Source organism: Saccostrea echinata, unplaced genomic scaffold, assembly GCF_033153115.1.
Source record: "Saccostrea echinata isolate AGI-Se365-2 ecotype Australia unplaced genomic scaffold, CSIRO_AGI_Sech_v1 ptg000054l, whole genome shotgun sequence".
Classification (NCBI taxonomy): Eukaryota; Metazoa; Mollusca; class Bivalvia; order Ostreida; family Ostreidae; genus Saccostrea; species Saccostrea echinata.
The window spans coordinates 68,466,361-68,747,500 of NW_026889803.1; the positions used below are offsets into that span (position 1 = coordinate 68,466,361).

At 34.7% G+C, this 281,140-nt stretch overlaps 18 protein-coding genes across 28 annotated transcripts in view; 8 read left to right on the top strand and 10 right to left on the bottom strand.

Moving 5' to 3' along the window:
- Positions 1 to 6,936, bottom strand: part of LOC133171568 (protein phosphatase 1 regulatory subunit 16A-like) — a 31,438-nt gene extending 24,502 nt beyond the window's left edge. For all 4 annotated transcript variants that reach the window (XM_061306337.1, XM_061306334.1, XM_061306335.1 and 1 more), the window contains exon 1: positions 6,849 to 6,936. The gene's annotated coding sequence lies outside the window, so the exon portion shown is untranslated. The remainder of the gene's footprint in view (positions 1 to 6,848) is intronic.
- Positions 6,937 to 17,751: 10,815 nt separating this feature from the next.
- On the top strand, positions 17,752 to 20,613 carry LOC133171570 (bifunctional 3'-5' exonuclease/ATP-dependent helicase WRN-like). 2 transcript variants are annotated; one of them, XM_061306340.1, is made up of 2 exons: positions 17,752 to 17,806; positions 19,428 to 20,613. In XM_061306340.1, exon 2 carries the CDS (start codon positions 19,441 to 19,443, stop codon positions 20,203 to 20,205), a length of 765 nt encoding a protein of 254 aa, XP_061162324.1. In that variant the 5' UTR covers positions 17,752 to 17,806; positions 19,428 to 19,440; the 3' UTR covers positions 20,206 to 20,613. The 2 variants fall into 2 exon arrangements, with proteins under 2 accessions (XP_061162324.1, XP_061162323.1); XM_061306339.1 differs by lacking the exon at positions 17,752 to 17,806 and adding an exon at positions 18,269 to 18,427.
- A 31,511-nt stretch (positions 20,614 to 52,124) lies between these two features.
- LOC133172058 (phosphorylase b kinase regulatory subunit beta-like) lies at positions 52,125 to 71,899 on the top strand. 2 transcript variants are annotated; one of them, XM_061306865.1, is made up of 22 exons: positions 52,125 to 52,375; positions 53,295 to 53,439; positions 53,770 to 53,869; positions 53,946 to 54,113; positions 54,518 to 54,654; positions 55,885 to 56,044; positions 58,715 to 58,912; positions 59,217 to 59,274; positions 59,402 to 59,479; positions 59,707 to 59,862; positions 61,827 to 61,924; positions 62,387 to 62,617; positions 64,583 to 64,687; positions 64,877 to 64,959; positions 65,081 to 65,171; positions 65,561 to 65,734; positions 67,492 to 67,767; positions 68,208 to 68,410; positions 69,318 to 69,582; positions 70,472 to 70,579; positions 70,939 to 71,013; positions 71,194 to 71,899. In XM_061306865.1, the coding sequence occupies exons 1-22, from the start codon at positions 52,186 to 52,188 to the stop codon at positions 71,395 to 71,397; spliced, it is 3,303 nt and encodes a 1,100-aa protein (XP_061162849.1). In that variant the 5' UTR covers positions 52,125 to 52,185; the 3' UTR covers positions 71,398 to 71,899. The 2 variants fall into 2 exon arrangements, with proteins under 2 accessions (XP_061162849.1, XP_061162848.1); XM_061306864.1 differs by lacking the exon at positions 55,885 to 56,044 and adding an exon at positions 57,397 to 57,556.
- Positions 71,900 to 74,454: 2,555 nt separating this feature from the next.
- On the bottom strand, positions 74,455 to 91,962 carry LOC133171844 (uncharacterized). 2 transcript variants are annotated; one of them, XM_061306639.1, is made up of 8 exons: positions 91,838 to 91,962; positions 90,857 to 90,985; positions 84,852 to 84,944; positions 80,515 to 80,635; positions 79,201 to 79,514; positions 78,895 to 78,944; positions 77,690 to 77,791; positions 74,455 to 77,565 (listed from the first exon to the last, which is right to left on the bottom strand). In XM_061306639.1, exons 2-8 carry the CDS (start codon positions 90,980 to 90,982, stop codon positions 77,364 to 77,366), a joined length of 1,008 nt encoding a protein of 335 aa, XP_061162623.1. In that variant the 5' UTR covers positions 90,983 to 90,985; positions 91,838 to 91,962; the 3' UTR covers positions 74,455 to 77,363. The 2 variants fall into 2 exon arrangements, with proteins under 2 accessions (XP_061162623.1, XP_061162625.1); XM_061306641.1 differs by having other exon boundaries at positions 91,799 to 91,888.
- LOC133171843 (E3 ubiquitin-protein ligase RNF10-like) lies at positions 91,942 to 103,582 on the top strand. Its single transcript, XM_061306638.1, has 17 exons — positions 91,942 to 92,345; positions 92,601 to 92,782; positions 93,719 to 93,930; positions 94,508 to 94,598; positions 94,870 to 94,927; positions 95,040 to 95,166; positions 95,898 to 96,037; positions 96,651 to 96,766; positions 96,987 to 97,031; positions 97,308 to 97,409; positions 97,613 to 97,895; positions 98,277 to 98,410; positions 101,283 to 101,400; positions 101,636 to 101,872; positions 102,372 to 102,439; positions 102,569 to 102,752; positions 103,068 to 103,582. The coding sequence occupies exons 1-17, from the start codon at positions 92,237 to 92,239 to the stop codon at positions 103,178 to 103,180; spliced, it is 2,319 nt and encodes a 772-aa protein (XP_061162622.1). The 5' UTR covers positions 91,942 to 92,236; the 3' UTR covers positions 103,181 to 103,582.
- Positions 103,583 to 103,729: 147 nt separating this feature from the next.
- On the top strand, positions 103,730 to 116,501 carry LOC133205474 (rRNA methyltransferase 1, mitochondrial-like). Of its 3 annotated transcripts, none has more exons than XM_061341299.1 (8): positions 103,730 to 103,987; positions 107,925 to 108,224; positions 109,206 to 109,266; positions 109,480 to 109,559; positions 109,749 to 109,851; positions 111,917 to 111,947; positions 112,122 to 112,205; positions 116,082 to 116,501. In XM_061341299.1, the coding sequence occupies exons 1-8, from the start codon at positions 103,782 to 103,784 to the stop codon at positions 116,252 to 116,254; spliced, it is 1,038 nt and encodes a 345-aa protein (XP_061197283.1). In that variant the 5' UTR covers positions 103,730 to 103,781; the 3' UTR covers positions 116,255 to 116,501. The 3 variants fall into 3 exon arrangements, with proteins under 3 accessions (XP_061197283.1, XP_061197284.1, XP_061197282.1); XM_061341300.1 differs by lacking the exon at positions 111,917 to 111,947 and adding an exon at positions 112,004 to 112,034; XM_061341298.1 differs by lacking the exon at positions 111,917 to 111,947 and having other exon boundaries at positions 112,091 to 112,205; positions 116,082 to 116,498.
- A 2,495-nt stretch (positions 116,502 to 118,996) lies between these two features.
- On the bottom strand, positions 118,997 to 128,558 carry LOC133205835 (coiled-coil domain-containing protein 92-like). Its single transcript, XM_061341721.1, has 4 exons — positions 128,408 to 128,558; positions 125,492 to 125,642; positions 121,004 to 121,051; positions 118,997 to 120,591 (listed from the first exon to the last, which is right to left on the bottom strand). The coding sequence occupies exons 2-4, from the start codon at positions 125,616 to 125,618 to the stop codon at positions 119,876 to 119,878; spliced, it is 891 nt and encodes a 296-aa protein (XP_061197705.1). The 5' UTR covers positions 125,619 to 125,642; positions 128,408 to 128,558; the 3' UTR covers positions 118,997 to 119,875.
- A 243-nt stretch (positions 128,559 to 128,801) lies between these two features.
- Positions 128,802 to 138,334, top strand: LOC133205239 (E3 ubiquitin-protein ligase DTX4-like). Its single transcript, XM_061341005.1, has 8 exons — positions 128,802 to 129,011; positions 129,235 to 130,138; positions 130,319 to 130,368; positions 130,507 to 130,683; positions 130,833 to 130,900; positions 133,284 to 133,430; positions 136,831 to 137,082; positions 137,662 to 138,334. The coding sequence occupies exons 1-8, from the start codon at positions 128,804 to 128,806 to the stop codon at positions 137,884 to 137,886; spliced, it is 2,031 nt and encodes a 676-aa protein (XP_061196989.1). The 5' UTR covers positions 128,802 to 128,803; the 3' UTR covers positions 137,887 to 138,334.
- Positions 138,335 to 140,638: 2,304 nt separating this feature from the next.
- LOC133172562 (uncharacterized) lies at positions 140,639 to 160,456 on the bottom strand. 2 transcript variants are annotated; one of them, XM_061307475.1, is made up of 9 exons: positions 160,286 to 160,456; positions 157,929 to 158,318; positions 155,795 to 155,892; positions 151,777 to 151,865; positions 144,627 to 144,719; positions 143,305 to 143,417; positions 143,091 to 143,199; positions 142,512 to 142,617; positions 140,639 to 141,956 (listed from the first exon to the last, which is right to left on the bottom strand). In XM_061307475.1, exons 2-9 carry the CDS (start codon positions 158,194 to 158,196, stop codon positions 141,744 to 141,746), a joined length of 1,089 nt encoding a protein of 362 aa, XP_061163459.1. In that variant the 5' UTR covers positions 158,197 to 158,318; positions 160,286 to 160,456; the 3' UTR covers positions 140,639 to 141,743. The 2 variants fall into 2 exon arrangements, with proteins under 2 accessions (XP_061163459.1, XP_061163460.1); XM_061307476.1 differs by having other exon boundaries at positions 160,268 to 160,456.
- Positions 160,457 to 165,493: 5,037 nt separating this feature from the next.
- LOC133171572 (pre-mRNA-processing-splicing factor 8) lies at positions 165,494 to 191,580 on the top strand. The gene is made up of 43 exons (XM_061306342.1): positions 165,494 to 165,598; positions 167,535 to 167,711; positions 167,865 to 168,033; positions 168,243 to 168,407; positions 168,673 to 168,888; positions 170,182 to 170,394; positions 170,653 to 170,778; positions 171,113 to 171,218; positions 171,433 to 171,623; positions 171,843 to 171,962; positions 172,163 to 172,352; positions 172,882 to 173,001; positions 173,129 to 173,263; positions 173,775 to 173,984; positions 174,336 to 174,569; positions 174,892 to 174,981; positions 175,198 to 175,361; positions 175,473 to 175,599; positions 176,093 to 176,285; positions 176,670 to 176,857; positions 178,073 to 178,237; positions 178,408 to 178,481; positions 178,829 to 178,975; positions 179,585 to 179,795; positions 180,094 to 180,210; positions 180,315 to 180,649; positions 180,825 to 180,917; positions 181,161 to 181,296; positions 181,637 to 181,806; positions 183,853 to 183,982; positions 184,219 to 184,365; positions 184,834 to 184,994; positions 185,142 to 185,333; positions 186,311 to 186,548; positions 186,886 to 187,014; positions 187,212 to 187,400; positions 187,800 to 187,898; positions 188,125 to 188,318; positions 188,558 to 188,939; positions 189,683 to 189,823; positions 190,186 to 190,325; positions 190,478 to 190,680; positions 190,871 to 191,580. Exons 2-43 carry the CDS (start codon positions 167,537 to 167,539, stop codon positions 191,023 to 191,025), a joined length of 7,080 nt encoding a protein of 2,359 aa, XP_061162326.1. The 5' UTR covers positions 165,494 to 165,598; positions 167,535 to 167,536; the 3' UTR covers positions 191,026 to 191,580.
- A 157-nt stretch (positions 191,581 to 191,737) lies between these two features.
- LOC133205133 (uncharacterized) lies at positions 191,738 to 199,327 on the bottom strand. Its single transcript, XM_061340875.1, has 6 exons — positions 199,319 to 199,327; positions 198,256 to 198,374; positions 195,281 to 195,418; positions 193,352 to 193,464; positions 192,592 to 192,727; positions 191,738 to 192,053 (listed from the first exon to the last, which is right to left on the bottom strand). The coding sequence occupies exons 1-6, from the start codon at positions 199,325 to 199,327 to the stop codon at positions 191,738 to 191,740; spliced, it is 831 nt and encodes a 276-aa protein (XP_061196859.1).
- A 125-nt stretch (positions 199,328 to 199,452) lies between these two features.
- On the bottom strand, positions 199,453 to 215,577 carry LOC133205473 (ribosome biogenesis protein bop1-A-like). Its single transcript, XM_061341297.1, has 20 exons — positions 215,490 to 215,577; positions 214,407 to 214,511; positions 211,037 to 211,303; positions 210,638 to 210,789; positions 210,152 to 210,269; positions 209,678 to 209,779; positions 209,281 to 209,391; positions 209,047 to 209,157; positions 208,645 to 208,806; positions 208,389 to 208,469; positions 208,055 to 208,124; positions 206,558 to 206,711; positions 206,306 to 206,412; positions 205,486 to 205,574; positions 203,910 to 204,020; positions 202,027 to 202,101; positions 201,539 to 201,641; positions 200,395 to 200,479; positions 200,143 to 200,250; positions 199,453 to 199,808 (listed from the first exon to the last, which is right to left on the bottom strand). Exons 1-20 carry the CDS (start codon positions 215,574 to 215,576, stop codon positions 199,655 to 199,657), a joined length of 2,352 nt encoding a protein of 783 aa, XP_061197281.1. The 5' UTR covers position 215,577; the 3' UTR covers positions 199,453 to 199,654.
- A 241-nt stretch (positions 215,578 to 215,818) lies between these two features.
- LOC133204539 (inositol monophosphatase 1-like) lies at positions 215,819 to 221,379 on the top strand. Its single transcript, XM_061340289.1, has 8 exons — positions 215,819 to 215,844; positions 216,900 to 216,984; positions 217,403 to 217,536; positions 217,905 to 218,055; positions 219,878 to 219,986; positions 220,266 to 220,371; positions 220,864 to 221,015; positions 221,135 to 221,379. Exons 2-8 carry the CDS (start codon positions 216,919 to 216,921, stop codon positions 221,239 to 221,241), a joined length of 825 nt encoding a protein of 274 aa, XP_061196273.1. The 5' UTR covers positions 215,819 to 215,844; positions 216,900 to 216,918; the 3' UTR covers positions 221,242 to 221,379.
- A 991-nt stretch (positions 221,380 to 222,370) lies between these two features.
- LOC133172694 (transmembrane protein 192-like) lies at positions 222,371 to 229,792 on the bottom strand. Its single transcript, XM_061307645.1, has 6 exons — positions 229,736 to 229,792; positions 229,383 to 229,529; positions 228,152 to 228,383; positions 227,675 to 227,809; positions 227,163 to 227,268; positions 222,371 to 222,865 (listed from the first exon to the last, which is right to left on the bottom strand). Exons 1-6 carry the CDS (start codon positions 229,769 to 229,771, stop codon positions 222,730 to 222,732), a joined length of 792 nt encoding a protein of 263 aa, XP_061163629.1. The 5' UTR covers positions 229,772 to 229,792; the 3' UTR covers positions 222,371 to 222,729.
- A 267-nt stretch (positions 229,793 to 230,059) lies between these two features.
- Positions 230,060 to 235,414, top strand: LOC133204528 (deubiquitinase OTUD6B-like). 2 transcript variants are annotated; one of them, XM_061340276.1, is made up of 4 exons: positions 230,060 to 230,147; positions 231,089 to 231,330; positions 233,121 to 233,472; positions 234,860 to 235,414. In XM_061340276.1, exons 2-4 carry the CDS (start codon positions 231,100 to 231,102, stop codon positions 235,162 to 235,164), a joined length of 888 nt encoding a protein of 295 aa, XP_061196260.1. In that variant the 5' UTR covers positions 230,060 to 230,147; positions 231,089 to 231,099; the 3' UTR covers positions 235,165 to 235,414. The 2 variants fall into 2 exon arrangements, with proteins under 2 accessions (XP_061196260.1, XP_061196259.1); XM_061340275.1 differs by having other exon boundaries at positions 233,118 to 233,472; positions 234,860 to 235,413.
- On the bottom strand, positions 235,360 to 241,711 carry LOC133204527 (selenocysteine-specific elongation factor-like). Its single transcript, XM_061340274.1, has 7 exons — positions 241,433 to 241,711; positions 240,490 to 240,659; positions 240,037 to 240,126; positions 239,724 to 239,906; positions 237,519 to 237,602; positions 236,233 to 236,941; positions 235,360 to 235,636 (listed from the first exon to the last, which is right to left on the bottom strand). Exons 1-7 carry the CDS (start codon positions 241,707 to 241,709, stop codon positions 235,479 to 235,481), a joined length of 1,671 nt encoding a protein of 556 aa, XP_061196258.1. The 5' UTR covers positions 241,710 to 241,711; the 3' UTR covers positions 235,360 to 235,478.
- Positions 241,712 to 244,804: 3,093 nt separating this feature from the next.
- Positions 244,805 to 247,413, bottom strand: LOC133205220 (transmembrane protein 70 homolog, mitochondrial-like). The gene is made up of 2 exons (XM_061340983.1): positions 247,261 to 247,413; positions 244,805 to 245,556 (listed from the first exon to the last, which is right to left on the bottom strand). The coding sequence occupies exons 1-2, from the start codon at positions 247,324 to 247,326 to the stop codon at positions 244,876 to 244,878; spliced, it is 747 nt and encodes a 248-aa protein (XP_061196967.1). The 5' UTR covers positions 247,327 to 247,413; the 3' UTR covers positions 244,805 to 244,875.
- Positions 247,414 to 250,297: 2,884 nt separating this feature from the next.
- Positions 250,298 to 256,591, bottom strand: LOC133205134 (collagen alpha-1(XXV) chain-like). Its single transcript, XM_061340876.1, has 3 exons — positions 256,495 to 256,591; positions 253,975 to 254,184; positions 250,298 to 251,244 (listed from the first exon to the last, which is right to left on the bottom strand). The coding sequence occupies exons 1-3, from the start codon at positions 256,589 to 256,591 to the stop codon at positions 250,298 to 250,300; spliced, it is 1,254 nt and encodes a 417-aa protein (XP_061196860.1).
- Positions 256,592 to 281,140: the final 24,549 nt, after the last annotated feature.

A 281,140-nucleotide genomic window follows, 5' to 3' on the forward strand; every position in this document is an offset into this window, starting at 1 on the left:
CAGTGAAAACTTTACAGGGAATTTTCATACTGTAATGAGGGTGGGAACTAGCTGCCACTCAATAAGAAACCTTAAAGGGAGTTGACATATTGTAATGAAGGAGGAACTAGCTGTCACTCAGTAAGAAACCTGATAGGGAGTTGACATACTGTAATGAGGGGGAACTAGCTGTCACTCAGTAAGAACCTTACAGGGCAATGACATACTGTAATGAGGGGGAACTAGCTGTCACTCAATAAGAAACCTTACAGGGAGTTGACATACTGTAATGAGGGGGAACTAGCTGTCACTCAGTAAGAATCCTTACAGGGAGTTGACATACTGTAATGAGGGGGAACTAGCTGTCACTCAATAAGAAACCTTACAGGGTGTTGACATACTGTAATGAGGGGGAACTAGCTGTCACTCAGTAAGAAACCTTACAGGGAATTGACATACTGTCATGAAGGGGAACTAGCTGTCACTCAATAAGAAACCTTACAGGGAGTGGACACACTGTAATGAGGGGGAACTAGCTGTCACTCAATAAGAAACCTTACAGGGAGTTGACATAATGTAATGGGGAGGGAACTAGCTACCACTCAATAAGAACCTTACACGGCAATGACATACTGTAATGAGGAGGGAACTAGCTGCCACTCAATAAGAAACCTTACAGGGAGTTGACATACTGTAATGAGGGGGAACTAGCTGCCACTCAATAAGAAACCTTACAGGGAGTTGACATACTGTAATGGGGGGGGGGGGGGGGAACTAGCTGCCACTCAATAAGAAACCTTACAGGGAGTTGACATACTGTAATGGGGGGGGGGGGGAGGGGAAACTAGCTGCCACTCAATAAGAAACCTTACAGGGAGTTGACACACTGTAATGAGGGAGAACTAGCTGCCACTCTATAAGAAACCTTACAGGGAGTTGACATACTGTAATGAGGGGGAACTAGCTGTCACTCAATAAGAAACCTTACAGGGAATTGACATACTGTCATGAGGGGGAACTAGCTACCACTCAGTAAGAAACCTTACAGGGAATTGACATATTGTAATGAGAGGGAACTAGCTGCCACTCAATAACAAACCTTACAGGGAGTTGACATAATGTAATGGGGAGGGAACTAGCTGCCACTCAATAAGAAACCTTACAGGGAACTGACATACTGTAATGGGGAGGGAACTAGCTGCAAATCAATAAGAAACCTTACAGGGAGCTGACATACTGTAATGAGTGGGGGGGGGGGGGGGGGGGAACTAGCTGCCACTCAATAAGAAACCTTACAGGGAGTTGACATACTAGGGGGAAACTAGCTGTCACTCAGTAAGAAACCTTACAGGAATTGACATACTGTAATAAGGGGGAACTAGCTACCACTCAGTAAGAAACCTTACAGGGAATTGACATACTGTAATCAGGGGGAAACTAGCTGCCACTCAATAAGAAACCTTACAGGGAGTTGACACACTGAAATGAGGGCGGACTAGCTGTCACTCAATAAGAAACCTTACAGGGAGTTGACATACTGTAATGAGGGGGGAACTAGCTAACACTCAATAAGAAACCTTACAGGAAGTTGACACACTGTAATGGGGGGGGGGGGGGGAGGGACTAGCTGTCACTCAATAAGAAACCTTACAGGGAGTTGACACCCTGAAATTGGGAGGGAACTAGCTGTCACTCAATAAGAAACCTTACAGGGAGTTGATACACTGTAATGGGGGGGGGGGAACTAGCTGCCAATCAATAAGAAACCTTACAGGGAATTGACATACTGCAATGAGAGGGAACTAGCTGTCACTCAATTAGGGACTCTATAAGTCTTCCTATTGAAAAGAAGGAAAGAAGGGAAAAGCTTGGACATGTTGTGTAATGAAAGGATCACTCAATTTAGGAAAACTTCACAAGTCGTCAACATGGTCAAAGTATGTCTCTTTATTCTCTTAAAAAAATCACCATGATTTCAATTTTATGATGCACACTTTCTAAAATAAATATTCTTGCCAAAAATTGCTCCAGTGCATAGTCTAAAACTGAACTTAGAATAAGAAATCTGCTAAATAGGACACTCTCTCTGAGGTCAGTATGGGATTTCATGTCAGTATCTCTTTACTTGCGGACACAATGGAGTGATGCTGATGAACTGTCTTCTGAGGATCAGAGACACAGACCAACTGTAATACAGAACAGAAAGGATTTGCAAGTAAATTACAGGGCCAATAAAAATCAATCATCAAATTTTCCCTAGCTAAAACAATACTATAACTACCAAAAAATGATGAAGTTTAACAATACCAGGGCTCTCACACCAGTTTTTGGGATTGGGGCCGGGGCTTTGAAAATTGGGAAAATTAGCGACCTTTTGAGGAAATTTGGGAAAATCATAACTAGACAATATCCATTAAATTCATTATATATTGAGTTTCTGGTGGTTGTTATCAACTAAATTTCTGTTTTGTAATATAGAGAAATATGAATAACAAGTTTAGGAACTACATATTTTACTAAATGTTCTTCAATATTTGGGGAAGTGACCAATTGGGAAAATTAAAACATTAAATTGGGAAAAAAGATACCTTTTTTGAATTGGGAATAGGGCCTTTAAATGGCCCCAATTACAGAGAATCGAGAGCCCTGAACACACAGGGCAAAAAATCATTATTAAGAGTTCAACTTCAATATCCAGTAAAAGCTACAATATGTCTAAAAAATTTTACTACAATATCAATTATTTTCTAATTTTCCACAAATGTCTAAGATTAGTTCTGTACAGTAACTGCAGCTTCTAAAACATTATAGGACCTCAATTCTATCAAGTTTCAGTTTGTTCTCACAAAAGCCAAATTTTGTGTTCAGCACACTGAAAAAATTGATGCAAGATTTTTTCCGATGACAAGTTTACAGAGACATCTAGGACACAAGATCAAGCCTTAGAAGTTTTAGAATTGTCACTGTAAATAGCTCCTGGTCTCCAATATCATATTTCATAGAAATGAATTAGATTTGGCAACAGGCAAAGCCTCTAAATACCATTTCCATGCAAAAGATACATATGTCAAATAATTAAATGAAGTTAGTATGCTGAAATATATTCAGAATTACAAAATTCTGGGGAAACTAAATTACAAATTGTCTCCATTTTGAAAGAAATGTTCATGAAAACATTGTTCTATTTACCCCCTACAAATGATATCAGAAGATGTAGTATTTACATGATTTAGGTAAAGCATCTAACATGTTATAATAATAAGTTAAATCATACATTCAATAAATGAAATGGTAGGTTTTTAACACAGTTTATGACAATCTTAGCAAAAAGGGGTATCATTTGAATCCATTTCCCAGCTTGCCTACTGATACAGAAATTTGTGGTATGCATTTTGTTAAAGACACCTTAAGCATGTTAAGACTCATGCCTTAAATTTCAGTACAATCTGTTGGTAAAGATGTTCCTGTACTGGGAGGAAATTTGGTTCTGCTGGTCTTGAGTTCAACTCTGAGGACTGGGTCAGGGTGGTGAAGGATTTAGTGAATTTCTGTGTTTGTAATAATAAAAATACACTCTCTTGATAAAATTCAAGTGAGAACTGTTAAAATCAAGAAATATCTTCAACTCCCATAAAAAGTGTTCAGAATATCAAAAATATTAAATTATTGCTTAATATTATTCTCACAACAAACACTCGACAAACTTCCCATCAATTAAGCCATAGAACTTTCAACATAATGAACACTTTTTGGAAAATCACTAACACAGCATATTAGATGTCTGATAGCTGTGACATTATAACAGAAACAGAGAATATTCAGGCTATTTGCTGGAAGACAGAACCACTTAAGAACAGAACATCACAGCAGGTGATAGCAGATTAATGCTTGTAGGTTTTTATGTTTTCTGTCAGAGAATGCCAGAATCCAGCTTCCTCAGAAGAAAAGTGATCAAAGACACCATGAATGGATTCTTAATCCTTTGGTCTTCATTACTACATTGTACCAAACTGTACCTAATTAAGTATTGATAAAGTCAATAAACACTTTGTGGATAAATAAGGTTTTCACTTTAATACTATTACTATAGGCATGATAGGTTGTTTTGATTCTAATATCAGCTCAGTAAGGCATCAGCAGCTCAGCAAAACAGTGGAATCTCATCAAAATGGGGGAATCTTGGAGAACAGTTTGTTATCTACTAAATCATGTAAATAGATGTCTGTTCAATTACAGTATCTGATATAGGGCTAATAATGGATATTCTGTAAGGGGTGAAAGATCCATCAAGAGAAAGTGATCTAGAGTGTGTGTACAAACAATTTATAAAAGAAGGAAGTATATGTATACAACTATTGAACCATTCATTAGCTTTTTAGATTCCATGAAGCTCTTACTCTAGTTTCATATCAGAATACTGAATTAATTGATTCAAATTTAATTTTTGGAAAGGGCTTTGGAGGCAGTGGCTGCAGCTAATATGAATGTTGATATGATAGATTACAAAATAACATAAATTCTTTGAAATTTTAAGAGAATGTTTCATAATTTATATTTTAAAGCAATTCTTTGGGGGTGGGGTAATTTAAATCACAGAGGAGTTCTAACTTGATACAGTGTATTATGATTTGACTTTATTTTATCAGACTTTATTCCTAAAGCTTTGACTGCCTTAAAGCTTTAACATCTATGCGAATTATTACAGCCTTTCCAACCAGTGCAGCATTCTTATAGTTTGAGATCAGACAGAAGTAATCTTTCTCTACCATTATGTGGAACTGTATCTTACTATAATAGTTTTATTCCTTCAACGATAAAATTGTGGAATAATCTTAGCTCTGATGTAAAAATGTCACCTTCTTTATTAATGTTTAAGTCAAAAATAAAAACTAAACGACCATTTAGCAGTTGTAATTATTATAACTATGGTAACAGAAAAGAGAATATACTTCATTGTCAATTACGCAATGAAGCTAGTAACCTTAATGCACACTTAAGAAATCATTATATAATAGCTGCTTCATCTTGTCCTAGGTGTGATTACCATAATGAGGATAATGAGCACTATTTTATGAATTGTCCAGCATATAGCATACAAAGAAATGAACTAAGAAAAAAATTACAAGAGCTAGGTATACCATATGAACTAAAGATTCTTTTACATGGGAGTTCGAAGTTATCGCATCAAACTATCATCAACATTACAAATTATGTACAAGAATACATTAGGCCAACAAAACATTTTTAAATACATTTCCTTTTGATATATATATATTTTTACTATATTTTATTAATACTATGTGTTATGCTTAATTCACCTGGATCTGTGCGTGTCTGTGTGTGCTTGTGTGTTTGTGTCTGTGCGTGTTTCTGTATGTGTGTCTGTGTGTGTTTACCCGCATTGTAATATATATATATTCACTCAGCCCATTGTATTTTGTAACTTTGATTCTTGTATAGAGAGGGTAGTTATAGGCATTGCCTGTTGCCCAATCTATTCATTATTTTGAATAAATATTGTTTAAATCAAAGCTTTAACATGATACAGTGTATAATGATTTGACTTTATTTTATCGACTTTATTCCTATAGTTTTGACTGCCTTAAAGCTTTAACATGATACTGTAACTGTCAGTGTATTATGATTTGATTTGATTTTATCAGACTTTATTCCTATAGTTTTGACTGCCTTAAAGCTTTAGATTCATAACTTTAATAGTGAAATTTGTCTAATCTGGATGTTGTATATTCTGAAATCTTGTTAATACAATGAAACCACTCAGAGCAAACATGTAATCTAGGTGAACCCACTCGTTACCAATTCAAACTTTTACAGTAAAACATGCTTATGACAAAGTGCCAGGAACAGACGATTTTCTTCATTATAAGTGTATTAAATATGCTATATCCGTTAAGTTACAATATATTTTAAAGTCATGGGGAATGAAAATCACTTCGCTGTAAGCGTCAATTCATTATAAGTGTGTTTTACTGTAACATAAATTGTGAAAGTGTAATACATTAATTTTTGAAGATATGCAACCTGCTTAGTGTTTATTTCATAATAGGTCAATTTTATTTCAAAACAGTCAAACATAATCTACATGATCTATTGCAAAACTTTTATACAGAATTAAAAGACAAACTATCTGAATGAAACATACTGGAAGATCAAAACAAACTGTCTGAATGAAATGGAAGTTTTGATATGATGCACTCTTTAATATCTACACGTATCAATATATCCACTCTAAAATTCTGACTTTTGTTACATGTAAAATCCATCCTGAACCAAAACAAACAAACATGCAAACAAAAATTTAAAAACCCCAAAAAATAAAAAATAAATAAAAAAATAATGTGAGTCACCAGTCTACGTATTGGGCGTTTACAAAAAAGGATATCTTAAACACTCCATCATTACAATAAAAGAGAGTAGGCCTATACTAAATACATATTTTATTTTTAAAATCAACATAAACATCATTCTTTGATATGAAGATCAACAAAAAATATAATAAATGCATCTGATAAATGTGACAGACACAGATACCAAACCGAGAGCAAAATACCGGAAATTCAGGTAGCACCGATGGCAAAAACCACACACCAGAAAAACTTACACAAAATTAAAAAACACTTTAACATTTATATGCATGAATTTTCCCCTTATTTGAAGTTTACCAAGTGCACAAATGGTGGCAATGGTCGTTATCTATAATTAGATGTATTATCTTTCTGCACAAACACGTACTGTAAAAAAAAAATCTACCTGTTCATGTTCCTCAGGTGAAAGCAGGTGTCAATTTCGTCTTTTTTTCATTAAAAGTGTAAACAGTGAATTTTCAGCTTTGTTTTGCATAATCATACCTTACTTAAAGGATAGTGGATTTCATTCTTCTACGCTACCAAAGATAATCCCATTGGTCTACCTTCGTAACACGACAAATTCACCGAATTCCGGTGCCATTTTTTTCCAAAATGTCGCCTTGTTTTTTCAACACAAGAGGGCGCTTGACATTTCCGCTCTATTTTGTCACGTGACGAGTGGCTACGATGGGCGGATCTACTACCTTTCTTCAGAGTTCTAATTTCATGGTTGTTTGATCTACCCTTAGTTAAAATCTAGATCAAATGGAAATCTTTAGTGAATACCAGTAATTGCATACATTACAATATTTGCATCTGAGCGCCAATGTTACTCTTAATGTCTTTGATGAAATTTTTTCCTTCGGAAATATGGCATGAAAATATATGGAAATATATCTACCCTAAGTTGAAAATGAACGAGATAAACTCAGTATGTTTTATTATCAATTCTTTTTGTGAAATAATATTTAAATTGCATTTTTGTGAGATGAAATGCTTTCCGAGGCCTTTGATTCTTGCACCTTTAATTTGTGTTATGTAATCTAAAAGTAAAGAAAAAAGTATTCGGAGCTTCACGCTTTATTTTTTAATCAATATGGTAGCATTAAAATTTTCAAACTCAGATATCGCCTGACTGACATTGTTATCTGTAAGCTTCACATAGATACAGTTGTAGTACATGTTCACTCAAGATTATTCCAGAGAAAGGGGGGTCATGATGTGGGAGGGGGATACTGGCGTGCTGCATAGAAATTTCATATAACGCCTTTTGTCATTTACCTCAAATGTTCAAACTTTTTAATGTCATCCTATTTTAGTATTATAATTATAATAGATATAGCAATAAAGTATATTTTTACCACGTATACAACTGGCGCTGGAAATTTTAGGGGATACTGATAGGTGAGGACATTTTAGCGGAAGATTTATAGAACATTTTAGTGGAATTCTAATTAGGTTGTGGATATTTTAGCGGTTGTTTAAAGTTGTTAAATCAAATATACATATACATAGTTTTTCTGTCAGTCAGATTAAGTGTACTATATATCCTGCTCACCGTCAGGGACGTGGAATAAGAATTTTGAACAGAATATACTTCTTTTTAATGTCTATATTACAACTGTCAATCTAAATACGAGCTTTGCAGTCCCTAAGAAACAATAATAAAGAACTACGCACGCTAACTCTCAATTCCCGCCTACATTTTACACTCATTTAGAATTTCAATTTAAATGACAATAAGGCTAGTAAAACTTTTTTGAATGCATAGAAGAGTTCAATAGTAATTGATTAATAATTTTAATAACAGTATCAAATAGTTATAATTGCTCTTAATTATACAACTCTTTTTATAAGGGAGTCGACGATGTTATCCACTGAAGTCAGTTTTTCTCTAACATCTGCAGATTTTAAAATACTCATGGATATGGATAAATGACCGTTCAGTTTTCCTTATGTCTAACTCATATAAAATTAAATATATAAGATTGATAAAATACAATTTTCTACATGTAGCAGTTAACATTTTTGAAATTGTAAGAAAATGAAAATTTTCGTGTTTTTTTTAATCTGTAAACATATCCCCCCCCCCCCCCCCCGTGAAGCAACAAAAGCTTGTGTATGAATTTGTGAAATAACAATATATAATACCTGTAAAAATGATTTCTTGATTTGTTTCACAGGTGGGGGGGGGGGGTGTAAAAATATTTTCCGTTTTCCATTGATTTCTATAGTGAAAAACACAAATTTTACCAAGATTGTAGATCTGTCGCTATTTGTTTTCCCAAATAAGTTATGTTTTGTGAAAAGTCATATTAATACTTATATAAATATGAAAATTCATTCATATATTTTAACTACTGAAAGTTGACTTGGAGGTAGGCCGCAGAACAATTATACTCTCGTTCGCAGTTCTTTTAGCAATCCATCGACTCTGTATCGAGACCCGTCACAAATGACACACTACTTCTCCCTCGATTCTTTTCTATACCCTGTTCAGTGTTGTAATTACAATTTAATATGTACAAGTATTTACCCGAATAAAAATGTATAAGTGTTGGCGAGTCTATCTGCTGACATTAGTCAATTTCTGCTGACTTTATATTGATTGTTTAAAAAAATTAAAATTATCTCTGAAAAGAAAATGTCAACATCCTCACAACGTTAGGGGTCTTGAGTCAACACGTTGCCGCGGGACCCCTGACAAATTTCACTCTTTTTTTTTTGGGGGGGGGGGGGTTCGGGCTTGCTTTTCTCATTGAGAAACATCATTCAAATTGAAATAGACAGATAATATAAACAGAAAGGTATCAGTTGACACCTGAAATACACGTGTTACGCACTGTTTATCATCGAAAGGGTTAATGTAATTGGTTGAGATGAGAAAACAAAATGCAATTTTCCCGAAAGACGTCGCTGCAGACAGCCCGTAAATATCGAATGAACTTTGTCAGGAGTCCAACGGCAACATGTTGACTAAGGACTCGATCCTGACGTTGTGAGGATGAAATGTTGAATTTTACAGGTAATCTTTTTTCCCGCTATTTAAAATGTCCATTCAGTGGAAAAAGTACGTTGAAGTCGTCCCGTTTGTCATAAAGTTTTTTTTTGGGGGGGGGGGGGGTTGGCCGTTAACACGTACCAATAGTCAGTAAAATTAACATCCAATTACCGGTATGAAACAGATGTTTTATTTGGAGTTCACTCAATTGCATGGATCTATCAAATGGAAACAAAAATGAAAGGTAGGAACGCATGAATTAACACTCATTAGATGAAATGCGAGGATAACGAACAGTGCTTTTTATTTTGGTTCTCAAAAGTCCATTTTAACAATAAACTTGTGCTACTTGTCATGATCGGGTAAACGGAAATCAGTATGAAAATAATGGCCTAACAATCTGAATGTGTAAATGAAAAACGTCAATCAACATTCGACTTAAGGTTCATTGATACTCTGATAAGAGAGATAACTCTAATTGGGATAAAATGATTATTATTCCTTTATAGAATTGTCAAGTTTAAAGGCCATTTCTGTCAAATTTTGCCCTGCAAGGTATGCTGGAATTGTGTGTTTATTAATTTATAATATAGATTACTTTTGGAAAATCATTTAAGTGTTTCAGCAAAATTTTAAACGTGTGAACAGAGGGTAGATGAATCTTAACGATAGATTATATTGTCATGATAGGGTAAACAATTCAGTGTGAAAATATTGCTCTAACAATTTGAATAAAAAATGTCAGTCTACATTCGACTTCACGATATATTGCATTTGCTAACAAGACCATTGTATCGACCATAGAATTTGCGAAATGTTGACTTTAAACGAGATTGTTGGTATTCTTGTATCGTCAACTTAGTTGTCTTGCTTTAAAAAATGTTCGTACTAAAACATACTCTTGTGTATGGAATCAACTGGGAGACATAACTCTATATGCAGATGATAATGGTTTATTGCTACACAAATATGAGGAAAATTGACGATATAGAAAAGTTGAAGTCATCAAGAAATTATAACTCATTTTCACCTCAATTTCAAGTTTTATCACTAAGAGAACAATGCAATTCATTACCGACATTATAAACAAACCTGTCTGCGATGCATTTAGTACGCATGGCACAGAACACATAATTCACTCACCATGCATGTAGTCAACGTTAAATGAACAGGTTGGGGAGAAACGTAAATTCCGCTATAATTTAGTGGTATATCACTATTATAGTGAAATTCCGCTATATTTTCAGCCCTATTGACCCTCGATTTCATCAAATAACATGCTTGCTGTTTAAAGCGCAAGTCATGATGGGTATAAAAATGGACAATAATTGGCACCCTTATATACATGTTAGGCCAAAGTTTTTTTTTCACTTGGTTTACGATTCCGCCGACCCTAATTTTCACAAATCATGAAAATAAAAATAATGTCTTTTTCCGACATATTTTTCCGGATTTTTCTCAGCTGAACTGGTGGGTTTTAAATTTTAGAATGCATCTTAGTCAAATAAGCGCTTACAAATATATGAGACCTTTACAAACATTTAGGTGACCGTAAATAAACACATGTGCTAACCAAAAATGGCGGCTCTGTCATGTAACAAGGTAATTCCTTACTGAAAGCAATGACACACACTTAAAGAACTTTTTCTGCATGGAAAAGTGAATAAAATCTTGGATAAATGATCCCTTTCTCCAACTGCAATGTCTCAATTGGCTAAATTCATACCGTAATATTGGAGAGTGTATGCCCAACCCTGATCGACCTAGCAGACACGGAGGGTGCTAGTCACTGCGCCCCAAAACAAGAACGCCCCATGCATGAGCGCCCCAAACATTTTTACCGGCGCCCAAGTACAAATATGAGCGCCCCAAATTTAAATCACGAGCGCCCCAAACTTAATTCACAAGCGCCCCAAATAAGTATTTCGAGCGCCCCAAGGCTTATTAAGTAAAGAAATAAATTATTGGCTTTTGTTACATTTCGATGTTATAAAAAAATATTGATATGAACAATTCCCGAGCGCCCCAAATTATATATATCATATAATTAGAACCGAGATACAAAATGTGAGAACGTGCTAGATATTACTTCATGAATTTCGGAACCATATATAGGTTCGTACTGGAACAAGTTTTTAACAATAAAATAATAAAGCAACACGTATTGAACGCTGTTGAATTATTTATAAAAATGGACTTACCACTTTCTTGCAATGAAGACGCTTCATCTCTCAAACGATCCAAAAGAAATGAACAGTCAGTCGACAATTTTTTTTCATCACAATGTGGTAAAAATAATTATGAGATTATAATTGAGCGGGCTCCTTTATGTGGGATAAAGGCGGTGCTCAGACTTTGAAACTATCGTTTTTAATTACACAAATAATTAAAAAGTTAATAATTTAAAAGAATATTACACAAGTGTTCTTTGAAGAAGGAAGATCAAACAAAAGAATATTTTGTACAGTTGTATGCAACTAAACATAAGTCAATTTCAACATAGATTCAAATGAAATATTAAAAAAAAAAATAAAATATAACCAATGAAGTACTTATGTATAAAATTATCACATAATGAGCACCTGTGTACCTGTGTTAGATCGGACGATATTATTTGGGGCGCTCGAAATGCTAATTTGGGGCGCTCGTGAAGTAAGTTTGGGGCGCTCTTGATTTAAATTTGGGGCGCTCATATTTGTATTTGGGCGCCGGTAAAAATGTTTGGGGCGCTCATGCATGGGGCGTTCTGGTTTTGGGGCGAAATGACAGTAACCCGACACGGATACACCTATAGATAATAAGGATTTATCAGTGCCTTCTCAGGGGCCGAAGTTCGGCCCATTCCCAATTGAAAATGAGTTCAGTTTTTCCCAATTTGGCAGTATTTTTTCTCAATTGGTGAACAATGCTTTTATTTTTAATTATCTTGGGAAAACACTAAGTAAAATTGTCAGATTGTCTGTAATTTTAACTCATTTAGCAAAGCTACAGTCATAACACATGTTTAAAAACACTGTAAAAACGTCGCCAACTTTTAATCCGAATTTCCTCTGTTTTTCTAAAAATGATGATATTGTGTAATTATATAGATTTATTAAGTTATTTCCACCTACTCATTTGATCTGCGAGTTAATGGTAAGGACTTTAGGCATTATTTCAGTTAGAAAAATATATTTTCAATGCATTAATACATATTAAAAGAGGACTTTTAGAAAATGCGTACTTAGTATAATTTTTTGCAGGAGGTTTATAATCTCCAGAAACAGATACTATAATGATCTAAATTGAAATCTCATACACACATGTACATGTACTACCCAAGTTGTATAAATGCTTTATACTCATTGAAGTCCATTTTACTTTTATTAGTCTATTATTCATAATTAATTTTGTACGAATAAGATGGATCATATTTAATTGTCATTTGGTTGCCCAAATTAGAGTTCGTGCTGAAATGTTAAATGAATTACCCCTGAGTACATGATTTAAGCAACATTTTAAAAAAAAATTGCAATTTCATCAAACAGCCGATAATTTTTTCCCAATTCCCCAAAAATGGTGTTTCCCAAAATAGGCTGATAAATCCATGGATAATAGTTAGGCCAGTTTAGTGTTGAGAGATACATCTTAATAGTTGAAGCAACGTTGACTGGTATTTCACTGGATAAATTCAAATGTGTATAAAACATTTGTTACTTTATAGAAGTAAATTCAATATACAAATCTTTGCAAATTTCATACTCAATTGAGATTAAAGTCCTTTGAATTACTAATAAATAATGAGCATTGCCTACTGCACAGGTACATAACAAACATTTAAAGAGGGACTTGATTGAGAAATTATTAGGCTTTTTTGTCGCAGGTTGAACATTAAATTTGATAGCTGCATGATCAAATTATTATAACCTTTATTTCAACGTCAATTACTTTTAATATTGTTAAACACTTCAATTGTATTTTTCTTCAATCTAAATTTAACTTGAATTTGGATCCTTATTTCTAGTTTGTGGGGATACCAAGGTTTATAACACATCACATATCACTGAAGAGCACAAAATGTTGAACATCATGAACCAAGCACTGATTGACAAACAAAAATCAGAACTATATGTAAATGAAAATGACATTCAGTCTAAAGTTAGAAATGAATAAAAATTAAATAAAAAGAGTTATGTGATCTAGACAATAAAACTTAAAAGTACTATTGACGTGTATTATTTATATTAAAATAAACATTGCTGTTATTTTATAATGAAATTGTTGAATCCAAAATTATTTTTATTTTTATTTTTCGACCACCCAATGCATTTTTTTGAGACAGAAAATCGTAAACCAAAAAAAATAAAAACTTTGGCCTTATGAATTTTATTTAATTTTCAGCCGATGCGTTTAATAATGTGAACACACTTTTTAAAACGGAAGTTACATTTTTAACATAGCAACCAGTGATTTCGGTAGTATTCAAGAAAGACTGAATCTCAATTTCTCTCACACATATGCACAAATTAATGCTTGTAATAACTTTCAAGCAGCATTGAAAGAGATTTGTCCAATTTACAGAAGAAAGGATGATTTGTGTCTGCATGGTAACGGGTATGGAGGCCCGTTGTGATAAATGAAAAAAAAACTCGTTACATGTATACTTTATTCTGGTGGAACCGATTTATATAAATAGTAAACGTTATATAGTTACACTATAGATATTAATTGGTTAGCAGTAAATACACTCACAGTTTTTCATTCACGAGGGGCGGAGCCCCGAGTGAATAAAAACTGTGAGTGTATTTACTGCTAACCAATTAATATCTATTGTGTAAGTTACTTGTACCAGAGGACCAATGAGAGAAAAGCATGTTGATAATTAGCGCCGCCTACTACGAGGTGTCAAGCCACGGTCCGGAGTCTGTATAAATAGCTGTCTCCATCTGCAAGGATCATAGTTAGCTGCGTCACTGCTACTGCGAATTGTTGATAAAAAAATTCGGAATTGATACGTGTGAAGATATTGTTCCCTTGGAATGTTGAAGACGCAGAAAACATGATTTTTGTCAGGTACAGGGTAGCGATTGTAGGCTTTTATATTTAATCCGTGAACTCTGACAGAAAATTCTAGATCGGGTTTTTTTTTTTTTTTTTTTTTTTTGAAAAAAGGGGGATGGGTATGGGAAACATCGCCATTGAACTTTCTCTAAATGGCAATCGGCGTACAGAAAAAAAATGAAATGATTTGTGACATTTTAATGAAAGTTTGAAATGGTATTGGAATTAAAAAAAAAAACGCGGGGTGACTTCTGATGTGATATTGCTATTTGTATTTGGAGACGGGAAAGAGAATGACGAGAACTCGAGATAGGACGTATCATTTACTGATTAAGGATACGCGGAGAAAACATACAGAAACATTAAAGAAACGAACATCGACAAGCTAATGTTAGTATTTTTTAAATTACAAATGTTGACTTAATTTATTCATCAGCCAGCTCTGGAAATTGACATCATTTATTCATCAGTCAAGGTCTTGTCACAGTATGGCTTGATGCCAAAAGGTGGGCGTGACTTAAAAAAACTGTGATTCTTCTGGCAAATACACCACAGCAACATCAAAGCAAAATCTAAATTTACCGCCAGTCCTATGGTACAAAATATATAAGATGTCATTTCTACAGGTAATCCCAAGTATAATGTTTTTTTTTTCTTGATGATGAAACCAGAAGGTCAAACGATTAGCCTTATTCGGAAAAGACAATTTTTTTCTTGCGTGTGATTACTTGTAGAAGTGACATTTTACATGTATAAATTTTGCACGATTTATTTATTGTCTAAATTGCTTGAAATTTGTACTACATTCTGTACTGAAAAAAGACTATGAAATCTTAATTAAAACTACACAAGAATTAGATTATTTCAGCAACAAGAAATAAAAGGAGAAAAACTTTGTAGTTTGAAAATCTTAACAAGTGTTTTCAATGAAATATGAAGTTATTGAACAGTAATCAAACTCAAAAGGCCATTGATACAATATAAATTTTGAGCAGAGCAAACACGAACCTCTGAAATCAGCAGCCATGGAGGGATAAGCACCCACCCACCCCCCGTCGACCGGTCACACCCGCCTTGTGCTGTTTGTCGTGATCGTATAAACGGAAAAATCCATAGTCAATTCAAGATGAAAATTTCGCATGAAAGACGTCAGTCAACATTCGACCCAACTTGACAGATTGTATTTGCATATAAGGTCATAGTCTTGACCATGGAATTTGCGAAGTGTTGACTTCAAACGAGATTTCAGAATACCCTTAATTCATTATTTGTCAGAAGCCTGCTTCGTTTTAAAATTGTTCGTACGGAGAGCATACTCCTGTGTATATTGAATCAGCTGTGAGACATAAACCCCATATGCAGGTAATGGTATATTCCTACATAACTAAGGGAAGTTGAAGATAGAAAAGTTGAGGTCATCAGGTTTATCATAAAGTTTGTTGTTGGTTTGCCATCAATCTCTTTCTCCAATATCCAAATATGAAGTAGTTCTGTCATACTTCGTGGTGTCTTTTATCACTAATTATAAACGTACTCTTATTTTTGGAAAGTGCAGCTACATTTAATGAAATTTTTGTTGGATGAAAATGTATTATGAATAATAAATTAATCATTAAGTACTTTTATGCTTCATATAACGATTTATTGCAATTGAACTATACAAAATCGGTTCCATCAGTAATGAGTTTTTTTCATTTGTCACAACGGGCCTCCATACCCGTTACCATGCAGACACAAATCATCCTTTCTTCTGTAAATTGGACAAATCTCTTTCAATGCTGCTTGAAAGTTATTACAAGCATTAATTTGTGCATATGTGTGAGAGAAATAGAGATTCAGTCTTTCTTGAATACTACCGAAATCACTGGTTGCTATGTTAAAAATGTAACTTCCGTTTTAAAAAGTGTGTTCACATTATTAAACGCATCGGCTGAAAATTAAATAAAATTCATAACATGTAAGGGTGCCAATTATTGTCCATTTTTATACCCATCATGACTTGCGCTTTAAACAGCAAGCATGTTATTTGATGAAATCGAGGGTCAATAGGGCTGAAAATATAGCGGAATTTCACTATAATAGTGATATACCAATATTATAGCGGAATTTACGTTTCTCCCCAACCTGATGAAGTGTAAGTTTTATTCACATCTGTTAACCTGCAGGTCTGTAGAACGCGGGGAAGGGGGGAGGGGCGCCCCCTTTTGTTCTGGGTACAGTATTTTGCTATAGTAAAATTTCCTTTAGATGTCCCCCCCCCCCACACACACACACACAAACTTTTCGATGTTGTAAGGTCGAACACTGGCAAATTCCAAGATTTGGACAGTAAATAAGCTTCTTTTTTTTTTTGCTTGTCAGATTTTTTTGGGAAGTTGGCCCCCACTTTTGAAACCGTTGCTACGGGCCTGACCTGTAGTCGAAGTACAATCATGAAAAAGGTTAGTTGAACGACATGGCTTCCATTTAGAAGTTTGTTACAAATCGAGGCAATGTAGATTAAATCATTGATAGTTACAAATTCCGTCAAAATAAGACATTTAACAGGTCTTGTACATCGTCATGTACATGCAAAAAGCGCTGGCTAACGGGAGAGGCATTGTCGCTCTAACGTACATGTATCCTATTTTGATGTGGTAATGAATATGTGGTATAGAAATTTTGGAATAAATTCTGCTTCAAACGAATATAAAAACAGGCCGTCTAATAAAGGAGCACAGTTAGTCCCCAGCGCAATTCCAACAGATTGTTAGAAGACCTGATCTCCAAAGACTATACCATAGATATGTAAAATGTGGGAAAATCACACGTTTTGATATTATTTCAATATTTTTTGGGGGGAAAATGATTTTAAATTTTCTAAAAGTTTTTTTGGGGTTTTTGAGAATCCACATTTGATTTAAACTACTTCTTGAAAGTATGTTAGGACGTTTCTCTTAAAGAAAGTAAATGTCCGTCAGACTTTCCTCTCCTTCTCCGCCTACATTTGTAGAGTTAGCCGATATTTTGTTTTAATTAAAGTACATACCAACAAATAAATTGGTTCTTTGGCTCTTATTTCGATTTTCTCTCCCTTGTTCCCAGAACATGGAAAAAGTGTGGTTCAGTTCAAAAATTAAGACTTGTCATTGGAACTATTCACCTTTCCCGGCAAAGTGGTAACAATATGATTAAGATACAAATCAATCAATCAATTAAATCAATCATTCAAGAAAGAAAGATAAAAATAAGGTGAAGCCTCATATTTAGTTTTATAAAACTTGCATTTTTCAAATATTTTACATCGAGCTCGGTTTTTAAAAAATATCGGGCTCGGGATTCTGTAACATGATGAAAACAAACATGAGACGATCATGAGTCTGATGAGATGAGTTTGAAATGATAAAGTGATGAAAAACAAGCCCTGTTAGTGTTAACGGTATGATGGTAAAAGTGTGAAGAGTTTTTTTTTATTATGAAGTATTGATATGGAAAAGAGAACATACGAGATACCGCATCCTCACCACATACAACATCCTCACCTGCTCACAACGTCAGAGGTTCTTAGTCAACACGTTGCCGTTGGACCCATAGGCCCAAACAAAGTTCATTCGATATTTTACGGCTGACTGCAGAGACGTCTTTCCGGAAAATTGCAAATCTGGATTGTTTTTCTTATCTCTGAACCAATCACATGAAGCCTTTTGGTGATAAACAACTTGTAACACTGCATTTGAGGTGTCAACTGATTCATTTCCATTAATCTCTCTAAATTTTGAAAGCTTCAATTTGATGGTGCTGCTCAATGAGAAAAGCAAGTCTGAAAAAAAAAACAAAACGAATGATCTTTCTCAGGGATTGACCAGCAACATGTTGACTCAGGACTCCTGATGTTGTGAGGATGGAGATTCAGATAAGCTTACCAGTGTTCTTTTTGCACCCACCATTATGACTTAATAGGGGTGCATCGATACACCAACCTAATGATACAATATGCATCATGATATTCAGTTCACAATAAGATGCATGTCACGATACATTACATTTATTATAAATATAGGTAAACAAGTCTTTCAGGTTTGTTATTATAATTTTTTTTAAACGTTATATCAAATGTTCATGTTTTTTTTTTTTTGTTTTTTGTTTTTTTTTTTTTGGAAAATAAAAATATTATGTCAACTTGCTCTGGATTGAAGGTAGATTTTTGACTTGTGACATTATTCTCTAAACTAAGAAAGAACATTCACTAGAAACAGCAGTAGCCTGGATCTTGTGGATTCAGAGCATAGATTTGTCTTATTTAGAATGGGGGGGGGGCCTTTCTTAATATTTCTTCCCTGTTTAATTTGAATGAAAGAAAAAGACAGTCATGATGTTATTTCATTTATATATGTTTGAAATCAGTAGTAATATTTCTTTTAACACAAACACTTTCTAGTGAACAAGACAAGTGTATAGTCATCAGCATACACACCTGATGAAATGCATGTTACCCATAGTTGCCAACTCACCTGATTTCGTCGGGTTGCACCCGATTTTGTGACCCTTAACCCGATTATTTCTTATGACACAGCGGGTCACTATTACCAAAGAAGACTTTTAGATCTAAAAGGGTTTAACACTTGTCTTAACATGTATAACATTTAATCACATTAGGAAAGAAATAACTGCTAAATCTTTGACTTGTTAGATGCTGGAGATAAGTTTAATTGCATTATCGTCAACCTCATGTTTTGTGCAGAAGACATTTTGAAATTGTAAACAAGGAACCCAGATGGATGATTCAGATAATTCTGGACCAGTTTAACCAAACTAGGATATCAGTTTAATGTATTGTGAATTGAACCGTGGAAAAATGTACCACAAAATACTTTCAAACGGTTATCGTTGCACACTAAATCATGACCATGGTTGATATTTTACAAAATTAGTGATGTTTTAGAAAGTACTAATTTCTTTTCCCATGTGTTATGTAAATAGAGCCCTTTACTCATGTTTACTTGCTACTAATCTTAATACTAGTATAATTATTCAGAAATGAAGCTTTTATTTTATTGCAGATTCCATGACATTATGGCTTCAAAGAAAAGAATTTTACCTTCTTGGATGAAACTTTGTGAATCAGAAAAATTTAAGGAAGAAAATGTCGAGTCATCCCCCAAAAAGTGTAGAGAAACTCGTATATTGGAGGCAGGAGAAACCTTTAGTCAAATTCTGAGTGATTCAATGAAAGAAATGTCCTTTAGTGGGTCATTAGTTTACTCCCACCATAAATCTGACTGCAATCTTCTGTGTGAGGAGATAGAAATGGCTCTCTGTGATAAGGTAGGGGCCTTTATCGGGTTTGATATGGAATGGCCTGTGACATATCGCCCAGGAAGACAAGCAAAGACTGCTGTGTTACAGTTGTGTACTGCAGCTGATGTGTGTTATGTTTTCCACTTGTCGTGTATTGGAGGGCTTCCCTTTGGACTTCGACAACTTCTTTTAAGTCCAAAGGTTTTTAAGGTTGGAGTGGGAATTCAATCAGATTTGTGGAAACTAGAACGAGATTTTGGTATTTCTGTTGGACCTGTACTGAAGTCTAGTGTGGTTGATTTGAGTGATTATGCCAATCAGGCACTTAAGACTAGAGAAACATGGAGTTTAGATGGACTTGTTAGGCATTTGTTTGGAGAAAAAATCAACAAAAATCCTTCGCTACGCAAAAGTGACTGGTCAGAGTTTCCTCTATCAGATTTACAGCAAAGATATGCTGCCACAGATGCCTACGTTTCATATCTTATTTATGAAAAGTTGAATAAAATGATGAATAATGTTGTCGTATCAAAAACATAACATGAATTATTGTGATATAATATTCTTTCGTTGAATGGTAGGTGGTAGTTATAAAGAGATTATATAATAGTACTGTATTTGCCTGTTGGTGCCAGTTTCAATTAAAAAAAAACATAAGCACTCCATCTAAAGACTTTTTGATGTTAATCATTTTTAATAGCCCAAAATGAATTGGATCTAATTCCTCCTTTTTTCCAATTTTTAAGTCCCCTGGGTGGTTAATCAGGCAGATACATGATTGTATGTTATGACATTTCTCAGGATCTTCAAACTATAATAGTAGCAATGAGATATTATACATGTGATATGCTATAAATGAATGTCATATTTAATTCATACAAGACTTTTAATTTATTTTTGTGTGAAATATTGTTAAATGTTACATGTTAAATAAATACATTTTTTATACTCCTTAACTTAACTAGTATGCTACTTAAGTATACAGTGTATTGAAAATGCATGTACATTGATATTTGAAAATCTTTACTCATGGACATGTAGCAGGCAAACCATTGGTATGATTATAATGAACAGCTGATCCTTAACCTTTGTGAAATTTGGGGCCAAGTTGGTCATGTATTAAAAATTTATTATACAGGGCCATCTTCAAAATATTTAATAATATTTGTCCTCTCTCTACTCAGGACAAAAAAACAAGAGGCCCACGGGCCTTTAGGATCACCTGAGTATAATACACCATTGTAAAGGATCCATATAAGTATAAAACTGGAGCAAGATAATACCCCCGCCATAAGTTTTCTAATGTGCCCATTCAAATTTTGTAAATGTGACCTTAAACTTGCCAAAAAGAAATTTGTTAAAAAAAAGACACATCCTCTGGTCATAAGTAAAGTTTTAGTAAAAATATGGACACCCAGTTTTTCTCCATTAGAAAATATAAACCTGTCATGAATTTTACACTTTTCATACCAGTGACCTTGAATTTGCCACAATGAACATGGGACAAGGTTATGACACAGTCAGGTTACAAACAATCTTTGTACCAAGTATGAACTTCCAATGATTCTCAGTCACAGAGCCCAGACAAGAATACTATACTTTTCCTGTCATTGACATTGAACTTGCCAAAATGACCTTGCATCAAGGTCATGACATACTGTGGGGTCATAAACAATTTTTGTACCAAGTATGAGCGGTAACGGGACGTTTCGCCCCTATTGATTGTTCGCGCCGAGACCATTCGCCCCAGAGACCTTTCGTGCCGAGATGTTTCGCGCCAAATTTAATCTACAATTTATAAAACGATATATTAAGATAAATATTTATATATAAGGTTAATATTGACTTTATTTAAAAAAATGTTTTAAAGTTACTAAAAAAAACTTTCATGTTTAAATTGTTGAAAATAGGCTTATACCATAATTGAATATATAATTATCCATGTGCAGATATAATTATGTTTATTCAGCAATCATAGTTCTCTGATTCAGTTTTGTAATTAAGGTGTAATAACTATAATTTGGAGACTCTCCATGTCAAGATAAAGAGGAGAATTAAATTATGAGATGGGTGTTAATTATCAAGTTTATTTTACCGTTGCTCAATAGGATGCACACTGACTCCAATTTTCTTTGTGATTTTGAGCAATGCTATATAATTACTTATCAAAACTATACTTCTCAAAAAAATCTTTCGATAAAACTTATTTCACAAGTGACATGCCTTAATTTATTTCTATGTCTGTTATATCAAAATAGATCAGTTTTTTAAATCATCATGTCATTAAAATAATCACGAGTTGCTGTTTTCTCACATCATATAAAAATATCAGGTCATTTAGAAATATCTTTTTTTTTAAGTAACAGGAATTCAATTTAAAAAAAATAGGTCTGACAATTTCTTTTTTTTTTTATTTTAGTGTGGTCATGGGCGAGGAAAGGGGGGGGGGGGGGTATATAGCTTGATATAGAGTTAGATTCTCAGTTTTTATTCTCTACAAGTGTATTTTGGTATGCATCATCTATTAATATTTCCCCATACAGACAAAATTATCTCAATCAGGTCTTCAGAGTGTCACGTCTTTAGTATATTGATTGAACCAATGGATTGAATTAATATAACACAGTATAAAAGTTATTAAGAAGTTAATAATTGCCATTAACAAGTGATAATTACCTCAAAACTAATTAGATCTTTGGCGCGAACCGTCTAGGGGCGAAACGTCTCAGCGCGAATGGTCTTTTGGGGCGAACCGTCCCGCACTCGTATGAGCTTCCAATGATTCTCCATTAATTAGTTATAAGATTGCACAGACAGATGGACAAGGTGATTCCTATATACTCCACTAAACTGTACTTGCCCCCATTTGTCACTATCACCATTCAGACTAAACAAATCCATTGTGCTTGAGCACTTGGAAATCTAATCTCATTCCCTCCCTCACCAGCCTCTGTTTTTTAAAGAACATTTGATGTATAAAGATAAGGTATTTTTGTCTCTATTTATCTAATATTTACAGAGAGGATTTTCAAAGAATTTAAAATGCATTTTTACTTTGTAATCATTAGAAAAAAATAGAGCCCCTCCCTAACACCAGGACCCTGATCCAGGGGCCATGAAATTTACAATTTTGGAAGAGGCACCCTTGCTCATCATAACTATATATATCTAGTTTGTTTGCTTAATACCGAGGATCAGAGAAGAAGATTTTCAAAGAATAATGCAATTTCACTAAATAATCTCCCCCTCCCACAAACGCCAGAACCCCTGACACTGGGGCCACAAATTTCCCAATTTTGAAGAGGCATCCTTGCATTTAGTTAATCGGCTAAGTATACAAGGGAGAGAAGAAGATTATTAAAGAATTTGTGCATTTTCACTTTATGATCATTAGAACCCCACCCTAACTCCAGAACCCCTGACCCTGGAACCATGAATTTCACAATTTAGGTAAAGGGCTCAATGCTTATTACAATCATGCCAAGGGTTTGACTGCTTGTGGTCCAGAGTAGTAAAGAAGGAGATTTTTAAATATAGCACTAATTTTGATGGGTTTACCCCCACCCCTCAGGCCCCAGGGGGGACAGGGACCATGAAATTCACAATTTTTGTTCCCCATTCACCCATTGATGCTATGTGCAAATTGGTTGAAATTGGTTTCGTGGTTCAAGAGAAGCTGAAAAAGTGAAAATGTTCAAAAATTTACGACCGACGCATGTCGCACGATGGACAAAAACAGATAGCAAAAGGTCACTTGAGTGACTCAGGTGACCTAAAAATTGAGGTAGATTCGAATTTTTTTTTCTAGAAATTTTTTACATCAGTAGTGAATTTTCAAACTTTATTGAAATTGAAGGTATTGATAAAATTACAATATACAGTTGTTGCTAGGATGAAAAAAATTCCTGAATGGATAAATAAAAATAATCATCTCCTGGGGGCTTATACTGTTTTGAGTAGGGCCATTTCTAGCCAGTCGGGACAGGGCAAACACAATTTTTAAATATGGCCCATTGTTCCTTTGAATGGTTACATTTTTGTTAGCAGACTATGCATGATTGCAGTAAGCTATAAGCCCTCTACCAATATTTTTTTGTACCCAGGACTTTGGCTCCAGTGTGGGGCTAAGTTACATGACTATTGTGTAAAGTTAACATGCATTTTAAATGCATTTTATCTTTAATCTCCTTTACTGATAATTGAGCATTGGAGAAACAAGCTTCATGAAAAAAGGCGAAGATAACAAACTGTGAGCAATGTCATAAATCCTCTACCATTACAATACATGAATAGGGCAAAAGCATGGACCAGAGGTGGGATCAGGTGCCGAGGTGGAAAAAAGCATCCTCTGTTTTCCCTTGTCACACCCACTGTGAGCCCTCTATATACTGATCAGGTAAACAGAATAATCCATAGTCAAAATAAGTATAAAAACAGTGTCCTAACAATAGGCATGAAATGTGTCTTACTCTATCAAAACACGACCCAAGAATCGTATTTGCAAACAAGCAAATTCAGAGAATTCTGGTCACCTACTTCTTGCATCTTATTGGTTGGGATGCAGTTAATTATGGCATAACTGTCTGTCTTGTTTTGTCTCTCTATCATACAAAAAATTGAATTGATAAAAGTTATGGCCAAGATTAAAAATTCTGAAAACCGATAATGAAGTCAAATATCACCATACATGTACATTTCTAAAGGTTCTGTCATAAGTAATGCACATGTGAAGGAATATGAAAGCACCATCTCTTTAGGTGCAATAGTTACAGCCAAAGTTAATTAATTTTTTTAAGTAGGTCAAATTTCAAGGTCAGGCGGTCAAAAAAAGGTAGTACGTTCTGAAGGCTATTGTCATAGGTGTTGTATATATAAAATATTAGACCAATAGTTTCTCTCATTCAAAAGTTATCAATGTTAACATTTTTGAAAGATTAAAACTTCAAGTTCAAAGTTATAAGGCAAAAAATCATAGTACACTGGGAAGGGCCTTGTTACAGATAATGCACTACGACACCCTAATTTTGTCTCATTCAAAGGTTTTGACCAATGTTAAAGTTTTTGAAAAGTAGGTCAAACTTCAAGATCAAGGTCACAGGGTAAAAAAATCAAAGTACTTGTCACATGTAATCATGTTTCTCACTCAAAAGTTTTTTTTTGTTGCTTGTCAAGAAATTCCTGGGTTGGAATTTTTTTTTTGACTGTGGCGGAACCCCCCCCCCCCCCCCTGGAAAAAATTCCTGGATCCGCGCCTGCTCTACATATTCCGATAAATGTACACTTAGTACAGAATGTTAAATACTAGAGATATCCACACTTAGTATAGGAAGTTAAATACTAGAGATATCCTCACTTAGTATAGGATGTTAAATACTAGAGATATTCACACTTAGTACAGGATGTTAAATACTAGAGATATCCACACTAAGTATAGGAAGTTAAATACTAGAGATATCCTCACTTAGTACAGGATGTTAAATACTAGAGATATTCACACTTAGTACAGGATGTTAAATACTAGAGATATCCACACTTAGTACAGGATGTTAAATACTAGAGATATCCACACTAAGTACAGGATGTTTAATACTAGATATATCCACACTTAGCTCAGGATGTTAAATACTAGAGATATCCTCACTTAGTATAGGATGTTAAATACTAGAGATATCCACACTTACTACAGGATCTTAAATACTAGAGATATTCACACTTACTACAGGATGTTAAATACTAGAGATATCCACACTTAGCATAGGATGTTAAATACTAGAGATATCCACACTTAGTACAGAATGTTAAATACTAGAGACATCCACGCTTAGTATAGGATGTTAAATACAAGAGAAATCCACACTTAGTATAGGATGTGAAATACTAGAGATATCCACACTTAGTACAGGATGTTAAATACTAGAGATATCCACACTTTATACAGGATGTTAAATACTAGAGATATTAATACTTAGTACAGGATGTTAAATACTAGAGATATCCACACTTAGTATAGATGTAAAATACTAGAGATATCCACACTAAGTACAGGATGTTAAATACTAGAGATATCCACACTTAGTACAGGATGTTAAATACTAGAGATATCCACACTTAGTACAGGATGTTAAATACTAGAGATATCCACACTTAGTACAGGATGTTAAATACTAGAGATATTCACACTTAGTACAGGATGTTAAATACTAGAGATATCCACACTAAGTACAGGATGTTTAATACTAGATATATCCACACTTAGCTCAGGATGTTAAATACTAGAGATATCCTCACTTAGTATAGGATGTTAAATACTAGAGATATCCACACTTACTACAGGATCTTAAATACTAGAGATATTCACACTTACTACAGGATGTTAAATACTAGAGATATCCACACTTAGTACAGTATGTTAAATACTAGAGATATCCACACTTAGTATAGGATGTTAAATACTAGAGATATCCACACTTAGCATAGGATGTTAAATACTAGAGATATCCACACTTAGTACAGAATGTTAAATACTAGAGACATCCACGCTTAGTATAGGATGTTAAATACAAGAGAAATCCACACTTAGTATAGGATGTGAAATACTAGAGATATCCACACTTAGTACAGGATGTTAAATACTAGAGATATCCACACTTTATACAGGATGTTAAATACTAGAGATATTAATACTTAGTACAGGATGTTAAATACTAGAGATATCCACACTTAGTATAGATGTAAAATACTAGAGATATCCACACTAAGTACAGGATGTTAAATACTAGAGATATCCACACTTAGTACAGGATGTTAAATACTAGAGATATCCACACTTAGTACAGGATGTTAAATACTAGAGATATCCTCACTTAGTACAGGATGTTAAATACTAGAGATATTCACACTTAGTACAGGATGTTAAATACTAGAGATATCCACACTAAGTACAGGATGTTTAATACTAGATATATCCACACTTAGCTCAGGATGTTAAATACTAGAGATATCCTCACTTAGTATAGGATGTTAAATACTAGAGATATCCACACTTACTACAGGATCTTAAATACTAGAGATATTCACACTTACTACAGGATGTTAAATACTAGAGATATCCACACTTAGTACAGTATGTTAAATACTAGAGATATCCACACTTAGTATAGGATGTTAAATACTAGAGATATCCACACTTAGCATAGGATGTTAAATACTAGAGATATCCACACTTAGTACAGAATGTTAAATACTAGAGACATCCACGCTTAGTATAGGATGTTAAATACAAGAGAAATCCACACTTAGTATAGGATGTGAAATACTAGAGATATCCACACTTAGTACAGGATGTTAAATACTAGAGATATCCACACTTTATACAGGATGTTAAATACTAGAGATATTAATACTTAGTACAGGATGTTAAATACTAGAGATATCCACACTTAGTATAGATGTAAAATACTAGAGATATCCACACTAAGTACAGGATGTTAAATACTAGAGATATCCACACTTAGTACAGGATGTTAAATACTAGAGATATCCACACTTAGTACAGGATGTTAAATACTAGAGATATCCACACTTAGTACAAGATGTTAAATACTAGAGATATCCACACTTTATACAGGATGTTAAATACTAGAGATATTAATACTTAGTACAGGATGTTAAATACTAGAGATATCCACACTTAGTATAGATGTAAAATACTAGAGATATCCACACTAAGTACAGGATGTTAAATACTAGAGATATCCACACTTAGTACAGGATGTTAAATACTAGAGATATCCACACTTAGTACAGGATGTTAAATACTAGAGATATCCACACTTAGTACAAGATGTTAAATACTATAGAGATATCCACACTTAGTACAGGATTTTAAATACTGTAGAGATATCCACACTTAGTATAGGAAGTTAAATACTAGAGATATCCACACTTAGTACAGGATGATAAATACTAAAGATATATACACTTAGTATAGGATGTTAAATACTAGAGATATTCACACTTAGTACAAGATGTTAAATACTAGAGATATCCACACTTAGTATAGGATGTTAAATACTAAAGATATCCACACTTAGCATAGGATGTTAAATACTAGAGATATCCACAATAAGCACAGGATGTTTGTACTAGAGATATCCACACTTAGTACAGGATGTTAAATACTAGAGATATCCACACTTAGTACAGAATGTTAAATACTAGAGATATCCACATTTAGTACAGAATGTTAAATACTGTAGAGATATTCACACTTAGTATAGATGTGAAATACTAGAGATATCCACACTAAGTACAGGATGTTAAATACTAGAGATATCCACACTTAGTACAGGATGTTAAATACTAGAGATATCCACACTTAGTACAGAATGTTAAATACTAGAGATATCCACATTTAGTACAGAATGTTAAATACTGTAGAGATATTCACACTTAGTATAGATGTGAAATACTAGAGATATCCACACTAAGTACAGGATGTTAAATACTAGAGATATCCACACTTAGTACAGGATGTTAAATACTAGAGATATCCACACTTAGTACAGAATGTTAAATACTAGAGATATCCACATTTAGTACAGAATGTTAAATACTGTAGAGATATTCACACTTAGTATAGATGTGAAATACTAGAGATATCCACACTAAGTACAGGATGTAAATTACTAGAGGTATCCACAATAAGCACAGGATGTTTGTACTAGAGATATCCACACTTAGTACAGGATGTTAAATACTAGAGATATCCACACTTAGTACAGAATGTTAAATACTAGAGATATCCACATTTAGTACAGAATGTTAAATACTGTAGAGATATTCACACTTAGTATAGATGTGAAATACTAGAGATATCCACACTAAGTACAGGATGTTAAATACTAGAGATATCCACACTTAGTACCGGATATTAAATATAGAAACATCCACACTAAATACTGGATGTTGATAGTTTATACTGATTAAAAAGATGAACATAAATTACTGGGTTGGAAATGTTTTTGAAATGAGGCAATAGCGTGCATGTTCAGCACATCATCTAGGAGCAAAATTGTCATTTTAAGTTTTAAACTCAGATATTTGACAATGATTGTCGCGATGTTTTATCTATATACTTCAATAACTAATGCCCAGACATTAAAATTCCTTAATATGCGATTAGTTAAAGTATAATGGAAACAAGATTTACCTTTGTGTGTGTAAACGAACGATAACAACTAAATATTCAACAGATACCGTTATTTCCCGATCATGACAAGGAGCACACGGCGGGTGTGACCGGTCGGCAGGGGATGCTCACTCCTCCATGGCACCTGATCCCACCTCTGATGTTTGGAGGTCCGTGTTTGCTCTGCTCCTATTTTGTATTGTATAATGGACTTTTGAGCTTGAATACTGTTCGTTATCTCCATATATATTTCATACCGGTACTCACCGCTATGCTGCCCCAGTTATTAATTAAGACGGCGACCCCCCCCCCCCTTTTTTTTTAATCTATCACTGGCAATTCCTCTGGCAATTTATTAATTTAAAATACTGAGTATACGAAGCCTTTTTTTCATACGGGGATGCAATAAATGTATTTTTTTCTGCAATGATTGCAATCGTTAATCCCCGTATCAACAAAACAAAGAAAGATGTTTTATTGTTTATGTAAATTATTTTAGTAAAATATTGTTAAGAAATCTTTAAAACAGATGGCTTAAAACGGTTCTAAATGGTTTTAAAATTGGTAATCGAATGATAATGGTAATCGTTTTCAAAACATCAAAATATTCAAGGGATGTAAATATTTAATTCTGAGTGATATATGAACCATGGAGCTGCAAATGGATGTAATGCACAGCCTTCTTTTTTTCTTATAAACAGAGACATCAATTTCAGAATCAGTCGGTCTTTCATCTTCACGACGTCAGTGGTCTTATGTCAACTAGTTGCCCTGGGACCTCTGACAAATTTCATTCGGTTTTATTCGGGCTTACTTCTCTCAAGGAGAAGCACCAATCAAATTGAAGTAGACAGATGAGAATGGAGTCAGTTGACACATAAAATGCACGTGTTGCGCATTACTTATCACGGAAAGGCTTAATGTGACTGACTGAGAGATAAGAAAAACTTGATTTGTAATTTTCCCGAAAGGCGTCGCTGCAGTCAGCCCGCAAGATATCGAATAAAATTTTTCAGGGGTCCCACGGCAACGACTTCACACAGGACCCCTGACGTTGTGAGGATGTCGATCTTTGCCTCTCAGGATTTTTTTTTTTTTTTTTTTTGCTCTTGATCGGACCTGAATTTATTCCAGTTTCGGAATTTGTTAATTTTATTTATTCATAAATAATGTTTGCGAGTGAAATTGCAGTTTAGTTTAGGCGCTTCACTCAACCCGATACATCGAAATATCAAGGCGCTGTTTGGTCAGTCTATATTATTTCAAATAGAAAATCTGCTCTAATTTTTCAGTCATGTGTCATTAAAATCAAACAAACATCAATTACAACTTATTTAATTAATTAATTAATTATTTAAATTTAAAGAAAGTTTTGAATTAAACATTTTTATTTTCTGATAAACATTTTAGCCGAGTTGTTTGATGTTCTGAATAAGTTAAATAAGGAAAACCTGTAACTAAAACCGGGAATTACGGTCCGTTCGCGTCTTAGTTTGAAGAACTAAGGATCCACCCCTTCAAATAAGTCACTGTCATTAATTTGTCTCACGCATCTCTTGGGAGAATTATCGGCAAAAATCGGTGCCTCTAACAGAAAATGCTGTATAAACCAACTTTGAGGGTTAATCTTAAAGCTGAAAATAGTAATTAAATTTTAAGTTCAAATTGCAAATTTGAAAAATTTAGACATACATACAGTAGAAAATAACTCATGAACATTGAATTTCAAGTATGACTTCCTTCGAGAAATCGTTTTCTCCTATTGTAGGCTTTTGAAATTCCGAATACACCATCCCTTTTGAGTGTCTTGGACATGGTGAACAAGGCCGATAAAATTCCAAATTCTATTAACATGTATACACAACTTTCTCTATCATCTTTTTTAATTCAAAAGGGAACTGGACCGGGTTCAGCCCCGTAACCCCCTATCATCGCTGCTGCTGTCTGTAGACCCAGGCGAGGTACCATGAATTTTTTTCCCGGGGGGGGGGATCCCAGTCCAAAAATTTCTAACCCAGAAATTTTTTGACAAGCAAAAAAAAAAAACGCACCAAAAACCCCCGTATCATCCATTTCTCAAACGTGAAAAAACCTATTTCGTGGTGGTGGGGTCCACGTTTTTTGTTTTGTTTTTTTTTTTTAGACATTTTCAAAGTCATTTTTTATTTGCTTCAGTATATACTTTTAATAACTGCAAATTCCCGACACCCCTCTAGATCCGTATATGTAGCCCCATCGTCCTGCAGAATCCGATTCTCCATCCAGAGTTGTCGTTCCCGCTACGCTCCCACATACACCTCTGTCAACGGATTTTTTCCGTTATTTCCCGATTATGACAAGGAGCACACGGCGGGTGTGACCGGTCGGCAGGGAATGTTCACTCCTCCATGGCAACGGATCCCACCTCTGATGTTTTGGAGGTCCGTGTTTGCTCTGCACCTATTTTGTAATGTTTAATGGACTTTTGAGCATGAATACTGTTCGTTATCTCCATATATTTCATTTAATAACTGGGCAAATGGGCTCCTGACAACTTTAAAAGTGCCTTCGACGTACCATGTCTGTAAATTGGCTAAGACATCAAGTTGTTCCGTAGTTGCAAAAATCAGATGCCGCTGTCCATCACAAGAAATGTCTTTCTGAAGGAATCCTACAGGTAAGTATCCTTCAGCAAGCTCAAAGTCGCAGTCTTTTGGCTCCTCAGGACGCAACTTTTCCCTGGTTCTGTTGGCAATCCTTATTAAATTTGTTAACTTGGGTCGACTCTGTGGTGGGAGGTTTGCATCAGCCATTGAATACAGAACTCGTTCTGCTATTGTTCCAGCACTCTCGAATACGTTGTCAACGGACTGCTCCTTCACACTTGCTGTTATTTTCTTTGCCATCGTCAATCCTGCGGCTCCCTCATGGCAATGCCGTTGTTTCCCCATTGTGAAAGAACCCTGTCGTTCTTTTACGGTGGCCATACAGTATAGCGTCTTCTGGCGGACAGCACACTGCCAGTCTCTTCCATTGGGCAACGTCCTCTTTAGGTTGTAGGTGTACCCTTTGTTGTCAACTAGCATATCCTTGTTGCTGCGCGATGCCTTGGGGAGGATCTCGAACACTACGTCTTGTCTGTTGGTGGGTAGCTGCCTCCTTGGAGCTGGAATAGGACGTCTAGGAAGAGGAATAGGTCTTTGTGTTTTACTGTTTCTTGGTGCAGGTACAGGTCTCATTGGAATGGGCAAACGAGGTGATGGAATAGGGGACATAATCTCAGGTGAAGATGACACATGTTGCACACAAGGTGATGAAGCAGGGGACGCAACCACTATTGAAGATGCCATCTGAGGTAATGGAGGAGAGGACATCATCTCAGGCGAAGATAGCACAGGTTGAACACGAAATGTTGGAGCAGGGGACGCTACCACAGGTGAAGATAGAGTCTGAGGTAATGGAGGAGAGGACATCATCTCAGGTGAAGATGGCACATGCAACACACGAGGTGATGGAGCAGGTGACACTACCATGCGCATAGGTGAAGATGGTATCACAACTGGTGAAGTAGTAGGGAGCGGAACTGCTTCCGGAGTCTGTGGAACTGTAGCAAACGGACTGTGAGCACTTGGAGTAAGTTGAAAGGTATATCGAATCGGTCTCTCTGGAGTGTTCGGCACAATGATGCAATCAGAACAATGCCACTGTAACTCTAAGGTACCCCTGGCCATCTGCCTGTACTCTGTACAAGTCACCCCTGAAAAATTGAATAGAAAATGTAAGTAAATTATTATAAACACTAAAAATTGTACCTATAATGTATCAACAAAACATGTGCGAGATCAATAATTTGGATACATTTCAAGCAAAATAAGGCTTCAATTCACAATGGATAAAAGTGCCCTTGTATGGAAATAAAATACGCAATTCCCAAGAAGTGTATTTTTACTGCTACGAGCTTTTTATTTCCTTAAATAACCAAATGACTGACTATCTTAGTGCGTTTCGATTAAGTTTGTATCAATATATCTATACGTATCTATATACAAGAAAGTATTGTATCGAAAAAAAAAACTTCCAAAACGTATCGGGCATGCAGTATTTTTCTGTGAAAAAAGTTGGGAATTTTAATCACCAAAGATTATATTTGACTGTTTTGAATTAAAATTGATCAATAATGATATAACCATTAAGGGGGTAGCACATTTTAAATAATTATTACAAAATACGTAGACAATTTTATTTAACATGTTGATTTTACAGTTGTTTAGAGTTTAAATTTGAAGTGTAATTTGTAATGACAATGAGACATTAAATAATTTATAATACTTTTTTGATTGACTATCTTATGGAATATCTTAACAGAGCTAATACTCAACCTTTGTCAATCTTTGTCTCAAATTAAATATTACTATTGTTACAGGATTTTCAAAAATAAATACTTGTACTGTACACTTATACAACTTACTTTATTATTCACTCTCATACTACATCACACATAGGAGCACCTCGCAATTTGCTGGGGTGTCCAAAATTTATTAATTAATATTTATTATTTTCATTTGGGGCGCTCGTGAATTAAGTTTGGGGCGCTCGTGATTTAAATTTGGGGCGCTCATATTTACACTTGGGCGCTGTAACCGTGATTTCTGTCGCTAGTGCTCAGGGTCGCTCTTAATAGAATATATAGGGAAAAGAGCGACTCAAATCACTGGCCTCTGCGCATGCCTGGGGATTTTAGTCGCTTCAAATCAAAGCGGTGCTCTACTGGTTTTAAATCCACGGTAATAGTATCCGCAGTCTTAGCTTTTAGTGTTTTATTTATTTATTTTAATCCTAAAAGTATGCAAAACAATTATATATGTTATTTAAAACTTAATATTGAATTTTCTTCGTATAGGATTAATAAATGATGTTTTAGATTTCTAAAATCTATTTATTTTCTAAAAGAAAATAAACGACTTCAAATTTAATTAAAAATTTTGTAAATTGAATATATATTTAAAAGGAAAAGAAGGGGGGAAACATGCTACGGTTAACAATCTCTCAGTCATTTGTTTCAACAGGTGTGAACCATGCCCAGGGTGTTTTCTTAGACAGGTGTCAACAATTACCTGTATGTTAATAACTCACAAACACAGCTCCCCGTGGTCAATTTTTACCAAAGGTGTGAAGTGTGTTTTTATCCAATAAGTGTGTCATTATATACACTTGTATTTTGTCTTCAATGAACCATAAATACCTGTATTTCACCAGAATATAAAGTGATAATTCTTATCTCATTTCGACCTATTTTTTATTTAACAGATAAATTAAATGACGGGAAAATAATTCTGAACAAATAAATAATGACGACATAATAATTTTAAATACGTTTAGGGTGGTTGGCCACTTGTCCGGCGAAATGATAAGAAAAAGTGAAAAAAAAATGGATGTGGTTTTAATTTTATGTAGCTGATATAAATTTTGAGTTTAATAAATCTGAATATGAAGAATTGAAGAAACATTATCTTAAACAAATCAAGACCGTCGGTGATTCCAGTCGCTCTTCAAAATTACGGTTTCATGTTCAATTGTTTTAAACGAACCGACTAGTATGCCTTCTGTTACAACATTAAATAGTAAAACGGGATGCAGTTTTGATTTAAAGTAGATTATCTGAGTGTAGTTCAATATTTCTAGGGAAAAAATCGGAAAACGTTATTTTAAATTTATTTAGTTATTCGGTCGCTCTTCAAAAGGGGGTTTCATAACCTACCAGAATTATATTTCCATCTCTAACAACTTAAAAAATTGGATGCAGTTATGACAAAGAGTAGATGATAAAAGGTTAGTTTAATAATTCTAGAGAAAAAAATTCGAATAATAATTATTATGAATAAATTATGAGCATCGGTGATTTCTGTCGCTCGTCAGAAATCCATCAGAAGCTACTAGTTCACGGTCTGTACCAACTTAAGGAAATTAAAATGGATGCAGGTTTAGCTTCAAAAAGAAAATCGAAGTGTAGTTTAATAATTCTAGATAGAAATATTTGGGGAAAATAATTATTTTGAATTAGTCATGAACATCAGTGATTTGAGTCGCTCTTCAAAATGGCGATTTCAGAATTTATCAGAACTAACATATTTATCGCCTGTAAAACCAGTAAAAAGTGGAATTTGATGCCGGTTTCATTTAAAATAGATAATCTAAGTGTAGTTTAACTATTCTACATGAAAATATTCGGGAAAATAATTATTTTGAATTAGTTATGAGCATCAGTGATTTGAGTCGCTCTTCAAAATGGCGATTTCAGAATTTATCAAGACTGACTTATTTATCGCCTGTAAAACCAGTAAAAAGTGGAATTTGATGCCGCATTGATTTGAAATAGATAATGTAAGTGTAGTTTAATAATTCTACATGAAAATATTCGGGAAAATAATTATTTTGAATTAGTTATGAGCATCAGTGATTTGAGTCGCTCTTCAAAATGGCGATTTCAGAATTTATCAGAACTAACATATTTATCGCCTGTAAAACCAGTAAAAAGTGGAATTTGATGCCGGTTTCATTTGAAATAGATAATCTAAGTGTAGTTTAACTATTCTACATGAAAATATTCGGGAAAATAATTATTTTGAATTAGTTATGAGCATCAGTGATTTGAGTCGCTCTTCAAAATGGCGATTTCAGAATTTATCAGAACTAACATATTTAGCGCCTGTAAAACCAGTAAAAAGTGAAATTTGATGCCGGTTTCATTTGAAATAGATAATCTAAATGTAGTTTAACTATTCTACATGAAAATATTCGGAAAAATAATTATTTTGAATTAGTTATGAGCATCAGTGATTTGAGTCGCTCTTCAAAATGGCGATTTCAGAATTTATCAGAACTAACATATTTAGCGCCTGTAAAACCAGTAAAACGTGGAATTTGATGCCGGTTTCATTTGAAATAGATAATCTAAGTGTAGTTTAACTATTCTACATGAAAATATTCGGAAAAATAATTATTTTGAATTAGTTATGAGCATCAGTGATTTGAGTCGCTCTTCAAAATGGCGATTTCAGAATTTATCAGAACTAACATATTTATCGCCTGTAAAACCAGTAAAAAGTGAAATTTGATGCCGGTTTCATTTGAAATAGATAATCTAAGTGTAGTTTAACTATTCTACATGAAAATATTCGGGAAAATAATTATTTTGAATTAGTTATGAGCATCAGTGATTTGAGTCGCTCTTCAAAATGGCGATTTCAGAATTTATCAAGACTGACTTATTTATCGCCTGTAAAACCAGTAAAAAGTGAAATTTGATGCCGCATTGTTTTGAAATAGATAATGTAAGTGTAGTTTAATAATTCTACATGAAAATATTCGGGAAAATAATTATTTTGAATTAGTTATGAGCATCAGTGATTTGAGTCGCTCTTCAAAATGGCGATTTCAGAATTTATCAGAACTAACATATTTAGCGCCTGTAAAACCAGTAAAAAGTGGAATTTGATGCCGCATTGATTTGAAATAGATAATCTAAGTGTAGTTTAATAATTCTACATGAAAATATTCGGGAAAATAATTATTTTGAATTAGTTATGAGCATCAGTGATTTGAGTCGCTCTTCAAAATGGCGATTTCAGAATTTATCAGAACTAACATATTTAGCGCCTGTAAAACCAGTAAAAAGTGGAATTTGATGCCGGTTTCATTTGAAATAGATAATCTAAGTGTAGTTTAACTATTCTACATGAAAATATTCGGAAAAATAATTATTTTGAATTAGTTATGAGCATCAGTGATTTGAGTCGCTCTTCAAAATGGCGATTTCAGAATTTATCAGAACTAACATATTTAGCGCCTGTAAAACCAGTAAAAAGTGGAATTTGATGCCGGTTTCATTTGAAATAGATAATCTAAGTGTAGTTTAACTATTCTACATGAAAATATTCGGAAAAATAATTATTTTGAATTAGTTATGAGCATCAGTGATTTGAGTCGCTCTTCAAAATGGCGATTTCAGAATTTATCAAGACTGACTTATTTATCGCCTGTAAAACCAGTAAAAAGTGGAATTTGATGCCGCATTGATTTGAAATAGATAATGTAAGTGTAGTTTAATAATTCTACATGAAAATATTCGGGAAAATAATTATTTTGAATTAGTTATGAGCATCAGTGATTTGAGTCGCTCTTCAAAATGGCGATTTCAGAATTTATCAGAACTAACATATTTATCGCCTGTAAAACCAGTAAAAAGTGGAATTTGATGCCGCATTGATTTGAAATAGATAATCTAAGTGTAGTTTAATAATTCTACATGAAAATATTCGGGAAAATAATTATTTTGAATTAGTTATGAGCATCAGTGATTTGAGTCGCTCTTCAAAATGGCGATTTCAGAATTTATCAGAACTAACATATTTAGCGCCTGTAAAACCAGTAAAAAGTGGAATTTGATGCCGGTTTCATTTGAAATAGATAATCTAAGTGTAGTTTAACTATTCTACATGAAAATATTCGGAAAAATAATTATTTTGAATTAGTTATGAGCATCAGTGATTTGAGTCGCTCTTCAAAATGGCGATTTCAGAATTTATCAAGACTGACTTATTTATCGCCTGTAAAACCAGTAAAAAGTGAAATTTGATGCCGGTTTCATTTGAAATAGATAATCTAAGTGTAGTTTAACTATTCTACATGAAAATATTCGGAAAAATAATTATTTTGAATTAGTTATGAGCATCAGTGATTTGAGTCGCTCTTCAAAATGGCGATTTCAGAATTTATCAGAACTAACATATTTAGCGCCTGTAAAACCAGTAAAAAGTGGAATTTGATGCCGGTTTCATTTGAAATAGATAATCTAAGTGTAGTTTAACTATTCTACATGAAAATATTCGGAAAAATAATTATTTTGAATTAGTTATGAGCATCAGTGATTTGAGTCGCTCTTCAAAATGGCGATTTCAGAATTTATCAAGACTGACTTATTTATCGCCTGTAAAACCAGTAAAAAGTGGAATTTGATGCCGCATTGATTTGAAATAGATAATGTAAGTGTAGTTTAATAATTCTACATGAAAATATTCGGGAAAATAATTATTTTGAATTAGTTATGAGCATCAGTGATTTGAGTCGCTCTTCAAAATGGCGATTTCAGAATTTATCAGAACTAACATATTTATCGCCTGTAAAACCAGTAAAAAGTGGAATTTGATGCCGCATTGATTTGAAATAGATAATCTAAGTGTAGTTTAATAATTCTACATGAAAATATTCGGGAAAATAATTATTTTGAATTAGTTATGAGCATCAGTGATTTGAGTCGCTCTTCAAAATGGCGATTTCAGAATTTATCAGAACTAACATATTTAGCGCCTGTAAAACCAGTAAAAAGTGGAATTTGATGCCGGTTTCATTTGAAATAGATAATCTAAGTGTAGTTTAACTATTCTACATGAAAATATTCGGAAAAATAATTATTTTGAATTAGTTATGAGCATCAGTGATTTGAGTCGCTCTTCAAAATGGCGATTTCAGAATTTATCAGAACTAACATATTTATCGCCTGTAAAACCAGTAAAAAGTGGAATTTGATGCCGGTTTCATTTGAAATAGATAATCTAAGTGTAGTTTAACTATTCTACATGAAAATATTCGGGAAAATAATTATTTTGAATTAGTTATGAGCATCAGTGATTTGAGTCGCTCTTCAAAATGGCGATTTCAGAATTTATCAAGACTGACTACTTATCGCCTGTAAAACCAGTAAAAAGTGGAATTTGATGCCGCATTGATTTGAAATAGATTATCTAAGTGTAGTTTAAATTCTACATGAAAATATTCGGGAAAATAATTATTTTGAATTAGTTATGAGCATCGGTGATTTGAGTCGCTAGTGCTCTTCAAAATGGTTCTTTCCATAAACTATTATTTTACGGTCTGTAACAACTTTATAAAAAATTCAAATGGATTCAAGTTTGATTTCAGATAGATAATGCAAGTGTAGTTTAATTATTATAGATAAAAAAATAATCCGAAAAATAATTAATTTAAATAAGTTATCGGCGATTTCGGTCGCTCTTTAAAAATTATCAGAACGGTTTAGTTTCACGTTAGCAGGTTGGTAACAATTTAAATAATTGGAAATCAATTTAATGCAGTTTACTTTGAAGTGAAAGAATATAATAAAATCACACCTAATGTAAATTAGAAAATATTATACCATTGTTATATTCATTTTTTAAAACGCTACTCAATAACTCTCATACATGTAAAGGTATAGGCACTTTAACGGTACAAATATAATTTTTTGAACCGATCAATTACCGATTAACGGAATTTTTGAGGATACGACTTTTCACCCATTTTCCCTTATAACCAGATATATGCATGCCAGAAATCTACACAATATATAATCCAATTAATTGCACGAATAATTAATCTACCGGTAAATGAAACGATAAAATATAGTTTTTTACTTTAATACATGTAGTACATGTATAATTATAACAATCCATATTCATTCGAATTTTTAGCCTACGCTACGGCTGTAACCAAACGGTGCTTTACAGTAAAGTGCATTTATGATTCTTTGTTTGTTACTTTATTCTCTCGTGCCTTGTATATTTTGATCTAGTATTAATTTGTTACCTGTTAGATTGCTTAGTAATCTGGCACCAGTTACAAGCAGATGCCTTCATTACAAGTTTCTTATGATCTTGTACCTGTTATAAGTATGGTGCTCTATAATTAGGTACCTCTTAATGGTTGGATCAACTTAGATGACTTACAATCTGATACCTGTAACAGGCAAGTTGCTTTATTATCTGTACCTGTAACAGATGGGGTGCCTTATAATCTTGTACCAGTTACATGTAAATGTAATATGCTTTGATATAATCTGGTATCTGACATTAGAGAACTTAATGATTTCATTCCTGTAACCAATAGGGGTGCTCACAAATCTACACCTGTAACCAATACGGTTGTTAAATATCTATTACTTGACAACAATAAGTTGCTTCATAATCTGGCACCTGTTACAGATAGGGTGCTCTATTATCTGATACCTGAAACCAACATGGTGTTTTACAATTTGGCACCTATTACAGGTAGGGTGCCTTATAATCTAATACCTGTTACATATAGAATGTTTTGTAATCTCATACTTGTTAAAGGTATATTTTTTTAATCATCTGGTAGCAATTACCGGTAGTTTGCCTAATAATCTGATACCTGTTACTAATATGATGATTTATAATCTGGCACCGTTATACTTGATTTAAACAATATTTATTCAGAATACGGAATAGATTGGACAACAGGCAATGCCTATAAATACCCTCTCTATACAAGAATCAAGATTACAAATACAATGAACTGAGTGAATATATGTATTACAATTATACGGGTAAACTTACACACACACACACGCAGATCCAGATGAATTAAGCATAACACAGAATTGTATTAATAACATATAGTGAAAAGAATATATTAAAATGAAATGTATTTAAAAACGTTTTGTTAACCATATATATTCCATCCTCGCAAGCCAGGGGTCCTGAGTGAACACGTTGCCGTCCAATGGCAACGTATTGACTCAGGACCCCTGGCTTACGAGGAGGGATATATTCTTGTACATAATTTGTATGTGGATGTTCCTTTGATACGAAAACTCCGAACACCCATGTAAAAAAATCTTTAGCTCATACGGTACACCTAGCTCAGGTTGTAGGTCTTTTATTAGTTTATTCTTTGTATGCTATATGCTGGACAATTCATAAAATAGTGCTCATTATGGTAATCACACCTAGGACAAGATGCATCAGCTATTATATAATGATTGTTTAAATGTGCATTAAGGTTATTAGCTTTATTGCGAAATTGACAGTGAAGTATATTCTCTTTTCTGTTACCATTGTTAAAATATTTACAACTGCTAAATGATCGTTTAATTTTTATTTTTGACTTAAAAATTAATAAAGAAGGTGACATTTTTACATCAGAGCTAAGATTCTTCCACAGTTTTATAGTTGAAGGAATAAAACTTGTAGTAAGATACAGTTCTACATTATGGTTAGAGAAAGATTACTTCTGTCTGATCTCAATCTGTAAGAATGATGCGCTGGTTGGAAAGGCTGTAATAAATAGCTAAGATAAATATGGGGCAATACCGTGGACAATTTTATAAATAGAGGATATTCAATGTTTTGTAGATGAATATGGAATTTATTTCACGAGTGGGACAGGATTTTTTGATATTTTCACGAGTGCGAAGCACGAGTGAAAATATCAAAAAATCCTGTCTCACGAGTGAAATAAATTCCATATTCATCTACAAAACATTGAATTTTCTGTTTATTACATTTTCTTTGGTTTTCCCTTTGCCTCTATCTTTTCTTAACACAGCGTCATAGGCTTGACGTCATAGTTGAGAGGTTGAGACGTCATAGCTTAGCAGTTGTGTGATTGAAAACATTATATAGCATGGATTTCAGCAACATATTTGGGAAGAAATTTGCAGTTTTAGCTCTATCAAGATGCTTAGTTAATCTTTCTATCTTATGACAGGCCAGAAATTATTTTTTACTTACTTTGATATCCTTTCACACTGTGAGAGAATATCATTTTGGTATCTTTTCACACTGTGAGAGAATATCACTTTTATTCAATAAATAAATCAAAGTATTTCACTGTTGAAAATGTAATAAAATAATATTAGTTTATGATTTATTCTTTTCTGATGTAATGGCTCCCAAAAGAGTTCAGCGTATAGAATTGACCTTGAAGAATTTACCCTTAGACCAGTAATATTTCTTGCAGCTTCTACTTGAACCTTTTCTAACAGTTCTGTATTTTCCTGAGACCAGTTATCCAATACCACATATGCGTATTCTAGGACCGGTCTAATGAAAGCAAGATATATCGTATTAAGGAATTTCTATGAAGTGTGTGCTTTAATAATCTCAAAATATTTAATCTGTTACAAGTTTTTTCGTAAATAGCAGAGATATGGTTACTAGGGCCCCGCTCTGCGGGCGCCCTATAGTGATCAGTCACCGTTCACGGTAGCTCAGTCGGTAGAGCGCTCGCTCCGTGATCGGGAGGTCGTGAGTTCGAATCTCGGCCGCGACAGACCCAAGTCGATAAAAAATGGGTAGCAACTGTTCCTTCGCCATGCGCTCGGCACTTTGAAGTGAAAGTTGCGGGTCCTTCGGGTGAAACGTTAAAAACCGAGGCCCCGTGTCACGGCAGGCGTTGGCACGATAAAGATCCCTCACTGCTCAATGGCCCCGAGTGCCGAGTAAAGGTCAAAATTTGAAGCCCTTCACCTGTATATGGTGACGTCTCTAAATGTTGATGAAAAACCTTCAATATTTACTTTTTGTTGCCTGTCAGTAAGAAAATCTTTAATCCAGCCCAAAATATTACTTTGGAAGCCTATTTTTCTCAAGTTTAAAGATAAGTCCTTTATGCCAAACCCTGTCAAAGGCCTTTGAAATACATGTATCACAGAATATAAATCTAACTTCCCGGCCTTTATCAAGATTTGAAATGATTTTATCATATATTTCAACTAGTTGATTTACAGTAGAGTCACCAGGTTGAATCCCATATTGGTTTTTTGATAATAATTCGTAGTCTTTTATATAATTAAACATATACTTGAAAAGTATTTTACCATAACTTTGCTATGAGGCGCCGTTTTGGTATTAACTGCCAAAAAGTGATATTGCCTATTGGAATAGGTGATATCACCTATTCAGTTGGTGATATCACCTATTTGAATAAGTGATATCATCTATTCAGCTTCTGAATTTAAAATGAATTATTAAGAAATGGTTTTGTGTTTCAAATATCTATGATAAAAAAAAGTATGATATAAAACCGGTATGATAAAAAACGAATTGTACTGTATTACCTATTCGAATAGGTGATATCACTTATTTGAATAGGTGATATCACTTATTCGAATAGGTGATATCACCTATTCAGCACGAATAGGTGATATAACCTATTCATTTCCAATAGGTGATATCACCTATTCGAATAAGTGATATCACCTATTCAAATAAGTGATATCACCTATTCAATTTGAATGAGTGATATCACTTATTCGAATAGGTGATATCACCTATTCGTATAGGTGATATCACCCATTTGAATAGGTGATATCACTAAATGGCAATACATACCAAAACGGCGCCTCATACTTTGCAGACATAGCTAGCAAATATATAGGCCTATAATTGTTAGTATTTTCGGGGGTTCCTTTGTTTTTAAAGATTGGAGAAACATGTGCTTGTTTCCATATATATGGTAGACATTTATTACTGAGTGACATATTGAAGAGTCTTGTTAGTGGTTTATAAATTGAGAATCGTATTTCTTATAGGATTCTTGGAGATAATCCGTCTGGCCCTGGTGGTTTTGAGGTATCCAAGATTTCTAGTTGATCAAGAACACCCTGTTCAGTTATTTCAAAACCATCAAAGCAATTAATTGGTGGACCGGGTCCGTGTTCAGGAAGATTATATGTGAGATGTTTACAAAATAAGTATTAAATTCTTCAGCTTTATCAATAGGATGAATAAGTATTCTACCAACTGAGCTATCCACAAACCACTACATTCCTTCCTCCTTACATTGTCTTCGTCCTGGAAGACACAACCCAAATTCTTATTGCCTCTTGCAGGACTTTCACCTGCAACTCCAGAGATGATCAAAGGCACCAAATTATGTAACAGAAAAGGTATGACTGGACTGGTAATTGAACCCCAAACCCTTGCATCAATAGTCAGGGCATTCTACCAACTGAGCTATCCGTGCCGATATCATGGTCCGAACCAATATACCGGGTACCTTTTACCAATACTTGGGTGCTTAATAAATTGCACCTGTTTCAGGTACATGTATATATGGTGCCTAAGAATCTGATTCCTGTTACAACCACAAGTATTCAGGATTTTTATTTTATTTATTCTGTTATCAAAGAACGAGGGCGCTTTTGGCTGGCATTCCGCAGGAATCTGGGCGTACTTGAAAGTGAAAATTCCATTTATCTGTCACATGAAATTTTAGCATTCTTTTGATGTATCGGATTCCTGCAAAATAGGGAAAGGGGAATATTTTCCCGATATTGTATTTTGATTTGCTAAAAAAGAACTTGAAAATTAACTAGATGCGTCATTTGATACAAAATGCTACATTTTTAAACATTTTTCCCTAAAAACTTGTTATCTCTGGGTTATCTCTCCATGATTTTGAAACGTTATTTGAGTGCATTTTAATTCAAAGAAACTAACAAGCATTTGTTTAAAAAAAAAATCCAACATATAAATGCGGTCCTCGTTTTAGAAAACCCGTATAGTTGCTATAGCGGTGATAGCTCAGTAGTATGCGTTATCCGTCCAGTGCAATGAAAAAGAGAAAAATTTTGGTTCGATCCCCGCACGGAGCGTTAATATCTTTTTTGAAGTACAATCAATCATTTTTTAATCCGTTTAAATTCATGTACTGATTTATTTTCAAATAGATAAATTCTGGTTCTGTTGCACCGAGAGCGACAGTAATTCTTCCAACCTACTGATACTAACTTTAATATACACATGTACTTGTAATTCCATTTTATTATTTATGTGAAGCGTTACTAAGATATATATGTAGTAATTATTAAGATAAGCGGACTTAAATATTAAATTTGACAAAGTATTTCAAACTAAATGTAACATTTTCCCATGTGCTTAACTTTGTAAAGTATGTCCAGCTGTGGTCAGCCGACCAAATCGTAGGCATTTAAACAATAAATGTTCCTGCAGATCACACGCCAAATACGCCCATCTTTTTTCTGGTTTTAAAATTATTTACTCGTAAATAATGCTAACGGTTGTGGCTGCAAGCTATTTGTTAAGGTGCCCTACAATTTCCGTGCATTTCTCTCAACTTAATACATCAAAATCAGGCTGTCGTGCATTATAATTATTACAACAATCTGGCTCGAATCTGGTTCTGAGTAAAATTGCCTCAACTTTCATCTGCAAGCAAAGTCAACCATAAATCAACCTAAGTTCAAGCCATTTTCAACGTCTATTCCACGTTGATATTTGACGTTGAAACAACGGTTGAGGTCTCAACATTGCCTCAACTTTAATATGCAACCAAAATTCAACGTTGAAGAGCAACGTACGTTGATTCAACGTTGAAATAACTGCTGGGACACCAATTTAATTTTTTTTTTTATTAAGACTAACACGTTAACCACCACGCTACAACTTGTGACAAATTGTGGCAATTAATTTAAGGACATAAGCAACGTAGTTCGAACTTCATTGTCTTTTTCCCTGGAGTTGAAGAGTTCCAACACTTGAAGGAACGGTGTGCTACAATTTAATGTCTATATATGCTGTTGTACTTCTTCTAAAACAAGTTTGGATAAACAAAACATATAGAATATATGTTTAGTAATTTTTGTATATTTTTCTTTAAATTATACAAGAATTTTCATCAATTGATATCTTTTCAAGACCCTTGGTAATACATGCTAATTTTTTGTCTACGAACATCTGATGGCACTATAATCTTATATTAAGAACATCTTGAAAAATTATCAGTAGGTAAGGCACGTTGCCTATATCCTTAAATCATGCATGTCATTTGACTTAATGGACTCCGAATAATTCTCGGAAATACAGTATAATACAAGTATACGATTATAAGTTTGTAAATGTGACCTTGAACTTGCTAAAAAAATTGATTATAAAAAGAAACACATCTTCTGATCATAAGTAATCTTCTATTGAAATATGGACATTAAATATTTCTCAGTTAATTATTATAAATTAATCAAATTAATTATAGATCTGTCATGAATTTTATACTTTTTTATACCAGTGACCTAGAATTTGCCACAATGAGCTTGGGTCAAGGTTATGGCACACACTCAGGTCATAACTAATCTGTGTACAATGTATGAGCTTCTAATGATTTGCCAGTCCAAAGTTATAGTCTAAACAAGAATTTTATGCTTTTTCTGCCAGTGACCTTGAACTTGCAGGAATGGCACTTGGTCAAGGTCATGATACACCCTCAGGTCATAAACAATTTTTGTACCAGTTCTGAGCTTCCACTGATTCTCTAAGGGCCAGAGAAAACATTTAGGGAATTTACGCATTTTCAATATCTATAGAGCCCTGCCCTAACAATAGAACTCCTGATCTAGGGGCCAAGAAATTGAAAATTTTAGTAGGGGCTCAATGCTTATTACAATTATGCCAACAGTTTGACTGCTTGCTGTCTGGGAGTGAAAAAGGATAATTTTTAAAGATAGCACTAATTTTGCCCCCCCCCCTCCTCCCCCCAGAGCAGGGACACTGAAATTCACTATTTTTGTACCCCTTCACCCATTGAAATCTGGATGAAATAGGTTTTGGGGTACAAAAGAAGGAGCTGAAAATGTTCAAAACAAATGTGAATCTACACTACCTGAGAATGCTTCTGTATTAATATGACTAACAATGGCTTTGCAGATCGTGAGAGATGATTTTATAAAGATATTTCCTGTATCTTCCTATGTAAAACTTTGACACCCTGTTGTGGCCCCACCCTACCCCCACGGGGCATGATATGAACAGACTTGAATCTACACTACCTGAGGATGCTTCTATATTAATATGACTGATCATGGCTTTGCTGTTCTTGAGAAGACTTCTTTAGATATTTTCTATATATTCTATGTAAAACTTTGACCCCCTGTTGTGGCCCCGCCCTACCCTTGAGGGTCATGATATGAATAAACTTGAGTCTACAGTATATTAATATGACTTATCATGGCTTTGCTGTTCTTAAGAAGATTTCTTAGATATTTCCTACATATTCCTATGTAAAACTTTGACCCCTAGCCTGTTGTGGTCCCGTCCTACCCTTGAGGGGCATATGATATGAACAAACTTGAATCTAGTACACTTTGTAATGAAGCTCTCACATAAGTTTCAACTTTTCTGGCCAAGTGGTTCTTGAGAAGATTTTTTAAAAAATGGCACCAAATTTTCATGAATTCTTAACTATCTCTCCTTGAAAGAAAGCATGGCACTTCTTCTGAAAAAACTTGAATACCCTTTACCCAAGGATGCTTTGTGGCAAGTTTGGTTGAAATTGGTCCAGTGGTTCTGGAGAATAAGTCGAAAATGTGAAAAGTTTACAGACACCAGACGACAAACACTGGGTCGCCCGCATGGCCTAGTGGTTAGAGTGCTTGCTCCAGAGTCACAGTATAAGGGTCACGGGTTCAAATCCACTGCGGGATGTGGAGACCAGTCCTTCGGACGAGACCATATAAACCGAGGTCCCGTGTCACAGTAGGTGTTGGCACGAAAAAGATCCCTCCATGCTCAATGGCCCTGAGTGCCTAGTATAGGTATAAATTTGCAGTCCTCCATCAGCAAGTGGTGGCTTCTCAATATGAGTGAGAAATTCTCAAGAGGGATGTTAAACAACAAACAAACACCAAACACTCTTAATTAGATCAGAAAAGCTCACTTGATCCTTCAGCTCAGGTGAGCTACAAAGGAGTGAAGACCCACTCATATGAAAAAATTGTGTTAGAGTATGAAGAAATGATCAGCATTTTTGCCCTCTATGGTATGTGTTTGCTACTTCTAGACAAATAATTACAATCTTTGTGAGATTTTCTGTAAATTTTGGAGATTTTACATATAGTATATGTTAATGTTTGATGAAATATCAAGGAGAATTTTGTTATAATTGAGATTTAATTTTTCACCTTCGTATTTGTCACACCATCGTCATTTTGCTCGCTCATCTTCTTAAATTGCATTTTATGTTTTATGAATGCTGAACTCTGCTCCACCTAGCCTATTAAAACATCTAAATATTTATTAGCATGTATTTTAGAGTGAAAACTTTAAAATTGCAACCATCTTTTATCTTAGTAAGACAGACATTCTACACTGTGGTTGTTGATCGAAATACGAAAAAAAAAATTAATTAAAATATTTCATACAATAGCAAATTGATTTTAATAATTTTATACCAAATTCATTTTGAAAACAAGATCTGGGGAATGGTCATCTAGAAGTGTGAGGGTGTTCATCCCTTGATGCATCATCCATGCAAGTTAGGTTCAGATAGGCCTTATAGTTTCTTGGTAATGGACCTGCTAAATAAACTTTAACCTAATTACTCATCTGGAAAATGTAGGTCAAATTCAGCATCTGAAGCAACTCTGGTAGTGTGCATCAATAAATGTATCTTCAGTGCAAAGTTGGTTAGCATAGGGCTTAAAGTCACTTTAGAAAGAAACTGCTCCAAAAACTTTAACCTAGTCGCTCATCTGGTAGTGTGCATCAATAAATGTATCATCCATGCAAGTTTTGTCAATATAGGTCTTAAAATTAGTGTTACTTGGAAATGAGACCTGCTTTAAAAACTTAAGCCTGCTCCAAAAACATTAACCTTGTCATTCTTCAGCTGAAATTGCAGCATCTGAAACTTGACAGGTACAATGAAATATACTACAAGCATCTTCCCTGCATCTCTGATCAATATACGGCATAGAGGTACTTGAAAAGAAATCTGCTCCAAAAACTTTAACCTGGGATGCCTACGCCATAATAATACATAAGCCTCAGAACTGAGAGAACTTGAGAAGTGTTACTGGCTGACTTGATATTAGGCTTACATATTACTTGGGAGAATGGCTTTTGTAGAATACCTGGTTTACTGATCTCGAGACCTTTGAACTTTGACCTACTTTCCAAAATACACCAGTGCTGATATAAACTTTGATCCTTTATTGGGCTCCCAGTCTATCCCTGGGGGTCATGATTTGAGCAAACTTTAATCTGCATTATATAAGGATACTTGCAAACAAGATGTAAGGTTATCTTCCTAACAAACACTTGCTAGGAAGGTTAAGGTTATAGGTTATCTTCCTAGCAAATACTTGTCCATATAAAAGAGATCTAAAATTATCCTTTACCTCATTACTTTATATCCTATCTTCACATTAGATGAACGATCCCTTATTGTAGCCCTACAATCCCCATGGGCCATAATTTGAAAAGAATTGAATCTGCATTGTCTGAGAATGCTCTCATATTGTTACCACTTATCATGGCCCTGCTTTTCAGTTTGAGAGAAGATTTTTCTGACATATTCCTGAATAAAGCTTTTATTCTTCAAGAATATTGCCACTCCAACTCTACCCTGGAGATATATTCAAACTGCCCTACTTGAGGATGCTTGCATATTATTTAATATCACTTATAGTCCTGATGTTAATAATGTCTCAGTTTAAAAGATGTGTGAAAGTTGGTCAATATATGGGGTCTCACTTGCTCAGTGGTTAGAGCCACGGTACATGTATGCCAAAGACCCTGGGTTGAGTCCCTCTTGAAACTTGATTTTTCACCACCTGTTACATTTGGCACCCAATATGATAAGAATATTTAAAAAAAAAAAAAAAATCCTGAATTTTCCTGTATATTCCTCTATGAGATCTTTCATATGCACCTACCATCCTGGGCATGATCTGAACAGAGTTGAATCCATACTACTGGTAGTGGTACCTGATGATGTTTGCAAATCAGTATGACTAACTGTTGCTCTGCCATTTCTTGATATATTTTTTTCTTAAATATGTAACAGGAAAGGAGAAAAATCTGACAGACCAGACAGGGATTCAAACCCGGGCCCCCTGAATCTCCAGTCAGAAGTTTTACCAACTGAGCTATCGAACCCACCTGACCTCCACAAATATTTCTACTATTGAATTAAAATAAAAATATTCTTTTGGATGTTTTCAACAGTTTAAATTTTTTCAAGGTAAGGGGCTGACATAGGGCTGGTGATTCATAACCAGTTTCTTTTGTGCTAAGCAGATGAAGATCATAGAGTTAGAGAATCCCTATGGAAGGGACATAGATCATCAGAGGTCTATTACTTCCAACTTTCAGTATACTGGTACTCATTTTCAGCTGGGTGAACTGAGACAAATAAGACATAAGAAGCTTTAATTAATCAAGATGTTCAATTCCTAATTGGACAAAATTCTCTATCTTTAAATATCGATCTGATATAAAATACTCTTGCATTCATCTAAAGTAGGGATTGATATGAGGAGAGAATTTTCAAAAATGTTACTACCTCATAAAGATAAACTCATTTTAATCAATATACCCCTGTAATCTTAAATACAGGTACTAAGAATACAAACAAATGTTGTAGTGAAAAAAAAGTAATTTAATTATTAAATTAGGAATAACACTACAGTTAAACTACTGGATAATGACTCCCATCATCAGTTTGATTAAGTGCATCAGATTTAACAATTTATGGGAGAAGAGACTGCATCGAACCATTTAATTATTAACATTTTACATTTTCAGGCAAAATTTATTTATTGTATCTGTATTCTTTTTGTGCCCCTTCTTTTACTTTTTTTTCCCTGCTTTTGATTTCTACTTTTAAGACATTGGTTGTAATAAATTATCATCTTAAGCACCATGTTTCTAACAGAAATTTTACAATCAAAATGTCGCTTTGTTAAATTAAGCTGTTTTAAATAAACAATATTAGTCTGGATATCAAATGTTCATCAAATCCATTATTCATAGTATGTAGTCTTGACATATAACTTCAGAATGAAAAGGAGGTCATCCATGAATCACAATAAAATGATGTAATCTATTTTGCTTTAAGTGTAGCATAAAATAGCTACAAAGCGCTCGAGTTGTCTGAGAAGGTGGTAAATTGTCCAAACAGTGGCCAAGTTCTTTGAATCAAAGGTGATTGTCAATGTGAATTGTTCTACAGGAGAGCTGTCTTAGGGGTGACTTGTCCAGCATTGTAGTGCACGTGCAAGCTGATTTTACAACATATTATCTGGTTATATATTTCCTTAGCTTATATATTCAGTGTGGACCCTGAGGTTCATAAACTTCAGACTGAAGTTTAATAATTGACTGTAAAGAAGGTTAAACTCCCCATCCCCACCCTAACAATAATTCACTGACATTGTATCTACTTATTTAGTTTAATGAATGTCTCCAATGCCTACATCATAACTGAACAAAGCCAGATATCTATAGACATGATGACCATACTTAGAAATGTAAAATGAATTCAGTCAAAACACATATTATCAACTTACATACATAACTTTGATGGATAGTTATTATTATACTTGTACAAAGTGGTCATCTAATGATTCATCATCAGTTATCATACATGTAGATACTGAGTTGGGATATATTAATGAAAATTAGTCGAAGGGAATCCTTCTATAACCACAAAATATGATGAAAAACTGCTTTAAATTCATAATTAATTGCAGAGAATTTTAATTTAATAAACACTTAAGCACTTATTTGGAAAAAATCACCAGTAGTCCTAAATTATATGAAAAAAGTCAGTGCTTTTTAGTGTTATAAACACAATAGAGGAAATTCGCGTCACAACTTTGTTTCGAATTAGCATTAGACTTGTGTGATCAAGATTTAAATTTATTCGTGTTTACAATGAACTAATCGCTAATAAAATAAGATAATTATTCTTATTTTATCTTTTAAAACACTGTCTTACTTACAATAAATCGACTTTACAAATCATAATACATGCCGATTCGTATGCGGTTGCCTGTTGCCTAATAAAAGTTGGATGCCGATCTCGACGATTCAAAATATAATTCCTCGTATGATTCTGTTGTTGCCTTTTTTCAATAAGAGGTTATAAACTGTCTAAATATTTAATTTAATTAGTCAAATTGTCCAACTTCTCACGTAAGAGATGAAGATAAACGAAGCCCACATGCCGATCGCGATGTCAATTAAGAAATGACCATACACTTATTTTCAGGATTTTTGAAGTAAATATTGAATAAACAGAATTGTTCCAGAGTGTTATGACTTTTTTTGCTTCAAAATGTTTCATTTTAAACACCAATAACATCTATATTACGTGGTTATAACTATCTTTGGGTATAATTATACGAGTGGCGAATTGCAAGGCTACCGCTTGGGATTTCTATTTTTAGAGCGACTCTGAGCACTAGCGACAGTTTTCACTGGTACAGCGCCGGTAAAAATGTTTGGGGCGCTCATGCAATATATGGAGATAACGAACAGTATTCATGCTCATGCATGGGGCGTTCTGGTTTTGGGGCGAAGTGACTAGCACCCTCTGGATAGAGAATGGCAGAATCCGGAGATTCATTTTCCAAGAGGAAGGACTTGCATTTAGATTTCAATACGACATTTCCTGTTATGAACAGGGAAAGGGAAAAGGTTTTGATAATGTCAGCATTTAAACATAGCAAATAATTTGATGTAGGAGATTGCACCATGGATGATATACCCGTATCTCCGCGGAGGCGGGAATCAGTCGGCAGAAGAAGGAATTCTAGCATCAGGTCGAGTCATATGTTCGGCCGCTTTGACAGTAAAAACTTCGCATTAGCAGCAAGCGTAAGAAATGCGCAAATTGAACAACAAGAGAAACTGGTCAAAAAACTGAACACTTACTACATTCAGTGTAAGAATATTCTGCATCAATTTGTTCACAATTTTTATTCAATGTTTCTTTGATTTTAATGAATGAATTTTTAATTTATCAGACAGTGAAACTAATATGCGTAAATGTTTCATGACATTTAGAAATTTATGGGAAGGAAAAATGGATCTTTTAAACTGGGAACTTTATTTTTTGTGAGATCGTACCTACAATCCTACATTATCAAAAAAACAAACAAACAAACAAACACCCCCCCCCCCCAACCCCAACCTTTTATGTTTTTGGACTGTTACAGAAAACATTTTTTATTTGGCCTCAGTAACATTTATTATTATTATTTAATTTTTGAAAACTTATATTATAGCCTACAGTTTTTATGCCCCACCATGAATATGGCACAAATGGGCATATAATAAAGTTTGTTATGTCTGTCTTCCATTCTTCCACCCTTCTGTCTTTCCATCCTTCTGTCCTTCCGTTTGTCTTTCTGTCATGCTTTGTGTTTAGCTCTCATGAATCTCTCATGAAGTGTCTCAGAAATTGTCATGAAATGTCTCAGAAATTGTCAGGAAATTTTTCAGAAATTGTCATGAAGTGTCCCATGAAGTGTCTCAGAAACTCACAAGAATGTCACAGAAATCATCATGAAGTGTCTCAGAAATTGTCAAGAAGTTTCTCAGAAATTGTCATGAAGTGTCCTATCTTGAGATTCATTGGTTAGACTGCATTTTTAGTAGTAAGGAAATAATTCAAATTAGTGATGAGGTAAAGCTTACCATTGGTAGAACTACTAGCTCACAAACTGGTTACTAGGGGATGCAGCTCTCATGAATCTTGAACATTGATCTTGATATGATCTTGATTATTGTCTTTATACATTGAAGAAATTGTTAGCAAAATTTTTGAAACAATTGATAAACTACCATCTTTTTCTTTGCAGTGAAAAAACAGATTCTACAACACCAGAGTCCTACGCTAGGACTTTTTCCTGACATTGGTAATGAAAAAAATCCAACCCACATAGCACATATTAGAGCCAGCATCTATTGTGCTGTTGCTGTGTGGGCTTTATCCCAGGCATACAGGTAAAAAATAGTACTGTCATGTGAATCCCAGGATAGTTAGTAAAAATCTCATTTGCCATAGTTGTGAATCAGGTGTGTCAGAATGTAAAGAATTATTTGTTTAGTATTCCACATATCAAATATGAAAACTGTAGAATATGAGAAAGACTTGGCAATTTTCAGGGAATTCAACCATGACATTTTTTGTAACAATATTTTAATTAAGAAAACTGTGATATAAAGAATTCAATCAATTAAACTGATAAAGAATTATGCAGCTTTGATTATCATTTAAAAAATTTAATTTTGTATTAGGTCTGAAGATTCTTTACATGAAGGATTTTTTTCCAGGAAAGTAGATGATGACCAGGGTAGGACACACGAGTTGGCCCAGAGTGCAGTGAAGTGCATGCGGGGAATACTCTTTTGCTGGATCAGACAGGCAGACAAGGTAATAATATTTTATGATTGGAAATCTTTCCTTTTGATTATTGAGATACATGATATATTTTGTTGTCATCTCATAGGTTGAGAACTTCAAAGCCAATCAGAGAGCAGAGTATGCCCTTCATTCAGCTTTTCACATGATAACCGGGGATCCTGTCTATCGGGACGACGAGTATGGCCATTTACAGATCAATGTGATTGGTTTATATCTGATTTTTTTGGTTCAGATGATTTCGTCTGGTTTACAGGTTGGTATTCTCTACAGGGAACAGGGCCTGAGGGTCTAATATTCTAATATTAAGTAAATTAAGTCTGATTTAATCTAATGCCAACAAAATATAATTGGGTACCAACCTTGACCAGGAACTATTTAGTAAATAGCATTGTTGTCTCATTCAGATTTGTCTATAACCATTACTTAACAGCACAGAAACCAATATAGGCATTGTTATCTAACTGACAACTTAAATAAGAAAGAATAAACAGTATTGGTCAGATAAGTTAAAGATGGATATTTACAGATCTTTTCATGAAAGAAAAGCAGACAAATTCAATGATGATAAAGACTAGCCATTACATTGTCAATATTGCTCTTTAGACTAAAAATTTCGAAGTGAGATGAGTTCACAATTGAGCTCTGTTTTTTTTCTAGATCATATTTACCACTGATGAAGTAAATTTTGTCCAGAACCTTGTGTTTTATGTAGAGAGAGCTTATAGGACTCCTGATTATGGGACGTGGGAGAGAGGAAGCAAATACAACAATGGATCAACTGAGATCCATGCCAGGTAAAGAATTTAATAGGTAAATAATGGACTCAATTCAGGGTAACACCTGTATAGCAGGTAAACAGACATATACATACATACCAGGTAAATAATGGACTCAATCCAGGTTAATACAAATAGGTAAACACAGATACATGTACATAACAGATAAATACAGACTCACATACCAAGTAAACTGAAACACATACTCAAGTAAACATTAAAATCCATGCCAAGTAAATGCAGAAATATATGCCAGGTAAAGAATGAAATCTACATTAGGTATATTTAGAGTAGGTGACAGATACTCCTCTTCATAAATTTATATTGTATATTGTTATCCAATACGTATTAAGATTTCTACATGTACAAGCAGGTGGGAGATGGTGGCTCAGGTCCCAGTTATGATTATGCACTGCAGTTTTTTAGGTCTAAAAAATGTCTGTAGTTGATGTTGAAGCTGTCCCTTTGTCTATGTTAAGGTTTTCCATGGCAGAAACATAATGGGAAGTCTATAACGCTTTCTCTAGTTTTCTATTTCTCTGTCTTTCCATCAGTATGTTAAACAATTCCTCTGCACATATGCCAGATAGGACACAAATAGGAAATCCTCAGGGATAATGACTACAGTTGACTATCTCAGGGATAATGACCACAGTTAACTATCTCAGGGATAATGACTACAGTTAACTATCTCAGGGATAATGACTACAGTTACATGTAACGATCTGTATTAGGTGATAAGGCTTTCTATAGTGGATCCAAATTGGTCATTAGCAGGAGGTGGGGGTGGGGTGGGGGAGTTTATGCACTATAGCTGATGGTAACCCTGTATAGCTAATGTACAGAAAAGATTGTAAGCACCTCATAATCATAAATAACCAACTTGCTGATGTAGAGGAACCATATTAGTCTGAATCCTAGATTATATATATATTTTGTAACTGTGTATAGTGTGACTGTCTGTCCTTAGCTCTATTGGACTGACCAAATTCTCCCTAGAATCCATTAATCCACTGTCTGTCTGTCTGTCCTTGGCTCTATTGGACTGGCCAAATCTTCCCTGGAATCCATTAATGGTGTTAATTTGTTTACTGTCTGTCTGTCTGTAGCTCTATTGGACTGGCCAAATTCTCCCTAGAATCCATTAATCCACTGTCTGTCTGTCTGTCCTTGGCTCTATTGGACTGGCCAAATCTTCCCTGGAATCCATTAATGGTGTTAATTTGTTTACTGTCTGTCTGTCTGTAGCTCTATTGGACTGGCCAAATCCTCCCTGGAATCCATTAATGGTGTTAATCTCTTCGGGGAGCAGGGGACCTCATCTTCAGTGATTTATGTTGATATAGATGCACATAACAGAAACAGAACAATTTTCGAGTCAATTCTTCCTAGAGAATCAAATTCAAAGGTTTGTCGACCTGTCAATTTTTTTTCCTGCTCCTTGCATGTTGTGTAGGCATTGATCCTGTGTGTTAGTTTGTTATACTGCTGTCTTCTGCTTATTATCCAGTATTTAGTATTTCATGTCATACATTCACAAACCAATTACATGTACCATATCATCAATAATCAAATCTGTTGCATGAAAGATTAATTTGGATTCATTTGGCTAATGCAGTAGCGATGGATTCATTTGGCTAATGCAGTAGCGATGGATTCATTTTGCTAGTGCAGTAGCAATGGATTCATTTGGCTAGTGCAGTAGCGATGGATTCATTTGGCTAGTGCAGAAGCAGTATTTGGATTCATTTTTCTAGTGCAATATATAGATTCATTTGGCTAGTGCTGTAGCAGTATTTGTGTTCATAATTTTTTGTGTGTCCTTACCTGGTAATTAGTTTACACCAAACATAACTACTTTATGATTCATGCAGACCTTTATGTATGGAAGCCATTTTGATTTGCACATTTTATACTCGAAGAAATTATTCTCAGCTAGCATTTACTGTAACAGTTCTATACATGTATATAGTTTTTCTATGAGATTTTTTATTTAGGTGGGTGGATAGAGAGAATGAAACTCTCAATAAATAGGGAATTTGAGTCAGATAACATTTCAGTGTTGAAAATTGGTTTGAATTTTCTGATGTCCTTCAAATCGACTGCCTTTTTATATCCCTGACAGAGATTAAGCCTGCCTGAGTGGATTGTCTGATTATTAATTGGAATTGGCTTAATGCCCTCATGATAAGGTTTGGCTTGGCCAATTCTTAAAGGAATGTGGCTTGCTTAATTCTTGATGGAGTGTGGCCAAATCCTGATGGAACATGGCTTGCCTGATTCCTAATGGAGTTTGGCTTGCCCGATTCCTGATGGAGTTTGGCTTGCCTGATTCTTGATAGAGTTTGGCTTGCCTGATTCCTTACAGAACATGGCTTGTCTGATTCCAGATGGAGCATGGCTTGCCTGATTTCTGATGGAGTTTGGCTTGCCTGATTCCTGACGGAGCATGAGTTGCCTGATTTCTGATGGAGTTTGGCTTGCCTGAATCCTGACAGAGCATGGCTTGCCTGATATTAGATGGAACATGGCTTGCCTGATTCCAGATGGAACATGGCTTGCCTAATTCTGGATGGAGTTTTGCTTGCCTGATTCCCTACAGGGCATGGCTTGCCTGATTCCTGGTGAAGTTTGGCTTGCCTGATTCCTGATAGATCATGGCTTGCCTGATTCCTGATGGAGCATGGCTTGCCTGATTCCTGATGGATTGGGGCTGGCTGTGAGTCAGATGACCTGAGATGCATGTCCTCTCTTTCCTAGCTCTATAGGTATAGCTAAGGCAGCACTAGAAGCTGTGAATGGCGAGAATCTCTTTGGGAAACAAGGAGCCTCCTGGTCAGTGGTCTTTGTTGACTATGATGCTCACAATCGAAATCGGACCATTTTTGAGGGCATTTTACCCAGAGAATCCAACTCTAAGGTCTGACTTATTAATTTATCATCTTTAAGTTCTTCAATTGATTGTCACATTAATGAAAGAGAGAGAGAGAGCTGCATAAGAAGAGCCAATGGGATAAAAGAATATTTAGTCTGTAGGGCATCTCACATAGAAAAAAAATGGCAGGCAAAATTCAGAATTTATAAATAAGGAAATATGATCTATGTAAAAAGAAAGAAAATGTGTTGTCAATTAATGCTCCTTAGTTAATAACCGCTATTATTGTTTCCATATTTGTAATGCTTTTGAACGCTTTTTTGTTGCTAGCTAAGCTGATTTTTACAGCCAATCATTTTTTGTTCCCATCCAATCAGAGCTTTCTCACATCATTCATGTATAGATCATAAACTTAAATGTATCATACAAAAGGTAATTTTTGTAATTGTCAATTATTTCACAATTTTTGGAACCAAAAAAATTCCATTCTTTAAAAATATTTGATAAACCCTATGAAATAAAATTGCAACAATTGAAAAGATAAGAATTTTAGGAAGTGAGGGTTACTTTATATTATCTAATTTAAATAAAAGATTGGAAGTTTATTCATTACTTCTTGTGTGGTATCTTGTAAATTTACATCATTCAAATGGTTTGAATGAAATCAGTAAGCAATGCCACAGATAATTTTGTCTTAGAGTTAGCAAGAATTGGTCCTAAAACATAAAACTTTATTGCCTTTAAATTGTCTAATGTATAAACTTGATTATATATTTAATTATGATAATTTCAGCATTTTTATTTTGTTAACAATCATATTAATAATACTGTAAACCAACTTTTATTTGTGTTCCAGAAAATATCTCGGAGTTTCTTTCACTCGTTAATATTGCTGGCCGTGAACTATTTTTTTCATTGTGTAGGTTATGTAGAATATTTCCTCACTCATGAAAATTAGTTGTCATGGATACATTTCAAACTGAGAAATTGCAAATAAAAATTGTCACTTATGAAAGTTGGTTTACACTAATTTCAATTTAAGATTCAAAAGAATTAAATTCTTTTAGATTTTATTAGGGAAAGAAATAAATTCTCTATCATTAGGTATTATTGACATTTCTCTCTCCTATATTTGTTCCAGTAGCTTTAAATGATCTCTTGGCAGGTTTTTGTCTGTTATTTCTCCTTTCTCTCTTCAAACAGAACACAGATGCTGCCCTGCTATCTACCATCGGCTGGCCTGCGTTTGCTTTACATGAAGAAGATATCAAAGTCAGGACATTTAGTAAAGTTCTTCGCAAATTGAAAGGAAAATATGGTATCAAGCGATATCTACGTGATGGATATCGCACTGTGCTGGAGGATAATAAACGCCGCTTTTATAAACCTGCAGAAATCAAAGTAAGTCAAAGTTTTAGTACTTTTCTTGCTCATGAAGTCATAATCTGATTTTATTCATCAGCTTTTTACTTGAAACAATTTATCAGTAAGAGTTTTGCTCAAAAATTAGTGATTTAAATATTTAAATTTTTACACATACTGTAAATATAGCACTAAAACAGTAAGGAAATATTAAAGATAGTCTTGGTTTTCTAATTCTGACAGTCATTAATTTTTTTTATCAAAGTTCTTGGACTACATTTGCAATCGTTTTTTACATCATATACAGTCGTTTACTCTACATGTGTTTGTTGTTATTTACCAGTTGTTTGATGGAATCGAGTGTGAATGGCCAGTCTTCTACGTCCTATTAATGATTGACAGTAAGTAAAAAAAATCTACATAATTCTACTAATGATCGACTGTAAGTTAAATATCTACATATGTCTCCTCTATGTTTGATTGCAAACTATGGTATTTTTCTGACATTTCTTATTTTGCTGTTTACAGAGGTGTTCCAACATGACAAGCAGGGTGTAGAGCAGTACGCTAAATTATTAGAACCACTGCTCTATGACTCAGATGAAGGTAACACTATATGATATTTATTATCTTTAAGGCATGTTTCATGCCCTATGCAATCACATTTGGGAAATTCTACTTTAATAAGCAGTTGAATTCAAGTTGACTATAATTAGTTAAGTGAGATGAAGCCAAACTGAATGCATCCATGTTCAATATAATTTTTTCCCTTTGCAAAACATCAAAGTTAGTTTATTTATCAAGTTCTGATGTAAGTCCAATTTTAATCCTAGGTAAACTGATCCCCAAGTTTTACTATGTGCCAAAAGAAAATATTGAAGAGGAGAAGAGAGTTCCTGGAAGCACGGACAGATACCCGAGTGCAGAAGGGTCAACTGATGGAACATATATGCTGGGCCAGTCTGTTTACTTCATTTCACAACTACTGGGTAAGATGCGTGGTATATGAGGATATAAACTACTGGGTAAGATGAGGGGTTTATAAGAACATAAACTGCAAATGACTAGTTTTACTTCATGAACAAAGTGTATGATTTAAGGAATCACTGTCTAGTTTGTTGGGTATGCCAGGGCTTCAATGATAGTTGAAAACATGGGATAATCTGCATAACGGTTGAAGCCTGTTATGCAAAAATTATTCCACGTTTCCAACTGTCATTGATGTCCCTGGCATACCCAAAAAACTAGACATCAATTCCTTATATTTACCTTTATATTTTAAATAAAAATGTAAATTTAAATAAAAAATGCTGCCCAATAGATTTAAAAAACCTGAGACGTTCCATGTTAATTTTCATAGTCCCACCCACTGACATCAGGCACAGAGACTACCACGAGAGATTGACATGCGTATTAGGCACTTGACCTTTCACTTGGAGAAATTTACATTTAGTTGTAATTATAGAGAAATCATCAGACTTAACTATCAGAGTTATCACAGAGAAAATAGTGAAAAAATTTTCATGTAAATATTTGGTCAGCACTTGTGATGTAGCAATTTTTTTTCACAAATTATAAAAATTCTAGAAAGGTGAACCATTATTTTAAGAAAAAAGTAAAACTGAATTGTTAATTAGGGCCCCGCAAGGATTTGCAGGTGCCCTATAGTAATCACTCTGTCTGTCTGTCTGTCTGTCCGTCTGTCTGTCTGTCTGTCATTCTTCCGTCCACAAATTTTCTGTTTTTTTCTAATAACTTTTTTTAGGGTGACCAATTAAGTTCAAATTTGGTATGTTGGTTGAATAGGCAGTAAGACATATTTTGATGCTAAGTTTGGTTCTCTATGTCATCCGGTTTGGAGCTGGGGTGTATTCCTTAACTTTATATAAGAGTGAATGGGCAAAGAGAGAACTGCTGAGAATGTTCCTATTGTAAACTATGAAAGACTGCAATGAGTCTCTTGGGATTAATTAACTTTCCTCTTGAAGAAAATCCAAAGCATTTATCTGTATCTGCCACATTGAGATTAATTAACACCTCTGTCTGCAAATGAAGTTTGTTTTGAAGTTAAGGTCAATTCTGAATGATGTTTACATTCTCTGAAATGTGGATTTAAATAATGTTCATACTTTATTTTGGTAAAATACATAATAAGTTATGATTTTATTGAATTCTAAAAACAAGATATAGATAAAGATATCGTTTTTATTATTATTTTCTTTTTTCTTTTTTTTTCTTTTTTTCTGCCTTATGTAAATTTAAGAATACTAATTATTTTAATAACTTTAATAACTTCATTCTATCATTGCTGAAAAAGTTCTTATTGTAAACTTAGAAGAAAAGGTTGAGAGACCAGTATAATTAATCTGGTGGGTTTGATTATCTTGCTGGTTTGCAGAATATTTTAGAGGGTTATCTTTCTGTCACTTTAAGATTAATTAACACCTTTGTCTGCAACTGATATTTGTTTTGAAGTTAAGGTCAAGCCTGGGTGATATTTGTTTTCACTGAAGGCTGGCATTTTAAAAAACACATGCTTCATTCATTTTTAAATATACATTTAATTGAGTTATTATAGATATGATGTTTTTTACTACCTGATGTAAATACAAGGATACTATTTACAGATTGTTGGATATTTAGCAGTTGCTGTTGCTTATTCTTTATATATTTTGAAATTTTTTGGAATCAAGTAAAATTTTCATCCCCTAATCTGCACCCTTATATTTCTAACCCTTGGCGGTGCCCTTGCTGACTGGTCAGATTTCTAGTTTATGTTCTGAACAGTTACAAAATGTGGACATGAACATTTTATTATTCAACAAGTGGTTGACGGTTGTACTATATTGTAAGTTGTTAAGAGTCTCTTTTAATGATCCTTTGAGGAAGGTTTTCTATTTTGCCTTTAATAAAGAATATATGTAACCCATCAACTCTATACTTTTAATTTCAGTTAATGGACTATTAAATCTAAATGACCTTGACCCAATTAGGAGACACCTGCCAGCATCAGAACGACCCAAAGTCAACATGAGATATTCGTCTTTCCAGGTCTGACATTTTTCTGTGTTAAAGGCCTTGCTTATTGATAATGGGGATAGAACATATTAAAGATGAAGGTTACAGCTATACAAAATATCCCAGTTCGAAATTAATTAAATCTCGATAAGGGTTCAACAATGCAGTTTTTTATTCAAAAGTCGATTCAATATATATATCCCATTGTGAAATCAAAATAAAAGACACTACAGAGTATAAACCATACAATAAGAAATAGTTAAACAGAGACAACAAATTCTACATTTTGATTTGAAGCTAAGTTAGAACCAGTACATATTTTCATCAATCTTAAAATTTATATCTTAGCCTATCCAAGTTAGTTTTTATGCCCTTAAAGAGTTTTTATTTCAGAAGTGAACAAAATCTTAGAATTTTTCCTATCAAATTTATGTATCCTTCTTGCATGATATTTTTTGAAGACTTTGTGAATTAAGATTTAGTTTTTGTTTTTAGATCACACCCCCTGACCTTGTGACCCAGGTCATTCTAATTGCGGAGAGTGCCCGTCTTCAGCAGCTTCTGGCTACATACGGAATCCAGACCCAGACTCCACACCAGATAGAGCCCATACAGATCTGGTCCCCCAAAGAACTCTCTAAAGCTTACGAGTACCTCGGGGTCAACAAGAAACTTGGGTTGACAGGAAGACCAAAGCGACCATTTGGGGTCCTCAGTACTTCTAAGGTAACAATTTTTGTTTCTGTGGTGAAATTTTTCTGTATCTTAAATATTGAATTAAGAAGATTTACTTATTAAGAGGACATTGTTTTTATTGAGAAAATTATAACGTGAATCATAATTAGTCTCTGTTATTACTTTCTGTGCTCCTGCAATTGAAATGAAGGAGCATACTTGTTACCCTAAGTCATCCGTCCTTGCATCCATCTGACTTAGGTTACCATGTGGATTCAGGAGTGATTTCAGTATCTTAAGATAAGTTTTTGTAGTACTTGAGAAATATTTTTGTTGTGATGTGTAAATATACATATAAACCACTGTCTGATTAAGCTGTCTTGGGTTTGTTTTGGGCATCAATGGTTCAAAGTGATTGCCTCTGTTTCTAAAACTAAATATTTGATTTTCATGATATTTCTTCTGGACATATTTTGTTTTTTTTAAAACCTTTTTGCATTCCAATTAAAAACACCACACACACACACACACACCACCATTTTGCAAATGTTGGGGGAGTAGTCATTTACATATATAATTTGTCATTTTGTCTTTTCTTACACATGAAGGGTACTTATTTTGAACAAAAATGGATAACATCATAAATTAACTTTTTATGCCCCCGGATCGAAAGATCCCGGGGGTATATTGTTTTTGTCCTGTCTGTCTGTTTGTCTGTTTATCTGTTTGTCTGTTTGTCCATTTGTCTGTTTGTCCATTTGTCTGTTTGTCTGTTTGTCTGTCTGTCTGTTGTCAACTTTAACCTTGCCCATAACTTTTGATTGGTTGGAGCTATGACTTTCATATTTCACATGTGTATTCCTTGTGACAAGACCTTTCTTTGGGTACCATCATATTTGACCTTTTGACCTTGACCTTGGAGTTTGACCCACTTTTGCAAAATTTTATGAGACTTTAACCTTGGCCATAACTTCTGAACAGTTGGTGCTTGGGGTTTCAAACTTCACATGTGTATTCTTTGTGACAAGGCCTTCCTTTGGATACCAACAACTTTGACCTTGATTTAGGAGTTTGACCTACTTTTGAAAAACTTTAACCTTGGCCATAACTTTTGAATGGTTGCAGCTAGGGCTTTCATACTTCACATATGTAATCCTTGCGACAAGACCTTCCTTTGGATACCAACCACCACTTTGACCTTTTGACCTTGACCTAGGAGTTCGACCTACTTTTGAAAAACTTTAACCTTGGCCATAACTTTTGAATGGTTGCAGCTAGGGCTTTCATACTTCACATATGTAATCCTTGCGACAAGACCTTCCTTTGGATACCAACCACCACTTTGACCTTTTGACCTTGACCTAGGAGTTCGACCTACTTTTGAAAAACTTTAACCTTGGCCATAACTTTTGAATGGTTGATGCTAGGGCTTTCATACTTCACATATGTTATCCTTGTGACAGGACCTTCCTTTGGATACCAACCACTTTGACCCTTTGACCTTGACCTAGGAGTTCGACCTACTTTTGAAAAACTTTAACCTCGGCCATAACTTTTGAATGCTTGGTGCTAGGGCTTTCATACTTCACAGGTGTAATCCTTTTGACAAGATCTTCCTTTGGATACCAACCACTTTGACCTTGACCTTGACGTTTGACTTTTATTTAAAAAACTTTAACCTTAGCCATAACTTTTGAACAGTTGTATCTAGGTCTTTCAAATTTCACAGGTGTATTCCTCGAGACAAGACCTTTCTTTGGGTATCAACATTTTTTATCTTTTGGCCTGGATTTTGACTTGCATTTGAAGAAACTTTACCCTTCGCCATAAGCTGCCATACGGGGGCATCAGTGTTTCACAAACACATCTTGTCAAAATCTGTTCAGTTAGATTCAAGATTATTTAAAAACAATGATTAGCCAAGTATTTATGGGTTTTTAGTGTCTTATTCACTAGAACATTTTGATCTTTGAAGTTTACGTGTACAATGAATATCGTGTATATTTGTATTTTTAGATTTACAGAGTTTGTGGATCCACTGTATTATGTTATCCCCTGGTTTTTGAAGTTAGCGATTTTTACTTAGCCCAGGACGTTCCCATAATGCTCGATGATTTAAAGGTCAGTCTCTCTAGTCTCATTATTGCCAAGATGAAATTTCTGTAAATTCAAAGATTATGCAGTAAATGTTTCATTTGGTTGGTGTTTCAATGAAAATCATAATTTGTAGACTTTGACTTCATTTTGATTTTACACATCTTGAGAAGTTGTAATAGATAATCCAATATTACTATTGTACTGGTATTACAGAATGACCTGGCATTTCTATCCAAGTGTTGGAAGTTGTCAGGGAGACCCACTTTCTGCATGATCATCAGAGAAAGCAATGTCAGGTAAATAAGAAATTAAATCAGTCTTCATGATTTCTTCTCGTAGTATGGGAAGAAGAATTTTTAAAAACGGACAATGTAAGACAATCATGTTGTAATATATTTTGTTGTATTATTTCTTCAGGGGACCTAACTTTGGTGAGTTCTTGGATCTGCTTGCTCAGTTCAAACGTGGAGATGTGGATGGGATAAGGGTCCGCTTAGGAAAGCTTCAGGTATGAAATTAGGATATGTATGTTAGAGTTTCAGATGTAATACAAGTTCTTATTAAGACAAAGAGAGGCATATATACAGTAAAACTTGGTTATAGGGAAGTTCTCTGGACTGGCAAATTGACTTTGCTATATTGTTATTCTTTATATCCATATAACGAATCTGTAAAATTATAAGTAGGGAATTCATACATTGGCTGTTCAGTTTCTCATCACCTCTGGCTATGTAGAACATCAGATATCTAACTATTTACTTGCTTTTGTTGTTTCAGTTTTTCATCACCACTGAAAGATCAAACATCTGTGATATCTGACTAATTACTTACATTTGATGTCACCTCTGGCTATGTAGAACATCTGTGATATCTAATTACTTTTATTTGTTGTTTTAGTCCCTCATCACCTCTGGCTGTGTGGAACACCTGGACTTTCTAGACAAGATAGGAGATCCCTCTGACATCTTTGTTCCGTTTGAAGAGAAAACAGTTGGTTCCAGCTTTAAGAGCCTGACAGAGATTCCAAAATTACCGGAGCTTAATGATGCTATGCTAAGTTATCATGAACAGGTAGGGCTTTACAGATGTACCTTAATTACCAGAGCTAAATAATGTTATTATACTTCTAATGATTTCTCCTATATGAAATTAGATTGTTAAATGTGAAATTTTTTTAGAAATCATTGTGAATGGACTAATCCCAAATTTTCAGTGTGTTAGTTAAATGAGGTAATCCCTGCTTGGAAAGCTTATTTCCAATCATCTACAATTCTCTAGATTTTACTTTTATATAGGTATAATTAAACAGTTAAAAAGTATATCATTGAGGGAGTTAGCAAGATTCCAGTTCCTCTCAACCAGGATTATTTTCCTTTGGCTTTGCCCCGGGAAATAGTCCATTAAAAATATTAACAGGCCTCTTGAAATTACAGCCAGCTCTTAGTAACTGAATAGTCCCCATTAGCAATTACTGAACATACCCTCCTTTGTAATTACTGAATAGGCCTCCATTACAATTACTGAATATACCTTCCTTTGTAGTTACTGAATAGGTTTCCATTAGCAATTACTGAACATACCTTCCTTTGTAATTAGTGAATATGCCTCCATTACAATTACTGAACATGCCTTCCTTTGTAATAATTGAATAGGCCTCCATTACAATTACTGAACACACCTTCCTTTGTAATTACTTAATAGGCCTCCATTTCAATTACTGAACATACCTTCCTTTGTAATTACTGAATAGGCCTCCATTAGCAATTACTGAACATACCTTCCTTTTTTATCACCGAATAGGCCTCCATTACATTTACTGAACACACCTTCCTTTGTAATTACTCAATAGGCCTCCATTACAATTACTGAATATACCTTCCTTTGTAATTACTGAATAGGCCTCCATTACAATTACTGAACATACCTTCCTTTGTAACTACTGAATAGGCCTCCATTACAATTACTGAACACACCTTCCTTTGTAATTACTTAATAGGCCTCCATTAGCAATTACTGAACACACCTTCTTTATAATTTACTCAATAGGCCTCCACAATTACTGAACATACCTTCCTTTGTAACTACTGAATAGTCCCCCATAAGCAATTACTGAACATACCTTCCTTTGTAATTACTGAATAGGCTTCCATTACAATTACTGAACACACCTTCCTTTGTAATTTACTCAATAGGCCTCCATTAGCAATTACCGAACATACCTTCCTTTGTAACTACTGAATTGACCCAAATCAGTGTGTTTATAGTAAAATGCAAATGTAGTAGACCATGATGCTCTGCAATTCATTTATCAGATTGGACAACTGTTCAGGGTAAGCTCCGCTGTGTGTCATAATAACAATTGCCATATATGGTAGATTCCATGACCTGTTTAAGTAATGGCAAACAGACCTCCCTTTCAAATGTTGAATAGGACTCTTACTCATTACAAAAAGGCATCAATGATTATTGAATACAGACCTAATTAACTCATGAACACAGACCATTGTAACAATAAATAGTTGTCCATATTATTTAACGGGAGCCCTGTTTTGATTGCTGTCCCTCTTTACAATATCTGATCCAGGTTTCCTGGAGAGAATATTTACCAGAAAGCATCGCAGCTAATCAATCTTCCGTCCATTGGTATAATGACTGATTCTCCATTGTATCTCTCACAAGCCAGACATAATTTTGTTTATATAAAATTCAAATCTTCAATTCATAAATTAATTTGAGTCAATCATTGCGTATTTGATGCCAGATAAAATTTCTATGGTATATACTAGGTAAATTATGAAAACATTTAACAATTTCAATTTTATGTTTAGGATCTCATTAGGAAAGCCAATTGGGATTTGATCAACATGTTGAAAGCTACAGATGGAATCATTTCCCAGAGTCAGATCCTTAAGGTTCTGTTCCAGAGGGAGGGAGCAAACTTTTGGATTGAGGGGGAATCCATCACAAAGAAAATGGAGCATTTGATCCATCAGGCAGGATTGTACAAGGAGTGGTCCGTAGTCCGTCTTCAGTCAGCCCTACTACGTAAAACTGTGGACAGTCTGGCCCCGTCAGTCACCACTATACTGGTCAGGGGCAAACAGGTAATCCAATCTGGCACAGGTAATCTAATCATGAACAGGTAATCTAATCATGAATAATCCAATCATGAACTGATAATCCAATCATGAACAGGTAACACAATCATGAACAGGTAATAGGTACATCAACAGGCAATCGAATGAAGAATAGGTTATCCAAACGTTTTATCGTGTGTAGATGACTAAGGAGCGTAAGTATAATTTGTTTTGTCATGTTTGAAGTTAGGGTCGTATGTCACTGATGTGTAATATAAATACATATTTTGGTGTGTAGATATTTGTGGGGTGTATGTGTAATATAATATGTATATATGTGTTTTCTCCTGTGTAGGTGGCTGTGGGGGTGTATGTGTAATACATATGTATATGTATGTTTTTGTTGAGTAGGTATTTGTGGGGGTGTATGTGTAATACATATGTATATATATGTTTTTGTTGAGTAGGTGACTGTGGGGATATATGGACATGAAGAGGAAGTGTTAGATAAACCCGTCAGTCCTGGTTACCTTCAGGAACTCATTTTTAAGATTTGTCTGCCATACAACATACAGGAAGCCGTCATACAACAGGAGCTGATTCTGGGAATCGGGAAGTTGATTGCTACAACGCCTGATCTGTTTGATGGAATTCTTAAAATTAGGATAGGGTAAGGTATTACAGAATTATTACAGAAAATAGAAATTCAGATCAAGTCAAAACTGGAGTTGAATTCTGAAAATTAATATGTGATATACATGTTTATTACATTTTCAACAGTGAAATACTGTGATTTATTCATTGAATAAAAGTGATATTCTCTCACAGTGTGAAAGGAAACCAAAATGATATTCTGTCACAGTGTGAAAGGATATCAAAGTAAGTAAAAAATAATTTCTGGCCTATGATAAGATTGAGATAGTAACTAAACCATGTTGATAGAGACTAAAACTGCCAATTTCTTCCCAAATATGTTGCTAAATCCATGTTACAATGTTTTCACAACTGCTAAGCTATGACATTTCAACTGCTCAACTATGATGTTACAGCCTCTGACACTGTATTAGGAAAGAAAGAGGCAAAGGGAAAATCAAAGAAAATGTAATAAACAGAAAATTCAATGTTTTGTAGTTGGATATGGAATTTACTTCACTTGTGAGACGGGATTTTTAATATTTTCATTCGTGCTTCGCACTCGTGAAAATATCAAAAATCCTGTCCCACTCGTGAAATAAATTCCATATCCAACTACAAAATATTGAATATCCTCTATAGGTATAACGATGTAAAAAAAAAGCTAGTAAATCCAAAACTTAGGCTAAACTGAGTAAGCTGTTCTGATCAAATAGTGTATCAGGCATCTGTTTTTTTCTTGTCCACTGTCTTTGAACCAGTTTCAACTAAACCTTGGACTAAGGGAATTTAAAAGTTTTCTTGAATATATATTAAAGTTAATAAGAATTTTTCACTTGATATCCAGGGAAAAATTAACATGAGGACAAACATCACTTATTTAGTTCAGAATTTTGTCTTTAATCAAATAATGCTAACAGAAAAGTCTATGTTTGTACATGTAGCTGGTTTGTGCGGGCCATGAGATTTGAACTGGAGTTGGATGAGGAAGATGTTGAGCTTCATGACCTTTCTCCTAATGATATTAAGACCATGCTAATTGCTGTTCTTGTGAGGAATATGATAGACTCAGATCTAAGAACACCCTTACAGAAAAGACAGCTGGACGGGGCCCTGAACAGGGTCCCTAAGGACTTCTACGACAGAGTGTGGTCCATCCTGGAGAAGACACCGTATGGAATCAAAGTGGCGGGCTATCTCCTTCCACAGGTAGACTTGTTTGTTATTATTTAACCATTAACTTTTATGGTGGGCTATCTCCTTCCACAGGTAGACTTGTTTGTTATTATTTAACCATTAACTTTTATGGTGGGCTATCTCCTGGGAAGGTGAAGCAATGATTATTATTGTTTGGATGACTGAGATTTGACTGTATTATGTGTATCGGTTTTCTTAGCATGTGCTTGTTGATAATGTATTATTTATAATGTTTAGACGTTTAAGTGTATGATAATTTGCTGTTTTGTGTAGTTGTCTATTTTTTTTTAGTAAGTCGTTTGTCTGTTAAAGGAACAATGCTGAATTGTTAAATTGTGTTTCTGTTAATCGATTTTGTTATCATATTAAAGGACTAATCTCATTTTTCTCAGTTATGTAAAATAAAAGTGTATTATGTTCCTCATAATCACAGTTTTTTTTTACTGCAGATATGCGGTGGTAATTAAACATTATTGACTCAAATAAAAAACCATCAATTAAAAAATCTATACTGGTATTAATTAGATAGGGATAATGTGACGTCAAAGGCAACAATGGCTGATCAGCTGTTCATGTTAATCTTACTAAAATATAGGCGATACAAACTGGATTTTCTGTGTTATGTCTATATGAGGTTGGATATCCAAATTTATATATCAGCAAGAGAAAATCCCCAAGATCTGTAGACATGGTAAATTATACTGTTAACAACTACAATGATTTGCCTCAAACATTGCCCCTGTTCTAATTTTGCTTGAATTTCAGTTGTATCTCCATCTATTATATAGAAAAATGTCATAATTATTTCTGTGAAAATTAAAGTGGTAATGGATATTGCACATCTTTAAGTATAAATCATTTAAGGTTATAATATTCTGTATTCTGTGTGATCTTTTTCCAGCAACCCACCTTGTCGGACATGACAATGTATGAGCTAAACTTTTCTCTACTGGTAGAGCAAATGCTGAGTAAGATTGTAGACCCTGCCTACAGACAAATCATGGTAGAGGTAAAGACTTCTAATAAATACATATAAACTATTTATTGTTTTATTTGATTAATGTATGGTTCATTGTCAGAGAATTATGAGTGATAATCAACTACTCAGGTATGTTGATTTCCATACCTAACTATTTACTATTAAAGTCTATTCATATTATTCCATTCATGGCTACCAGCTATCAATCATTCTTACCTGCCTGGGTTGATTAGCTTTTGAAAATTCAAGACCCAATGAAATAATGCTGGATGCATGAGTTTTTAATGGAATCAAGCCGAATTCAGGGAAATTGATGAATAGAAGTATTTGACCAGCATCAGGCACAATTTTGTGTTTTCTGTTTTAAAAGCTGATTATTTTGCTTGCAGACATTTATGGTGGTGTCGACTATGTTAGAGAGGAACCCGGAAGCAACATTTGATCAGGCTGTGAACATGGATAGGGTATGTTACCATGGTTACTGTTGGTTCTTAATATTTTCAAAAAATTACTTCAAATTAAAAGTTTCTAATCTGATTATGACAAAAAACTATTTCTTGAAAGTCATTATAAAATAAATGAGGACAATATTTTTGCACCTTAGAAAACAGAGTTTTGTGTATTATCAAATATCCTGTTTGCAGATCATAGCGGATGCTTTTGAAGAGTTTCAGCGAGATCTCAGTAAGACTGAAGGACATGAGAAACAGGACGATATGACAAAGTTCTTCAACACGCCTCCTAATGTCAGACACGGAACTTCCAGGTATCTCACCAAGTCTGTCATCAACAATCTACTGGAAGGGGAAATGAAGTTTGTGTCAGACGACATGTGCAGTATCACTTAACTCGGCATGACATCCACAAACTACTCTCAGTGGATGGAAATCTAAAGATTTATCACCAGGCAAATGTAATATTGCTTTACATATAGGCATGTTTTTCATCGATTATTTGCTGACTGGAAAAAATGAAGTTTGTGTATGGAATATTGCGTAACATTGTCCGTCATAAACAATCAGCTGGATAGGGAAGTCTGTGTCAGACATTGTGTAATATTGCTGGACAGTCTGAAAGCAGTTGGTGATCCACAACAAACATTTAGATGCTGCCCAGCCTATGTTGATTTGATATGTGTTCATTATGCTTGAATTTTTGGATATTTTCCACAGATTGCTTGAATATCCTAGAAATTGGGAGTGAAAAATATGAGATATACAAGTGTGTATATTGACAAGAACAAATGATATTTAATTGCTGTGTTGAATATTGAAGTTTATATTATTACCATTGAATTCTTCTAACCAAATCTCTGTGTGATATACAATAATAAAATTGTTTTTGTCTGAATCAGCTTACTGAATCAGTGTTAGGATTAGCTAATCTTTGTGCCTGTATGATCTGAGACTTTTACTATCTATCAGTACATTTATTGATATGTTAGAGCAAACTCTTTTTCTAAACAAGTTGCAGTTTTACTGTAGTAACCTAACTTCAGATATACAGGTATGTACAGGACATGTCTATTTCCAGGGAACACAAAACCTCACTGGTTTCAATTCTTGACTCAAACTAGCAGTTTTGTCTTATTTATTGAGACAGATGACCAATCCATAGGCCTATATAGCACCATGTATTCAGCAGATCAATAGATATTCAACTGAATAAAGGGCATTAAAAGTGATACTTTACCTTCAGCTGTTTTAAGCAAAACAATGTGAGGCAAGAGAAATATTCGAATGTACAGTATATACCTGTATCACTCTTTGATTGGTCTTTAAATAAAAACTCTCTTTTTTATCATGCATTTAATAGTGAATTCCCATAAAATATTAAAATTGTGATATAATTAAATATGCAAAGTATAACAAACACATATATTCAAAATTCACAACGTGGAGCTAAATTAAAGTCAGAATATAAAACTTTTAATGCAAGTATCTCTTGCACACACATACATGTACATAGTATATTTAAAGTAGGGATGTCAAAATATTTATTTTTCTTAGTCGATTATTCGATTGCATTATTCGAACGATAGTCGAATATTAGGAACATTTTCTGAAAATTCTCTAAATTCATGATTTCCCCATCAATCGAATTCATAAATTGGTCTGTACATGCAGTTAGTTTTTATTTTAGCTAGCATTCAAAATTTGCTAGCCGATATTTTTTAAAGCTTATTGTGAAATAAATTGGGGGGGGGGGGGGGGGGGTAATCTCACACTATCCTAATGCCAGGTGGCTGTTTAATTGTTAAACAGTTAATTACTTCTTATTCATTTATTGATGGTTCTGGCTATCAAAATGTCCTTAATTATGAACAATTTAAAATGCAAGTGAATTGTTCTAATAATTATCAAAGCGTCAAAACATGTCACATGTTCCTCGCATTTGAACAATCTTAAAATAAAAGATAATTGGTACATCGTATAAAATCAAGTCCAATTAATTTTTTTTTTTTACAAACAAAGCCCAGATATATGTTGATGGTTGATTTATTACAAAAACTACACAAGTAGTAACTGGTAGATAATTAATTCTCGCGGTAGTGAAGCATTTATAATTACTGTACTTTCAATACGCACATGGAAAATCAAGTTTTTTTGTAGAGGAAAATTATCTTATCAACTGTCTCCAAGGAAAGACGGTTTCTCAATTTTGAAATGAGAATTCCATATCGTTATCACTCTCTTATTGCATTTTTTTAAAATTATAATATTCGAATTTCGTTTCATTATTCGATCGTCGGTCCATTCGACTGACAGTCAAATAGTCGACTATTCGTTGACATCCCTAATTTAAAGATAATTCCAATCAAATAAAACCAAAATTTATCTTTGAATTCAGCCTGGCAAGAGTTTATATAAGCAAAGTTAAAATCTACAAACTCCAGGAATACATAAACTAGCAATATCTCCCCCGACAAATACTCGGAGAGCTGCAGACAAGAGTTGAAGTATAGCATTCAGAATAAAGTAGGCTTGAATTTTAAGAAATAAGGTGGCAGAACAAATAACACAGAAGCCTTCTACAAAGTTATGAAAATTTGGCAAACTAAGAGTAAACCTCATGGGGAATATCTACCTGATTTATGGTTTAAATGTGATACAATCTAATGACAGTAGATTACTGGTACTCTTGTTCTTAGTCTAATTAAAAAGGATATGACCTACTACTTTTCATACAGGCACATTTACACTAGAAAACTGACCAGTCAGCTAGGGCCCCACAGAAAGATATACCAGTAGCAAGGGCCCCACAGAAAGACTTATCAGTCAGCAAGGGCCTCACAGAAAGATATACCAGTCAGCAAGGGCCCCACAGAAAGATTTATCAGTCAGCAAGGGCCTCACAGAAAGACATAAATATAAGGGTGCAGATTAAAGGGATGAGAATATGATAATGAAAAAAAAAAAACGAAAACAAAATTAAAAATATATGAAGAATATATACGAAATAGCAACTGTAAATATGAAATTTAAAGATATTTTCTAAATGACAAATGATTGTCATTTATTATCCAATTACTTGTAAATACATGTACAAGGATATATAAAGATAATTCGTTTAACATTAAATGTATATTTGAACCAGAATGAAGTGTGCATTTTATAAAATGAAATCTTTAAAAGTGAATGTAAACATCACCCAGACTTAACTTCAAAATAAACATCATTTGCAGACAGAGGTGTTAATTAATGTAACAGGTAAAGATAAGCCTTTGTTGAATTATTATTATTTGAAACTAAATGAAGTAAGCACTTTTTAAAATACTTGACCCTCCTGTACTAACATTGACCCGTAGTTAACCTTAACTTGAAAATCTCTAATTCTTTAACTGTTTAAAAATTTTAACTAAATCCATTGTTCAGTAGTAATTTTGAGAAGCAGTAAAAGAGATAAATAAATATAAAAAATATAGTCCCTGCTAGAATTCAAACTCAGTTTACCATTTCTTTTCAAAGTTTTACAATTATGAGGACGAAAGAAAAATATGATCTTTTAAATCCTTTACATCTAACTATATAAGACTTATAAGCAAATATACATTGAATATTTCATTTAGCAAGAAACCAGACGAGAATCCCTCCTTAATAGGAGAACCACGAAAAAGTCGTATGGAAAAAATCCTGAAAATTTGTGGATGTTAGAATGACAGATGGACAGACATATAGGGCAGCAGTGATTTATTGCAGAGGCCTCATGAAGTGCTAATGTGCTTTAAAGTGAAATATATTGGGCATAATGTAACAGTATATTTATACTTATGTCTAAGTTTGTTTTCTTTGTCTAAAACACATACACTGACAGTTAAGGAACTGTTTTCTACAATCAACTTAAACAGTACAATCTGACATAAAGTTTACTAGCCGTGGGTCACAAGAAAATGACCATCAAATCTATTTCAAACAATCCTGAAGGCAAAATTAACTAGCCAGACAATTGTTAGTAGTACATTGTACTTTAACAAAAAATAAAACAAACTTTAAATTCATCGCAGACATTACCATACCACAGAAAACACCAGATATGGTTATATATTTATGGCACATAAACCTTAGTTCACACAGCTCTAAAAAACGATAGACACAGCTTACACTAACAACAAATTATACATACACATGAACCTTAGTTCACACAGCTCTAAAAAACGATAGACACAGCTTACACTAACAACAAATTATACATATACATAAACCTTAGTTCAAACAGCTCTAAAAACAAGAGGCCCATGGGCCACAACGCTCACCTGAGTAACTTTGGCCTTGCTGTTTTTCACCCGATTTCCCCCTTGTAATACCTATTGTGGCCCCGCCCTACCCCTGGGGGTCATGGTTTTTACAATTTAGAATCTACACTACCCCAGGATGCTTCCACATAAGTTTCAGCTTTTCTGGCCCAGTGGTTCTTGAGAAGAAGATTTTTAAAGATATTTTCTACATATTTCAATGTAAAACTTGGATTCCCTATTGTGGCCCCGCCCTACCCCTGGGGGTCATGGTTTAAACAATTTACAATCTACACTACCCCAGGATGCTTCCACATAAGTTTCAGCTTTTCTGGCCCAGTGGTTCTTGAGAAGAAGATTTTTAAAGATTTTTTCTACATATTTCAATGTAAAACTTGGATTCCCTATTGTGGCCCCGCCCTACCCCTGGGGGTCATGGTTTTTACAATTTACAATCTACACTACCCCAGGATGCTTCCACATAAGTTTCAGCTTTTCTGGCCCAGTGGTTCTTGAGAAGAAAATTTTTAAAGATTTTTTCTACATATTTCAATGTAAAACTTGGATTCCCTGTTGTGGCCCCGCCCTACCCCCGGGGGTCATGATTTTAACAATTTAGAATCTACACTACCCCAGGATGCTTCCACATAAGTTTCAGCTTTTCTGGCCCAGTGGTTCTTGAGAAGAAGATTTTTAAAGATTTTTTCCTACATTTTTCAATGTAAAACTTGGATTCCCTATTGTGGCCCCGCCCTACCCCCGGGGGTCATGATTTTTACAATTTAGAATCTACACTACCCCAGGATGCTTCCACATAAGTTCCAGCTTTTCTGGCCCAGTGGTTCTTGAGAAGAAGATTTTTAAAGATTTTTTCTACATATTTCAATGTAAAACTTGGATTCCCTATTGTGGCCCCGCCCTACCCCCGGGGGTCATGATTTTAAAAATTTAGAATCTACACTACCCCAGGATGCTTCCACATAAGTTTCAGCTTTTCTGGCCCAGTGGTTCTTGAGAAGAAAATTTTTAAAGATTTTTTCTACATATTTCAATGTAAAACTTGGATTCCCTATTGTGGCCCCGCCCTACCCCCGGGGGTCATGATTTGAACAATTTAGAATCTACACTACCCCAGGATGCTTCCACATAAGTTTCAGCTTTTCTGGCCCAGTGGTTCTTGAGAAGAAGATTTTTAAAGATTTTTTTCTACATTTTTCAATGTAAAACTTGGATTCCCTATTGTGGCCCCGCCCTACCCCCGGGGGTCATGATTTTAACAATTTAGAATCTACACTACCCCAGGATGCTTCCACATAAGTTTCAGCTTTTCTGGCCCAGTGGTTCTTGAGAAGAAAATTTTTAAAGATTTTTTCTACATATTTCAATGTAAAACTTGGATTCCCTATTGTGGCCCCGCCCTACCCCCGGGGGTCATGATTTGAACAATTTAGAATCTACACTACCCCAGGATGCTTTCACATAAGTTTCAGCTTTTCTGGCCCAGTGGTTCTTGAGAAGAAGATTTTTTAATGACCCAACCCTATTTTTGTCTTTTCTTGATTATCTCCCCTTGGAAGGGGGCTTGGCCCTTTATTTTAACAATTTAAACTCCCCTTCACCCAAGGATGCTTTGTACCAAGTTTGGTTAAAATTGGCCCAGTGGTTCTTGAGAAGAAGTTGAAAATGTGAAAAGTTTACAGACGGACGGACGGATGGACAGACAGACGGACGGACGACGGACAACGGGTGATCAGAAAAGCTCACTTGAGCTTTCAGCTCAGGTGAGCTAAAAACGATAGACACAGCTTACACTAACAACAAATTATACATACACATGAAATATGTATACCAATGTTTCAACATGTCTTTGAAAAATCATTTCAGGGCTATCAATAAAATCCTCCATTCAAAGCAAAAAATAATTATATAACATGAGTGCATAACATACATGTATAATACTGGTATTGTGACAAAAAATGATGGAAGGTGTTATCGTTGGATTTTCTTCATCAATGAATCATTTTCAGTAGACATATACCACTGAACTGATGACCCAGTCCTTTACTGAGGATGACCCAGTCTTTACTGAGGGGAGAATCCATTGGGACTACTGGGGTCACTGACTGGACTCTCAGGCACAGACCCGGGGGACAAGACATTACGGAACTTGTTATGTAGACTGTTGAGCCAGTATCTGTAGATGGACTCTGCTGGGGTAGCCGGGGTCTGGGGAGGACTCTCTTTGATAGGAGGGCGTGGCTTTATTGGGGTACCTCCAGGGGATCTGTAAAATAAACCTTACATCTAAGGATTCAGTCACTGAAGGGCAGTTTGTTTATATCATGACATACAGTGTAGATAGATAGTTGAGAAGGTGAGATTCGTTAGGTCAATTTCAGTATTCTTACCTTTCATTGGTTGTTGTTTTAAGTCTTTTCTGTGGATTATACGACAGTAATTCTTGATGAAGGCTGCTTAAAGAACCAATGGAAGCTAAAGAGGTTGTGGAACTACAAAAAAAAAATCATTCTGAGATAATTTTTAATCAATATTTTTCAATAATCATAAAGAACAAGGTACGGTTTCAATACAAATTTTGCCCTGTGTTTTTCTTGAAAATGAAAGTGATATAAAAATTAAAACTCATGCTTTCTGATCCATTGAAATCCCATGCAGAAAGATCTTGTTAATCATTTTTCTCACATGACCTTCTAATTGTGACGTCATAAACATGTACATTTTCCCGTATTTTCTTAAAAAGTTGCAAAAGACACCAATTTTCAATGGAATTTTCTTTCAGATAATATTGTCCAAAGGCATCGCCCACAAAGATTTTGAGATATGTGATTTTCCAAAGAATTTTATGCAACATATATCTGAAAATTATAGTGGGTGATGGCTGTTGACACTACATGTATTTTCTTAAGGAAAATAACCCTTGAAATGGGTCATTTTGAGGCTTTTTCTGTTTAAAACAGAAAATGCATCAAATTAATGACGTCATATTTCCAGAATGGTACTCCTTCGTGCCATATTCTTTCCTGATTTATGAAAGTCATATACTCAACTAATATTTAAGCCAGTTTCAAAACTTTTTGAAGACATTAAATTTTTAGGGCATAATAAAGTCAAAACCGTACCTTCTTCTTTATTCATCAGTGCCATGACAAATGAATAACAATTTGTATCAAATATTAAGATATTGTTAAAAAGAGTTCCACCTTGTCAGATTATAGAATGAATACCATTTGAACTCTGAATGAAGGAAAATTTAAAAACAAACAAATAAGTTAGAAATATTTTTTATACAAATGGCATAAGAAATAAAATCATCTGTAACTTCATTTAAAATCTTTGTGACAAACATGCGACATGTTTTAAGGTAGACCCACTTGAGGTTCATTAAGCTTAAGTTCTTATATTTTGTCTCAATATAATTCAATAACACACATTCAAGTAAATTAACTGGTAGTACAGCTAAGATTTCCAAACCATAAAAAATTGCATGCAAAATTCCTATAAATTAATGTGATATTTTTCTGGAAGATGGCTATATATTGCTATACAATTTGTTTTGGCAATACCACTCCCTATTTAGATTGCAAACACTCACCCCATTTCATTGGGAGGCTCTTTCTTTTTCAAACTCAGTGGAGTATTAACCTAAAAATGATGAGTTGTACATGATATACATGTATTTAAAGAAACCCAAACTGATAGCTGATAAAAAGTTTCAGCAGTTAAAAAAAAAAGAAGAAACTTTACAGTTTACCTACAGATTTAACTCTTTCAGTGATATAAGATTTGATTGATTATTTCCCTGAATAGTTACCTATTTCACTGATATGATGACATAATATACAATTTACCTGAAGTTACCTATGTCAGTGATATGGTGATGTACAGTAATTCAGTTTACCTGAAGATCTATCTCTTTCAGAGGGGTACCATCATGACTGTCCCTCTTTTGAGCAGATTGACTTTTCTGTGGTGCTGGGGTGACTGGTGGGGGCGGGGGTGGTGGGGGAGGAGGCGGTGGGGGTGCTGAGACAGTTACAGCAGGACAGGCTGTCTCATCTCTTTTCCCCTGACATGTCTTTTTCTTGTCAGATTTGGAGCTTGATCCTCTCTTGGTTTGCCTCCCCTTTGCTTTGGATGATGCTGTGCTTGATGATGACTCAGACAGCTCCTGTTTTTCTGCTAAACGTTTTGATTGTCTTCTTCCTTTTGATTCTAAAGATCCAATAAATATAATTTTTTTCAGAACAAATTCTATTATAAATAATAATTACTCATGTGTTGAAGTCCAAAGAAAACTGTTGAAAATTAGATTGCTATGCACATTTGGGTTAATAGCATGTGTTGCTTACGGTGTTCCAATTTTGTTAATTTTGCTTTAGGGTAAAACTTTACATCAAACTTAACAGACTTACCCAAAATATTGTCAAGGAACTCATTGCATAGGAACTCATGTGATACACAAAGACTATAATCAAATTCTCTAATCATTCTTACTTAAAGTCAGTATTGTTCCAAAGTCAGATTAAGTCTTATTTTTGACTTGTTTGGATTGTAGTTAAAATATCTAGTCATGCCTGAACTTAAGAAGTCACCTCCTCCAAAGTCAAAATAAGACTTAAATTGATAGAATTGCCCATATTGTAGTCAAATAACTCTGCTCATGCCTTAATCACCACCTCCAAAGTCAAGACATATCCCGTATTATTTTTGCGATAATCCAATTTTTTGCTTTCTTTGCAAGTATTTGTAGATTGCAAAAAATAGGTTCACAAAAAATTGTCACTGGTGGTTTAAATTGTATATTGTAACTTCTGTGAGAATTGCAAAAGTAGGGCAATGCATATTAGAAATAACAGTGTTTTGGAGTATTTTTCACAAAGTTGTGATATGCAGAAAATACCCGATATACAGTAGACAGACTAACCAAGATTGTAGACGGACACTCTGCTCATGCCTGAAGTCACCACCTCCAAAGTCAAAATACTGTATGTGTACTAAAAAAAACGGGCTTCATATTTTAGCGGCTTTAGCGCAGACAATGATGCGCTAAATCAGGAATACAGCGAAGAAATCATTTATAAATACAATATATGGCACGGACATGTGTAGCGCTAATTCATGATTTTGCCAACAACTCCATACCCAGTGACTGCGCTAAATTTGAATACGCCAAATTATGTACACGTACAGTAAGTCTTATAGACAGACTCACCCAGATTGTAGTCAAACACTCTGCTCATGCCTGAAGTCAGCTCCCGCATTTTACGTTGACATTCCTTGTCTGTCATAAATTCGACATTTTCTTCTCCCTTTATCAATGTCATCATTTTCACCTATAGAACAAGATGATGCTTATTAAAGAAGCTATTCCTTTACATTACAGTCAGTGTCAGCATCCATACATTTATTGGTATTTATATTAAAACATAATGAACAAAGTAGCAATATACTAATAAACTGCCTAGTCTACAGATTTACATTGTCACAGTAACAAAGAATACTTTGTTAGATCACCTGATCTTTACAAAATTTCTTAAAACTAAAGCTTGCCTTACAGGCCAGAATATAAGATACAGCCTCTTCTTCCTGCATCAAACAGAACATTTATGCATGTACCAAGTGTGTGTTTAATTTGTACAGTTGCAGAATCAGAAAAAGCATTTTAGAATGCACCTTGTCTGCAAGTTTGTCACCTTATAAGCAGTAAGGCATGAAGAGAAACTTCTTGTAAATGCAAGATTGGTTGAATACTTCTCATGCATCAGGTGCATGTTCAAATTGTTTTGATCTCACATTGGTTTAAAGAGGAAAAGATGTAAACACAGAACAGGAATGTAGGTTAAATGTAAACTCAGAACTTTACACGAGTCACTGGAGCATAAACAGGTTGGGTACAGGGCAGATAGACAAACCCAATGGATACTACAGGGCAGATAGACAAACACAATGGATACTATAGGGTAGGCAGACAAACACAGTGAATACTACAGGGGAGATAGACAAACACAATGGATACTATAGGGAAGATAGACAAAAACAGTCGATACTATAGGGTAGATAAACAAACACAGTGGATACTATAGGGCAGGTAGACAAACACGGTGAATACTACAGGGCAGATAAACAAACATAATATATACTATAGGGCAGATAGACAAACACAGTGGATACTATAGGGTAGGCAGACAAACACAGTGAATACTACAGGGGAGATAGACAAACACAATGGATACTATAGGGTAGGTAGACAAACACAGTCGATACTATAGGGTAGGTAGACAAACACAGTCGATACTATAGGGTAGGTAGACAAACACAGTGGATATTATAGGGCAGATAGACAAACACAGTGAATACTACAGGGTAGGCAGACAAACACAGTGAATACTACAGGATAGGTAGACAAACACAGTCGATACTATAGGGTAGATAAACAAACACAGTCGATACTATAGGGTAGGTAGACAAACACAGTGGATACTATAGGGTAGGTAGACAAACACAGTCGATACTATAGGGTAGGTAGACAAACACAGTGGTTACTATAGAGCAGATAGATAAACACAGTGGATACTATAGGGTAGGCAGACAAACACAGTGAATACTACAGGGGAGATAGACAAACACGGTGGATACTATAGAGTAGGTAGACAAACACAGTGGATACTATAGGGCAGAAAGACAAATACAGTGGATACTATAGGGCAGATAGACAAACACAGTGTTTACTATATAGCAGATCGATGAACACAGTGGATACTATAGAGCAAATACACAAACACAATGGATACTATAGGGCAGATAGATAAACACGGTGAATACTACAGGGCAGATAAACAACATAATATATACTATAGGGCAGATAGACAAACACAGTGGATACTATAGGGCAGATAGACAAACATAGTGGATACTATAGGGTAGATAGACAAACATAGTGGATACGCAGCACAGTTAAGGCTGCAATAAGGAGGCGGGGCCTAATTTATACGGGAAATGCTTACTATGACATCACACAAAAATTTAAGTTCTTCAAATTACCACAAAATGAAATGATTTGCTATTTTAAACTGTTGGATAGCTTTAAACTACATCAATACTCACTAGTGCATGCCTTTTTGTCGTTGGTTAAATCCCACACAGCAATACATAAATTCACTGATCGTAATGCACTTGTCAATGTGACATCATATCGTAAAATTTGACGCAGTTTGTATGCAGTGAGAGGCGGATCAAGTATATTTTATACAATGAAGAATGTATTTTGTAATTACATAAAATATTATTTGCAGATATATAAGAGGCCATTAATTTGGATGCAATGTCTATTTTATGATTTTATTCATATAGTTCCCGTACATTCCCTAGACAAGCGATACTGCCATATATTTGTATGCAGATTCATTGAAGGGTAATAGAAGGGTCGTAATAAATCGATATATTGCAAGGGCATACCCTCAATGAATTATGACAAGCTTTTACACATAAACTCAAGAAGTATGAAGATATTTGAAAAGTGCTGCAAACCTGTTGAAATCTTACAAATGAATTAATTACATCTATATTTAATGTACTTGACCAGCAAAATATTCAACATACGGTCTAACAACAATGTAATTTTAGCAATTAGATAGTAGAATCGATAAAGGTTCGCAGCATTTTTCACAAACTACAAAGAGTGTTGAAAATAATTATATATTAAACTTCGATTTTTAAGTTGGTTATGCCCTTGCAGTATTGAAATTTATAGATGACCTCAATACTTCAGGTATATTTGCTAAAATCACGCGACTTCTACATCACATGACAAGTCTAAATAAGAAATCTAATCGTCCTAAACATGTACATTTCAACCACATTGCATTTGTCTGATAATAATAAAGTCCTAAAAAGAATTGCCCAACCTTGCAAAGTATGTATTTTCTAAGTAAAAAATTCGCCGATATTTCCATTTGGCACCTTAACTGTACTGTGTACTATAGGGCAGATACACAAAACACAGTGGATACTATAGGGCAGATAGACAAACACAGTGAATACTATAGGGCAGATAGACAAACACGGTGGATACTATAGGGTAGGTAGACAAACACAGTGAGTACTACAGGGTAGGTTAACAAAACAGTGGATACTACAGGATAGGTAGACAAACACAGTGAATACTACAGGATAGGTAGACAAACACAGTGGATACTATAGGGTAGATAAACAAACACAGTGGATACTATAGGGTAGGTAGACAAACACAGTGGATACTATAGGGTAGGTAGACAAACACAGTGAATACTATAGGGCAGATAGACAAACACAGTGGATACTATAGGGTAGGTAGACAAACACAGTGGATACTATAGGGTAGGTAGACAAACACAGTGAATACTATAGGGCAGGTAGACAAACACAGTGGATACTATAGGGTAGGTAGACAAACACAGTGAGTACTACAGGGTAGGTTAACAAAACAGTGGATACTATAGGGTAGGTAGACAAACACAGTGAATACTACAGGATAGGTAGACAAACACAGTCGATACTATAGGGTAGATAAACAAACACAGTGGATACTATAGGGTAGGTAGACAAACACAGTGGATACTACAGGATAGGCAGACAAACACAGTGAATACTACAGGATAGGTAGACAAACACAGTCGATACTATAGGGTAGATAAACAAACACAGTGGATACTATAGGGTAGGTAGACAAACACAGTGGATACTATAGGGTAGGTAGACAAACACAGTGGATACTATAGGGTAGGTAGACAAACACAGTGGATACTATAGGGTAGGTAGACAAACACAGTGGATATTATAGGGCAGATAGACAAACAAAGTGAATACTACAGGGTAGGTAGACAAACACAGTGGATACTATAGGGCAGATAGACAAACACAGTGGATACTATAGGGCAGATAGACAAACACAGTGGATATTATAGGGCAGATAGACAAACACAGTGGATATTATAGGGCAGATAGACAAACACAGTGAATACTACAGGGTAGGTAGTCAAACACAGTGAATACTATAGGGCAGATAAACAAACACAATGGATACTATAGGGCAGATAGACAAACACGGTGAATTCTACAGGGCAGATAGACAAACACAGTGAATACTACAGGGCAGATAAACAACATAATATATACTATAGGGCAGATACAAAAACACAGTGGATACCATAGGGCAGATAGACAAACACAGTGGATACTATAGGGCAGATAGACAAACACAGTGAATACTACAGGGCAGATAAACCACATTATATATACTATAGGGCAGATACAAAAACACTGAATACTACAGGGCAGACAGACAAACAAAGTGGATACTATAGGGTAGATAGACAGACACAATGGATACAATAGGGTAGGTAGACAAACACAGTAGATACTATAGGGCAGATAGACAAACACAGTGGATTCTAGGGAGCAAGCACAATAAGGCCTAAAAACTTGAGACACTGGCTCAGGTGAGAAATAAGTATTGTCCACACCTGGATAGACATCAAACAATGTAAAGGAGATACTGCATATTATTTATACCTTTAGAAATTTCAGAGGTTTTTCTTGTTTAATTTTCTTCTTCAGAACATTCTTGTAGACACCTGGATTTTTTTCCATAAATGCTATAAGATTCTGCAAAATATATAAAGCATGTTAATTAAAATCAATAGGTTTTTGTACTTCTTTATTAAAATCTAAATAATCAGGTCAAGCACAATCTTTTGATTAAGATGTATAGATTGAATAGGCTATATAACTTTAAAATAAAAATGAAATAAAAACAAAAAAAGTGTCACATAGGGAATACCATAGACTTTTTAAGGCTTATGGTGCCAGAGGTATCCACTCAAATAATTTATTTAAAACTATTAAGGTGCAGTTTTTCACAAATATGCTAGACTACGTTTTTATATGACACATTAGACAAAAAATTGCAAGTAAGCAACTATGGTACTCATATTTATTCGGGGAAGTGAATAGCTAGTTCCTCAAATTTATTTTCTGGAAAGTGTTATGTACAGGATGAGAAAAAAGATACAACTTTCTTATAACTGAGAATTCCTTTTACCCCACCTCTGTTGATTTTTCAATGAAATCCTGGCTTACGATTCGTTGAAGTCTGTCACGTGAAGGGGGTGTATTACTTATACCTAGTCGCTTGAAAATCAATACATGGTCGATACGGAGTTATCGTTCTTTTGTAACGTTCGAACAACTCGAGTTCACGCGCTTTGCCGAGCGTCTGTTGACAATGTTACAGTTACCTAATGTAAGTAACGAAGATGGAACCTTTTTCTCCCTTTACTGAAAGTCTTCAAAACTGTCAGTACGTTATTACAGCACAAAACACTCGCAAAACAACATTACGTCACACAACGTGACGTCATAATAGGCATTGTATGAGTGATGAAACATATATATAGTGAGAAAAACAATTAAAATTACAAACCACAGACAATGCATAAATATTTTATCGGTGGGGTAAATTCGTTACATAGTTTTTTAGTGACAGGGTACGGGATGATACCTGGTTAGTAAATTCCATACCTGGCTCGGCTTCGCCTCACCAGGTATGAAATTTACTAACCAGGTATCATCCCGTACCCTGTCACTAAAAAACTATGTAACTAATACATGTAATACCTGAGTACTTTGTAAGCAAGTTTCACTGTATTTCCATTGTTTGGTTAAGGATACATGCAACATATATATACATGTACCTTACAATGTACATTTACCAACTGAAAATTTTTCAAGATATTCTTAATTTAAAATCATAGTACCATCAGACGTTCATAGACAAAAGAATCAGCATACATTACCAGAGGTTTTAAAAAGCTATCAAGCGATAAAAGTCCTTGCATTATTACAAGGAAAATTAACAGAAATATAGGGTCGATTTCATTTGTCACAGATTGGCGTATGCCAAATTGCACCAACGGCTAAGTGGCAAATGAGGTGAACTGGCTAATCAAAAATTAATTATACTCAATATTATAATCAAATAATGTAGATCTATCACTTTTCAGATTGTGTCTTAGTGGAAAAAGGTTGAATAATTCGAAATTCAATGTTAAAAAAAAAATCATGGATCTCGTGAAGAATTTTATTTTTAGAAAATAACAACAGATTTTAAATATTGGAATGTACATTTGTTTAAGAAATGCAAACGATAACAAACACAAATCAAACGTTTTATACAGCCCCAAAATGATTGCAAATGCACTAAATGGGTTACAATTCGACAAGCTTTTTTTCTAAAGCAGTGTTTTCAAAGGAGTATTTTCATGTCACAAAAGTAAAACTTTTTTTACATGCTGAAAAAATGCACTTGGCTTTTAATAAAGTGCATTATAGTAGCTGAATCAAGATACAGTAAAACCTTGTTACCTCAACCTCAGGCCAATAAAAGACTGAGATATCTGAGGATTTGAGATCTCTATGTATCCAACTCAGGTCAATAAACGACTGAGATATCTGAGGATTTGAGATCTCTATGTATCCAACTCAGGTCAATAAACGACTGAGATATCTGAGGATTTGAGATCCAGTGTTTTCAATAAGATTTTCAATAGAAGGAAATATCTTTGGAATAGCAGGAGACCAATCTCAGCAAAGGGTCTGGGGGCTGCCTCAGGCCCCCAGCGGGACCAGGGCAGAGCCCTGGTAGGGGGCCCAGGGGGGCAAAGCTGCCCGGCCAAAAACAAAAATAAGCATTTTTGACCCATTTATCTTGCCTCTCAGGCCAATAAAAAGTACTATTTTTCACATTTCTGTCTCTATCAATTATCAAATTTTACCCAATAAAGCCATTTAGAGAACAATTTTTACCCTTTCACGGATTTGTTATATGGACTTTTGACAGACTGAGTTTTTTTCCCTGAAAAACTAGGTGTCTATAAAAACATTAAGACAACTTAAGTATGAAATTCTCACACAGACAATTGTCTGTGCTAGAATTTCATATTGAAAACGCTACATAATTAGTCCCTTTCACATAAACTGGTCAGGAAGATTATCGAAATTAAGAAAATAATTTATTTAAAATTTTAAAAACTTTTTAACACTTCGTGATCGACTTACAGTACCCCCAAAAATTGAAATGTTCTGCAATCTTAGACTAAAATATCATAAACCTTTAAATTTATTTACTATTTAGTACAGATTGTCAGAAAGAAATAATTAAGAAAATGGATACAAATTACATAATACATAAAAACCTTCTTAAATGTGAAAAGTAATACTGTTCCTGTATATCAAGAGATCTAACACAAACTAAAACTGTCCAAAAGGGACAAATACCCCCCGCTGGGTTTTTCAGAGAAGGTACCAAATCACTAATGTTTTCTAGATGTGAGAGGTGTTCACAATTTGCTTAAACATTTAGAGTGAAAATTTAATTACTCATTATTTTTTTTTTTTAATGAATGAAACTAATGTGCAGCCTAATAAAACATCAATACTAATAATTACAGTGTTTTTTATTACATTGAAAAAATAGTTTGCAGCTATCTGTCATCTTTGTGAGACATGACACTCTGCAAATTGATTGTTGAAAAAAATATCATAATTAATTATACAAAGTCAAATTGATCTTAATATCTTTATATCAAACTCATTTTAAAAATAAAAGGCTGGTTTCAGTAACTATGTATTTTGACAGACATAAATTACAATATTAAGAAGCTTAGACAACAGAGATCTTTATTTCTTTCTGCCCAATTCCCAGGAGATATAGATAAGACCTGCTTGATCAGAGATGCCCTAACAGCTTCCCACACTGAACTCATTAATTAATCTTTAACTGGATGCATGTCCACTCATTACTCCAAAGGGACAAATAGATTTACACTATCTGCTGTGTATAATGTAAAAACTGTTTTTAATATTTTGTGATTTTTATTTTAGTTCTAATGAGTAGTTTCAAGCTGTAGTTCACATTTTTGTACAGATGTTCTAGATTCTATGTTTCAAACCTTAGACATGAACCCGAAATGACTAAGTCAATAAAAATGAAAAAAAAAAACACCTGTAAAATGCAGAAAAATTATCAAATAATGTTGAAAATACCAGGTGCACATCTTCATATGGTAAATATTAAATAAGTGTACAAATTTTCATACAAATCTATGCAATAGTCTCTGGGAACAGATCCGAGTTATTAGAGTGAAAATTTAATTACTCATTATATTTTTTTAATGAATGAAATTAAGGTGCAGCCTAATAAAACATCAATACTAATAATTACAGTGTTTTTATTACATCAAAAAAATAGTTTGCAACTATCTGTCATCTTTGTGAGACATGACACTCTGCAAATTGATTGTTGAAAAAAAAATATCATAATTAATTATACAAAGTCAAATTGATCTTAATATCTTTATATCAAACTCATTTTAAAAATAAAAGGCTGGTTTCAGTAACTATGTATTTTGACAGACATAAATTACAATTAAGAGGCTTAGACAATAGAGATCTTTATTTCTTTCTGCCCAATTCCTAGGAGATACAGATAAGACCTGCTTGATCAGAGATGCCCTAACAGCTTCCCACACTGAACTCATTAATTAATCTTTAACTGGATGCATGTCCACTCATTACTCCAAAGGGACAAATAGATTTACACTATCTGCTGTGTAATGTAAAAACTGTTTTTAATATTTTGTGATTTTTATTTTAGTTCTAATGAGTAGTTTCAAGCTGTAGTTCACATTTTTGTACAGATGTTCTAGATGCTATGTCTCAAACCTTAGACAAGAACCCGAAATGACTAAGTCAATAAAAATGAAAAAAAAAAACCTGTAAAATGCAGAAAAATTATCAAATAATGTTGAAAATACCAGGTGCACATCTTCATATGGTAAATAATAAGTGTACAAATTTTCAAACAAATCTACGCAATAGTCTCTGGGAACAGATCCGGACAAAACCACATAATAAAAATGAAAAAAACACCTGTAAAATGCAAAAAAAATTATCCAATCAAGATGAAAATACCAGGTCACACCTTCATATGGCGAATAATAAGTGTACAAATTTTCAGATAAATCCTTGCAACAGTTTCCAAGAAATGGTCTGGACAAAATCTCGTCTACAGACAGACGGACATGCTGATTCCAATATACCCCCCCTAAACTTCGTTTGCGGAGGGTATAATAAATGAGAATACAAATTTTACATTTTCAGTTTTAGGAAATTCTGTAAGAATTCCTACGTCTCAGCCACGATTTAAAAATAAACACTTTTATTCGTTAGGTCTTAAAATTTTACATTTTCAGTTTGATGAAATTCTGTAAGAATTCCTACGTCCTATGTCTCAGTCACAATTAAAAATAAAGACTTTTATTCGTAAGGTCTTAAAATTATATTGGCCTAGATATAAATATTTGCTGTTGTTGTTAATCTTTACCTAGCTTGTGGAGTGATAGTGAATGTTTAAAAAAAACAAACATTTATTTTCCTGTTCGACATTTTAGGCCGTAGATACCTGATGCTTGTGTCAATGAAGCCCCAAATTCTCAATAATCTTGATCATATCCTGTAAAGCTAAAGTTAAATTGCGATCGTTGAGTTGTGAATTTTATATGAAGTTGGAATTATTCATTAAAAATTTATTCTTTAAATTTTACTCTCGCAAGTTGTAGCTGTAGCCTTGCTCAGTAGTAGAAGTACGTATTCGATCAAATCAAACTTCCTTGAAAAAAGAGCGCACTCAAGGGAAGTTACTCTAGATCATGTAAAACCTACGGATTTCGCGTACCAGCCCCAGCAAAATCCCAGTGACGGAAATTTCATAGCTGGCAAAATTTCTCATACAGACGGTTAATTTTGCCGGTTGCATAAAAGACTGAGATATCTGAGAATTTGAGATCTCTTTATATAAAACTCAGGCCATTAAAAGACTCAGATATCTGAGGATTTGAGATCTCTACGTATCAAACTCAGGCCAATGAAAGACTGAGATATCTGAGGATTTGAGATCTCTGTGTATCCAACTCAGACCAATGAAAGACTGAGATTTCTGAGGATTTGAGATCTCTGTGTATCCAACTCAGGCCAATGAAAGACTGAGATATCTGAAGATTTGAGATCTCCATGTATCCAACTCAGACCAATGAAAGACTGAGATATCTGAGGATTTGAGATCTCTGTGTATCCAACTCAGACCAATGAAAGACTGAGATATCTGAGGATTTGAGATCTCTATGTATCCAACTCAGGCCAATAAAAGACTGAGATATCTGAGGATTTGAGATCTCTATGTATCCAACTCAGGCCAATAAAAGACTGAGATATCTGAGGATGTATCAAAGGATTACAAGGAAAAGTGGTTTGGACTTTCAACTCATTTTAACCTATCCATGGTATTAGTGTTCAAATATGAAATTTAACTGTAGTTTCAATAGTTTAATCAAACTATTAGCTTAATCAAGAGTTTGTGCTGGACCTGATAATTAGGCCTACAGGACAGGACTTTCAGTAAATGTTCAGAGGATATGAGTGTTTGTGTACAAATGGTTTGAAATTAACTACATGTTTGTTACCTCCAAAGCTTTCTCTGTCTCTGATACTGTTTGATTTTCATAGTCTTCCTCCGTAATTTGAGTACAGTACGCAGCTGTCATGTCACATGGTGCATCAAATTCGTCCATATCTTCAACTCCCGCCATGTCCTAACAGTAGAAAAACATTATTGAATTTGCAGGTCCTGACATTAGAGAAATGTTATTAAATTTGTTTTTTTCCCTCTCTCTCTTTTAAACAGGTCTAGTACAATCGCTACATTTAGCTACGTAGCTTGATTCTAACACCAGAGACCCTGACGGGGGGGGGGGGGCAGGCACTATGTAATTCACAAATTTTGTTCCCCTTCACTCATAGATATTCTATGCCAAAATTGGTTGAAACTGCTTCAGCGGTTTCAGAGAAGAAGCTGAAAATGTGCAAATGTTAACGGATGACAAGGGACAAGGTAGTTAGAATAATCTAACTGTGTCTCGGGACAAGCCCTCGGGACAAGGCAAAAGATGTATTTGAGCAAGGGTGTCAAGTCTTCCAAAGTTGTGAATTTCTTGGCCCCTGGTTCAGGGTCTCATTGTTTGAATAACTGTACACCACCTTGTGTGTGGTGAGGCATGGGTGAGTATGATTACTTCACACTGTGCTGAATTATTACAAATCAATTCTGTTAACCAGAACTCGGGTCTTCTTTGTTTTTTCATTGCAGAAGTAATTGTTTGGTCACAAATGAACTGTTGTACATAGCCCAAAACTTTTTAGGACTTTGATTGCAATCTGCGCTGAAGGAGACACATCTTCAAGAGTGATTTTTTCATGATTTTTTTCAGATCTGTTCAAAGCTGAAAAATCATTAAAGCATATCAATTAAAGTGCGATTTTCCCCCCTTTCCAATCCATAATTTTCCTCTCCCACTTATTTCTCTGACCTGATCACTGTTAATTGAATATCATTATATAAGATTCACCAGAATGATTACAAATCACTGTCGTCACCAGAAGAAAACTCTACTGAACAGTCTTCAATCTTCTCTTCAAATAAAGCGCCTTATTCTCTATCGGGGACGTTATTTTGATCATGTGATTATCGTGACATCCGGGCATCTTTCATGTTCATGGGCGCTCGTCGCCATATAAAGTTCTAGGTTGCAGTCGAAAGATTGCAAGCGTTGCTACCAGGAAGGGCAAAGCCACTTGTGTTTGGGGGCAACAAACCCCCAAAATTCAAAAACTTTTAGCTACTTATTTTTTGACTGATTTACTCAAATTTCTTTATCGAATAACTTTTTCATTTATTTTGGTTGGTAATCATGGAGTTGTGAAGATGTCGTCGTTTGAAGTCTGCGTTTCTTCTTTCTACGAAGGAGCGACCTTTGGGTCTGGTAACTCATTTAATTTGGGGGTTTATGTTGGAGGAAAATTGCAATACAATGGACAAGAAAAACAATCGCCAATCGCCATCAACTGTTCAAAAATCCAGCAATGGTAACGATTCGAAAAGATTGCAAAATAATGGTGAGCGCAGCAGTATTTATTGCCCAAAATTTGTTCACAAGCTTCATCTTGTTCACCAAATATGTCTATTACCAAGTCATGAAACCAGTTATTTAAAAATTAAGAACAGCATATTTTACTTATTCCTTAGCTTGTAGACATTGAGAATATATATGAAATATTTTTATATAAGGGACAATACATGAACTTGAGAAACTATTGATTAAGCATGGTACTGAAAAATGTGCAATAAATAATTTCAAAGAATGATTTTAGGGGAGAATTCTGCAGTCCGCCAGTTTGGCCGTGGAGGCAGAAGAAGGGAATACAGTGGAAAAAGCATGGCAGAAAACAGTCCACGCAGGCCTACACCACAGAAAAATCGTAACATGTTTGACAAACGGCCTCGCTCTCGAAGTGGACCGTACTGTCAGGAATCTGATCCTTCCAGAGAAGACGTAAGAATGACTTATTTATAGACTTAAGGGGGATAATCCAAATTCACTATTGCACAACACATTGAAATGCATGGACATGACAACCTTTTATTATGTGTGTGTCTTTTAAATTTGTTGGATAAGGTATAATCCCTAGTGTTGCATTAGAAAATTTCATAGAAATGGAAGTGCTCAATGCTTATTTTCCTCTTGGACATTTTGATGCATACATGGATGATTTCATGGTATCGTTCGTGATCTTTGCATATTTTGTATGGTAATCATTACTTTGCCAAAATGTTAATTTGTTTAGATAGAAGAAAGAATAGAATGTAACTTTGTCAATTCTATGCAGAAATTATACATCATTGGAAGCATTTATTATTCTGTTTAGGATACTGATTAATCAGTGCAAAACCTTGTTTTGACTTGTGAGGTAAATTTATATCGGAATATACATTCAAGCTTTAGGAAAATAACAAAACTTTTTACATATTTCAGCTATTTGTCACTAGGGATGCATGATTTTATCAGTATACTGTTATATCGTGATTTTATATTGCGTGATGCAAATCATTAAAATACCAATATCTAGGTACATGGTTATAAATTCCATAAGTTATTCACTTATTAATTCACTGCAAAGTGTAAGGTCCCTGTTTTTCATGTATCCCTGAACTAATGAAATATTTAGGAGCAATTTCATTCTTGTTTTCATTACAGAAAAAAATATAGCAAGTTTACTGGTCATTTCCAACTATTGAAGGAGATTTTTTCTTTAAAACAAAATTCTAAGGCTGTCTTTTGGCTTTCCCTTTGGGAAAAGTTATTCAATCACATTAACTTGATGGAAATTCCATTAAAACCTAAGGGAAAAATGACCAGAATTTAACAAGGGAAACAGCTTCTATTCCATTTCAATTGTTAGATGTGAAAAGCATTAATTTTTTCCCACAGCTGACAGAGGAGTTTTCTGTGGAGCTGGATTTAGTTTCTGGAAGAAAAACCAATTTAAATCACCTGTTGAACTTTAATTATGGTGGACGCAGGGGTCATGAAAAAACAAAGTGTCGTTCATCCTGGCAATCAGACAGTTACCAAGGCTACGGAAGGAGGAAGGGGTCTTCTAAAAAGGTGTTATACAACAAGGAGCAGTACCTCCAAGCCAAGTAAGTCTTTATTCACCAGAAACTCAACATATGTGGTTGACCTTTAGAATCTCCAACACTTCTAAATTGAAGTGAATTAGTGGTCTTGACAGAAAATGTGAATTCAATCCCAACTTCCTTCTCTTTAACTCTTGGATATTTAGGATGTTTTATTGCATTTGTGATTAAGATTTGACTGTATTAAACTTTGTATTTAACCTTACACGTTAAAAGAAAAAAATTCACACAAAAGGGCATTTTCTCCAACAATTTATGATAAAAGCCATTTGCTATGGAATTTGGACACTAATTAGCATTTTTCTTGCAAACTGGAAATATAGATTGATTAACATGTACAGTATATAGTACATGTAAATGAAATGCCAACTATCAAAGAAAGCTAAAACGTTATGGGGGGGGGGGGGGGGTATTTTCCTACCATAATTTACCAATGTGTAATACCTTTACATACTAATGTGTTTTTAAATTACATTTCCTAATTTTTTATTGAGACACATGAAATTTAAATTACAAAATTTTGATGGCATTGAGAAAAAGTCCAGATTTGCATTCTTAAGTTGGTGAATGTTAATTTTAGTTACCAGTTTATTGTGAAGGATGACGGCGATTACACTCTCCATACAGTGGACCCTGATGTTCTTGTAGACTGGGACGCTATTGAGCTGATTGTAAGCTTTGAACTTCTTTTTAATTTTCTGTAAATACTTTGTATACCATGTAGGTATGTTAAATAAGTGTTTTCTTCTGAGCCATATACATGTAATAAGTTCCTCTGGTGGAGTATAGTTAAGAAGTATTTTATTCACGATATACATATAAGTATATACAATGAATGTGGATGGAACATTAGGCAAAAATGGCCTATATTAGTTCTCTCCATTAAAGATCAAGGTACTGGTGGAGTATAACTTGTATAAGATTGTTTCTTCTGTCTTTCAGCGAGTCTCGGGACATGAAGTATCCTCCTGTCCTATATGTCTGGAACAGCCCACTGCCGGTAATCAGCGGTATTGTTCATGCCTTAGAAATAAAGTATCTTTTGTTGTAGAGATGAAAGTATGATCATCTGCTGTTTATTGGTTTATGATGTAAATGTTCTTCTATTGCAGCTAAGATGACCAGATGTGGCCATATTTACTGCTGGCCATGCATTCTGCATTATTTAGCCCTGGGTGAACAAACATGGAGGAAATGTCCCATCTGTTATGAGTCTGTTCATGAAAAAGATCTTAAAAGGTATGTGTCATTGGTCTAATTATATATTGGAGTGGAGTCATAAATTTTTAGCTCATCTGAAACATAGACTGAAGGAGCTTTCCTGTTTCAAAAATTTCCCTTTAGTGTGTCATATTTTATGTTATAGTCTGTAAACTTTTTACATTTGCATTAGAAGTTTTGAAGTCTCAGTGTAATTCCTAGCATAGGGTTGCTAAACTATTTCTTTTCTGTGGATAAAATTTTAAAAAATCAAAAAAAAAATTATGAAGTAATTTAATTTACAGCAGTATCTTGGAATTTAGTTCATGTTTCATTAGGCCAAATAAAAAAATATGTGTGGTTCTGGTTACCCTACCTTCCCTATTTTATACCCCAGACCCTAAACTTTTTTTGGCAATTTTCATATTTTTTCCGGAATTTCCCCCGATTTCCATCAATGGCTCCAGTTTAAGTTTTAGTTTCAGCAGTGGCGGCCTCCTTGCAAAACATAGTGCAAGTGTTTAATAGTGTTAAATCCAAAGCAAGCTAGCATGTAGGTGTCCCCTACCAATATTGACTAGTATATTATCACACCACATCTAAATGCCATTTGCAAAGCAGTGATAGGTATTATTTAGAAAAAATTAAGAAAATCATTTTGTTTAAAAAAAAAAAAAATCCCTACCTACCTACCCTAATTTTTTTGGAAGTGTAACGGGAACCACACATATTTTTTTGTTTGGCCTTAAGTATTTTTTTTATTTGTTCAGCACACGGACAGAGAAATTCCCAATGTACAAAGTAGGACAAACTATAACAATGCAGCTGATGAAAAAAGAGAGGGGAACAATTTATGCCATGCCAAAAAGTTTGTGGGAAAAGAGAGAAAGCACCATGATGAGTATTACTGGTAAAAAAAAAAAGTCTTCATACACGATTCAGGAAATTATCTCAATATCCAGAATAAGATTTATCAAAAAATTATCACAACACCCAGAATAAGATTAATCACATTATCACAAATTGTGATTCACAACACCCAGAATAAGAAATAACATTAATCAAATTATCACAACATCCAGAATAAGATTTTTCAAATAGTCACAGTACCCTGAATTACATGTACATTTATCAAAATAATCATAATATACAAAAAAGGATTAACCTAATTATTGCAATAACCAGAATGAGATCAGTCATCAAAAATTAATAACATTTGAAGAAAACTCAGGCTCCAAGACCATAAACTGAGAATAAACTTAAGTCTAAATGTAGATTTTGAATATTTTCATTATTATTTAACAAATATGCTTAAAAACTTGCAAGTTTGTTAAATATTTTAATACAAACATAACTTGAAAATTTTGTTTCATTTTGAAATTTATTTCAAAAGTTACACTGATTTGAAATTTTGACTTAAGTCTGTTCTCAGTCTATGGTCTTGGGGCCTGGATTAGCTTAAATTCTTCCACTTTATCATTTGTAGAGATATAGTACATTGAGTTTTTTGGTTGGATTTTCAGATGATGCCAGGAAGTCAGCTGGCATGAAAATCCTGACGGCAGACAAGGATTACATAAAGAGTCAGATCATTGATACGGAAAGACGTGAATTGAAGCAGAAAAATCAGGAGGCAGAGGTACATGTAATCATGATCTGAAGTGGCTCTAAAAATAAATATTTTTGTTTGTAAATCTGTAGTTGATGGAATTACGCTGTATGCGCAGTGAACTTCATTGTGTATTTATAGGCTGAAAAAGAAAAAATCAGTTTCTAAGATTTTAATTGTTAGGAATAAAACTTGCATTGTCAGTCATTTCTATTGTGATTCATTGATAACTAGTATGTTTGTTTTCCAGACCTCAGAAATTGCCTTCATAGACTCTGCTCTACATCACTTAAAGGTAAGGCTAACTGCAGAATAGATGGTTACAGTTAAGAGGTCTTATCTAGGTCTGAAATACTGTAGAATGTTATGCCCAATAATTACTTAAGTTCTCCTCTGGGTGTGAATTACTGTAGAATGTTATGCCCAATAATTACTTAAGTTCTTATCTTGGTGTGAATTACTGTAGAATGTTATGCCCAATAATTAGTCAAGTTCTTATCTGGGTGTGAATTACTGTAGAATGTTATGCCTTATCATTACTCAAGTTCTGTATCCTTGCATTTTTTTTCAGGCAAGGGAAGAGAACTTGATGAGAAGACATTCATCTTCATCATTTGTGAGTGAACCAGCATCTGAGAGTTCTCTGAGTGATCAAATCCATGTCCCCACACAGGTAAAAAGGATAAAGAAAACAGTCCTTCTCATACTCTTCTCCGGAATTAGCATTTTTTCTTTACTGTGTTTGAAGTAAAATATAAAGCATCAACTGCAGTACAATAAAATAACTCAGATTTGTGTAACAGGTCCTAGCACAAGCAAGAAGAATTTCCTTTGTTATAGTGAGGAGATAATGAAATGTTTTCATGTTGTTCACAGAATGCCACCGAGTATATCTGTGCTTTCTCCAATGAAGAAGTACCAAGTGATGAACTATCACAAACTGACACACCTACATGTACCATGATAGACCCTGATGTACCAACTAATGAACTATCACAAACTGACACTCCTTCAAAGGAGGACTCTGATGTGCCAGAGATCGGGTCATTAATGCCAGAAGATGTCCTGCCCCTGGAGGAGGCAGCGGAGAATTTGGAAATCCCCCATATAGAAGGAGACTCGCCCAAAAATATCAACAATGCATTTTACTTCTACCAAGGTTAGCATACAAACTTTTTGAAGCTGAAAGTATTAGTTCTATTGTGAACATTCAAAAGTATACATGTATACATACAGTTTACATTTGTGACATTAGTAAGTAGTAATTGATTTGGGTCAAGCATGTAAACTATGGATTCCATATAAAAGAAACACTCTATCAAACAGTCCAACAACCCTTTTATATAATATAAAAATATCCTGAATCAGAAATAGGTAAGGAAGAATGAAAGGCAGGACCTATGTACCATGAATGATTTGATAATAGACATATCATGAGTTTATGGACTAGTAAGTGTAGTGAATGATGGCCATTAGTAGTTAGACAGCCAGGGTGCAGACTTTTTCATAACTCAGCACTAAATGTTGATTTCCATTGCAGCTGAGGATGGACAGCGTATTTTCCTGCATGCATTAAATGCCAGGTGTCTGGTGAAGGAGTACGGGGGGTTAGAACACAGTCCACAGACTATCACAGCCAAGATAGTGGAAATGGAAAGTGTATTCATGACAGAGGTTAGCTACCAGCATTTACAGTATGTCACTAGAATCTTCATAATGTTCAGGAACAAACATGTACAGTAAAACATGAAACACACTTACATTATAATTATTATTATATATTAATATTACATTATTATATAAAGAATTCACACTTACAGCAGAGTGATTTTCATTCCCTGTAGTTGAAGGATATAGCAATTATTGTTTACAACAAATTGAAATTGATTGTCCCTTGTACTTTGCTACAAGCATATCTTACTTTAATGCTATTTCCAAGTAATAGTAGTAAAATTACCACAAAACAGTCACTGATTTCTTTGTTTAAATAAATAATGATTAGAATGACTAATATTCATATTTCAGTCACATTTCATAAATCAGTACCTTTTATTTATTATAATCAATACCTGTTTAAGTTTGAAGCTTTCATTGTAAATTGGCACTATGATATTTGTTTGAAGCCTGTAGCACTATCAGTACTTTGATATTTGTTTGAAGCCTGTAGTATTATCAGTACTTTGATATTTGTTTGAAGACTGTAGTATTATCAGTACTTTGATATTTGTTTAAAGCCTGTAGTAATATCAGTACTTTGATATTTGTTTGAAGCCTCTAGTAATATCAGTACTTTGATATTTGTTTGAAGCCTGTAGTATTATCAGTACTTTGATATTTGTTTGAAGCCTGTAGTAATATCAGTACTTTGATATTTGTTTGAAGCCTCTAGTAATATCAGTACTTTGATATTTGTTTGAAGCCTGTAGTATTATCAGTACTTTGATATTTGTTTGAAGCCTGTAGTATTATCAGTACTTTGATATTTGTTTGAAGCCTGTAGTAATATCAGTACTTTGATATTTGTTTGAAGCCTCTAGTAATATCAGTACTTTGATATTTGTTTGAAGCCTGTAGTATTATCAGTACTTTGATATTTGTTTGAAGCCTGTAGTATTATCAGTACTTTGATATTTGTTTGAAGCCTGTAGTAATATCAGTACTTTGATATTTGTTTGAAGCCTCTAGTAATATCAGTACTTTGATATTTGTTTGAAGCCTGTAGTATTATCAGTACAGTGGCTTCCATTTTATCGGATAGCGGTTTAACGAATATTTCGGCTATTTCAATATAATATCAGAGCACAAAACCATTTCTTATATATTTATTAATAATTTCACCTGATATTCTGATGAGAAACTATTGGAATTTCGTTTTATCCGATACAAAAATTTGGACTATCGTAGTGTTTTTTTGATAATCAGCACCTTGTTCACACCTCCAACTTCGTATGTGAAGCCTTTGTTTACACAGTTTGACACCAATTACCTTGACTGGCTTGAGTACGACAATGAGGGGATTAGTTACGCCTGGACGCACACAGGCACCTTACCTGTGTCAATAGTGGGCATAGTAAATAGATATGTTTTGATTACAGTTGTGGTGATCAGCTTGGGTTCAATGATGCACTTGTTAATTATGACAATTATTTGCAATTTTTTCGGCGTGAAATTTTAATTATTGAACTGATTAGCTTGTATATGACAATTTGCTTGGATAATGAAATAAACCAATTCAATCGTTTAACTTGGTCAATTGGCTTAATATTTATTCACTTTTCAGTGCAAAATTTATGGTAAAAATCACAAATGGCCCGTTCTATAAAAATACGTCTCAAAATTCATACCATCTTTCTCCACATGGCTCTCAAAATCTCTCTTCAGCAGACAAGAACGAGACTGGTAAACTCACACACAGTATAAAATACGTAACCGTATTAAAGAAACAAATAAAAACGAAACAATTACATATATTTAATATTTTTGTTTATTTTTAATTTACAATCTATCCAGGGAAAAATAGTTTACGGTTATTAGTCAAGCATTTAGTCTACTTCCGTTTCCAAAATGGCGACCATCGAAGAAGGAATGTAAACATGTGCTGAAGAAAGATGGCAATAACTATCAAAGAATATATTCTATACGTCAATTTATTTGAAAAAGAATTTCATATTAAATTCATAAGTAAGTGAAATAAATTATTTTTAGTAAAGTCATTAAGTAAACATGTCAAAAGAAAACGAAAGTGCAAGTTTGAAATTTGCTACGATGTATTATCAATACATGTAGCTCTATACATCTATCTTTGGACTCGGTATGGAGCAATCGGCTATTCTAATTTTCGGCTATTCGGATAAAACTAGGCTGACAACTTGACTATTCGATAAAACGGGAACCACTGTACTTTGATATTTGTTTGAAGCCTGTAGTATTATCAGTACTTTGATATTTGTTTGAAGCCTGTAGCACTATCAGTACTTTGATATTTGTTTGAAGCCTTTAGCACTATCAGTACTTTGATATTTGTTTGAAGCCTGTAGTATTATCAGTACTTTGATATTTGTTTGAAGCCTCTAGTAATATCAGTACTTTGATATTTGTTTGAAGCCTGTAGCACTATCAGTACTTTGATATTTGTTTGAAGCCTGTAGTATTATCAGTACTTTGATATTTGTTTGAAGCCTGTAGCACTATCAGTACTTTGATATTTGTTTGAAGCCTGTAGTATTATCAGTACTTTGATATTTGTTTGAAACCTGTAGCACTATCAGTACTTTGATATTTGTTTGAAGCCTGTAGTATTATCAGTACTTTGATATTTGTTTGAAGCCTGTAGTATTATCAGTACTTTGATATTTGTTTGAAGCCTGTAGTAATATCAGTACTTTGATATTTGTTTGAAGCCTCTAGTAATATCAGTACTTTGATATTTGTTTGAAGCCTGTAGTATTATCAGTACTTTGATATTTGTTTGAAGCCTGTAGTATTATCAGTACTTTGATATTTGTTTGAAGCCTCTAGTAATATCAGTACTTTGATATTTGTTTAGGAGCTGAGGAGGAGACTGCGTTACCTGTCACACCTTCCACTGACCAGCGAGTTCCAGGTGGCTGAACTTGACCTCAGACCACCGACCCTGTCCAGGGACACCCTCAACTGCTTTGCTGGTAAAGTATCCCCTTTGATTATGTGTTCAGTCTTCAGGAGTAATGAAAATCACCCGTATTGTTTACAGGAATTTATTTAAAATTTGATCCAATCTTTTCCTTTCTGTTAAAAATGATCATATTACAAATACTAAATGATCTTTATTTTCTCTAATTTTGAGAAGACTTGCAGATTTTAAAATAGCTGTTTAGTGCTTTGTAACCATTCCATGAAACAGCATTTTTCTGATTATAGATGATATTGAGCATAGAAAACGTTTAAGACAAAAAAGAGTGAGATATGAGAAGCGATGGAGCAAAAAAATCCAGGACGAAGAGAAACGTCGACTTGGAATCAGCCCAGGGATGAAGATCGTAAAATCTGCCCTCTGTTCTCAAATTGTGTCTGAGAATCGACCCATGTCACCCACAGCTAAAAGCGACAGCAGTGAGAGTGTGCCGTCAGTGTCCTCACCCATAGGGAGCCCCCTAGGTAAAAAAAACTATTTGTAGAAGTCTGTCATAAGCTTTCTGATTGTTAGAATTCCACTATGGAAGCTAAATCAGCTTTCTAACTGTTAGGAATCCACTATAAGGAAGGTCATTGAAGCGTACCCTCAGTCTACCCATTGGGAGTCCCCTATATAAGAGTCCCAATCATCATCTAGTGTTAAGATTTGTTCTGTAAACATTGGAATCTGCCATTTCTCCCTCCTCAACTATCTAGGTAGTCCTCTTGGCTAAAATCTTTATGTGTGAGAGTTAAAGACTGCCATCACTTTCCTCCAAGGCAAGAGTCCACCATGAGAAAAATTCTGTTAACAATGGAGCCTGTTATCAGTCTTCTCACCTTATTAAAGTCCACTTACTAATTCTGTGTAAAACTACAGTATCATAGATTGTCCCAACAATTGCAAATCGTATAACTTTGTTTTTACCAATGCTTTGACCCTTTAAACTGAATGTTTACAAATTTGATTTACATTTTACAGAAGGTGTTACATTAGGGTCTTCCTTGGAAGAAGATGATGGTCAACAGACATCCTTGTCATTTGCACAGGTACATGTATGTCATATTTAGTGTAAAGTACCACCACAAGTAAATTTCCATGTTTACTTTAAACAGTTTGCAAAGTCCCAATAATACTGTGTGACCTCTCATTTAATGCTTGTCCAATCTATATTGTAGATGTTACGAGGAGGAACAAAGAAAGCCCCAGTGTGGCCAAAAGTCAGTGAACCAAAACGAGACCTCAAACCATCGGTCCGGGATAGCGATGGAAGTGACGAGGAAAGATCAGCTGCACCAGTCTTTCAGAATTCCTTTGGAGAGGCCATACAAACTGCTTTGGAAAATCTAGAGAGTGGAAAAGGTGAGGGGTTACATACTAAATTTACACATGTATCTTTTAAGTTGTGGTGCTCTTTTCTATTGCCAGTGTTAGTTTAATTCAGAGAGAATTAAAGTTACATGCTCTGTAACTTTGCCTATATTTCAGTGTAGGAAAAATACATGTCACACAAGTTAGTTTTCCTTCATAATCAAATATATGACTATTCTGATATTTACAAATTTTAAACCTCAGCTCTTGAGAGAGAAAAAAAGTTGATTCATGACATTACATTGTGCATTTTATGAATGATATGTAAGATATGATGTGTTCTATTAGTAGTATATATATTTGTAGCCCAAGGCAACACAGAAGACGGAGGCTTTAGAATGGAAAAGCTACCAGGAAAAAAGAAAAAGAAACAACAGAAGCTTTTATTTGCCACATCCATGGCTAGAGGAGGAAAATAACCAACTGTCAATGTTATAAAATAGCCTGAAAGTCATTTTGTATGAAAATATCAACCATTCATTTCTGATATGTAAAGAACATTACTTGTACATGTATATTGTCTTTAAGTTGACATTAAATCTTGCTATAAAATGACTAGAAATAAGATATTACTTATGATTGTATGCTAAGGTAAACATCTAAATGTTAAAAATTGTGATTATCATTGTTGATAAAGAATTATTTTGTAACTTTCTACAAGTTTGAGTGGAGAGTTCATCATTAATATCTTTTTAAAGACTCTTTTACACACTTGAGTAGCATATTGTTCTCTATGTGCATGGGTTGCTGGATTATTTGTGAATTCCTACAAATGTCTGTGTTCCCATTTTGTTACAGTAAATAAATTTTGGTTATTGGTATATTTAGTTGTTTTTCTGACATTGATTGAAAAATTGCAGGCATTCTTAAAAAATATTTCCACCAGTGTTATTCCCCTTGATATGGAACTCTTCAATAGTAGAGGTGAGAAAGATGACGAACTGTAAACATGTGGAAAGAAGTTATGTTCATAATGTTGGTTTATAATACGTTATTTGAACAGAACTTTGCCCCCTTCTGATGCCTGTGTTATTGAGAAGGATAAAAATGTCACATGCTAGCCACAGATTGATTTGTAGAAGATTTTTGTACGGGTGCATGTTGTCTGAAAGGAGAAGCTTTGTCAAATCCATTGCTGTGAATGGGAAAGGACATGCACCAGGGAAGGGAGAGTACATGCCTGAGTACAACTATAGACTGCCAGGACGGGGAAAGAGGTCACAAAAGTAGGTCATTGGTGTGATTATCAAGTTTTAGTGGAAACTAAGGAAAACTATCTTGTGCAGTTCACTTTATGTCATGAACACCAGTTCGTTGGGGTCATGGTGTTGAAATCTGTGGTCCTAATGTTATTCAACGTGTAAGTCTCAAATTCAATATTTCGAATCCTCTGATGTATCTTTTTGGTCAATGCTACCTGTTGCAAAATTAACCAAGAGGTAATATTTTGCCTTGTAAAATTTCGTAAGAAGTTATCTTGGTACTATTTGAATAAGCTCATGAATGTTATAATGATGTGCTATCAATTAGATTCATGATTTTGTAACAGAGACATTTATGTGCCTCTGCTGGGGATTGAACCCGGGGCATCTGGCTTGCCAGTCCAGTGCTCTACCGATTGAGCTAAAGGGTTAACCCACTAGCCCAATCTAGTAGGAAGCCGTGTATCTGGCACTACCACATTGTCCCCCTCCAGAGAATGAGATGTCCTCATCTCTTTTGGAGTGCCATCGCCTGTGGGGCGATGTTCTGGGAGCGATCACTTTCACCCGCCAGAGAACACCTGGGCCCCACGTTGGGCGCCAAATGTAACCGGGTATCCGGTATAGAGGAATGAGTCCTTTTGGAGTTTAGGATATTTTATTCATTAAATGGTACATGAATAACCCTGTGGATAAAATGGTCAAATTAGTAACAAAATAAAATGAAATTTATACCGCAAACTTTAGTCAAGAATTACTTTATAATTTACTTGCTGCTGTTTACAATTATCTATTAAAGTCAGTTAACTTCTTAAATGAGAAATAAATAATAATTACAGATAATCTCTGATGGAATAAATTAATCAATGATATATGATTTCCAAACAAATGAAATGAAACGAAATGAAAATCCAAATAAAACACACATAAAAGAATAGCATGTCCACAACATGAAACATGCAGAACACAGACATGACATACATAAAGACAAAACAAACAAATACCCACAATCTTACCTCACATGAGGTGTAAAGGTTTACCATATACTGTATGTACTTCTAATATTATTCAGGCATTATAAGGGCAATATCCTGCATATAAAACATAGGGTCTATTTTAATTTTCCGATATGGTTAAAATTTGTTCAGAAACACGAAAATTGACTTTCTCATATATATTACTCTTGAAATCTTTAATAAATAAGAATTAATTAAAACATACTAAATTTATCTGAGTGCAATTAATCAATTAACTCAGTGTGCACACAATACAATTACTCTAGCTCTCAAACTCCTAAATAATGAAAACGACGATATTACGTAAATAAATACTTTTAGAAAATTAAACCTACATTAAATTAAAATAAAAGAATAATTACCTTTGATCCAAGTAGATTTTAATACATAGGTAAACTAAATGTGAAACTGACCCTGCCCTGGCAATTATACATGTAGCACGAACTTGTGCCACCGGGAAAGTGAAAACCCACCAAACCAGGTAAGCTAATCGAACTACCTGTGGTGCAATGAACCATAAAATTTAAATACTAAGGTCATACAGTCCCAGGTCATCTGTAGATATAAACAGCATATTTTCTAAATAAATGTAATTCTTATAAAACTTATAAATAACAAAAACACAAATCATTCTATCATAATAATTTTATTTATAATAACTAGTTTAAACCTGAAATGAATTATATTAATTAATATTACACTTAAATATTTACAAACACATATTTACAATAAAATACTGGCTATATAATTAAAATAACAAAATATTCAAGTTAGTATTTGATGTACTTATCAATGTTTTTAATTTCTTGAAAATATCTCCGAAACTGGTAGTACACATATATTAATATGAAGCTATAATTTTTTTAAAAGTATTTTGAGTAGAGCACTTTGCTACAAATATATATGCTACTATAAAATATGTACACAATTTTTCCATCAAATCTAAGAATATAGAAAATTCACATTTCACACGCCATTTTCTCTACTAAGTGAACTCATCAACGGTGTGTTCAAATTAGGAATCTTTATGGTAGGTCTTGAAAGTGTAATGGTATGGGCCGTGGTTAATTGGCCTAGCTGGTTAATTCAGTAGGTAGAGCACCTGACTAGTGATGCAGGGGTCTCTGGTTCAATTCCTGGTCCAGCCATACATTTTCACCATTCCTGTTACATAATTTGGTGCTGTTGACATCCCTGGACTTGCAGATGAAAGTCCTACCAGGGGCAAAAAGAACTTAGGTTGTGTCTTTGAGGGCGAGTACATTTAAGGAGGGATCGAGGAGTGTAATTGTTTGGGCTGTGGATATTGGCCTGGGTAGTTTAGTTGATAGAGCACCTGACTAGTGATACGGGGGTCCCAGGTTCTGATTCCCGGTCCAGCTCCTTTCCTGTTACAAAAGCATCAAGTATTATGACATTTGACATGGTGAAGATGACAACTGAGTTTAGACATTATGTGCAAAAAGTATCTGTAGCTGGGAAATAGCATGTCTTTTCACACAGCTAAAGTATAAGAATTGAGTACTGAAAACCTGTCATTTTTATGCCCTGACATGAATATGGCTGGGGCTTTTAGTGTTTTTCATGTGTGACAATTGTGCATGTCAGTCCGTTTAGCTCAGTTTTATTGAAACTGTTCAAGATATTAATTTTACAAAACATATAGTACACTGATATATATAATGGTGAGAGCTATTCAACTGTATCCAATTTTTTCCTTGACTTTTCATCTGACCTTGACCTCATTTTTCTTCAATTTGCATTCAGCTGTTTCAAAGAAACTATTTGAGATAATTTTATCAGAACAGATGCATATTGCTAAGAACTGTTCAGCTGTGTCAAATTAAAATTTCTGACCTTGTCCTTCCCTATGACCTTGGCATAACTATTGCTCATTTTGCATTTATCCCAATTTCAAAGAAACTTTCATTTTTATCAAAACTTTTACAGTGATACTTATTGAGGAATGTTAAATATTTGAGTAAAAATTTTCTGACCTTGACCTTCCCTATGAACTTGATCTCACTTTTCCTCAATTTGTGTCAAGCTCAGTTTTGGTGAAACTGTTCAAGATATTTTTATCATATTGAGGTGAAAACTTTTCCATTTTGTTTGATTTTTTTTTTACCTTTATCCTCCCTTTGACCTTGACCTTACTATGTGAGCTTCTTGACCCTTTGACCGTACTAATTGAGCTATTTTAATTAAACGTTATACAAAGATACATATTGGCAAGAGCAATTCAGGTGTGTCATGATTGGTTGACCTTTCTTTGACCTTTATCTTCTCATTTTAAGATTTTTAAATCAAACTTCATATAAAGATACATGTTGGTGAGAGCAATTCAACTGTGTCCTTGTTTTCCTACCTTGACCTTCTTATGACCTTAACATCTTTTTCTATCATTTTGCAGTTACCTTAGTTAAAAAAAACTGTTCAAGTTTTTTATGCCCCTGCCATAAAATGGCTGGGGCGTATAGTGTTACCCTGTTCCATCATTCACTTTCCATTCATTATCTCTGCAAAGGTTCCACACATTCAAATCCAATTAGACATATGGATACGTATTGGGAATATGCAGATCAACTTAGAATTTAGTCATGGTCTGATGATTTTTGACAGAGTTATCCATCTTAAACTTACAAAAAAATAAGAAATTTTCAGTTTCCGCTCTCTATCTTTTGTAGGGATTATACCTATAAGGTTGAAATTGCATATGCAGGTATTTTACCAGAAAATACGGTACAGGTCAAGTTAGGATTTGGTCATGGTCCTATGATTTTTGACAGAGTTATCCCTCTTACACTTAGAAAAAAATAAGAAATTTTCAGTTTCCACCTTCTAACTTTTGTAGGGAAGTATGTATAAGGTTGAAATTGCATAACATAACAGTGTAATAAGGTCCTGTATTCACCATTAAGTTTATTATCATAATCCTCAAACAGGTCTTTTGATGACCAGGAGCTTGGTGTTGCTGTCAGAGGAGAGATTCTTTTTGGAGTTCATCCTATCTCTCTGGCTCTGAGGGCAAACAAGAGAAAACTGTACAAACTTTATCTCAAACAAAATACAACCTTCAGAGCAGAAGGAGAGAAAGTCTTACAGATGGCTAACAAACTCTCTGTCCCTATGACCTTTGTGGATAAAGGTGTTCTGGAAAAGCTGAGTGGGTCAAGGCCAAACCAGGGAATGTGTCTGGATGTGTCACAGCTACCTGTTCCCTGGGCTGGATCATCTCAAGTCAGGTAATTATTACACAAATTCAAGTCAGGTAATTATTACACAAATTCAAGTCAGGTAATTATTACACAATCTTGGGTAATTATTACACAAAGATAATCTCAAGCCAGGTAATTATTACACAAAAATATTCTCAAGCCAGGTAATTATTACACAATCTCAAATGAGGTAATTATTACACAATCTCAAGTCATGCAATTATTACTTGGTCTTAGGTTATAATATTATGACACAATCTCTAAATCATTACCAAATTGGGTAATTATTACACTACACCATTCCAAACCAGGTTATTACACAAAATCATACCACATCAGCTAATTATAATATTACAATACATCATTCATAATCAGGTAATTATTTTACATGTCAAGTCAAGAAATTATTTCACTATATCATTTCAAATAGGGAATTTATTTCACTATGCGGTAATTCCAAATCAGGTATATATTTCACTACAGCATGCCAATCAGGTAGTTTTTACACTACATCATTCCAAATAGGTGTTTATCATATATTAAATCATTCTTAATCAGATAATTGTTACAGTGAATCATTTCAACTTGGGTAATCATAACACAGAACTATTCCAAATCAGACAGTTATTGGACTACACATTTCAAATCAGGCAATTGCTACACAACACCAATTCAGATCAATTGATTTCTACACAAAATAATTCTAAATTAGGAAATTATTACACTACATCAATTTAGACATTTTAGACTCATGACCTTGGAGTTTATCTTACTTTTGAAAGGCTTCAACCTTGGCCATAACTTCTGAACGGTTGGTGCTAGGGCATTCATATTTCATATGTTTATGCCTTGTGGTAAGACTTTTCTTTGGGTACCAACAGTTTTGACCTCATGACCTTGACCTCGGAGTTTGACCTTCTTTTGAAAGACTATAACCTTGGCCAAGAGCTGCCGTACTGGGACATCAGTGTTTCAAAAACACATCTTGTTCTTTTATAATTTTCATAGGACTGAATTAAAAGAGTCTAAATGGAGATACCCTCTGTGGTTGATGCCATACAATGTACAGGTATAGTATTTATTTTTAATTTATGAGCAGAGATGCATACTAAGCCCATACTTTGCTACAATAATCTTTGTTCTTAAACCTTCCTTAATGTACCAGAATTTTTTCTGTGACCTGCCTAGAGATACATGTAATCATAATAATTTTATGTAAAGTCTTATGATGAAATGTGTAACAAATACATGTATGGTATGTATGATACCCTATAATTTCTAGGACCCCATGAACTTTGGAGCCATTCTTAGAACAACATATTTCCTGGGTATTGATAAAGTCCTTGCCCCACAGAAAGAGAGGTAAGTGTCATTATAAGTACAATATACAGGGTGACTCCTTACCCCATTGATTCCTGCCTTTTTATACTTCTAGTAAAGAGTGAAGTCAATGTTTATTTTATTGTACCCTGGTATTTTCAAATTCTTGATAATTCTTTATAAAATGAATTACACATGTGTCAGGTATTCAGTGTTAAATGTTCTTCACAGTTGTAGCTTGAGCCCGGTAGTGAGCAAGGCCAGTTCTGGAGCACTGGAGTTGATAAATCTGGCCAGGTTTAAAGAGATGCAGGACATGATAGACTTGTTACAGGTTAGTAAACAGTTACTGTACAGACAAGTAACAACTGTACAGACACACTAGATGTAAGTAATCAGTAACTGTACAGTCACACTACAAGCTAGTAACTAATCACTGTACAGACACACTACAGATAAGTAATCAGTAAAAGTACAGTCACACTACAGGTAAGTAATCAGTTACTGTACAGACAGTACAGATAAGTAATCAGTAACTGTACAGACATACTACATATAAGTAATCATAACTGTACAGTCACACAACAAGCAAGTAACTTATCACTGTACAGACACACTAAAGGTAAGTAACTACCTGGTAGCTACTGTACAGACACATTACATCTAAGTTTATACTAGTTATTGCACAGATGCATTACAAGTTAGTAACCAGTTACTGTACAGATAAAACAGGTACTGTACAGACACACTACAGTACATGTTATAACAAATTACTGTTTTAGACACTATACAGGTGGGTAACTAATTACTATACAAACACAATACAAGTAAGTAATTAGTAAGTACCGGTATACATTGCCGGTAAGTAACCAGTTACTGTTCAGATACACTACAGGTTAGTAATCAATTACTTCACAGACACACTAGAGGTTAGTAATTTTTCACTTCAAAAACATATTACAGGTTAGTAACTAGTTACTGTCCAAAGTCTGATGGTCACAGCAAACTCTGATGGCTCATCTCTCCTATCTGATGGTCTGACATGCCAAAGTCCAATGATAGGGAGAAACAATGCTAATCCAATATCAATCCTTGATGCCATTTTAAACAATAAAATGCTTTCTTTGGTCGTTAGTACGGGAATTAACGTCGCAGCTATTGCAGAAAAATACATAACCTGCGTAAGCGGGTTATGTAAATTTTTTCTGCAATAGCTGCGACGTTAATTCACTAACAACCAAAGAAACCTCTGAAAGACATTTTATTGTTTATATTTATATATGTGTAAATAATCATTTAAAGTAGGATTAAAAAGATTAATTATTGTATTATTGATATGTATATCATAGTACGTTTCTTTGATGCCACTGATCAAGAATCTGTACAGGTAATATGCCTAGTGTTGTTCATGAACTGATAAATGGTAATGGTTTTCTTTAGAAATAAAGGAGAAAATATTCAGTGGATGTAAATATTTGTCCTTGCACGCACTCAGCTGATAAGGTTTAGTCCTTGCATGTCACCATTTGACAGACAAGGGTTAGTCCTTACACAACTGATTTTGGGATAGCTTTGCACCCTCCCGAGAGATTTTTGATAAGTCCTCGCACATTATTCAACTGAATAGGGTTAGTCGCACCCACTAAAGAAATTCGGGCAGGTCCTTGCACACTTTCTGACTGATTAGGGTTAGTCTCTATTCAAGTGATAAGGGTTAGTCTTGTATCCATCCAAGAGAATGGGGTTGGCCTCACACTAACTGGAAGGCTAGTAGTACAATTATATTTTGGGGTATTCTAGTATTTCACTTTGGTGATCAAATATTTAATATTCCTTTGTATTTATTTGAAACCATCAGACCTTGGCATGGGGCAGCATCGCAATTTGGGGCAGTAGTACTATGACATCATAAATGTTGTTTGGTTTTCTGCACTATCGAACTTTGGCATGTCAAACCACTAGGGGTTTGGAGCAGACCATCAAATTTAGGAGTGACCATTGGGGTTTGGAGTCTCATCACACTTTGGAGTCCTATAGGAGTCCTATTTATGTACAGGAGTGGTAGGCGATGAAGTGAAAGGTACCTCTGCTGTACTTACACTTGATATTTCAGTCACCCCTGGTTTTATTGTACAGGATTGGATCCGAAGCTTGCGGGTGGTGAAGTGATAGGTACCTCTGTTGTATAGCTACACTTGATATTCCAGTCACATTTTGTCTTACAGGAGTGGAAGCTTGCGGGTGGTGAAGTGATAGGTAAATCTGTTGTATAGCTACACTTGATATTCCAGTCACACTGTATTGTCTTACAGGAGTGGAAGCTTGCGGGTGGTGAAGTAATAGGTAACTCTGTTGTATAGCTACACTTGATATTCCAGTCACACTGTATTGTCTTACAGGAGTGGAAGCTTGCGGGAGGTGAAGTGATAGGTAAATCTGTTGTATAGCTACACTTGATATTCCATTCACACTGTATTGTCTTACAGGAGTGGAAGCTTGCGGGAGGTGAAGTGATAGGTAACTCTGTTGTATAGCTACACTTGATATTCCAGTCACATGGTTTTGTCTTACAGGAGTGGAAGCAGGCAGGAGGGGAAGTGATAGGTACATCTGTTGTAGCTACACGTGATGTCCCAGTCACACCATTACCACAACTAGTGGTTGACAAGCCAATCCTCCTTATTGTCGGTGAGTACAAACATGAAACATATACTGGTATGTATATGTTTCACCCAAAAACAGCATTAACATCACTGATGGTGAATACATCAACTAAAATATAATCCAAGTACATATACTACAGTGTTATCCACCAGGTTGTGGATATTCAATTACAATATTATTTACAATTGCAACATGACCACATTGGTTGTGTTTTGTTTGTTGTTTAACGTCCATCTCGAGAATTTTTCACTCATATGGAGACACCACCACTTGCCGGTGGAGAGCTGCAAATTTTGTCCTATACTCAGCACTCAGGGCCATTGAGCAGTGAGGGATCTTTTTCATGCCAGCACCTACTGGGACATGGGATCTCAGTGTATATGGTCTCATCTGAAGGACCGGTCTCCATGTCCCACAATGGGATTCGAACCCACAATGTAAGGATCAACTCCTTACTCTGCGACTCTAGAGCAGATGCTCTAACCACTGCGCCACGTGGGCGACACATTGGTTGTGAATACAGCTGAAAAATAATTCTTGCACTGATTCTGGATATTTACATTCAATTACAGCATATGCCCACACTGTTAGTTATGGTTATATTATACACCCAATTACAGCATTATACCCACACTGGTTATGGATATATACACCCAATTACAGCATTATATCCACATTGGTTATAGATATATACACCCAATTACAGCATTATACCCACACTGGTTATGGATATATACACCCAATTACAGCATTATACCCACACTGGTTATGGATATATACACCCAATTACAGCATTATACCCACATTGGTTATAGATATATACACCCAGTAACAGCATTATATCCACACTGGTTATGGATATATATACCCAATTACAGCATTAACCCACACTGGTTATGGATATATACACCCAATTACAGCATTAACCCACACTGGTTATGGATATATACACCCAATTACAGCATTAACCCACATTGGTTATAGATATATACACCCAGTTACATTATACCCACACTGGTTATGGATATATATACCCAATTACAGCATTAACCCACACTGGTTATGGATATATACACCCAATTACAGCATTAACCCACACTGGTTATGGACATGTACACCCAATTACAGCATTACATCCACACTGGTTATGAGTATATACACCCAATTACAGCATTATACCCACACTGGTTATGGATATATACACCCAATTACAGCATTATACCCACACTGGTTATTGGTATGTTGACTCAATTGCAGCATTATATCCACACTGGTTATAGATATATACACCCAATTACATCATTATCCACACTGGTTATGGTTTTGTAGACTCAATTACAGCATATCATATCTACACTGTTTGTGGATAGTGACGTCCAATTTATTGCATTTTCACAACAGTTTCTTTTGGTGATAACTTTTGCTAAAATTGGTCAGTCTGTATGAGAAATATCTATTTCTTGTCCAATGTATTTATTGAAGAAAATTTACCAAATACATACAGTCGCACCTTGTTAATGCGGACACTTGTGTTGCCAAGCATATAATGTCTGGATTAATGAAGCATCTGGATTACTAAAACATCCTTAGTTTATACATATAAATCTAGGTTGTTCCTGACAAATTGAAGGTTATGGATTATTGGCATCTGGATGAACCAGGCTGCACTGTATTAATAAGATATAACAAGCTTTGTGTGAAGTTTCTTGTCTGTAATGTAGGTAATGAAGAGAGGGGTTTAAGTAGTACTCTAATGGAAAAGTTTCTTGTCTGTAATGTAGGTAATGAGGAGAGGGGTATAAGTAGTACTTTGATGAAGAAAGGACCATTCTCTATAAGGCCGTATTGCGGCCTACAACGACTTCAAATTTTCAAGTAGTATTTTTTCCTTTAAAAACTGCATGAATCAGCAGGCTAATGATCCAATTTAATGATAAATGTTGATTGGTTAATGGTGCTATAGTATTTGTTATGATATAGGGTCACAAAGTAATGTACTATCAGTCCGTATTAACATTTGGGTAATGGGAAAACTCAAGAGGGTGGGTGTGTTAGGCAGCTCCTACACATGTCATAACCGCCTTAAACCAGCACCAAAATTTACATGTAAACTTCTTAAAAACATAAAAAGTGACTACCAGATAATGAACTTGGTTTAAGGTGGTTATGACATGTAAATAAAAACTTTTCACTCCATTTTTACGATTTTTGAAGGAAAATCTGATAAATAAAAATGAAGGCTTTCAGCTTATGTAGATTATTTCATGTTCTAAACTTTCAGTTAGAGCACATGTTTCTGTTGAAAAAACAAAAAAGTATAAGTCATGCAATTTTACTCAAAAAAATGTCAACTTTTTACCAAAAAATCTAAAATCAAAGTACTTGAAAGACCGGAAGTTATGAAATTACACTTGAAGATTAATTTCATTGAACTGTCTGCTAGAAATAAAGAAAAACTGTTTAACATACCCAGGTGTGAATATTAGTTTTTATTATAATTATTATTTTTTATTATCATTATAGTTTAGTTTATTTATGCTACATTTTTGTATTTATTCCTTAGTAGTACTGCATATCTGTTAATACTAGAAGTGGTAAAAGATATATTTGTTGTAGTGGGAAGATAAATTTGCTATTTATGTTATTAACTTATTTTTCTATATGCACACATGTAACTTTTATAAATAGTGAATTACTGATGGGATGATTTCATAATGGGAATCCTCGCTTCAACCTTTCAGAAGGACCCTCATATTTTTCTGTATGAGTGACATTAGATCCAAATATTTTGTATTACCTGGGTGTTGAGAGGACTCAATGTATTTGGATTTCAGGAAGCAACATACATCTATGGTAGCATTATTAGCTACAAAAACAGTAGTTTGTCTTGAAAAATGGAATGCCAAGGGGGGCAGGAGTTCCCTAAGATTACATGTGATTGATAATTGAATGTTGCTTTACCCCATTTTAGAATTTTTCACCCAAATAAACAGATTATTCGCTGTAGGTGAAGTGTCATAATTTTGATTTATGCATGGTTTCATTATTGATGCGACCTCCTTTTTAAAGTAATATCCAAAAGACCCATGACTTTTACCTTTAACATCGAAGACTTACAAAGGAACAGTCACTAGCCGCGTTAAATGCCTTAGTTTTTGACGCGGCCCATTTTGTACAAGGGATGTTAGTCCATGGATTTACTAAAACTTTTGATATGCATAGTGAAAGGAGCTGTTGAAAATCTTCCCCGTTTTTATGGAGTGCCGTTAAAAGGGGGGCAGAGACTTGACTTTTATATATACATTCGTGTATTTTATTTTAGATAGCATTTTTAATTAAATTTATTGTTATACATGCGAAATAAAATGGAATCATGAATATGAGCATTTCATGCGTAAAATAGATAGCACATCTATAGAAATATTAAACAATTTCAAATAAAACTTATATGAAATAATACTTTTAAATTAAATGATAATTAAACATTTTTCAACATCAAGCGGTGTACATTTTATAAAGATTTACATTCTAAATACTGAGTATGCAAAATGTGAATGCATCAAAATTCACGTCATAAAAAAAATTATCTTAATCCTTAAATGAAACAATCTTTGTATACATTACTTTAATTTGTTATATGTCAGACATAAATAAACAATTTTTGATCATTTAAATTTAGAAGCATGCATAGAAACCTGATGTTTATAGACCTACCCTCAATTACATGACCACCATTTGTTATTTCTAAATCACATGACTTAGGTGATCCATGTTGAAAAACAAACATCAGAGTCATAAAATAGACTGATTAAAGTTACATAAAATTTCATTTTTAAGTGATTTTATCATAGGCTAGAAAATGGCCTTATAGAGAATCTTCCTTTCTTTTCTGTATTGTAGGTAATGAGGAGAGGGGTATAAGTAGTACTCTAATGGAGAAGTGTGATCAAGTTGTGTACATTCCTGGCTGTGATGCAGGATTAATTGGTTCACTGAATGTGTCTGTAGCTACAGGAATTATTCTCCAGCATCTGGTGTCCCACAATGAAAAAAAAGAACAAAAAACTACATAATAATTAAAATATTTATTTTGTGTACAGTGTATATATATTTTGTGTATAGTGTATATATGCATGTAAGATTTTCATTTTTTTTGTGTATAGTGTTTATATAAATGTAAGATTTTTATGTTTTAATATGTTTTTTTAGTGTATTATTAGTTATGTAGACACTTAGAGGGGTAATACGGAAATAAATGGGGTCCTTGTAAAAATGCACATTTTTTCAAGGACTCCATATATTTCTGTTTTACCCTTCTAAGTGTCTACATAACAAAGAACGAGGGCGCTTTTGACTGGCAATTGGCAGGAATCTGGGCACACTTGAAAAGTGAAAATTTCATTGATCTATCACACGAAATTTTAACATTCTTTTGATCATTTGGGTTCCTGTAAAATAGGAAAGGGAAATATTTTCCCGAAATTGTATTTTGATTTGCTAAAAAATAAGTTGAAAATAGGCTAAATGATTCATTTGGCACAAAATGTCACATTTTTAAACACGATTTTCTAAAAATTTGCTATCTCTGGGTCATCTCTCCATGATTTTCAAACGTTATTTGTATGAATTTTAAATCAAAGAAATAAACAATCATTTGTAAAAAATGGAGAGAATACCCAGAGACCATAAAAAATGAACTTTTTCCAAAAAAATTCCAATGTGTAAATGCGGTGCTTCATTGTAGTTTTAAAAGCCAGTTTGTATGAGTAGACGTGATAGCTCAGTAGGATGCATTACACGTCCAGTGCAATGGAGTCGAAAGATTTTTTGGTTCGATCCTCGCATGGAGCGTTAATATATTTTTTTTTTTTGATGCAAGCAATCAATTCTTTCGTCAGTTTAATTTTTTGTACTGATTTATTTTAAAAAGGATATGTTCTGGTTCTGTTGCTCAAGAGCGAAACCAATTCTTCCAACCTACTAATACTTTAATATACACATGTACTTGTAATTGCATTTAACTATACTCTTATTATCTTGTAGGTGTTTATTTTTTATGTGAAGCATTACTATCTTAAAGTTTGATTATTAAGATAAGCGGACCTAAATATTACAATATGACATGTTATTTCAAACTAAATGTAACATTTCCTATGTGCATAGCTTTGTAAAGCCTGTCCAGCTGTGGGCAGTCAACCAAATCGTGGACACTTAAACTATAAATGTTTCGAACACATGATTCCTGCAGATCACACGCCAAACACGCCCATCTTCTTTATCCTGTCAAAGATATTTTAATAAAGTTCATTTTCTCTGAGTTAAGCAAACTGTTCCGTAGAGTTAAGCAAACTGTTCCGTAATAATTGTTTACATTGTGACATCGTCTGATGCTTATGTGATATCAGTTATTAGGCTCCTTGCATGTTCAAATAAAAACATATTGAATAGGATCTTAACAGTATAGCACCTGAAGGGGGGTACTAAGTATATTGATTTGATATGTAGTGAGTAGGTCACATGGAGGGGGCATATTAACAATATAATGTTGTAGACAGCATAATATATGTATGGTTTAATACAGTAATCTTCTTGACAATTGAAATTTCAAGATTTTTATCAGAAACAGGATAAATATGTATGTAAGTTTTTCAGATTACAGGAAAACTTCCAACATTCAACATTCAATTTAAAATTTTATGTTTTTCTGCCTATAAGTGAATTTTTAAGCAATATTAATATAGGGAAGAGAACATTACTGTACACAAGTACAGTACTATAGGGAATGGAACATTAATGTACACAAGTACAGTACTATATGGAAGAGAACATTAATGTACACCAGTACTATAGGGAAGGGAACATTAATGTACACAAGTACAGTACTATATGGAAGAGAACATTAATGTACACCAGTACTATAGGGAAGGGAACATTAATGTACACCAATACTATAGGGAAGGGAATATTAATGTACACCAGTACTATAGGGAAGGGAACATTAATGTACACAAGTACAGTACTATAGGGAAGAGAACATTAATGTACACAAGTACAGTACTATAGGGAAGGGAACATTAATGTACACAAGTACAGTACTATAGGGAAGGGAACATTAATGTACACAAGTACAGTACTATAGGGAAGGGAACATTAATGTACACAAGTACAGTACTACATGTATATGGAAGGGAACATTAATGTACACAAGTACAGTACTATAGGGAAGAGAACATTAATGTTTAATGTACACAAGTACAGTACTATAGGGAAGAGAACATTAATGTACACAAGTACAGTACTATAGGGAAGAGAACATTAATGTACACAAGTACAGTACTATAGGGAGGGAAGGGAACATTACTGTACACAAGTACAGTACTATAGGGAAGGTAAACATTAATGTACACAAGTACAACAAGTACAGTACTATAGGGAGGGAAGGGAACATTACTGTACACAAGTACAGTACTATAGGGAAGGGAACATTAATGTACACAAATACAACACTATAGGGAAGAGAACATTAATGTACACAAGTACAGTACTATAGGGAAGGGAACATTAATGTACACAAGTACAGTACTATAGGGTAGAGAAGATTAATGTACGCAAGTACTATAGGGTAGAGGACATTAATGTACACAAGTATAGTATGGTAGTAAAGAGAACATTAATGTACAGAAGAGAATTCCTAACTGTAGTCCATCTAAAAATTCATCACATCCTAAGCAAATGTAGAGTATACATCTCCAGCCATATTTCAGTCATTTTTATGTCACCGAGTGCTTGCCCAGCTGTGTAAGAACTAAACAAAATCTGTAAAAAGTCATGTTTATTTAGTCACAACACATGGGTGCAAATTCACATAGAAGTTGAAACAACATGAGACTTAAGATTAACCAAGTACCTCAAAACAGTACTCAGAAGTGAGAGAATTGATTATGAAATTTACCACATTTTACTTATCAAATGATATATAGAAAACTTATTATCATCAAAAACATGACATGTTTAATCATACTGACTTTACAGTAATATTTGTACTGAGAAATTATGGCGACTTTACAGGAATATTTGTATTGAGAAACTATGGCCAATGGTAATTATTGACTTTACAGTAATATTTGTATTGAGAAACTAAAGCCAATGGTAATTACTGACTTTACAGCAATATTTGTATTGAGAAACTATGGCCAATGGTAATTACTAACTTTACAGTAATATTTGTATTGAGAAACTATGGCCAATGTTAATTACTAACTTTACAGTAATATTTGTATTGAGAAACTATGGCCAATGGTAATTACTGACTTGACAGTAATATTTGAGAAACTATGGCCAATGGTAACTGTTTTTGACCTGACATGTTGATCTGAAAGTATCACAGGCAGAATCACAAACCCTGGACGGAATAAAACTTCTCTCAACCCTCGTAAAGAACAAGTATCCTTAAAATAAGTAAAGAAATAAAGTACAAATTAAGAATACGTAAATTACATACCCTTCTTAAATATATGCTAAATGTGTTCTAAAAACAGAATAAAAACCCTCTCTATCATAAAAACATGATCATCGCACACACATTAAAATGATGTCTGTAAACTCAAATAGTTGGCATCAAAAACATACACAAAACATAACAAAAAGAACACAACATGTAAAATAACATTTGGCAAATGTGACAAGTTTATATTTTAGTTCATTTCAGAACTTCTCGACTCATGGGCATGAGTGGCCCACTTCTGTTCCTTTGTGGGCATGTGATCTACAGCTATGACCTGCACTTCCTGTGAGATTTCCACATGCTTTTTGCGATGAGAAGGCTGAACAACCTTTTGAAACATGACATGGCGATCACTAGGGGCAGCTTTTATGGGAGGAAGTGGTGGCAGTTTGCGTTCTTTGATTTCTGGCTCAATGTCATCTCGTTCGATGAAGGATCGTGCAGCCTCCAGAACGGGAGAATCGGACCGTGATGTGCCACCTGACCCTGCACGGACTGGCTGTATTTCTTCGTGCTCAGGTTTTCTAGCTCCACGATGACCCCTCCTGATTCCTGACATTCGCTCTTTTGGGAGTCCAGGAGGAGCAGGAACTAGTCCATGAGAGGCATTAGCAATATATGCCTGTTTTGAACCACTTTCTAACTGTAATCTCTTGAGTTTATGCAGTTCTGTGGTCAAGTAAGCCACTTGATTAGATTTTGACTCGAGGTCTGCACGCAGCCTGTCCTCCCATTCGCTTCGTTTGCGGAGCTCTTCTTGGTGTTTGATTTTTGTTCGCTTGACGTCAGTCTCCAGATGTTTGATCTGTTTGTCCTTCCTCTGGAGCTCCTGGCAATATTCCTCCCTCTCTTTAATTTGCTCCTGGATTTCTTTCTTCAAGTCTTCGATCTGAGCGCTTTGAGCACCTGTTTAACATTTGAAAAGACAAATAAGAATAGTTATGTTTAAAGGATGTTTTATTGGTAATCTTTACATAAAAGGACATTTAACAAGCCTGGCATTATAAAAACAATCAGCATCCTCAAAATTAAGGAAGGGGATCTTGGAAAAAAAAAAATCTGAGTCAGGGGCAGAAACTAAGGTATCTTTAGAACCAGTCTCTGACAAGACTGTAACTATACTGATGATTGCTGCAGCAGTATGAAAAATTGTCACCGAGTTGATTTTTTTAATTCTTTCATCCAGCTGCTTCAGGTGCAGGGTAAGGAAAGAAGATCTGGATTAAATGACCAGTGTGACCAATAAACTTATAAACACTTCACTAGTATTTACTCCTGATATAACTGAGATAGAAAAGAGTATTAGGTACCCACTCACCTGGTGAATCATCCCCTATTCCTTGCATATTGAGTTGGAAAGTCAAGTCTACAATACAATACATATGGCATATTGAGTTGGATAGCCAAGTCTAAAATACAATACATATGGCATATTGAGTTGGAAAGCCAAGTCTAAAATACAATATATGGCATATTGAGTTGGAAAGTCAAGTCTAAAATACTAAAATACAATATATGCTATTATAAATCATAAATACATAGACTGAGGACTTGAATATTTATGGAGTGTGAGGCCCATAGGCCAACAAAAAAAAAAAAAATCAAGATTCGCCATTCTTTCCCTCACAAATGAATATGCACTTTTTAGATAGAGAAAACCCCTTATGTTGTCAACACATTAAAATCCATGATAAATTTCAACAATTCTATTGACAGTAAATGGAGGCTTAAAGTCAATATCCATGGCCCAATTCTCCACAAGACTGAATTAAGTCAATGCAACTTCACAAATTGTGCCCTTGTTTAAGTGATTATCAAAATATTTTGTGTCAAAAACATTTGTTTCCCCTTTTGTAATTCCCCCATTAGATCCTAGCCCCATGGTTCATAACTGAACAAACTTGAATCTATACACATCATGAACACGACTATTCGTGGTCTTGCTGTACTTCAGACTGAAGAAAATTTCTGAAGATTTTATATATATATTTATTAGGGATGGCAATCGAATACAGAATTGCCAATCAGTTAACCGTAAGACGTTCCGACCAATTAATCGGTTAATCGTATCAAAAATTTTCTCATCATTCAAAGCTCAACATAAAAAAAACATTAACAAGACTATATGAATGTTACATGTAGTAATAATAAGTTTATATTTTATCAGATAAACTATCTACAGTATATTCTACATTATTTCAATTAAAGCATTGTTTAATAGGCAAAAAATTAGTGAGTAAGAAATCCATGAGACACGCTTAGTGTTTCAGTTGCATGAAATTTCGTCAGTTGTCACGCATGTTCATTATGTATTGTCACTATAATCAAAACTACATCTAAATTATCAGCTGCATTTCATTTCCGGAATTTTTTAAAATATTGAACTTTTCATCTCTGATATTTTGTAGTTTTCATTTCCAACATTTTTAAGTTTTCATCTCCGACATTTATCATATAGTACTTTTAGAATATATAATCGATATCCAAATAATAAGTTTAGCTAAGTTTTTAAAGAAACAAGTAGATTTTTCAATGGAGTAAATGTAAGTGTTGTGAACTTTAGCTCATCTCCTTTACTTTTAACTTTTGCTGCATATAGATACGGTGCATTGTAATGTTCTTATTTGGAAAATGTGGTATAAAATAAAACATGTATATCCTGTTAAAATTCTATTTCCACTTATATTAGTTAACATTAAATTGTCGGAAAGGTATCCTTCAAAAATTCTGGAAATGTAAAAAAATAAATTAATAAATGTCGGAAATGAAAACAAAAATTGTTGGAAATGCAATGCAAATTCTGGAAATACAGTGAAATTATAACTTAATTTACAATTAATATTATAGTTTGATTGGTGACTGCAAAGGATAGAAAAGGTAAGGTACGCATTATAATCAGTTCACAGTATTCAACGATCATCTAATTAAAATCATTAAAGAAACACGGGGCAGGTACATGTATGGGAGCGATGTACATTGTTTAAACAGCAATTAACATATCAACAACTGCCCAATTACCCCCCACAATGTTTATCTGGAGAACCTTAATTATCTCCAAAATCAGCTTCAATAGATAGGTAACCAGAAGTCTCTGATGAGACTGTAGCTCTACTGGTCTGTTTGTATAACAAAAGAAAAGTAGCACTTGGATTTGAAACATTGCAACATGCAACAATAAATAGAATTATGTATCTTAATGTAGTCTACTTTTGTGACAAGTTATATTGAAATCAAATGAAAACTAGGAGTAGTAGCGTTTTGAAAGTATTTCATGGAAATTTCTATTTCTAGTAACCATGACAACACCATTCACCCAAATAAAAAAAAAAACAGAAATACATATTATGTATCGTAGTGTATTCTAACTGTGTGCCAAATAAGATTGAAATCAGACCAAAATTGTAGGAGGAGTAACATTTTAAAGGAATTTCACAGAAATTTCTATTTTAAGTAACCATGGCAACACTGTTCATCGAATTCAAAAACCAATGCAATAAATTATGTATCTTAGTATAGTCTTCTTGTATGCCTAATTATATTAGAAGCAGACTAAAACTGTAGCAGGAGTAGCGTTTTAAAGGAATTTCACAGAAATTTCTATTTTTAGTAACCATGGCAACACCGTCCATCGAAATCAAAAACCGATGCACTAAATTATGTATCTTAGTGTAGTCTACTTGTGTGCCAAGTTATATTGAAATTGGACCAAAACTGTAGGAGGAGTAGCGTTTTAAAGGAATTTCACAGAAATTTCTATTTTTAGTAACCATGGCAACACCGTCCATCGAAATCAAAAACCGATGCACTAAATTATGTATCTTAGTGTAGTCTACTTCTGTGCCAAGTTATATTGAAATCCGACCAAAACTGTAGGAGGAGTAGCGTTTTAAAGAAATTTCACAGAAATTTCTATTTTTAGTAACCATGGCAACACCGTCCATCGAAATCAAAAACCGATGCACTAAATTATGTATCTTAGTGTAGTCTACTTGTGTGCCAAGTTATACTGAAATCGGACCAAAACTGTAGGAGGAGTAGCGTTTTAAAGAAATTTCACAGAAATTTCTATTTTTAGTAACCATGGCAACACCGTCCATCGAAATAAAAAACCGATGCACTAAATTATGTATCTTAGTGTAGTATACTTCTGTGCCAAGTTATATTGAAATCGGACCAAAACTGTAGGAGGAGTAGCGTTTTAAAGAAATTTCACAGAAATTTCTATTTTTAGTAACCATGGCAACACCGTCCATCGAAATCAAAAACCGATGCACTAAATTATGTATCTTAGTGTAGTCTACTTGTGTGCCAAGTTATACTGAAATCGGACCAAAACTGTAGGAGGAGTAGCGTTTTAAAGAAATTTCACAGAAATTTCTATTTTTAGTAACCATGGCAACACCGTCCATCGAAATCAAAAACCGATGCACTAAATTATGTATCTTAGTGTAGTATACTTCTGTGCCAAGTTATATTGAAATCGGACCAAAACTGTAGGAGGAGTAGCGTTTTAAAGAAATTTCACAGAAATTTCTATTTTTAGTAACCATGGCAACACCGTCCATCGAAATCAAAAACCGATGCACTAAATTATGTATCTTAGTGTAGTCTACTTCTGTGCCAAGTTATATTGAAATCGGACCAAAACTGTAGGAGGAGTAGCGTTTTAAAGAAATTTCACAGAAATTTCTATTTTTAGTAACCATGGCAACACCGTCCATCGAAATCAAAAACCGATGCACTAAATTATGTATCTTAGTGTAATCTACTTGTGTGCCAAGTTATATTGAAATCGGACCAAAACTGTAGGAGGAGTAGCATTTTGAAAAATTGTTTACAGACAGACGGACAGACAGACAGACAGACAGACAGACAGACGGACGGACGACGGACACCTTACTATCGCATAAGCTCTTCTGGTCTCTGACCAGTAGAGCTAAAAATGCTAACATTTAAAATATTTTTTATTTGTATTTTTAAATAAAAATTTCAGGAAAGTCTGTTCATATTTTCACATATATTATTTTTTTTCCGACTAATCGATTACAAATTTTCTAACCGATTAGCATCGTTCCGACCGAGTAACCGGTTAACCGATTACAAATTGCCAGCCCTAATATTTATTTTCCCTCATATTGAAATGTCACACTTTCATTGGTTTAAATGCGACACATGACTGCCGGCTATATTTTTATGTCCAGCAGGTGAGAATTGATATCTGGCATTATAGGCCTACGTATTGCATTGACATTTTGAATTTATTTATTATGAAAACCACTTTCCATAATGTTTTCTTTCTGAAACTAGAGTAGTGGCCCTTATAAGAAATGACATCATATTTGCTGTGACTGCGTCAAGATTCAATCAAACAAGAGAGGAAAACGTTTTAATTAAAATGTAAACAAACAAATTATTTAAAGTAAATAAAGGTGCCTCAAGGATTTATCAATGGTCATAAAAATGATATCATTCAACAGATTTGATTTTGTGCTTATATATTTTTTTCATAAAAAAATTCCTCTGCAAAATCAAAGTTGTAAAAGCTTAATATAACATATTTGACAGATTCTCAACAAATGAAGAAATTCAAAAAGGTTTTAACTGAAAAAAAAAAAGAACATCATATCTGGACCACTGTTTTCTGATCTGAAGTGTCAAAAACCAAGGCACATATGAACACTAAAACATGGAAAAAACTTGGAATGGCCTCACTTGCAGGTCAATTAAAGCATTCTGCATGCACAAGGATATTCCTTTCATTTGAGATGAAGTAGGCTACTTCTATAAGAACAACATTAGCGTATACCTGAGCATTTTTTCTGGAGATTTTTAATTTCTTCGTGGAGACCTTTTAGTGTCTGAGCATGCTCAGTCTGCATGAAGAGGATGGCACTTTCAAGGTTGCGTTGATGGACAGCTGCTTGTGTTGCCATGGTTTCAATTTAATGGCCAATATTCTGTAAATATGTATGTGTAAAATAAGTACTGAAGTCTGCATTCACTAAAATTCATTAAACTCTATAGTCTATAGTTAGTATTCAACTATAAATTTTCTAGATCCCATATATTTTTGCTTTAGATATCTCTACAGTACTGATACAATTCTAAACCCTCTGAAGTTTTCATAGTACAGTGTATTGACATTCTGAATTCCCTGCAGTTTTCATCCTAGTACTGACATTCTGTACTCTGCCGTATTCACAGTTTTGACTTATCTAAACCTTCTGCAGTATTCAAAGATTACAGTTACCTGCAAGATGACCAACAGAAGTTCAGATGATTCATTTAAATATCTACTTATTTTTCTCTTATGTGTGTTGTGAAGGTATGCTATTTGAGACAATGTTTAAAATATATTCAAAATCACTTTTTAATCATGGTGAATGCTGCAATGAAGAAGTAATGTTCACTTGTTTGCCATTAATAAACATGGTCTAAATACTGCACAGTGAGAACTATCTATTATCATATTGTAACAGAAGTTATTTCTTGATCAGTGTTTTGTTGTTGTTTTTTCATCATTGGGATATTTATCAATGATAGTGAATACAGAAAATACCTTTGCCCCTCGTCCTAAGTAAGTACAAAGATCAAAAGGGGTATTTTTATACATTACTTTTGAAATTTTATATAAATATATAATTATGTTTCCCTTCCTACACAGGAGAACAACATACTCTCTCAGTTATGTATTCCTTAATATTATCTACCATACCTTGTATGTCAGATTTATGGTTTCATGTACAAATGATGCACAATATCTTAAAGTGAATCGGCCTATTTAGCATTTTCATATTCATCTTGAAAACCTATGGTAAATATGCTGTTGATTGTGACTGCTTGACATTAGTATTTTGACATCAATATTTTTTTCCTGCTATTTCATAGCTGAAATTTAGCTGAACTTCAGAAAAGAAATCATTCCAATTCTACCAAATTTAGCTGAACTTCAGAAAAGAAATCATTCCAATTCTACCAATTCAAATTAATGAAAGTTAATAAGAAAACATCTGCTTACAAAAATGATTTATTGTAAATGTATTAAATTTAGGCTAAGCGTGTACGAAATTTGGCAGAAATCAATTTTACACATTAGCATATATATTTAATTTTAAATTAGTGTCTTTTGAATTTGCTAGATATAATATACTGTAGGCATATTTATTTCCATGGAGTCATATATCTGTGGATTTGCAATTTTTGTTTAGTATGCAGGTACAAAATTCCGTATAATTGTGTTCATCTGAAATTGTAAAGTGCAGTTCCATTATTCTGCCTCCAATTAAATGTTTTATGATTACCAAGCATTGTTAAATTCTATGAATACTACTAAGAAAATAAAATTAACCATAGGCAGTAATTTTCAGTCATTTTCTCAATTCTAAACAAAAAGATCTCAGCCCACGGACAACTTTCAAAATATAAAGAAACTGGTGGTTTAGAAGTCTCTCCATCAGAAGAAGAATTGTCTGATAATTTGCCTCCTTGTAAAACTCCAAATAAATATACTGAATATGCAGCTGCCAAAGCAGTAGTTTTGTAATTTTATAAATTTTTTGATACACAAATTATTTGTCATTCAAACATTAATCTACATTTTATTGTGCTTTCTTTCTGTTTTACCATTTTAACATGTTTAAAAAAAATTATGTTCAGGTTGAAATCTACACATAGTTCAAAGAAATTTTTATGAGTCCATGTGAAAAAATTCTAATACTCTCAATCCACTTTGCATGCATAGCAACATGGTGGATAAATCATAGTAACAACTTAATTGAAAAGATTAACAAACAAGAATTTAGTGCAATTTCCTTGCCAAAAAAAACTATCATTTGTATTCTCACTAAACTTGACTTTTCATAGGACATCATATTTTTGTCACTAAAATGACTTGGGTATCTCCGATTTTGTCAGAAATATACGAGAAGTTTGGAATCTTGACTCTGATGCATAGGGAGTCTACAAAGTTTGAGAAAATTTCTACTAGTCATAAAATTGTTTGGAAATCAAAACGACATTAGGAAAGACAGTAAAGGAAGACTTGAGGAGTTAAACTAAAAATTGTGTAAAGTCATTAGCAGTATGAAAATGACATGCGAGAGGAGTAGAGTTCATTATTATTACACAAATGATACTGCACTCCTAAAAGTTTCAGAATCGAACATATTATGGATATGTTAAAATGCTAAACGATTAAAATACAAATAGTTCAATATTGTGCTATTGATATATTGAGAGCAAAACATTGTGGCACAAACCATCTTGGTGCAAAATGGAATTGGAGCAAAATATACCAGCATGCATCTTGTTACCATGCTATCTTACCAAATAAATATTTCAACCTATATTTAACAGCAAAAAAGGTTCACTGCAAAGATGCTGTGAATCTCAAGTGATTCTGAAAAACCCATATACATGTAGCTGGCATATTCTTTGGCTGAGATTTTTTAGTAGAGCTATAGAATCCATAACAAGAGCACATTATTTTTTAATAAAGATGTTAGGCAGTACCAGATGAAAAGCCGGCACAGTCAGATCTAAATAAGATAAAACTGATATAATGCAGACAAAATTTTATGACTATTAACTCATCATGCAGTGTGTGTTTTTACTTTAGAAATTAAGAACAAATAAAAATCTGAAATCATACATCATAACCACCATACCTAAACCTCAAGTTTGCTATATATCAGCCATCACTTCTAAAACAATAATTACTTACGAATAAAATTAACGGAACTCGATTAGTGGTTTGGTTGGCATTGTGCGTTTACACGCTGAAGAACAATGCCGGCTGTATAAATCAATATTATCCCTCCCCTAGCTTTTCCAGTTTTCCTTCACTACAGGAATGCTGTGAGCATTGTGGGTAATTTACAACTTCCGGATTACATTCGTCAACTCTCGCAAAAGTCCGTATTTTCCATGTTATTAATTTTTCTTGAATTATAATCTATATTTTTTCGGCACAATACAGGTAAAAAAATTACTGTGGATATTACATTTATTTTATTTGAAATTGATTATCGATGTAAATAATACTTTCGGAACTCTTATTATACCATCTATCGGAACTCCTCAATACTTTTGGGAGAGAAGGTGGGAAACGAAGAAAAATATGACAAGCTCGGTGAAATCTGTCGTGGTGTGGGAGTGGATGAATGAGTACGGTCGATGGCGGCCTTATGATCCACATATAGCTAATTTTATTGAGTCTAGTTACAGAAAAAGCCCATCAGTGCAAGTAAACTTGGGAAATGTGACCCCAAATATGGGAATGTACTCGATAGATTTTCTAACTATGTGCCAAGTTCGGTTTGGAACAGGTGAGCTTTCTACACATTGTTAATTTCAGTTTTTATTGTTACATTTTGAAAAAAAAATGTAGTTCACAAGCGACATCTGTCTTGCTGAGATAACTTTTTTGAGTATTGTCATATAATATATGGCAAGAAATAAGTCCTGACTTTCAAGTATGTTCATTTATAAAGTTTGAAAAGATTTTTGTTAAGAAAAAAGAAATGTTTACAGTGAGCTATAATTTTGCAGGAACTGCAAGACCAGTTCGACGTCAACTGTACCCAGACTCGAGTCCTCCAGGGAAAGGCATCATATGGCAGTGGGAGGGGGATAATCGAGGTCAGTGGAACTCTTTTGACATGGAGGTAGCATGTCTTCTGGAGGACCATTTTTCTAACCCTGCCAATAGAAACAAAGAGTTGAATCTCACAAAGACAGCTGTTAAACTTCCATATATCATGGACTTCAGCAACATGACTCAGAAACGAATTGAGACAGGGAGGCTTCGAATGATAAGACGTGAATTACTGCCCATGCCTTATTTGAATTCTAGTCCTTCTGATGGAATTCCCTCAAGTTCAGGGACAGTAAATGGTCAGACTAGCAGTACTGTCAATTGTCAGTTTAGTGGACAAAGTACCACAAGTGGTCAGTCTAGTAGCTCTTGTACCACAAATGGTCAGTTTAGTGATACCAGTACTTTGAATGGGCCTAATTGTGCTAAACGACAGAGAATGTCTGGAAATGGACAGTTTCTCTCAAATTCTTTATCAAGTGGTTCAGCAGGACCTCTGACAAGGAAAAGATTATACACACACATGACTCAAAACTCAGCTCCACCTACCTCTGTTCACATGAATTCTCTGTCTCAAATCCACACCAATCAGATTACTCATCCAGTGCCTCAATCGCAGCAGGTATCCAGTCAGAATAGCCAGAGCATGCAGATTCCTCAGACTTTTTCCAATCAGATGCCAGTTTCCTCTGGTATCTTGGCCAGTGGCCTTGTTCCCCACAGTAGTGTGTTCCAGCGGGCAGTCAACTTTCTTCAGGCAAATATCTCGCAGAATTCCAGCTTACCCATCCATCCCCACATCTCGGCCAGAATGGGACTGGCAGGTGGGAGCAATGTCGCCTATCACAACATGCACAGGTGAGATATAAAGTAACAAGTCCAAGAGATTTGATTATCATGAATAAGATAAATCTAACATATGTCCAGAAAGTTTTATTTTACATATATGTAGGTAGGTAGCAATCTCTCTTAATAGGTATCACAAATCAATTACAATTTCATTGGTTTATTATTTATGAGGTATTGGTATTATTTCAGTATAAACAGTCAATCTTTGGGTGGATCAAACAGCAGAGCAGGGGTGACAAGTATGTATTTGTTAAAGTTTTGAATATTTTTGTAATTAGTATTTTTTTGGTCCTAACTTTTCTCATGAAAAATATACCTCTGCATGCAGTAACTCTATCTTTATGTGCTTATATCATCTGTTGAGTTCTAATTTTGAGGTTCAACTGCCAATGTTCTATCTTATCCTCCCAATTCTCTGGTTCCCCATGTTGCCTCATCAGCTGATGTACAGCCCTCCATTTCTTCTGGAGCCACAGGGGGAGCCACTGGTTTTTATCTACCACCAAAAGACAACATTCCAAATAATGTGTCCAAGCAAACAACCCATTCCACAGGTAAAATTTATACTATTTCATAAAACACACCGTTTTATCCAGTCTGGTTTGATTATTGATAGTCATCCAAATTGTTTTAATTCTTTGGTAAATTTCCCTTGTGAGATATTTTGAAGTTTTGTGAACAGTACATGCATTCTGTCTTACAGGTAACTGGGCTGGTTGTGAAGTGTTTGAAAAGTATGTTTCAATTCTGAACACTCCCCCCGATGATGAGGTGAGTATAAATAAGGAGCTTTTGGCCCACTCCTTCAGCCCATGGGTTTATTTCTGTCACCAAGGCCAAATAAAATTAAATTTCTGAATCTCATTGCCCCGCTCCTCTCAAAATTTCAATTTTCATTGGCATTTTTATTATGTAAAGTATTTATTACATTGAAATTTGGCATTGATCACAGTCAAAGCTTTTGAGTTACCTCCTGTAGCATCAACGTATACCCCGAAAATTACAGTACTGAGTCACTTATTTATTATGATTATCAATGTGTAAGATAATTTAAAAAAAAGCTACCTACCAACCCACCATGAAAACTGTGGGTTGGAGTACAAACAAAATTTTCAGTGATGGCCTGAGATTTATATGTTGTAAAGGATTGTTGCATATGCTGTGAGAAGTGAACTCATATCTCGAGTCTCTGAGATTTATCTCTATTTCTGTACAGGATTGTTGTATATGCTGTGAGAAGTTTACTAATATCTCAAGTCTCTGAGATTTATCTCTATTTCTGTACAGGATTGTTGTATATGCTGTGAGAAGTTTACTCATATCTCGAGTCTCTGAGATTTATCTCTATTTCTGTACAGGATTGTTGTATATGCTGTGAGAAGTTTACTCATATCTTGAGTCTCTGAGATTTTTTTTATCTCTATTTCTATACAGGATTGTTGTATATGCTGTGAGAAGCTTACTTGTATCTCGAGTCTCTGAGATTTATCTCTATTTCTATACAGGATTGTTGTATATGCTGTGAGAAGTTTACTCATATCTCGAGTCTCTGAGATTTATCTCTATTTCTATACAGGATTGTTGTATATGCTGTGAGAAGTTTACTCATATCTCAAGTCTCTGAGATTTATCTCTGTTTCTATATAGGATTGTTGTATATGCTGTGAGAAGCTTACTCGTATCTCGAGTCTCAGAGATTCATCTGTTTTTAGCTCTACTGGTCAGAGACCAGAAGAGCTTATGCGATAGTAAGGTGTCCGTCGTCCGTCCATCTGTCTGTCTGTCCATCATCAATTTTTCAAAACGCTACTCCTCCTACAGTTTTGGTCTGATTTCAATATAACTTGGCACACAAGTAGGCTACACTAAGATACATAAATTAGTGCATCGGTTTTTGATTTCGATGAACGGTGTTGCCATGGTTACTAAAAATAGAAATTTCTGTTAAATTCCTTTAAAACGCTACTCCTCCTACAGTTTTGGTCTGATTTCAATATAACTTGGCACACAAGTAGACTACACTAAGATACATGATTTAGTGCATCAGTTTTTGATTTAGATGAACGTTGTTGCCATGGTTACTAAAAATAGAAATTTTTGTGAAATTCCTTTAAAACGCTACTCCTCCTACAGTTTTTGTTTGATTTCAATATAACTTGGCACACAAGTAGACTACACTAAGATACATAATTTAGTCCATCAGATTTTGATTTAGATGAACGTTGTTGCCATGGCTACTAAAAATAGAAATTTTTGTGAAATTCCTTTAAAACGCTACTCCTCCCACAGTTTTTGTTTGATTTCAGTATAACTTGGCTCACAAGTAGACTACACTAAGATACATAATTTAGTGCATCATTTTTTTATTTCGATGAACAGTGTTGCCATGGTTACTAAAAATAGAAATTTTTGTGAAATTCCTTTAAAACGCTACTCCTCCTACAGTTTTTGTTTGATTTCAATATAACTTGGCACACAAGTAGACTACACTAAGATACATAATTTAGTGCATCGGTTTTTGATTTCGATGAACGGTGTTGCCATGGTTACTAAAAATAGAAATTTTTGTGAAATTCCTTTAAAACCCTACTCCTCCCACAGTTTTTGTTTGATTTCAATATAACTTGGCTCACAAGTAGACTACACTAAGATACATAATTTAGTGCATCGGTTTTTGATTTCGATGAACGGTGTTGCCATGGTTACTAAAAATAGAAATTTCTGTTAAACTCCTTTAAAACGCTACTCCTCCTACAGTTTTGGTCTGATTTCAATATAACTTGGCACACAAGTAGACTACACTAAGATACATAATTTAGTGCATCAGTTTTTGATTTAGATGAACGTTGTTGCCATGGTTACTAAAAATAGAAATTTCTGTTAAATTCCTTTAAAACGCTACTTCCCCTACAGTTTTTGTTTGATTTCAATATAACTTGGCACACAAGTAGACTACATTAAGATACATTATTCTATTTATTGCTACGTTTTGCAAAGTATCAAATCCAAGTGCTACTTTTCCTTTGTTATATGTACAGACCAGTAGAGCTACAGTCTCATCAGAGACTATTGGTTCTATATAGGATTGTTGTTTATGCTGTGAGAAGCTTACTCGTATCTCGAGTCTCTGAGATTTATCTCTATTTCTATATAGGATTGTTGTATATGCTGTGAGAAGCTTACCCATCCCTCTGGTTATGGTGAAGGAAAGACAGATGAGAAGGTTGTGTTCAAACTCCAGAAATGTGGTCACATGTTTCATAAGCTATGCATTTTGGCTATGTATGAGAGCACCACAAAGGTAGGTGGTCAGATAATATTAAAAACAAAGATTTTAGCAATAGAGAAACCATAAAAATTCATGTTTTAGTCAAACATTAAAACATATTTAGGTAATCAATTGTGTTCATTACAAACCATATATTGCCAAGCAGTTTTCACCCTTTTTAAAGTTTTTAGCTCACCTTGACAAAATCAGGATGAGCTATGCTATACTTCTGCGTAGGTGTTGGCATTAGCATCCTGGGTTCAAGTTTTTGGAGCAAGTCCATTCTCAAGCAAACTTTGCATGATTCATACATCTAAGGATGACACTACAAGGCATGCTTCCAATGCTAGATCTGAGCTACATTCTCTGGATGAGTGATCAGGTTAAAGTTTTTGGAGCAGGTTCATTTTTTTAAAAGTAATTGTAAGACCTTGGGTGACCAAACCTGCAGGGAAGATGCATCTAGGGATGCATACTACCTGACATGCTTCAGATGCTGGATCTGACCTATATTTTCCAGATGAGTGACCAGGTTAAAGTTTTTTGAGCAGGTCTATTCTGAAGTAACTATAAATCCTATCTGGACCAACCTTGCTTGGATGATGCATCTTTGAATGCAAACCACAGTCTTGCTTCAGATGCTATATCTGACCTACATTTTCAGGTGAATGAATAGGTTAAAGTTTTTGGAGTTTGTCCATTCCCAAATAATTATAAGCCCCATTGAAGCATTGATTATGCATGATATAGGGATGCACACCACCAGATTTTCTTTGGAAGCTGGTTCTGCAAGAAGGGGGGGGGGGGGGGGGAGGGGGCTCTATTGATTATATAGTAAAAGTGGGTGAAACAAGGTCCATTTCTATGATGATCAAGAATGCCTATTCCAAAATTGTGAAATTTGTAGCCAAAGGGTGAGGGGTTCTGTAGGAGGGGGGATATAGTGAAAGTGCATTGTTTCTTTGAAAATCTTCTTCTCTGCTCCTAGGTATTTAGCAGATAAACCAAATTTATAGTTATGATAAGCAAGGGCACCTCTTCTAAAATTGTGAATATCTTGGCCCCTGTACCAGGAGTTCTGGTGTTAGGGTGGGGCTCTATTGATCATATAATGAAAATGCATAAATTCTTTCAAAATCTTCTTCACTCCCCCTGTATATAAAGCAGAGAAACTAGGTGCATGGTTATAATGATCAAGGGTGCCTCTTCCAAAGTTGTGAAATTTTTGACCCCAGGTTCAGGGGTTCTGCGGGAGGGGGGCTCTATTGATTATGTAGTGAAATTGCATTAATTTAATTCCTTGAAAATCTTCTTCAATGCTCCTAGGTTTTTAACAGGTAAACCAAGTGTATAGTTATGATGAACTAGGATTCCTCTTCCAAAATTGTGAAATTTGTGGTCGTAGGATAAGGGATTCATAGGGGGAGGTCTTTTGAATATATATAGTGGTAATGCATTATTATTATTATTTTTTTTTTGGATAATCTTTTTGTCAGCCCCTGTGTATTTAACAGAAAAAACGAATTGCTTGATTAAGATGAGCAAGGATGTCTTTTAAAAAAAATTGAAATTCATAGGCCGGGGATCAGGGGTTTTGGTGCTAGGATGAGGCTGTTTTGAATTTATAGTAGAAATGCATTATTTCTTTGAAAATCTTCTTCTCTGTCCACTATTATTAAGGAAACATACTAAGTGCATGGTTATGATGAGCAAGGGTGCTTTTTCCAAAATTTTGAATATCTTTGCAGTGATTCATTTTGAAAATGGTTATGATGGGTCCAAAGGACCCCTCTTAATGAAAACAATGAGTCCCTGCCAAAATCAATGCGTCCAAATCCAAGGGTACCGTATATTAGATGTTACAGAGGAAATTCTGGTGAAATAAAAAAGGGTATTGCACGAAAGTGCAAATGTTTTATTGTAGCTGTGAGTGATTTATACTTTTACTATCAATTGTCCAAGATTGTACTACGTGATTTTGTGTCATAAAAATATTATATTTAAATTATTGTCCACTGTGCACTTTGGTTCTATTTTTAGATCGTACATACGATCTCACACATTGTATCAGTCATAAAATGCACAGAAGCAGAATGCAGTAAAAAAAAGTTTAAGAAGAAATGACAAATAGTCTGAAATAAAAATGATTAAGTTTTATACTTCTTAGCTTGTAAGGAAAAAACGAAAAGACAAAAAAAAAATGATACAGGTTGCAGCTTAAATACATTTAGGTATAGTATTCGCTTCAGAAACATTCTATGGTATAGACATAATCAGTGATAATCAAACTATGCTATCTACATTGTAACTCTCAAATATTTTCTGATAATTGCTTTTAACTGCAGTTGTGAAATCTGACCTGTTGTTAACCTTATACCTGTTAAAATCATTCATGCATATCGCTTAGCACGTAGATATGATGCAATCGGTCAAGTTTTGAATCAGATTATACCGGAATAATTTTAAATAGTACATGTCCTCCTAAAAATTTATTGCGTCCATTGGGATGCACATTTATTGAAATAATGCGTCCTGGGCAAAAATTGTGCGTAATTTATGCAGGACGCACACCAAAATGAATCACTGTCTTTGCATCTGAATCAGGTATTAGGGTGGGGCTATATTGAATCTGTAGTGAAAATGGTTTATTTCTTTGAAAAATCTTCTGGTTATCTAGGAGGCAAACAGAGTATATAAAGTTGTAATTAACAAGGGGTTTTTACCAGATTTTGAAATTCTGTACCCTTTGATCAGTTTATTTATTTCTACTGAAAAAAGTTATTCAACTTTGCTACTCACCTATAATAGTTAATCACTGTAATTTAATAGTAACTGAAAAGGTCATTTGAACAGCAGAATTATACGAAATTTTTTATAATCTTTAATACAAAAAGTACTTTCATAGTTTTAAATGGTCAGGTAGACTTTAAATGATGGATAAATAAAAATGGGACAAAAATACCATATCTTTATACATTAAATAATCTTCAAAGACTAAGAGAGGCCAGTGTGAGGGGGAATGTGTTAACTAATAGTGCTCTAGAACTGTTGTTTTGTTTAGTCCACATGGGGATAGTGACAAATGGGGGAAAGTACAACCAAATAAATATATAAACTTTAAGACTTGTTACTGAGTACTAAATTAATATTTGGCTGATTCCTGGTCATCCTATTTCTCTTGCTTTTGGGCAACATAGCTTCATTTATCAGCTTATTTTGTTTTAATCTACTGATCGTTGCATTATACTCAGGTGACAGTCAAGGCCCTTGGGCCTCTTATAAGCTATTAATGTGTTTCTTTTCTTTAGTTGCCCTACAGGAGATTTTTTGTTCCATTAGAACAGCTCAAGTTATGTTTACAGATAAGTGTTTGAACATTAAAGTAATGATTTTACTGCTGCTTTCTCATGTGTTTTTCATCTGTTTGCAATAGAATGGTTCGGTTCAGTGCCCTACATGTAAAACAATATATGGAGAGAAACATGGAAATTGTCCAGATGGTGTCATGGAATATCTGACTCTACCCCACTCATTACCGGGCCACGAGGGCCACCAAACAAAGATCATTATATATCATATAGCCCCAGGGATTCAGGGCTCAGAACATCCCCACCCTGGGAAACGCTACACCTGTAGGGGATTCCCAAGGGTGTGCTACCTTCCAGACAGTGAGAAGGGTAGAAAGGTCAGTATCTAAGTCAGAATCTAAGTCAATATTTAAGTCAGAATCTAAGTCAATTTCTAAGTCAGAATCTAAGTCAATATCTAAGTCAGAATCTAAGTCACAAAGTCAGAATCTAATCAATATGTAAGTATCTACATGAGAATCTAGTAGGTAACTATCTAAGTCAGACTCTAAGTTGCTATCTAAGCCAGAATCTAAATCACTAAGTCAGAATCTAAGTCAGAATCTAATTCACTATCTAAGAATCTAAGTCACTACTTAAAGCAGAATTTAAGCCACTATCTTAGTCAATATTTAAGTCACTATCTAAGTCAGAATCTAATCAATATCTAAGCCAGGAACTACATCTTAATGCATATGTTTGCCAGATTTATGTCTTTTAAGTAAGTTTAGTATCAAAAGTCAGAATCTAAGTCAATATCTGTCAATCAAAATTTATAGGTAAGTCATCAACTAATATCTAAGTCAAAATCTAAGTCAGCCAGTATCTTAGACAGAATCTAAGTTCCCAGTATCTACATGTAAATAATTCAGTAACTAAGAGAGTTTTTCCTGATTGATATAATTTTTTTATATCAGGTCCTGAAGTTGTTGATAGTTGCATGGAAGAGAAGACTGACCTTCACGATTGGTCATTCCACCACGACAGGGGAATCAGACACGGTGACATGGAATGAAATACACCATAAAACCGAATCTGGGAGGAACCACTCCGGGCATGGTTTCCCGGATGATAAATATCTGGATAATGTGTTAATGGAGCTAAATGTGCAGGGTGTTACCGAGGCAGATCTGATGTCATAAAGTACAATATTACCATGGTTACAGAGGCTGATCTGATGTCACAGATGAAGGACATAACCAAGGTTACATAGGCAGATCTGATGTCATAGACAATATTGCCATGGTTACAGAGACAGATCTTATGCTACAAACAATATTACCATGGTTACATACATGTAGATAGATCTGATGCCATAGACAACATTACTATGGTTACAGAGGCAGATCTGATGTCATGGACAATATTACCATGGTTACAGAGACAGAACTTATTTTACAAACAAATAACTATAGTTACAAATATTTAAAAACAGATAATGCTGATTATTTTTTGGTAGCAGGGATTGTTACCATGAGTAGAGTGTTATAGTTATATGATGAAAGAAGATATTTTGTTTGTTGATGACCTGTGATGCTTAATTGTATATTGTCTCACTCATGTTGCTATGGTGATTATAACAAAAATTAAATGAACTATAGTGACTCTATGAAATAAATTGTTTTCTTTATCCATTTTAAATGGGGCAAAATAAACAAGGGAGGATAGGTGGTGAAAAATTTCATCATCGACAACTGGGAGTCTGGGATGTTGCAGAATATTCAGTCCAGATGTAAAGATTTCCTGTAAATGTACATAAATTAGCACACTCGAAATTTACTGCAGTATTCATCACCAACTGGTAAGTGTGATCATGAATTGGGTATTTAGTATTTATTCTTATATTAGCATTACTTCACTTAGCAAAAAAAAGCACTGCAATTAAGGTGCTAAAATATGATTACTGTTAAAATAAATATATTTACAGTATCTCTTGCATGCTGAAATGAGTAATGTATTGAGTAAACTTAAGGGAAACAATTTATATCACTGGGATTTATGTGCTCGCCTTGTAATTGGTATAAATGCAAGTGTTTTAGCTTACCTGAGCTGAAAGCCCAAGTGAGCTTTTCTGATCACATTTTCGTATGGCATCCATCCATCCCTTCTAAGGGGAGATAAAATGAAGGAAAGGCAAACAAATAGAGTGAGGACATTTAAAAATCTTTTTCTCAAGAACCACTGAGCCAGAAAAGATGAAACATGCAAAAGCTTCTGGACATAATCAGGTTAGGGGGAAACATAAATTCAGCTATATTAGTATAGTGGTATATCACTATTATAGTGAGATTCAGCAATATTTTCAGCCGTAGTTATCCTCAATTTCATCAAATAACATGCTTGCTTATTAAATTGCAAGTCATCATGGGTATAAAAGCACCCTTACATGTCATGAATTTTATTAATGAATCTGGGGGGATTAGGCAAGCCAAATGCCCATGTCCACTTTGCAGCAAAGCAAGTTCATATATCAGAAATACAAATTCATCTCAGTTGTACGAATTTATCTCTGGGCATTTAAATGTGTACAGTACTTTCAAAATGATGATACATGTATCTAGATTCTAAACAAGTTAAACACTTAACCTTGCATTCTCTGCCACAGAATGAAACACGGGTGGTGACTTTTGTATAATGCAAATGGTAATAAACATTTTTCAAATTTAGTAAAAAGTGGACTTTGTGAAAAAAAATTAACTGATTTTTTGTCTGTCATTACGTAGGCGTATGGCTCAGCTAGCTTATCCCCCAAGTTTCTTTTCTGCCGATGCATTTAATAATGCAAATACACTATTTAAAATGGAAGTTACATTTTTAACATACAAGCAGTGATTGTGGTAGTATTCAAGAAAGACTGAATCTCAATTTTCCTCTCATGTGTGCACAAATTAGTGCTTATAATAAATTTCAACCTGCATTGGAAAAGGTTCGTCGAACTGACAGAAGAAAAGATGATTTTTGTCTGCATGTTTACAGGGTATGGAGACACATTGTGACAAATAACTTCAACAGAAAAGCTCGGCCATGTACATTTTATTTTGATGGAACCAATTTGTATCATCTAAATGCAATAAATCCTAATCAATCTATAAGATTTCACTTCTACAGGTAATCCAAAGTATAAGTTTTTTTTCTTGATGATGAAACCACAAGTTCAACTGATTAATCCTTTCCAGAAAAGAAACATTATACTTGCATGGGATTACCTGTAGAAGTGACATCTTATTCATTCTGCATGATTTATTACTTGTCTAAATTGCATGAAATTTTATATTTTACTACGTTCTGTTCTCAAAAAAAAAAAAAAAGACTATAAAATCCTAATTAAAATTATACCAGAATTGGATTATTTCTGCGACAATAAATGAAATAAAGGGAAAAACAGCTTTGTAATTTGAAAAATATGACAATTTTATTTTTTTTTATGAAATATGAAGACAACTAACAGTAATCAGGTTCAATATCAATTTTGAGCAAAAGCAAACCCCTGTAAACAGAGGTGGGACCAGGTGCCATAGAGGAGTAAGCATCCCCAGACTGTTGACCTGTCACACTCTCTGTGTGCTCTCTGTCATGATCATCCATTAGACAATACAGTATGAAAATAATGGCTTAACAATTTGTATGAAAGATGTTGGTCAACATTCAACCCAACTACAGATCGTATTTGCATACAAGGTCATCGTTATTTGCAAAATGTTGACTTCGTGAGATTGTAGATATACCCTCCAATTATCAACTTGTTTGTCAGAAGCCTGACAACATTTTAAGAAATTGTTCATACAAAGAACATGCTCTAGTGTATCGAATCAAATTTGAGACATAATCCCCATATGCAGGTGATAAGGGTACATTGCTACATAGATAGGGAAGTTAATAAAAAAGTTGAAATCATCACATTTATCATAAAGTTTAGTTGCTGTTAGTTTGCCACAAATCTTTTTCTCTAGTAAAATAAAACTTAGCATGTTGTTTTAATCTATAGAAGTAAGATGTCAGTAAGCAATAGTAAATCCACAAGTTTATCATCATATTTTATTAAAATGCAAGTATAAATACATAAAATGCACAGAAAAAAAACATAAATAAATAGTGCAAGCAATTTTGTTTCCATATTTTCTCTTTCCCTCTTTTTTTTCAGTGTATGTGCACTAAACTCTCTCTCATCCATTTTGAAATAAATACATCAGAAATCATTTGACACAAAAAAAATGTCAGATCCACACTTGTAAATTCACATATTAAGATCTATAATTTCACAATGTTTCAAACAATTCTCTACTCATGTCTAAATGATCTGATGTTTCTATTAGAGAAATATGATAAATTCCATTGAATTCTTCTTGACTTAAAAAGCTAAGCATTACAAGTGAATAACCACTAGTATGACATTTTCTTTTTACTTTTTAAGTTACCATTATTGCTACTGATAACTTGTAAGATCTTAAGAATTTGTCTCAGAGGCTTCACCTGTTGGAATCATTTGTTTAAAAAAAAAATTATTTCTTTACTTGTAATATATTTAAAAAAACAAACAAACAAAAAACATGATACAGGATGAAAGAAAATATTACAACAATTACGGTATGAACACAGATTCCAATCAAAGCTGACTGAATAAAATGCACTGATTCCTGCTGTAAAGCCAACCAGTATATGTGTAGTCATCTAATGCATCATCAAGTGTACCATATAGTAAATTGTTAATTTGAAGACTACTATACTTGTATATATACATGTAAATTATATCTTTATGGATCATTGGTACAGAGTCCGAGATCATGCTCCATTGGATTAATCATTACTTCTTATTACAGATTTGCCATTGTGACAGTCTTAAACAATCCAATGTTTAATATCTTCTAAAACTCGTATAATTTAAAGTTCTTTGTACTTGTGGCAGTGAGTTTTGTTTGAGGCCAGTTTAAGAAATATAGTCAATGACTTTTATCAATTTAAATGCACAGTTTTTCTGTGTAATATCCTTTGTAAGTCAGCATTAGAGAGATGACTTTTGTCTGAAGCTGATGAGAGGTTCCGTTTCACTTCCTGTACTGCGCCCAGATCGTCCTGACCGATTGATAATGGCACTTCCACTGGAGCCACTATACTGGACGTCTGAATGGAAGATGTTGAAACGAAGCCTGTGATTGGTTGGGAGTCCCCAGAAGACCAGAGCAGCTAAGAGAGCTTGTAGGGGATTGGACACTGCCTAAAATCAGAACAAATAAAATGTATTAAACAGCAGAATCAGAAAATAAGGCCAAATGCAGATTTGTATTGGAATTTTACATTACAATTCATCACATACATAGAGACTAATATATATATTTATATACACACACACACACAGTACATCACATGCCTATTTCATCACTTTTTTTGCACTTAGTGTCAAAATTTGACCAACTTAAGCAAACATTTCCATATAAAGTCAAACCTTATTATCTGGAACTTAAGGGGACCGTGATTCAACTTCAGGATATCCAAGGATTCAAGATAACAAGGGTAATAAAAAAACATAAGAAAAAAGTGGTTGGGACTTGACTGCCAACTGCCTATCGACATATCCCTGGTATTCAAGATATCAGTGTTCAAGATAATGAAATTCAACTGTATATGTCTATATGACAAGTATTTTTTATGTACATGTATAACTCTTGCACCTTGACTTTTTTTTAATTTAGCAATTACTTCTTCTAAAAACAGTCTTTACTGTAAATAAAGACTATACTTATATATATAAATAAGGAACATACATACATACCATTAGTATAAAGAAAGCCAGGATACTCTTGTCATCTGGTATAAATGAGGTGGCGGCTGCCTTAGACCTCAGTAATAGAACTGCATTGATAAGATTAGGAATCCAACTGAAAATCAAACATAAAATATCATAGCTTAATTCTATACAGCCATATTTTATATAAGAAGGAATCAGTTTGATTTATTACAATGGGCTGTAGAAATAAGATCAGTCTAATTTAACTCCAAACAATACATAAATGATAAACCAAGAATCATTTTCTGAGTTCAGTTCTCAGTTTCTGGAAGGTTCAAAGAAATAAAGAACTAGCTCCTGTGAACCCACAACCTTCATACTGGGCAAATACCTAAATCCTGAGGCTTTGTCTGAACTCGGAGGCTACAACTACATCTATACCCTTACCCTGGGCATAAACATATACCTAAATCCTGAAGCTTTGTGTAAAATCTTAAGCTAAAATTATACTCTAACCCTAGGCATTTATCTAAATCCTGAAGCTTTGTGTAAAATCTGAAGCTTCGTACAACTAACCTTTTATTTAAAAGCTTCCAGAAAATGCTAGCACTAAAGGTAACTTACCAAATGAAATAAATGATGAGGATAAGATAAAATTTGGTATGAATGGCATCGACTAGTTTTCTTTCTGACGAGGTGTAGCGTCCATAGTGCCAAATAAGAGCTCGCTTAGCTGGAAAAATTAAAAAGTCAGAATATCATCAGAGAATATTTAGTTTAGCTATGGTGTCTTGTTAATCTGTTGTCTGGTTGCAGTAGAGAGATAATGGTGACCTACCTGATTTTCCTGCCTGGTAGAATATGATTGGATTACTAAGCATTACTATGACAACGGGGGACAGGAAGAGGATGTACACAATGGCTGACTTTGTAACGCTCAGCGTAAAACATCTGTAAACAGAAGTAAAACAACATAGAGTAGGTCATAAACACAAGAGAGGCCCATAGGCCACAATGTTTACCTGAGTATTCTTCTGTAGAATGTCTTTAAATGTAAATTTTAAAGAAATTTCTTACAAATTCTTGTCTAACATTTTAACTCCATACAGTGGCACAGACCAAACAATAGAAGTTGTAATGCATAGATTTAAATCTTCAAAGCAGGAGGATCCTGGCATACTAATTGATATTACTGATTGTAGCCATATCCTTCTGGGGGGAGGGAGGGGGGGGGGGGTGTTTAATGTTTAAAATATAAACATGTGTAGGTTTGCATATATATGTAAAAATATGAAAGTGTGGCCATACTGATTTGAAAAGACATTTAAGGATATAGAGTATCCAAATATTATGTTATAGAAATCTGTAAAACAGTTTATGAAGGCTTAATTATTACTAAAACACATATTTATCACAAAATTTCCCTATCAAACTAGCCTTATTTTTTTCATCCTCCCCAAAAATTTACTCTATTTTAATATTAAAATTCCATGCAAAAACATGAAAAAAATCAAATCTCTCCAAATAAATAAAATTTACTCTTAAGGCCATAAAAAATTAATCAATAGTTTCTCAGGCACTGCCACATCAGGTCAAAAACTGCTGCATTGATCAATTTTATTGACATATTGAAAAGGGAAATAATTCAATTTTCTATTTTTCCAGGTTGAAAAAGAAAATTGAGTTATTTCCCTTTTCATAATTGCTAGATAGACATTTTTATTAGATAGACAATATATTTCTTGTTAATATGGTATTTTATGAATAAACTTTTAAAGAGAATAAAAAAAATTAAGAATGAGTTGATATCATCATGTTGTTAAACGACTGACATGAAAAAAAGGTATATAACACCTGTTTAAAAAAAAAAATGCCTGCCGCATTGAATTTTGAAATTTTTGGCCTGAGAAACTATTGATTATTAATAATTATTTTTGGCCTAATTTTACCACAGAACAAATTAATTTTAACCTAAAAATGAAAAAAAATTAAAGAAGATATAATCAAATCACCACTTTCTCGCTTCCAATAATTCTGGAAACAAAGTTTAAAGTTTGAAAAGTTAACAGAATACAGTGGACAAAGTGTGATCAGAGAAGCTCACCTGAGTTTTGGCTTAGATTCGCTTAGATGACCTAATAACAATGAAATTTAACTTACGTTTGGAAGCCTTTATAGTACACTACTACTCCAGCAGATGTTGTTAGAAATGCAGGGATAAACCATCCCACAAAAACTTTCAGACCAGAGGTCCTGAAAATATAAAATAGAAGATATAACAACCGGTGTCAAGAGTATCAGTGTACATGATAAACAGAATAAGCTGAGCTTAATGAGCATACTGAGTGTAACAATATTAGATTAAAAGAATTATTGTAATAACCGATATCAGATAAACTACAAAGTACAGAGGCACGAAAATCATATCTCTCAGACCTTCAACAAGCAAAATGCTGAAAAAATCCTTTGCGCGGCTAGGATAAGGCTGTCCAAAGAATGTCACAGTGTACCAGCCGTAGTAACTTCTCTGAACTACCTAGATATGACGTCATAATGGCATATGACGTCAAGTCACTGCAAATTTGAGCAGACATGATGGGGAAAGTGTCATATCTTTTACATTCCTTTCACATCACATGTAGAATTTTTTTTATGTTGATGTTTAATCATGTGTCTGGATTGTTGTTTTAAGGCTGTAATGATGGTGAATATTTGCAGTATAATATTGTTATTTCTTTTTCTTGTCTAACATGTACGTATTCAAACAATTACAAAAAAAATGTGAAATGCTCCCCCTTACACGTCGGTAGACAGAGTTAGAATTTATAAATCTTATATACATTAGACTGGCACAAGTGAATAATAAGGATTAATTGAAGATATTCTGTGTGAATCCACTAGAGAAATATGTCCTCTAACTGAATTTTGCTGGGGGATTGTATGTAATTTATCCCATTTTGTATAAATTGCGATGAAGAGTGGAAAATGACCCCTTGTATGTGGGTAAGTTGAATTTCTCGTGAAATATTTTCTTACAAAATAAAATTCAGACTTGCCCCCAGGACTTTATGTATACCCAAGAATACGTTTAATTGATTTATGTAACAAGCCGTTCACAATAATTTTGTTTTTCACTTGTGCCGATGCGATTTTTGTGCAACATTTAAGAAAATTTATAAGTGTCCGTGATCAACACAGTCATGTGACATCACAGAAATGCTTTTTTATAATACCTTATTAAACTCTCTTTACAACTTAACTGTGTATGTATGCATAGATTACAAAATGAAATCAAAACATAGCTAAAATAAAATAGTATATATCTAATGCATATTAAGCCTTCGGACAGCCTTAACATAGCTGCGTGGGCAATCAAATCTCTGGTTTATTTTTAATTTTTCTCTATCCTTGAATTAATGAGTAACTGTTTTTACTAAACTGTGTGATAGTTGAATTTGGAGAAAATCTGGTTTAAATAGAATAATCCATATGAATATTACACATGGGTGCAGATAATAGCCCTTCCATTTACCTAGTTTATATGACTTAAATTAACTTATAAAATATTTTGTATGGTCCAGAGCAAGTCTGTAGTTAAAATACAGTTAAACATCTGATATCTGGAATACCAGGCATATGTCAAAGTGAGTTGGCAGTCCCAACCACTTTTTCTTATGTTTTTCACTCTCGTTATATGTTGAATCCATGGATATCTCAAAGTTTAATCTTGGTCCCGTGGAGTTTGAGATAACAAGGTTTGACTGTATATCTGTAAATCAATTTTACTGACAAACTTCCTTCCCTCAATACAATACTAGCATACCTAATCCACCTCTACACAGAGCTCTATAGATTAATACTGACAAACTACCTTCCCTCAATACAATACTAGCATACCTTATCCATCTCTACACAGAGCTGCTATAGATTAATACTGACAAACTACCTTCCCTCAATACAATACAAGCATACCTAATCCATCTCTACACAAAGCTGTCTTAGATTAATACTGACAAACTACCTTCCCTCAATACAATACTAGCATACCTAATCCATCTCTACACAAAGCTGTCTTAGATTAATACTGACAAACTACCTTCCCTCAATACAATACTAGCATACCTAATCCATCTCTACACAAAGCTGTCTTAGATTAATACTGACAAACTACCTTCCCTCAATACAATACTAGCATACCTAGTCCATCTCTACACAAAGCTGCTGTAGATTAATACTGACAAACTGCCTTCTCTCAATACAATACTAGCATACCTAATCCATCTCTACACAAAGCTGTCTTAGATTAATATTTACAAACTACCTTCCCTCAATACAATACTAGCATACCTAATCCATCTCTACACAAAGCTGCCATAGATTAATACTGACAAACTACCTTCCCTCAATACAATACAAGCATACCTAATCCACCTCTACACAGAGCTCTATAGATTAATACTGACAAACTACCTTCCCTCAATACAACACTAGCTAGTTAGAATATTCTAACTGTGTCTCGGGACAGGCCCTCACCACAGTTAGAATACGTCCCATATACTTGCAATGTAGCAAATCGGAGTAGGTCCACTCCAAAATGATTCTGAAGAATACAAAATGAGTTGCACTGAAAATAACTACCAAATTATTCATAACAAACCTTTTTGAGATTGTATATGCCTTTAAACCTAAAAATTAATCCATATATATACGAAAATTCAACTCATTTTCTCAACGTTTTTTCCTCGCTTTAAATTTAACACCATGTTGACATTCGGAACTCTCTGGATTCTTCATAGAAAATGCACAGAGTTCGAGTTATCGCCCGTGTTTATTTTGCTACATTGCGAATACACGGAACGAATTCTATCGTTAAATCGGGTCCGTAGGACAATATCATTTTAACGATAGAACATTCTATCTAAACACTAGCATACCTAATCCATCTCTACACAAAGCTGTCTTAGATTAATACTGACAAACTACCTTCTTCCCTCAATACAATACTAGCATACCTAATCCATCTCTACACAAAGCTGTCTTAGATTAATACTGACAAACTACCTTCCCTCAATATAATACAAGCATACCTAATCCATCTCTACACAAAGCTGCCATAGATTAATACTGACAAACTACCTTCCCTCAATACAATACAAGCATACCTAATCCATCTCTACACAAAGCTGCCATAGATTAATACTGACAAACTACCTTCTCTCAATACAATACTAGCATACCTAATCCATCTCTACACAAAGCTGTCTTAGATTAATACTGACAAACTACCTTCTCTCAATACAATACTAGCATACCTAATCCATCTCTACACAGAGCTCTATAGATTAATACTGACAAACTACCTTCCCTCAATACAACACTAGCATACCTAATCCATCTCTACACAAAGCTGTCTTAGATTAATACTGACAAACTGCCTTCTCTCAATACAATACTAGCATACCTAACCCATCTCTACACAGAGCTCTATAGATTAATACTGACAAACTACCTTCCCTCAATACAATACTAAGCATACCTAGTCCATCTCTACACAAAGCTGTCTTAGATTAAAACTGACAAACTACCTTCCCTCAATACAATACTAGCATACTTAATCCATCTCTACACAAAGCTGTCTTAGATTAATACTGACAAACTACCTTCCCTCAATACAATACTAGCATACCTAATCCATCTCTACACAAAGCTGTCTTAGATTAATACTGACAAACTGCCTTCTCTCAATACAATACTAGCATACCAAACCCATCTCTACACAGAGCTCTATAGATTAATACTGACAAACTACCTTCCCTCAATACAATACTAAGCATACCTAGTCCATCTCTACACAAAGCTGCTGTAGATTAATACTGACAAACTGCCTTCTCTCAATACAATACTAGCATACCTAATCCATCTCTACACAAAGCTGTCTTAGATTAATATTTACAAACTACCTTCCCTCAATACAATACTAGCATACCTAATCCATCTCTACACAAAGCTGCCATAGATTAATACTGACAAACTACCTTCCCTCAATACAATACAAGCATACCTAATCCACCTCTACACAGAGCTCTATAGATTAATACTGACAAACTACCTTCCCTCAATACAACACTAGCTAGTTAGAATATTCTAACTGTGTCTCGGGACAGGCCCTCACCACAGTTAGAATACGTCCCATATACTTGCAATGTAGCAAATCGGAGTAGGTCCACTCCAAAATGATTCTGAAGAATACAAAATGAGTTGCACTGAAAATAACTACCAAATTATTCATAACAAACCTTTTTGAGATTGTATATGCCTTTAAACCTAAAAATTAATCCATATATATACGAAAATTCAACTCATTTTCTCAACGTTTTTTCCTCGCTTTAAATTTAACACCATGTTGACATTCGGAACTCTCTGGATTCTTCATAGAAAATGCACAGAGTTCGAGTTATCGCCCGTGTTTATTTTGCTACATTGCGAATACACGGAACGAATTCTATCGTTAAATCGGGTCCGTAGGACAATATCATTTTAACGATAGAACATTCTATCTAAACACTAGCATACCTAATCCATCTCTACACAAAGCTGTCTTAGATTAATACTGACAAACTACCTTCTTCCCTCAATACAATACTAGCATACCTAATCCATCTCTACACAAAGCTGTCTTAGATTAATACTGACAAACTACCTTCCCTCAATATAATACAAGCATACCTAATCCATCTCTACACAAAGCTGCCATAGATTAATACTGACAAACTACCTTCCCTCAATACAATACAAGCATACCTAATCCATCTCTACACAAAGCTGCCATAGATTAATACTGACAAACTACCTTCTCTCAATACAATACTAGCATACCTAATCCATCTCTACACAAAGCTGTCTTAGATTAATACTGACAAACTACCTTCTCTCAATACAATACTAGCATACCTAATCCACCTCTACACAGAGCTCTATAGATTAATACTGACAAACTACCTTCCCTCAATACAACACTAGCATACCTAATCCATCTCTACACAAAGCTGTCTTAGATTAATACTGACAAACTGCCTTCTCTCAATACAATACTAGCATACCTAACCCATCTCTACACAGAGCTCTATAGATTAATACTGACAAACTACCTTCCCTCAATACAATACTAAGCATACCTAGTCCATCTCTACACAAAGCTGTCTTAGATTAAAACTGACAAACTACCTTCCCTCAATACAATACTAGCATACTTAATCCATCTCTACACAAAGCTGTCTTAGATTAATACTGACAAACTACCTTCCCTCAATACAATACTAGCATACCTAATCCATCTCTACACAAAGCTGTCTTAGATTAATACTGACAAACTGCCTTCTCTCAATACAATACTAGCATACCTAACCCATCTCTACACAGAGCTCTATAGATTAATACTGACAAACTACCTTCCCTCAATACAATACTAAGCATACCTAGTCCATCTCTACACAAAGCTGCTGTAGATTAATACTGACAAACTGCCTTCTCTCAATACAATACTAGCATACCTAATCCATCTCTACACAAAGCTGTCTTAGATTAATATTTACAAACTACCTTCCCTCAATACAATACTAGCATACCTAATCCATCTCTACACAAAGCTGCCATAGATTAATACTGACAAACTACCTTCCCTCAATACAATACAAGCATACCTAATCCACCTCTACACAGAGCTCTATAGATTAATACTGACAAACTACCTTCCCTCAATACAACACTAGCTAGTTAGAATATTCTAACTGTGTCTCGGGACAGGCCCTCACCACAGTTAGAATACGTCCCATATACTTGCAATGTAGCAAATCGGAGTAGGTCCACTCCAAAATGATTCTGAAGAATACAAAATGAGTTGCACTGAAAATAACTACCAAATTATTCATAACAAACCTTTTTGAGATTGTATATGCCTTTAAACCTAAAAATTAATCCATATATATACGAAAATTCAACTCATTTTCTCAACGTTTTTTCCTCGCTTTAAATTTAACACCATGTTGACATTCGGAACTCTCTGGATTCTTCATAGAAAATGCACAGAGTTCGAGTTATCGCCTGTGTTTATTTTGCTACATTGCGAATACACGGAACGAATTCTATCGTTAAATCGGGTCCGTAGGACAATATCATTTTAACGATAGAACATTCTATCTAAACACTAGCATACCTAATCCATCTCTACACAAAGCTGTCTTAGATTAATACTGACAAACTACCTTCTTCCCTCAATACAATACTAGCATACCTAATCCATCTCTACACAAAGCTGTCTTAGATTAATACTGACAAACTACCTTCCCTCAATATAATACAAGCATACCTAATCCATCTCTACACAAAGCTGCCATAGATTAATACTGACAAACTACCTTCCCTCAATACAATACAAGCATACCTAATCCATCTCTACACAAAGCTGCCATAGATTAATACTGACAAACTACCTTCTTCCCTCAATACAATACTAAGCATACCTAATCCATCTCTACACAAAGCTGTCCTAGATTAATACTGACAAACTACCTTCTCTCAATACAATATTAGCATACCTAATCCACCTCTACACAGAGCTCTATAGATTAATACTGACAAACTACCTTCCCTCAATACAACACTAGCATACCTAATCCATCTCTACACAAAGCTGTCTTAGATTAATACTGACAAACTGCCTTCTCTCAATACAATACTAGCATACCTAACCCATCTCTACACAGAGCTCTATAGATTAATACTGACAAACTACCTTCCCTCAATACAATACTAAGCATACCTAGTCCATCTCTACACAAAGCTGTCTTAGATTAAAACTGACAAACTACCTTCCCTCAATACAATACTAGCATACTTAATCCATCTCTACACAAAGCTGTCTTAGATTAATACTGACAAACTACCTTCCCTCAATACAATACTAGCATACCTAATCCATCTCTACACAAAGCTGTCTTAGATTAATACTGACAAACTGCCTTCTCTCAATACAATACCAGCATACCTAACCCATCTCTACATAGAGCTCTATAGATTAATACTGACAAACTACCTTCCCTCAATACAATACTAAGCATACCTAGTCCATCTCTACACAAAGCTGCTGTAGATTAATACTGACAAACTGCCTTCTCTCAATACAATACTAGCATACCTAATCCATCTCTACACAAAGCTGTCTTAGATTAATATTTACAAACTACCTTCCCTCAATACAATACTAGCATACCTAATCCATCTCTACACAGAGCTGCCTTAGATTAATACTTACAGTTCTCGATTGTTAGACACCATATAGGCTTCCATAGCATAGACAAGGTGCCAGAAATGATTGCAGGTGAAAAAATACAAGATCCACACCTACAATTGAATGAGTAAACATTACTGTCATCCACAATGATGACTAGGAGGTATGATATAAGAGACACTAATAACTAAAACTACAACACAGAGTGTCAATACATCCATTGGACTAACTTATCTATGCACGTTAGTCAAGGCTAGATATGGGCGTTCTTTGCAAATGAACTCAATAAAACTCATATGAGGTTTCTCTATTATAAAGAGGTTTAACAAACTTTCTTATACATATTAAGTACCCATGACATGATTTATCCAAAACACATTGTGACATCATATTATGATGTCACTGTTCTTTCCCATTACTACTCAAAGAAATAAACATTACCAACAAAACAAAAGCATTTTGGGCTAAGGCATAATGAATTTAATTTGACACAAACAAGTAAAATTTTCCAAAGATTGTTGGTATTGCTGTACAACTGTTGACAATTCAATTGTTACGTTACTATTTGTGGAGTATTGAGTTGAAAAAAGGTTAAAAAAAAAAAAATGAAGAGTCTGCTCTAAGTTTCTTTCAAATCAGATCAAATGAGATAATGCACCAGATTCGTGTAGTAATATCATTCATCTTTGGAATATTCTTCCTCTTATTAAACAAAAATTCTGTAAAATAAAATAAGATATGCCTTTGTGCCAGAGCTGTTTTGTTAATGCTGTTGGTTACCTCAAGTAGTACACAACAATGACATCATAATGTGTACTGGCTATATAACATATTGTGGATACTAAGCATCTTTAAACCTTATTTTCATAGTAGAGAAACCTCTTACGTGTTTTAATAAGCTCATTTGCATAAAAATGCTCAAACCTAGCCTTGACTCACTTATGTAGTGTTATAATTGGGTAGAATACTTTAGAGTATGAATAAATCAGCTTACTGCGCCCACTAAAAATGAATGAATGAAAAAAAAATTATTCATCAACAAGAGGCCCAGGGGCACATCGCTCACCTGAGCACTGTGGCAAGGAAAAAAAGGAAAAAAATCAGTTTAGTATTGAAAAAGCTTAAATGCATAAGTGGTCCCAACCTACCCCTAAGAGGGAGTGGGGGGTATGATTTGAACAAAATTAATTCTACATAATTACATGATTACATGCTTACATAATTTTTTGATTAACTGTGACTTTTTTCTCTACAAGTTTAAACTTTCATTGTGGCCCCACCCTACCCCTGGAGGTCATGATTTGAACAAACTTGAATCTAAACTATCTGAGGATGCTTCTATATAAATATGACAAACAGTGGCTTTGCTGTTCTTGAGAAGATATTTCCTATATATTCCTATGTAAAACTCTGATCTCTCATTGTGGCCCCATCCTACCCCGGGGGGTCATGTTGAACAAACTTGAATCTACATCACCTGAGGATGCTTCCACATAAATATGACCAATCATAGCTTTGCTGTTCTTGAGAAGAAGATTTTTGAAGATTTTTCCAATATACACCTATGTTAAACTTTGATAGTCCATATTGGCCCCACCCTACCCCTGGGGGTCCTGATTTGAACAAACTTGAATATAGACCACCTGAGGATACTTCCATTTAAATATGACCTATCATATCTTTGCTGTTCTTGAGGAGAAGATTTTTGAAGATTTTTCCTACATATTCCTATGTAAAACTTTGATCGTCCATTGTGGCCCCATCCCACCCCCGGGGGTTATGATTTGAACAAACTTGAATCTACACCACCTGAGGATGCTACCAAATAAATATGACCAATCATAGCTTTACTGTTCTTGAGAAAAAGATTTTTCCAATATACTCTATGAAAACTTTGATCGCTCATTGTGGCACCACCCTACCCCCGGGGGTCATGATTTGAACAAATTTGAAGCTACACCACCTGCAGATGCTTCCATATAAATTTGACCAATCATGGCTTTGCTGTTCTTGAGAAGAAGATTTTTGAAGATTTTTCCTATATACTCCTATGTTAAACTTTAATCATCCATTGTGGCCCCACCCTAGCCCTGGGGGTCATGATTTGAACAAAGTTGAATCTACACCACCTGAGGATGCTTCCATATAAATATGACCAATCATATCTTTGCTGTTCTTGAGAAGAAGATTTTTGATGATTTTTCCTATATATTCCTATGTAAAACTTTGATCATCCATTGTGGCCCCACCCTGCCCCCGGGGGTCATGATTTGAACAAACTTGAATCTACACTACCTGACAATAATTCCACATGAGTTTCATCTTTCCTGGCCCATTGATTCTTGAGAAGAAGATTTTACAATAATGCCATTAATTTTTTGCTATTTCTTAATTATCTCCCCTTGGAGGAGAACAAACTTGAATCCCCTTCACCCAAGGATACTTTGTGCCAAGTTTGATTGAAATTGGCCCAGTGGTTCTGGAGAAGAAGATGAAAATGTGAAAAGTTTACGACAACGCTGCCGACGACGACGACAGACAACGGACAAATTTCGATCAGAAAAGCTCACTTGAGCCTTCGGCTCAGGTGAGCTAAAAATGAAACCCCCCAAAAAAGAAATAAATAAACTGAGGGATTAGCATACATTTCGTACTTTTTTGCAACCCTGATTTCTCTGTCAGCCATGGTGGGAAATACAGAATCCCTAATTGGTTACTCTGAACATTCCACCCCTTGAGATGTGAAAAAGTGAACTTATCAATGGTCAAAGTTTGTTTTTAATGATATCAAATTAAAAACAAATCTTTTAATGAAATTGTGATCAAATGACCACATTTATTGGACACTCCACATATTAGCAATATGTAGGGTTGACATTAGATTGAGTCTCAGAATGCGTACAGTGTAAAGATAACACATAAAAAATAAATTTTCAATTATGAAATAAATCTATTGAAATGTATTCTTTCGTCAAAGAATTTTGTACTTATTCATTTATTATTTTTTGTTGAAAAAATAATATGGATGCTACAAGGATACATGGTAGCTACATCACTGACTGGTAGATACGAGTTTTTTAACACATTTCTTTATAACCAAAAAATATCTTAAGATGCTACACCCATTCATCAAATAACATTATTTAATTCTTTGCTATAGCAGGGAGGAACTAACTAGCCAAGAATCCTAATAATTGACCCCAAAATCAAATTTAAAGGTCAAATCTTAGTTTTGTCATTGATATTAATTTATAAAGGTCATTCCAATAACAAATCTTAAGCCTTATATAGGTCAGTATAAACAAAAACGTTATTGAGTTGGACACAAAATTGTAGGAGGAAGAAAAGCATAATGTTTAACATTAAACAATGTTTGTCTTTGTTGACATAGTAAGACAGTGTAACATTCATTGCTGATAATAGAGGTATTCTTACTGGAAAGCACAAAGAAAATTAAATTGCTTTTGACAAACTTAGTGCTACAATAAACACACATTGGTGTTATCATTGGATAAGGCAGTGAACTTCCACTGATGTTGAAAGAGACATTATGAATGAATGTATTGAAGTTAAAAGAGATAACTGAGATTTGTTTTGCCTCAGTCTAGAATAATGCTCTGTCATTAGGTAACAGACTTCACATGCTTGCCATCAATTTTTCTTTGGAGCAAAATTTGGATGGCAACATGGCAGATAAAACAATGCAATGCCATCCATACTTAAAGAGAATAATATGCTGGCATTATTTTTTGGCATTCAAAAGAATCTTTAGCAATCCTGTGATTAAATTTGAGCAGCTCCACCCTTAAAAAACAAGAATCTGATGAGTGAAGGAGATCTGCACAGACAAAAAAATCCTTTAAATCCTAGTAGGTTTATTATACAGTTATTGGTCCTCAACTCCTCTTTCTATTGACTTGAACAACCCTACATATTTCTGTGGACAGTCAGCAATAAACCTAATAAGTAATAATAGATAAGACAGCATGATCTACAATGCTGATGAGATGACTTTATGACTGGATAAAACAGCAAAACTTACATTGCTGACCAGACAAAAATAATGACTGGCATCCATACACGACTTCTTTGTGTCAGGAAAGGCATGGGCTAACCACACAGCAGACCTCACCAGCAAACCTGGCAACATAATAAACATTTCCAACTTGGTTAAAAGGTGCTGATTCCTACAAATCCTCAGTCTTTTAATTTTATTTTATTACCAAACAAAAATTACCCCAATAGGCAACTTTCACATCCAGCCCATCCCACCCCCCAAAATGGGAGAAAAAAAATTTATGAGTGAGGTCAAGATGAATGTAGTTTTTCTCAATGAAGAAAAAATGTTTTAAAGTTACAATATTAGGGTTCCCTTCTGTGAGAAATAAACTCACGGCAAACTGCTTAGATGAGCTTACTGGAAATTTTTGTTTGTTCATCAGACTTTGACATATAAACTTGCCTGCAGATATCTGACATATTAAATATTCTGATGCAATTCAATTCAGTTTATTGTTCAAGATATTAAAAATCTTATGGCATATAATTTTCAAGTCACATTTAATACAATGCACAAAGGTTTCAATGGTATAGTGAATCTGGTGAAAACTGTAGGTGTAATCAGAGATTATACACAATATAACTCCCTGTGTAATGTAGATGTAATCAGAGATGTACAGAGATTTACCATTGTATGACTCCCTGTGTAATGAAGGTGTAATCAGAGATGTACAGAGATTTGCCACTGTATGAGTCCCTGTGTAATGTACATGTAATCAGAGATGTACAGATTTACCATTGTATGACTCCCTGTGTAATGTACATGTAATCAGGGATGTACAGAGATTTACCACTGTATGACTCCCTGTGTAATGTAGATGTAATCAGAGATGTACAGAGATTTACCATTGTATGACTCCCTGTGTAATGTAGATGTAATCAGAGATGTACAGAGATTTACAACTGTATGACTCCCTGTGTAATGTACATGTAATCAGAAATATACAGAGATTCACCATTGTATGACTCCCTGTGTAATGTACATTTAATCAGAGATTACAGATTTACCACTGTATGATGCCCTGTATAATGTAGGTGTAATCAGAGATGTACAGATTTACCACTGTATGACTCCCTGTGTAATGTAGGTGAAATCAGGGATGTACAGATTTACCACTGTATGACTCCCTGTGTAATGTACATGTAATCAGAGATGTATAGAGATTTACCATTATATGACCTCCTGTGTAATGTACATGTAATCATAGATTTTCAGAGAATTACCACTGTATGACTCCCTGTGTAATGTACAAGTATTCAGAGATGTACAGAGATTTACCATTGTATGACTCCCTGTGTAATTTAGGTGTATCAGGGATGTACAGAGATTTACCACTGTATGACTCCCTGTGTAATGTACAAGTAATCAGAGATGTACAGAGATTTACCACTGTATGACTCCCTGTGTAATGTATATGTAATCAGAGATGTATAGAGATTTACCATTGTATGACTCCCTGTGTAATGTACATGTAATCAGAGATGTACAGAGATTTACCACTGTATGACTCCATGTGTAATTTACATGTAATCAGAGATGTACAGAGATTTACCACTGTATGACTCCCTGTGTAATGTACATGTAATCAGGGATGTACAGAGATTTACCATTGTATGACTCCATGTGTAATTTACATGTAATCAGAGATGTACAGAGATTTACCACTGTGTGACTCCCTGTGTAATGTAGGTGTAATCAGAGATGTACAGAGATTTACCATTGTATGACTCCTTGTGTAATGTAGGTGTAATCAGAGATGTACAGAGGTTTACCATTGTATGACTCCCTGTGTAATGTACATGTAATCAGAGATGTACAGAGATTTACCACTGTATGACTCCCTGTGTAATGTACATGTAATCAGAGATGTACAGAGATTTATCACTGTATGACTCCCTGTGTAATGTACGTGTAATCAGGAATGTACAGAGATTAACAATTGAATGACTCCTTGTGCACTGTCAAGCAGCAGCTGGAAACTTTCAATGATCATTATTATTAAGTAGCTAGCTGGTATTATTTAACAGAATTCATGACAAATTTTTTCTACAATAATTTGAATATAGCAGCAAACTTGACTAAAGTATAGGTTACTTCTATCGATTACTTTTCTTACCTATGACAGCCAGAACATTGACGGAGACCAGACTCTTGATGATGCTGTTGAGATTCGGTCCTACTAAGATTCGATTTTTACTCTGAAACACCTCTGAGTTTCCATCCTTCCTCGGCCAGACAAGAAACAGAACAGTTACAAGACTAATGGAACAAAATACGACAGACAGTATGTTTATAACTTCACCAACTGTTCTACCCTCTAAATCCTTGGAATGTGTCACGTTGTGTGCCAGACAACATTTGGATAAAAATCCTGGGGATGCCATTGTTCAAGATTTTAGGTATATGATTCAGGGGGCACTCAGTCACATGGCCTGTTTGTCAGGGGAAGTAACCCAATCCTGAGGAATACTCCCACTAGTGTATCAAATCACTGTTGTCTTAGTGTCTGCAATGAACAAAAACATAAAGTAAATTACATGTAGTTAAGGTCGTTTATCCCTCAAGTTCTCTTAATCAATGGCATATTAGTCAGCAATTAAATCACTCCATTTTCTGTTCATAATAATGATTCACAAAAATGTCTCATGATTTACCATATAAAAATATCTATTCATTCTATTTTATTCTTATTAGATTATTAAATGATCACAAAATACAGGAGAAATAACACAATCTCAATTAAAGACAATAAATGATAGGTCCATGTGAATATATCCATTCACATAAAAGGTTGCATTGTTTTTTTTGTTTTGCTTTGTTTTTTTTGTTAGAGAGTATGATAAAATTGCTTAATAAGGCTTTTTTGAATAACTAAATCAAGCTATATATAACTGATTCAAGCTACATAGCTAAATCAAGAGATTGTACCAGACCTGTTGTTGTTGATGTATCTACATCCTTAAACACATACTTGAACTGGTCCAGCAGATCTCTCGACTGAGCTATATAGCTTGAATTAGCTATATAGCTTTATACTCAAAATAGTTTGATAAAGCTATTGCAATAAAGTTTTTTCACAAAAATGTTTTTATATGAAATAGACAAAAAAGTATAGTATGTAACTTAGTCATATTTGTAGTATGGACTGTTAAAAAGCAATCCAAAGCAAACATAGTTTGACTTTAAACTTTGCTGCTTTTAAACTCTTTTAGGAAAAATATGCATTTCTATTGTTCTAGCAGATAACTGCATACCAAATTGTGTTCAGTGAAGCATGGTTAACTATGCTTATTTCACATTGTGCTGAATTAATACCAGTCAATATCCTGTTGACCACAATTGGCCTCTTTTATAATTTCATTAAAGAAATAACTATGTGGTCACAAATCAATTGCTTTATAGCCTCAAAACTTTTAGAACTTTGACTTCAAAGTCTCTCAAGGAAGCATAATTTGATGAGTGATTTTTTAGTGCATTAAAATTGTTTTCAGAAAAGTTCATAGTTGAAAATTTTCAGATCCCGTAATGTAAATAAAGTGCAATTTACTGCACAAGATTTTCTGCGCACTCTCTAAACATTTGTGAATTTGTTGTCGGATGGCATAACAAGTTTATTGATCTGTAGAGACGACTATAAAGGGTTAAGAGGTGGATAAAATACACAGGTTGGTTATAGAATATGTATAGAATTAGGGAATGAAAGATAGTTGGTTGACCAATGCTGGAAAGTGGCAAAATACATTCCCAAAGTGCGCAGAAAATCTTGCGCCGTAAACTGCACTTTACTTACATAACGGGATCTGTAGCCTGATGGTCAAAGACTAAAATATAAAACCATAACGCTACAGTTCTGCAGCCACTTTTTTACTTAAAAAGCTAAATTAATTCAAGCTTCAGAGCTAAAGCAATAGATTGTATTGGACCTGTTGTTATTGAGGAATCTTAACATCATTAAACACAAATCTTTGCAGGGTTCGAAATTCACTATATACAACTCGCAAAACGCGAGTTAGAATTCCCAAATTGCGAGTTAAAAATTAGGTAACTCGCAAAAACTTGCGAGTTGAGTTTTTTTGCATTGAAACTGTAGCAAAATTATATAATATGACAGAACACAATACTTTTGATTTAAATCAGTAATTTAGATAAAAGTCGCACTGTAGTTGTATTTTGTGTATTGTACAGTAGTTACTTTTTCCTTAAGTTACATGTATTTAATTTATATAAATTTAACTTTATATGAAAATTGCAAGTAGTCTTATCAAATTGCGAGTTCACTTTGTTGGTACTCGCAATTATTTGCGAGTTGTAATTTTAGGGAGTTTCTAACCCTGCTTTGAAGTCCATAGAAGAACATGTTGTTTGTATAAAACATTACTTCCAATTCAGAACAAAATTTGATGAATATTGCCTATAAAATGGCGAAGAAAAACTATAAATTGATGAGTACTTTACCTCTGTAGCTTCCCTTACCTTGATCAGTGTATTCAAGGCAACATCGAACATGCCCGTCATGTGACAAATCGATCCGACTTTGTCATAACATTGTCTAAGTTCTCACGGTAATGGATAATCGTGATAAGACCTTCTGCTCTAAACTCGTCAAGATTATTCTTTTATTAAGAAATACTTCAAAGAGACTTACAAGTAAATTTAATTATAAAACAGGAACAAATAGGTAATGAGAGACAATAGCATGAAATCCCGATTCCGATCCAAAATACATTGTTTTAGCTAACCTGTGCACTGGTGTACATCAATATTTTCCTCTTTCAGATTATACGTGTACTAATCTTTCATGGATTTTAAAATTCGTATATCAAAACACATTAAAAATAGTTACATCTATAAAATGAAAATAAGTGAAGATAACGAACAGTGATCAGTGTCATTTACTAAATCCTAACTAGAAATAGCGATAAACAAGAATAGATATGGGTTACCCCATATCCAAGATATTCGACTTTTAATTTATTCGAATTTTCATTGTGCTCAGATGATTTCTAATTTTTAAAAAAAAAACTATTTACTGATAAAACGTCAGAGATACTCGAGCTGTAGAAAGTCAACTATACAATGGCCATAAATAACCTAAAATGACATAATATTTAGGCTACTGGGTTTCAACATCTTTTGTTGAATAAAATATGCATGTACTAAGGAAACTGCATGTACATACATGTATATAACGTTACATGCGATTAGTGACTTTTATTATCACAACGTTGCAGATGCCTATAGAAAAAGTTTTAATTTCACATAGAACATAGACTAAATATAATTAACCGTATAATTTTAAAGATGTATTTAACAGCTCACTCATTTTCAGGAATATTTAATCCAAATAGCATGTTACAGGCCTGTAGCAACGTTTTCAAAGTGAAAGGGGGGGGGGGGGCTCCGAAAAAATCCAGCATACTATGGGCCTGTGCTACATGTGTACCATCTAACTTTCCAATGTTAGAATCTTCTGTAAAAATTCGAAACAAGTTCAAGCAAAGATCAAAGATAGCCCAATTTTTATAAATAGCAAAACTATAGATCTATCAAGGATAGATTTTAATTTATTTTTTAATTTTGTGCTATTAAAGTACTTTAACTCAAAGTATAGGCAGATGTTAAAGATGGGTCAACAAGAGTAATCAATGAACTCGTCTAGAGATGCATTGACGGCCGTTGTTAAACGCAAAGGAAAGCGCGAGATCGGTTGCGGCTGTGGAGCATCACTCCTTCGTCATAGAATAAAATCCGACATTTAACACTTTATATAGATTTTGAATATAGAGACGTTTTGAAGATAAACTTCATTTTTGTTTCTAGAAATGTTTTTATTTACAAAAATAGTATATTTTCGTGTTTTTAAACTGAGTAGATCAATGACCTAGCATCGTTTTAGGTAACTCAGCCCCTTTAGCCCAGTCTAGGGCTTGAGTAAAAAAACCTGCACTTGTTATGAAACTGGTGTATAGTTCTTCTTCATGTCCGTAGCAAATACTGATACCCAGTCTACATGATCTAAGCGTCACTAGCGAAAGATGCACATACCTGTGCTTGCAAGACCAAATAGACTAGGTTTACACACGTGCGAAGATCCTTTCAGACGAGCTCGGCAAATCACGTTGCTTTGCCGAGAAGTTACGATTGCAGGTGTTTAACAACATAATAACCATTCCGTTATTTAAAAAAAGAGAAAAAACCACACACACACACACACAGTTAATGATTAATATTCTCACTCAAAAGAAAATATACGGCAATTAACGAACAATTATCATGACAGTTATATAATTGGTGAAAAGATTTATCACTATCAATCGAAGGATGACCTATATATTTTCGTGAAAAAGACTGAGGAGGCAGCGAGCGTAGGAATATGAAAACTTTTTATTTCCTTTTCTTGGGAAAAGTGATTTTCTTAAAATCTTTTTACGTTAATTTTGTTTTCTTTAACGTATTAAATATACATCATTATTCTTAACATTTGTTGTAATGTTGTATCTACTGATCATGAATGGAACTATTTTCTTCGGAGCAATTGTGTGAAGAGTACCTGACTTTAGTAATATATCTTGAATAGATAATATGCACTGATCGAATATATTAAAAAAATTCAGATGATAAATGGATGTTATAAAATGTGAGAAAAAGTGGACATCTCCCCTTGTGACTACGCCTATATGAATACTAATTAAAGTTGATATTTTACTCCTAAACCCAGGTAGCACAAAACGTTTTCATAACATTTTATTCCCGTTGTATTGGTGTTATCTGAAAACGTTTTTAATAAAACGTTTATAAAATGTTTTTAAAACGTTTTATTTTGGTTGTAAACACGTTATTAAAAAAGGTTCTTAACAATCATTTTAAAAATGTTTTTTATAACATTTTTTTCCTGTTGCAAGGAGGTTTTGAGAAAACATTTAGCATTTAACATTAATTTCTATAATGGTAAAATATCGCGCAGCTATAAATTGAATAGCATGATTAAAAAAAAATACTTCGTGTAATAATTATTATAAATTTCATGAAATACAAATGTTAGGAGACAACATGAATACAACATTGTCTTAAAATGTTTGCAAAACATTGTAAAAACGTTACAGAAATACCAACTCCAAGCATAAGAAGTTTTTAATTATTTAGTGCAAGACGACACATGTATATAAATATATAAAACTTTTGTTTTCTTATAAATAGCTCCAAAGTTTGAGTTATGATTGATTTTGAGTTGTGATAATTAAATTTAGACCCCCAAAAATTAAAAAACAAAAACAAAACAACAACAACCACCCGGAAATGTGTTCATATTTTTCTTTTATACCATTGTAAATAATATTTATATATAACAAGGAGAGTAAAAAAAATTCCAAAAACTTATTTGTTCAACAAAGTTCCTGAATTAAAAAATTCAGTGGAGTCATTTATTTGTGCTATGGGAAATAAGTTCCCCCTTCGATAATGTGTTTATCGAGAGTTAATTGAGTGACACAGCGGGATGCCATGGCCAGTGCTGATGCAGTCGATCCTTGTTGCAAACTATGTCCATGTGATCTATATAGGTCAACAGAATCACAGTTTTGAAAAACCCGGCGGCATTCTTGTAAGACAAAGAAAAGGAATAGGGGATTACCTTTCAAATATCAACGTTTGGTATGTTAAATTTTAAATAGTATTCATTGCCTATATATTTAGCAATCATATAGTGTAGCTTTAAATACATATGCATTTAGAATCTTAGATCTTTCATTCTTATAGACTTAGGTGTATATATATGTTTATAAAGTTCATTGGCATTTGAATTAGGTGGGCGATTTATTGTTTGAAAACTTGGGTTTATTTACATGTATTAAAATTGTGTGACGGGTTTCAAAACATAATTAAAACATAGTTGGGAATAGGAATGGGTGTGGGAGGGGGTCTTAACAAGACAGGGTTAAATAATTCTTAAGAGGGGATTAGTTAGACTTTTCCGAATTTGAGTTATGTATTACAGAATACAATGCCACGTTAAACCTATTTTCTTTTGGAAGGGAAAGGAGAGAAATTAATTAATCAATCTCAGGCTTGATTATATATTTGCTAGCAATCAAATTTTGAAATACACATTCTTCAAGATAAAATATAACACTCATTTTAGTGAATGCAGTGGTTTCAACGCAGGGCGGAGATATGCAGGACAATGATGCAAACAAATTCCATGGGTCAGTTCACTAAGACTGGACAAAGGGTTGCACCCCTTTAAAGAATTATTAAGAGTAAGTTTTATCACCATTAATGCTAAGAAAATGCATTAAGATTCAGTTAACATATCAACTTATAAATCATTGGAAAATGTATACAGCAAAAGGAAACTGATCTAAGTACTAGTAATGCTGTGTTGTTTTCATTGAACTATTAAACATAGGCGTCGGAGCCAGGGGGTCTAAGCCCCCTCCCCCAACTTTTTTGCAAAGATAGACGTAATAGAGTTAGTGAAAATTCGGGTTAACCCCTCCCCCCAACGTTTTTGTTGGTTTAGCCCCCCCCCTTTTAAATTGCTTCCGATGCCTTTGTTAAATATGTTTATACATTAACTTATTTACATTTCTTATAATGAATTTCACATTACATTTTAGTAGCTGCTGCTTACAAGCCTTACAAAGCATCAAAGACAATCTCTTACGATTTAATGAGAGGTGGGACGAAGAGGTTTGATCCATACCTTCCTGGAGGAATTATTAAATATGATAAGGTACGTTTGAAGTTGGTTGTCAGAAATATATAGATATAATACCACCTGTAATTTTTTGTTTATTAATACAACTGTATAACAAAGCATACTTTCTTTGTGTTTATCAGATTTTTATATACTAGTATGTTTAGTTAGTTGTCAGATGCCTTATTACATGGATATGTTTAACTTAAAAGAAATGTACGAGTATGAATGGGTAATCATTTAGTCAAAGTTTTATGTCCAAATAAATCTTTGTTTTTCAGAAGAACACAGAGAAGTCCAAGTGTATAACAGATTGATTTCTAATGGAATAAGGATGCTGTGATCTTTTCGTATTTCAAACAGTACAAATTTCATTTGAAGGAAGACTGTAATTTTATTGTGCAGGTGTTAAAAAAAACAGTGTTTAGACAACATTAATGAATGGATTTAAATTTATTAAATTATAAGACATATATTGTTTATTATGTTGTAAAATTGATTTTTTAAATGTTTTAAAAACGTTTTAAGAAATGTTCTCAAAACGTTTTTAAAAATGTTTTCCAAACGTTTTTAAAAATGTTTTCCAAACGTTTTTAAAAATGTTTTTAAAACATTTCAGTACAACGTTTTTGCAAAACGTTATAATAACGTTTAAAAAACCACACAAAATAACGTTGTAATAACGTTTTAGAAAATGTTTTCATAACATTTTCATAACGTTTTTATAACGTTTTAATAACGTTGTTGTGCTAACTGGGAAATCATGAAATTCAGGATCTTCTGAGAGAGTTGCCCCATCCCCGGACCCACCAGGCCTGTCTATACTATAAAGGCGGTTCAGACACCCTACCTCTGAAAATATATTCACGTCGCCTTACAGAAATTCCTTGATCTGCTCCTGCAGAGAATATTTTAAATTTTCCAGGCTAGCTGAACTGGCTTTACCATCGGGTTCGGACTTCTCAATGTCACGTGATGTACGTTGAATTTACGTGAGACGCCATTGCGGCGAGGAAGATGAACGATGTGCTGAAAACATAGAACACGTGCCATTTAAAGTCAATTAATCAGTATTTAGAAAAAAAAACGAGGTAGGCATAAATGCTGTTTATATATTTTTTGGTGACAATAAACGAATGAGACAGGAATGTGATGCATTTGGTGGAAATGTGTGATTTAACTACACTGACTTGCTTTGTTGAACAAGTTAAAGTTGACATCGGATATTTAATAAATAAGTAGGCCTACATCATGCTTTCTTTTTGCAGAGGGTCTAGCACATTTAATTTCTGTCGTGTAGTAATTTATATAATCCCCACAAATTGATCTTCTGACATGGAACACAGTAACAACACAACTGGTTGTTCCCAAGTTTCATAATGTCTGATATCCATATACAGTGAAATCTCGAATTCAGTGGTACCGAGAAAAAACTTCGAGATATCTGAGGATTTGAGATATTCAGGATAAAATACTTAAAGAATAAGGGGTTAGGTCTTCCAAATCACTTCGACATATCCATGGTATTCGAGATATCACAGCGTTTTTTTTTTCCTTATATAACTGGTACCGATAAATGTTACCATTCCCAATGCCAAAAAATGTTAACTTTTCCCAATTTTGAGATTAAAAATTCCCAATTCAACTGCCAACTGTGAATTTTTATTTTGTTTATAAATATCATAAATCCCCATCAAAGAGCTTAAAAAGTAATCTCAGTGGAGATTCGGCTGGGCTAGATATTTGGTCTGACGCCCACCGAATCTCGGGACAGTCCTTCATAATTCATGTCTGGGAATTCAGCCCCAACTTTGGCCATCTATATATAGAATTGTTCACCTAGGCGACACTGTCGTTCGCTTCAATTAAGTCATTTAGTTGTTTAACTCTCTGTCACTATTACTTTCACATTGCTTACCGTCTAGGCATATAAATTCCACCATAAAAACATTCACTAAAATCTCTGTTCAAAATATGGCTCCCCTGACGTAATTGTTTATCTCCTCGCACTAAAGAGTTCCTACAGTCTGTTTTCATTTATGTGATACTGAACCTTTACTGTGGCTTTTAAGTATTTTTGATAGAAATGAAAACAGACCATAGAGGAACTCTTTAGTGCGAGGAGATAAACAATTACGTCCGGGGAGCCATATATTGAACGGATATTTCAGTGAATGTTTTTATGTTGGGATTTACTTGCCTAGACGGTAAGCAAGGTAGAAATAATAGTGACAGAGAGTTAATTAAACTACTAAATGACTTAATTGAAGCGAACGGCAGTGTCGCCTAGGTGAATAATTCTTGCTATAGCCGGCCGAAGTTGGGGCTGAATTCCCAGACATGAATTATGAAGGACTGTCCCGAGATTCGGTGGGCATCAGACCAAATATCTAGCCCAGTCGAATCTCCACCGAGATTACTTAAAAAGGAATAACTTGTGGCAAACAAGTTTTTCTGCAACCCTACAGTTTGTTAGATTGAACCCCAAGAACTTTAGGAACTTCTGAGGGATCAATCTCCTAAACAGTGGCCATACAGAAAATCTTGTTTGATTTTGATGAATGGTATTGCCATGGTTACTAAAAATAGAAATTTCTGTGAAATACAAATGGTTACTCCTCCTATAGTTTTAGTCTGATTTCAATATAATTTGGCACACAGGTAGATTACATTAACATACATAATTCTGTATATCGGTTTTCGATTTTGTTGAGCAGTTTTGACATGGTTACAAAAAAAAGAAATTTCTGTGAAATTCTTTCAGAACACTAATCCTCCTAGAGTTTTAGTCTGATTTCAATATAACTTTTCACACAAGTAGACTACACTAAGGTGCATCATTCTGTGTATCAATTTTTGCTTGCTGCATTCAATTATTAAAGTCAAAACCTATTGGTGTTAGAAGTAAGGGAAATATTTGTTTCAAGTAGTATGGGTTTAAAGACTCTTAACTTACTATCACACACCAGAAGCTTACATTACAAATGTTCCTGTATGTATTTCGAAATGTTGATTATTTTGCAGCAGCAATGGCTTTTCCATACCTGATTGGACCAGGTGGTCAACCTTTCATTATACAGCAGGTGCCCCTGATCCAACAACAGGTATCTGTGATTCCTCAACAGCAGGTGCTGCCTCAGCAGTCACAGACAGTACCCCCTAAAGTGCCTGATTACATGTCAGAGGAAAAACTACAGGAAAAAGGTAGTTTGAACAATCTTCATTTTGACTAATTGTGACCATGACAAATTTCCATTGCTTAGAATTAAAGTAAAGACTAATGTAAAATTTTTATACATCAAGTTGAAGAATTTTTACCTGGAGAAGTTTCACTTAAATTTATATTGGATATTTTAGCACGAAAATGGCAGCAATTACAGTCAAAACGATACAGTGAGAAGAGAAAGTTTGGTTTTGTCGATGCACAGAAGGAGGACATGCCTCCTGAGCATGTACGAAAGATTATCCGTGACCATGGTGATATGACAAACAGAAAGTTCAGACATGACAAAAGAGTTTATCTTGGGTATGTATTGTTGTAACTGTTATATCTAGTGCTTTTATAATGTGTCTTAATATTGTATTGAAGTGTTTTATGTCACTGGAATCATAAGTCATCAGATTTTGTTTATTAATGCTCTATTTCTGTGCAATCTCATCTTTCCTCAAATATGCCAAACTTAAAAAGTCAAAAATCAACTTTAATGAAGCAGCGTACTCTACTTTCACTTTCAGGGCTCTGAAATACATGCCTCATGCTGTGTTGAAGCTGATGGAGAACATGCCCATGCCATGGGAACAGATCCGAGATGTTAAAGTTTTATATCACATCACAGGAGCAATTACATTTGTCAATGAGATTCCATGGGTGATAGAACCAGTTTACATTGCTCAGTGGGGGTAAGTTTTAGTTGATACTATACCAGTAGAGGAACCAGATTACATTGCTAGAGGGGGGAGGGGGTTGGGGTATGTTGTAGATGACAATATACTAGTAATAATTTTTTTAAGAGTTCAGGGTCAATTAAATTGGAAAAATTATGGTAGTTTACCATGTATGTTGTGTAAAAGTTATTCATTAATTGTGAACTAAAGTTAGATTGATGGCTCAAGTGTTGTTTACAGCTATGATTATTAAATATTATTTTGCGATATCATTAAACAGGACAATGTGGATCATGATGAGGCGAGAAAAACGAGATCGGCGTCACTTTAAGAGGATGAGATTCCCTCCATTTGATGATGAGGAGCCACCGTTAGACTATGCTGACAATATTTTGGATGTGGAACCGCTGGAAGCTATTCAGATGGAACTTGACCCAGAAGAAGATAAACCTGTCATGGAGTGGTTCTACGACCATAAACCACTTGTAGGCACAAAGTATGTAGTTGTGAACTAAGCCAGTCAATTAAGTAATCATGTAGATACCACTTGTAGGCACAAAGTATTTTGTTGTGAACTAAGCCAGTCAATTAAGTAATCATGTAGATACCACTTGTAGGCACAAAGTATTTTGTTGTGAACTGAGGCAGTTAATTAAATAATCATATAGATGTAATTTATCACATGCATTTATACAGTTATGTTTAAAAGTGGTTCTGTTACATTTATACAGTTATGTTTAAAAGTGGTTCTGTTACATTTATACAGTTATGTTTAAAAGTGGTTCTGTTACATTTATACAGTTATGTTACAAAGTGGTTCTGTTACATTTATACAGTTATGTTACAAAGTGGTTCTGTTACATTTATACAGTTATGTTACAAATTGGTTCTATTACATTTATACAGTTATGTTACAAAGTGATTCTATTACATTTATACAGTCATGTTACAAAGTGGTTCTATTACATTTATACAGTCATGTTACAAAGTGGTTCTGTTACATTTATACAGTTATGTTACAAAGTGGTTCTATTACATTTATACAGTTATGTCTAAAAGTGGTTCTGTTACATTTATACAGTTATGTTACAAAGTGGTTCTATTACATTAATGATGAGTGGGAACAAAGTAAGCGAGTGATAATGTAACTGTTCAGATGTAATATATCAGTCACATGTGATCACTGTTTAAGGAGTGGATCTATAATTATGAGCCACTTATAGACTTGTTTTTATGTAGAGTTAATTATATGAACATGTACATTATTGACACTCTTAACTTTATATATTCACTACCAATTTTAGATATGTAAAAGGAAGTACGTACTTCATATACATTCACTCCCAATTTTAGGATATTTAAATGAAATATGTACTTTATGCACTCGCTCCCAATTTTTGATATATACATATATAAATGTATATTTGATATATAAATGTACATTTATATATAAATGTATGTTATATATTCACTCTCAATTTTAGGTATTTAAATGAAGTACATCATACATTCACTCTCAATTTTAGGTATTTAAATGAAGTACATCATACATTCACTCTCAATTTTAGGTATTTAAATGAAGTACATTATATATTCACTCTCAATTTTAGGTATTTAAATGGCAGTATGTACTTTATATATTCACTCTCAATTTTAGGTATTTAAATGGCAGTATATACTTTATATATTCACTCTCAATTTTAGGTATTTAAATGGCAGTATGAACTTTATATATTCACTCTCAATTTTAGGTATTTAAATGTACATACTTTATAATTCTCAATTTTAGGTATGTAAACGGAAGTACATACAGGAAGTGGAACCTGAGTCTGCCTATCATGTCCGTCCTCTATCGTCTTGGTAACCAGCTACTGACCGATCTGGTGGATGAGAACTACTTCTATCTGTTTGACCTGAAGTCCTTCTTCACAGCAAAAGCTCTGAACATGGCCATTCCTGGTGGTCCAAAGTTTGAACCACTGGTCAAGGACAAAGAGTTGCAGTAAGTACTTACTTTTCAGTACTCACTACACTAGAAAAACCTAGTTACTTGTCAGTACTCACTACACTAGAAAAACCTAGTTACTTGTCAGTACTCACTACACTAGTAAAACCTTGTTACTTGTCACTACTCACTACACTAGAAACCCCAGGCTGTATTTAAAATTAATGTGAAGCGTTTATCATTAAAAATAATTTGTTTTCATTGATTTATTTTTATTTATTTATTTTTTGATATTTATGACTGTATTTCTTGCAGAGATGAGGACTGGAATGAATTTAATGACATCAATAAGATCATCATTCGTCAGCCAATCAGAACAGAGTATCGCATCGCCTTCCCATACTTATACAACAGTCTACCCTTCCAAGTCCATCTGTCTTGGTAAGACTATGTAATAGTAATGAGAAAAAAGAAAATGAAATTATGGTTTGTGATGTAAATCTGATCAATAGGTCGATGTCTGTCCATCAATCTGTGTTAACAATTCAGATAAATTCTTTAGCTCTGTTGTCGATGATTCAAAGTAAAATTTAACTTTAGGTTAATAAAGATGGGATTTTCAGTGACCACGAATGGAATTCAATACCTTTGTTCTTTCTATTAGAAAATGAAATAAAGGCTGGAAATCAGTAGATGATACGCATTAACCTGTGTTTTGGAGGACCTATCAGTACTATCATCTACATAAGTTATTAATGGATTATTTTTTTCATAGGTATCACACTCCAAATGTTGTCTACATTAAAACAGAGGACCCTGACCTTCCTGCATTTTACTTTGACCCTCTGATTAACCCCATATCACATCGACATGTCTCCAAGGTAACCAACTCCGTTTGAATATTTGAATCCTACTGTTTGCCTTATGATGACATTGTACAAGATAGAAGAAAAGAGCTCTGTTGTTGAATGTAGCTGTAGTTGTTGGAATTAATGTATATCACTGTAGAGTTAAATTTGATGATCACATTCAGATTTTACATGTAATCTCTTAAGACTGTGGCTGGGATTTTAACTGATGGTGTTGACTTTGTAGAGTTCGGAGCCCCTGCCTGATGATGATGAAGATTTTGAGTTGCCAGATTATGTCCAACCGTTCCTCAGTGAAACTCCTCTGTATACAGACAACACAGCCAATGGAATTGCACTCATGTTTGCCCCCCGGCCATTTAACCTGAGGTCAGGAAGATGCCGAAGAGCAATTGATGTCCCTCTCGTAAAAACATGGTAGGTGTCTGTTTACGGTTTTATGCATTATAGAGATGATTAAATAGATCATAAGTAATTAAAAAAAAATTATTCTGAAGCCTTCTGTCCAGAGTTTTTATTTTTCATAGAGAATAGATTTGAATCAACTTTTTTTTTTTTAATTTAAATGTGTATGTATTACTTTTTTAAATACATTAAGATACTCTTTTATGCCTTTACCCTTCCCTCCCCTATCAGGTACAGAGAACACTGCCCTGCAGGAATGCCTGTCAAAGTACGAGTGTCCTACCAGAAACTTCTCAAGTACTTCGTTCTGAATGCACTGAAACATCGCCCTCCCAAAGCTCAGAAAAAAAGGTGAGTTAAAACAAATACAGTAGGATCTGTCTTCCTAGTCTGTTTTAGTGGCCTAACTGTTGTTTAGCTTCACATTTACAGTTTAAGTAACTTGGAGGCTTTTTGTCTTGTATATGGCCTCAACTACTAGTTTTACATTTGTATAATGGATACGTATTCGTAGATATCTGTTTTACAGTCAACACTTTGATTATTTGTAGATACCTATTTAAGTCATTCAAAGCCACCAAGTTTTTCCAGACCACTCAGCTTGATTGGGTGGAGGTTGGTCTACAGGTCTGTCGCCAAGGTTACAACATGCTTAATCTGCTTATACATCGCAAGAATCTCAACTACCTACATCTGGACTACAACTTCAACCTGAAACCGGTCAAGACACTGACCACAAAAGTACGTAGAAGTTTGTAATCAGTACCAGAATCTATGTTTTTTGAATGATCCTGTGTTAAGTAACGTTGATGATGAAGTCATGTGACGGGCGGACTGAGCTTGCTGCTGAGTGTCACAGAATCTGATAATGGATTGCTATGTCATATTCATGTATTTAAAATTGTTCCATTGTTGAAGAAAGAAGCAAAGTGATCAATTGATTTTATTCTTTTCTGAGCATATGGTTATAGCTCCTTTTAATATTAATCTGTCTTCCATTCTGACTGTTTTGTGGAAAAATTAAGATTAAAGTTCTAAATGTTCCTGGTTGTTTTCACTTGGAGGAATACTTAGTCTCATGGACATTATACAATGTATATAACACATGCTGAAAAACATGTTTTATCATAGACAAGAAAGTTTGTCTTTTTAGTAAAATTATCTTTAATGATGAGATTAATATTGTCATAAGATACATGTAATTATTACAGGAATATTTTGATTGGTTAGATATTTTGATGTCATTGACGAAATATCTTGTCATGTATAGGAGAGAAAGAAGTCTCGGTTTGGTAACGCTTTCCATCTTTGCCGTGAGATTCTGCGACTGACCAAATTGATTGTGGACAGCCATGTCCAGTATCGACTGGGAAATGTGGATGCTTTCCAAGTAAGTCAAAATAGGATATATATGGATTTATTTTATAGAGTGAATTTTATTAAACAAAAAACACCACGTTCTACGACAGTGAGATATTCCTTAGAGTAGCTTTATTATTCCTATGTGTATATTACAGCTGGCTGATGGAATTCAGTACGTGTTTGCTCATGTGGGACAGTTAACGGGGATGTACAGATATAAATATAAACTGATGAGACAGATCCGAATGTGTAAAGATCTTAAGCATGTCATCTACTACAGGTTCAACACGGTAAGTCAGTCCAGGGTTTATTCTGTAAATCAACAATCCGAATATGTAAAGATCTTAAGCATGTCATCTACTACAGGTTCAACACGGTAAGTCAGTCCAGGGTTTATTCTGTAAATCAACAACAGCATCTTAGATCTTTATATTTCCATGAGGCAGTTTACATATTTATTCATCAGACATCAATTTTATGTATTTTGGCCCAAGTCTGCCTAGATAAAGTTTTACTCAACAAAATCTCCATGTTATTTATGAATATGAAACCATCATTTGATGGTGGTTGTGTTGTTTAAAGGAAGAAAAGATTTCATTAAATTTTTCCCGTGGAAAATTCCTATCCTCAGGAATGCATTTGAATACTAAATTAAATACTAAATTATACATAATACTACAAGTGTATGTTTATTTTGAAATTTAGTTTTGTAACTTACAGGTAAATGTAAGATTGCTTCAACTCTGTATTTTTGTAATGCTTGAAATTCTTTGACATAAAACATCCGTTTATTAAATACAGGGCCCTGTGGGTAAAGGACCTGGGTGTGGATTCTGGGCCCCAGGCTGGAGGGTGTGGCTGTTCTTTATGAGGGGAATCACCCCTTTGTTGGAGCGCTGGCTTGGCAACCTGTTGTCACGTCAGTTTGAGGGGAGACACTCCAAGGGAGTGGCCAAGACAGTGACCAAACAGAGAGTGGAGAGTCACTTTGATCTGGAGCTGAGAGCTGCGGTAAGATGTGAACCAGAAATGTTCATTGTAAGATGTGAACCAGAAATGTTCAATGTATGATGTGAACCAGAAATGTTCATTGTAATTTATGATCTGGAAATGTTTAATTAAAGTTAAGAACTTCAGCTTTGAGACTGCCATAGAGAGTCCGGGACAATGTTAGCAAAAATCTTGAGACATGAGACTTAAGTTATGTGAAACCCATAAGACTTGAGGTTCTTAAAGATATGAGCTTGAGAGTAATGAGACATTCATACATGCAGTTCCTGTTAGGGGAGCAGGAATCTTGAGACAAGCTATTTTATTTCTGGCAATTTAGATATGAGTTTTAGAGTCTAAATATTTTTTTAGGTTATGCATGACATTTTGGACATGATGCCAGAGGGAATCAAACAGAACAAGGCGAGGACTATTCTTCAGCATCTCAGTGAGGCTTGGAGATGTTGGAAAGCCAACATCCCCTGGAAAGTCCCTGGTCTACCCATCCCTATAGAAAATATGATCCTTCGATACGTCAAGGCGAAGGCAGACTGGTGGACAAACACTGCTCACTACAATAGAGAGAGAATAAGGAGAGGAGCTACAGTAAGTATACACTTACAACATTACAAACATAAAGGAGGGGGAAGGTCAAAAAAAACAGAATGGGGCAACTGTGTATATCTACCTAATGTCAGATAAAAAAAAAAAAAAGGAAGTGGACTGTAGGTACATCTGACACTAAAGTGGAGATCATTATATGCATACCCGCTTGATATCTCACAGAAAGCAGGGAGGGAGGAGACAATGTACCCACATAACATCTATAAACTAGAGAGGGATGGTTATTAACATGGAAGGGAAAATTGTGCTCTTTCTCAGAGAAACAATTCAGGAGAATGTAAATAAAATGTACTCTTTATTCTAGGTGGACAAAACAGTCTGCAAGAAAAACTTGGGTCGGTTGACTCGTCTGTATCTGAAGGCAGAGCAGGAGCGACAGCATAATTACTTGAAGGTAGGTTAGATACCTGTCGTTACTGAAGACAGGTAAAATATTTCTGAATTTATGGAGATAATTACCTAAAGAACGATTGATATTTATCTCACAGGAGCTTCAGTTGATAATTACCCAAAGGAAAGTGATTTTCTGAATGTAGATAGATAAAAAGCCTAATTTATTTTCTGGTTTATGTTTTATACAGTATATGAAATGAATATGACATTTTGACAGGATGGACCCTACATCACGGCAGAGGAAGCTGTTGCCATTTACACCACTACTGTCCATTGGCTAGAGAGTCGGAGGTTCTCTCCCATTCCTTTCCCCCCGCTGTCCTACAAACACGACACGAAGCTCCTTATCCTGGCGTTGGAGAGACTGAAAGAGGCCTACAGGTACGGACATGCATCACCCTTCCCTAGTGGCTAAAGGAAAAATCTGTACCAAACTTATTTACTTGTATGTTTGTATGTATTTTATATAATATTTGTTTGGTGTTGTTTCAGTGTAAAGAGTAGATTGAACCAGTCTCAGAGGGAAGAGCTTGGTCTGATAGAACAGGCGTATGACAATCCTCACGAAGCCCTCTCACGTATCAAACGTCATTTACTGACACAGCGAGCTTTCAAGGAGGTAAGTGAAGGTTTCCAGGTCAAGGTTAATGGAAACTTGGAGATTTGGGATTATGGAGGTCAATGTTATTAGAAATTTATAGATTAGGGGTTATGAAGGTCAAGGTTACTGGAAACTTGGAGATTGTGGGTAATAGAGATCAGGTTACTGGAAACATGGAGATTGTGGGTGATAGAGATCAGGTTACTGGAAACTTGGAGACTGTGGGTAATAGAGATCAGGTTACTGGAAACTTGGAGAATAGGGGTAATTGAGTCTAGGAAATTAGAGCTTGCTGTCAACACAGCTACAGATGAGATTGGCAGCTGATAAAGCAGATATTGAATGATGGTGTGGCTTGACAGCTGTATGGGATTTGTGATCACACTCAGATTTATTGTATTGGTTGAGTGATATCTGTCTTTATAGGTATATCTTTAGTTATATCTTTTCAGGTGTGATCATTTCAGGTTTTATATTATGCATGTCATTTAAATTGTACCTGTGTTTGTAGGTGGGAATTGAGTTTATGGATCTGTACAGCCATCTGATTCCTGTGTATGACGTGGAACCTCTAGAGAAGATCACAGATGCCTACTTGGACCAGTACCTGTGGTACGAGGCTGACAAACGAAGGCTGTTCCCGCCGTGGATCAAACCAGCGGACTCTGAACCTCCACCTGTGCTGGTCTACAAGTGGTGTCAAGGTCAGTATACAGAAAACGTATGAGTGGCTTCATGCTCTGTGTAGGTAATGTACAGCTAGTGTCAAGATCATTATACAGTACATGTAGATCCATGTGTTGAACAAGTCATGATCTGTGTAAATATCAAACAGATTAGGACTTCAAAGTGTATAGATAATGCATGTTAAAATAAAAGTAAAAAAAAAAGGGGGGGGGGGGGAGGTAAAGCTTTTTGAATGACAAAGTAACTCTAAAGCATTATAGCCAAAGAATATTACTATACATTTTACAAATTATGTCATACACATTTGTCTTGTGTACTGAATAGATTTAGTGAAGTCTAAACTCATATTAATATCAAGTCTTTGTGTTATAAGTTTACAATAATCAGTGTGTATTTTACAGGTATCAATAACCTACAGGACGTCTGGGAAACAGGGGAGGGGGAGTGTAACGTCATGATGGAGACAAAGTATGAGAAAATGTACGAGAAGATAGATCTGACGCTGTTAAACAGACTTCTACGTCTGATCGTGGATCACAACATCGCTGATTACATGACAGCCAAGAACAACGTGGTCATCAACTACAAGGTAATTGAGTTGGCAGAGTACAATGGAAAAAAATGTCTGCTTAATAAGCCCTTATGAAAAGAGCTTTGTTGTAAAAAGGATGACTGCACTTAAGGACAGGCGAAATTTGCGACAAAATAAACTTTCAAAACAAGCATTTTTTCTTTCCATTGCAAGAATGGTCAACATCCAATCTACAACTTACTGTAATTACGTGTAATAAAAGTGTGTATTTACGAAGTTCGAATCTGTTTTCAAAGGCAGGGGTCATCACAATTTCTTGAATCTCCGTTCGATAATGAGGACGCCCACTTTTTTACTGACTTCATGCATAGTCAGCGCATGTTTGTCTATTGTTCTACGTTTAACAGTAGTTGTATATTTGCATAAATAATAATGTGTCAAAAGGAGATTAATAGACAAACATGCGCTCATGGTTAAAAAGAGAAAAAAACTGCTTCTTCTTACATTCGCTCTCTGTGTTGTAACCAAGGGTTGTGACATGTTGAATATAATAATTCACCACGTGATTTTTTACCCCAGGTAACTTTGTGAATACTAAATTCCGTCACGTGACTTGTAAGGTAGCATGTTTTGTGCTTACTAGGACATTGTGTTCGAACACGTTAAGTCATCTGGCATTGATATGAAATCTGCTTTAATTACATTGACGTGCTCCTATTATTAATTTCATTTTGAAACCTTTGTCAGTAGTGTATTTGTGCCATACAGAATGGAGAGGAGATTGGAAAGAGTGATCACGTTCTTTTTTCAAACAAGTCATTGTTATTTATCAAGTCTAATTTTAGACCCATTCTTACAATGTTAGCTCCACCTCTCATGCATATCTTATGTTCAATCAAGGGCAGGTAAGTGTAAATTCTCTATAATTGGAAAGCAGTAAGGACAAAAAACATTGAATCATTTTATTGTATCACGGTCTAAAATCATTTTAAGATTTAAATTTAGTTCCAAATTGACAGGATTCTTTCATAAACATACAAAAGTGAAATAAGGTTTAGATATAAAAGCAACAGAAGCAACCGAAAAAGACCCAAAAACCGGCGTTAAGTGCAGTCATCCTTTCTATTGAAAATTTTATTGCAAAAGATTGACTAATTTATTTATTTCTTATTGCAAAGTTTTGAATGTTTGTTGATAGACCTTTCCCACACACCTTAAATTCATAACTTGTTTGGAAGTGATAAGGCAGTAGTATGAGTGATCTACTTTTAGGACATGAACCACACAAATTCCTATGGAATAATCCGTGGACTACAGTTTGCCTCCTTCATTGTCCAGTACTATGGACTTGTCTTGGACTTGTTGGTCCTAGGTTTACACAGAGCCAGTGAAATGGCTGGACCTCCTCAGATGCCAAATGATTTCCTGACCTTCCAGGTAAAATCTTGTGTTATTGTAAAATGTGATGATGGCTATTTCTGTGTTTTGGTATTACAGTTTATGTATTTTGTGTCGGTTTAGATGTAATTAGCTCTTTCACTGAAGGAATGTAATGGCAGTCCTTATGATTTTGTATTAAAATGATTTATTAAGATTTTATTTTACAGGATGTCGAGACAGAATCAGCCCATCCTATCCGTCTGTACTCCAGATACATCGACAGAATTCACATCTTCTTTAGGTACTGTCTAAAAAAGACAAGAATACTGTATACAGGAAAAATTTTGCCCCTATTTTATTTTCGTTCCTTTTGCCCTTTTTGCAAGTGGGCAAATTTAAAATGGGGCGAATTCAAAGAAAACCACATATCTCTTAACACAACTCTGTCTTGGCGAATTTAATATGGGGCAAACTTGTTTGAAAGAGTGAAATGCAAAAATAACATGGGTTGAAAATAACCCTGTATACAGTATCAGATAAAGATTCTATATTAATATATAAAAAGAGATATCAAAATTTTAAGGTAGGACGTATATCACTGGAAGGTCTTAAGATAGGAATATTTATGTTTGTTTGTGTTTTTGATAGATTCTCAGCAGATGAGGCACGAGACTTGATCCAGCGATATCTGACAGAACACCCAGACCCAAACAATGAAAATATTGTGGGTTACAACAACAAAAAGTGCTGGCCCCGGGACTCTAGGATGAGATTGATGAAACATGACGTCAATTTGTAAGTCAGATAAATATTTATAAATAGGTAAAATAAACAGTCACTGATGAAACATTACGTCAGTTTGTAAGTCAGATAAATATTTATAAATAGGTAAAATAAACAGTCACTGATGAAACATGACGTCAATTTGTAAGTCAGATAAATATTTATAAATAGGTAAAATAAACAGTCACTGATGAAACATGACGTCAATTTGTAAGTCAGATAGATATTTATAAACTATCACTGATAAAACATGATCATAATTTGTAAGTCAGATAATATAATTATAAGCAGTTTAGCAAATAATCTTGGTGTAGGAGAAATATATTTAGTATCTGAAGGCCTCAGTGTTGAGTTTCTTAAGAACAAGTTTCAGTTAATGTAATCAATCTCTCAAGCATAACCTGCTCTACAGTGCCAGTTTAATCTGGTTTAAATATGCAGTATAAAATACACATAAAATCTGTGATGATATTTTCCATCATTGATTCAAAATTTGGTCATTAAAGAGGCATAGCACTCTGATTAAATGTTTTAAGTCAAGATTCTACAATATGATTATGATTTTAGGGGCTGTGCTGTGTTTACATTTTAAACATTTACATGTAATGATTATGATTTTAGAGGCCGTGCTGTGTTTTGGGACATTAAGAACCGTCTCCCACGATCAGTGACTTCTATTCTATGGGAGGAGAGCTTTGTCTCTGTGTATAGTAAAGACAATCCTAATCTTCTGTTTAACATGTGCGGCTTCGAGTGCCGAATTCTGCCCAAATGTCGCACAACACATGAGGAGTTCACGCACAAGGATGGAGTCTGGAATCTACAAAATGAGGTAAGACTTGGCATCTTACAGAAATCTTTATAGTATAGCCATGCTAGTTTTAACCATTATTTATTAGGTTTAAGTTAAATCCTAGGAAGAACCAGTATAAAGTCTGTTTGTCAGTATTTTAGTTCATTCCATGCACCAAAATGATGGACAAAAAATTATCTGGAATCTTTCTGCAAAGATATAGATATATATATATATATATACACATGGAAATTGAAAATGTACAGTATAAGAAGGACAGCTTAGTTATGCCTCTAATACTGGGTGTTTATGTAATTTTGTGTGTGGTTTTCCTAAGGTGACCAAAGAGAGAACTGCCCAGTGTTTCCTAAGAGTGGATGATGAGTCCATGTCCAGATTCCACAACCGAGTACGACAGATTCTGATGGCATCAGGATCAACAACATTTACTAAGGTAGGATAATATTAATGTTAGTCAGAAAGCTACTGAAGACCTGTGTTAGTTGTAAGATGTACATGTATATGTGTTAATACTAAATGATTATATCCTGTCTTCAGATTGTGAACAAGTGGAACACAGCCCTGATTGGTTTAATGACCTACTTTAGAGAGGCCGTAGTGAACACGCAGGAGTTACTGGACTTGCTGGTCAAGTGTGAGAACAAGATTCAGACTCGTATTAAGATTGGACTGAATTCTAAGATGCCCAGTAGGTTCCCCCCTGTAGTGTTTTACACCCCTAAAGAGCTGGGCGGTCTGGGTATGTTGTCCATGGGACACGTTCTAATTCCTCAATCAGATCTACGCTGGTCCAAGCAGACAGATGTCGGAATCACTCACTTCAGATCTGGTATGAGTCATGATGAAGATCAACTTATTCCCAATTTGTACAGGTCAGTTAAAACATGTTTTCACTTTGTTAAGAATTGTTGATGATCTGAGGTTTGTTCCATCCATGCACAATATTCGGGTTATGAGGGGAAGACAGAACTACATTTAAAGATTACTTCTCCCAAGATAAGCATTATTAATGTTTAATTTACTTTAATATTTATCTTTTGTGAATAGATACATCATGCCCTGGGAGAGCGAGTTTATTGATTCACAAAGAGTGTGGGCGGAGTATGCACTGAAGAGACAGGAGGCCAACGCACAGAACAGGTAGGAGTTATACTGCATTCAGTAGAGTAATTGTCATAGGATCTTCATGCTATAAGAGAAGTTAGTCAATAAGTGGGGGAGATCAAACCTGTACTGTATATCAATTGTGATCTGTGATTACAATGCACTTTATATAGGATGTTTTATTTCCAGTGCTTTGAGTGTATGTTTTAAGTATGTAATTATTTCAGCTTTTTGTGTTGTGGCTATACATCTTTCTAATGATTTGGATTTGTTTTGTAGGAGATTAACCCTCGAGGATTTGGAAGACAGCTGGGACCGTGGTGTTCCCAGAATTAACACTTTGTTCCAGAAGGACAGACACACACTGGCGTACGACAAAGGTTGGAGAGTTCGCACAGAGTTTAAAGCCTTCCAGGTAAGTTAAAGGGGAGAGCATTATTTGGTTAAAAAATAAAATGTCTTGTTAGTAGGTGAAAATCATACTTTTTGTGGAACATTAAATATTATGGAATTGAAATAAAGGGGTTTAATTTGAACAAAATCAGGGTTTACTTGTGCTTATACAGATTACAAGTTTAGGAGTTGCAGGAATTCAAATCATTCGAGGTCTCTAGATTAACTTTATTTTCTAGGTATTGAAGCAGGGTTAAATCACTGTTTGCATTTCAGTTGTTGAAACCTATCACAATATACAACTGTATTACAGGTGTTGAAGCTTTGTTAACAAACAGTTATATACTTTAACTTTGTTTCAGGTATTGAAGCAGAATCCATTTTGGTGGACTCACCAGAGACATGATGGAAAGCTGTGGAACCTAAACAACTACAGAACGGACATGATACAGGCCCTGGGGGGTGTGGAGGGAATTCTGGAGCACACACTGTTTAAAGGGACATACTTCCCCACATGGGAGGGTCTGTTCTGGTGAGTAGTACTTACAGATATGATACAGGCCCTGGGGGTGTGGAGGGAATTCTGGATCACACATTGTTTAAAGGGACATACTTCCCCACATGGGAGGGTCTGTTCTGGTGAGTAGTACTTACAGACATGATACAGGCCCTGGGGGGTGTGGAGGGTATACTGGAGCACACACTGTTTAAAGGGACATACTACCCCACATGGGAGGGTCTGTTCTGGTGAGTAGTACTTACAGATATGATACAGGCCCTGGGAGGTGTGGAGGGAATTCTGGAGCACACATTGTTTAAAGGGACATACTTCCCCACATGGGAGGGTCTGTTCTGGTGAGTAGTACTTACAGACATGATACAGGCCCTGGGGGGTGTGAAGGGTATACTGGAGCACACACTTTTTAAAGGGACATACTACCCCACATGGGAGGGTCTGTTCTGGTGAGTAGTACTTACAGACATGATACAGGCTCTGGGAGGTGTGGAGGGAATTCTGGAGCACACACTGTTTAAAGGGACATACTTCCCAACATGGGAGGGTCTGTTATGGTGAGTAGTACTTACAGACATGATACAGGCCCTTGGGTGTGTGGAGGGTATACTGGAGCACACACTGTTTAAAGAGACATACTTCCACACATGGGAGGATCTGTTCTGGTGAGTAGTACTTAGAGACATGATACAGGCCCTGGGTCATACTTCCCCACATGGGAGGGTCTGTTCTGGTGAGTAGTACTTACAGACATGATACAAGCTCTGGGTCACACTTCCCCTCATGGGAGGGTCTGTTCTGGTGAGTAGTACTTACAGACATGATACAGGCCCTGGGAGGTGTGGAGGGTATTCTGGAGCACACACTGTTTAAAGGGACATACTTCCCCACCTGGGATGGTCTGTTCTGTAGAGTAGTACGTACAGACATGATACAGGCTCTGGGACATACTTCCCCACATGGGAGGGTCTGTTCTGGTGAGTAGTACTTACAGACATGATACAGGCCCTGGGGGGTGTGGAGGGTATACTGGAGCACACACTGTTTAAAGGGACATACTTCCCACATGGGAGGTCTGTTCTGGTGAGTAGTACTTAGAGACATGATACAGGCCCTGGGTCATACTTCCCCACATCATGGGTGGGTCTGTTCTGATGAGTAGTACTTACAGACATGATACAGGCTCTGGGTCACACTTCCCCACATGGGAGGGTCTGTTCTGGTGAGTAGTACTTACAGACATGATACAGGCCCTGGGAGGTGTGGAGGGTATTCTGGAGCACACACTGTTTAAAGGGACATACTTCCCCACCTGGGAGGGTCTGTTCTGGTGAGTAGTACATACAGACATGATACAGGCCCTGGGAGGTGTGGAGGGTATACTGGAGCACACATTGTTTAAAGGGACATACTTCCCCACATGGGAGGGTCTGTTCTGGTGAGTAGTACTTACAGACATGATACAGGCTCCCCACATGGGAGGGTCTTCTGGTGAGTAGTACTTACAGATATGATACAGACTCTGGGACATACTTCCCCACATGGGAGGGTCTGTTCTGGTGAGTAGTACTTACAGACATGATACAGGTTCTGGGACATACCTCCCCACATGGGAGGGTCTGTTCTGGTGAGTGCACTGACAAGGGGACATAACTAATTTAATTCAGCAGTAACTCTACACAGGGTACATAACAGACACATTTCAGCTATACTTTCCTCATTGTTCATACATTTAACTTTATAAATCTCAAGAATGAAGCATTTCACATTTCAGGTTAATTAAACTAATCACTAACATCTGAGTAAAAGTCAACAAATTTTTTCCGTGTTTGAAGCTGTGGCAAAGTGATAATATTTTTGGATGATTTAAGTTTTCCTCATTTTATTTCATGTACATGATAAGGTGTGTGAGAGAATGAATTGATCACATATAAAATTGTTTTCTGGAGAATATTTCTGAGAAGTAGGAAGCATATTAATTTGTATTTTAGTTAAGAAGTTTAAGGATTAAAGCTAGATTGTTTTTGTCTTGTTAATGTGACCCTTAATCAAGCTGTATTGCAGGGAGAGGGCCAGTGGATTTGAGGAATCCATGAAGTACAAAAAACTGACCAATGCCCAGAGGTCAGGTTTGAATCAGATCCCAAATCGTCGCTTCACACTATGGTGGTCACCCACCATCAACAGAGCCAATGTAAGTGTTGATACGTGTTAATTGGTTCACAAACATAGCCGTCAGATATGGTGCTAATATAAATAAGTTCTGCAATGAATATTGAGTCATATACAATGTATATTCTTAGAGATTGATTACTCACATACTGAAAAGGATTCTGTTTTTTGGAAGCAAAAGAAACATAATACATGTGTGTGTATAGAACAGAATTTTCTCATACGACCCTTAACAGATTTGTAAACTATTCTTTCAAGGTATATGTGGGTTTCCAAGTACAGCTGGACTTGACAGGAATCTTCATGCATGGTAAAATCCCCACCCTGAAGATTTCCCTCATCCAGATTTTCAGAGCTCACTTGTGGCAGAAAATCCACGAAAGTGTTGTCATGGACCTCTGTCAGGTGAGGCATGGATCTAATGGTTTTCTTACAAAACAATTCATATAGTGCAGTAAAACACTATACAAATGTATATAGGTTTTAGGGTAGTATAATAGTCCTTTGAAGTTTTCTGTAATTGAGTAAAGCTGACTGTTGACCATGTATTGTTTACCATTTGTGAAGAACAGAATAAGTGACAAAATGAGAAGCTCCCAGACAGACAAACAGACTTTACTAAAAGATTGGAGAAGTTTTAAAAATGTCAGATGTAACTGCTAAACTTCTGATCTCTGAATAATTTCAGTTGGTCCTCATGTTTTAGTAAGGTGTGTCTGTCTGTGAATCTCCATCTTTATTAATGTCTGTTTGTCTGTCTGTGAGCTTCTCATCTTTTAGTTATGTCTGTCTGTTTACCTCTGATCTTTCAGATATGTTTGTCAATCTTTCTGTTCACTGATGACTTTTGGTTATGTCTATCTGTCTGTTTAGGTGTTTGACCAGGAGCTGGATGCCCTGGAGATTGAAACTGTTCAGAAAGAGACCATCCATCCCCGTAAATCCTACAAAATGAACAGTTCTTGTGCTGATATTCTCCTTTTTGCTGCCTACAAATGGAACGTGTCCAAACCTTCACTGCTGGCAGACTCAAAGTAAGTCAACCAAATTCAAAACTTCTTAACTGATGCAGACATGATGACATGTACTTACTTGTTATGATAACATTGTAAATGATGAAGCCTTCCATATCATATGGGCAGTTTTCCAAAATGCTAATTTTGTCTAATGTTCTCTGTTAGGGATGTTATGGACAACACCACCACACAGAAGTATTGGATTGATATCCAGCTGAGATGGGGTGACTATGACTCGCATGACATTGAGCGCTACGCTCGAGCCAAGTTCCTTGATTACACCACAGACAACATGAGTATCTATCCGTCCCCTACAGGCCTGCTGATTGGTATAGATCTGGCCTATAACCTACACAGGTATGGATATCAGTTATAAGGTACAAGGTTAGGGTAAAACATCCCCGACAGGCCTGCTGATTGGTGTAGATCTGGCCTATAACCTACACAGGTATGGATATCAGTTATCAGATACAATGGTTAGGGTTAGACTTCTGTCCCCTACAGGCCTGCTGATTGGTGTAGATCTGGCCTATAACCTACACAGGTATGGATATCAGTTATAAGGTACAAGGTTAGGGTTAAACATCCCCTACAGGCCTGCTGATTGGTATAGATCTGGCCTATAACCTACACAGGTATGGATATCAGTTATAAGGTACAAGGTTAGGGTTAAACATCCCCTACAGGCCTGCTGATTGGTATAGATCTGGCCTATAACCTACACAGGTATGGATATCAGTTATAAGGTACAAGGTTAGGGTTAAACATCCCCTACAGGCCTGCTGATTGGTATAGATCTGGCCTATAACCTACACAGGTATGGATATCAGTTATAAGGTACAAGGTTAGGGTTAAACATCCCCTACAGGCCTGCTGATTGGTATAGATCTGGCCTATAACCTACACAGGTATGGATATCATTATCAGGTACAATGGTTAGGGTTAGACTTCCATCCTCTACATGACTGGTATAGATCTGGCTCTAAGGCCATAAAACTTTCGACAGCTCACAAGTCTCACTTCTTTTTGTAAAAGTGAGACTGAGATCAAAAGTGAGCTTGTCTAAGTTTTATGGCCCCAAAGCCAGGCCTATAAACCTTAACAGGTATTGATATCAGTTATTGTGTACATTTACAGGTTGTTTACATTAATTATTATTTAGCACAATTAATTATTGACTGCTTAATTATGGTTTTCCAACTTAAGTATGACATTTAAATAAAAGCAGTAATAACAATAGTTTTTGTTCATATTCCTTGGTTACAAGATATATTTTGTTTCCAGCAGTTTATTTTGACTGGTTCCTTATCAGTCTTTGCTATTTTGTATTTCAGTGGTTATGGTAACTGGTTCCCAGGTTGTAAACCTTTAATCCAACAAGCCATGGCTAAGATCATGAAAGCTAATCCAGCTCTGTACGTCCTGAGGGAGAGAATTCGTAAGGGACTCCAGCTGTATTCTTCTGAGCCCACTGAACCGTATCTGTCATCTCAGAATTACGGCGAGCTCTTCTCCAATCAGATCATCTGGTTCGTGGACGACACAAACGTGTATCGAGTCACTATCCACAAGGTATGGTTCTCTGTCATTAGTTTCTAATTAAGTTGGCAGTATTTCTCCATTATAAACCTGCTTGGTTGAAATTAAGACCATTTAATCAGAGATGTGATCATATGACCAGATTGAAAATACAATTTTTCGATGTTTTGGGTTTCTGAAATGTCAAACTGAGCGCATGTTCAACTGATATATGGTATAAAAGCAATAAACCAGAACCTTGTTTCTATGTTTGATAACCATGAGCCTTACTGAATACCTTGAAGACTCACGTCATGAATTTGTTACGATGTTTTGCCAATTTTTCAACTAAAGCAAAGTATTTTGATGTGCAAGATTTTTTGTGTTTCAGACTTTTGAAGGGAACTTGACCACTAAACCAATCAATGGTGCCATCTTTATCTTCAATCCTCGGACAGGACAGCTGTTCCTGAAGATTATTCACACCTCTGTGTGGGCAGGCCAGAAACGTCTTGGACAGGTGAGTTTAAGTTTGAACAGGAGCTAAAATCATTATTAAGCACTTAGATACAGTAAATCTTAATTCATATTTTATCTTTGGCATAATTGATATCGTATTACACTAATTTTAATGATGCCTTCATTTTAGTTCTAAGGCAGAGCATTTTAAGCATGCCTTAGTGATTGTGTGTATAAACATTTTGCTGTTTTTTGTAGCTGGCCAAATGGAAGACCGCTGAGGAAGTGGCAGCTCTGATTCGATCACTGCCAGTAGAGGAGCAGCCTAAACAAATCATTGTGACTAGGAAAGGAATGTTAGATCCTCTGGAAGTCCACCTGCTGGATTTCCCCAACATTGTCATCAAGGGCAGTGAACTCCAGCTACCATTCCAAGCCTGTCTTAAGGTAAGGGAGATAACTTATTTGGGAAGATGTAACAAGGGGACACAATTATTTTTTTTCTTCAGAAAAAGTGAATTTTGACAATGTTGTTGAATTCAACAATAGTTGCTGAATTTGACAGCTCAAAATTATGTTTAAACACTGCAAGAACAAGAAACATGATGCCAGGAAAGACAGTTAAGTTTTGGAAAAATCAGGAGAAAGTTGTTATAAGAAACTGCAACATAGATATATTTGAAGGAGTACATGTATGTATAGAAGGCAGCCAGAGCAAATAGCTCTTAGTTTTATACACAAAAGAAATTTTTATTGTCGAAACTTTTCAACATAGTACACATGTGTAGAGGTAAAGTCAGTTGGATTGATGAATTTTAACAGCTTATTTGCCCTCTGTTTTGACAGGTGGAGAAGTTTGGAGATTTAATTCTGAAAGCTACTGAACCTCAGATGGTCTTGTTTAATCTGTACGACGATTGGCTGAAGACTATTTCCTCTTACACGGTAAGTATTTGAAAGACTGGTCTTGTTTAATCTGTATGACGATTGGCTGAAGACTACTTCCTCTTACATGGTAAGTATTTGAATGACTGACACGTGTCGACGCACTTGATTCAGTGGAAGCTGCCTTCCGTGAAAAGCCCTAAATAGGATACACTGCCAAATGTAATACGTTTACAGTATATGATTCAGATTTCTACATGTAGTTATTTTATTTCTGATTATACAGGCATTCTCCCGTTTGATTCTGATCCTGAGAGCATTACATGTAAATAATGACAGGACAAAGGTCATTCTTAAGCCTGACAAAACGACCATCACTGAGGCTCATCACATCTGGCCGAGTCTGTCTGATGAAGAGTGGATGAAGATAGAAAACCAGCTCAAAGATCTCATTATGGCTGATTACGGCAAGAAAAACAAGTAAGTAAAGGAAAAAAAAGATTTGTGCGCTCTAAGGAGATCATATGGAAAGTGTTAAACAAAAAAAGGACAAAATGAAACCAGACCCTCTACATCTTCAAATTAAGAAATGAATTTTGAAAACTTGCTGTATGTTAAAAGAGGATTTATAGATTTGAGAAGACATAGAATTTCTGTTCAGATCTCCGAAATAGATCTACATTTAATTATTTATAAAATATATATATTTTTCCTTTCAGTGTTAATGTAGCATCCCTGACTCAGTCTGAGATCCGAGATATAATTCTGGGAATGGAAATCTCAGCTCCTTCAGCTCAGCGAGTACAGATTGCCGAGATAGAGAAACAGACAAAGGAGCAGTCTCAGTTGACGGCAACAACAACACGTACTGTAAACAAACATGGAGACGAGATCATTACATCCACTACCAGTAATTATGAGACCTCCACATTTGCCTCCAAGACTGAATGGCGAGTTCGAGCCATCTCAGCCACGAACCTTCACCTGAGAACTAACCACATCTATGTATCATCAGATGACATTAAGGAGACTGGCTATACATACATTCTGCCCAAGAATGTACTGAAGAAATTTATCATTATCTCAGATCTCAGAGCTCAGGTAAGTTTGAGGAAATATGTTATTTATGGTCAACTCTTTATATTAGGGCCCCCAGTCCCTGAAATTCATCCATATTAATCCTAAATTATAAAAAACCACATTTTGTCAGAACAAGCAGTTGGGATCAGTATTTCTGTATGTTTAAATAATATATTAGTAAAACATAGTTACAGCAAATACTTTATAATGAATGCTTACAGCAAAGTGATTTTAATTGCCTATAGTTTTATGAAATTATAAAAAATTCTTTACAATGAATCAAATTTGTCCCTGGGTTTTTGCTAGACTTGTTTTACTATATTTCTTCCCTTTGCACCTCTGCCTTGTATTTCACCAACAGGGTGCCTATGCAGTGACCTCTATTCAAGTTTCTAGGTTAAAAGTTGAGGTCAATATGTCTTTTTGTAAAATCTTTGTCTGGAGCAAATTAACTCTCCTTTTGGGCTGATGCTATACTTAAAGAGTTGTTATACTTAAAGAAAAGGATATATATTGACCTTGAACTAAGCCTCCAGATTAGAGGTCAGGGTCAAATAGATCTTTCTGTTAAATCCTTATGTAGAGATTAAATTTTCTGACCTTTATCAATTAGTCAAAGAATAGAATGAAGAGAGTGCAGTTTTTTAACCAAGTCGAAAGTAAATTGTATGTGATTTCCTAAAAGCAGAGCCTTTTGAGATGATCAACATGATACCTTGTCTCTGATAATGCTAATGTTGAAATCTGTATGTTTTCTGTTCCAGATTGCTGGTTACCTGTATGGAGTTAGTCCCCCAGACAACCCTCAGGTGAAGGAGATCAGATGTATTGTGTTACCTCCACAGTGGGGGACACATCAGACAGTTCACCTGCCCCACCTTCTCCCCAACCACGAGTATCTCAAGGTATGTATCATCTCCCCAACCCCCTCCCTAACCACAAGTAAGCTCATCAGACAGTTTAACTCCCCTATCCCCTCCCCAACCACAAGTATCTCAAGGTACGTATCATCTCCCCCACCCCTCCCCAGTCACAAGTAAGCTCATCAGACAGTTCACTTGCCCCACCTCCTCCCCAACCACAAGTATCTCAAGGTATGTATCATCTCCCCCATCCCCTCCCCCTCCCCAACCAGAAGTAAGCTCATCAGACAGTTTACCTCCCCTATCCCCTCCCCAGCCACAAGTATCTCAAGGTAGGAAAGGATGATAGTATTAACCACATTAAGTCTGTAGATTAAATGATGTATGTGGTGGTGCATTTGTAGGAGATGGAGCCCCTTGGATGGATCCACACCCAGCCTAACGAGTTACCACAGCTGTCACCGCAAGACATCACCACACACGCTAAAGTGATGGCTGACAATCCATCCTGGGATGGAGAGAAAACAGTCATTATCACCTGCAGGTAAATACATGTAACTGGTGTAAGGCCAAGCTCTGCACTGTAACTGATTCAGGGAACACGTCTTGTACTTTTTTTAGCATGGCAAAAGTTTATTATCAATGAATGTTTCAATAACATGATCTAAATCTGTTTTAATTCCTTAATTCTTTAAGTTTTACCCCTGGGTCCTGCTCCTTGACTGCCTACAAACTAACCCCCACGGGCTGTGAGTGGGGACGACAGAACACTGACACTGGTAACAACCCCAAGGGTTACCTCCCCTCCCACTACGAGCGTGTTCAGATGTTGTTATCTGACAGATTCCTTGGATTCTTCATGACTCCCTCTGAGGGCTCATGGAACTACAACTTCATGGGTAAGTGAAAATACTTTGTAGACTGTATCAATCAATTTCTCTCAACGTGCTCATTTTTATTGTAGAAAGAATAGGTGGCTGATCATGTAGACATATTCAGTTACTATGAAATAGAATAAATTGTACTGCTGAAGATTGTCTAGTTTAGTTTTGTTGGATTCTTTTGTTAATGCTTCTGATACATTTGTAGGAGTACGACATGATCCTAACATGAAGTATGAGCTCCAGCTGTCCAATCCTAAGGAGTTTTATCATGAGGTTCACAGGCCATCACACTTCCTCAACTTCAGCTCGATGGACGAGGCTGACCTCCCAGGGACTGATCAGGAGGATCTGTATTCGTAAAGCTAGACAGACTAGACTCACCCTCCAGGAGATCTGTACAGATGTGATAGAGAACAGTTTTTTTGTGATTTTACTCCATCATAAATCATCCTGACAAATTTATTTAACTAAACTGTCTAAAAAAATTGTGTACAAACTATAACTGTGTTACAGACTTCATTTTACTTTGTAAAGATGAACTGATTCATTGTTGTGTCGACATCACTTTCATTTTGATTCTTATTTCTGTTATTGGACTCGATGCAGTATAAAAAAATAGCTTTATGTTGCACAGCAATGTACTTGTAAATACTGTGGATATTTCCTGCACAGGAAAATAAATATGATTCGTTCGTAGTACTCTTAATCTGATAGTACTTGTATTTATTAATATGGATTATTACAGCATAGAATTTTTTTTCTTTTCACATTAAGTAGAGATGCTAATTTACATATTACTTCTATGTGACAAAACATTGTAAATATCATTTGATTCTTTTCATGAAGTATGGAGCACTGTGCTGACATCTGAAAAATTGTCTGATTTTTGGGTGGTAAATAAATTTTTATTCTTTATGAGTATTATTATTGTAATTTTTTTTATACAAGATGAATATAGAAGTAACATCTGTTAAGAACAAAATGGAGATTATTACATACTAAGTAAATAAACAACACTGTGATGCAATGTAAGACATAAAAAGTACTACCGGTAGTTTATATTGTCTGATGTTTAATAAGCAATAGTAAACACCATGAAAACAAGGCAGATAACTGTGGCTGTGCAGGCTCTGAAGGACTCTGTGTGACTGGGTGCGGAGGCAGTGTTCACGTTTGATCCCTTATCATCTGTATCAGATGGGAAGAGGTCTCCAATGCCACCGATGTCAGAGTCGGTAGATTTAGGAGTAGTGGTGGCAGGCAGGTAGGATGAACAAGCAGTGTGGACTCTGTTAAACATGGATAGACTGTCCATTATCTTAGGTCCCCCAGTAACGTCACAGTACTTCACCACTGACAAAATACAGCTGTAGGCTGTCACTGAGGCCCTGAAAAATAAACATAGGCTGTCACTGAGGCCCTGAACAATAAACGTAGGCTGTCACTGAGGCCCTGAAAAATAAACATAGGCTGTCACTGAGGCCTGAAAATAAATTACAGTTATAGGCTGTCGCCAAGCTCTAAATAAATAAACCTCTAGGCTGTCACTAAGGTCCAGAGAAATGAAATACAACTTTTAGGCAGTCACAGAGTCCTGAAAATAAAATACAGCTGTATGCTGTCACAGAGGTCCTAGAAATAAAATATTGGGTGTCGATGTCCTGAAAAATGAAAGGGTTGTGTTTTTATTTTATTGTATTCAGAAAATTAGCCCACCTATAAAGGTATGCTTTACATTAATGCATGCAATCATAATTCAGAACTCTTGGTGTGTATATTCATTATATAACTGGGAATTTCAGATGTAACAACGCTAATAAGATACGTACATGCATGAAAATATAGAGCCCTGCTACAGAAAGACAGCTTCGACAGCAGCTTTTACAATAAGCTCACCTACAGTAGGCCTCCTTTAGATAAGCTCACCTACAGTACGCCTCCTTTAGATCCTCCTCTGATAGAGTGGAACTCTTCAGCTTCCCGAGGTTCTCCTCCACTTTGCTCTCACAGCCATACTTACTGACCTCTGACATGGCGGTTGAAATGCATTTGGTTGTAGACACTAGATTATTAATAGAAGATGTATTATCAAATAGTAATTTAGTTGCTGAATGAAATTTGTTTCCTATTGTGACCTACAAAATCAAAAGGGAGAAACGGGGGGGGGGGGGGGGGGCATTTGAACCTGCTGCAGTTGACAAAATATTTAGAAAAAAGGCAAAGTGACACCCAACTCATGAGCTAATGACTAGGATAAATATCAATGAACATTTTACAAATGGTCTCTCGGTTTGATAAACTTCATGCAATTGGTACTGGGCTGGTACTGAGAAATCTTAATGAATGAAAATCAAGCTTCCAGTAGATATTTCAACCTACATCAAACTTGTTCTGCCCATAATAATGCTGCTCAACAGATAAGGTAGAAGATATATTAGGAGTTTTTAAGAGTGAGAGGTCTTAAATGTTGAATCCCTATAACAGTCCTCATTCTGTAGCAGTTTGAAAGTTTGGGGTAAGGTCTGATACTTTTAGGTCCTATAACAGTCCTCATTCTGTACCAGGGAGTTGTAGATCTGAAATGTTGAGGCCCTATAACAGTCCTCATGCTAAACTATAAGGTATTTTTTTATGAGTGCGAGATCTGAAATGCTGGGCCCTATAATTAACAGCCTCCATCCTGTACCTTGCTGGGCTACACATGGCTTTGGGTACACCACGTTGTTGAAGTTGACTACATGACTTGCAGGCCCTGTACTAAGGTTGGCTGACAAGCAACTCCCATATTGTCCACTGTACCTATAAATGGGTGATAAAATGAGAATACATGCTACATTTCTGGTTTCTATTCAAATACTTTAAGTTATAAAACAACAAATTGTAAAAGAACGTATGAAGTCTACATCTAAAGAGTTTTTACTTGGGTATGTTTGTTGCACTTAGATACCATTGCAATGCTCACAGAGCTTTCACTTTCTTAAAAAAAATACCCCACTGAGATAATATTATCATTGAGATACCAGTTTCTTGCTAATTAACACAATATAGTGTCTCACAATTGAGATACAATGTTACAATGATAATCAAGTTTCTGCCACTATTGAAATAAATCACATCGACTGAGATACATATGACTGAGATGATACTCTGTTACTTTAATAATTCTGGCTGAGATATCATGACTGAGATAACTCTAGCTAAAATACAATTGACTGAGATAACACTGAGATTACACTGGCTGAGATCATTGACTGAGATATAACCTTTAACTGGGATACCGGTATTTTCTTACTGAGATATAACCTTTAACTGTGATACCGGTATTTTCTTACTGAGATATAACCTGTAACTGTGATACCGGTATTTTCTTACTGAGATACAACCTGTAACTGTGATACCGGTATTTTCTTACTGAGATATAACCTTTAACTATGATACCGGTATTTTCTTACTGAGATATAACCTTTAACTGGGATACCGGTATTTTCTTACTGAGATACAACCTGTAACTGTGATACCGGTATTTTCTTACTGAGATATAACCTTTAACTGGGATACCGGTATTTTCTTACTGAGATATAACCTTTAACTGTGATACCGGTATTTTCTTACTGAGATATAACCTGTAACTGTGATACCGGTATTTTCTTACTGAGATACAACCTGTAACTGTGATACCGGTATTTTCTCACTGAGATATAACCTTTAACTGGGATACCGGTATTTTCTTACTGAGATATAACCTGTAACTGTGATACCGGTATTTTCTTACTGAGATATAACCTGTAACTGTGATACCGGTATTTTCTTACTGAGATATAACCTTTAACTGTGATACCGGTATTTTCTTACTGAGATATAACCTTTAACTGTGATACCGGTATTTTCTTACTGTGATATAACCTGTAACTGTGATACCGGTATTTTCTTACTGAGATATAACCTGTAACTGGGATACCGGTATTTTCTTACTGAGATATAACCTGTAACTGGGATACCGGTATTTTCTTACTGAGATATAACCTGTAACTGTGATACCGGTATTTTCTTACTGAGATACAACCTGTAACTGTGATACCGGTATTTTCTTACTGAGATATAACCTTTAACTATGATACCGGTATTTTCTTACTGAGATATAACCTTTAACTGGGATACCGGTATTTTCTTACTGAGATATAACCTTTAACTGTGATACCGGTATTTTCTTACTGAGATATAACCTTTAACTGTGATACCGGTATTTTCTTACTGAGATATAACCTGTAACTGTGATACCGGTATTTTCTTACTGAGATATAACCTTTAACTGTGATACCGGTATTTTCTTACTGAGATATAACCTGTAACTGTGATACCGGTATTTTCTTACTGAGATACAACCTGTAACTGTGATACCGGTATTTTCTTACTGAGATATAACCTGTAACTGTGATACCGGTATTTTCTTACTGAGATATAACCTTTAACTGTGATACCGGTATTTTCTTACTGAGATATAACCTGTAACTGTGATACCGGTATTACACTATTTTCCAGTGATGCATTTTTAATGAGATATTAGTATTTTACTGAGATACATCACTGAGTTATGACTTTATACTGAGGGTTTTACCAACAGTTGTTGATACTAGAAGCCTCGCTGATGTCCTTTAGGAGTTCTGTAACAGCCTCTGTCAGCTTACTGGACATGCAATTCCACACCGTCTTTCCGACTTGGGTCAAAACGCCACTGTTTGAATCAGTCTCTCTTCTGTGCCAGAAAACATGCAATATAAATGTTACATACTTGATGAAAAGCAAGAGAGTCAAAGTGAATCGTGATGAAATTCCTGAAAAATGCTTGAGATTTGATTTTATTTTTCTATTAATGATTAACTAAAATGATGGACTTTGTAGAAGTAAAATGGGCAAATACACATTACTGTGTGAATCCAGAGACATTTTTTTGCAAGTATTTATTTTCAATTACTTGACTGCTGATTTTATAAACTTGAGGATTAGGCTACCTTAAAAATAGTTTTAAAAATCCTGCATTGAAATTAAATTGACAGGAAAAGAAGCAGTTCGCAAGAAATCATGGTAATTAATGGGAATTTCAAATGCTATGAAAAATCAAAAGGGGCCGGTTTGTGTGTGTACATCTTTTGTTTCGGTTCTGTGTCTTTTGTTTGTTTTGCTCTTTTGTATATTTATTAATAAAGCAATAATTTTTTTTTTTAGGGAGAATAAGGTCTCGTTCTTTCTTTCGTATCAATACTTACTTAAACAATGAACTTGAAGAAATTTCCCCTAGGCAGACGCACACTGAAAAATAAAATGTTAACACAAAAATAAATTATTTATAAAAATTTCACATTCTATCTTAGCCAGTAAAAGTCTTAATTCTTTATCTGCTTGTTGCACATGCTGAAATTGGAATTATGGAGGCGTCTAATTTTAGCTATACGAGTACTGGTCAGAGACCAAAAGAACTTATGCAATAGTAAGGTCTCCATCCGTCTGTTTTTCTGGCTGTAAATAAATTTTCAAAACCCCATTAATTCCTCTTACGGCCAATATAACTTGGGGAACAGGTAGACTAAAACTAGGGTACATAACTCTGTATATCAATTTTTTATTTCGATCAACGGTCAGAACCACTGGTCCAATATCAGTCAAACATCACATAAAGTCTTTTGGTGAAGGGCATTCAAGTTAATTTAAATAAAGGGCAACGTCCTAAGTGTTTATTTTTTTTGTTCAAGAATCACTTGGCCAGAAATTATGAAAAGCTTGTGTGTCAACTTTCTGATATCTAAAATTCAAGCTTGTTAGGGGTCAAGATGAGGGATCAACGTTTTATAGATGTGAACATACAGGAAAAAATCTTTAGAAATCTTCTCAAGAACAACAATACCATGGTTAGTCGTATTAATTAATATGTAAGCATCCTAAGATAGTGCATTTTCAATACTTTTTTAAATCAGACCCGGGGAAGGGTGGGGTCACAAAAGGGTTTCAAACTTTTATATAAGAATATATATATATATATATATATATATATATATATATATATATATATATATATATATATATATATATATATATATATATATATATATATATATATATATATATATATATATATATATATATATAAACAACAACATATCTTTGATTTACGTAATCTAATGTTTAAAAAAGTCATAAATACAGGATTTACTACAACCCAGTGAAATTATATGTAAACACACAGGCTTATGTTTTTGATTAATGAGGTTTTTTTTTTCATGATTTCATGTCTCTTGCTTAAGAAAAATGTTGATCTTTGTTCCTGATTCTAGAATTTTAAGGATAAATAGCGCAAACGCAAACAAAAAATTGATACATGGATTGATATGCATGTATATTTTTGAACAGAAATGACATATATAAATTCCTCTAATGTAAAGATTTCCTTTGACGTTCAAATATGCGACTTTGTTGCACTCTTTCTATAAATCTATATAAATTTTATCACGTAATTATAAAATCTGAAAATGTTTTCAAATTTGACAAACATTAATCAAGGTATGTACATAAATATATGAATATAAATATAAATATATTGGATATACCGCTGATTTATGAAAAAAAAGAGGCACTGATCTAGGAATTTTTAGAAAAATATTTTTGACTAAAATTTAAAAAAAGAACAAACAAACAAACCAAACCAACACTACCCCCCTCCCGAGAAAAGAGAATCATAATAAATCCACCTAACCTGTGAGACCTATTTCGCACGCGCATGTGTGTGTGTTGGGGGGGGGGGGCTACGTCAATTTTCGTCGGGTAAAGGACTCTCCATCTTTCCTGGAGAAGAGGAGAGTTCCAACGTCCTTTTTTCGTTACTTTTACATAGAAATTTTTAACTCGGAAAATCACGAGGACGGGGAGGGGTTTCCGCACCCATTAAAGATCTATGCAACTTATCCTGACCTTAGAGGTCAATACTGAGAAACTTTGAATAAAAATTTAAAATTCATAAATTTATTTGATTTATTCACTTACTTATTTTCTTTATTTACATACATTTAGTCGCTAGAAAAAAGTTTATAGTATCTGGGCTTAACATTTGTCTAGAATATCATTCAAGATTCTGACATTCATGTATAATTGTTCAGTGGGCCAAGCACCAGAATATTTAATTGAACTATTGTCAAAACAAACTTCAAATCAAAATTGCGCTCTTCCCGAAATTCCGAAAGCTGTTACATAGTCCCATTTAATAAAAGAAAAACTTTCAGCGACAGGAGTTTTAGTACCATCGGACCAAAATTGTGGAATGAACTGCCTTTTTATATTAAACAATCAAAATCTATTAATGATTTCAAAAACAACTTAAAAAATTACTTCTTTAGGGACTTTGATGCTTTATTTTAATGATTATTCTCCATGTATATTTGTACATAATATGTAAATTTTTTTTTTTTTTTTTTTTTTTTTTTTTTTTTACAGTTTTACTGTACAACGCCATTGAATACGTTTGTGTAAAAATAGACGTTTAATCAAATAAATCAGTTTCAGTTTCATTTGTCATCAGTAAAACAATTAAAGATAAAATCCTACCTGTTAGGAGGAGAATATTTTCTTTGGTCCCCATTACTGTACAGATCCCTGTGCATCACAGCTGTGGTTCTATAACGAGGTCTCCTGTTAGCGGGAGACGCCCACTTGCCACGCCCCTTCTAGAATTAAATCTATATAATCTATATATATATTCAGAAACTGAGATTTCTTGGTTAAGAATTTAAATCTCAGATATCAGCACCTCTGTGAAAGCTCTGTCAATCAGATCAAAGCTCACCCATCTTTTACCCCCCCCCCCCCCCCTTTCTGATCTGTGATTCTGACCACATGCTTATTCAAACAGCCAATCTCATTGAAAATGTAATTGGGACCACAAAAATGATCCTCTTTCTGCTGTAAAGTCCAAACTGCCCCCCCCCCCCCAATGGGTATCAAATATTGTTACAGAGCTTCAATAAGTCTACATACTTAGCCACCTCTGACACCTGAGAGAGATGATTTTCTGTTATTAAAGTCAGTAATTGAATATTGATAAAAATCATTGAGTAAAACTTCCTAGTTTACAGTAGTTTCTAATACGCAAGTTATTAACAAACAGTTTGGGCGTGAAACAGGATTATGCTAATTCCACCATGTACAGAGCAGCTAACAAAACAATGATCAAAAGCCCAGGATATGTGCTTTCCTCATTTCTCCATCTTCAGTGAATGATGAAACCTGAATTTATTATACACAAATAAGGTCCAAGGTAGATTTTAATAATATACACTCATAGAATTCCCTGCATTTGAAAACAGATGGCTAATTTACCTTTGCTTTGACAGAAATAAAAATGTTTTCTAGCATTTACATCTGCCATGCTATTGATAAACAAGTTCTGCAGCAAAGACCAGAATGCATTTTCAAGTAACTTAAATGGCAAAACTAAATATTTTTCAAATTCATTTTTTAAAAAATCAAAATAAATTTAAAAGATCACACTCCACAAACAGATGTCTGCAATGAGACTGTAGCTCTACAGGTTGTGGAATGTGACAACCTCTTCAATATTTGACAGGAGATTTAATCATTTGTAAAATGGTTTGCCTGCATTTAGGTTTACCATAACCATGTTATTAATTAACAATTGTTCTACTACAAAGATTATACTGTCAGTTTCATTTACAAATTACTAAAAAATAAAAGTAAGCTCAAATATTTGTAATTTTTTAAATGTTTATTTCCAACAAAATAAAAATATAGTCTCATTCCACAAAAATGAAATGCAAAAACCATGTAAGAAGTATCTGAGATATCATTCAGAAGTATCTCTATGATGTCTCTCTACAACGTTTCATTCATGATTTATCTTCATTGTGTCACACAGTCTTTTCTGGAGCACAATACTCCTATAACAGCTGAGGGACTCCCCACCAGGAATGACCCAGACTAGGGAGGGTCACGTAAACAGTCTGATGGTTGTATCTGCCCCACAGGAGAAAACCCAGGGCTGGCTGGGGTGGAACACACAGTCTAAGACTCCCAGACCCTGGGAAATGGAGTGACCCTTTAGAATCTTCACAGGCACAATCAGAGGATTCTTCAACAAGTCACTGAAAAAAAAATAATCTTAGGCTCTGTAAAGGTTATTAGTTTGATTTCCCTTAATAGTTCAAATTTGTACTTACTATAACAGATTGAATGTTAATTTCTTTCCCTCATTTCTTAAAAAAATCATACAAGTAACATTAACAATTGTTTAACTGAAAATTACTTTTCTGTTTCATACAATACATTATTAGAAACAATTAAGAGTAAATAATTTTTTCTTTTAGAATGTATGCAGTGATGAACCACAATACTTCAATGTTTATTTTATATACAGTAGTTTATACTATATTGTTTATGATTTAATTGAGTTGTTAAATCTCAGTGTCAATAACTCACTTGTACACCATTCCATGACACACAATGACCGTTCCATCGTCAGAAGCCGAGGCAAACAGTGGGTATTTCCTGTGGAAGTTAACAGCTCGGATAGCCCGCTTATGGTGCCTGAAAAATATATTGTAAATGTAATGAAATTGTGTTCATTTTTCAAGAATCTTAGATGTAAATACTAAACACATAAAAAAAATGTCATCACTAATTGCTCAATTCTGTGGTTTAAAGGATGTTAAAAAAAAAAGGAAAACTAACCTGAGTGTTTGGTAAGGTTTCATGGAAAGGTCAAGGTCAAACCATGAGAGACGACAATCATAACTTCCTACTATAACATTGTCTCCTAGCCAACAAAACAAAACAAAGTCAAAGTCAAATTATGAGAGATGAAAATGACAATATCCTACTATAACATTGACACCCAGGCAACAATAAAATATTCAAGGTCAAATCATGTATTTTTTTAATAATTTAAGCTTTACTATGCATCTTCAATAGCATTGGTTAATAGGGAGTGCAGCAAGCTCTAATGATAAAGTGTATGTGACAGTACAGCGAGCTCTAACGATAAAGTGTATGTGACAGTCCAGCGAGCTTTAACGATAAAGTGTATGTGACAGTCCAGCGAGCTCTAACGATAAAGTGTATGTGACAGTCCAGCGAGCTTTAACGATAAAGTGTATGTGACAGTCCAGCGAGCTCTAACGATAAAGTGTATGTGACAGTCCAGCGAGCTCTAACAATAAAGTGTATGTGACAGTACTGCAAGCTCTAATGATAAAGTGTATGTGACAGTACAGCGAGCTCTAATGATAAAGTGTATGTGACAGTACAGCGAGCTCTAACGATAAAGTGTATGTGACAGTACAGCGAGCTCTAATGATAAAGTGTATGTGACAAAGGAAATTAAAATCTACACATTGTTTTAAGAAATTTTTTGGAAAAAATCCTAAAACTCACATTACAAATTTTACCTCCTGAATGGTCAGTCATATGGACATTATTTATCTTACGACCTGAGTAGTCAGTCATACTGGACATTACTTATCTTACCTCCTGAGTGGACAGTCATACTGGACATTACTTATCTTGGTCAGTCATACTGGACATTACTTATCTTACCTCCTGAGTGGACAGTCATACTGGACATTACTTATCTTACCTCCTGAGTGGACAGTCATACTGGACATTACTTATCTTACCTCCTGAGTGGACAGTCATACTGGACATTACTTATCTTACCTCCTGAGTGGACAGTCATACTGGACATTACTAATCTTACCTCCTGAGTGGACAGTCATACTGGACATTACTTATCTTACCTCCTGAGTGGACAGTCATACTGGACATTACTTATCTTACCTCCTGAGTGGACAGTCATACTGGACATTACTAATCTTACCTCCTGAGTGGACAGTCATACTGGACACCCATTTACAGTTGGTCATCAGTTTCTTTGATAACTCTTGTTTCAGTAAATTATACACTCTAACATAGCGCTGTGTCTACAAAATATATTTATACATAAAACTGAAATACATGTACTACTGAGTCTACAGAATATTTTTATACACTATGCCAGAGCACTGAGATTATAAAATGTATTCAGATGCCCAGTTCACCTAATTCACCTATTACAATGTTCATGCTATACTTCTTTAAATGCTCTGGTTTTGTTCTTAAGTCACTGTGATATTCAGAGCTACATGTTGGCATATTCTTTCAATATGTCAGTTGGAGTGTTTGATATATTATCTGTCTGTGTTTTACTTCACTACTTAAAGCTACAAACAGGAAATATTCTATGTGTCTATCTTTTCATATGTCTGTCTATCTGTTTTTCTGTTTGTCTATCTGTCTGTCTGTGATACCATTACTTATTTTACTTACCGCAACAAACAGGAATGGCCTGACAGGGTGGAAAAGGACACACTGAACCAGACCTTTAGATTTTGTAAATGGATTCTGAAAGAAAAACAATTCAGTGACAAATCTGGAAAGCTAACATCATATTGTTTGAGGTCAGAATAGTAAAAAAAGGAAGATTTACATGATTTAAAAAGTGTAGTATATTTGAGATATCAATCTAAAAAGAGATATCAAGTTTATCTAAGCCTATCCATATAGAGATATTTACTTTATCTAATGTTGCCTATGTAGAGATATCTAGATTACCTGTGTCAGTCTATTCAGCAATATCTAGTTTACCAGTTATTGTATATAAAGAGATATCTAGTTTATCTGTTACTGTCTATATAAAGATATCTAGTTTACCTGTTACCTGTGTCAGTCTATATAGAGATATTTAGTTTACCTGTTATTGTCTATATAGAGATATCTAGTTTACCTGTTTCTGTCTATAGAGAGATATCTAGTTTACCTGTTACTGTCTATATAGAGATATCTAGTTTAATTGTTATAGTCGATATAGAGATATCTAGTTTACCTGTTACTGTCTATATTGAGATATCTAGTTTACCTGTGTCAGTCTATACAGAGATATCTAGTTTACCTGTTACTGTCTATATTGAGATATCTAGTTTACCTGTTATTGTCTATATAGAGATATTTAGTTTACCTGTTTTTGTCTATATAGAGATATCTAGTTTACCTGTTTTTGTCTATATAGAGATATCTAGTTTATCTGTTACCTGTGTCAGTCTATATAGAGATATCTAGTTTACCTGTTACTGTCTATATGGAGATATCTAGTTTACCTATTATTGTCTAAAGAGAGATATCTAGTTTACCTGTTACTGTCTATATTGAGATATCTAGTTTACCTGTTATTGTCTATAGAGAGATATCTAATTTACCTGTTACTGTCTATATTGAGATATCTAGTTTATCTGTGTCAATCTATATAGAGATATCTAGTTTATCTGTTACTGTCTATATAGAGATATCTAGTTTACCTGTTACAGTCTATATAGAGATATCTAGTTTACCTCTTATTGTCTATGTAGAGATATCTAGTTTACCTGTTACTGTCTATATAGAGATATCTAGTTTACCTGTTATTGTCTATATAGAGATTTCTAGTTTACCTGTTACTGTCTATATTGAGATATCTAGTTTATCTGTGTCAATCTATATAGAGATATCTAGTTTATCTGTTACTGTCTATATAGAGATATCTAGTTTACCTGTTACTGTCTATATTGAGATATCTAGTTTACCTGTTATTGTCTATATAGAGATTTCTAGTTTACCTGTTACTGTCTAAAGAGAGATATCTAGTTTACCTGTTACTGTCTATATAGAGATATCTAGTTTACCTGTTACTGTCTATATTGAGATATCTAGTTTACCTGTGTCAGTCTATACAGAGATATCTAGTTTACCTGTTACTGTCTATATTGAAGTATCTAGTTAACCTGTTACTGTCTATATAGAGATATCTAGTTTACCTGTTACTGTCTAAAGAGAGATATCTAGTTTACCTGTTACTGTCTACATAGAGATATCTAGTTTACCTGTTACTGTCTATATAAAGATATCTAGTTTACCTGTTACTGTCTATATAGAGATATCTAGTTTAATTGTTACATTCTATATAGAGATATCTAGTTTACCTGTTACTGTCTATATTGAGATATCTAGTTTAGCTGTGTTAGTCTTTACAGAGATATCTAGTTTACCTGTGTCAGTCTATATGGAGATATCTAGTTTACCTGTTTTTGTCTATATAGAGATATCTAGTTTACCTGTTATTGTCTATAGAGAGATATCTACTTTACCTGTTACTGTCTATATAGAGATATCTAGCTTACCTGTGACCGACGTCGTGAGAGCTGATGTATGAGCACTGACTGACTGTCTCCTTTTGGCATAACTGAGGCAAAGTAATCTCCTCTTCCATGCCATGTGACCTGGGATACTTCCTGTTAAAACACGATTATAATTAGGAAAAGACAAACTGTGAAACAGGTCACTTCCTATTCTTTCTTGAATTCAATAAACCTAAAACAAGAGGTCCCTAGCCCAAGGGCCTTTACGGTCACAGGAGTATATTATTTGTCAGTAAAGAATTCACAGAAATATAAAATTAGGGGTACTGAGAACACAAAATAATACCCTTACTCCCATATGATTATAATGGAAGTCCATTTCTGTCCAAGGGAAACCTCAAATATCTGTCTGTTCAGATTAAGTCTAAATAAATTTGATTCAGTGCTATAGGAGAAGTTGCAGATAAGAGATGGGTACCCCAATATTATAGAAAGAATGCCAGTGTCCAGATTATGCTATGGAAATCCTGAATTATATGTCTTAGCAAAAAGTAAAATAGGAGGTCACAATGGCACTATATAATAAAGATTCCTTAAAGATGACCCTTACTCCTCATTACCATGCACTTAGTATGTTTGCTAAATGCTCGTGAAAAGCAAAGATTTTTCAAAGAAAAAATGCATTTTCACTGTTTAATCAATATAGCTCCTCCCTAACTCCAAAACCTCTGATCCGGGGTTAACAATTTCACAATTTTGGGAGAAGCACCCTTGCTCAATATAACCATGCTCTCAGTTTGTTTGCTTAGTACCCAGGAGCAGTGAAGTTTTTCAATGAATTTATGCATTGTCACTATCACTATATGATATGAGCCCCACTCTAACTCCAGGACCTCTGACCCTGATGCCATAAATTTCACAATTTTGACAGATGGCTCAATGCTTATAACAACCTGATCATCAAACAGTTTGACTGATTGATGTCAGTAAAGAAGAATTTTTTATTGATTTGCATTAATTTTGATAATTTTTGCCCCACCCCTTAGACCCCTGGGGACAAGGGCCATGAATTTCACTTTTTGTTCCCCTTTACTATAGATGCTATATGCCAAAATTGGTTGAAATTGGTTTTTGCAGTTCCAGATTAAAAGCTAAAAATTTTAAATGTTAACATACTACATATGTGGTAGGACAAACAGATAGCAATAGGTCACCTGAGAGACTACGGTGATCTTATAAAAATTATCAGATAACACAATCTGTCTCAAGAAGAATATTCGAATCAAGATGTGATACACTGTATCTACATTATACTGTACTTGTACATAAATTGGCGTATTCAAAATTTAGCGCAATCACTGGGTATGGAGTTGCTGGCGAAATCATGAATTAGCGCTGTATATGTCCGCGCCGTATTTTGTATTTAAAAATGATTTCTTAGGGGTATTCATAAATCAGCACATTGTTGTCTGCGCAAAAGCTGCTAAAGTATGAAGCCCGCCTTTTTAAGTACATATACAGTAACATCTTGATCTTATTACCCAACATATCTTTACACCAGGGGGATTTTTTTTTCATATTGTGACACAGAAAACAGAGAAATGAAAAACAGCCTTACCTTTGCATGTTGGAGAGTAAATCTGACTCCCTTCTCATATCTCTTGTCTGAGGGGTCAATGACAGACCAATTCACATACAGTTTTTTACCTACAAGAAAAGGAAGCAATGATCCAAACCAAATTAAAAAGGGGCTTTTCTATCCCCCAAAAGGGGCCTCTCTATACCCCTAAAGGGGCTTCTCTATCCCCAGCTATCCTAACACCTGTGATAATGATAGAGTCCTTTTAAATTACATTGATGCTTTGTAATGGATATTTCTTTGTATTACTAAGTAGGTTTTTCCATCTTTGCTAGGAAAGAGACCAATTTAAATTATTGTTTTTCTACCACTTGATTTTGTTGGAAAGATTTTTTTCTTGTTCTAAACAACTCAAGAAAATATGAAGACATTTGACATTTTACTACTATGAACTATAGCCTTTTTCTAGTTACTGCTCCGTGCATGTTAAAGCTTGTTATTGGCATTCTAACAAAACTGTACACCACAGACACACGAAACCTTCACATATATCAGTCATTTGATTACATGACTTTACTATCTATTTATTGCAAAAGGATTTATCTACCCTTTTTTTAAAACCAAATATTATCTGTGACAACATTTATTCCTGATTTGTCAATTTGAAATCAGAATGATAGTCGAGTACTAACGTTGATGTCATTGACGTTCCTTATTTATATACATTCTATCTACCTTTGTGTCCTCCGAGTACATTGACGTTATTGACATCCCTTATTTATATACATTCCATCTACCTGCTGTGTCCTCCGATTAGTTGATGTCATTGACATCCCTTATTTATATACATTGTATTTACCTGTTGTGTCCTCCTCAGAAGCTGGAGGTGAGTTGATTACATTGTCCGTGTTAATGGTCACCATTTTGTCTCCCAATCCAGGATTAATTAGAAGCACACTTAGTCCCCTGTGATAAAGATTCCATTTTGTACTGGTAGGTTTGACATGAAAAAGTGTAACTAAAGGTTACTGGAGACAAAATGAATTGTAATTTTCTCTGTTTCTTTAAGTCTCTTTTTTACAAAGAAGGTCATTTTATCTATAATACTTACACAGCCACGGCAACAAGGCTGACATCAGGATTTGGGTTCCAGGCCACACATTTAACACAGCTAGAGTTTCCTATATTTTCTTTCTCCATGGAAACATACTTCATACATCGACCCGTCGACACTTCCCAGAATCTCACTGTTCCATCATCACTTCCTGTTTGGAGGAAAACGAAATGTAACAGGACAAAATGTAATCATAACAGAATGCTTTATGATGCAAGTCATGAGACCAAAATATTGTACTTCACAAGGTAATGGGGTCAAAATATTGTACAGCATAATGTATGAAGTCTGAATGTTTTACAGCACAAAGTAATGACACAAAATATTGTACAGCACAGCGTAATGATGTCAAAATGTTGTATAGCACAATATAATGAAGTCAAAATGTTTGATAGGACAATGAAATGAAGTCAGAATGTTTGACAGTACAATGTAATGAAATCAGAATGTTTGATAGGACAATGAAATGAAGTCAGAATGTTTGATAGTACAATGTAATGAAATCAGAATTTTTGATAGGACAATGAAATGAAGTCAGAATGTTTGATAGGACAATGAAATGAAGTCCGAATGTTTGACAGTACAATGTAATGAAATCAGAATGTTTGACAGGACAATGAAATGAAGTCAGAATGTTTGATAGTACTATGTAATGAAATCAGAATTTTTGATAGGACAATGAAATGAAGTCAGAATGTTTGATAGGACAATGAAATGAAGTCAGAATGTTTGTTAGTACAATGTAATGAAATCAGAATGTTTGATAGGACAATGAAATGAAGTCAGAATGTTTGATAGGACAATGTAATGAAGTCAGAATGTTTTACATCACAATGTAATGAAATCAGAATGTTTTACAACACAATGTAATGAGACCAAATATTGTACAGCATTGTACTGCACAATGTTGTGTTTTCAAAATGTTATACAGCTCAATGTACTGATGTCAAAATGTAGAAGCACAATACACTGACATAAAAATATATAATTTTGCAGAGGACTATGCATTGTTGTCAAAGCGTTGAACTGCACAAATGGTGAAAAAAGAGTGAAGCACTATAAATGCTGACAAAATGTTGACATATTATACAGTACAATGTAATGATGTCAAAATGATATCAAAATGTTTTGTAGTACAATGTAATAATGTCAAGATACTATAATAAAGACTAATAATGTATTGTCTGACAAATAGTAATGATATTTGGAGTGTCTAAAAAAATTTTTTTAAAAATACCAGAGTTAGACAAACAAATGAATGATATCAGACTACTGTAACACACAGGGACCAATAACATCAAAAAAGTGTATAATATATAACATAATGATATCAGAATATCTCTGGATTAATGATACCATAATTTTTTTGAACAATGTAATCCTTGCAACACATAATTTGATACTCCACAATCAAAATGTCTACAATTTATCATGATGGTTGGGAAAAAACCCAAATAACAAGGCAACCTAGCAGTGTGAGTGTGATGACATTACCTGACACTAGCCACTGTCCAGTTGGGTCCACAGAAATTGTCCGTACAATGTCATCGTGACCTCTAAATACCTATAAATGGATAAAAGTGTATTTAGTGAGAATAGTCACTGCAACTTCAAAACACCAGTGTAAACTGACTGCCAGTCCCTCTGGTGCTATATCTTAAAATGACAATGATAAAACATGACAAATAAACTTGGACACGTACACTGATGTAAGTACTGACAATGATTTACACATTATATAATGCTAGACATATGTCAACAAAAACAGCCTAGATACCAGAATTAGTCACTAACAGTTACTAGATACTAGGGAATATGAGATACTTACAATTACTTGGGAAGTGGGAAATGGCTGAAGATCTCTTGGTTTTGGTAATTTAGGAATCAAATCTTCAGGATTAATGTTCATCTAAATATATTGAATTATCCTGTTATTACATTTAGAAATATAAAATATCTTTTTAGATTAAAAAGGAAAATAAATACACATTAAAATCTTACACATTAATAAGAAAGCATTTTTACAGAAAGTGATATGAATAACACACTTTGCAAGTAATACATAAAATTATAATTTTAGGTACCTTAACTTTTGGTTTGCGGGGACACAGGTACAAATCAAGGCATCTTTCAAATCTCTCATTAATGAAGCGTTTGTATGCAGGTACGAGTCGTAAGCTATTGTACTTCTGTGGTAAAAAGTTCATTCTTCTCTCCTCTGGCTCCATGTTTGACCACTTCTCCTCCTACAAAGAGACAGACAGTCAAAGAAACAGAGGTTAAACAGATAAACAGTCAAACAGACAGACAGAGTCAAACAGAGAGACAGTCAAAAGGACAAACAGTAAAACAGACAAACAGCCTTACAAATAGTCAGACCGTTAAACACAAAGAGAATCAAACAGACAGACAAACAGGGTGACTATATCATTATCCACTGTCTCACCCAGGAGCCATGATACATTAGTTTATTTTTTTGTCCTTACCTCCTCCTTGCTCAGTAAGTACTCTGGTGGGGGGTTGTAAGACTCTGCGTGACCAGGGAGGGGGACTTTGGGGGCTGGTAAATGAGCCCTGTATCTTCTGGTTATTTCAGGCTAAGAATAAACCCCAAATAAATCGTGTCATGTCACATATCAATCAGATAAATATTAGTGCTTTGTCAGATTTGAGAGTTTACATTGTACTCCTTAATCAACGCTAAGATTTAATTGTAAAACCTCTTCGTCATCCTTCCAGAGCATATAAAAATTCTGTTCCTCTTCTTCCTCTGTCTTGGGTTTTGTTAGTTTCATCCAACCCATTTTAAGAGCATGCACCATTTGTCCTACCTGATAAAGAGACCATAATTCTGATTGAATTCTGTATCACAGACACGCTGTCTAACAGATTCCCAGCTAAGTATAGAGGTTCCAATTACAGAAGTTATTGTAAATAAATTAAATAATTGTTTATGGCCATAGCATTGAATTTCTTTTTGTTTATTCATGTCATCGCCTTCAACAACTCTGAAGCATCATTAAATTTCTCAAATCTTAGTGTGATCAAAATAAAGAGGAATTTACATCCCATCGATCGTATTTTGCACTTTATTTACATCTTGACGGTTGTTTATACCTTGAGTTTTTCCCACTTAGAGGGAATAAAACTTCTCTTGTGTTGTGGATGGTTTGTAACTGGGTGAATCATTGTCTCATGTGTGAAAAAATCTATCCAGGGCTGAAAAAAATAACACAAATACAAAAAAATCAATCCAGGGCTGAAAAAGAAATAACAGAGTTACAGCAACCTTTAAAGCTTACTGCTTTGACACTGACATGAACTTTACAGGATTTACAGCAGCTCCTAAAATTTACAGCATTTTTACAGTGTCTCTAAATGTTTACATCCTTTCCAATGACTAAACATAGAGTTTTTACAGCAATTCAAAACAGTTCTACTTCAATTTTGTCTGTAAAATTCATTTAGCATAATTAAATTTTTCTAAGTCATGGCTAAATGTTTAAAAAAAACCCTCAAAAATAATGTACAAAAATTAATTTCTTAAGTTCTATCACACAGACAGGATATACAGACAACTGATTTGTTTACCTCGTAATTCTCTGCTGTCGAGTCTGGATGTTTACTGCCCTGTAGATTTTGTATCAGATTCAGGTCCTCTTTTCCGAGAACAACATTTTGTCCCGTCATTTTGTTTGTTACTGTTCGCCTGAAAATAAAAGGAGCAAGGCAATAAACTATACATATTCTGATATTTCAGATGTAACAATATAATTGTGAATTCTGGAAACTTATCACATAAATTTTTTTTCAAATGGAAAGGTAAACAAGGAATAATAAACTACCTTCACAGATACGAAAAGGTTGTTATCTACCATACATGTATATTGAACTTTGGAGAAAAGATACAAAATGATTCAATTATAATTTTAGGTTTGTGACACCACAATACAAAATCTGTATAGATGAGAAAGTATTGAGACTATAAATACATGTAAGTAGTCTGTCTACAACTTTTCCATTAGTAATATTAATAATAATTTAAATCACATACATGTATGTCTTTTGATTTCATACCAGTAGTTTGGGTTGTCCATTTTATTGAGGAATTCATCTAATTGATCCCCCTTTTTTGGTTTCAGGAGACGATTTCCCTCTATGTCATATCCAATGTGTGGATACTCTCTGTACCACTCCAGAGGAATATTCCCCACTGTATTCCTAATATCCTAAATTAATCCACAAAACAAAATATAATACCTTAATCAGCCTAGCGAAATTATATGAGGCTCCGTCAATCATAATTATGCAAGCGTTGTTTTCAACATACAAATTCACACACAAAAATGATCAAAATCACTTAAAAATAAAATGAGAATTATTAAAGATTCTGAACAGACCATCCATAACTTTATCCTTTAATCAAGAAAGATTGCTCAGTTTGATTTCTTTTAATAATTAACATTTAAAACAAACCTCTTCATCAGAAGAATCGTAATCATATTCGTCTGGTCTGTCTGCCATTTTGACAGGCTGTTGTTTGAGTTGACGACGATTTGAGGATTTGACATTCCCTGTATATTTTTGGTCACCAGATTCATCATCACTGGCTGTAGACAACTCCTTCATTTGTTCTGAACTTAATTCAATTCCCTTTTCAAAGTCATCGTCTGAATTCCCATTGTCATCGTCTGAGTCATCTTCATCATCATCAACACCTTCAACATCAGACTGGTCTGAACCCTGTAAAAAGATCTTTTCAATGTAAGTACATGAAAAGGCAAGTTTATGCTGTAGTTTTCAACAAACAGACTGTCCTGTTTCTAAATAGTTAAATCACTATGGATATGGAACGTACAGTACAACTCTGTAAATATATCTTGTGTAGTACAATCAACATAGGGACAGTAGAAGAATACTACAAAGATCTAAAACTTAACTGTTCTTAATACAAGTTAAAAACTAGATGCATAATATAAAGATCATTACCCAGTGAATCAGTTATTCAATACTTTTAAATAAAAGGGTCCTTATAATGATATATTTCACTGAAGTTTCAGATCTACCCATATCTATTTTATTAAATAAATAGAGGATATTCAATGTTTTGTAGATGAATATGGAATTTACTTCACGAGTGGGACAGGATTTTTTGATATTTTCACGAGTGCGAAGCAGAAGTGAAAATATCAAAAAATCCTGTCTCACGAGTGAAATAAATTCCATATTCATCTACAAAACATTGAATTTTCTGTTTATTACATTTTCTTTGATTTTCCCTTTGCCTCTGTCTTTTCTTAACACAGTGTCATAGGACTGACGTCATAGTTGAGCGGTTGAGCCATCATGGCTTAGAAGTTGTGTGTCAGATTGAAAACATTACATAGCATGGATTTTAGCAACATATTTAGGGAGAAATTTGCAGTTTTAGCTCTATCAAGATGCTTAGTTACTATCTCTATCTTATGACAGGCCAGAAATTATTTTTTTACTTACTTTGATATCCTTAATTCACACTGTGAGAGAATATCATTTTTGGTATCCTTTCACACTGTGAGAGAATATCACTTTTATTCAATGAATAAATCACAGTATTTCACTGTTGAAAATGTAATAAATTATCTAAATTGGGAGTATCAGTTACATTATTATGTTCATTTAAATTGGTGTATAACAATAAATGCCATTTTGCTGGGTTATACAGTTTAGAACAGGTAATGCCTAAAAGAATTTAGGCAGAGTGTCCTCAGTGAAAAGGGGGAGGGGTGTTACTGTCCACGATAAAGATTTTAACATCCTTGAGATTGAATGATGTGGCCTCTTAAGTTTTTTTGTTACTTAGCCTGAACTCATTATGCTGAGTGCCTCTACTTATCTGTTTTTCCTCACTTGAGTCTGGCTCTTCTTCCAGTCCAGAGTAAACACTAACTCACCTGTTCTCACTCACACGAGTCTGGTTCTTCTTCCAGTCCAAAGTAAACACTCACTCACCTGTTCTTTCTCACTCGAGCCTGGATCTTCTTCCAGTCCAGAGTAAACACTAACTCACCTGTACTTTCTCACTCGAGCCTGGATCTTCTTCCAGTCCAGAGTAAACACTAACTCACCTGTACTTTCTCACTCGAGCCTGGATCTTCTTCCAGTCCAGAGTAAACACTCACTCACCTGTTCTCACTCACTTGAGTCTGGTTCTTCTTCCAGTCCAGAGTAAACACTAACTCACCTGTTCTCACTCACTTGAGTCTGGTTCTTCTTCCAGTCCAGAGTAAACACTAATTACCTGTTCTTTCTCACTCGAGCCTGGATCTTCTTCCAGTCTAGAGTAAACACTAACTCACCTGTACTTTCTCACTCGAGCCTGGATCTTCTTCCAGTCCAGAGTAAACACTCACTTACCTGTACTTTCTCACTCGAGCCTGGATCTTCTTCCAGTCCAGAGTAAACACTCACTCACCTGTTCTCACTCACACGAGTCTGGTTCTTCTTCCAGTCCAGAGTAAACACTCACTCACCTGTTCTAACTCACTCGAGCCTGGATCTTCTTCCAGTCCAGAGTAAACACTCACTCATCTGTTCTTCCTCACTTGAGTCTGGTTCTTCTTCCAGTCCAGAGTAAACACTCACTCATCTGTTCTTCCTCACTTGAGTCTGGTTTTTCTTCCAGTCCAGAGTAAACACTCACTCACCTGTTCTAACTTACTCGAGTCTGGTTCTTCTTCCAGTCCAGAGTAAACACTCACTCACCTGTTCTAACTCACTCGAGCCTGGATCTTCTTCCAGTCCAGAGTAAACACTAACTCACCTGTTCTAACTCACTCAAGTCTGGTTCTTCTTCCAGTCCAGAGTAAACACTCACTCACCTGTTCTTTCTCACTCGAGCCTGGATCTTCTTCCAGTCCAGAGTAAACACTCACTCAACTGTTCTTTCTCACTTGAGTCTGGATCTTCTTCCAGTCTAGCTGCAATAATGTAGCCCTCTCCCTTTTTTTTTTTTTTTTTTTTTTTTTTGGGAGAGGGCTACAACTCCTAAGGATCTCCGTAATGGTGCAAGTGCGGGAGTGATTCACTCCCGCACGAATTTCGGCTTAAATTATCAGTAAATGGCTATTTAATTGACATTTCTTACCTGAACTCCAAAAATGTAGTTATGCAAAACATAAATCAATCCAAACATACACAGAACAATCCATATATCGGTTATTTTTCGTGTATGTCAACATCACAACTTGAATTTATCCGCCATGTTTACTGACCTTGATCGATTTTATTTTGGGACAGCCAATGAGACTAGGGATCTCTAGGGAGCGGATCTCTGTATGAATTACCTTATTTTAGGCATAAATATCGCTGTTTACGAAAAAATGTCACATGGAATAGTTTTATTTATAAATATTTAATGATGCCATACAGCATAATCATTTAGTAACCCTGAAAATCTACTTTACAAAGTAATTTATAATTTTCAAGCGCAAGTCTCAGTGCATCACGCGAGAACTGTCATGGCTTCTGATGAGAGCGACTGGTAAACAAGCAGATTTATTTTATCTGGTTTTCGCGTTTAACGGGCTATGTTGTTGACAGTGAATAAAAATTTCGCCTTTTTAGAAGTAAGTTGAATGTAAAAACAATTTATTTTGCCTGCAGTCGCCCGTATTTAAAAAATATATTTGCACCATTACAGAGATGCTGTGGAATTGTAGCCCTCTCCAGAAAAAATCAAGATAAAAAAAAATCGGAGAGGGCTACATTATTGCAGCTACTTCCAGTCCAGAGTAAACACTCACTCACCTGTTCTACCTCACTTGAGTCTGGTTCTTCTTCCAGTCCAGAGTAAACATTCACTCACCTGTTCTTCCTCACTCGAGTCTGGCTCTTCTTCCAGTCCAGAGTAAACACTCTCCTCAGATTCTGACGAGTCACTTTCATCAGCTCCTTTGTCCACAAACCCAAACTAAATTCAAATCCAGATAAATACAAAGCACATTTCCTAAGATTGAGATTTTTTTCCTTTAGTGTTTTAAGTAAATTTTACCTTTTCAAAACATTAACATCAACACACACAAAAAGAAAAAGATTTTCAATTGCAAAATTAAACAAAAGTCTGAACCTTAAATAAGGCAGAAAACATGTACAAGTAGTCTAAATAAAAGTAAGTAGATAGACTGTTCCATCTACAGGTCCAGCACAATACCCCGATAAAGGTATATAGCTTGATAAAGCTATATATCTTTATCAAGGTATTACAAATACCTTGATCAAGGTATTTTATGTAATGAAAATACAAAAAAAATTCTTAAAAAATAAAATTTAAAAGTCGAATTATAAGTTGTGGTCAGTGTGTTCACTCGTGCATGAAAAGTACTCAGGTATCAAAAAGACAGCATAAAAGTACGTCTCCTCACATGACATGCTTTTATACTGATTTCTTTGTGTTTGAGTACTTTACATGCATGAGTGAATTTACTGACGACAACTCAGAACTCGACTTTCAGTATTTATTTTTTTAAGGATTTTTTTTGTATTTTCATTACATAAAATACCTTGATCAAGGTATTTGTAATACCTTGATAAAGCTATATAACTTTATCAAGCTATATACCTTTATCAGGGTATTGTGCTGGACCTGATCTAGATAGAATATGTTCTATCGTTAAAATGTTATACATGTATGTCCTACGAACCCGGTGAGGGCCTGTCCCGAGACACAGTTAGATTACTCCAATTATGTTCTATCGTTACGATATTGTCCAATGTACTCGATTTGTTGTGAGAGTCTGTCCACAATTAGGCTCTATTATCAGATTATGAAATTCTAGGTTCTAAGTATGCTGAGTTACGAACTGTTTAGTGTAAACAAGAACAATTTTATGAAACAATAGAATTTATGTTATTCATAAAATCTCTTTTACTACTTTAGCGATTTACCAACCTTATCAGGAGCACGCTTAGATTTAGTTTTTGATGACATTTTTATCCAACGCAAAACAACACGTGGATCTACACCGGAAATAAACATAAGAATATAATATGTAAAATTCTCTGAACGGATTTACCGTAAACGAATTTCAGAGTTTATCCTAATAAATTGCAATATCAGAAAATAAAACTTTTGATATTAAAGAAAATTATTCAAATTTTTAACCGCTTGTTTTATTATTTGCAAAAAAAAAAAAAAAAAAATGAAACGCAGAATTTCATTAAAATGTCGTTTACACATTCTAGCAGTCTAAGGGAGATCACTCTTATTCATCTTGGAAGTGAAAGCCAGACCGATTTTGACTGTAGTAAGTGATCCTTTCTACTTCGAAGTTATCATGGTTATGTGGAGATTGAATGATTTCAGTGCATTTCTCCCTCTCGTCTTTCTTCTGAAATGTCCTTCTATATTTTCCGAATGTATTAATTCTTTAACCTGTTAACCGCTCTGCTATCTCAAATTTGAAATCTGAAATCAGCTGATTTGTCAACAGTGGTCAAACTGTAAATTATTAATGGCCCAAAACCGAATAGAGGCAGTTTCTTCAAGGATATGTGGCCACTTTCCTTTTGATTTATTTCTAAGTTAATCTGATGAGGTAGATTTTTATGCATGAAATATGAATATAATTAACGAACAGCAAATCAAACTCAAAAGTCCATTGAAACAATACAAATTGGAGCAGTCTAAAACAGAGGTGGGATCAGGTGCCATGGAGGAGTATGCATCCCCTGTTAACTGGTCACACCCAAGGTGTGCTCCTTGCCTTGATCAGGTAAACGAAAAAATAGTTAGACAAACCATTATTGCTGAAAAACAATTTGTATATGTATACACATGCATATTCACTAAGGGCCACATTTAAAGGTTGTAGATCAGCATCCAATTAAATTAAAAGTTCATTTGAGAAAAGGATATTAGAAGTTTGAACAATTAATATTGTACAACTATTAAATATCAATTGATATTTTAAGCATAACATAGAAAAATGAAATTGATGTTAAACAAACCCCTAGGAAGACCATAGTGTAGCTTTGCCTGCACCTTTGAGGGGGTCTGAAGCAGCCCCTTCCCAATTGGCAAATGATTTTTCTTATACACATGTACGTATCTCCAGAAGAGACAGTTTTCCCCCAGACTCTGGATTAGTCCCTAATTTAAGCATTATAACATCAGGTTTTAAAATCACAGATATTTTATCAGTGATCCATTTTCAAAGTAAAGCCAATAATTTTTATTTCTCTTTATCAGTGTTTATTGTATTTATAAATCTTAATTGCTCTACTTTTAAGCATGTGAAGCATATTACACTTTGAAGGTGACTTTCGTACTTATCTATATATTCCTAATTTTTCTATATAGAAATTTACAGCAAAGAAAAATGTCTGATCACTCATTGTCTGAATACCTCAACACAGCACTGGAAGTGGCCCAGATAGCCGGGGAGGTAAGTTTGTATTACAGATCTACAAAGTTGTGTACTTGTATATTTATCCCAACATGGCACTGAAAGTGGCCCAGAAAGTAGGGGAGGTAAGTATGCATTATGTATCAACACAGTCTTCTAGAAAATGGGAGGAAAGTATGTAATATACATCTCAACACAATTATGGGTCAAAACAGCACTGGAAATGACCAGAAATGAGGGCAAAGAGAGAAGATTTAGTAGATTCACTTCAGCATGTTCAGTGGATTCTTCATTTGGTAGATGTCCAGATTATTAAATAAATCTCATTCCTTTATAACTGCTATCTGCTGGTTGTTGTTGATCTGTACAACTATATGTCAGAGATATTTCATCTAGTCTAATATCAGTTGATAATTTGATTCTTCAATACAGCAGGAGTCTTTTTGCTGATTGTCAGGTGGTCAAAGACGCATTTTACAAAGACAAAGATCAGAAGACAAAAGAATCCTACGCGGATATTGTCACGGAAACAGACCAAGCTGTGGAAAAACTGATCATATCTTTACTGCAGGAAAAATACCCATCTCATAAGTAAGTATATTGTAAAGTATCAAACTTATGAAAATACCCATCTCATAAGCATGAAAAATCAGTATTGTAAAGTATATCAAACACATAACTAAGAATTGTAAAAAACCAAACTTGATCCAGTATTGTAACAGTATCCAACTTATAATAAAAATGTTAAACTACCTTATCTGTAAGGTTTGTAAAAGCATCTGTAAGGGTTGTAAAGTATTAAGTCATCATAATGTTAAAGTGTTTAACTGGGCAGACTACTATTGTAAAAGTATTTTACTCATCATAAGTTTTCATAAAGTATCTTCTCATTACACACAGTTTTAGTTGAGTAACAGAAATCAGTCCAGACTTTGATTCCATGGTTTTTCCAATACAAGATTTATAGGAGAGGAATCCACAGCAGAAGGAAAGAAAGTAGAATGGACAGACACACCAACATGGATCATTGACCCCATTGATGGAACAGCCAACTTTGTACACAACATTCCTCAGACCTGTGTGTGTATTGGTCTGTCTGTAAATAGAGAGGTGAGTTACATTGATGGAACAGCCAACTTTGTACACAACATTCCTCAGACCTGTGTGTGTATTGGTCTGTCTGTAAATAGAGAGGTGAGTTACATTGATGGAACAGCCAATTTTATACACAACATTCCTCAGACCTGTGTGTGTATTCATCTGTCTGTAAATGGAGAGGTGAGTTACATTGATGGAACAGCCAATTTTGTACACAACATTCCTCAGACCTGTGTTTGTATTGGTCTGTCTGTAAATAGAGAGGTGAGTTACATTGATGGAACAGCCAACTTTGTACACAACATTCCTCAGACCTGTGTGTGTATTGGTCAGTCTGTAAGTAGAGAGGTGAGTTACATTGATGGAACAGCCAACTTTGTACACAACATTCCTCAGACCTGTGTGTGTATTGGTCTGTCTGTAAATAGAGAGGTGAGTTACATTGATGGAACAGCCAACTTTGTACACAACATACCTCAGACCTGTGTGTGTATTGGTCTGTCTGTAAATAGAGAGGTGAGTTACATTGATGGAACAGCCAATTTTATACACAACATTCCTCAGACCTGTGTGTGCATTCATCTGTCTGTAAATAGAGAGGTGAGTTACATTGCTGGAACAGCCAATTTTGTACACAACATTCCTCAGACCTGTGTGTGTATTGGTCAGTCTGTAAGTAGAGAGGTGAGTTACATTGATGGAACAGCCAACTTTGTACACAACATTCCTCAGACCTGTGTGTGTATTGGTCTGTCTGTAAATAGAGAGGTGAGTTACATTGATGGAACAACCAATTTTGTACACAACAATCCTCAGACCTGTGTGTGTATTGGTCTGTCAGTTTTAATAAAGAGGTGAGTTATATTTATGGAACAGCCAACTTTGTACACAACTTTCCTCAGACCTGTGTTTGTATTGGTCTGTCGGTTAATAGAGAGGTGAGTTACACCGATGGAACAGCCAACTTTGTACACAACATTCCTCAGACCTGTGTGTGTATTGGTCTGTCCATTAATAAAGAGGTGAGTTACATTGATGGAACAGCCAACTTTGTGCATGACATTCCTTAAACCTGTGTGTGTATTGGTCTGTCAATTAATGGAGAGGTGGGTTACACTGATGGAAGAGCCAACTTTGTGCACGATGTTCCTTAGACCTGTGTGTGTATTGGTCTGTCTGTAAGTAGAGAGGTGAGTTACACTGATGGAACAGCCAACTTTGTACACAACATTCCTCAGACCTGTTTTTGTATTGGTCTGTCCTTCAATAGAATGGTGAGATTCATTGATGGAACAGCCATAGTGTTTTCAATATTCCTCAGACTTGCTTGTGTATTTGTCTGTCTCTCAGTGGAGAGTTGAGTTATATTTATGGAACAGCAAATTTTGTACACAACATTCCTCATACTTGTGTGTGCATTGGTCTGTCTGTCAAATGAGGCATGGTTACAAGTTCTGCATTATCAGCTACTTAAATAACAGGATAAAGTTCATGTATCTGTTGGTAAAGAGATTGGGTATTACATTTTCACCTGAATCACAACATTTGATATTAGATTGAATCTTTTTGTTCAACATGTTCAAACTATGAACCCTTGGGCAGGTACCAGTATTTTTGAAGCTACTAAAGGGTGCAGTGTTTTACGAAGAAATTTATCACTAAATCTTTAAAGGAATTATAACATGGCTGCATCTTTTTGCTAATCTATAGGCTAGAGTCCTTACCTTGTGACCATTGCCCTAAAAACTATTTTATAACAACTGTATATTTTTCTATCTAACACACTGGTGTGTGATACACATTGTAGTATGTCACAGATTATTGTATGTTACAGATTGTGGTAGGAGTTGTACATCTTCCTATAACAGGACAAACGTACTCAGCGTCCAGAGGGGGCGGAGCTTATTGTAACAAACAGAAAATAACAGTATCCAAGGTCAAAGGTCAGCAATGTAGACTCTCAGTCTTATCTCTATATTTTTTAAAATCACAATTTTAAATATTTTTTTAAAAGTATTTACAAGATATGAAGGTACAAAGTACTTAATTTGTAGCTGCACTGTTTTCAAAGAAAAAAAATCTCTTATTTATAGGTATTTTATAAAGCAAATTCTACTTCATAGAGAAAAAAAAATGATTTTCTACAGTCCTTTATTTTTAATTGGGCTCCCACACAGTCCTTTACTTTTATTTTTCCTGTTTAACTCTTCCTCTTTATATAGACCTAAAGAAGTCGGTAGTTATAACTGAGGCAGGGAATTCTAGAGATTCACAGATATTGTCAACAAAGATGAAGAATGTTCATAGAGTGGTGGAAGCTTCACATGGGTAGGTGGTTATCATGTCCTTACATATGTGCTGCTTGTAATCTTGTGCAATTCACAGTGTAAGAGCATATTTGTGTAACAGGAAAGGAGAAAATGTATGGCTGGACCGGGAATTGAACCCGGGACCCCTGCATCACTAGTCAGGTGCTCTACCCACTGAGCTACCCAGGCCGATATCCACAGCCAAAACCATTACATTCCTCCCTCCTTAAATTGTCTTTGCCCCAGAAGACACAACCCAAGTTCTTATTAGCCCCTGGCAGGACTTACACCTGCAAGTCCAGGGGTGGTCAACGGCACCAAATCTTTAACAGGAAAGGAGAATATGTATGGCTAGACTGGAAATCGAACCCGGGACCCGTGCATCACTAGTCAGGTGCTCTACCCACTGAGCTACCCAGGTCAATATCCACGGCCCAAACCATTACACTTGTAAGCTTTGTCTATCAAGGATGCATGGCTACACTGTTAATCAAAGATACCTTTTTTTTAGGGTTAGGATGTTGGGTTCTGCAGCTGTTAATATGTGCATGGTTGCTTCAGGAAGTGGGGAAGCTTATTTTGAATATGGCATTCACATCTGGGATATTGCTGCTGCAGGGATAATATTTACTGAGGCAGGAGGCCTCTTGATTGACCCCTCAGGTACCTCCTACATTTTGTTGCTACTTTTTCACTGTATTATGTCTCTAGATAGACTCCATCATAGTCCTCTTGTTTCTTTGATCACATGACTACTTTGATAACTTTCACTTTTGTTTTAGGGAGAGATGTTGACTTGCTGAGCAGACAGGTATTGGCTGCCTGTAATCAATCCATAGCAGACCAGTTAATTCCTCTACTCACTCATGTAGAATTTGATCGTGATTAGTGCAACCAATACTTTAATATATTATCTTTATGATATATTTATATTTGTATGTATTTCTTAATGAATGTTTCAATTAGTTTTTTATCAAGTCAATGTTTATTACTTTAGAGCTATAAATATAATTAACTACTAAATCTTTATCCTTTCTTTTAATTTACATCTTAATATTAATGTAATTTTGATAAAGTATGTGCTTTAGAAGGAGACGTGATCCTACCTGGTGTTCTATAGAGTGGCTAGAGCATGTTAGCATAGATTTGTCAAGAATATGTACTATTGTACCATGATGTAAAAATTAACAACAGCATTCAGCTACACATATTTGTGGTTATAGCTAGTGCAGGGAACTCTATCCAGGCTAATTGATTTGAATCTGACTTTGTTTAAGCTATCATTGTGTTCCACTTTCTTGACTCACAAACTGGGTACTTTTAATCATTTGTAAAACATAATGATAAAATATTTTTATAAGTAGTTCTTACAAAGAATTCAAAGGAAGAAAACAGGCCCAAGGCCTTAGCAGTTACTTGAGTAGCATAGGTTTTATCTTGATTTCGTATGAGCTACTTAGCCCCACCTTAAACTCTAGACTCAGGTAATGTAAATTACATAATTTTATGAGGACTCTGTGTTCTCTATCAGATTCATGAAGCTTGTTTCTAGATACCTAGGAGGTGTGTAATTTCTGTGAAGATACAAAAAAAAAAGTGTTGCCATGGTGACTAAAAAAAATTCTATGAAATTCCTTTAGAATGTTACCCCTCCTACAATGTTGGTATGATATCAATAAGACTTGGTACACAGGAAGTCATTATACTAAGAAACATAATTCCGTAGCATATCTGTTTTTAATTCTAATGGTGTTGTGATGGTTTCCAAAAACAACTTGATGTGTAAATGTGACATGAAAGCCCCTGCTGACATGCAAATTTTAAATATTTGAAAGTCCAGGATACATAAATTACATGCAATTAATAAAGGGTAGAATAATCCTGATCTTGTGTGACTATTTTTATGGAGGTTTTATGCCGAGACTGCCCATTTGAGTTCAACACTGAGTATATGACCATCACCTTTGAAGTGGTCAGTTAGAAACCAAAAATAATTCATTTCAAAATTCACAAACACATCATGTGTATAATTTAATAAAGCATATTTAAGTAAGTGTATAAGTAGTCAGAAAAAGTCAATTAAAAAAAAACTAGGACACATGTACAGCAGTAATATGAGAAGGGAATGATATTGTCATAGAATTATGAATTAACACAATTCAGTTGTAATGGCAATGCTTGTGAAGCCATAAGTTTGGCTTGTGTGAACACTGACTGCTAAGTTTAACCACACAACACTGATGTCTACAGTTGATAATACTGGATTGGATATACCAGTTGGCTGGCACTGACTCAAGCATAAAATAAATCACATTGCACTGTTCCCACATAAGAGCTCTGTTTTGATTGGTTCACACCATAGCTGTTTGTGTTGACGTCAGCTATTGGCTTTCAGCATGTTGTTTTCCTCAGTCAGTGCCAGGAGGCGTTTTGCCAGCTGTGAGTTGTGTTGCTTGAGATAACGAATCATGTCTGCCTGCCTCTCCAGAACCTGGTCAGAGTAACTGTCATCTCTGTGGAGAAAAATCAGGTTAGAACGGTTTGTTAGATACCACCAAATATAAAAAAAAACAAGGCAATTCAGATATCTGATTATTCATTGAGTAAAGAAACGTTTTGTTCATGATTGCTTTTGCGTTTTTCTTTGTTATATCTCTATTATTAATTTGTAAATTTTGGTTAATTTCACTTCAGTGTAGTGTTTGTAGGCTAATGTAAATAAAACAGCTTGAAGAAAGCTACCAACTAGAGTACGCTATAGGTTTTCCATAGTAAGCTACCAACTAGAGTACTCTATAGGTTTTTCAGCTACCAACTAGAGTACTCTATAGGTTTTCCATAGTAATGTTGGAAATACTGTAGAAGAACGTATTTTCATGGGGATAAAATTTCGTTGATTTGTCCTCTAAAAAGCTTTCGTGGGTATTAAATTTCGTTGTTTTCAACAGGTTGGGGGTATATCACTATTATAGTGAGATTCCGCTATATTTTCAGCCGTAGTTACCCTCGATTTCATCAAACAACATGTTTGCTGTTTAAAGCGCAAGCCATGGTGGGTATAAAAATGGACAATAATTGATATCTTTACATGTTATGAATTTTATTAAATTTTCTGTCGATGCTTTTAATAATGCGAACACACTTTTGAAAACGGAAGTTACATTTTTAACATAGCAACCAGTGATTGCAGTAGTATTCAAGCATAACTAAGTCTTATTTTCTCTCACACATGTATACAAATTGTTGCTTGTAATAACTTTCAACCCAGATGAGAAGAAGTATGTCGAATTTGCAGTAGAAATGATGATTTTTGACAGCATGGTTACCGGTATGGAGGCCCGTTGTAGCAAATGGAAAAAGCTCAATGCATGTACACTTATATCACTGATGTATCTGATTTAATTATTTCTTTTAAATGCAATAAATCGTAAACAATCTGTAAAATGTCACTTCAGCAGGTAATCCCAAATATGATGTTTATATGATATTTGTCTTGGGAATGTTAAACAAAATATTGAAAAAAAAATTCCTTGTACCTTTTCTTTAATTTCTGCATGATAACCTTGATGAAAAAAAAACTGTATACAATGACTATAAAGTATATAGTGTGGGGAATATTTGGCATAATTTCTCAGAAGAAATATTTGTGCTTTATATTATACAATTATTGACTTTGATGAGGTGTTCTCGTGACTATACAAACCTGGCCAGGTATTGGTTGACCGAGGTCGAATGCTGAGATTACATTGTAACCAATACCTGTCCAGGTTTGTATAGTCACAGGTAAACCGAATTTAAAAGGCAATAACCGTTTTATTAAATAATAAGAAATTTTACATTCTTGACACTTCAGTTCTTTTCTCCTACAAATGTAAACAATCATTACATATTGTGTAGTGTAATGCCCTGTTCACACGGAGAGTTTAATTCGCAGTAAATTAATGCGAAGTAAAATGATGCGAATTCAACTAATGCGAATTAAATTGTGTTCACACGACAGCTAATGCGAAGTAAACTAATGCGAATTAAAATTTTATTTCTACTATAAGGCTATTCAGTAAGGCTATTATGACGTCATTTGCAAATCATGTCACACTGTGCAGAGCAGATATGCATTTGACATAATTTCATAGTGTCTGTACAGTTTTTAGTGATTAACATAGTTTTCTTTTGTTTTCCACTCAAAATAGCACAAATACCTATATTTAACCACCGACATGTGGCATGTGATTTAATTCTGCCCCTACGCATGCGTCAAAATTTAATTCGAATTAGCTTCGCTTAGCGTTCACACGGAGCTAATGCGAAGTAATTTAATGTGCAATAAACTAATTCGAATTAAACTAATTCGCATTATATTCTCCGTGTGAACGCGGATCAAATTTAATTCGCAGTAACTTATGTTTAATTCGAATTAAACTCTCCATGTGAACAGGGCATAAAAAACGTATTATAATGATATTTCAACTTAACAACTGATTAACAGTGGAAAACAACATTCTAATAATTAAATACTCGACTTTTTAAATTAAATTTGAGGGGAACTCACTCTAAGGTACACATCAGGAAAGAGAGTCTAAAGCAATCAGAGAGGATCAAAATTCCTGATCATTTAATAATATGTTTCATCCACACAATTATGATGCACAAAAATAAAGAATGGTTATTTATTTTTCATCTGAAACACGAAATATTGGCCGTAGTTTCAAAAAAAAAAAAATGTTGAGAAATATTTATATCCACTGCAGATTTTCTTCTCTTTTAAGTGTATATGAAAACCACTTCTTTCATCATTCAGTGAATTTTGATTATTGCTGGTTTTTCAAGTCACCTGAAGATTTCTTTCGCAGTGTGCTTTTCAATCAGTGAAACTCACAATGACGTACATATAAATAATACAATATTTAACGTACTTAAACCTACTTTATATAATTATTTACATTGTATACAAATAAATATAAACAAATAATGTCTTTCTTTATTCATTAAAGGGAATAAACGGTTGCAGCTTTTGCAGAAAACTTCTAACGCAGGTTACTATCCTGTGCATTTTTTCTGCAATAGTTGTAACGTTTATTCCTGGACTAACAATCAAATAGAACAATTTATTTTTTAAATACTTGGTAAAATTTTCAAATTAAGAAACCGTTCCACTTTTTGTCAAATTTGATATTGTCATTCTGGTATAATTTCAATTAGGATTTCATAATCTTTTTTCAGCTCAGAACATTCTAGAATAAAATTTCATGCTATAAACAATAAATTTCAAGTATATAAAGTTTTCTTTATCTTGATAAGGCTAAATCGTTCAAACTTGTGGTTTCATCATTGAGACAATAAACATTATACTGGGAATTACCTGTAGAAGTGGCGTCTTATAAATGTTGTGCGATTTATTACATTTAAGTAATACAAATCAGATACATCAGTGTTATAAGTGTACATGCACTGAGCTTTTTTCATTTGCCACATCGGGCCTCCATATCGGTAACCATGCTGTCAAAAATCATCATTTCTACTGCAAATTCGACATACTTCTTCTCATCCGGGTTGAAAGTAATTACAAGCAACAATTTGTATACATGTGTGAGAGAAAATAAGACTTAGTTATGCTTGAATACTACTGCAATCACTGGTTGCTATGTTAAAAATGTAACTTCCGTTTTCAAAAGTGTGTTCGCATTATTAAAAGCATCGGCAGAAAATTTAATAAAATTCATAACATGTAAAGATATCAATTATTGTCCATTTTTATACCCACCATGACTTGCGCTTTAAACAGCAAGCATGTTGTTTGATGAAATCGAGGGTAACTACGGCTGAAAATATAGCGGAATCTCACTATAATAGTGATATACCACTATTATAGCGGAATTTACGTTGCCCCCCAACCTGTTCAAAATACCCCAATTCAATTTATTCAAATTAAAGTCATATAAAAATTTTGTGTGGGATTTAATTTTGTTGATAATCGTTAACAACAAAATTAACAAAATTTAATTCCCAATGAATATTTCTGCTTTTACAGTAAGGCCATTTTATATTAGATTTTTTTCAACAAAGATTAAGTAAACACTAGCTGCAGATGTGCGTCTCATTGAAAAGACAACATTTTGTTTAACTTGAATGTCCTCTGGCTCTGCATCTAAATGCGTTTATGAATTAAGAAACTGTGAAGATTAAGTAAAATGTCAACACTACCTCCATGTCCATCCATTTATAAACAAAAGAAGCTCCGTACTAATTGGTGAGCATCAAGAAATATTTAACAACAGCCTCTCTTTCTCCAAAATTACAACTTTTCCATTTTAAACAATATTTAAATGATAATTTTAATGTTTATACATATGAATTTTGAAAAGTATCATTGCATTTTATCACAAACGTAATAAGCCTTAGGATAACTTATGTTAAAGCAATGTCTATGTGAATTACAATGCAGAATGTATGCTTAATTTCAACATGAATCTTAAAATATATTTCCATGGTGATGGTAGTTTATAAATTTCAGTCGAACTTCATTATCTCAAACATAGATATTTCATATACAATGAATATGTCAAAGTCACTATGAAGTCCCAACTACTCTTTCTTTATGTACATTTTGTATTTTAACCTCATTGTACCGAATCCTCAGATATCTAAATTTTTTCAGTCCCATAAAGTTTGAGATAACAAAGTTTTACTGTAATAGTCTTTCTGTTAAGTAACACACTGGTTTGATGTATACTTACTTGAATCCTATTTCGGATGTGATGTTGTTTTGTAATTGTCTCTCTGTACACTAACAATGACTTGATGTATACTTACTTGAATCCTATTTCGGAGGTGACACTGCTTTGTAAGAAGCTGTTCATCATGTCTTCTCGAGCTACATCTGGTCCTACTTGGCTTTTGTTAAAGTTAACAGACATCCCTACAAATAGAAGGAATCATTATGTCAAACAAACGAAAAAAAATCTGCGAGTTTTCTTTAAATTTAATTATAGAACAGACATAAAATTTGAAATGTTCTTCAAAATTGTTGCCCTTAAATGTTGTGAATTTAATTTTTAAGAGTCAGTATGTAATAAATATTTTTTTGACAGACTGAAATTTTTGCTTAGGTCTTGAACTGTTCCATGATCCTGGGATCATAACAAACCTTTACCATAATAGAAAAACAAACCTTTACTAGGCATAAAGCAATAAAACACTACAATTTGAATTCTCCTTTGAAAAGCACTCATGAGGTTGAAAGTTTAAGCCCTCATGTAATTTGATTGTTTCATTTCTATCCATGGTACAATATCATTCACAACCCCATACTTAATAAAACTTACCCATATACCACACTAGAATAGCTAAGATGACAGCCATTTCTACTGATATTCCAATCTGAAGGCCCAGTCTTTCATCCTTATTGTTTTTCTCTAGATTACCAAACAGACACAGCACAATCACCAAGATGGCATTAGCTAAAAAAGAGATATTGACCTGCATGTAAATTTAAGTATCAATGCTAATTAATACAATGAATAGAAGTCACTTCTTTGCAGACTACAAATTGCTAGTGAAAACAATCATTATTATAACAAATATGATTGGCTAGGGAATACCAGTATTGGGGTTTTTCATCAGATCTGGATATCATCCTTCAGATTTGCTCAAATTAAGTGAAAAATGAGAAATTCTAGGAAATTGAACTTAAATACTGGTACTTTAAAGCTTTATCAGACTGCCATTACTAAGACACAAAACCAGGCATATTATGATCAGTCATTTTGGTTAAAGTTGCCCTTTTTTAAGGTGAATCTCACCAGCTGAGTTGACCAGTAATGGCGCTCGTCGAATGTGGCGGGTTTTTCTGTAAAACTCCAGGTAACCCAGCTTCCTATTTTTGTTGTGTTGAACTCGATAGAAGAAATCAAAGAGGAGAATCACAAACCACAATCCTCCATGTATACAGCAGAGTACAGAAAGGTCAGTACACATATCCACCGTACATACCCCTCGTAATGGAATCACAAACACACATACTTCTACTATAATCTGTTAATAAAACACATACTTCTACTATAATCTGTCAAGATAAAGGAGGATAGATTTCATAAACTTCATCATATTTACCAAGATTACAAAGAAATGGAGTTGACAATACTTTTTAAATTACATTTAAAGAAACTTCCAACTAAAACTTGTCTCTGAGATTTCTTAAACATAATACAACTATATTTTACCACATTTTGTTAAACAATTGTTAAAAAAATATTTTGCATTCTTTAGTACTTAGTGTGCTGTAACAATATAACACACCTCTATAGGATTTTCAGCTTGTCATAATACATGTATGATGTATCTCTATACTCAGTGTGCATAATATAAACTAATATAAACATTTCTATACTCTGTGTGCTGTAATAATATGATGAATCTCTATACCCTCTAAATAATAAGAACATCTCTATACTCAGTAGGGCTGCACAATAATATCAATATTCCAGTATATTGTGATTCATTAACAAAAATTTCGTATTGCAATATGTTTTTCTAGTCCCGATATACCGGCAAACTGCTTGGGCTTTAGATTTCATAAATAAAATACAAAATTTAATATGTTAAGAATGTTTCAATCGTACCAAACAGTACCAGATTGTAAGGTTGCTGTTGTATGGTTGCATTTTGTTCCAAAACTGTACTGAAATCAAGAAAAACTGTTTTGTAATACACTCTGCATATAGATGGAGATTAAAAAATAGGAAAAAGAGCAATTTAACTGTCATTTAAAATATTGCAATACATATCACGATACACTTCAAAATATCGCAATACGAAATTTCCAGCCGATACCCAACCCTAAAACTCTGTGTGTGCTGGTATATAAAACATCTGTAATACTCAGTGTACTGTAACTGTACAACACATCTCTATAGTCTGTATGCTGTAATAATGTCACATCTCTATTTTTTATGCCCTGTACATGTGTTGACTATACAGTTACTATATATCCCTATAATCTAGTATATACTGGTGTAGTGATGATAATCTTACAATGATTAAAATCTCCAGTCCTGTGGCCCATGTTGTGTAGATTTTTCTGTACGGTGGATCGATGCTGGCAGAGAGGGAGGGAGATTCAGATAGAAGGTCTTCCCTCTCGCTATCCTGAACACTACCATGGTCATGGAAAAAATAGCCCTAAAAAGGTAAAGACTAAAAACTAGTGTCAGAGAATCTATAGTTCACTAATCATTCTATAAACAGTCCTACAATAGCAGTGTAAGGCTTTTGGTCTTAAGCCTTTTTCTTACTGTCTCAAGTGTTTAGCCTTCATGTGAATTCTGTATATCTCCTAGTTTCGAACGTTATATATAAGATAAAATAAATATAAAATAGTAAAATACCCCAGTTTGACGCGAATCCGTTCCCAAACTGACCATGGTTCAAACCAGATATGAAATATATGGTCTAGTACAAAGAAACTTACAACAAAACAGTCTTAATTCCGGATAGCGAAGATATTGATAAGCTAAATTCTGTTCTTGTTTTCAAAGAGCAAAATATTAGAATAGTATCAGAAATATAACTCTTTTATTTATGACTTTGATAATATATTATAAAACAACGCCTTTATTAATCTTTTTTAACCTTTTCAAATCATTTTAAATATATAATCGGGTTCGAACTCCTACTTTCATTTTTGAGCATGTTCCCCTAAACACGCATTGACCGTTTGACGACGCGACGACAGTACATAGGTTGTTTATAGGTTGCACAAACGCGTAAAACAGACCTTAATTTTGTTGTAAAAGTCAGGTATGTATTTAATAATAGCACAGGATTTCACAATCTAATAGCATAAACCGTGTTCTGATGATTAGAACTATGGCCATCTTAATCTCAGCGAGATTCGTCGAGTCTAAAAAAATTGACTGGAAGTCTCTTCGAAGAGGGCTAACGTTCTCAGGCTTCTACAACTTAAAATTCTCTGCAATACAATATCAACATGTTTATCAACCACAGCGTATTAACAATAATGAGGTGGGGCAATGTCAGTAAATAAGAACATTGCTATACCTCTTTACTATTGATTGATGGTTTATCGCCGAGTCGGCAATATTTCAGCCATATTTCGGCGGACCTCTTTACTAAAAATTGCACAGGGTAGATTGGAAGATTTCATTTATTGAATTTAATGAATTTAAAAAAGAAACAATTCATAAGTTTTAAAGAAAACATGTATTCAGATTTCAAATGGCAAGTAAAAGGTGGTGATACAATAAAGAGCACTACTTGTGCTTCTGTAGATTAAAAGAGCACTTTGTTCGTGTTAATACTAGCAGTGGCAGCCTGCTCTGAAACTTTCTCCATCACAACTTTCTCCCTTGTGTGTGTCAAACTATTAAAATAAGGTCGAACCCAAACCCAATTATAAAAAAACGTACCGAACCGAAAATCAAGATAATGAATCGAACATTGAACTGAGCAGTAATATTGAACAATATTGATATTTCGGTGAATCGTTTCAGCCCTACAATCTACAAATATACATGAGTACACATCTATATATACACACCATGGCTCCTTCTTTTGAGTAGTTTATGCATTTTATAAGAAATGTCAAAAAGCAGCTATATGAACATGCTATTTTTTTTTTTACTGAATATTCATTAAAAAACTTCATGAGTATTAACCATTTTAATAAATGTTGTGCATAGAAGCATTGGCCTCCTAAGCTTACGCTATAGTTTCTGTAGAAAACAACAACATGGATGAAACAGACCCAAGAGCAGAAATTATTCAGCGCCACAAGCAAGAAAAGAAAGAATTACAGAACCAGATTACTAAGCTTAAACATAGCATATCCAAGGGAGACAAGAAAGGAAAGAAAGCTATTCAGGAGCAGACAACTCAGATGGAGAAAGATCTAAAAGAGAAACATGACAAAGAGTTAAAGGAATTTGATGGAAATGAGAACTCCCAGACAGATTCAGACCAGGTAATACATATATAGACTCCGAGACAGATTCAGACAAGGTAATACATATATAGACAGACAGACAGACAAGGTAATACATATAAAGACAGACAGACAAGGTAATACATATATAGACAGACAGACAAGGTAATACATATATAGACTCCCAGAGAGACAAGGTAATACATATATGGACAGACAGGCAGACAAGGTAATACATATATAGACTCCCAGAGAGACAAGGTAATACATATATGGACAGACAGACAGACAAGGTAATACAAATATAGACTCCCAGACAGACAGACAAGGTAATACATATATAGACAGACAGACAAGGTAATACATATATAGACTCCCAGACAGACAAGGTAATACATATATAGACAGACAGACAAGGTAATACAAATATAGACTCCCGGACAGACAGACAAGGTAATACATATATAGACAGACAGACAAGGTAATACATATATAGACTCCCAGACAGACAAGGTAATACATATATAGACAGACAGACAGACAAGGTAATACATATATAGACTCCCAGACAGACAAGGCAATACATATATAGACAGACAGACAGACAAGGTAATACATATATAGACAGACAGACAGACAAGGTAATACATATATAAACTGCCAGACAGACAAGGTAATACATATATAGACAGACAAACAAGGTAATACATATATAGACTCCCAGATAGACAAGGTAATACATATATAGACAGACAGACAAGGTAATACATATATAGACTCCCAGACAGACAAGGTAATACATATATAGACAGACAGACAAGGTAATACATATATAGACAGACAGTCAAGGTCATACATATATAGACAGACAGTCAAGGTAATAGATATATAGACAGACAGACAAGGTAATAGATATATAGACAGACAGACAAGGTAATACATATATAGACAGACAGTCAAGGTCATACATATATAGACAGACAGACAAGGTAATAGATATATAGACAGACAGACAAGGTAATACATATGTAGACAGACAAACAGACAATGTAATACATATATAGACAGACAAACAGACAATGTAATACATATATAGACAGACAGACAGACAAGATAATAGATACAGACTCCCAGACAGATTCAGACAAGGTAATACATATATAGACCCCAAACACACAAGGTATACATAATTACATATATATAGACTCCCAGAAAAACAAGAAAATACATGTATAGACTCCTAGAAATAGAAAGACAGGGTAATACATACATAAATAAAACTATAAAAAGTACATAAAAGTACATGATAAAAAGAAAGAACTCCGTGATAGATTCATGTGTAGACTCCCAGACAATCAAGGTCATATATCTATTAACTCCAAGAAAAACAATGTCATTCATATATAGACTCCTAGACAAACAAGATTTACATGTATGGACTCCCAGACAAACAAGATTTACATATATAGACTCCCAGAACAAACAAGGTAGTATATGAAAGACTCAGACACCAGGCAAGTCATAAACTACAGAATACTGATCTTAAACTGACATCACAGATAGATTTTAAAAAAAAGTTTGTTGTAAAAAAGTATTAAAAAAAAATTTATAATAGCTCCCACAAATAGAGCCAGGTAACTCAATAAGACCTGTAATAGGTACTGGGGACAGTGTCCAGTATCAAAACAGGGATACCTCTGAAGGTGTAGTGACCCATGTCCAGGTAAGGTATAGGGGCCCAGAAAAAAGTCACTGACCTACATAACCAAGATAATTGAATCACATAACTAATAACCATTGAGCAATATTTTATCTTTGCGTACTAGCAGATATCTGGAGTGGTGGAAGATTTGAGCCTGGAGAACCTGAAAGGATCTGAAGAGTTGTCTCCCCCGGAACCAAAGAGGGTTTCCAAAGCCCAGAAACGTCGTAACAAAAAGACAGAGATGGCGAGGCAGAGACAGGAAGAGATTTCACGCCAGGAAATAGAAAACGAAACAGGAGCTAGGAATGTGGAGTACCAGAGGCTGAAAGATTTACTAAAGGAGCAAGGATTACAAATCTCCGAGATTCCGTCTGATGGAGACTGTCTGTATAACGCAGTAGCACACCAAGTTAATAAAGGCGGACATCAGACCAACTGTAAACAGCTCAGGCAGCAGGCAGCTAGCTATATGAGAGGTGAGTCTCCTAAACCTATAATAACTTATCCTACTAAAATATACCAGTATGTTCTGTATATAGCTGGGTTAGGGTGAATAACTCAGGCAGCTAGCTACATGAGAGGTGAGTCTTCTAAATGTAGAATAACTTATCCTTCTAAAATATACCAGTATGTTCTGTATACAGCTGGGTTAGGGTGAACAACTCAGGCAGCTAGCTGCATGAGAGGTGAGTCTTCTAAACCTAGAATAACTTATCCTACTAAAATATACCAGTATGTTCTATATACAGCTGGGTTAGGGTGAATAACTCAGGCAGCTAATTATATGAGAGGCGAGTCTCCTAAATGAGGAAAAACTTACTGAAATATATGTAATGTGTACAGCTGGGTTAGGGCTAACAACTCATTCATTCATTCAACCATTCACTCATTCATTCAAAACTTTTGGAGAATGTTAAAAAGATTATACTCTGACACAAAAGTTGCTTAAGACTAAAGCAAGAAAGTTGGCATCAAGACTGTGTTTAAGGTTTCAAAAATCAAAATTCTTGTGTGAGCCTTAAGTTTGCAATGTTGTTATTGTAGACACTCCTACTTGACATGACCTAATGATAATATTTGACCTCCATGCTAGTGTCATCTGGACTATGTCAAAGTAACAGGGGTCACTTTTAGTTGCATGATTGGAAAATATTCTTGACACAAAGGTTGCTTATCACTAGAAAATGCTTCAAAGTCACGTCATGACATGATTGACATTGAAATTTGCAGAAGACTGAAAGTCCAAATACTTATTTGTCTTTATGTGTAATAGGTCATTGATGTGAAAGCTATATAGTCTGTTAAGAAATAATTCCTGCATCGGAGGAATTGTTGGAGAATATACCTCGATAGTCAAGAGATTTTGTTGGCAAATAAAAACTGCGCCCTTCAGACTCGGTTTTTATTTGCCAACAAAATCTCGAGACTAAGGGATATATTCTCCAACAATTCTGATGACGAGGGAATTCTTTCTATTCTGCTACGGCGAATATTTAAACTTCTCTGTAGAGAAATGCAGAGGCTAGATTTGGACATCATCAGAAGTGTCTCATGACATCACAATAGAATGCTTCTCTTGTTCATGTGTATCTCAAGCTTTCGAAATAGTATGATGTAATCAGAACCAAGAGTAAATTTGTTCCCACCAATTTGCGTCACAATCAAAAGGTATCTATATCCTTTTCCTAATGAAGGCAGTCAAAATTACAGGAAACCGATTTAAAATTATCGATAATTTGTTGATGACATTTGTGATTTATTGTAGAATAATGGCGGCAGCATCTCTTTGATCTTTGCAATAACCATAGCAGAATAGTGAGTAAACCTTGACAATCATGTCAAAATAAATTGTTTCTTTTTCAGAACATGCTGCTGACTTCCTGCCATTTCTGACAACAGAGAGTGGAGAACTTTTTACAGAGTCTGATTTTGACAAGTACTGTAGTGAATTGGAGACAACAACAATGTGGGGAGGTCATCTAGAAATCAAAGCACTGTCACATGTTCTCAATCAACCAATCACAGTGCTTCAGAGTGACACTCCCCCTGTAATCCTTGGTGATGATTGTCAAGGTGACCCTGTGACACTTGTATACCAGAGACACGCTTTTGGTCTGGGAGAACATTATAACTCGGTGGAACCGCTACAGGAGTCTACAGACACATAGTCCCCATAGTAACAAATTATATACCATCACCATAGCAACCTCTGAACCTGGAAAGGAAAACCATACAACAAAAGTCATGTTTCTCCTGTTACACCCGGCTATGGCCAGGAACATTGGTTACCTTAATTAGGTGTCTAACACTCAGAAATCAAGTCAACTAGGTTTTTTTTTTACTGTAAAGAAATATTGACTATTTCATTAGTTTGCAATATTTATTTGATCAGTTATTCTAAAATTTTTGCTATTTGATCACAGAAATTAATTGTCTAGGATATATGATGAAATTGCATTACATATAGGAAAATATCCAGTTACTATGTCTGTTTCATTTTCCTTTCAGGATCATACATATATCTTTTGAATGTTAAACTAATTTTGATTGGTTGATGATCAGATGGCACTTCCTCTGGTTTGGATACTTTTTTCTTTGATCCACCACTATATCTTTGATATGTTTCTGGTTTGACTCCCTCTATAATGTAAAGAACCCTCTTAAACAAAAGTTAAAGGAGACATCATGGTTAGATTACAGAATAATTACTATTTGATACAGTGAAATCTTGATGGTTGTGATCTTACATTTATCATGAATTATATGTATCTATTTTGTGTGTGAAACTGAAGTTATCTGAACAGATCATCCATAACAAAGAGCTCCATTTCCAGGTAACTGGTCAAGAGTCAAGGCCGAGGTTAAACACAGGTGGTACTCCTGTCACCTTCTCTTGATTTAGTACATTATGATGTTAGATTATTAGTTTACATCATCCTGAACAGAATATAATGCTTTATCTATTGAAATCTTCCCAAAAAGTAGAGACAGAATAAAATCAAACATAATTTTCCATATGACAGATTATGAAAGGCTTTGCTCTTTGATGGGATATTATGTTGGTTTCACACATCTGGTGAAAATGCTGATTGTACTCTCTCTACTACTTAACAAAATTAGAAAAATAAAAGTTATTTTGGCAACATGTAACTGTCCACCATCAGAATGAACTTTACAGTACATTTAAAATCAAGATTTATTACCAAATTGTTACAGGATAAATTTAATATACTGACCTGGAATTCTGATTTTGACTTTCCCGCTCTGGCCAAAGCTTCCCTCAATCACCCCATGTTCCCCTGAAGATAGTGCCACCTTGAGGCCAGCAAAGTTTTGAATGTTAGTTTCCTTTTTAAAGAGGTTTTTACCAATGACTGTGTATTCATCATTACATCGCTCCACTACTCCCTCCCGGACTTTAGTTTTGTACACCTTGACTTTTGGTAGGATAGTCTGCTGGTACTGGGTGTCTTTAAACCCAATCAGCAGTCTGCCGTGAAAGGCCAGTCTACACATGTTAGCATGAATATCTGTGTCCAGCTTTGAACCAATCACAAGGCAGTATTCCGGACATGTGATTGGTCGTTCATATTCAATTACTGCATACTGTTGGACAGGATGTTTGGATCCGGATTCCTCAGCACCTATGGATTTTGCAAGCAGCTGTTCCTGATAAACATAATCCAAATTAAAATCAAATTCTCTGCCATTTTCCACTGGTGCCCCTTCATGCAGTCCAAAAAAAGTCACTCTCCCCATCACAGTTTCGTGGCCTGAGGTGATGTGGAATTTAGCCTTGGAATTCACAGTCCCTTTGTAGTACCCAATCTTCTCAACACTTACAATTCCTCCACTTATTGTGGGCAAGGCACCAGGCACACAAATAAGGCCACGCTCCAATTGTTTAGGATCAAATTGTGTCACGCAGATCCCTGCTCGGTCTCCCTAAGAACAAAAATAAAACAGCTCAGTTCAATGTTCTAATGCAGACATCAGAATACAGAAAAATACAAGCTACATGTAGCACAAAATACCAGCTAATAATAGTACAAAATACCAGCTAATAGTAGTACAAAATACCAGCTAATAGTAGTACAAAATACCAGCTAATAGTAGTACAAAATACCAGCTAATAGTAGTAAAAAATACCAGCTAATAGTAGTACAAAATACCAGCTAAGTGTACAAAATACCTGGCTACATGCAGCACAAAATACCAGCTAAATGTACAAAATACCTGGCTACATGCAGCACAAAATACCAGCTAAATGTACAAGATACCTGGCTACATGCAGCACAAAATACCAGCTAAATGTACAAAATACCTGGCTACATGCAGCACAAAATACCAGCTAAATGTACAAAATACCAGCTAGATGTAGCACAAAACAGAATTTCGGGAGTAGTATCCAAACTCAGTAACTGAATAATTAAGGTTCAAAAATTGTTATAAACTTTGTGTTTTAGAGAAGGTTTGGCTCTGTTTCGGTTCATATAAGAGTATTCTGTATGAAAACTGATACCTGGATAATGGAGTCCACAGGTTTCCTAAACATCTGAATACTCTTCACTTTCTTGGTGACTTTCATGGATGGGATTTCAATGCTCTGCAAATGGACGAATGACACAGTCAGAAATGCACATCAAACTGGGAATTTAAAAAAAAAAATATATGTCTGTCAATAATGTACCTACACAAGTACCTAGATCTGCTCAATCTTTTATCTTGTCTACGGTGCAAGATTTATTGCATCAATATATCACTGAAATATTTATACTGTAGAATCAAGATTCAACAGAATTCTGAATACTGTGAATACTGTAAAAGTGAATATTGAATTGTTGAAAATTTGACGATTTTGGTTTCTTGGAAATCTGGTGAGTGGAAATTTTGACTATCAACTTAACAGTGCTCTTTAACACAAATGTAAAAGTTGACGAGTGTAAACTTTGGCTATTATTAGAAATCCGTCAATTTTGTCACGGTTTCAACATTGTCAATGTTTCCACTTTTACAGTAATAGTCCACTAAAAGTATTACAGCAGCATTCAAAGAGGTACAAAGAAGATGGGTGAACAAGGCGTGCAGAATGCTTATAATTCAGATATTAATAAAATCATATTCAATTTGTGAATTAAGTATTTAAAATAAAGTTCTCATTATTGAAATTTATGAAATTATGATCAACAAAACTTTTCTGAGAAAAAGATCACGGAAAAAATTATTCTTTTATTAAAAAAATAAAATGGTATTCGTGGGATTCGAACCCCTATCAATAAAAATCCGGAGTATCATATTGTTTTGAGACTAACACGCTTACCACTACGCCACGCAGCTCCTGACGAATAGTGGCATTTAAATCATGTTTGTGATATGACCCTAGACTTAATGGACTTCAAGTATTTCTCGGAAAGATGCGAATGCTTTGTCATAAAAGTGTACTTTTAAGGTATAGTGGGTCTTTGCTCCATGTTTTTGTAAACCAAAAAATGTATATTTTTATGCAAACTTTTAGGATCAACTTTCAAAAAAATGGAGCGAAGACCCACTCATATCGAAAAATTTTGTTAAAGTATGAGAAAATGATCCTTTTTGTCCTCTTTAGTGTGTGTATGCTATTTCGTAGGCAAATAATTTCAGTCTTTGTGAGATTTTTGTAAATTGTGGAGATTTAGCATAAAATATACTTTAATGTTAGATGAAATATCAAAGAAAATTTTTATATAATTGAGAATTTATTTTTCACTTCATGTTTGTCGCACTATAGGCACTTCGCCCGCCTTGTTCACCCATCTTCTTTATGATCCATCAAGTGAACCTTGAATTTATTTACATGTAAATGATATTTCTTCAAGGAGGCATTTCTCGTACATTAAATTAATGTAGTTCACAAATTATCAATGTCTATCACTGACCTTGTCATTTGACCTTTTGATGCAAAAATCAATAACTTTTATCTGGCCAACTTTTATATCTGCTTCAGCAATGAGTGAATTGGTTCCCTTTTAAATGTTTCCACTTAATTTTAAAGTTTCTTTAACATCCATGACTGATCTTTGACCTTTGATGTTTGATTTTAAATTCAAAGCCCTTTTTCACTAGCCATGTACCTACCATCTCCATTTCGAGTGGAAATTCAGTCATCAAATAACACTTTCTGAATTTGTCCAAAACAATGCATCCTAAAATTCAGGAGCCTTTAATAGGTGTCATGATATTTTTATTTATAAATGTACCAGTGAAGAAATTATTCAAGCATATATATGCTGAAATAAAAAATCCACCAAAAGCACACTAAAATCTTAATATGGATGCAATTTGATCCCCCCCCCCTTCCCTGTTTTCGTGAAAGCACAGGGGCATTAACTGAAATCTCATTTTGTATGTCAGTCTGTCAAAAAAATTTTAACCTTGGTCAAAACTTTTGAACATTTCACATGTGCATGACCTGTGACAAGACCTTTACACTGTACTATAATTTTTGACCCAGTGACCTTGTCCTAGAAGTTTGACCTACTTTTAAAATTTTTAACATTGGTTATCTTTGAATGAAAGATGTGGTTTTATCATATTTCACATGATCATTACCTGTGAAAACACCTTTCAAGGAGTATTTTATAAAAGTATTTTTGACCTCATGACCTTGTTTGATCTACTTTTCAAATTTTTTAATTTTGACTGTCAAAGAGTCATTAACAACCTGTGACAATGATATATAAAAACTTACATCATTCACTGTCAAACAGCCGCTCAGTGTGGTTCCTGTCATTACTGTTCCTTGCCCTCGAATTGAGAAGCAGTGATCAACTGAGAAAATAAAAGGACCAGAACTCTCTCGTTTGGGGAGGTATGTGTTGTCACTTAACACAGAAATTAATTCAGACACACCAAGACCTTCAGAGCCATCTCCCTGAAATTATAAGGAAAATATCTTATTGAAAACAGAACATTTATATTACCTCATATTAGGGATATAAACTTCCATTTTTTTTTTGCCCAATTAAAGTTTCTTTATTCTGGAGAGAACTTGCTATTATTACCTCAGGACCCCCAGGCCTGGCTGCTACTGCACAAATTGGACATCCTCTGAACTTTGTAGATTCTAAAGTCTTGTGCATTCTTTTCTTCATCTGTTGATCAAATTCAGTTTAAATCAAAATGAATAATTTTTCAATTTTTATATAGCCTAAATCTGTGTTTAACCCTAACCCTGACTTTTAATAGAATAAAAGTTAGAAGATTTATGTCAACTACATGTATTCGATAACCATTGCAGCAAAGTGAAAAAAAAACATTATGTCTCCCTTCTCCAAAGGACTGTGAAGTCTAATTGTTGGATGGTTCATTTTCTAATGCTGTACGTACTATACCAATGAAGTCTCAGTGCTATATACACAAAGGGCCTTTAAGGGTAACACTTTGGGTCAGGATCTAAATCATATCTCAGCTGTTCAACATTATATACTTCATAGTTCATAATATTAACCAAGTACCTTCTCCACCTGAGCCTGTCTTTTTTCCTGCGGTATGAGGTCTACTTTATTAAGGACAACAATCATGTGATCACAAGTAATCTCCCCTATGACTAGGCATTCTGCTGTCTGTGTTTGCATCCCCTTTGTAATATCCACCACCAGCATCATTAAGTCAATTATCTGGGCACCTGCTCAACATATAATGAAATCAATTATCTGGGCACCTGCTCAACATAAAATGAAATTAATTTTCAGGGCACCTGCTCAGCGTAAAATGAAATCAATTATCTGGGCACCTGCTCAACGTAAAATGAAATCAATCATCTGGGCACCTGCTCAACGTAAAATGAAATCAATTATCTGGGCACCTCCTCAATGCACCATGAAATCAATTACCTGGGCACCTGCTCAATGTAAAATGAAATCAATTATCTGGGCACCTGCTCAATGTAAAATGAAATCATAATCTGGGCACCTGCTCCACATGATACCATGAAATCAATTATCTGGGCACCTGCTCAATGTAAAATGAAACCAATTATCTGGGCACCTAATCAACGTAAAATGAAATCAATTATCTGGGCACCTGTTCAACGCAAAATGAAATCAATTATCTGGGCACCTGCTCAAGGTACCATGAAATCAATTATCTGGACATCAGTTCAACATACCAATAAATCATGTGTACATGTCTTACATAGATATACTGAGTATCTGGAATTTACTAAACAAACCACAGGGGCTTGTGCAGAAAAAAAAAAACAGTTAGAAAAGTAAGTACCTTGGAGAAATATTTTTCTCCGAGGTATACTTACTTTTCTAACTGATTTTTTTTTCTATATAAGCCCCTAAAATAAAACATGAAGAGACAATGTGCACTTAGCTCAAAAATTCATTACATCTGTTAATCCGCTTTCAAGAGTCATTTTTTCGCATATATACCATCATACATATTTCTCACCTCCAATAATTGTTCTGATCAACGAAGCATGACCAGGGCAGTCCACGAGTGTGTACTGGAGTTTTTGACATTGCGGGGCTGACGATTTCAGGTGATCTGGAATGTCAACGGAAAAGGACGAAAAGCCTAAATCTAACGTAATCCCACGTTCCCTGCTCTGTGGATTCTTGTCAAAACTAGCTGTGCTCTCGACTGTACTCAAAGCTTTTGATAAACTTGTTTTTCCACTATCAACGTGACCAAGCACACCTACATTGAAATTGAAAGTAGCCATCATTCAATTGTTTTGGGGAATCACGATCCCGATTTCATTGTGATGTTGAAGTGTACCTGTATATTGTCGCTGAAATAAAAATTGTTGTAAGTCGAAAATCCAAACTTTTCAGGAGAGACAAAAACGTTTTTATTTCTTAACCAGAACACCAGAAACGACCAGCATAAGTGGAAACAAATTATTTTGGAGTCTTCCATGATATCATAGGCCAAATTTGATGCCACTGAGTGTGACAAAATGAAAAGGACAGGCAAACATACGACAATTTGTTTCCGAGTTTTTGGTAATAATGTCTACTTGCGACCTTTTGATTTTGTCGTATCCAAAGGTATTATAAATTTATTTCAAAGAACAGAGGTTTGTAAATAGCAGATTAGTTAATCAGATAGCCACAAAATTTGTGATGCGATGTAAAAGAATTTAATTTATTCGGATTGATCAACTGGCCTAGAAGTACGCCGTTTTGACAGAACATAGATTCAGGAGTGTAGATTGTAAATTGGCAATAAAAATTTCCTGCCAAAAATCGACATGCGACAATTTGACGATGATTAAAGCCATATATGCGACCTTTTAGAAGAAAAATATTGCATCCAATGGACTTGTACGATTTTTTTTCATGTCAATATCTCGCTTTCCAATTGGCCTAGAAATGCGGCCGTTTTGACAGAACATAGATTCAGGAGTGTAGATTGTAAATTTACAATAAAAATTTCCCGCCAAAAATCGACATACGACAATTTGAAGTGATTATCAAAGACATACGACCTTTTATAAGAAAAATATTGCATCCAATAAAAATTTCGCGCCAAAAATCGACTTACGACAATTGAATATTTCAGCGACGATATGTAGTCTGAGGTACAGTGTTCCAAAAGATTTTTTTTCCTATTACGTGTATGAAAACAATACCTGTCCCTGTTGGTCCCATTTCCTGCGCAATGTTATGGCTGGAATTATAATGAGAAAGGTCTTATACTGGTTCAGTTCATTAATGGATTGGATGTCCCTTCTATGTTTAAAGTAATTAAAAAAAATCACAAGTAAAGTTAGCCTAAAATACATTAATGTTTTACATGAACTTATTAATATTAGAAAATATTTACACGCCCTACATAAAATTTAATTACTGAAGAACTTTTGGTTGTAGACTGTGTGCAATTTTGGATTGATCTTGCTCTATAATTTACCAAAATCTACATCAATTGTTACAGCTGAGAAGGGTCCTAATAAAATGTGTGCATGACAGAGACCTATAAGACTACCCATATATGGCCCATAGGAAGCAATTTTAATTGGAGGGGGGGGGGGGGACTTAACAGAAATTCTTGACAAGCAAAACATTTTAGGGAACACATCATAAATCAGCATTATTTTCTATTGTATATACTGGCACAACTGTAAATTAGTTTTGATTTCTACTGAGTGTTTAGTATACACTGGCAAAACTATTAAGGGTTATCCCCCCCTCCACTACATGACTCAAAATACTGGCTACAAAATGGCTAAAAAATTAAAGCCTATTAATTCCCTTTGTTTATAGTATAAAGCCTGTATGATTACTTCAGTTTCCAAACCTGCACACAGACTCCCTAATCTGGACAATTTGAATCCGTAACCCAACTTTAACTAATCATAGAGCTAGTTCCTAACACCAAGCTTTATGTAAGTTTTGACTTTGGTAATTTTTGGGGAGGGAATGGGGTGTGCCGATTCACACTCTCATTTTCGGTGAAAAAAAAATTTGTGTTCAATAATGTTGGAGTGTTAGAAAAGTGCAGGGTTCTCACTAGGATTTTGCTAACTTGAGTCCCAGGACTCAAGGTTTCTGAGAAGGTTGCGTCCCAGCTAAATTTGATGCGTCCCAGAAAAATTATGTTGAGTCCCAACTAAATTATTGCAGTATCCTTCCATCCAAACATCAATAAAAATCTTTATCATTTTATCAGTTTGTTTACGCAGTATTAACATATTCAAGTATATAAACTGGTAATGCATTCAAGCTATATTCTAAAATACACGCGTAATCAATTGCCATAAAAATAACTTGGTGTTTATAAAGCTAAAAAATCAAGTACCCAGAAGTTGACTGTATACAATCACAGGTGTCATGTGCAATGAGGCGTAACTAATCCTGTCGGTCGTCTGCACTGGGTGAAATTCACGAGGTAATCAAGCCGCATTGTGTATACAAGCAGTAATTATGGTTTCTACATGTAGATAACACTCAAGATTCAAAAGTGTTTTTAAAAAAAACTGCAGTGTGTTTACAGCTGTCGGAGTTTGGCATGCGACACTATTATGACTATGGACTAATAAACATGAAATATCTTATGATCAATCCCTGTTTTAAAAAAAAAGAGAAGTAAGTATAAAAAAAGTTGTTTCTTGGATAAACTTTATGATAGTTACAGGAAGGTTTCGATTAAATATTTCTTTGACAAATCCTAACATCTAAATTCCCCGTTTTCGAAATCACCCGAATTTTCTCGCTAACGAGGACGCGTCCGATCACGAGTCCGCGGACGCATCGTTTTTAAGAACCTTGCGTCCCAAGTAATTTTGCTGCGTCTAGGACGCAGATTCTTGCGTTAATGAGAACCCTGAAAGTGGAGGGGGAGAGCGACTAGTCTTTGAATGACAATTTTTATATAAAATCAAAAGAGTATTCCGAGACAAAAGGGGGCCCTTGAGTTTAGTCAATTACATGCAGCTTTACGTCCCAGCCAGAAGTTTCTTCCTAACAATGTAACAATTTTAAATTCATAATACCGGTAATTAATAGTAAAAATACTTTGATAACGGTAGTAAAATCCTTTCCACTTAAAAAATAACTTGCAACAAGAGGCTAGTTTGGAAATAAACCTGTTTTTGACCTTGAGTACATGCATTCCCTTATAAAGTTGGTTCAATTTTTATGGATGTTATGGGTTTCCACAAATATTCAAATACAGGTGGTAGCTTTCAAAACATGATATTCGCCCATGAAATTCCATCCTCATGAACATGTAGATTCTTAGCAATCCATAAAAATTAGTCCCCATGAATTAAAATGATCGGTACTAATGTAATAAAACAACAACAAAAAAACCTGTAAATAAAATAATACCTTTTTTTTTATTTTTTACATTCAATTGCTCACATAATACTTATTAACACTGGTATTGTGTTATAAATCTTTATTATCACTATCATAATTCATTATCATTTTAAAAGCAGCAACATCTACAAAGTAGTCATTTTCCATATAGAGGGGTCGGTCTTTCACTCGCACTCGCTCAAACAAAGTGGGTGTGTCCACATTTTCTACATCTGCTTTTGTAAACGTCATGTCCTTTTTTGTACCAATAAAGGTCAATGTTGTTACAGTGAATGTCTTATTTTCACGGTTGTAGTACAAGGCAGTCACGTAGCGGTAAACCAACCAATGTATGATGCATGGTTGAAGGAAAATGAAGAATCCGGAGATGAGCCCACATGTTGCCTGTAGGAATGGAGGGAGATTCTCAGCTCGCATAAAGACATACGGAAGTAGGGCCATACACGTCAAACTGGAGGATACAGAAAGGATCTTCAGACCACGGACCCGTGCACTCAGTGGTCCATAGTAAACAAGGTCTCCCTTCTTGGGGTCATGTAGTAAGAGTCCAGATTCCTCATGTAATTCTGCCTTTGAGGTCAACGGTCGATAGCCACAAAAAGAAACTGGAGAACTGCAATTCCTAGACTTGGAAAAAAGATGATTGGATGACGTCTGGAGACAAACTGCCCATCCAAAGTAAAACCGCCTCACTGTTGGTTGTACACTGTATTTACTAGTTAGCTGTGTCCATAATAAACTGGAGTAACACTAAAATATAAAAACAATCCAGGTGTTCATTTTACCAATACTTTTGGATAGTATTTGTACAACATTTAGGATGGAAAGGTACATAAGATCATATAGGGCAACTGTAATTTTACACTTAAAGGCCAAAATTCATAGTCAATACAGTAAAAACTGTAGTAGGAAATTTGTTTGACATGGAATATACATGTAATACATATACACATGTTGCCAGCCCAATATTCAATCCTTAATACTCAATAGTGCTACATATGTACTTAGTAAAAGTATTTGAGCCTGCTTAATCCCTATATTCCAACCCTACACATATATATATATATATATTGTCCCGAGCAACATCCCATGTTTTTCCTTGGTAATCCTACATCTGTTACTTAGGTGCAGCACAATGTCTTCAGTGATATAGCTTGAATAAGTTTTCGTTTGGATAACTGTACTCCACCTTGTGTATGGTGAGGCATGGATAAACGCCATTAATTCACCATGCTCACAACATGCTGAATTATTCCCCTTCATTATCTTGTTAACCAGAATTGGCCTCTTTTATAATTTCATTCAAGAAATAATAGTTTTGTTACAAATTAACAGCTTTATATAGACCAAAAGCTTTTAGAACTTTGATTGCAATTGCTCTGAAGGAGACACACAAAGTTACAGTACAAAGCTGAATACTATCACCATGAGTATCACGTCACCAAACTGTAACTTTATTATATGCTGAATTACACATACAAGAAATAGCTAAATCAGTCTATATAGCTAATTGAGGTTAATCAAGGAATTGTGCGGGACCTGTTATTTTCAGGCTGTTGTGTGTGTGTGGGGGGTGGGGGGTCATAGACTCATTATAGCATGAAATGGTACTAGACAAATAATCTGGGATTCCTCTAACCTACTTTTTTCATTTTGATGTGTGCAGGGGAGAGTCAGATTAGACACATCTTGAAAAGTGGGAATTCAGCTTCACCAGCTGGTGTCGCAACTTTTCCTTACCTATGGCAACTTAATTTCATCTATCTAACTTCTGAGACGCAAGAATTCAGTAATTCCAATGAATATATTTCAAGTTAATCACAATAATAAATGATATGATGGTCACTATTAAATTGGCCCTGTACATTGTATGTTGTATATCTGTATGCTGACGTAACCAAATGGCACAGAACTACTTCAGTTGGAACTAAGTTGATGTTTGGTGGTGATTAAACAGCATGACATGCAAATGAACATGAATAAAAACGTGATTAAATCTTCCTGAACAAAGCAACTGAATCTCAAAGGTTGGGTACTTTGATTTAAGGATTAATAGGTAAGAGAAGTTGGGACAGGAGCTGGTGTAGCTGAATTCCCACGTTTCAGTATGGAGTCTTCTGTAACCTGGTAACTCTCCCTAGTTAGAATAATCTAACTGTGTCTCGGGACAAGCCCACACCACAAACCCGGTCCGTAATAAAATATCACTTTAAAAATGGTTTTATTTTTTAAAGATTTTTTCTATGCTTTATTTTTGAAAAAAAAGTTTTAAATTTCAGGGCTGCTCGATTCTAAAGAAGTATTTTACGAATTAGAATAATTCCCAATAATAATTCCAAAAACTACCTGGGGATTACTAAACAAAGCCTTTTTATCATGCCTCGGTAAAGTCAGTTGGGAACTAACAATGGATAAGGTCGAGGAAATTCGAAATTTGCTTGTTGCATTACACACCTTTTGCTGTGAGGGAACTTGTACAGTCCTAATCAATCCGGGTCCTACTCTCCAACAATTCATCATCGATATTTACACAAAGTACAGAACAGAAACATTTTTCTCACAAACTGAACCGGTTTCTCTCAGTCACAACTAGACACAAGTCCTCTCAATCACCGGTCGGGGTCATTGATGTTTTGCATAAATATGGACTTCAAACCCGATCAAAATATTGACTGGCCGTTCCTGTCTGATATGCGATATGCGCGATACTTGCACGTAGCAGAGGGGGGGGGGGTCCACACTTTTTCCCTCCCAAACCTTACTTTTACTGTTAATAATGAAAATGCTCCCCTTTACCCAACCACTTTTTGTCTCAGCATAGTCAATTAATTTTTATTTTTTTCAATTCAATTTTCATTTATTGATTCACCAAACATGTTGGCATACAAATGAAAAGTACACTGTGTTATCAGATGATTTACTTCAATAGTTAAATACATACACAAGTGTACATATTAATGAAGTCAAACTGTATGTTTAAAACTTTAAATGTAATCAGTCAAATAGTCAAATCCTCCGATTTGAACGTAAGTTAAAAAGAATTTCTTGCTAGAACACCCCCACCCCCACCCCCCTCAACACACACGAAATAGGACTTTGGAGTCTAGACAATTTTCTTAAAAAAACTTTTTTCTTGCTTGTCAAAGATTTTCAGGTAAGTTGACATCCCCCGAACCCCCCCCCCTTTTTCAAAAACTATGTTACATGCCTGCTATACTAGTATTCCTGTCTAGGCCTGGTCTCAGTTTCTACCTCCTTCGAAAAGACTACCAGTTGATTTGATATTAAAATTAAATGGTTAAACTAGGAATGTGTATTATCAACGAGTATTCACACCGACTATCGACCATAGATTTTTTTACTCGGTTACTCTTTAAAAATGTGCTACTATATAATAATCTTAAATTAAAGGTAATAAAACTGTATTCACTTTATTTCTAAACGCATCAGTGTTTTCGGGAGTAAAACTCGCGTAAGGGTAAGGCTTTACACCGTTCTTAGTCCATTGCTCTATTTAATCGTCAAAGATACTTTCAAAATCTGCGATCTCGGCGTATTTTATAAGGTTTCACGATGTACAGACTGAAAATGAAAATTACGCGAAGCTTAACTGACAGTTTTGTTTAAACATCAAATTTTTAATACATGTATATATATCATTTCAAAGGCTTAAAGGCCGACATCCGTCAAATTCCTTGAAATCTTAAATTGAAACTTTTCTTCTTAAGTTCCCTTCAAAAAAAGGCAAGGAGTGGACCCCCCCCCCCCAACAAAAAAAAATTATGCTACTACAAACATGATCGTAATAAATTTTCTACCTCCAAGTGCTGCAACGGCGTTTTTTTAAACAAACAATTGCAAGTCCTTTGTCACTTTGATTTTATTTACTGATCAATTAAAATTTAAAATAAAGTTAAATTTTGATTGAGTTGCTCGGAGCGAAAATTTTAACTTATTTACACTGAACTATATTATTTAATATTTCCACATATTTTCTCATAAGATTCTTTGCAAATTAAAGAACGTTTCATTTTCTCATGAACTACTATGGATGAGCATGGATATCTCCATTGTAACGTCATAATACCGTACTTGACATCAAAACCACAGGCACCTGAAGCGTGGATAACATACAGCTCTTATCCCCCCCCTCCCAAAGCTAACTTTCAAAATACAACGATTCTCTATTTTCTCGAAGAAAAAAAACGTTATTTCTTCGTCAATTCCATTTATTTTCCTATTTCTATTTGTCATTCTGTGCAATTGGTTTGTACTTTTATTAACTAAAGGTATAAGATTTGACCATATACTTTATAATAAAAATACACAAGATAAGAAACAAAAATTACAAACAAACGGGGGGGGGGGGTTCCCCGCTTCGAGGATAATTTCTTAGGTAACAACAGTGTTTCCTATCATATTTTTGCAAGCACTCTGTCAGGAAGATGTCCAACTAGTCTCTATAACCTTAACCCTATCCTTAGTGTTTTATATGCTGTAATCAGACGACTTATAGCCGACACATAAAGTTTTCTCCATTGACAGGTTTTGGTGTTATCACTTCGTCTCGCTCCATCTGATTCATGGCCGTAGGAACCAGGGGGGCACGGGGGGGGGGGCGTGCCCCCCCCAATAATTTTGCCGATATATACATTACTGTAGAAAACAATGCTAGTATTTGCTTGTGCCCCCTCAATAAAAACGTCTGATAACTTTTTTTTTTTGCTTGTCAAGGAATTTTTGGTTGATAGTGCCCCCCAACTGATGAAAATATATGGCTGTGCCCCCCCCCCCCCCAACTGAAATTGCTTCCTACGGGCCTGTGATTGGCCGGCAGATTGCAAATACGTCCATCTTCTTTTGATCGCCACAGTCAGGCCCTAGAAGAAATTTCAGGAGGAGGGGGCAGGTAACGAAAAACTCTGTTATAAGGTGTTATTATATGGGAACACATCCATAAAATAAGCTTTGTTTCTATGATATGAAGTTAGCCAAATGTGTTGTATTGCAAATTCAGAGTAAAACAAAAGATACATTTTACTGTTTACTTCAAACTTCTCAGTTCCAATTTAAGGACAACTTAACAGTAAATCAGAAATAAACCAAGAACTAATTAAATCTTATCATTATAATCTTTGTTTTAGTTTAATTGAGCAAAACTCTTTGCTATAGAAACTTAAGTCCCCAAAAAGTCTTCATTGCTAGATACAATCAGAAAAAAAACCCTACATGTACATTAATTTGAAACAACAGTTGAAATAATGAAGTAATAATAATGAAAAAGAGCGCATTTGAAATAATAGATGAAAAGAAATAACAGAATAACATTCAGGCCTTTCCTCATAAGAACAAAAGACCTTCATAAAGAACAAAATAAAAACAAGATTTAGCCTTTCTTTGTATTTTATGATTTATTGTTTGGAATAGTAATTGAACGCTTTTTGCAGCACAATAGATTTGATCATGGTTAATACTGTCACCACAGAGAGGTTTAGTAAGGATAAATATCCCCCTTTTCACCTTTATCTCCTTTATCACCCTTTGGTCCTTTGTGACCTCTGGGACCCGGTGGCCCCTTGGGTCCTGGGTGACCTTTTGGTCCAGTTTCTCCCTTTGGACCTTGATCCCCCATGGGTCCGACTTCTCCCTGGGGTCCTGGGTCTCCCTTTTCACCTTTCTCACCTTTGTCTCCTTTGTCACCCTTGTCCCCTTTCTCCCCAGGCTCCCCTGGGTCTCCTTTGTCTCCTTTAACACCTTTATTTCCCTTAGGACCCATGGGACCCTGTGGACCTTGAGGGCCAACATCTCCCTTTTCTCCCTTTTCACCCATGTCCCCCTTTTCTCCTTTGTCCCCTTGACGTCCTTGGGGCCCTCGGGGACCAGTGGGTCCTCTTTCTCCTGGGTCACCTTTAGGACCTCGAGGACCTCTGTCTCCTTTCTCTCCATCGTTGCCTTTTGGTCCTTGGTCTCCTGGATCACCAGGGTCACCCTTTTCACCTTGTATACCAGGAGGACCTGTGTCCCCTTTTGGTCCTGTATTTCCCGGAGGTCCTTGATCACCGGGAATGCCCTGGGGTCCCTGCTCTCCCTTCTCTCCTTGTTTACCTGGGTCGCCTTTTTCTCCTTGTTCACCTTGAATTCCCGGCTCTCCTCGTTCACCCTTTTCTCCTTTTTCACCTTTCTCTCCTTTGTTTCCTTGAGGACCCGGTGGACCAGGGTCTCCTTTCATTCCTGGAATTCCTCTGTTACCCTTACGACCTGGTAGGCCCGGAATTCCGGGATGTCCCGGAGGTCCTTTATCGCCCTTTGGACCGGGAGGTCCTGGATAGCCTTTGGGTCCCATTGGTCCTTTCATTCCGGGGTCTCCCTTCTCTCCCTTTATTCCGGGTTTTCCTTTAGGACCCCTTGGTCCCGGAGCTCCGGGTTCACCTGGTGGACCTGTGATCAATCACAAACAGAGATTACCTAAGATTAAACATATATAGATATGTTGTATGAGTTGCGCATCATTTTTGTTAAGTACTAAAAAAACATAAAACCCGTTTATGAAACGAAAATGTGGCTGCAGTAGTAACCGTTTGAAAACTAATATGCATCAAAACATAGTAATAATAAAAAAAACCTGTATCTCGACTATTTAAAAACAAATACATAAAAGACCAGCATTGTTAAAATGTTACGTGGCACGAATATAATTTTAGAATCCATAGACTACTTTCCCCCAAAATGTCAGTAAATCAGCTTTAAATACTTCAAGTGGAATAATTAATTTTCTTTCTTCAAGATATCCGTAAATTGCACATAACACCTACAGTTTGCATGATATTCATGAAGTCCACAATAAGATTGTAAATAATCAGTTATGTCCCCAGTAAGAGAAACGTACTGATGTTGTTATGTTGTCTGTTTGCCTGTTTGTAATAGGGGACATACTGATGTTGTTATGTTGTCTGTCTGCCTGTTTGTTTGTAATAGGGGAACATACTGATGTTGTTATGTTGTCTGTCTGCCTGTTTGTAATAGGGGACATACTGATGTTGTTATGTTGTCTGCCTGTCTGTAATTAGGAAACATACTGGTGTTGTTATGTTGTCTGTCTGTCTGTTTTTAATATGAAAAATACTGATGTTGTTATGATGTCTGTCTGCCTGTTTGTAATAGGGAAACATACTGATGTTGTTATGTTGTCTGTCTGCCTGTCTGTAATAGGGAAACATACTGATGTTGTTATGTTGTCTGTCTGTCTGTTTGTAATAGGGGAACATACTGATGTTGTTATGTTGTCTGTTTGTAATAAGGGAACATACTGATGTTGTTATGTTGTCTGTCTGCCTGTTTGTAATAGGGAAACATCCTGATGTTGTTATGTTGTCTGTCTGCATGTTTGTAATAGGGGAACATACTGATGTTGTTATGTTGTCTGTCTGTCTGTAATATGAAAAATACTGATGTTGTTATGTTGTCTGTCTGTCTGTTTGTAATAGGGGAACATACTGGTGTTGTTATGTTGTTTGTCTGTCTGTTTATAATAGGGAAACATACTGATGTTGTTATGTTGTCTGTCTGTCTGTTTTTAATAGGGGAACATACTGATGTTGTTATATTGTCTGTCTGCCTGTTTGTAATAGGGAAACATACTGATGTTGTTATGTTGTCTGTCTGTCTGTTTGTAACAAGGGAACATACTGATGTTGTTATGTTGTCTGTCTGTCTGTCTGTTTGTAATAGGGGAACATACTGATGTTGTTATGTTGTCTGTCTGCCTGTTTGCAATAGGGAAACATACTGATGTTGTTATGTTGTCTGTTTGTCTTTTTGTAATAGGGGACATACTGGTGTTGTTATGTTGTCTGTTTGTCATAGGGAACATACTGATGTTGTTATGTTGTCTGTCTGTCTGTTTGTAATAGGGGACATACTGGTGTTGTTATGTTGTCTGTCTGCCTGCTTGTTTGTAATAGGGGAACATACTGATGTTGTTATGTTGTCTGTCTGTCTGTTTGTAATAGGGGAACATACTGATGTTGTTATGTTGTCTGTCTGCCTGCTTGTTTGTAATAGGGGAACATACTGATGTTGTTATGTTGTCTGTCTGTCTGTTTGTAAAAGGGAAACATACTGATGTTGTTATGTTGTCTGTCTGCCTTTTTGTAATAGGGAAACATACTGATGTTGTTATGTTTTCTGTCTGCCTGTTTGTAATAGGGAAACATACTGATGTTGTTATGTTGTATGTCTGTCTGTTTTTAATATGAAAAATACTGATGTTGTTATGTTGTCTGTTTGTCTGTTTGTAATAGGGAACATACTGATGTTGTTATGTTGTCTGCCTGTTTGTTTGTAATAGGGGAACATACTGATGTTGTTATGTTGTCTGTATGCCTTTTTGTAATATGGAAACATACTGATGTTGTTATGTTGTTTGCCTGCCTGTTTGTAATATGGAAACATACTGATCAGATGTTGTTATCTTATCTGTCTGCCTGTCTGTAATTAAATCGCCCCGGGCAATAACATTAGAACCCTTTGTTTGAATGGTTTATCAAAGGTCAAGACTATGTCGTCTAGGTTATATCTGCGGAGGTTCAGTTCACCAGGCAATACAAAAAAAAATGTATTGTTTTGTGTAAAATATATGCAACTACGTTTATAAACAAAATGACGTGTTATAATACATGTATAGATGTTTATGCTGCGCAGTCGATAGCGCTATGGATAGACGTTTTAGGGGTCGTATTTTACAGATCCTTAGTTATGGGTGCTTTCTCTAAAAAAAAAAAGCAAGCAGTGCACAATGCATACGTTATATAAATCCTTTGTATACTATGTGAAAATAGTTTGGTGTTGAATTCATGGAGAGAAAGTTACACGAAGCATAATTATACCACATATTAACAGAATTAGGATACTTACAGGAATAATAAAACAATAACATATAACTTGTATTTTTCTATTATTTAATGAGAGGTATACAATTTACCTTGACCAATGACCTTTATATACTGTTTAAATATATGAAGAGATTGATTGACTAGTAATTAAGCCTTATTTTCATATAGTGTTTTAGAACTCGGGAAAATAAAAAGTGACTAATGATTTTCACCTTTACATTTCAAGATACATGTATGTATGACTAGGTAAAGACATGAAAATGACCCTGACCCTTACCTTTAACATAGTGTTTGGAACACTTTGACACGGCATACTGGAGATGTGATATAAGTTCCTGTAAATGTTGGACTTCTGCTTTAAGTTCTTCATACTGCCTCCGACATCGTTCCCACTCCCTATCGTATGCCCTCGCGGAGGCCTGCCACGTCAGACAGAAAGTTACTGCTAGAGCTAACACAAGCCGCATCCTGGTCCGGTCTCCTGAACCTAATGTAGTCATGGAGTTTATATAGTGTCTTACAATGTAGCTCACCAACAGGCCAATCAGGGTTGTTAGTGTAATCAACCCAGGAGGGACACGCCCTCATTTACATAAAACATATCCATCTTGTTATCAGGGGTAATTCTTTATCGTATTTACTTACCGAACTAGAAAATCACAGTTGTTAATTTACAGATTATAATATGTGTTTTCTTTTAGCCGCTACTCATAACTGGTTTTCATAGAAGAATACACAACAGTGAGAGATCAGAATTAATTTTAGTAACGGCAAATCCTGTATACCAATGGCAGATCTCCGAGCGCACCCTCCATGTAGCAATCACAGTTGTTTGTGGACTTTTTTTTTGTTATACTAAAAATCATACTCGCCGTGATGAAGAATATAAAACCACGAGTATGATTTTTTAAAGAAACAAAGTGAATCATAATCATTTATTTCATTTTTGATCCTTGTATCAGAAATCGAAGGGTCTTTTTTCTTTACGAAATTATATGCTGTGTAAGGCAAGCAAAGAGTGCAATATAGAAATGCCAAAAAGAAAACAACATCGTTGCTATCGTGATATATGGAGATAACGAACAGTATTCAAGCTCAAAACTCCATTGAAACAATACAAATCTGGAGCAGAGCAAACACTGACCTCTAAAACATCAGAGGTGGAATCAGGTGCCATCGAGGAGTAAGCATCCCTTGACGACCAGTCACACATACTTTGTGCTCTTTGTCATGATCGGGAAAACGGAAAAATCATAGAAAATTCAGTGTGTAAATAATGGCCTAACAATAAGCATGAAAAACGTCAGTCCGCATTCGTCTTAATGATAGATTGTGTTTGCTGACAAGGTCATTGTATCGACCCAAGAACTTGCGAAATGATGACTTCAAACGAGACTGTTGATATTCTTGTGTCATCAACTTGTTTGTCAATAGCATTTTAAAAATTGATCGAACGTAGAGCATGCGCTTGCGTATCGAATCAACCAGGAGACATAAAGCCCATATGCAGGTGATAATGGTATATTGCTACATAAGTAATGTGAGTAATGTCAACGTCAGGTGACTTTTATAAAATTCTTCTAAACATGGAGAATCTGTATATAATATGATTCTTTTATTTTTGTAGATTATGTTAAAATTCTCCTCGTTCTACCAGATTTCCACTCCTTGGGACTTGAGAATAACGCGAAAACGCAAAGTGAAACGCGCTAGCATAGGTGACAACGGGCTAACACGCAGTTCAAAACGTGCAATTGTTGCACTTTTATAAGTTAGCACAAAGTGACAATGCCCCGGTGCGTTGTTTACAACACGTTGTCGCGCTAACACAAAACGCCGTCACGCTAACGGAACTTTACACAACACGCCGTCACGCTCATATAAACATGCCATCGCACTAACACACAACACACCGTCACGCTATCGCATCTTTGTATCATTGTTGCGGTGTTTTTCCTTTGATGTCCACCGTGTTTTTATTTTTGATACACCATGACTAACTGTGCTCTAACAACCATGCTCTATCAAGATAGAACACACCAGGGTAATGATGCAACAATTCCAATGACCCTTGACCTTACATTGATAAAGAAGAAGAATATAAACAAAGTAGCTGACTTTATGAGCAAATTGGACTTTTGCGAGAACACTGACTTTTAAGGTTGACGGCTTACTTTGACATTTAAACCTGCGTTATGTACGGAGGTACGGAATTGATAATAGATAAGAAAACATAAATAATGGTTAAAGTTATGGTATTAGGGGCACTTATATCATTTACCAACACCAGAGATATTGAAGGAAGAATAAAATTACTTACAATGCCTTATTCATAAGAGATAGTATCTGCTTTTGTTTTCATTTTCTTCAGGAACTAGATAATGAAAAAAAAAACATAGAAAACAAAGGAAAACTTAGCAGGAGTTGGTTACGTTTGGAAAGGGAGGGGGTTGTTTGTATGTCAGTTGCTTTTCCCTTCCTAGACAACGTAATATGGGCTTTGAAATGACCGATTATTATCGATTTAGTAAATGTTAAGCTAAATATTATATTGCAAAAGAGCTTCCATATATTGTCCTGGTGTAAAAGTAAGTTGTCGATCGTAAAAGTCCGCGCTTCTCGCAAAAGTCCAGTACAAGCACATATAAACATAGTGAAGGTATATCTTTCCTTAGGTCTACATAAAAAATTCTAAATTTTGCACGTCAATTTTTTTTAAAATCCAAAACGAAATTCACACAAGCACATTTTTATAAATGAATGTTTTCGTCTTTCATAAACTTGAAGCGTAACAAACCACACACAATGTAGTACAGGGAGCGAGGTGGATATTCCTTGTTTTCTAATTCCAACACAAATCGCTGCATCCAGTAATTTAGAGAATCGCTGTTCATCTCGGTCAAAAGTGGACATTTTCCCGTGCCGCACGCCACTCCTTAGCTTGAACGTTACAAGGATATATTTGAGAGTCTATCAAACGCTGAATTTCATACTCGGACACTTGTACAAACCTTTCATTTTTCGTCTTCGTGTCGACCTCAGGACTGGTGAAATTAACGCCATCGTGTCTAAAATATCTCCTATATCGAAATCCATAATAGGTTCAATTTTTGGTTCCGGTAGATCAAACGTCATACTTCCCAAAGAATCTTCAACCTGCATCTGGGATTCCTAACTGATCTATGGAATTTTCCTTCATAATTTCGGTTTCCGTGTCTATAAGAATTGTAAAAGCATAAAATCACAACCGTCATCCATGGCGTTCAAAATACGAATGGACGAGGTAGAAAGTTCAAGAAATACAGCGCGCTATACTTTTCGAATCACGTGCTCTTTTTTCATTGGTTATATAAAATGGTATGATGAAATTTTGATAGATCATGGCTTATTCAGTGCATGGGAATATGTAGTTGAATAAAGTGCTATTAACGTGAATATGATAGATCATGGGTAGCTCAATACCTGAGAACAATAATACAAAACATATAGAGTACCTTTTAACTCGTGCATCTTCAGATATCAGACTCGGGGGACAAGCCCCCTCGTCTGATATCTGAAGATACACTCGTTAAAAGGTACTCTATATATTACTTACACAACACGTCGTCTTGTTGCTAGCGCTCTCGAGCGCTAGCAACTACGTTAGTCTATATTTCTGAAATACGCATGCTCGATTTCACGGTCGGGGATTCTGGGAAAACTACTGTAGATAGACTGTACGATAAGAATTTCGTTTTGTCATACAAAAATAGAAATGATCCGAATTTACACTGGCCTTTCCTGTCTGATATGCGTGAAATACATTTCGTAGGTTAGAGAGAGTCAATACCAGTCTAGATCCGGATTCTGATTCTTTTTTTAATTTATTGTCTAACCTACACATAAAAGTACAGCAAAAAAATTTGGCCATATAATGCCAAGATTCTAGACATCTAGCTTTCCTTACAGTTTTACAACTTTAGTGAATAATTCCGGCAAGCTCGGAAAAAACAACAAGAACAACCACAACAATCTTTTTCAGAGTATGTCGGAAAGACATGTCAATTTAGTGTTTATCATCTGAAAATACATATGATCTGAAGTTTCGTGTTTTGTTGTCTAACCTGCACGTAAATGAACAAAAAGTAACAGTAACTCGGGTCTTATAAAACCAAGACTGTTATTTCTAAAGCTGTAATGAATACATATCTTTTCTAATCTACCTTCATGGATCTTTCCGGCAACCTCGGATATGTTTTCCGAGCTCGCCGGAAAGGCCCAAAGGTGCTCATTGGTTCTACCGACCTTTTATTTTTCACCTCGAAATTGAAATTACAGTAAAATGCAGAATGCTTAAAGTACAGTTAGGAGTTATGCCATTGCCGACGTGAAGCACGCTCTTAGATTCACCATTCTGAATTGTGACCCCCCCCCCCAACTCAACCCCCAGTGCACCAATCTGCCTTCCTATTAATAATTAATCGATTCAGCAAATTTCACAAATGGTTCAGATATCTTCTTCTGTATTTTATTATGCTATAGCGCTAGCTCACCAATCTTTTTAAAAGATAAGCTTGTTAACACACATTAGATTGCATAAAGTTGTGTTAGCGCATTAACGAAATTGTGTTATCGTGACAGCATGTTTTGTGTTATCGCGACGGCGTGTTGTATAAAGTCGCGATAGCGTGATTACGTGTTGTGTGTAAGCTCGACGGTGTGTTTTGAACAACGCAGTAGTGCAGTGTCACTCACGTTAGTGCATTTTTCCTAACGCGCTATTACACTTTTGCAAAAGCTTTATCGGGACACTATAGTTTTTTCATACTTTAACACTGTACTTAAAAAAGAGTCCACAGAAGTATCCGCATTTTTTAAAGTTATACTTCTAGTTTTCATGGGGAATTAATGTAAATTAACTATTATTCTCAACAACCTGTATTTGCAATTCACCTTTTTTTTTTAAATATATGCCTCCATCCTTCAGTACTTTGATTTCCAAGAAGAGAGAAAAATATTTTCAAAATTGACATGAATTTTTTATACATGGCAAGCAAAGTCCCAATCTGAATCTGCCTGTATCCCGGATTTCCACAAGTAGTGTTGACCTCTTAATACGCATGTAAACAGTTGTCTGCGAGATGTGCAGGAATATAGAAATACTTTTAAATATTGCATAAATAAAGCTGGCTTTGATTCAATCTTTCAAGTATCTATTGATTAATATATAATAACGCATTTTCATTTTTGGATATATCGCCTTTTCAAACAGGCCGGTAGTACGAGTGGAAGGGGGGGGGGGGCTCCCTCACCCCACTTTTCGAAGGAATAGTCTTGCTATAGTTTAAATATAAAAATTCATTTATTGCATGGCTGCTTGGTCCCTGAACATTTTGTTGCAGTATGTTTAAATTAGGCAGCACCTAAAAAAGTTTTACCGAAAAGTTGTAAAAAGATCCCCCTCAAGTTTAAGCAGTTTAGTAGTATTTTTTCGGGGGGGGGTTGTTTTTTGTTTGCTTGTCAATTTTTTGGGAGGTTGCCCCTCCCCCCTTTCAAAAGCACGGGCCTGTCAAAGGCATAACAATGGCTCTTCAAAAGGCATAATAACGCCTTTTGGAAAGGCGTAATAACGCCTAGCTTTTATTTTTTTTCTTCATAGATTGATCCTAATAGGCTTTTGTAGAATAATGTTTGCCAGATAAAGTGAGAGAATTTAGTAGGAATTTGTCACAATGTTAAAAATGGGTGCAAAGATTGTATAGAGTTACATAGAAAACGAAACAGAGTCGCATATTGAAGCACCAAACAAAACTTACAATTTCTTAATATTTTAGGGATTTGTTATTTATGTCATTTTCATTCAAAATCAGTCAAAAAATATATATCAATCCATGCATCAAATTTTTGTTTGTGTTATGTGTCCTTAATACCCACCAGTGGCGCAATATATGTGTGATACATGTGGAATTTTAGGTCTTGAAAAATCTTGATTTTTATTACGCCAAACATTTGAGATTGAATGTGTAAATTTCAAGACGATTTTGCAAACAGCTTATAGCAATACCTATATACAATTATGTACTTTATAATTCCAGCATAAAAAGAAATGCTGTCTTTTTTATGGGCATTGGCCAACTTAAACCTGAACAACTTAATCTCTGGGGGTAGGCAAACTTCATTTTGTTCAATATTTGTTGTAAAACATTGATTTGTGTCTGATTATTTTTGAATACTTTTTTAAATAAATTTCTTCTTCATGTTATAAATTTGATTACGCTGAAAAAAAAAAATATAAAACTCTCCTAACTAAAGACCTCTGGTAAAAAGTTGTAATGCACTTTTTTTTTTTTTTTTTAGCTTTTCTACTTAGACCAACTTTGAAATAATGTTTGTTTGCCCTTTCCCGGCTCAGGATAAAAAAAATTGGTCGGTAGGTAGGTGAGAAATTTTTTTCTCAGAAAAGAATCTGGGGGGATAAGACGAGCCATGTGCCCATGCCCATTTTTCGGCAATGCAAGAACATTTATTGGAAAAAATCTCTCAATTGTTCGAATTTACTTAAGCATTTTAATGTTTACCGTAGTTTTCAAAATGATATTTATATTCTAAACAAGCTAAACAGTTGACTTTCATTTACTGTCACAAATGTCCAACATGGGTAAGGACTTCTATTGATTAATCTGCATATTGAGTGTTTACACTTATTGTGGAGATATTATAAAAATTTTAACATCGTATATAATGATAATGGTGATCTAGAAGCGCTTTTATTTAAAATAAATAAAAACGGGAATAAAAGTATTCAAATATATCTATTATAATTTTTATCCGGCATTTTAAATAATTTACTGTAAATAAAAGTTCATTACTACATGTATATATTTTATTTCCAGTGAAAAATATGTTATTCCTATAGACATTGTTTATAAAGTAAAACAAAATTAAAACAAAACAAAACAAAACAAAATAAATCAAAATATCAGAGCATGACTCGAACACTTTCCTCAATAAACGTCGCTTTAAAGAGCTCCTCGCTAACCACTAGACCACGGAGTCACATTTACATGTCTCTTTAAATACCATTCAATTCTCTATATTTAGCAAGCGTTTTTGGACTTAGAATTTTTTAAGACCACGGTGAAAATTTAAGTAAGTTAACTTAACTTTTTATGTAGAGTTGGTCTTCATACCAAATTTTTGCAAGTGTAACAAGCAACATCTTTCCATTGCCTTTCATTAATCGTTCTCAAAAAAATGGTACGATGACCCACTCTATTTAAAAAATGTAGTTATATCATCCAATTTATGTCAGTATCTGTGAAAATCGAGCGTGATGCCATTTTGTTGTGTTAATCAGAATCATTTTCGCTGCTAGAGTATTCAGGTTTTGTCAAATTTGTATGCAAATGGTAATAAGCATTACATTAATTCAACAAAAAGTGAAATTTTTGTAAAATGAATTTATTGATTTTTTTATCGATCGTTATGTAGGCATATGGCTCGGCTTATCCCCCCAGTTTCTTTCAATTTCATTGCTGAATTTTCAAAATTTATTTTCCAGAATGCATAATAAAAATTAATTGCTTCCTGAAGATTAAAAAGAAGTTTTGAGTCGTGGGCCCTTTTTAGCCAGTCGGTCGGGAGAGGGCAACCAAACAATTTTTTAAAGGTGGCCTTATGAAATTTCATGTTGAAGAGACCTTAAATGCTGTATTTTATATGCCCACAATTGTTACCCTCTGAACCCGCTGGGCGCCTTGAACGGCCCCAAGACCTCTCGTCGTAGTTTTTGCCTACACTTCATCAAAGTCCTAGCTACGCCCCTGTCTGACGCTGAAATACATATATTTATGCTAGCAGAATTTAAAATAGTGAAAAAGTTGTTCAATATTATACAATTATGGACTCTTTCGGTGGTGAATATGGTTTGTTATTCACCAGAAAAATATCAATATTGACCGAGGCGAAGCCTCGGGAAATAGTTGCTGTCTTGGGTGACGATAAACTTGCTATTGTCCTCATAGCCAGTAAATAGGTGTATATTATGAACCGTTTGCGTTTGTGTAGATTATATAGGGACTATTTATATTTTATAGACTATATAATAATTATGATTATTGATTTTAAGGTAATAATTCATACCGTCTGTTATAACGTTATTTTTTGTTCAATATTCAAAACCTTTCAAATGGTTTTCATATTTTACTTCCCATTTCTCTCTCTCTCTCTGAACCAGAGGAAACTGAGAGGCATGCAGTTAAAAATAGAACAGCTGTAGAATGCGTTGCATTCCCTCCTTGCTCTCCCTCTTTTCCAAAGTAGAATATGTTCACTTGTACATGTTTTCAAATGGCCGTAGGAACCAGGGGGCACGGTTTTGCCAATATATAGATTACTATAGAAAAGATAGCTACTTTATGCTTGTGCCCCCTCAAAAGACAATAAAAACGTCTAACGACCTTTTTTCTTTCTTTTTCCTTTTTTTTCTTGCTTGTCAAGGAATTTTGGGTAGTTGATATCCCCCCCCCCAACTAAAAATGTACGGATGTGCCCCCCCCCCCCAACTGAAATTGTTTCCTTCGGGCCTAAGTCAACCATTACCAGTGATTCTGACAATACTTAGTCTAGCTTGTGGAGCATGAGTATTTTTTGGCTTTTCAAAACACCCCCCTCCCAAAATATACCCCCTTCCAATGGCTATCACGGAGAAAATGCTTTCAAAGGCCATTCTACCTATTCACATATTTTATGCACCAGTGACCAAACAGCTTGGCGCGGGCTTTTCATCACGTGAGCTGGTACTCATCACTTCAGATTTCACTGAGCTGTTGACGACATATTGGCGATTTTCAAAGCAACATTTGGCGATATTTCTACTGGATTTCACGGCGACTTGGACTACTACAGAGTTTTCCTGGAACCTTTATCAACTGTAGAAAAGTACTGTTTCTGCAGCAACATAATTCAGCTGAGTTATAAGGGAACTAAGGTAAATATATTAGTTGGACATTTCCCTCCATTTTAAGTCATGATCAAGTCAGTGATCCAAGAGCAGCAGAGCTTTAGATATAATTATTTCAGGTACATGTAGTGTAAGTAACCTGTATACAGTATCTATATAGATGTTGTCTTTGTTTCTGATGGTGCATGGTCACTTTGTTGAATGGCCTGTCAGAGGAAATCAATGGGCCATAGTAAATAGTACCATAAACATGAAAAAGTCTCTGTGGTTTATTGTGGGTTAAGATGCAAATACAAATAAAATTTAGTTAGTGTAAGCATTAGTGTGTATTACCCTGAATTGACCTGTGTTTCCATGGCTACAGTGGCCATTTTGATTATACCCATTGCATGCACAACTGCACTTGGTGATTATTATCATGGTGGCTTGCTTATAACAGGTCCTAGAGTACAAAGACTATTTCTACCTATGTAGCTATTAATAGCTACGTAGGTATTTAAACCTACCCAAAGTAGCTATTTTTACCTACTTTTTGCATTACTTGCATTTTGTGGCCAAACGGCTGAATGGCACAACATGGTGATTACCAGATTTCTTGCTACAGTCACACTAATGATGAATACAACAAAATTTTGGCCAAAAATGATTACATCGTAAATTAACAATTTTGCATCAATTACTATGAAAAATTGTTAATTTATGAAGTAATCATTTTTGGTCAAAAATAGCTACTTTGGGTAGGTTTAAATACCTATGTAGATTTTAATAGCTACGTAGGTAGAAAAAGTCTTTGGACTTGACCTGTATAATGTAAAATAAAAATGTTTATTAAAAGAAAATCGTATTAAAGTTAAAATAAAACAACACAAGGCATTCTATCCCAAAAGCACTGGTCCGTTGGACTAATTTCTATGAAAATCGATTTCGTCCGATGATGAAGTTACAATATTCTGTCCGAAGGCCTCTTAATTGAAATTTGTTTTTTTTTTTTTTTTACTTAATTGGATCGTTTATAAAATACAGGCGACTCTTGTAAGCTCCGACCTTCAAGGGACCACTAATACAGGGCTCAACATTAACTTTTTTCCTACTTGTCCATTCGGACAAGTGACCAAGACATTTACTTGTCCGAACTTCAACTTCACATGTCCGAAAAATTTTCAATAAAGATCTAATACTATTAACTGTAAAAATAAAAATAAAGTCCATTACATGTGCATGATGTTATTTACAAATACAACAAACACATAAAACAAAACTTCATCTAGACTTTCTGTCCTGACAAAATATGTGCTGTCAACAAAAAACAGAATCCGAATTCGTCAGTTCCATGCCTTTGCAGTAGTATGCAATTAGTGAACTTCGATACCGATCGAGTGTACTCAATTACATAGCGATCTACGAGGGTTGTCCGTAAAGTTCGTGGACAAGCTAAAATTTAAAAAAAAGTTGCGTCATAGATATTTACCATTAGTATATTTATAATCCTTTACTATGTGAGAATTACAAAATGAATTTTTTTTTTCAATTTTAAGTGGATAATTACAATTATGACTTCATTATTAGACTTGGGATGCTGATCCGGAGCACAACAAAGTTTTAATTAAAAAAGTTATTTATCACTTTATACATTTCATTTGTATTTTGTAAAATTCCGCAGAAATTTGGATGGCTTTTACATTATAAGGTTGGCAAAAGTTATAACGTCAAACCTGCAAAATTTGAAAGTTCAAAGTTTCGAAATGGCAGAGAAATCGAGGTTAGAGTTTATTAAGACAGGATCGTCATTGTTCGAAAAAGGGACATTTTCGGAAAAGGTGGAGCAGAGAGTATTGATATAATTTTGTGTAGACATTGGAAAAACACCAACAGAGACCCGTAAAGTCCTTAAACAGTCGGGAAATCATGGCAAAGTAATCTATTCTTTAGTGTTTAAGTGGCACAGAAGATTTTCGAACGGAAGAGACAGTTTACTGGAGGACATGCGTGAAGGAAGACCATCTTTCCGAGATTGTAGTGCTATAAAAAAAAAAATGATGTTGACTTTGCCGAATTTCCGTACATACAGTCGTTTTACGCGGACAGAGGTTTGATGATTTGCAGGATCTGAGACAGGAAATGTTAAATATTATTTCACGTATGAAATTAAAACAGAACAGTCTGTGCACATTTTTGATGAATGGTTGAAGCGACATAAGAAATGTGTTGAGTCTAACGGTGACTACGTTGAGAAAACTTAAATGTATTCAGCTTTTGACGTCGAGTAACGTCAAGGATTTTCGTTTTAGTGCTCTGGGTATGAGTGTATATCTTTCTTGTATCTGATAAAATATAACTATTTGTGCTTTGTTTGTGATGAAAACTTGCATATTAATAAACTGAAAAATGAATTTAATGAAAATAATAGTTTCATATATTTTATCAATGTTTGTCTGTAATTATCAATGTTGTCCACGAACTTTACGGACAACCCTTGTATATCGGGATCGAAGTTAGGTTTTTATGTACTGTTTCCGTCTTAAAGTACTGGTAAACTTTCAACAGTCATTCTTTTAAATATTTAGAGACTTTTTACATAAAAATGCACTTGTCCAATCGGACAAGTGCCCAGCAATATTCACTTGTCCGTATTTTTTTTCACTGGTACCGGACAAGCGGACAAGCGTTAATGTTGAGCCATGTAATATCTCAAGTTCAAAAATCATCATTTTCTCCCGATGGTTATAAATACTCCATTCCTACTATACCGGTGGTTCTACTTCTTAATATTTTGAATATATTTTTAAATTAGTGGATATTCAAGCCCTCTTCAATGACTGTGATCCTGAGAGAGAAGAAGTTTCCGTAACAGCACAGACCGATAAGTCTTCCGAACCCCTTATTCAACATGTGCCTTGATTTTAAGAATGTACGTTATGCCCTTGTTGACCTTGCACTTGGATACACAGAAACTCAATTTGCCGTAATTGGAAAAAATCGACCCGCTCCCCCATCATTTGAAAATTATAACAAAATGCAATGGATTAAATAAGAAAAGATATTTATACTAAATATAAATAAAGTATCTTGTATCCAACGCCATGAATTACTAAAGATTCTTTTTATATCCAAGTCTGTAATTGGGCATAAGAACACGGACCCTCAGAAATGGCGAATATTTGGACACCATTGTTCGCCAGGAAAGTAAATAATATTCTGATCGTGGTAAATGTCCACACAATATAAGTGGAATCTTTTTATTTCAATATTCACACTTGATATTTTATAATAATTTCTTTTATTGGCGATTAAAATATTGATATGATTGCTTTGTAGTTTTCACCTTTTTTTCTTTTTTTTTTATATTTTACAAAATTTTTAAAAAAGATACGTCTTCTTATTTTTTTTTCCTTAAAAAAATATCGACGAAAACGCTAAGTCTACAAATTTTATATTTCAGTACATAATTTAATTTTAAATATTTTCACTCAAAATTATGCACAAAATGCGTAATGTTGACCCTGATTACCAAAAGCTGGACTTCCTATGTAATGCAGCGTGTATAGGGATTTTTGACATCTTGAGTATTGGGGCTCTCCAGGTAAATAACACCAGTACTACCAAGACCACTCCCCCTCCTCAGGTAACCATACGGAAAAAAATTGGGTCTCTAAATAAAAGTCAATATTTTATGCTCCTGCCATAAAATGGCAGGGGGCATATAGTGTTACCCTGTTCTGTCATTCTGTCATTCAGTCATTCCATCATCATTCACTTTTACATTCATTATCTCTGCAACAGTTGCACACATTCAACTCAAATTGATGTATGCATGGATATGTCATAGGAATACACAGGTCAAGTTTGAATTTGGTCATGGTCTTATAATTTTTGACAGAGTTATCCAACTTGAACCTAGAAAAATATGAGAAATTTTCAGTTTCTGCTCTCTATCTTTTGTAGGAATGTATGTATAAGGTTAAAGTGCATATACAGGTTTTTTTTATTAGAAAATACAGGTCAAGTTTGAATTTGGTCATGGTCCTGTGATTTTTGACAGAGTTAACCCTCTTGAACTTGGAAAAAAAATAAGAAATTTTCAGTTTCCGCTCTCTAACTTTTGTAGGGATGTATGTTACAGTATAAGGTTGAAATTGCATGCGCAGGTATTTTACCAGAAACTAAAGGTCAAGTTTGAATTTGGTCATGGTCCTATGATTTTTGACAGAGTTAACCCTCTTGAACTTGGAAAAAAATAAGAAATTTTCAGTTTCCGCTCTCTAACTTTTGTAGGGATGTATGTTACAGTATAAGGTTGAAATTGCATGCGCAGGTATTTTACCAGAAACTAAAGGTCAAGTTTGAATTTGGTCATGGTCCTATGATTTTTGACAGAGTTATCCCTCTTGAACTTAGAAAAAAAGAAGAAGAAAGGATGATGTGACATACGGCCCCCGGTAAATTGACAAAAAATTAAATATCTAAATTTTACTCTAATTTTTGCATGCATTTAATCACTGATATGTATACCCTCATAAAATACTATTTTTACCGAAAATAGAAACATGATTTGGAAGATATATGTCTGTATTTTGAGTAGGGGTACCATGTTTACATCCAATTCCCATTGAATTTTGGCCCCGCCCCACTCTTTGAAGCCCTTAAAATATAGGAGCGCAAGTAGGTACATTTTTCTCCTTTGGCTGGTCACTGTCTTTTATTAAAATCTACCTATATGTGAAAGGAGAAAAATGTACCTAATTGCGCTCACTTGTTGTTTTTAAAAAAATTGTAAAATTTAGCCGGTCTTTCCCATTATGAACAGATCGACAAAACTTTTTTTCTGACGTAGGAATAAATTTATATGCTAATCGAGGCACTGGCGATACTTTCTAACTGACCAATCAGCTAAATGATTTGCATAACTAGTGAGTACCACAAAAATACTAAGGACATTTTATGCTTGGAAAAAAGATTGGGTTTTTAACCTGCTTTCCAATAAACATTTTTTATGCATTTGAGTCACAGATTAGACACGGATCTACAATATCCCAGTTCACATTTACAAACAATTGATTTATAAATATACATAGTTAAAAGTTTTGTAAAGCGTTCGGTGGGCAATTCGCTAGGCCTACACCGTATTCCCGAGAATCAGTGAATAGAAGTTTCATTCTTGAGACTGCTGTTCCATGCGTATTATTATGTATAAATAGCCTTGGCTGACCATTAAAAGTTTGAAATGTAGTAGAGATATCGTGTAAATTGACCTAAACCACGTTTCTGTGATAAAATGTAAACATATAGTAAACCAGCATGTTTTGTCGTTCTGTCATCGGATTGGACAATTGTTCTCGGTAAGCGACTATGTGCGAAATAATAACAATAGCCATATAAGGTAGATTCCTCAAACATGCATATCCCTCTATTGTACTAAGACCCGCCTATTCTCTTTTTATAAAAGAACGTATTGTCACAAACCAGGCCGAATTTTGCTGTCATAGGGTCAAAAAAATCGTAGATAATGCAGTAATCCTTGTAATTAAAATTTGTCGGAACTATTGAAACTATTCAAAAGGCGTCGTATTTATTCACTCATGTATGAAAACTATCAAAATCGTTGTAGATTAAATATAATTCGTCGTAGAAAAAGGGGCCCCAGATAGCAGTTATGTCACATCATCCTTTTCAGTTTCTGCTCTCTAATGTTTGTAGGGATGTATGTATAAGGTTGAAATTGCATATGCAGGTATTTTACCAGAACTAAATATGACGTTTGAGATTTTGGCTTCCAGTGGAGGCATTCGTAGCATTAGGACACATCTAGTCTGATTTTTTGCTGCTATCCTGGTTAAAAATTTATCACGTTATGAACTTTGAAAGACGGTAAAGTACGCTTTCTGTAATTTTACGATAGAAACATTTAATTCCAAATACATATCTTGAAGTGAATGAAAACATGGGATTTTGTACATGTGGTGTCGAAATCCCCAGGAAAAATTGAAATGAAAGACTGTGGACAGGAAAGTATTTTAGACTATCATTATAAGAAACGATTTTTTTTACCAAGTGAATAGAAAATAGTGGGCTTCAAAATATCAATGTGGGCTAGGAAAACTTGTGATTTAGTTGGGGCCGCCCACATGGCCCATAAGTTTTAAATGTTATTTTCAACCCTGAAATCCAGTGAATATGAATTTTAGTGTTATGAACCATTTGCAATTGTATAGATTATATAGTGATTATAAATAGACTATATAATGATATTATTATATTCTTCTTTCTTGATTTACATATCTTCTGAATAACTTTAAACTAAATAATTTCTAAATTTGTCAGTACTTCTTATTTGATATTTAATTTACTGCATGGGGTACATAAAACTTGAATGTTAAATTATTTGATTTTAGTGAACAGCTTTGCCACTGATACTCAATAAATCTAACCAATTGCTGAATTAATTCACTTCTGCATTTTTTTCTAATAAGCTTTTAATTATCAATTTCATCAGATGAGAGTGAAACATACATTTCACCATGCAGAAAAATTCACATGACCCCCTTCTGTGGTTTCTTTCCAATTTTGCTATGTGTTTATAATAATTTTTTTTTTTCAAAAGAGATATTAGAACATTAAATTTAGTATACAAATTTATCATAAATTTATCTAGTGAAGTTTTGGGTACGATTGAGCAATTTTTGACAGAGTTATGGCCCTTGGACTTAGAAAAATTCCAATTATTTGCAGTTTTTGTTCATTTTCTTCGCAGAGGTTTCACATACTGAAATGAAATTGGTATACAGATTTATCATAAGAATTTCAAGGTTAAGTTCTGTTTTGGGTACAATTGAGCAATTTTTGACAGAGTTATTATTCCTTGGACTTAAGAAAATTCCAATTATTAGCAGTTTTTAGCTCACCTGAGCCGAAGGCTCAAGTGAGCTTTTCTGATCACTCTTTGTGCGGCGTCCATCTGTCTGTCTGTCCGTCTGTCTGTCTGTAAACTTTTAACATTTTTGACTTCTTCTCAAGAACCACTTGGCCAATTTCAACCAAACTTGCCACAAAGTATCCTTGGGTGAATGAGATTCAAATTTGTTCAAATGAAGCGCCATGCCCTCTTTCAAGGGGAGATAATAAAGAATTAGTGAAAAATAAATAGCATCTTTTAAAAATCTTCCTCTCAAGAACCACGGGGCCAGGAAAGATGAAACTCATGTGGAAGCATCCTCAGGTAGTGTAGATTCAATTTTGTTCAAATCATAACCCCCGGGGGTAGGGCAGGGCCACAATGGAGGATCAAAGTTTTACATAGAAATATATGGGAAAAATTTTTAAAAATCTTCTCAAGAACAGCAAAGCCATGATAAATCATATTTATATGGAAACATCCACAGGTAGTGTAGATTCAAGTTTGTTCAAATCATGACCCCTGGGGGTAGGGCGGGGCCACAATGGAGGATCAAAGTTTTACTTAGAAATATATAGGAAAATATCTTTAAGAAATCTTCTTCTCAAGAACAGCAAAGCCATGATGAGTCATATTTAAATGGAAGCATCCTCAGGTAGTGTAGATTCAAGTTTGTTCAAATCATGACCCCAGGGGGTAGGGCGGGGCCACAATGGAGGATCAAAGTTTAACATAGAAATATATAGGAAAAATCTTTTAAAAAAAATCTTCTTCTCAAGAACAGCAAAGCCGTGATGAATCATATTTATATGGAAGCATCCTCAGGTAGTGTAGATTCAAGTTTGTTCAAATCATGACCCCGGGGTGTAGGGCGGGGCCACAATGGAGGATCAAAGTCTTGAATAGAAATATATAGGAAAAATTCTTCTGAAGAAGAACTGCAACGCCATGATTAGTCATTTTGATATGGAAGCATCCTCAGGTAGTGTAGATTCAAGTTTGTTAAAATGATGACCCCCGGGGATAGGGTCGGACCACAATGGGGCATCAAAAATTTTACATAGGAACATATAGGAAAATATCTTCTTCTCAAGAACTAAAAATAATGTTTAGTCATTTTGATATGGAAGCATCCTCAGGTAGTGTAAATTCAAATCATGACTCCCGGGGGTAGGGTGGGGCCCAATGGGGGATCGAAAGTTTTACATAAGAACATACAGAAAAAATATTTTCTTCTGAAGAACAGAAAAGCTATGTTTAGTCATATTGATATGGAAGCATCCTCAGTTAGTGTAGATTCAAGTTTGTTCAAATGATGACCCCTGGGATAGGGAGGAGCCACAATGGGGGATCAGATTTTTATACTGACATGGAAGCATCATCAGGTAGTTTAAAATTCAAGCCCCCCTCCCCCCTTTTGATACTGAACTGATTTGTGCTTTTGCCTAGCCAATGTGCTCAGGTGAACGATGTGGCCCATGGGCCTCTTGTTGTTCATTTTCTTTGCAGAGGTTGCACATACTGAAATGAAATTTGGTACACAGATTTATCAAAGAGATATCTAGGTCAAGTTCTGTTTTGGGTATGATTGAGCAATTTTTGACAGAGTTATGCCCCTTGGACTTAGAAAAATCCCAATTATTTGCAGTTTTTGTTCATTTTCTTTGCAGAGGTTGCACATACTGAAATGAAATTTGGTACACAGATTTATCAAAGAGATATCTAGGTCAAGTTCTGTTTTGGGTATGATTGAGCAATTTTTGACAGAGTTATGCCCCTTGGACTTAGAAAAATTCCAATTATTTGCAGTTTTTGTTCATTTACTTTGCAGGGGAGGCACATACTGAAATGAAATTTGTTACACAGATTTATCATAAAAATATCTAGGTCAAGTTCTGTTTTGGGTATGATTGAGCAATTTTTGACAGAGTTATGCCCCTTGGAGTTAGAAAAATTCCAATTATTTGGGGGGGGGGGGGGGGGGGGGGTGGCATAAGTGCATGTTTCACAAACAATATCTCTTGTTTGATCTTCGATTATTTTAATATATTTCTTCACTTTTAAATTGGTAGCGGTATTTCTACGTTCCAATTTCCAATGTCCAGTTTCGCTACTGTATGCTTATTAAATAATCTAAGGATAATTAGAAGATCATAATTAAATGACGATCATTGAAAACAAATAATTAAATCCATTCAAAATTTAGGGTCACAAGAGGCGAGAACAGCTGTGTATGGTTTTCCAATGATGGTCAGGGTAATTACCGGTACTGTATATATATGTGCAGCCACAGGCGATAGGGGTATTAACTAGTGTAGGTGACACTAGTTACTGAAAAGACATGAACAGTGCATATTTAAATCACATTTTTGATAAGTTTTTAATAAATATATGCACTTGTAAATATGAAAAAAAAATTGGTTAACCGGGTACTCGTTGACAACCCTAATTTAAATGAAACTTCGTAAGGAATATCTTTCTTTTATTAGACATACATGTAGTATTAAACAACTCTTTTAAACATTAAGTTCCAGAAAAACCACGCAGCCATCCAGAAAGCAAGCAAATTTGTTGTCGTTACAGTCTAACAGGTATACTAATGAAAAACACAGACCACCCCTATTTCAGACACAGTGACTCAAAAATGAGAATTTCAAAATTTAGGATATTGCTCAACCAAATTCTGCTCAATTCTTGAAAGTATAGATTTTTGCAGTGGATTTATAGAAGTATTTACAGATTTCAGAACCTAAAAATATATCTTTTTATGGGACAAACAAAATAATGTAAAATTTTGCCTCAGGCCCTGAAGAAAAAAACTACTGGTATTGCTTCACTCCTTCCTCCTCATTTTAATCATGCCTGTCCAGGTCTCAGGACCATAAATTGAGAACAGACTAAGTCAAAATTCAGGGATTTATCAATACCTTCTTAGGGGCCGAAATTTGGCCCCATTCCCACTTGAAAATGAGTTCAAATTTTCCCAATTTGGTTGTTTCAATAATTTTTTTCCAAATGGTTAACAATGCTTTTATATTTAATTATATCTTGGAAAAAAATCTGTAAAATTGTCAGATTTTCTGTAATTTTCCTCTGTTTATCTCATTTAGCAAAGCTACAGTCATAAGACATTTAAAAAACTCTTAGTAAACATCGCCAACTTTAAATCCGAATTTCCTCCGTTTTTCTGAAAATGGTGATATTGTGTAATAGTATAGATTTATTAAGTTATTTCCACCTACTCAATTGATCTATGAGTGAATGGTAAGAACTGTAAGCATATATTTCCGATATAAAATTATATTTTCATTTGCATTTTTACATATTAACAGGGACCTATATATTAACGGGATAGGCAACTCTCGCGATATCTCGTAAGTTGCAAAATTTCGTAAGTCAATTTTAATTAAATATATCTCTTTTGCTATCAAATATTTCAGAATAAAGTCTTAATTTATCTATCAAAAAAACTATTCAAGACTTGTTATTAGCACTGTATTTCCCCCTTATCTTACTAGTAATTATGTTTATTTTAAAATCTGTGTGTGCCCCTGATTAACCGTATTTCCGAGAAATCGCCGATTTTGGTGGTTGTTTTCTTAATAACTAAATTATTTTATAATATGTGCTTTAAGATTTATTAAATATCCATTCCAATACACAAAAACAATAGATTACATAAATCAGAAAACAAGCTTTTTACTGTCTAAAAACGTAGTTTGAAAAACTTGCAGTGTTGTGTGTGCCGTTTTGGTAAATAAACATGGGGCTGAAGGAGTTGCCTATCCCGTTAGTATATGGGTCCCTGATGTTAAAGGGGGACTTTAACATGTTTAAGAAATCTGTACTTAGAATTATTTTTTGCAGGAGGTTCATTATCTCCAGAAACGGATTCTAATCACCTGAATTGATATCTCATACACACGTACTACCCCAAATTGTATACAGTCTGTAAATACTTTCTACTCATTGAAGTCAAATTTACTTTTATTAGTCTATTATTCATCATTGATCTTGTATGATGAAGTTTGATCATCGATATTTGATTGTCTGTTTAGTTGCCCAAATTAGAGTTCATGCTGAAATGTTAAATGAATTACACCTGAATACTTGGCGTTAGCAAGATTTTATTTTTTTCCCAATTTCATCAAGTAGCCTATATTTTTTTCCCAATTCCCAAAAAATGGTGTTTCCCAAATAGGCTGATAAATCCCTGAAAGGATAACTGCACTTGACACTGGGTTTTGGGTCTTTTTCGTCACTTCTGCTGCTTTTATATCTTGACCTTATTTCACTTTTGTATTATTTACTATGGAATTCTAACAACTTGGCACCAAATTTAAAATGTTAAAATGATTTTAGACTGTGATACACTAGAATAATTCTATGTTTTTTGTCCCTACTCCTTTCCAAATATAGAGATTTTACACTTAATTATATCCCTGCCCTTGATTAAACATTAGGTATACAGTGGCGCCTCATTTATCCGGACGCCTCTGTCCCCAAAGAAATCGTCCGGATAAATGAATCGTACGGATAATTGAATCACTTCTCAAAAAACACTTTCCAAGCATGTATATATGCACATTCTTGTATAAAATGTGATGGCAAAGAAGAAGCTTTTAAATTATATTTTGGCTTTTATTTTATAGTTTTCAAAGAAGAAATTAATTAAATAAAGAAAATATATAAGAAAATATATTAAAATACAATTTACACAATAACAAATTCGCCTTCTCTTTGGCATGTGACTTCATGAGCTGAGCAAATTTTGATCAACTGTTGTTTTATTTCGCCATATATTATAATTATTGATTCTCATATGATATGACAGAACAGTTCAGGATCATTATTGAAAATGTTCACATATAAACTAACCCCATATATCTATATTCCCCGTATATTCATTACACAGGATTACTATAAAATTAAATGAACATTGCAACCTGACTCAAACACGCTCAGTCAGTGAAAGTATTGAAAACATTTGACATAAACACTAGTCATCATCATGATTATCAATATTTTTATCTACAGACTCTAAGTTTGAATTTTGATCATTAAAAAATACCTTGAAAAATAATCAACTTCAATACGTAACGCCAGTTTTATATTTCTTTTCTAAAGTAATGCACGTTTATAGACGGTAGTACATTAAATAGAAATATATTTATTCAATTATGTACCTTTCTGTACTGTATTGTGAGAAAAAAAGCGTTTCAAATTCATTTACGTTTTTAGAATTGGAAAATCGTATTTCAAACTAACGCAATCGACATGATAAACAGCATTACAAAATCGCTCTTTATTTATTGTACATTTCATTTACAACTCTCCTAAATTCTCATGAATTCGCCGATATATATACGGTTAGCTATATGATTTTGAAGGGATTATTATTAATTAATGCAAAGTGTAAGCTAAATTCTTTGAGCTTCATAATAAATGTGATTTAATTAGGGTAAAAACACGCTAATTATAGACGCTGTTGTATGTAAGGCAACAGGTAACCACCTTCAAAATGACTGCATGGCCATTGTTTTTACAACTATTAACACTACTGTGAAAACGTCGTTTCTTGAAAAATTACCGTCCGGATAAACGAGTCAATTTTAGCTCACCTGAGCTGAAAGCTCAAGTGAGCTTTTCTGATCACCTGTTGTCTGTCGTCCGTCTGTCTGTCCGTCCGTCCGTCTGTCCGTCTGTAAACTTTTCACATTTTCAACTTCTTCTCAAGAACCACCAAGCTAATTATAACTAAAGTTGGTACAGAGCATCCTTGGGTGAAGGGGAGTTTAAATTGTTAAAATGAAGGGCCAACCCTCCTTACAAGGACAGATATTCAAGAAAAGACAAAAATAGGGTGGGGTCATTAAAAAATCTTCTTCTCAAGAACCACAGGGCCAGAAAAGCTGAAACTTATTTAGAAGCATCCTTGGGTAGGGTAGATTCTAAATTGTTCAAATCATGGCCCCCGGGGGGTAGGACTGAGCCACAATAAGGAATCAAAGTTTACATTGAAATATATACCGTAAATCTGGAAATTTTTACGTCGATTTATTTTTGCGAATCTGGATCAAAAAGGTGTTGATTAATTTTTATGTTTTAAAATTTTGCGAATTGTCATTGGCGCTCAAAATAAAAAGCACTTAAAATTTTCATAACAGTTTATAAGTTACGAATGTACAATGAATTTTGCATGTACATGCCATCTCCTTTCTTTCATTGGATTTCATTATATACGAGACTATGTTCTCCGGTAAGATTCTGTTGTGCTAGGGATTTGTTGTTAGATAAAACAACTGGCCTTTCTTTCTTGGAGAATTAATTTAAAAGAGACATACTGCCTGTCAAACCATCGGACGATATTGAATGTAGTTATTTTCACGAGTAATTTGCTTGTAGTATAAACAAATTTCTTAAATTGACCATTGCTTACGAACACCTGTTCACCGGGTTAAAAAAAGCTGTCATCAAAATTTTTATTTATATTTTTTGTTGTTGATTTATTTTTAAGAAAAATATTTTTGCGAATGCAATGCAAGCGCAAATGTGCTAAAAATTTATCTACAGTAAAAATTTCCAGATTTACGGTAGGCAAAATCTTTAAAAATCCACTGGGCCAGAAAAGCTGAAACTTATGTGGAAGCATCCTTGTATAGTGTAGATTCTAAATTGTTCAAATCATGGCCCCCGGGAGTAGGGCGGGGCCACAATAAATATTACAAAGGGGAGGTCTTGTGAAGAACAGCAGGGCCAAAGTAACTCAGATGAGCGTTGTGGTCCATGGGCCTCTTGTTCAATGAACTATTATGTTTTGTAGTAGAAATCGACCATCCGGATGCAGAACACGAATTTCCGGATTAATGAGACATAATAACGTGGAAAAAATGGGTTCCCAAATAAAATATCGTCCGGATGGTGAAGCGTCCAGATAAATGGCGTCCGGATAAACGCGTCGCCACTGTACATGAGAGGTGGAGCTAACATTGTAAGAATGGCTCTAAAATTAGACTAGATAAACAACAATGATGTTTTAACATACATGATCACTCTTTCCCATCTCTCTCTCTCTTTATCCTGTATGGCACAAGTACACTACTATAATATTTACAAGGGTTTCAAAATGAAATTAACAATTTGAGCATGCACATGTAAGTAAACAATATTTTTAATCGATGCTGGACAATTCAACGTGCTCGAGAAGAGTGTCGTAGTAAGCACAAAACATGCTATCTTACAAGTCACGTGACAGAATTTAGTATTCACAAATTTAATTGAGTTAGGACATCACGTGGTGAATTATAATATTCAACATGCCCTAGCCCTTGATTACAACACAGAGAGCGAATGCAAGAAGAAGCAGTTTTTTCTCTTTTAAACCATGAGCGCATGTTTCTCTTTTAATCTCCTTTTGACACAGTATTATTAGTGCAAATATACAACTACTGTTGAACAGAGAACAAAAGACAAACGTGTGCTGACTATGTACAAAGTCTGTGAAAAAGTGGGCGTCCTCATTATCGTACGGAGATTCAAGATATTGTTATGACCCCCACCTTTGAAAACAGCTTCGTACTTCATTAATACATACTTTTATTTAATGTAATTACCTAAAGTTGTAGATTACATGTTGACCATTCCTGCAATTAAAAGAAAAATGCTTGTTTTGAAAGTTTATTTTGTCGCAATTTTCGCATGTCCTTAAGTGCAGTCATCCTTTGAAATCAGTATAACTTTTGAAATGATTTTGATAATGAAACAAAATTTTCATCATATGTTTGAGCATAAATTAATATAATCATTGATAATACAAATCTGCAAATTTTTAAGCATGTGTGAGATAAAACGAGTCAGAGATACTCAAAATCAAAATTTTGACTTAGGTCTGTTCTCATTTTATGGTCTTATAAGGCCAGAATGGTTGAACACTACCATGTTCTCAAGTCCTAGGGCGTGGATTGAGGTAGATGGAGGATTTTAAAACTCTTCAAAAAAAAATGTTTCAGACATACTTTATTCCTCGTGGGATAAATTTGTGTTATGTACATGGTAGCATATTCCTCCTGGAAATTTTTCACAGCATACTTAATGTTATACTTAATACTTAATGCACATAAGACATATAATATGAATTTAAGATATTCACATAATTTTCTACCTGCAGATTGAACAGAAATTGCAATTCTGCAGAATTTTGACCCCATATATTAACTTTACAGTAATCAGAAAACATATTCACTACCTTTGCATGCCCCAATTCAATGTTGTTTACGAGTTTAATGCTATAAATTGAAACTCAAAAGCTTAATTAACATATGTTGGTTTTTATATGTTCAGTAAAAAATCATTGTTTGAATTCCAATATTTTTCTGGGAATTCAGCACTTTTCAGCATAGATTTTTGGCCATGTCTTGAATATTGAGATGAACAGTTTGTCAGCCCAACTCCTCTAAAACAAGTTAAACCACTGCACAGAATTTCATCAAACTTTGCAGGTATTTAGGACACAGTGTGTAGTTGTGCATATTCAGGGGCTGACAAATCCCATTGCCCGACGCCCGAGGCTAGTTTATTTTAGAGGCGGGCAAGTGAATTTTCCATAGGCACTTGTCTGTGGGCAAGTAACTTAAAAAAATCAATCCATAATTTTTTTAAGAAAATGTCATAGTTTTACACGAAATCGGAACTATTTTGTCATAAGAGTTATCTTCCTTTGCTTGTCAAACTTCGTAAGTGCCGAGTGAATTCATTACAGGTCTTACCAAAAGTTTAAGTGAATTGAAAGAGACAAATTTGCATTGGAGAAATGGAGAAAGTTTTAACAAAAATGAGGTAGTAAACGATCAGAAGCTGATGATAAGTGCATCGTCAACACTGGTCATACAATACAACGATGTTAGTGAAAGAATCACAAAATCATCTAAGCATACTAAGTATGAAAATTTCAAAGAAAAACGACAGAAACAATTTTTCCTACCAAATGGCAAAAGCATGTGTAGGGCTGAATTACAATAGCGACTCGATTGGTTTAGTACTTCATACTTTTTGGAGGTAGTTTTCAACTGTTACCAATATTCAGAACAACACATTCAAGGTTGCAAAATTACAGTGATTCATAGTACCCAAAATTTTCTGATTTGGTGACAAATTTATTCATTATGATGATGAACATGAAATGCTGGATAGTAGACAACAATGGAAGGATGAAAAGAAATGTTTTGTTGTTTTATATGAAGTTGAAACTATTTTGTCATAAGAATTATCTTTAATATATAGTTTATGGTGGGGCAAGTAAAAATTGAAGAAGGGCAAGTGAATTTTGACCATGCACTTGCCTGTGGGCAAGTGCTTGAAAAATCTATTTGTCAGCCCCTGATATTGCCAGGATATTCGGATTCCTTTATTCTGGGAATTTCGGCACTTTTCAAATTAAATTTTTGGCCATATCTTGAATAAAGATGAACAGTTTGTCAGCGAAACTCTTCTTATGCCACTGCACAGAATTTTGTCAAACTTTTCAGATACTTGGGACACAGTGTGTACACTAGACAAAATTGCTAACGCACCACTTATTATTCTTATTTGTGAATTGATCATTTTCCTGATTGGTACTAATATATAAAATATGCCATCTTTTTCAAAACAGTTGCATTGACAAATGTTTTGGTGTCATGTCAAGACCCTTAAAGGACCTTCTTGTCCGAAAACCAATTTCCCAACGTGCACTGCGCACAGTTTTTGCCAAGATATGAAGTTGGTGATTACTGTTGGTGGTCCGTGAGGTTGCGACGGGAGCAGTCTCCCACTTAAAAATCAAATGATATACCCTGATTGACTACCATATCGCTTAGTAGTCATCCAGTGCCTTGGTTTCCCTACCAAATCCACCCAACTTCCGGTTGCCCCAATTTTGTGGAACAATCTTGGAAGCTATTGAGTGGTGCTTACTTAATGCTGTCTCTATCTATTGTAAACATTTTTATGATTATTTATTCATTTTCAACAATATTTCATCAAAGAAACGCATAATCTTTTAATTTTTTAAATTTTTCACAAATTTCTTCAAAGGAACCCCCTGCAGATACCATACTGGCTGCCTTAGCACGCTCTTCTAGAGTCAAACGCCGCATAAGGTGTAAATTTTTTCCTGAGTTTTTAATTAGTACAAACATAAAGAACACAACCACAAAGAAAAATATTGAAATTTATTCCACCAAAAAAGTATGGACATGATTTTAATTTTTTCTATGAAGTGGTTACGCTTCAGTAAACATTGTTGTTATTTATCAGTTAAAACATTTAAATGTCTCATTTTTTATTAAAGTAACATAATTATATATCAAAAACATCATAAACAAGTTTTGAAAAGAAAAATGTTAATTTATGTAGGTGGTGCGTTAGCAATTTTGTCTAGTGTAGATGTGCATATTACCAGGAAATTCTGAATCCATTATTTTTCTGGGAATTTTTGCACTTTTCAACTTAGATTTTTGGCCATATCTTGAATATAGAGATGAACAGGTTGTCAGCGAAACTGCTCTTTAACCGCTGCACAGAATTTCCTCAAACTTTGCAGGTATTTAGAACACAGTGTGTAGATGTGAATATTGCCAGGAAATTCTGATTCCATTATTTTTGGCCATAGAATTTTGTCTATTATTAAAGAATCTTTCCAGCTACATAAAATAAGGAAGTCCACTGGAATTAGCTTATGTAATGAAATTTTATGTGAAATATTTTATGACCTTAAAAGATCCCTATTGATTTTTAGATCAAAATATTTATGATTCAACACTTATACAAAATCATGGATAGAACTTCACATAAAGTCCTCCCCCTCCCCCCTCAAATTAGTGCTTAAAAATGCCTTCAATAATTTCATAAGTACACTACAAATTTATATGACTACATCATAATTTTGTATCCATCAATTATTTAAATGTTTAAATTGTCATACGTTGGACAAGAACTTGTGCTCATTAACAAATAGAAGTCACTGGGTAATTTAAATAACAGAATAACTCCTGCACTGAATTTCCTGAAACTTTGTAGGTATTTCAGACATAATGTGTAGATTTGTATATTGCCAAGAAATTTTAATTCCATTATTTATCCAGAAACTTTAGCCCAATTAAATTTGTAACATAAAAAGATTTGAATGTCCTTAAATGCAAGAAGTTTTGATGTGATGATTTTTTGCAAGTAATGCCCCTTTTTAGCTCACTTCAATGAAGTTGGGGGAGCTTATGTAATACCCTCGGCGTCGGCGTCCCAGGTTAAGGTTTTTGGAGCAGTTTTCTTTTCAAGTACTTCTATGGCCTATATTAGTCAGAGATGCATGGAGGATGCTTCTAGTGTGTTTCATTGTACCAGTCAAGGTTTCAGATGCTGCAATTTTAGCTAAAGAATGACCAGGTTAATGTTTTTGGAGCAGGTTAAAGTTTTTGGAGCAGGTTAAAGTTTTTGGAGCAGGTCTCATTTCCAAGTAACTATAAGCCCTATATTGACCGAACTTGCATGGATGATACATCTAAGGATGCACACTACTGAACTTGCTTCGGATGCTGGATCTGACCTACATTTTCCAGATGAGTGACTAGGTTAAAGTTT

Coding starts and splice junctions, on each gene's coding strand:
- LOC133205220 (XM_061340983.1), bottom strand. CDS start 247,326: ATGATGAATTGTTGGAGAGTAGGACCCGGATTGATTAGGACTGTACAA. Junction 245,557..247,260: donor AAGTTCCCTCACAGCAAAAG/GTGTGTAATGCA, acceptor TTTATATTTTAG/TGTTACTCCAGTTTATTATG.
- LOC133171572 (XM_061306342.1), top strand. CDS start 167,537: ATGGCTTTTCCATACCTGATTGGACCAGGTGGTCAACCTTTCATTATA. Junction 173,985..174,335: donor ATCTGGAGCTGAGAGCTGCG/GTAAGATGTGAA, acceptor ATATTTTTTTAG/GTTATGCATGACATTTTGGA. Junction 188,940..189,682: donor TCTCAGATCTCAGAGCTCAG/GTAAGTTTGAGG, acceptor TTTCTGTTCCAG/ATTGCTGGTTACCTGTATGG.
- LOC133205474 (XM_061341299.1), top strand. CDS start 103,782: ATGCCTGTGTTATTGAGAAGGATAAAAATGTCACATGCTAGCCACAGA. Junction 109,267..109,479: donor TGATGCCATACAATGTACAG/GTATAGTATTTA, acceptor TATAATTTCTAG/GACCCCATGAACTTTGGAGC. Junction 111,948..112,121: donor TGCGGGAGGTGAAGTGATAG/GTAAATCTGTTG, acceptor GGGAAGTGATAG/GTACATCTGTTGTAGCTACA.
- LOC133172058 (XM_061306865.1), top strand. CDS start 52,186: ATGGATGATATACCCGTATCTCCGCGGAGGCGGGAATCAGTCGGCAGA. Junction 56,045..58,714: donor CTAGAGAATCAAATTCAAAG/GTTTGTCGACCT, acceptor CTCTTCAAACAG/AACACAGATGCTGCCCTGCT. Junction 64,688..64,876: donor TAATGCTCGATGATTTAAAG/GTCAGTCTCTCT, acceptor CTGGTATTACAG/AATGACCTGGCATTTCTATC.
- LOC133204528 (XM_061340275.1), top strand. CDS start 231,100: ATGGATGAAACAGACCCAAGAGCAGAAATTATTCAGCGCCACAAGCAA. Junction 231,331..233,117: donor CCCAGACAGATTCAGACCAG/GTAATACATATA, acceptor TTTGCGTACTAG/CAGATATCTGGAGTGGTGGA. Junction 233,473..234,859: donor GGCAGCTAGCTATATGAGAG/GTGAGTCTCCTA, acceptor TTTCTTTTTCAG/AACATGCTGCTGACTTCCTG.
- LOC133205835 (XM_061341721.1), bottom strand. CDS start 125,618: ATGGCAACACAAGCAGCTGTCCATCAACGCAACCTTGAAAGTGCCATC. Junction 121,052..125,491: donor TCTCCAGAAAAAATGCTCAG/GTATACGCTAAT, acceptor ATTGTATTGTAG/ACTTGACTTTCCAACTCAAT. Junction 120,592..121,003: donor AATAGGGGATGATTCACCAG/GTGAGTGGGTAC, acceptor AATGTTAAACAG/GTGCTCAAAGCGCTCAGATC.
- LOC133172694 (XM_061307645.1), bottom strand. CDS start 229,771: ATGGTCAGTTTGGGAACGGATTCGCGTCAAACTGGG. Junction 229,530..229,735: donor CGGATTCGCGTCAAACTGGG/GTATTTTACTAT, acceptor TTACCTTTTTAG/GGCTATTTTTTCCATGACCA. Junction 222,866..227,162: donor ACCTCCGAAATAGGATTCAA/GTAAGTATACAT, acceptor TTTTCTCCACAG/AGATGACAGTTACTCTGACC.
- LOC133204527 (XM_061340274.1), bottom strand. CDS start 241,709: ATGATGGCTACTTTCAATTTCAATGTAGGTGTGCTTGGTCACGTTGAT. Junction 239,907..240,036: donor CCAGGCCTGGGGGTCCTGAG/GTAATAATAGCA, acceptor TTATAATTTCAG/GGAGATGGCTCTGAAGGTCT. Junction 235,637..236,232: donor AGTCAAAATCAGAATTCCAG/GTCAGTATATTA, acceptor TTTACATTATAG/AGGGAGTCAAACCAGAAACA.
- LOC133204539 (XM_061340289.1), top strand. CDS start 216,919: ATGTCTGATCACTCATTGTCTGAATACCTCAACACAGCACTGGAAGTG. Junction 216,985..217,402: donor TGGCCCAGATAGCCGGGGAG/GTAAGTTTGTAT, acceptor GCTGATTGTCAG/GTGGTCAAAGACGCATTTTA. Junction 217,537..217,904: donor GAAAAATACCCATCTCATAA/GTAAGTATATTG, acceptor TTCCAATACAAG/ATTTATAGGAGAGGAATCCA.
- LOC133205134 (XM_061340876.1), bottom strand. CDS start 256,591: ATGAACAGCGATTCTCTAAATTACTGGATGCAGCGATTTGTGTTGGAA. Junction 254,185..256,494: donor CCTGTACTACATTGTGTGTG/GTTTGTTACGCT, acceptor TGACTACATTAG/GTTCAGGAGACCGGACCAGG. Junction 251,245..253,974: donor TTCCAAACACTATGTTAAAG/GTAAGGGTCAGG, acceptor GATTGATCACAG/GTCCACCAGGTGAACCCGGA.
- LOC133171843 (XM_061306638.1), top strand. CDS start 92,237: ATGTTGGAGGAAAATTGCAATACAATGGACAAGAAAAACAATCGCCAA. Junction 92,783..93,718: donor CTGATCCTTCCAGAGAAGAC/GTAAGAATGACT, acceptor TTTTTCCCACAG/CTGACAGAGGAGTTTTCTGT. Junction 95,167..95,897: donor CATGAAAAAGATCTTAAAAG/GTATGTGTCATT, acceptor TTATTTGTTCAG/CACACGGACAGAGAAATTCC.
- LOC133205473 (XM_061341297.1), bottom strand. CDS start 215,576: ATGTTTATTTCCGGTGTAGATCCACGTGTTGTTTTGCGTTGGATAAAA. Junction 209,158..209,280: donor TCTGGAAGGATGACGAAGAG/GTTTTACAATTA, acceptor GTTTATTCTTAG/CCTGAAATAACCAGAAGATA. Junction 205,575..206,305: donor TTCTGAGGAGGACACAACAG/GTAAATACAATG, acceptor CTTTTCTTGTAG/GTAAAAAACTGTATGTGAAT.
- LOC133171844 (XM_061306639.1), bottom strand. CDS start 90,982: ATGGCGGGAGTTGAAGATATGGACGAATTTGATGCACCATGTGACATG. Junction 84,945..90,856: donor AGACAGAGAAAGCTTTGGAG/GTAACAAACATG, acceptor TATATTTTGCAG/AATCTTATAGCATTTATGGA. Junction 77,792..78,894: donor GAGCCTCCCAATGAAATGGG/GTGAGTGTTTGC, acceptor TTTTTTTTGTAG/TTCCACAACCTCTTTAGCTT.
- LOC133171570 (XM_061306339.1), top strand. CDS start 18,390: ATGCATGTCACGATACATTACATTTATTATAAATATAG. Junction 18,428..19,427: donor TACATTTATTATAAATATAG/GTAAACAAGTCT, acceptor ATTTTATTGCAG/ATTCCATGACATTATGGCTT.
- LOC133172562 (XM_061307475.1), bottom strand. CDS start 158,196: ATGGCATCCCCAGGATTTTTATCCAAATGTTGTCTGGCACACAACGTG. Junction 143,200..143,304: donor CTACCAGGCAGGAAAATCAG/GTAGGTCACCAT, acceptor TAATTTTTCCAG/CTAAGCGAGCTCTTATTTGG. Junction 141,957..142,511: donor TGGCTTTCTTTATACTAATG/GTATGTATGTAT, acceptor TTCTGATTTTAG/GCAGTGTCCAATCCCCTACA.
- LOC133205133 (XM_061340875.1), bottom strand. Junction 195,419..198,255: donor AAATATTCTCCTCCTAACAG/GTAGGATTTTAT, acceptor TTTCTGGCACAG/AAGAGAGACTGATTCAAACA. Junction 193,465..195,280: donor TCTAGTATCAACAACTGTTG/GTAAAACCCTCA, acceptor ACCCATTTATAG/GTACAGTGGACAATATGGGA.
- LOC133205239 (XM_061341005.1), top strand. CDS start 128,804: ATGACAAGCTCGGTGAAATCTGTCGTGGTGTGGGAGTGGATGAATGAG. Junction 130,139..130,318: donor GCCTATCACAACATGCACAG/GTGAGATATAAA, acceptor GTATTATTTCAG/TATAAACAGTCAATCTTTGG. Junction 133,431..136,830: donor TGTATGAGAGCACCACAAAG/GTAGGTGGTCAG, acceptor TGTTTGCAATAG/AATGGTTCGGTTCAGTGCCC.